At 38.4% G+C, this 268,216-nt stretch overlaps 14 protein-coding genes and 1 non-coding gene across 24 annotated transcripts; 9 read left to right on the forward strand and 6 right to left on the reverse strand.

Moving 5' to 3' along the window:
* The first annotated feature begins 479 nt into the window (after positions 1-479).
* Positions 480-25,311, forward strand: Vps35 (Vacuolar protein sorting 35). Its single transcript, XM_028312560.1, has 19 exons — positions 480-560; positions 638-718; positions 1,126-1,246; positions 2,766-2,959; positions 3,648-3,776; positions 4,243-4,328; positions 6,443-6,635; positions 9,619-9,747; positions 10,944-11,048; positions 11,558-11,706; positions 12,344-12,563; positions 13,976-14,085; positions 14,981-15,149; positions 17,228-17,325; positions 18,079-18,257; positions 21,090-21,223; positions 22,476-22,649; positions 24,354-24,541; positions 24,955-25,311. Exons 1-18 carry the CDS (start codon positions 519-521, stop codon positions 24,510-24,512), a joined length of 2,472 nt encoding a protein of 823 aa, XP_028168361.1. The 5' UTR covers positions 480-518; the 3' UTR covers positions 24,513-24,541; positions 24,955-25,311.
* Positions 17,524-17,596, forward strand: TRNAA-GGC (transfer RNA alanine (anticodon GGC)). The gene has a single exon. It is a non-coding gene; the product is annotated as a tRNA-Ala (tRNA).
* Positions 25,312-26,733: 1,422 nt separating the features above from the next.
* On the reverse strand, positions 26,734-34,022 carry LTV1 (LTV1 ribosome biogenesis factor; the record flags this gene model as incomplete). The annotated part of the gene is made up of 5 exons (XM_028312595.1): positions 26,734-26,917; positions 27,565-27,755; positions 27,973-28,120; positions 28,712-28,869; positions 33,846-34,022. Coding segments are annotated over 5 exons (852 nt in total), but the record flags the coding sequence as incomplete, so codon positions are not given.
* A 5,220-nt stretch (positions 34,023-39,242) lies between these two features.
* LOC114358596 (uncharacterized) lies at positions 39,243-41,511 on the forward strand. 2 transcript variants are annotated; one of them, XM_028312608.1, is made up of 2 exons: positions 39,243-39,323; positions 40,032-41,511. In XM_028312608.1, exons 1-2 carry the CDS (start codon positions 39,306-39,308, stop codon positions 41,412-41,414), a joined length of 1,401 nt encoding a protein of 466 aa, XP_028168409.1. In that variant the 5' UTR covers positions 39,243-39,305; the 3' UTR covers positions 41,415-41,511. The 2 variants fall into 2 exon arrangements, with proteins under 2 accessions (XP_028168409.1, XP_028168420.1); XM_028312619.1 differs by having other exon boundaries at positions 39,249-39,330; positions 40,039-41,511.
* Positions 41,512-42,142: 631 nt separating this feature from the next.
* On the forward strand, positions 42,143-67,892 carry LOC114358488 (uncharacterized). The gene is made up of 5 exons (XM_028312467.1): positions 42,143-44,011; positions 53,705-53,925; positions 63,141-63,293; positions 64,123-64,227; positions 64,759-67,892. Exons 1-5 carry the CDS (start codon positions 42,934-42,936, stop codon positions 64,885-64,887), a joined length of 1,686 nt encoding a protein of 561 aa, XP_028168268.1. The 5' UTR covers positions 42,143-42,933; the 3' UTR covers positions 64,888-67,892.
* Positions 67,893-70,600: 2,708 nt separating this feature from the next.
* LOC114358581 (uncharacterized) lies at positions 70,601-82,947 on the forward strand. The gene is made up of 13 exons (XM_028312583.1): positions 70,601-70,604; positions 70,885-70,962; positions 71,550-71,675; positions 74,073-74,267; positions 75,060-75,199; positions 75,682-75,856; positions 76,471-76,650; positions 77,610-77,760; positions 78,890-79,061; positions 81,142-81,283; positions 81,614-81,747; positions 82,501-82,635; positions 82,898-82,947. Exons 2-13 carry the CDS (start codon positions 70,897-70,899, stop codon positions 82,932-82,934), a joined length of 1,653 nt encoding a protein of 550 aa, XP_028168384.1. The 5' UTR covers positions 70,601-70,604; positions 70,885-70,896; the 3' UTR covers positions 82,935-82,947.
* An 819-nt stretch (positions 82,948-83,766) lies between these two features.
* Positions 83,767-140,431, forward strand: LOC114358639 (serine/threonine-protein phosphatase alpha-2 isoform). Its single transcript, XM_028312658.1, has 8 exons — positions 83,767-84,008; positions 84,165-84,296; positions 88,975-89,191; positions 95,076-95,164; positions 131,910-132,106; positions 134,366-134,513; positions 135,833-135,971; positions 137,596-140,431. Exons 1-8 carry the CDS (start codon positions 83,948-83,950, stop codon positions 137,597-137,599), a joined length of 987 nt encoding a protein of 328 aa, XP_028168459.1. The 5' UTR covers positions 83,767-83,947; the 3' UTR covers positions 137,600-140,431.
* Positions 140,432-140,604: 173 nt separating this feature from the next.
* On the reverse strand, positions 140,605-146,980 carry Or85e (Odorant receptor 85e). Its single transcript, XM_028312648.1, has 8 exons — positions 146,416-146,980; positions 145,960-146,085; positions 143,423-143,640; positions 143,312-143,345; positions 142,812-142,990; positions 142,392-142,481; positions 141,632-141,787; positions 140,605-140,714 (listed from the first exon to the last, which is right to left on the reverse strand). Exons 1-8 carry the CDS (start codon positions 146,927-146,929, stop codon positions 140,658-140,660), a joined length of 1,374 nt encoding a protein of 457 aa, XP_028168449.1. The 5' UTR covers positions 146,930-146,980; the 3' UTR covers positions 140,605-140,657.
* A 664-nt stretch (positions 146,981-147,644) lies between these two features.
* On the reverse strand, positions 147,645-151,646 carry LOC114358605 (coiled-coil domain-containing protein 42 homolog). Of its 3 annotated transcripts, XM_028312633.1 has the most exons (8): positions 151,605-151,646; positions 151,240-151,380; positions 150,332-150,533; positions 149,676-149,849; positions 148,961-149,039; positions 148,745-148,884; positions 148,005-148,267; positions 147,645-147,701 (listed from the first exon to the last, which is right to left on the reverse strand). In XM_028312633.1, exons 2-8 carry the CDS (start codon positions 151,347-151,349, stop codon positions 147,674-147,676), a joined length of 996 nt encoding a protein of 331 aa, XP_028168434.1. In that variant the 5' UTR covers positions 151,350-151,380; positions 151,605-151,646; the 3' UTR covers positions 147,645-147,673. The 3 variants fall into 3 exon arrangements, with proteins under 3 accessions (XP_028168434.1, XP_028168428.1, XP_028168440.1); XM_028312627.1 differs by lacking the exon at positions 151,605-151,646 and having other exon boundaries at positions 151,240-151,505; XM_028312639.1 differs by lacking the exons at positions 149,676-149,849; positions 151,605-151,646 and having other exon boundaries at positions 151,240-151,505.
* Positions 151,647-151,686: 40 nt separating this feature from the next.
* Positions 151,687-152,910, forward strand: LOC114358552 (peptidyl-tRNA hydrolase 2, mitochondrial). Its single transcript, XM_028312548.1, has 2 exons — positions 151,687-151,957; positions 152,155-152,910. Exons 1-2 carry the CDS (start codon positions 151,838-151,840, stop codon positions 152,518-152,520), a joined length of 486 nt encoding a protein of 161 aa, XP_028168349.1. The 5' UTR covers positions 151,687-151,837; the 3' UTR covers positions 152,521-152,910.
* Position 152,911: 1 nt separating this feature from the next.
* Positions 152,912-171,259, reverse strand: p53 (transcription factor p53). The gene is made up of 8 exons (XM_028312536.1): positions 171,035-171,259; positions 168,819-168,907; positions 167,544-167,625; positions 165,649-165,873; positions 161,758-161,932; positions 160,066-160,297; positions 156,779-156,983; positions 152,912-155,595 (listed from the first exon to the last, which is right to left on the reverse strand). The coding sequence occupies exons 2-8, from the start codon at positions 168,890-168,892 to the stop codon at positions 155,428-155,430; spliced, it is 1,161 nt and encodes a 386-aa protein (XP_028168337.1). The 5' UTR covers positions 168,893-168,907; positions 171,035-171,259; the 3' UTR covers positions 152,912-155,427.
* Positions 171,260-172,285: 1,026 nt separating this feature from the next.
* On the forward strand, positions 172,286-190,532 carry LOC114358648 (HIRA-interacting protein 3). The gene is made up of 15 exons (XM_028312669.1): positions 172,286-172,485; positions 172,666-172,779; positions 172,850-173,068; positions 173,562-173,731; positions 174,001-174,094; positions 174,409-174,462; positions 175,151-175,192; positions 175,594-175,678; positions 176,903-176,987; positions 179,778-179,986; positions 180,665-180,881; positions 182,230-182,304; positions 186,814-187,015; positions 187,878-188,057; positions 190,360-190,532. The coding sequence occupies exons 2-15, from the start codon at positions 172,674-172,676 to the stop codon at positions 190,530-190,532; spliced, it is 1,911 nt and encodes a 636-aa protein (XP_028168470.1). The 5' UTR covers positions 172,286-172,485; positions 172,666-172,673.
* Positions 190,533-203,327: 12,795 nt separating this feature from the next.
* Positions 203,328-205,417, reverse strand: LOC114358661 (actin-100). Its single transcript, XM_028312678.1, has 4 exons — positions 205,308-205,417; positions 204,523-204,753; positions 204,151-204,442; positions 203,328-204,023 (listed from the first exon to the last, which is right to left on the reverse strand). Exons 1-4 carry the CDS (start codon positions 205,415-205,417, stop codon positions 203,529-203,531), a joined length of 1,128 nt encoding a protein of 375 aa, XP_028168479.1. The 3' UTR covers positions 203,328-203,528.
* An 18,924-nt stretch (positions 205,418-224,341) lies between these two features.
* On the forward strand, positions 224,342-240,175 carry LOC114358569 (polyubiquitin-C). Its single transcript, XM_028312572.1, has 3 exons — positions 224,342-225,493; positions 234,649-234,822; positions 239,635-240,175. Exons 1-3 carry the CDS (start codon positions 224,480-224,482, stop codon positions 240,046-240,048), a joined length of 1,602 nt encoding a protein of 533 aa, XP_028168373.1. The 5' UTR covers positions 224,342-224,479; the 3' UTR covers positions 240,049-240,175.
* A 3,157-nt stretch (positions 240,176-243,332) lies between these two features.
* On the reverse strand, positions 243,333-260,327 carry EndoA (SH3 domain containing GRB2 like, endophilin-A). Of its 7 annotated transcripts, none has more exons than XM_028312517.1 (12): positions 260,248-260,327; positions 254,723-254,791; positions 254,202-254,418; positions 253,133-253,266; positions 252,962-253,028; positions 252,754-252,810; positions 252,322-252,422; positions 251,820-251,923; positions 251,369-251,460; positions 249,104-249,199; positions 247,516-247,637; positions 243,333-246,995 (listed from the first exon to the last, which is right to left on the reverse strand). In XM_028312517.1, the coding sequence occupies exons 1-12, from the start codon at positions 260,290-260,292 to the stop codon at positions 246,870-246,872; spliced, it is 1,230 nt and encodes a 409-aa protein (XP_028168318.1). In that variant the 5' UTR covers positions 260,293-260,327; the 3' UTR covers positions 243,333-246,869. The 7 variants fall into 7 exon arrangements, with proteins under 7 accessions (XP_028168318.1, XP_028168309.1, XP_028168287.1 ...); XM_028312508.1 differs by having other exon boundaries at positions 249,104-249,202; XM_028312486.1 differs by lacking the exon at positions 249,104-249,199 and having other exon boundaries at positions 251,183-251,460; positions 252,322-252,407.
* Between the last annotated feature and the right edge of the window lie 7,889 nt (positions 260,328-268,216).

Here is a 268,216-nt window from a genome sequence, read left to right on the forward strand (position 1 = left end):
CTATTTTTGTTCCAAGGCTTTTTTATGACCAAGAATTTTTATTTTCAAAAGGCTGAAATTTTAATTTATCATGATAGTTACACTAAGTAAATATAGAAATAAAGGCTTGATGATAAAAAACTTCTTCAATGTAAGCAGTGTGTCTGTGTGTGTTATCAATGATTACTCATATCACCTACACAAGCGTTTAATTATAAAGATATCAACTTTAGCACTCAACACTTAGATAAACTAAGTTTACTAATGACTCAATCACCAACATAGAAAATATTTTTCAATAATATTAATAATTTGTAGAAATCTAGATACTATTTATGGTAACATCGGCTACACCCGTCAAACACCCGTCAAACCATTTCATATGTCAAAAAAATCTGTCAGCGAGGGCGATCAACAACACCTACGATTTCGTAAAATTTTATGAGAATTCGCTTATCAGCAGCTTTCGCTTGCCGCTACTGTACACTCAGGTGCGTTACCGAACTGCACTACTGTTAACCAACACCGTATTAGCTCAAATGGCGCATATGGACCACCCTTTTCTGTATATTTGGTCCACTGTTAGTAGATTACAAAAGTGCTTCTTATCGTGCCCGGAACTGTATTTTATAGTGATCAATTGCTTGTTTATGTGCAGGCACAAATGACGAACCAGGCTTCACCCGTGGAGGAGCAGGAGAAGCTTCTGGAAGAAGCTTTGAATGTTGTCAAAGTTCAGGTAAATACAGTTACTACCTCCTTGATATCCAGTGGTAGAAGTAGGCGTGTAAGTAGGTAAACATTTTATTGATAAAAATGCATAACCTTGTCTGGAAGAATAGCTCTGGTGCAATAAATAACGTTTTACATTTCTTTAGATAAATTAATAGAAGTCTTATAAGACTGTGTGTTTTGCTTATTTATAATAAAACAGGAAATATAATAATAGTTCATTATTATAATAAATAAACCTTTATTGTCACCATAACAAAAAGAAAACTTAACACAGCTTAACTAAAAAAAAAGGCTAAAGGAAGCCTTGCTACTTATCAAGTATACTTAAATTCAATTGCATAATTTCCAATTTAATACTTTTCTAACCAATAATTAGGTAGGTGCATTATTTTTTTATGATATTCTTTACAGGCATTTCAAATGAAGAGATGTCTGGACAAGTCCAAGCTGATGGACGCTCTGAAGCATGCGTCTACGATGCTCGGAGAGCTGAGGACGTCTCTGTTGTCGCCTAAGAGCTACTACGAGCTTTGTATCCTTTTAAAACAATGAAGGACAGCCTCAGTTGCACCACCTTAAATTTAACCCTAACTATAATAACTGGTGTTTTGTATAGAGTTCAACAGACTTGACATTTGTTGTAGTCAAAGTAAGTTGGTGCAACCCAGGCTTAAGTTTAGTTTCATTTAGAGTTTTGTATAATCATAATAGGCTAGTTGCCTAAAAAAATTTTTTTAGTCCGTAATGTTTAATATCAAAAAATATTGGACACATATAATTTTATTTGTCAATCCCAACTAATATTATAAATGCGAAAGTAACTCTGTCTGTCTGTTTGTCTGTCTGTCTGTTACGCTTTCCCGCTTAAACCTCGCAACCGATTTTGATGAAATTTGGCATAGAGATAGTTTGAGTCCTGGGAAAGAACATAGGATAGTTTTTATCCCGGTTTTTGAAACAGGGACGCGCGCGATAAAGTTTTTCTGTGACAGACAAAATTCCACGCGGGCGAAGCCGCGGGCGGAAAGCTAGTCTAAGAAATAATTACATAGTTATGGTGCGTTGAAGTTGCGCACGACGTCACAACGTGCGGCATTTTTAAGCAAGCATTGACGTCACGGGCCTCTTCTTATGAACTTTGGGGCGCTTTATCTCTTTAAATTTTCATTAGTTTGAAAAAGTGAAAAATACGAGTAGAGTATTTTTTGATAAGTTAACTGACGGACTAATTAAAACTCTTGCTTTTTGACCCAGGCAACATCCCCATTCAAAATATTAATTTCATCACAATCATGTCAAACTAGGCAAGAGTATGGAATTACCTACTTGATATTGATACAGGATATAGAGTTACTGTGATCATGCATGATTGATTTATTTCAATGAGTATTAATACTTATTCAACATACAAGTACAGTTTAGTCTATGTTCTAGCATAGATTTTCTACTAAAAATGTATCTGTGAATGATTTTAGCACTTTAGGGCATAGACCTTTGGAAATTTTAATAATATGCTAATTCGTTTTACAAATAATAAAGGGATGGAAATAAAGAAATGGAGATGAAATAGTCACAGTTCACTTTCAAGCATAAAGCTTGATTTTGTTTTGAAAATATTATTTTTCTCTATAAGTGAGTAACCACACTGGCGATTGCAAGCGTTTTCAAAGCCGAGCGGCGATGCAGCGTGTTCGCTGCGTCGCCGCTCCGCTTTGAAAACGCTTGCAATCCGCCAGTGTGGCAAGGCCTTAAAGATTAGCCAGGGCTGGGAGTTTAAATTAAAATGGTTTGTTTGAACAACTAGCTGTGCCCTCAACTTCGTACGCGTGAAAACCCATTTTCACAACATTTTTCATTGTTGCTCTGCTCCTATTATTCGTAGCGTGATGGTATATAGCCTAAAGCCTTCCTCGATAAATGGGCTTTCTAACACTGAAAGAATTTTTCAAATCGGACCAGCAGTTCTTGAGATTAGTGCGTTAAAGTAAACAAACAAACAAACAAACTAGCTTTATAATATTAGTATAGATTTAATCCTTAACAATAAACAGACATGGCAATAACAGACGAGCTCCGTCACCTCGAGCTATACCTCCTCGAAGAGTTCCAGAAGGGACGGAAGGTGGCGGACTTGTACGAGCTTGTCCAATACGCTGGCAACATCGTGCCAAGACTGTATCTGCTCATCACTGTGGGCCTGGTGTATATTAAGACCAATACCAACTTGAGGAGAGATCTGCTGAAGGTAAATTAATAGTTGTGTTGACGAGATCGTCGTACTTTTTAAAACTGACAAAATGAGACTCCCATAGATTTTGTAAGGCAATTTGAAACAAGCAAGTTACGTCACTATTTTGTCAACTTAATTAAACTATTTTTTTCAATTACAATGCAACCAAAAATCTCAATTTACAGGTAATTTAAAATTAATTAAGTTTTTAAGACCAGGATGAAGTGCCTTTTTAAAAAAGTTGTGCTTTAGAATTATTGGGGAGTGGTGGAAAATACCCAATTATTCTACTTTTCTTGGTGGAGCAAAATAAAAAAAATCAGAGATAATTAAAATTGTTCCATCGTACTTGAGTTACAAATGGTGTGACTAAACACTACTTTGTTTTATAGAAATTGATTAAAACTGAGATGGAATTTTTTGCTCGGATTCATAGCGCAGTAGAAATGTTATTGGGCTTTAGAGTAGGCGCACACCGTTGATTTTTCGTCGGCCGATAGTTTAGTCGGGCAGTTGATCAGTATGGATGTATGGGAGTGCGCACACTACGCCGATTCGATTTGGCCGATTTTTCATACAATTTAAAATTGGGCGCAACTATCGGCCAACTAAAAATCAACGGTGTGCGCCTACTCTTATTCTTTAACAAAAATTGCCAGTTTCTTTCTTTCTGGTTCGTTAAATGTCTTATTATGTGTTGTAGGATTTGGTGGAGATGTGTCGCGGAGTGCAACACCCTCTCCGCGGCCTCTTCCTGAGGAACTACTTACTACAGTGCACCAGGAACGTTCTGCCCGACACAGCTGAAGCCCAGAACGAAAATGAGGGGACCGTGAGTTTTCACTGTATAAGTTTACTAAAGTTCATCACCTCTACTGCAGCTACAAAATACCCTCAATTTATGAAAAGCTAATGAAAAATTTTATGGGACCACCTACAAGGTGGACCGACGCCATTTATAATGGTAGCAGGAAGGCCGCTACCAATCGATCAACATGGAGATGATTGGGGGAGGCCTATGTTCAGCAGTGGACGTCCTATGGCTGAAATGATGATGATGAAGAATGAAGAATTTGGACTACACTCCCAACGGGTTAAGGAGACCTGATGTTAGCATATTTCTCTCTTGGTCACCTCATACGACATCCACAGGAAGTTTGGGCTTATACTATTCTGCTGAAACCACATCCATTACTTACTAAAGTTCACCAGCCTTACTGTCTGTCGCTTTCACTTGTGTCGGCATCTCACTATGAGTAAAAGTCACACTTTCCTATAAATAAAGACTTTATTTCTAGGTCAGAGACGCGATTGACTTCGTACTGATGAACTTCGCTGAAATGAACAAACTCTGGGTCAGAATGCAGCACCAAGGTCATTCACGGTAAGAACTTAAACTTTTTTGTATTTATAAAACACTAGCTTTCCGCCCGCGGCTTCGCGCGCGTGGACCCCTGAACCCTATGTTTTTCCAAAATAAAATTTAGCCGAGACGAGTAACATAACTCGTGGATAATGTAGCTTTCGAATGGTGAAAGAATTTTTTAAATCGGCCCAGTACTTTTTGAGAATATTCATTACAAACATACAAAAATAGGTACAAATCTTTCCTCTTTATAATATTAGTGTAGATAAAATCGCTCAGTGATGATATTATAGAGTCTATTTACCGCAAAACAAACGTCTCTGTCTATTCATAGTGTAACTTGATCCTCAATGCCATTATACTGACTGAACATTGGTAGACCACAACGTTACCTTCGACTTGGCATTTAACCAGTCTATAGGTTAGCTTAGTGTCCAGAGAGCGGGCATCTTCCCGCGTATTTTTCGCTAGCATTATTTGTAACGCTTTAAAATTTTTTGTTAATAATATTGAAAACGCTTGTAATGACGAAAATCGAGAGTGGTGATAGCACAAGCTACATTCGAGACGTGTGTAACTTCTCTGAATATTAATAATATCATCATCATCAACCCATTTGGTCTCTACGACAGAAGCACAACGCTCTGTAATTCATTATAGACAAATGGAGGATTTACCTATTCTCTTGCGACGAATTAGGGTGGCCATCGAGCCATATAAATCAGTTCACATTTGTCCATACGACATCCACGGAAGTGTGTGTGGTTCTTTTAGGCATGGCCTCCTATAAACGCCGTAGGCCGAGTATAGCATCATGCCGTAAGCCGCGTCACAATAATGCTTAAATGGTTTTTGTGGTCGCCTTCAGACTTTAACATCAGCGTTCAGACGTCGATAGGATCGTTTGAAGCTGACGTATGCCGCGTATAGCGTTCAATATGAGACCGTGACCAAGGAATAGGCTAGATGACAAATTTGAATTATTTGTCCGTCAGATAGACAATTCGAAAATATTACGGCCGAATACTGAAACACTACTCAAATCTGTCACTCAGCTGACGGGCTCCTAAATTTAAGTATCCTTCAATTTTAAATGGTATTCTCAAACGCTACTCAACGGATTTGAAGCCGTGATCAGCTAAGCAGCTCTCAAATGTTTACATAATGGCAACATTTACCAAAAAAAGTATGTTTTCATTTACACAAATTATAACTTTACGTCTTTTATCCATTACACGCAGCATCGTTTAGTTATGTATTGTCTTTTATGGAAATATAATCAATCAACTTAACATAGAACAGTTTATTTTTAGTTTCTATTATATATAAATCTCGGTATCCTTCCGTTTGGCCAAATTACTTTTCGCCAAATTTCACTTCGCAAACAACTTATCGCCAAAGTTTCATTTCCCAAATGAACTTATAGCAATTGTATTTTTCGCAACTAATTCATTTGGACAAATTATCATTTGGCCAAATTTTACTTGGCAAATGTTTATATAGCAAATGTTTTATTTTGCCAAACATTATATCCCAAATAATTTGTTTGGTCAAATCGACACTTCACATACTTATCCACAAATCAAACCATAAGGCAGAGGCAGATGATCGTGGTTTTCACAAGAATGTGAACTGCTCAGATATTGTTTTGAGTATGCGAAATGTAAGTTTAGGAGCTGCTTAACTATTTGAGAAGCCGTCAAATATTTAAATGGCGTTTCAGTATTCGGCCGTTAATTTGAGAGGTGCTTAAAAATTGAGAACTGCTCAGATATTGTTTTGAGTATGCGAAATGTAAGTTTAGGAGCTGCTTAACTATTTGAGAAGCCGTCAAATATTTAAATGGCGTTTCAGTATTCGGCCGTTAGACTCGTATTTTCTATTTTTTCATAATTAAATAATAACAGTGCTACATCGAGTTAAAATGGCGCATCACGTCGCGCTTATGTAGATTTTTCGCTTACTCAAAAGTGACTTTACGCGAAATTTCAACTCAATATAAAATGTATTCGATTATGAAAAAAAAATTAAAAATACGTGTCCATTATTTATTATTATCTGTCTGATGGACTAAATAGAATTTCGATTTCATTACCGTCATCATCCCAATTTGAATGAACTTTTTCTTACAGTGACAAAGAACGCCGTGAGCGCGAGCGCTCCGAACTGCGCATTCTAGTCGGTACAAACCTGGTCCGTCTATCCCAGCTGGAATCAGTGACAGTGGACGACTACAGACGCCTGGTGCTTCCCGGAATCCTGGAGCAGGTCGTCAGCTGTCGGGACGCCATCGCCCAGGAGTATCTTATGGAGTGCATCATCCAGGTGAGACTCGCGACATGCAGGTCCTTGGAGGCGACTGTGGATGACTACAGGTGACTGTGGACTACAGGCGACTGTGGACTACAGGCGACTGTGGACTACAGGCGACTGTGGACTACAGACGCCTGGTGCTGCCTGGAATCCTGGAGCAGGTCGTCAGCTGTCGGGACGCCATCGCGCAGAAGTATCTTATGGAGTGCATCATCCAGGTGAGACTAGCGACATGCAGGTCACTGGAGGCGACTGTGGACTACAGGCGACTGTGGACTACAGGCGACTGTGGATTACAGGCGACTGTGGACTACAGGCGACTGTAGACTACAGACGCCTGGTGCTGCCTGGAATCCTGGAGCAGGTCGTCAGCTGCCGGGACGCCATCGCGCAAGAGTATCTTATGGAGTGCATCATCCAGGTGAGACTAACGGGACTATTCCCACCTCTCGTTCCCACCGCTGCAACTCCTGTGTAGCCAGGATCTACAGCTTGACCGCCAATAAAAACCAGTGAAGGTCAAGTTTGTCCCGGGGGAAAGTTAAACTGTCATTGCACCCGCAACGAAATTAATCAGAGGAATATAGGAGGAGGATATAAGGTTCGACTTCCCTCCATTGCGAAGCGGATGACAGGGTGACAGGATGACAAAACAAAGGTTAAAAAAAAGTGATGGTATTAACTATTTAACCTCGTAAGTCCCCGCGTACTTGTACAAGTACAAACTAAGCATAGTAGTTCAGACCCGACATTTAAACTACATAGCAAGAGTAACTGCCTAATGTACTTACCCAAGTACAAATTTTTCTTTCCCCATTTACCGGGTAGTTTTTTTACAATGGCAAAAATGATACGACCATACTCATTCAATACTCTATGGTCAATTCCGCCACAGTAGACAGGTAACGTCAACTGTCAGTGTCAGTGTATTTTTTTCTCAAAATGGTCACGCGGTCGGATTGCCGGCGGGCACGAGGATAGTTTATCTGTTTATATCAAAGTAATCTTTTGTTTTTTGTCTTGTTTTTTAAATGTATCAGTAAATATAAACTATAGTTTCTATAAATTAAACAAAATTTAAAAAGAAACTTAGTATTTTAGGAGGTTCATGAACAGTCAAAATAATTTGTACTTGATATAGTACGTTAGGCGTTGGTTAAACAAATAATTGTATGAAAGTTGTATTAGGTATGAAATTAGCGTTTTTTTCTTCAATGTTCATTACTATCTAATTTCTTTCATTGTATAGCTATGTCCATCATTCTTTTTTTATTTGAAATTTGACTTCAAGGGCTTACTTTTGCGTATAAAATGTTAAACTTAATTTTATTTTTTAAATTAGAATTTAATTTTCAAAGACAGCTCGTCCTAATTGTCGTTCGTTTCCATTAAACAAAAATAAATATATTTTTATACAGATACCATTTTTTTTTAAATGTCTTAATTTTTTTATAGCTTAATGTTGTTTCAATCTATCTACAAAATTTCATAAAATTTAAATTTATGCTTTTTTAAAAAATCACAAAAAATTAGTATGGAAAAATTAATTTTGGTGAAATTCTCCATATAAAACGCTAAGGCCAAATAATTTTGTCTTAAAGACTGCATTTTATAATTATTGCTTACTTAAGTGACGTTTAGAAGAAAAATATGATTTATTTTAAATATTTAAATAAAATTTTTATCTTAATTAGATTATTTTTTTACACTGTAAAAAGCCTAACGTACTTACAGGAGTACAAACTATTTTCAATATTTTTCTTTTAAAACAGGTGATAGAGATGCTAAACTTACAGTAAAAAATACAAAACATAAGGTAACACTTAAAAAACTATGTAAAACCGTCAATACTTTATCTCGTTCTGAAGCACATTTCTTAGTTTGTACTTGGTATAGTACATCCGGCAGATATGAATACTGCTGTTGAAAAAACACAGGACTTACGAGGTTAAGAAAAGATACACGCCACGGACAGTAAATATCAATTATGGGGACCTACGAACACTAACAATAATAAAGTTCATTGTCCAACAACGACGCAGAATGAAGTGAAAGAGAAATGCAGGTGACGATAGCTCAATTGTGCCGATTCGAGGTTGGGTAGTGAACCCAGTAGTCGAATCGGTGAATCCATTCGTACAACACAATACAGTTCCCTCAGTTAACATAGCTTTAGCGCTCGGAACTTCTCATCTTAGGGAGCTCACAGATCAGCGACAGTATATTGGCGACTACTTGCGACTTAAGTCGGCGACGTCGTATCATGTCATGATAGCGAAAGGCGCGTGTCGGAGACAGTCGCCGACAGTCGCCTACAATCGCTGACCGTCGCCTACAGTCCTATCAACTTAAGCTGAGAATTGCATTTGTGTGAGTGATCGCCAAAAGTACAGTTAGTAAAACACATACAAATAAAATTAATGTTTTATTAAAAGGAAGTCCATAAAACACAATGTGACCAACTGTACATTTCTCGACCTCATAATGACTGAATCTTATAACTCTTCTACTCCGGCTCATTGCATCTTCATCTTCACTCTCGTCTGATGACTCATCAGAGTCAGAGTCTGTGTTAATAATTATTCAATTTGCATAAAATTTCTTTCACTTGGCTGCTTAATGGTTTTCGTACAGAAAATTCACTTACAATAGGAGCCATTTCACTAATATTTGGAACACAATCACATAAAATTACACGTCTATCTGCTACCAGTACCGGGGGTGAAGTGAAGTATGTGAGCGGCAGGGAAGTGACGCGTGGCGGACGCGCCTTGCTATAAACTAGTATAAACCGGTTTAAACCATGCGCGGGACGCGCCGCGCCTCAAGCCGATTGCCACTCTACACTATCGGTGTGCACTCACACAAATGCAATTCTCAGCTTAAGTTGAGAGGACTGTACCACTATCACAAGCAGTCACCGACATAATTTCGCTTGCCTGTGAGCTTTCATAGTCGACTCAAGTTACCTCAATCGTCTATTCTTTCTATCCAGGTGTTCCCCGACGAGTTTCACCTGGCAAATCTCCAGCCGTTCCTCAAGTCGTGCGCAGAGCTGCAGCCTGGAGTCAACATCAAGAACATCATCATAGCGCTCATCGAGAGACTAGCGACATACAGCCAGGTTAGTTTGTCTTTGTCATCATTATCATCATCATAATCATCATCATCATCATCATCAACTTCTTCATCATGAATATCATCATCGCGCTCATCTAGCGGCTGACTACCTACAGCCAGATAAGTTTATCTATCTTTGTTATCATCTCACCATCATCAACGTCTTCATCATGAATATCATCATCGAGCTCATCTAGCGGCTGACTACCTACAGCCTGGTTAGTTTGTCTGTTTTTTCTCATTATCATCATAATAATCACAAAATTCACCACCATTATCATCATCATGCTCATAAAGTCGCTAGCGAGCCCGGTGACTGACCTCCAATAGAAGTATAGCAGTAGAAACCCCCGGCAGACCGACAAAAGGTCGTGCAAAAGTATCTGGATGCGGGCAGCGCAGGAGCAGTCGTGGAAATCCTTGGAGCAGGTTTTTGTCTAGCAATGGACGTCCTTTGGCTGAAATAACATGTGGAAATCGTATGGGACTAATCCTATCTCCCTATCCCATCACTGATTTTGGTTATACTGTAACTCCTGCAAAGCCAGGATTTACAGTTTGATCACAGAATAATAATAAGTACTATGTACAGAAGGTTTTCTTCGCGAAGTTATTTGAAAAAATGAATGCCCAATATCGTCAACAATATGGTGTAATTTAGCTTGTCTCAAGAGTCAAGCACCGTTTTCTTGACATACGTCAGTGATCGGTACTGCGCGGATTCCAATGGGCGGTAAAATAATGTGTGACGTGAAGTGCCAAACTGCGGAAAATGGCGGAGGAAATACATGACTATGCATGAATAATATTTTGTGTTTGTATCATTATTCAGGCAGTTAAAATACTGCACAGAATTAATTTTATTACACCACCGTTTTTTCTACTTTCCATCATACATAGTTTATAGTCTATACAATGCAAATGGATGAAGAATACACGTGCGTGAGTCAATGCTCGCTCTTGAGTGTCCTGTCGATTAAATATCCCAGTAGGTGCCGTCCCGCGTGTTTTGTTTTCGATGCAAACTCGCGGAGATGAACAGGCCTGGTTTGACCATTAATAAAACCTAACCAGTAAAGGTTGAGTAATCCCGGTTTTTTTCCCGGTAAGAAAGCCAAATTGTTTTTTTTTAAAGCAGTTTTGTGTCTTGAAATTAATGTTATTGATGTTAGCTTCATTATTTTAATATTTTGTTACCAGAGAAACGAGGGCAACATCAACTTAAGTGTGGTGATGGAAGACGGCAAGGAGCAAGAAGTCCAATTGTTTGAAGTGTTTTCAGACCAAGTGGCTGCCATTACTCAGGTAATACAAGATTGATATTCATGAATCTGCCCATTTTCTTGTACTAAGTACAAAAACATGTCATCAAGAAGTCGCAACAAATATTTCTGATACGTAATATTATTGAAATGCTAAACATAGAAGCTTTCGCGCTTTTTCTTAAATCATTTCAGTTTCTTCGTCTTTTCCTTTCGCCAATCAACATAACGCTTATTTTATTGGCTTGAAAAGCCTTTAACCAGAGCCGTAAAACATAGTGTTCGTTTTTTCTTCTGTAACATCAACCTGATACTATGAAAAATAATGAGAATCGAATGAAAGATCCGCTAGATGGCGGGACGTGGATGTGGGGTCTGACTGCTGCGTGATTGGTGGATTTTGACATATCTGTCAATGTCATGTCAAAAATAACCAATCATGCAGCATTTTGACCTCGCGTGTACGTATTGCCATCTGGCGGATTTTTCATTCGCGAAAACCCTCATTGTGTTAAAATAATGTCTTAAAAACAATTGTATTGTTATGTTTAGAGTCGCACCGATATGCCTGCCGAAGACATGCTAAGCTTGCAGTTGGCACTACTGAAGTTAGCCCAGCGCTGCCACCCGGACAAACTCAACTACGTCGACCGCGTGTTAGCACACACGGATAAGATATGCCAGGATATACACCAGAACAGGTGAGGGATAAAAAAAGATAAAAAAGATAAAAGATCATTTATTCACCGAGACAAGGTAATACAACAAGGTAGATGTTACAATAGTTTAGTACAGTTCAGCTTATCTCACCAGCAAGCTAGTGTGTGATTATTACATTTTTTACGGGAAAGAAGATAATTTATATCAGATTGTTTAAATCGAGATAGATCGAGTAAAAAAAGAAACCAAATTGTGTGTAGAATCAGTTGAATGCAGGAAAAATAAAATTACAAATACCTACCAGTCATTTGTGTACCTTAATCATTTACTTAGGTTACTGTATTACTATTGAAAAGTTATGGGCATCAGCTCAGCCCTGTAAGGCTTTGTTCCATATATTGCCACCACAATTTAAACCATATTCACTTAAAAGTCAAACCAATAAAAGTTCAAATGCCAGGATTCATAGCTCTCGTAACGTTGTCAATTCTTACGATCGCATTGTTATGGTTATTAGAAGGGAAAAAACGCGTTAAAGTGAAAAAAATAAAGCTTTGACGCATTGTTTCCCTGCAGTCAATTATTTTTCAGAATAGCTATTTACTAAGAAATGATGTCTTCGAAGGTGTCCTCGTAAAGTCCAAATAACTAAATAATAATAATCTCTCACACCAACAGCGGCAAAACCCACCTAGAACACAACACGCCAGTCTTCAAGGAACTGATGAAGATCCTCAAGCTGCCAGCAGACCATTACAAGAACATTCTGACCCTGGTGCAGCTGTCCACATACTCAGCCCTGATCAGGCATCTGAACCATCCTGGACGGACCATGATAGCACTCCATCTGGCTAATATTGTGCTGGAATCTGACGCTAGCATATCTACTCCTGAAGATGTGAGTATATACGGGACTATTCCCACCTCTCGTTCCCACCACTGCAACTCCTGTGTAGCCAGGATCTACAGCTTGACCGCCATAAAAACCCGACCAATGAAGGTCAAGTCTGTCCCGGGGGAAAGTTAAACAGTCATTGGACCCGCAACGAAATTAATCAGAAGAACATAGGAGGAGTTCGAAATTAAGGTTCGACTTCGATGTGAGTATACATACCTTAGTGTAGATCTCTAGATACTCTGCCCTCATCAGGCAACGGAACCACCCTGGACGGACCATGATAGCACTCCATTTAGCTAATATTGTCCTGAAGATGTAAGTATACAGTGTCTTATACTTTGTCTAACTTTCGAATGTTGCCATCCCTCTCACGCAAAGTGAGATGCCAGCATGAGCGAGCGAGATCAGAAACTAAGTAAGCAGCGTTTCGAAGCAGCTCTGGTTCTCTCTTTTGGCATCTGAATCACCCTGGACGGACCATGATAGCGCTCCACCTGGCTAATATAGTGCTGGAGTCTGACGCTAGCATCTCTACTCCTGAAGATGTAAGTATATCCATACTAATAATACACTAGCCAGTCTTCAAGAAACTGATGAAGAACCTCAAGCTGCCAGCAGACCATTACAAGAACATTCTGACCCTGGTGCAGTTGTCCACATACTCAGCCCTGATCAGACATCTGAACCACCCTGGACGGACCATGATAGCACTCCACCTGGCTAATATTGTACTGGAATCTGACGCTAGCATATCTACTCCTGAAGATGTGAGTATATCCATAACTTGGTGCAGGTATCGTTGAAAAGTGTAAAGTTTTATTTTAACGACAGGAAAGGTCGTCTTTAAATTGCGTCGATCTCGAATCGAAGTCTTTTGTTCTCAAACGACTTGATTGAGACATTGAAAGTCATCTGTTTTCATAAATAATTACTCGACATTTTTACGACTGTCATTTGTTAATTTGTAGTGTCATTTTTTTCTAGTCGTTGTCAAGTCAATGGCGGCAATATAACGTCAATGTATAGATGACCCACGCTGAACTGTCCCGCCAAACTCAATGACAGGGGGGCGCTACCATCGTTCAACTATATGGTTTCCAACATGGCAAAAATCTGAACCAGCGATCCGGTATTGACGGTGGCGCCCCACTGTCAATGTCATCGACAGGACAGTCCAGTATTTTGGAACTATATGTGTAATCGTCAGCGCATAGAATACATTTTTTTTTAAATAGCACCCATCACAAATATCACATCGAGTTCTACATTACCTATCCCTGATGAACGTATTATAGCTATAAGGTTCTATAGAATATGAATGGATAAAGTCATTCTGTGACAGACCAAAATTAAAGCAGGCGTTACCCTAATGTCCTGTTTCCCATACTTAAAATCATTTATGTTTCTATCAGGTGGAGGCGGTATTGTCTATGGTAGACGTGTTGGTCAAAGACCAGCCCGACCAGCCTACTGAGGAACCGGATATGGAAGACTTTATGGAAGAGCAGGGACTGCTAGCAAGGTACGATTTAAATAGCTTTCCTTTATAAAAACATGCATAAAATTTTATCGATTCCAGTGGTCCATATGTGTCAAGAAGGCTCAAGGACACTCAAAGGGTGATAGAGTTTGCTATGCTTAGAGTTTCCTTACCAAAGTACATAATCGTAAATTAAAGTAGCCGACATAGCCTGTAGTTTTGTCAAATTTAAGTGCCAGTGGTCGAGAGACATAGTTCGTCGTAGCCGTTGTGGCAAAGTTATCAAGTGGCGACCGCGGATCAAAAGTAGTGTTGCCTGTACTCCCACCTGAAGAACCGACGACCAGCCGGTTTAGGTTGCGCGCCGTGAAAAAATCTTATCGATGATTTTAGGCCACAAATGTGTAGGCTTATCGCGTAAAATCGTTAAAATCTTCTACTTCTTCTCTTCTATCGCGCTACGATAGAAGCATATCCTAGGCCTACTGGTGAATGTCGCGGGCATTAATAGGCTAGTTTCCTAAAAATTTCTTAGTCCGTCAATTTTAATATAAAAAAATATTGGACACGTGTATTTATAATTGTCAATCAAACAAATAATTACAAAGTTATAGTGCGTTGAAGTTCCGCGCGACGTCACAAAGTGCTGCACTTTTACGAACTCACTGACGTCACGGGCCTTTTCTTTAGAACTTTGGCACGCTTTATCTCTTTACATTTTCATTAGTTTTAAAAAGTGAAAAATAGGTGTCGAGTATTTTTTGATAAGCTAACTGACGGACTAATTAAAATTCTTGCTTTTTACCCAGGAAACATCCCTATTATGTAGGAGTAGAAATTTTGATTTTTTTTAATTAAAAGCAAAGCAAGTAGGTATTTGACATCTTTTGATTGAAAAAAAAAAAGCGCTATTTTTAAAGCACATTGTCCATTCCAGACTCATCCACCACTTCAAGTCGGACTCGGCGGACCAACAGTACTTGATCCTAAGCGCGGCCCGCAAGGCTTTACAAGGGGGCGGGGCTAGGCGCATACAACACACCTTCCCGCCTATCGTGTTTCACGCCTACAGGCTTGCCTTTACCTATAAGGACTTGAAAGACCAGGTAAGGATAGTAAAGACTGGTTAAAAGACATTAACTTAGTTGCTATACTCTTGCAGGATACACACGTGTAAAGTCTGGTCGCCGAGCACGTAGAATTTTGTCCAATGACCCCAAGCTACCTATCCTTATCGCTCGCGCGTAATTATATTGCTGTCGCGACTGTGCGACGGGCGGCTGCAGTGGGTGTGCGAGCGCGACAGCAATATAATTACGCGCGAGCGATAAGGATGGGTAGCTTGGGGTCATTGGACAAAATTCTACGTGCTCGGCGACCAGACTATAGAAAAACGGGACTATTCCCACCTCTCGTTCCCACCGCTGCAACTCCTGTGTAGCCAGGATCTACAGCTTGACCGCCAATAGAAACCCAACCAGTGAAGGTCAAGTTTGTCCCGGGGGAAAGTTAAACTGTCATTGGACCCACGATGAAATACGAGTAGAGAAAAAAAAGCTACTATTCTTTTTAAAGAGAGCTCGGCTATAATCTTCTGTTCACTGACTTTAAAAGGGGGCGGGGCTAGGCGCATACAACATACCTTCCCGCCTATCGTGTTTCACGCCTACAGGCTTGCCTTCACCTATAAGGACTTGAAAGACCAGGTAAGGATCGTAAAGACTGGTTAAAAGACATTAACTTAGTTGCTATACTCTTGCAGGATACACACGTGTAAAATCTGGTCGCCGAGCACGTAGAATTTTGTCCAATGACCCCAAGCTACCCATCCTTATCGCTCGCGCGTAATTATATTGCTGTCGCGCTCGCACACTCACTGCAGCCGCCCGTCGCACAGTCGCGACTATAGAAAAACGGGACTATTCCCACCTCTCGTTCCCACCGCTACAACTCCTGTGTAGCCAGGATCTACAGCTTGACTGCCAATAAAAATCCAACCAGTGAAGGTCAAGTTTGTCCCGGGGGAAAGTTAGACTGTCATTGAACCCGCAACGAAATACATGTAGAGAAAAAAAAGTTACTATTCTTTTTAAAGAGGGCTAGGCTATACAGGGTGGAAACGATAAGTGATCTCACTCGATTATTTCTAAACTATACAAGATACCGAAAAACTGGTTTCTGATCCTGAAAGTGATTCACGAGCTCTATCTAATGGTACCAATAATAAGTAACAAAATAAACTGGATCTATCCAAAAATGCAATGTTTCCAACTTCCATACATTTAGTACTGCCATAGTCATGGCACTCATGTCTTGATAATATTATAGCAAGTAAAGCCTAGAACCAATGTTTTCCATGAATATTTTTAAATAAGAATGCAATTTACGAGTTCATTTTATGTGTTTATTATTTAATTAAAAAAAAATAGCATTTAATATTGTGTGGCTGGCATACATTTAGTATGAAGGCTGAAAACATTGAATTTTCGGATAGATCCAGTTGATTTCGTAACCTATTACTGATACCGTTAGATAGAGCTCGTGAAGCACTTTCAGGATCAGTAACCAGTTTTTCGATATCTTGTGTAGTTTGGAAATAATCGAGTGAGATCACTTATCGTTTCCACCCTGTAGTGTCCTGTTCACTGGCTTTGCAAGGGGGCGGGGCTAGGCGCATACAACACACCTTCCCGCCCATCGTGTTTCACGCCTACAGGCTTGCCTTCACCTATAAGGACTTGAAAGACCAGGTAATTATTGAAAAGACTGGGTAACAGACATTAGCTCATGTTGCTATACTAGATGAGAAAGAAAAAGTAACTATTCTTTTTAAAGAGGGTTCGGTTATAGTCTCCCTGTCAGTCAAATTTTTCGGCTTTATTATATTTTATTGTTACAATAAAAATAATAGAATAAAGCAATAAAGCAGAAAAGTTGACAATACAGCCTTATTCCAATTGTAACAAGACTTATGAACTTTTTGGGTATCACGAACTATTTGACGCTGACTGTACGTTCACAAATTCATTCTTAATTAAATCAATTGTTTTCTTGTAGTGGCTTTTGTTTCTTTTAGTATCAAAATCGCACCAGTTTGAACTAATGTGTCACAGTGTTGACCTTAAGTTCCATACATTATTAAAATTAATTTTTTTTCATTGCTAAATACGTGTTTTATTTTCAGGATGAAATGTGGGAGAAGAAATGCCAAAAGATCTTCCAATTTTGCCACCAGACCATCACAATGCTGGCCAAAGCTGAGCTAGCTGAATTGCCTTTGAGGTACCGTATTTTGTATTTTATATATTTACCATAGGATTCTAATTCACTTGACGCAGTTCCCATTATCTTAACTGACAGTTAAATATTTGCAACAACATTTCTGTTAGATGTTTAAGGGTAGGTATACCCAACATTGATGAAACAAACGCTGGCCGTAACAGCGTATTACAATTGAAAATTTCGACGGGTTCATCCAGTGTCTAAGTAGCTCAGTTGGAAGAGCAGTCGCCCGGCAAGCGGAAGGTCGTGGGTTCAATTCCCGCCTTAGACAGTTCGATTTTTTCAAGTTATTTAAAACTAGCTTTCCGCCCGCGGCTTCGCCCGCTTGGTATTTTGTCAGAAAAACTTTATCGCGCTCGTCCTTGTTTCAAAAACCGGGATAAAAACTATCCTATGTCCTTTCCCGGGACCCAAACTACCTCTATACCAAATTTCATCAAAATCGGTTCAGCGGTTTAGGCGTGAAAGAGAGACAGACAGAGTTACTTTCGCATTTATAATATTACTAGCTGACCCGGCGACTTTGTTCCGCCTTAATGGCAATAAATAAGCAGACTTTTTTTTAATTTCGAACGGGATAAAAAGTATCCTATGTCCTTCTCCTGGCTCTAAACTACCTCCCTGACAATTTTTAGCTAAATCGGTTCAGCCGTTCTTGACTTATAAGTGGAGTAACTAACACGACTTTCTTTTATATATATAGAGTATAGATTTGCAAAGCAGTTCCCATTAACTTAACACACGTTTCCCCAGGCTATATCTTCAAGGAGCGCTAGCGATCAGCGAGATAGGATTCGCGAACCACGAGACGATAGCTTACGAGTACCTATCGCAAGCTTTCTCGCTGTATGAAGACGAGATATCGGACAGCAAGGCGCAGTTGGCTGCTATAACACTTATTATAGCTACGTTTGAGCAGATCAACTGCTTCGGTAAGTCAAAAAACTAATTTTTATTGATGATGTTTCGGTAAGTCAAAAAACTAATATTTATTGATGATGATTTCCAGACTTTGTTCGTTACAGCTAAATGACTTGGTTAGTCTTATGCTACAATGATAACTGAATGCTATTTAACAATTTATTATTACAATAATAGTAGCCGTTCAAGTACATATTATGAAGCCTACCATTTTTTAAACAATAGTTCAACTTGTAGGTTGAAAATGTTTAACAACTTTTAACGGAGTCATGAGTGTGATCATTTTGCGAATGGGACCATTTTTGAATTCGTGACGAAATGCGAATGGGACGGTCTGTGCTAGAGATTACAATCCGGATTATTCGAAATTCGAAAATATCTGAAAAATCCGGATTTTGAGGCTATAAAAAAAATCCGGATTTTGACTTTGAAATCCGGTTTTTTCGAATATTTTTACCCTAAAAATTTTATCATAAAATCATAAACCAAAATATCTATTTGATGCAACATGGATGCAAAACAAGCGAAGTTTTGATTGAACGCACCCGCACTTCGTCGCACAACACTCACACCTGCACTGTGCTTGCACAATGACGCGTCATGCATGCCGCATGCGTAAGTGAATTCGAATTCGCTAGTCGGCCAGTGAGTTTTATACGAGACGCTGATTCTGACACACCATATCGCTGAGTTTTAAAGAGCAGCTAAATCGGCAAATATCCCTTGCAAGTGTAAGTCATCATCATCATCATCATCTCAGCCATAGGACGTCCACTGCTGAACATAGGCCCCCCCAATGCTTTCCATGTTGCCTGGTTGGTAGCGACCTGCGTCCAGCGCCTTCCTGCTACCTTTATGATGTTATCGGTCCACCTTGTGGGTGGACGTCCCATGCTGCGTTTTCCGGTACGCGGCCTCCACTCCAAATTCAAATTATTTATTGCATGTCACTCCAGAACCTTGCTGCCCCATCGGCCGTCAGTTCTGCGTACTATGTGCCCTGCCCATTGCCACTTCAGCTTGTATCCGTCGGGCTAGTATGTCAGCGACTTTAGTTTGTTTACGGATCTCCTCATTTCTGATTCGATCTCGTAAAGAAACACCGAGCATAGCCCTCTCCATAGCACGCTGTGAAATCAAATTTCACAGCTTCTGTTTGAGCTTCTGTATAAGGCCTATAGTGAGTGGCCACGTTTCCGAACCATAAGTCATCACTGGTAACACACATTGGTTGTAGACCTTAATCTTCAGGCATTGAGGTATTTTGGACGAAAAGATGTTGCGTCGTTTCCCAAACGCTGCCCAGCCGAGTTGGATATGACAATTGACCTCTTTCTCGAAATTGGACCTACCCAGCTGAATCGTTTGTCCGAGGTAGACATACTTGTCAACAATCTCGAGAATTGATCTCCCAACCGAAACTGGGTAGGGCGCAACATGGACATTGGACATAAGCTTTGTTTTCTCCATATTCATCCGCAGGCCAAGTGTAAGTAGAGATCTTCAACCTCGCCCATCATTAATCCATCTCGATTTGCTTACATTAATTCATCTCAAAATGTCATTGTATGAGAATGGGGGTGATTGTGGAGAAATCCTTAAAAGAGTTCTAAACAGGTTGTTAGCTATACCGCCGACCATTTAGCTGGGTTGATGATGGAGTCAAGAGGTGACCATAGGAACTCTTAAATGAAACGGCGGAATCGCATCGAACTTGGGTTCGTTGGATTTGTCTTTTCGAGTACTTTAGTGCTAGATGATGCCCAGGGTCCTGATGATGGATTCGGGAGGTGGCCATAGGAACTCCTAAACGAAACGGTGGAAGCTCATCAAATTTGGGTTTGTTGGATTTGTCTTTTCAAGCACATAAGTGCTAGATGATGTTCAGGGTCCTGATGATGAAGTCAAGAGGTGGCCATAGGAACTCCTAACCGAAACGGCAGAAACTTATAGAGTTTGAGTTCGTTGGATTCGTCTTCCCGAGCACTTTGGTCGTAAATAATGACCAGGGCCCTGAGATTGAAATACAACTTAAAAGTGTAAAATAAAATTATAATAAAAAAATGAGCTTCCCTGGCCTACCTGGAAATCTTTATAGACTTCGGACAGGTCTGCCGTAGTCAAGACAATCTGTTCAGGTGTCAGGTGGGGATTCTTGGGTGGATCAAACTTGGAGTGCAAGTGTGGTTTTGTTCCCCAGTCGACGAAGCACATGATGGTCGTGCCCTGCCTGCCCAAACAACTGCAAGCAGGAAGATTTAATGAAGGCTACTGACAACGCCACTCTTGTGGCGGAGTTTTGGGCTGGACGCTGTATAGGTTTTTTGTCGACACAAGAAAAATAATTTAAAAAAATATTTTATAGGTACAAGCAAGTTTTTATTCTGAAATGCAGTTGTACTAAAACGAAAAAAATAATGCAAGGTTCAAATAATTTCGAAATTTGTAGCGCAAACCGAAAAAAAGAGGAATAAATTCCATGCGCGATAATAAAATAAAACGCTTTTCTTCAAATACTTGTTACATCTTTTTGAAAAAAAAAACTACTTTTTATTTAAATTAAATTGATGGTTTAAAAAATTTACCCAATATTCGAAAAATCCGGATAATCCGGATTTGTACGTAACACAAATCCGGAAAACCGGATTTAAGAAAAATCCGGATTTTGCAATCTCTAGCTGTGCAAAACCCAATAGAATCAATTGGTACCGCGGTCTCATGAGACCGCTTAGGGTTCAGTGAGATAAACATACATTATTCGTCAACATCTATAGCAGAGTTGAAATCATAGCAAAATCAAAGCTGGTTTGTATTTACATATTCTCAAATTATATTTCCACCAGGAGCGGAAAACGCGGAGCCAATGCGGACTCAATGCGCTCTCGCGGCCAGCAAGTTGCTCAAGAAACCCGACCAGAGCCGCGCGGTGGCGCTGTGCGCGCATCTCTTCTGGAAGGGGGCTAAGGACGGCACACAGGTAAGCGCAGACCTTTATTATTATATAGGCGTTGCTGAGGCTGAATATTACTGAAAGATAGGGCGCCTTCAAATCTAGGCTAGTTTCCTAAAAAATTTTTTTTAGTCCGTCATGTTTAATATCAAAAAATATTGGACACATATATTTTTATTTGCCAATCTAACAAATAATTACATAGTTATGGTGCGTTGAAGGTCCGCACGACGTCACAACGTGCGGCACTTTTATGCACGCACTGACGTCACGGGCCTCTTCTTATGAACTTTGGCGCGCTTTATCTCTTAAAATTTTCATTAGTTTGAAAAAGTGAAAAATACGTGTAGAGTATTTTTTGATAAGTTAACTGACGGACTAATTAAAACTCTTGCTTTTTGACCCAGGAAACATCCCTAAAGCTACCGTACTCTATTAATAATCATTAATCAAACTATTTTCATTGTCTGCTGTTCCTCATAAACCGAAAATATTAATAAACTTTAACCGCCTCTGTGGTCTAGTGGTAAGACCACCTGCTTCAGACGCAGAGGTCCCGGGTTCGATTCCCAGTGGGGGCAGATTTTTCTGTTCGGTTTGGTTGGTGGTAGGGCTTGTTCTAAGTCCGCCTGGCTAGCTACCACCATCTTACCTAAGTCTGTCGCCATAACAACAATGTTCACAGCATTATTGTGTTCCGGCAGTAAGAGGTAAGATAGCCAGTTCCTCCGTGGTTGAGGATACCGGGTGAAGCTCGCTTCCACCTTCGGCCTGATCGTCACTTACCATCAGGTGAGATACAGGCCAAGAGCTTCCTCGTTGTGGATAAAAAAAAAAAAAAAAATATTCACAGCTGCTGCCGCTATAACAAAAAATATAGGTTTTTTTGCAGTTTTTGTTCGCTTTTACTAATGGCAATAGGTGATAAACAGAGGTTCAATTTTAACTAATCATATGCGGAACCCGACGCCGTTTCGCACTGACTGGCCTTTGACTTATAGTAGGGGGATTGATATAGTAATTAGCCCATACATAGTATTTACTACATTGACTACGTATTGCTCAGAAAAAATATTTGTCTCTTTTCCTCTCTTATTAACTTCCATTAGGCTTGTTTCTCTTCATTTTAGGCAAGTTTGCCAATAACTATGTATTGGCTAATTACTATAGCGATCACTATACCTACTTTGCTCATAGTGATTATACACAAGACAGGAGTTGAAGTGGTCGTCAACCGACTAACGATAAAAATAACTAAAATAATGAATGTTCTTTCCAGTGGCCCCTAAACGACGCATCCCGAGCGCTTGACTGCTTGAAGAAAGCGGCGCGCGTGGCGCAGCAGTGTATGGACGGCGGCGTACAAGCGCAGCTGTTAGCCGAGCTACTGGGCAGATACGCCTTACTACGGGAGAGAGGCAACGCGAGCTTGACCACCAACCTCATTGACGCTGTGAGTTGTGTGTTTAATGTAAGATCTAGCGCTGGACTGCTTGAAGAAAGCGGCTACAAGCGCAGCTGTTAGCTGAGCTACTGGGCAGATACGCCTTACTACGGGAGAGAGGCAACGCGAGCTTGACCACCAACCTTATTGACGCTGTGAGTAATGCGTCCTTAACCAACAGATGGCGCTGACACAGGAGTTACTATGGCAAAGAACACCGCGCCTACAATCCTGAATCGCGGTATCGGAGTTTTTTTTACCCTGCTAAGTATATAGGTCATAGGTGAACCAAGATGACAGCAATTGGACCTAAGATAGCTGAGTTGTGTAGTCAGAGACTTCCACCCGTATTCACAAACATTACTATGAGGTCTCACAGTACACGTAGACGCACAGGGTCACACACGAACAATTTGCTGTTTCACTTGAGCAAGCATCGTTTGTGAATACGGGCATTCGTCTTCAAACTTTAGACTTTAGATATTTAGATGTAAGAGGCGTCTAGCGCTGACTGCTTGAAGAAAGCGGCTACAAGCGCAGCTGTTAGCTGAGCTACTGGGCAGATACGCCTTACTACGGGAGAGAGGCAACGCGAGCTTGACCACCAACCTTATTGACGCTGTGAGTTGTGTGTTTAATGTAAGATCTAGCGCTGGACTGCTTGAAGAAAGCGGCTACAAGCGCAGCTGTTAGCTGAGCTACTGGGCAGATACGCCTTACTACGGGAGAGAGGCAACGGGAGCTTGACCACCAACCTCATTGACGCTGTGAGTAATGCTTCCTTAACCAACAGATGGCGCTGACACAGGAGTTACTATGGTAAAGACCACCGCGCCTACAATCCTGCATCGCGGTGTCGGAGTTTTTTTACCCTGCTAAGTATATAGGTGAACCGAGATGACATCAATTGGACCTAAGATAGCTGAGTTGTGTAGTCAGAGACATCCACCCGTATTCACAAACATTACTATGAGGTCTCATAGTGCGCGTGGACGCACAGGGTCACACACCAACAATTTGCTGTTTCACTTAAGCAAGCATCGTTTGTGAATACGGGCATTCGTCTTCAAACTTTAGACTTTAGATATTTAGATGTCGTAAGAGGCGTCTAGCGCTGACTGCTTGAAGAAAGCGGCTACAAGCGCAGCTGTTAGCTGAGCTACTGGGCAGATACGCCTTACTACGGGAGAGAGGCAACGCGAGCTTGACCACCAACCTTATTGACGCTGTGAGTAATGTTGATGCTATCTTAACTCGTTTAGGATCTTCAACAAAGTTAACCGAAGTTTGAAGCGCATATTTACACACTCGTGCAACCTCGCGAGTGTCGGCGCACTAGGAAACATGGACATTGCAAGGATGATGACGATGCAAACCGAATCTAACTGAGTGGTGGGTGATGTGTGTAGTCTGACACTTCTTCGGAACGCTTCGGGCCCTTTGGGGTTAAATGATTCACTCCTTTTATCGTGTCATCGCCCATATAGCTTGGTAACTCGGTAGGTACTATGTCAGAAACAAAATTTAAAAAAAATATATTTACCGCCTAATTGTACCTTATGTGTTCCTTTTCTTTCTGTTCTTTTTATGTGGTGTGCAATAAAGAGTATTTATTATTATTATTTACAAATTCTGTCAGATGGATTAACTACAAACCTAAAGATGTGTGCCTCTAAATCTGGACGTAAATTAACTGCTCAATTATTTCAACAGGTAATCCAAAAGATCCGCGAAGAGTTAGCCAACTTGGACCAATCAGAAGAAGTGGAGCAGATCACTACTCATTTCCACAACACGCTGCAGCACGTCAAAAGCAGGATGGAGTGTCCTGACCCAGACCAACTGGGATACGACGGTTTAGTTCTATCTTAGGTTTAAAAAATGCTGATATTCATCCATTTTCAACCGACTTTTTCTCAATTCGACCCGTATGTTTTTTTTTCTATGTTTGTTACGCGATAACTCCGCCAATTATGAACCGATTTGAACAAATCTTTTTTCGGCGTATAGGTAATACCTCAAGGGTGGTCCCATTTAAATTTAATAATAGAAAAAACAACCCCCAAGGGTGGAAAATTGGGGATGAACTTTTTTATATGCAATATCTCCGCCGATTATAAATCAATTTGAACGATTATTTTTTTGTTGAATAGGTATTATCAAAAGGGTGGTTTCATGCGAATTTGAAGAAAATATTTCACCCCCAAGGGTGGAAAATTGGGGTTGAACTTTTTTATACGCAATATTTTTAATTTTTAGTTTTTTTTGTGTTCACGTATTTGAAGTCGGTTTTATTTTTTTTAAAAGTTAATTATTATTACTGGCAACTTTTGTTGAAGGTATTTTTGTGACTGGCAAGCATGTGATGTCACTTTTATTTTTAGTGCAGACAACACTGGAAATTGAGCGTTATTTTTGTAGTACGATCATTTTAGGAATTCTCGTGCAATATTATATTTTGTTAACACATTTTTAGCATCAGATTAATTTATACGAATGTTGAAGTAATTTAGTACAAAAAGTTATTATTTCAGTACACCAGTGTAATTTGTACCACATGTATTAATTGCCTCAGGTAAATTAGAGGGTCTTGATACAGCAGTGAACTTTATGCTTTGATGATAAGTTTCATAATCAACGGAATAGTATTTTGGATTAGATTCCAAAATTGTGGAATGTAAATAAAACGCAATTTTGTTATTATGCATTTCTAACTTTAAAATAGAACTTACTAATTAAGATCTGCAATTTGATTCAATGTTATCAATTTAACTGTAGAACAGTTTATTGTTATTATTATATTATTATCAATAAGTTGTAGTTCAAATAATGATATAATTATATTTTATATTTTACAATTAAACTGTATTACTTTTTGTATTTTTGTGATTATCAAAAGTAGCTTTAAGTATGAGAATGTACGTGATCGAATTAAATGGACTATTAGTATAAAGGTAATTTTAAATCAATATAATGTATTATTTGGTGTTAAATAAATTGAAGTTTTATTTCCAACAAGTTTCCCCTTTTTCAGTGAATTTAGTGCCACTTTTTTTGGCCAAATGTGACGTACCAAGCTACCCATCCTTATCGCTCTCGTGTTGTTATATTGCTGTCGCACTCGCACACTCACTGCAGCCGCCCGTCGCAGACATTGGACGAAATTCTATGTGCTCGGCGACCGGACTTTAGGTAACTGTGTGGCAGAGTAGAATAGGACCACGCCCACTCTTCCCGCGGATGTCGTAAGAGGCGACTAAGGGAGAAATGCGAACATCAGGCTCCCCCAACCTGTCTAGCCAAGGCACCTGGTAGGAAATGTACGTTGGATCCTGCATTTGGTCAGGGCCGGTCCGTGAGTTAGGGAGCCCTGGGCTAATACTACTTAGGGGCTCAACTACTCTACTCTTTCGCAGTATCGTCTATTTTCAACCGACTTCAAAAAAGGAGGAGGTTCTCAATTCGAACCGTATGTTTTTTTTTTCTATGTTTGTTACGCGATAACTCCGCCAATTATGAACCGATTTGAACAAATCTTTTTTCGGCGTATAGGTAATACCTCAAGGGTGGTCCCATTTAAATTTAATAATAGAAAAAACAACCCGCAAGGGTGGAAAATTGGGGATGAACTTTTTATACGCAAATGCAATATCTCCGCCGATTATAAATCAATTTGAACGATTATTTTTTTGTTGAATAGGTATTATCAAAAGGGTGGTTTCATGCGAATTTGAAGAAAATATTTCACCCCCAAGGGTGGAAAATTGGGGATGAACTTTTTTATACGCAATATTTTTAATTTTTAGTTTTTTTTGTGTTCACGCATTTGAAGTCGGTTTTATTTTTTTAAAAAGCTAATTATTGACTTTGACTTGACTTAGCTGGGGGCTCCTTGAATCCACGGGGCCCTGGGCTGAAGCCGAAAAAGCCATATGGTAGACCCGGCCCTGTTTTTGCTTCTGGTGAATTGAATAAGGTCGTGTTCCTATAGTGGAGACTAAATGAATGATGATAATGAAAGGCTTCTGATTCTCAAATAAAACATAGAATATCTTAAAAATAAAATATACTATAGACATACAAGATAATTATAACAGTTTTAACATATTTTATTCCCTTGAATGTTATTTCTGTTGTTCATCATAATCTTCTCCTGGCGTTTCTTTTCTTCTTTGAACGCTTCTTTGTTCGCCTTCTTCTCTATCCGTCTTTCCTTTCTGTATTCTTTGAGGAGGCGCTTTCTTTCTTTCTTCTCTTCTGCGCTTTCGTCTTTGGGTCTGGAATAAAAATAGGTTTTATTATGTTACATTTACCTACGCAAAGTAAATAAAAGAATCAGAAAAAATATTATGTACGTTATATTTTAATGAATTACTGAAGTGTAAACGTGCGATAAACATTTTCAAAATAAATTAAACTGCAACTGAAAATTCTTATGTAGCAATGTGCCACTCTCGGGAACTCTTCCAGGAGTGTTCCCATTTAGTTTTGGGGGGGATACCTGGAATATTCCTTTCGTACAGTCACCGTCAAATAGTTCGTGACACCCAAAGTGACCAAGAAGTTGATAACGCAACCTTATTGCAATTGTAACAAAGACGTGTTGCGAATTTTGGCTACCTTGCGTATCACGAATTATTGGACGCTGACTGCACATAAGAGTAGGCGCACACCGTTGATTTTTCGTCGGGCGATAGTTTAGTCGGGCAGTTGATCAGTATGGGCATGTATGGGAGTGCGCACACTACGCCGATTCGATTTGGCCGATTCTTCATACAATTTAAAATCGGGCACAACTATCGGCCAACTAAAATCAACGGTGTGCGCCTACTCTTAGAGTAAAACCCTCAATATTCCATACTAAACTAAATAGCCACAACACAACACATTTACATTAAAAAAATATTTATTTAGATATTCTCACCTTATAGACAGTACGCTCAAAGTGCTAAGCACGGATTCCGCGTGCGTTCTTCCATCGTCATCACTAGCGCTGTCTGTATCTTCGTTCTGTGCGTTGAACTTGGCCAAAGACTTGATTGTGAGTTTGTTGTCGTTGCCAAGTACGTCTTTGGGCATGCCCGTCTTTACGTTGATTCGGATCTTTTTGGGCTTCTGGGAATTAAAAAGATGAGTGTGAATTTGGCTTAATTGGCACACTCACTGCGGGCGCGCGTCGCACAGTCGCGACAGCAATATAATTACGCGCGAGCGATAAGGATGGGTAGCTTTGGGTCATTGGACAAAATTCTACGTGTTCGGCGACCAGACTATAGTAGTATATAAAGTTCAAAATTCATTAGCAAAACTTAATTTTCGAAGGCAATCTCACCTTAGGTTCCTCAATGAGTTTAGGATGGTTGTACAAATTGGAGTAAGTTGATAGAATAGTCTCGCAGTCCCACTTCTCTTTGGGCTCCACTTCCATAGTCACCAGGTCGTCTTCGGACTCCTCTGATATTTCTTGTAGCCTTTGTATCCTGGGAATAAGGAACAAGATTTTTTTTAATTTGCTGCCTATGATATTGCAATCTTGCAAGGATGCTGGATCAAAACAAATTCAGATGGATAACGCAACTTATGAAAGAAATGAATATTTTTTTACCCGACTGTGTCAGGAGGGAATTATCATAGGGTATAAGGGTCATACTAAAAATCTGACCCTTAGCCGATTATCACACTGCACCGCGCTCCGCCGCGGTACGCGGGACGACAGATTTAATAATTATAGGCAAGTACCTCAGTTTGTATAGAAAACAGGCGCGGCATAACACACTGACAACGCGTTTACGCGCGGGATTCGTTATATGTAGCCACGCGGACCGCGGTGCAGTGTGATAATCTAATTAATAATTAATAATAACTAAAGTGGAGCTTTCGGCTTATGGTGATGGTTACGCCCTACTGTAATAATGTATCTTTCTTTCTTTTCGTTCTTTCTACTGGATCCAACATTGGACGATGTATCAAGCAAGTCTAAAATAGAGTTGAACGCAGTCTCTGGATATGGTAGCTTTCTTGGTGGTGAGTCTAGATATGGAAACTGTCTTAGGCGTAAAAAGGGATCTCACCTGGCTATCTCCTTCTCCTTATCGAGCTGGTACCGCTTCCGGGACTGGTCGAAGTCCTCCGCAGCTCGCAGCAGCATATCATGGGTGTCAGGCATAAAGCCTTCGATCTCTTCCAGGTCTAAAGCACCAAGCTCTGTGTCGTCGTATTCCGCGAACATCTGCGAATTAAATTCATCATCATTGTCATCATCAACTCAGCCATAGGACTTCCACTGCTGAACATAGGCCTCCCCCAATGCTTTCCATGTTGCCTGGATGGTAGCGGCCTGCGTCCAGCGCCTTCCTGCTACCTTTATGATGTCGTCGGTCCACCTTGTGACTGGACGTCACACCACAGAATAATAATAAGTACTACGTCACACGCTGCGTTTTCCGGTACGCGACCTCCACTCCAGAACTTTGCTGCCCCATCGGCCGTCAGTTCTGCGTACTATGTGCCCTGCACATTGCCACTTCAGCTTGCTAATCCGTCATCAGGCCGAAAGTGGAAGCGAGCTTCACTCTGATTCAATAACCACAAAACTGGCTGGTAGTACGAGGGCTGCACTAAAAGTATCGGGAATGGAATATTTCCACTGTTCCAGTCATATTAAAATCTATTTAATTGCAAACTCCAGGGTTTTAAAAATCGTATACCATTTATTTATTTAAAAAAAGATTCTCGGTCGTATCACAAGGTCTTGTCAAACTTGTTTAGTCGTTGAGAAAATGGAATTGACTCGAGAAAATTCACGAGCGATGATTTATTATGACTTTTGAAGTGGTTTAACACAAAAACAGTGTGTTGACCGGATGATTTCTGCATTTGGTAATGAAGCCCCATCCAAAACCACAATTTATCGCTGGTTTATTGAATTTCAACGTGGACGTGTCAAGCTCAGTGATGATCCCCGTCAAGGTCGTCCAAAAACTGCAGTCACCTAAGAAAACGTTGATGCTGTGCGTAAGCTGATTGAAGAAGATCGACATGTGATATACCGCGAAATTCAGGCAACTTTAGACATTGGCATGAGTCAAATACAAATAATCTTGCATGAACAATTAGGTGTAAAAAAGTTGTTTTCCCGATGGATACCGCATTCGCTCTGTGAAGAGCAAAAAGCGGCTCGCGTTACTTGGTGCGTCAGAACTCTCGGGAGATTACATGCAGGATCCTCAAATGCTGTATACAACATCGTATCAGGTGACGAATCATGGATATACGCGTACGAACCCGAAAAAAAAAACCAGTTACGAGTTTGGGTGTTCGAAAATGAATTAAAGCCAACAAAAATAGTTCGTTCACGGAGTGTTGCAAAAAAAATGGTGGCTACGTTTGTCTCCAAAACCGGCCATGTTGCGACTATTCCTCTTGGGGGACAAAGAACGGTTAATGCAGATTAGTATGCTAGCATTTGTTTGCCACAGGTCGTTTCTGAACTCCGTAAAGAGAACTGCAACCGCCGCATCATCCTCTATCACGACAATGCGAGTTCTCACACCGCGCACTGAACAAAAGGGTTTTTAGACCAAGAAAACATAGAATTATTAGTCCATCCGCCGTACAGCCCCGACCTAAGCCCTAATGATATCTATACTTTCCCTAAAATCTATACTTATAATAAATCTGTAAAGAGGTCAATACTGTACATGAAATACACACANTACGTACATAGCAAACAGCACCACTACATACGCAGTCAATTATGATACGATGTGATAATTGTATTTTTTTTTTAGTTTGATTGTGCTCATTATCCACTCATTGTGCTCAACGTCAGTACTCAACACAATATCAGTACTCATTGTGCGAATAATATTTTGTACTACGCAAGCAATATAAACTGTTTATTTATACATAAAACCACAGAATACATAATAGTAGCAACAGAAATTGCACTCCTTTGTGTAGGATCAGATGCCGACATTTTAACGGTAATAATAATAATGCAAAATATCCAACGCACATGGTGCATTCGAAATCGCACCTTACTACTACGCTCACAAGAGCGCATTTTTTTTGTGTTTAGAATTGATCTACGTCACCGCTCAAGCGTCAGGGTTGTATGAGCAATGTAAAATAAATAAAAACTTAATTTTAAGAAGCATTTATTGTATTTACGATTAGAAAACTTTAATCTAGTGGAGTTTGTATAATCGTACCATCTCTAAAGTACCTATTAATAAACTTCAGTGTTGCGATAATTCGAAATTAGTATGTGACAAGTGTAGAATCTCCATCCAGGGTTACCTACATGGAATATTGCAGGAGCACATGTAATTCCATACATCATCAGCATGTTTATGAATGAATAGTCCCTTTCGAGTTATGTATGAGCTCCAGGTGACTATTCAATCTCTCCTCTCTAACTTTAAACAGTGTCTGATTTATTTTGAGAAATGTATGATTTTCTCACTTGATAGCTGAACTTTCTCTACTGATATTATATTATAATACATAATATAATATGCTTACATAATTATGTGCCTGGATGCCGGCGGCGCAGGACCGGTCTTTCTGGAAATCCTTGGGGAATGAACGAACGATATACTTATCTGAATATCTCCCATTTCCATATAAATCTAGAGAAATGCCAACCAATGCGCTGATTTCGAAACCCAGTGTCGCGTTAGAAATTCATACACACAAAGTAATCAAAATAAAAACAATACTTCACGAAGAGTGTGTGTCATGCACAGAATGCACACATTGCATTCAGTACGATTATTCGTTGCCACAGTAATGTACGTACATAGCATACAGCACCACTACATACGTAGTCAATTATGATACGATGTGATAATTGTATTATTTTTTTTAGTTTGATTGTGCTCATTATCCACTCATTGTGCTCAACGTCTGTACTCAACACAATATCAGTACTCATTGTGCGAATAATATTTTGTACTACGCAAGCAATATAAACTGTTTATTTATAAATAAAACGTCAACTGCATGGCACATTGCTGTTGCGAGCAATGTGTTCTGTTTGGCATATTGCTGCGACACTGGCCACGCCCCCTTGTCACATCTCTCTTTAGTTTTTTGTGTTCTGTGATAGGGACCATAGGTGAAACCCAATTGGATGGACTTTCAAGGCTTCTGTCACTCGCTAAAGGTCACGCGATAAGTAAATATCTATCGCTAGTCATGTGGTTTATTCGTCCAAGGTTGGAACACACAAGTGACAGAAGAAGAGGACGCCTGAGAAGTCGCGCGGCATGCTCCTTACTACGTATTGTCTCTTTTAAATAGGTATACATAAGCGTTTTAACAATTATGTATTAATATCAATATTATTTGTATCTCAGAAAGTGACACTTACTAATGATCTGCTTTAACCTCCTTTGCCAGATAGACTTATCTCTTTTTTTTTTTTTTTACTAATATTTTGTCTGTTACTTGTTAGGTAAGTTAACTTTACTGAACACACGTCGGGAGTATTTATTTCGTGAGAAACAAATATTACCTCAGACAGGAGCAAACTTGCAATGTTTAAAAGTCGTTATAAGCGCATAGACGCTATTCGAACTTAACATCGTAACACTTGTTCCGCCTGTTTTTTTTTTTTTTCTTTTTACTATCCCACGTTTTTTATTGCCGCAGTAATTCTGCCAATGTCAAGTGCTTAGGGAGACGCATAAATAAATTAGTCTGCTTCAGTACCACCTCTGTTAAAAGTCACAGTTGCGTTGAAAATATAACTGAAACGGAGACTGTCTACCCGTCACAATCGAACTCTTCCAAAGAATAAGATGCGATCACCCGTTTTCTCAAACATTACTATGACGTCCCACAGTGCGCGTGGACGCACAGGGTGACACATGAACGAACCAATTACAGAGCTTTATTAGATTTGCATTTACTTTATTGCATTAGATTTGCTGCTTAACTTAAGCAGCATCGTTTGTGAATACGGGCGTAAGTCTACTTAGCCGTACTTACTCTTGACAAAAATGATTTTTCCATGGTAGGTACACTGATACAACTAAAAATTGCAATCAAGTCCTATCTACCCACTTTATGATGTCTTCGCAATTAAATGCCTCACATCACAATTTAATATGTCATTGCACTGGAATGCTTTATTTTTAATAGTGACTATAGTCACCATACGCCATCGAGCGGAAAAGGTAATTTATTTTATATTAAAATATCACCAACATGTTTATACTAATCTAGATTTGTACAACAATTAGTAATTAAATAATTCATTTCCATGGCATTAACCAATTTTAAGCATAGACAAAATGGGTACTGCTAATTTGGTTTGAGTGTATTGCATCAAACATTTTAATTCAATCAATAATTTAAAAATAAATACCGTTATTGGATAGTGATCGATCCCAGCATTCCTCTAGTTAATTACGTTGCATGTATCTGCTGTATTTTACGTAATTGTATTACTGGATAGGTAATTAAACTTTTGCTGGTAATTTGATTGTTAAAATAGATATTTACCTAGCCCATAACATATTTTATGACTATGTCATAAATTCCTGTCATATTTCTATGCGCAGACCAGATTAACTTTCAGTATAAAATAAATTATTTTAATATTTTATTGATTATTACTTTTCCGCTTATTTTCGTGAGTGTGTTATATGTATAGTCACTTCTTAATGTAGGTACATGTTACTAACGTAAAATATTAAGAATCGTTTTACTGCAAAACACACACACAACAAAAAGTATTTTCGTTATTTCCGATCGATAAAATAATTTTAGAAACACCATCACTTATCTTTATTATTACAACGGGAATATCACTCTTCACACATTTACACTTTAGTGGCTGAGAAAATATAAAGTAAACACTTCATATTTAAGCACAATCTAAATAGATACTTTGTTTGAAATTAATAATGTTCCGTGAGTTAATTTATAACTTTGACTTATACATGTACCTACTCACTTCTTTTTTTTTTTTTTTAATGCACTCCTTTTTAATCCTGTCGCCATTGTATTGTACACCTTTATCTCCGCCATTAGATTATTATTTGGCTCGCCTACGCACACAGCACGACCTGCCCGCACCACGGTCGGACGCCGAATGCCCCCACCGCCGACTAGGCTGTGACGTATGCGCTCGAGACAAATGTCTATACACTACACTTACCACTAGGCTAATAAGCATAAATTCAAAGTACATACCCTTTCAAACCGGTTATCCAGCAGCGACAGGCCCTGGTTGCGGCGGATCACGCTTGACGACATCGAGTATTGTGAGAAGCGAGACTTGGTGTCGTCCTTGTCGTCCCATGACGCCATCTTGCCTCTTTGACGGGGCTGGAATATTATGTGTAATTCATTGCAGCTTATTTTGAAATAAAATCGATGTTCAAAATAAAACCTAAAAGTATTTCAACACTGTACACCAATACTTTTGCTAACATTATCACTTATTTTGTAATTTTACTATACAAGAGAGGAGCTTCCTAATACAAGCAAAACTGGTGGCTTAATAGGAAGCCCCAAATACTTGTAATTAAAAATGTGTAGAAGTTACCGAAATAAACTTTAAATAAATAAATCTTNCAAAGTTTCAATTAAATTGTTTAAATTTTAGAGGTAGAAAATATTGTTCAAGCAAGCGACGGTATGTCTATAGATAATCACAAAAAGTTACGTATTTTTTTCCCGGAGCGACGATCGACCTATCTCACCTCCCCAATGGCCGGAGCGCGACTAACGTTAACCGAATAGAATACTGTGATTGGTTGCTGGTGTTCAGTTTAACGGCAATCTTGTATTATTACTCAAAATTTTAGGTACCTAAAATCGTGTGACCAACGTATTTCGCTTTCTCAATTCAAAATAATTATAAGAAGATATTTTTTGACTACTGTGTGGAAAGTATATTTAATTGCGATAATTTTAGTATATATGCTACACACAAATTGAATGAAAATTGTGAATGCAGTAACCAAATGTTTCATTGCAACCGAAGGTGTGACACGATGAGAACGCGAAAAATCACCCCGTTTTTTATCGTTTCATGTGATTTTTTTCGTATTATTTTTGCTTCTATTACGACAAAATTTATATTGTATGTAGCTAAATAGATATTTTATCATCTGATTTCAAAGTTATAGTTCTAACTTATACCGTTTATGAACTATTATTGTGTGACCATCAAATTTGAGTGTAAATGAGAAGTACCCAGGTACAACACGCGACGCGAACACCAACACACCTCAGGTCCAGCGAGAACCCTCAGTCTATCGTAGACAAACCCGCGAATTTGGTACTCAGACTATCGAATCGTGGACCTTATTCAAATCAAACCAACCTGAGCCTACTAAATCCATGCAAACTCAATTAAATCAATCACTTGCTAAATCTTCACTAACTCCTAACGCTATTTCCACTAATTCGACACAAACTCAATCCGAAATCAACCCTACCAATTCCAAATCAAACCCTAAATCTGCTAAATCTAAATCGAAGCGTAATTCCAAATCAATTCCTAAATCAAAAACTCCGAAATCTGATCAAACTCAACCATATCATATTAAATCACTTAATATTCCTCACGAAAACCTGCTACATTGTAAATTTCACGTCGACGGCCAACCACTTGTATTGTTAATCGACACAGGTGCCGCCATCTCTGTTATTCGCAAAGATAAAATAGGTAGTAATCAAATTAATTCTAGGGATAAAGTCTCTATAATTGGAGTATCAAACACCAATTCGACCATCAGAACGCACGGAACGTCTAACATTTCTCTTGATAGATTCCCTAGTCACAAATTTCACGTTGCCGATATAAATATAGCAGCAGACGGTATCCTAGGCAACGACTTTATGTCCAAATTCAACGTAAACATTTACATCCAATCAAAATCTATGCGCGTCCGCGATACTTCATACAAACTTTTCTTTTTAGGCGAAGAACCTAAAGAAATTACCAATAAACAATTTGTACCTAAACGATCTGAAACTGTTATTACCTGCTTTAGCAAAGAAATCATTGACGGCGCCGCCATCATTGACAAGCAGTCAATAGATGAACATCTTACTATCCCGAACGCTTTGGTTAGTATTCAAAATAACAAATTCCTAATAACTTGTGTTAACTCGAGTAATGAAGATAAATACATCTCTATGCCTACTATTTCTAATCCTAAATCTTACACAGAATCTCAAAGCCACTTTCAAATCAATTACATCAATCAAAATAATCAGAACACCCACGAAAAGGTAGATAAATTAATCCGACGTGAACACCTGAATCGAGAAGAGTGCGAATCCTTAGATAAAATTATATTAAATTACACTGACATATTTTACACCGAAGGTGACAAACTAACATTCACTAACCACACGAAACATACAATCCCTACTACATCAGACACACCAATCTAAATATATAAAAAGAGAAACTGACTGACTGACTGACAGATCAACGCACAGCCTAAACGGCTAAACGTAGGCACTTGAAATTTGGAAGGGACGTAGCTTAGGTACCGTAGAGGTGCACTAAGAAAGGAATTCCCGAAATTCCCACGGGAACGGGAATTAGCGGGAAAAACGGGATTCACGCGTACGAAGTCGCGGGCGGCCGCTAGTTAATACTAAAACTTATAGATTTCCATACGTACATCAACAGGAAGTAAAAACACAGGTAGATAAAATGCTAAACGAAAATATAATACGACCTAGTACATCACCTTGGAGCAGCCCAATCTGGGTAGTCCCTAAGAAAACGGACGCTTCTGGTAAACAGAAATGGAGGGTCGTAATAGATTATCGTAAACTTAACGATATTACAGTCGGCGATAGCTACTCACTTCCAAACATCACAGACATACTAGACAAACTAGGACACTCCATCTACTTTACTACACTAGATCTCGCTTCTGGATTTCACCAGATCGAGCTCGATTCTAAGGACATTCCTAAGACTGCATTTAACACTCCATACGGACACTACGAGTTTTTGCGAATGCCATTCGGACTAAAGAACGCACCCGCTACCTTCCAACGTGCTATGGACAGCGTTTTCTACGGTCTACAAGGCGAGCGATGCTTTGTTTACTTAGATGACATCGTAGTATTCGCTTCCAGCCTCCAAGAACACGAACAGAAACTTACCGAAGTATTCGATAGACTAAGAACATATGGCCTAAAGGTACAGCCAGATAAATGCGAATTCCTTAGGAAAGAAGTAGCATACCTAGGACATATCATATCTAATGAAGGTGTTAAACCTAATCCCGAGAAAGTCCAAGCAGTCAACGATTTCCCAGTCCCTAAATCATGTAAAGATATTAAATCCTTCCTAGGTCTCGCAGGTTATTATCGACGCTTTATAGCAAACTTTAGCAACATCACAAAACCTTTAACAAGCCTTCTAAACTCCTGAGNCTAAAGAAAGACGTCCCTTTCGTTTGGGGTGAATCCCAACAACTTGCTTTTGATAACTGCAAAAAGATCCTCACTACTACTCCTATATTACAATATCCCGATTTTACCAAAGAGTTTGTCCTAACTACAGATGCCTCTATTCACGCCATTGGCGCCATCCTTTCACAAGGTGAAGTTGGTAAAGACTTACCTATCGCGTACGCTTCCCGCACACTAAATAAAGCTGAATCAAACTACTCCACGATAGAACGTGAACTCCTAGCAATCGTTTGGGCCGTAAAACATTTCCGCCCCTATCTATTCGGACGCAAGTCAAGATCGTAACTGATCACAAACCTCTCACCTGGCTATTCTCTATCAAAGACCCAGGTAGTCGACTTGTTCGGTGGAGATTGAAGCTGGAGGAATATGATTACGAGATCATCTACAAAGCCGGGAAGATTAATACAAACGCAGATGCACTATCAAGACCACCGATTATGAACTCTAATATCATTGATTTAACGTTAGACGACTCAATCCAATCCGACTCAATTGATTACCTACAGATGAATTTTGAACACTATAATTCTCAAGATCGATCCATCGATAGCCCAAAATTAAAAACCTCACCTGACAATTTACTAGATCCTCGTCACAAAAATATATACGTCCCCATATCGTGCCAACTCACAGACCAAAACATAATTTTTAATAAAGCTATACGCTCTTGCTCTCAAACGGAACCCTATTTGAATAAAACTAAGTCTCTTTATGATACTGATCTCTTAATTTCTAACGAAAACCAAAACTTATTCTTTTGTCCCACAAGACCCAATCATTTTGATCCTTGGGATTCCGAAAGTTATTTTAAATCCTTATTATCCTGTCTTCAACAAAATAAAATCGAATGCCTTTATGTCCCTGATTTAAAAAAGGATCCCACTTGCAAATTGAATGGTAACGAGCAATTACGTATCACAGCCTACCTGGCCGAGGTATACGACTGTGATATCATAATCTGCCAAGATAACATCAAATACCCCAAGTCCGAAGAAATCCCGAACATCTTAAAAACATATCACGACGAACCCCTCTCTGGCCATCGCGGTATCGTGGAAACCACCAGAAAAATTCGTGATGAATATTTCTGGAAAGGTATGACAAACGATATAAAAAATTACGTAGAATCATGCACCACTTGTCAACGTAATAAAATACAGAGGAGGAATTTCCAAGCCCCTATGGTTATTACGTCTCAATCCACTGAACCATTCGAAAGAATCTCCCTAGACCTTGTCTCATATTCTGACGTCAGCGACAATAACAATAAATACGTTTTAACCCTCCAAGATGATCTAACTCGATTCGTCCAAGCATATCCTATTCCCGACAAAGAAGCCATAACAGTCGCTAAAAAACTACTCCATTTCTGCCAGCATTACGGCATTCCCAGAAGATTCCACTCGGATCAAGGTACGGAATTCACGAACAACGTCCTCAAACAATTAACCAGATTCCTTGGTGCTAACCACACTTTCAACACTGCATACCATCCTCAGACGAACGGTGCTCTTGAACGTTTTCATGCCACCTTACGTGATCATATCAGAATGTATCACAACCGTCGTCTCAAAGACTGGGATAAGATCATCCCTTTCGCTATCATGTGTCATAATACGTCGATTAACAATTCGACCGGTTATACACCGCACGAACTCCTGTTCGGTTACAAGCCACGTCCATTCTATTCAATGAAAATTATACCAGACTATACAGCCTGCGATTATTTAAAGGACTTAAACGAACGACTCAGGGTTTCTAGAGACACCGCTTTGAAAAATATTCAAGCAATGAAAGAGAAAGCTAAAGATCGATACGACAGTCAAATCAAAAACATAGCCTTGTATCAAGTAGGAAACAAAGTCATGTTACGTGTCCCGAACCCTAATAACTTAGACTCCAAATGGGAAGGACCTTACGAGGTCATACGTGTTGGTTTCAATCACAACTATCTCATAAAGAAAGCCAACCGTAATCAACTAGTGCATGCAAACAGACTCCGACCATATCACATGCATGAAACCCTAGTTTAAAAATCATGGTCGAGGCAGATAAGTTAGTTTATTAGAAGTTAAGTTTAGTATGTATTATCAACATTACTTTTACAAACTCAATTCAATTTAAATTCCATTTATAAGTTAAATTTTTAATTATTTCAAATCTTACGCCTTACTATAAAACCAATTTTACCTTATTATAATGTTACAGGGTCAAATCTACGATGGCTCAACCCCTTAATCCCTATAACATACGAAATCTTATGAATAATCCTTATATTAGTTTCGTCATTTGTTCAATTCTAAAAATAATCTTATACATCATTCTCTACAAAACCTATGTCTTTATTAGAAATTATATTAAAAGCAAACGCGTTTCAGACATTAACTCAATCGATATCAATTTGTCTATTTCAGGGCAACCACGGGAATCGTTGCCACAATAACACAACCCCTGCCAACTCATGCCGGATTATTTTATGAAGAGGAAGGAACTTTATCAGTGTCTGATGACACTTGGAAATTGATCATTTATCGCGACCTAAAACCCCTATTCATCGCCCATGAATCCTTAATACGACTATCATCTAAATTTGATCAATTATCTTCAAAACATCCAAACTTCCCCACCGTAATTTCAACTAAGTCATATTTAAAGGTAAACCTAAATAAAATTAACTCTCGTCTATCCGAGCTCAACATGTACCTTGGCAAGAACACGCGTCAAAAGAGAGAACTTCTAGATGGCCTTAGTTCCTTACTCAAATATCTCATAGGTACTCCTGATGCTAAAGATGCGAAGCATTATAACGAATGCATCGATATGCTTGAAAAACGCGAACTCGATTTAACATCTCTAATGCAAAAGCAATTACAAATCACCTCATCAACCTTAAAAAACTTTAATGAAACAATATTTAAAATTTCTTACGATGAACAAATCATAAACGAAAATATCGAAAGGTTAAATGAATACTTAAATGGAACTACAAAAACAATTTTCGACATTAGAGTAAGTGAAGATATTTCTTCAATCTCAATCCAAATATTAGAATCAGTAACTAGCTTAGAAAACGAAATCAACGACTGTCTCACTAGTATTTTATTTGCTAAATCAAATATTATTCATCCCTCTATAATATCACTAGACAGACTTTATCAAGAACTTCTTCTCTCAAACCACGCTAGATCTAACAAACAATTAGTTAGTCCTGTAACGATTAATAATATAAATAATATCCTAGACTCATCTCAACTCTCTGCATATGTCTACTCGAATAGATTAGTATATATTTTAGACTTCCCACTTGTAAAATCAGAAGCCCTAAAATTATACCATATATACTCTATCCCGATCCAACATCCCAATTCCTCACTCCACACAACGATCCTTCCGGAGCACAAGTATTTAGCTACGAACCCCAGCGGCGAACACTACATCTCTACGAGCTCACTGGACAACTGTAAAATCTACGCAGAGAAACGAAGCGTCTGCAGCGACCTCGTCGTTTATGATGCAGATACTCGCCCAATATGTGAACTTCAAGTTTTGTTCAGCGCCTCCAACAAAGTTCCAAGCAGCTGCACCACTTCAACATTCGCGGCAATCATCAACACGTTCCAACCACTAGCCGACAACCGATGGATCTACATACTGACCAACGTGACACAATGTATTCTTCAGTGTGATAGCCAAGTGTCACATCATAATATTCAAGGATCTGGAATCATCACGCTTCAAGAAAATTGCAAACTCCACACTGGGTACAGCACTCTCTCAGCGCATCAAATTAAACAAGAAAATATTACTTACCCTATCATAGTTCCTGACATTCAAACAGATGACTGCTTTGAAGACATTAAAAGTCTTACTACCCCCAATCTTCTTCCTATTTCAATTAACGAGATCCCGTTGGACTCACTCAATACCCTCAAGCATCAGCTTGATAATCACAATAATGAAATACAAAAGATCAAGAACACCCCTTTCATACAAAGAAACCAAAACGGATTCTCATGGTTTTCTTTTATTTCTGGCACCCTAATGCTACTTCTCGTGCTATATGCACTATTCAAGAAATGCCTACGATTCCGAATGAACCGTAGACCCTTCGAGGACAACAACCACTGTGTCCAGATATTTAATAACTGCTTCGGTTCCTCATCATCACGTCGAAGAACAACCCACGTCCAAGCCATCCCGATGACCACAATTGGAGTCCCAACAACTACATCGTGCATCTCAGAAGACGAAGACGACGACCTCAACAATCTCCAAAGATCAGGCACACATGCCCAATCTTTATTTTAAGGGGGGAGGTGTTATATCATACCCAATATACCTATTGTTATATCATACCCAATATACCTATAATTATTATCTTCTATAAACTTGTGTATCATAAATTCCTAATNCACGTGTAATTTTAGTGTCTACAAAAAAACCATGATAAAAATGTTTAGACAGAAAGGTTGCAGGTTATTTTTGATTGGCGTAATCATGAAAAAATCATATTGTACGCGTATAAAAAAAAATTAAATACACCCCCCTTGTAACATTTTTGATTTTTGTCATACCCCCCTTCAAACCCCCCTTAATGGACGGCCCTTAAATACTCTAGTGTATTAGGTATTTGTAATAAGTACTGATTTGCAAATAAAAAACTGATTTGCTGTCGACTGTACCTACTTACCTATGATGTATATTATGTGATGATTAATGAGATCTATTTCTGATAACAAGTTTGGTGTCAGGGGAAAAGCCTTGAAGAATATTATAAATAGGATCGTTGAGAGAAAAGGGCAAAATAGTTTTTTCTTCGACTCGAAATATTGTTTCCATAAGTGCCGTGAACTTAGACTGGTTAAAGTGATAAAGTTACTACATACTGTTATATCATACCCAATATACCTATTGTTATATCATACCCAATATACCTATAATTATTATCTTCTATAAACTTGTGTATCATAAATTCCTAATACATTGTTTGTGTAATTATGTTTAATATTGTTTGTATAACTTACTAATTNAATTATTATCTTCTATAAACTTGTGTATCATAAATTCCTAATACATTGTTTGTGTAATTATGTTTAATATTGTTTGTATAACTTACTAATTATGTTTACTATTCTCAAAACTCTTAATGTGTTGTTTGTTTAAACTTACTAATTATATTTATTAATCTCAACCTTTGTAATCATTAGGATATCTAAATTAATGTTAATTGATGTTCTCACGATTAGTAATATTCTGTACACTCATTTATCAATTACTTTATTGACAAAACTCACAACCTTTGTACGATATTAAGTAATTAGATCATTACCTAATGTTTTGTGTACTCATTAAGCCTAAAGTCTCAGGACATCAGGGTATAAAAACCCCAATCATCCTGTGATGCAGTTAGTTATAATTCTACATCGACACAAGTCACATCATAATTCTGTACTAAATCTAAGTCTAAATCTAAGTCTAAATCCAAACATTTGTAATCAAGTTAATAAGTGTAAAATTCAATAAATCTTTTATTTTTAAAAGTGTTTTCAAACTTACCGTATAACAAATTTGGCGCAGTCGGTAGGATCGCGAGTAAACAAGAAGACAAAGTTAAAACGTGAAGACTTCACCACAAAAGGACAAGAATCGCCGAAGAAGACTCACGGTAGCCGAAGGCTTTCAACACAACTTTGCCGAACCATGCTCAAGATCTGTATGCTGTTATTGTGGTAAGTGGCTAATACTTTGCTCTCTGTTCTAATCAAAATCCCTAACTCTTTTCCAACCTCATAATATTTCACCCGATCAATTAGAAACTATTTCCAATATGTCGACCACAAAACAAGTAGTAGACACTAAAACCGCGGAAACAGTCCCACTCCAAACTCTATTGCAACTAATCCCAGATTTCGATACAAGTCAGGCAAGTCAGGTATATCGATACATTCGTTCCTGCGACTCTGCCTTCAAACTATCTAGCATCCCGCAACAGGAGATACTGTTAATATATGTCTTAAATAAAATAACAGGGCCTTACTCTTCAGACGTCCATTCTAAGCAACATGGAAACTGGTGTGAGTTAAAACAGTTCTTAATTCAAAAGTTCTCACAAACTAAGACCCTCGCACACCTCCATTTAGAATTACAATCGATGTTCCAAAGAAACACCGAAACGGTAACCGAATATTTACATAGGGTCGACCTGTGCCGTAACAAGATCCTAGAAAAACTAACCGCGGAAGTCCTAGACAACTCATTGCCAGACCGTAAAATAACTACGGAGGAAACTGCCTTAAGCGTATTCGTCAATGGGCTTAATTCTGACATAGGGACTATGCTTCGCACAAAAGAATTTTCCAACCTGTCTGATGCTGGCAACTTCGCCATGCAAGAGGACAAAGTTAGAAAAATGAACAGCGCTAGGCAGGCACTTCATTCAGGTTATAAACAACCAACATTTAACAGACCGACAATAAATAAAACTCTTTCAAATCAGCCTCAAAAAACATGCAATTATTGCAAAAAGCCTGGGCATGTCATCTCCGAGTGTCGAAAACGAGCATTTAACAACAGTCTTAGGACACCTCCGAATCACAACATTACACCTCAAATAACACCCTCAAATCATAACACCAGGCCCATCCAACGCAACATTAACCATTTAAACTCGCAAGCGGCCATGGAAACGGGCATCTACATGGAAACCGCTTCAGCCAACTTCNCCCAGAGCCCGCTTCTCAGATGCCCAGACACCGACATCGACCCCGAGTTCTCAAGAATTCTAGTGCACCCTACACCGCCACATTCAACTTCCCAACCTACACCAAAAAGCGTTCCTAGTAACAAGCCGAATCCAGTCCATCGGGGACAGGCGCAAGCTAGGGATACGAATATCACACACGTAGGTGGGTATTTCTCATCGCCACGGTTCTCATCGTCACCTTCGTGGCGAATTTTATTTCTAACTTATTTCAACTTTTTGTAAACAAAAATTGTAGCGCTTGATGTGAAGATTGTATACTCAGTAAATCAGTCAAATAGTGAGTCTCGTTTGGAAGCTTTAACGTTTTGAATTTTTTGATGCCACGAAAGTGATTCTGTACTTCACAGCAATAATTTTTTCAAACTTTATTACTGTAAATGACTCTTAAGTGTTTATAAAACATATATTTTGTCTTATTTTCATAGATAAATAGCAATAACATAACATAAATAGGTACCTACTTAAATACAAGATAAAATTTTACCGATTACGTCACCTATTAAGTTACAAGATTCTACGCAATTGGTTTTAAGGGTGATACTGGTGGCATTCTGAAATGCTAAAGAAGCAAAAAACGGATTATCAATACCTCAATAAAAAGAATTCTAACTGATTATCAGTCCCTCAACAAAAATATTTTTTTTATTTAGGCCAGAGGGCCTCGTATTTTTGTTGTACAACTTTTAACTCAAACTTCAGATTAAATTTATCTAACAAACAGATATACAGACATGCATACAGTCATACAGACAGATAACAAAAATACCCTTATTTATTTATTGATGTACTGATCTCTACTTACCACGTATAATTTATTAGTTATTAAAATATTGTAAAAACATAAACACCAGTCACTATATTTTAAAATAAACCAAAGCAAGAAATCACTTTCGTGGCCTTTTCGTTATTCTACCCAAATGCATTCCTCACTCAACCCAAAGTAAATATACCAAAAACAAGTATGGATAGCAAAACAACGTTTACTATTTGTCCAGAAATTTAATTATGATAAATACATACTAGTACATTTATTTTTATTTAAAAAAAACATCACCTACATGTTTGATAAAATATACAAACATACATATGGGAAAACTTGCACTTTCAACAAACCGTTGTTAAAGGTAAAAGTGTGAGTTATTATCTTTTTAACTGTTATCTATGCAAATGAGTAACCGATACCGCTTGCCAAGCGGCTTGTCCATCCATTGTTCACCCTTAAACCGGTTTTAATTGTTTTGACAATGTTGCGAATCGGCCTATATTTTGTTTTGTTAGAAAATGTTTAAAAATGTTGATTAACTTAAATATATCGTAGATTTTATTCTATTTTAAGGTAATTTAGAAACTTTGGTCAAATCATACCGCTCAAAACTTATACCGCGGGATTAGTTATCCGTCCACATGAATACTTTTATTAAGATTTATAGTGGATTTATAGTAGATTTATATTAGATTCAAATTATGTTAGTTAATGGTTCCTCTTTAATCTGTGATTTTTATTATAAGATTTTAAAAATGTATCTACTTTTTGTTTTGTTATGAAAAGTTATAGTTCTAATTGCATGTAGTCATTATTTTATTTGTGTCCTTTTGTGAAAAACGTTTTTCAAATATATTATTGTATCAGAACTCCTGTAGTTATATTTAATAGCACGATCTTAACACAAAAATTAACTGAGCTTAAATTTCTAAAAAATATATTTTTATTCTGACCGTACATAAAAATCTTATATTTTTTAAGTGGTTTTAAAATGGGTTGAGCTAGGAATGTTTTTGGGGTGAATAAGGAACATAAAATTAAAAATTAGTTGTGGGTAGAGTAAGGAACAAAATTGGGTTGAGTAAGGAAAATAATGAGTGGGTTGAGTTTGTCGTGGGTCGAATACGGAATAACCCGATTTCTACAAAATGGTTTTTCTGAAAAAGTAGTTTTTGTCTGTGCAGAATTAAGGTCTCAAGGTAGTGTTACGTCGGTTAAGCTGTTGTGTAGTGACGATGCAAGAGTGAACTTATAGTGTTACATCTAAGGTTACATTCCATGCGCAAAAACGGGCGGTTACAGCGTGGTTGGTGGTTATGATGTCCGCAAAAAAAAGACCGCACTTGTTTTAAGGTAGGCGTCCACAAACTCGTGGGACGCCGATACCGTAGCTTGGCATGGGCTATGCCAGATATCTCATAATACAACAAGACTGGTTTGCCAGCTTTAGACTAGGCGCAGACCACCGATTTTTAGTTGGCCGAGCCCGATTTTAAATTGTATGAACAATCGGCCAAATCGAATCGGTGTAATGTGCGCACTTCTATACATGCCCACACTGATCAACTGCCCGACTAAACTATCGGCCGACGAAAAATCGATGGTCTGCGCCTAGGCTTAGCATTCGCCCATTGCCCATACTGATCAACTGCCCGACTAAACTATCGGCCGACGAAAAATCGATGGTCTGCGCCTTAGCATTCATGTAATGTATCAGTGGTGCCACTGTCAACGGTCTGACGATTCGAAAGTCGAGGAACCCTATCGATAGCCGATGACCGCTGGGCTATTGTGGTGAGGACTCTCCAAACACAAGCATAAACATAGCGTTCTTAAAGGGGTTAATATTATGAGCATTAAAAAACTTGAAATATCTATCGTTCGTCATTTTTGTTTCAATCAATGTTGCGTAGCTTATAGTGCAGCTACATTACGTTGTAAGCGACAATGTTTACTTTCAGATGCGCCGTGTGCCGAGAGGAAAAGTTTTTGCTCGCTGCATTACAAAATGGTTGCATAATAATATGCTAACATAATCAAATTGGCATTAACATTATTATGTTAAATCCGGAATTTGTTTATTCAATATGCAATCTGCAAACCATGTATTTTAGGTTGATCCTATTGATTCCGCATTGAGATTTTCGATACTTATTGCAATTTCATGACTGGTTCTTTTCAACAACTTATTGGAAAGGGGCCGTCCATAAATTACGTCATCGATTTTTTCAGATTTTAGACCCCCCCCCCTACAATCATCCTATCGTCATTTTTTAATGACCCCCCCCCCTTCTCCCAAAATTGACGTCATTACCAGTTTGACAAAATTAAAACACTTGGTTATAGAATCACCTTATATTTTATTTTTTTAATAGATAGAGTGATTCTTAAGGAAGGTTTATATGTATAATACTGTAAGTACCATGTAATACTAGCGGCCGCCCGCAACTTCGTACGCGTGGATCCCGTTTCATCCCCTTTCATCTATCACGCGGTTTAGATTTTTTCATACAAATGTTTTTTCCCGCTAACTCCCGTTTCCGTGGGAATTTTGCAATATCCTGTTGTAACTAGGCTTTAAGTTTACTAAGATACCTGCATGCCAAATTTCAAGCGTCAAACTTAAGCGGTTTAGTATTTTCATATAAAAGATTTTTCCCGCTAATTCCCGTTCCCGTGGGAATTCCTAAGTATCCTATAACCTGCCCAGGAGTACGAAGAATAATTGTACCAAATTTCGTTAAAATCCGTCGAGTAGTTTTTGTTTCTATAAGGAACATACAGACAGACATACAAAAATTTTACTGATTGCATTTTTGGCATCAGTATCGATCACTAGTCACCCCCTGATAGTTATTTTGAAAATATACAGGGTGTTAGGTAAATGGGTATATGAGCCGACACTAGCCCATGTTAACATGGGCATATAAATGGTATGGTGAAGTCAGAAACTCGATATCATCATTTTAATTTTTTAATTTTCATACAAAATAAATTTTATTAAATCCGATTTGTATGAAAATTAAAATAATTAAAATGAAGATATCAATTTTCTTACTTCACCATACCATTTATATGCCCACGTTAACATGGGCTAGTGTCGGCTCATATACCCATTTACCTAACACCCTGTATTTCATGTACAGAATTGACCTCTCTACAGATTCATTATAAGTATAGATATAGATTATTGTTAGATTATTTTATCTGTAGTTATTACTGTATTTGTGTACATCTATGTTGCATTATGTATGTTTATTATGAGTTATTTTAGTATTGTACGCGCCTTAGAGCTCTTAGAGCTCCCTCTCACATTTGCAGTCTTACTTACTAGGTGTGCTGGAAGAAATTTCTTTTTAGAAATAATCTTTTTGTACGTGAACAATAAACTATAAATAAATAAATAAGAATGACGTCAATTTCGAAACACCCCCCCCCCCCTATCTATCATTTACCGTCATCCGCAGACCAACCCCCCCCCCCCCTAATTTAGAATGACGTAATATATGGACGGCCCCAAATCAAATATTAGACGATACCTAGACGTCCCTCACTAATTAGCCAGAGGAAAATCGAGGATCTTATCTAACTCCACATGCTGTCATCTGCATACCGGTACACCATAACATATAACTTAGATATGGAATAGAGTATTTATTATGAGGGTTTTAAATGTCCCCACGTCGAGGGCGAAATAAGGGTATAAAATAAATGTATACCTACTAGGTCATTGACCGATTTGTCACTAATTTTTTTGTGATTGTAAGACAGTGGTGGCCGAGTTTGGTGCGGCGCTTGCCAAAAAATAATGAGCAAGATAAGGCTTTATAAGGATTTGTTTCAATTAGCTCGAACAAGCTAAAGTTTATCTCTAGAATAGCAACAGCCTGATATTGGTTTCCAACTAAGGCAAACCGAGAACAAAAGCCTGCGGTTTTAAGGTAATGTTACATTGTGGTTAGCACCCAGTTATGTCATAGCAACACAGTTAACTATACTTACTGTACAGTGTACAGCCATAGTGGTCATAGTCATTGAGGGTAATCATGCGAGTCATTGCGTTAGTGTTAACTTGTGAGTATGGTTGGCATATTAAGCTCATTATATGCCAGTTAAAGATCTACAAAAGTTGGTCATTTCAAGCAAAATACTGTCGTGTAATCTCTTGATTTAACCCTTCGTGGTAAGCTAAATAAATATACTTGTGTTACGGGTGGGTTCACCAAAATAGTCGAGCAGTGGCGGGTTTTGACCCGCGTTCCTCGGATCTCGAGAATCATTCTTCGAACTCCACCTTCACCGTTTGGCTATTATCGCTGGTTCTCAGTGTTTTATTAGTTTATTACTATCAACTGGAACACTACCTATTTTTTAAATCCACAACGAGGATTAAGCTCATTATATGCCAGTTAAAGATCTACAAAAGTTGGTCATTTCAAGCAAAATACTGTCGTGTAATCTCTTGATTTAACCCTTCGTGGTAAGCTAAATAAATATACTTGTGTTACGGGTGGGTTCACCAAAATAGTCGAGCAGTGGCGGGTTTTGACCCGCGTTCCTCGGATCTCGAGAATCATTCTTCGAACTCCACCTTCACCGTTTGGCTATTATCGCTGGTTCTCAGTGTTTTATTAGTTTATTACTATCAACTGGAACACTACCTATTTTTTAAATCCACAACGAGGAAGCTCTTGGCCTGTATCTCACCTGATGGTAAGTGACGGATCAGGCCGAAGCTGAAGGTGGAAGCGAGCTTCACCCGGAATCCTCAACCACGGAGGAACTGGCTATCTTACCTCTAACTGTCGGAACACCACAATGTTGTTGTTAACATTGCTGTTATGGTGACAGACTTAGGTAAGATGGTGGTAGCTAGCCAGGCGAACTTAGAACAAGCCCTGCCACCAACCAAACCGAACAGAAAATTCTGCCCCTACTGGGAATCGAACCCGGGACCTCTGCGTCTGAAGCAGGTGGTCTTACCACTAGATCACAGAGGCGGTTAAGTTATTAAAACTAACCCAAAACTTTCAGATTGAACACCTACAGGGGTATTAAAACTAGGGCAGTTCTTTGGTATTTGACTATCTGCAATTGATCAGCCTACTTTCGCTAGCCGCTAGCTATAATGTCGATAATATTGATAAAGTTTATTAGATCTTATCAATAGCATGTATCTGATTAGATTCAATTCAGATTAAAATCTTTATTTTTATATTCAGGCCTGAGTCAGTGCACCTATAGCTACTTTCAAATTTAGCATTCCTTTAGTTAGTTTATTTTTTAGTTTTCATGCCTACTTGAGGCTTCTTCCTATACGTCCCAAATATAACGTGTACCACCACTACTTCAGAACAACATAATCTGCTGTAGTTGAAACAAAACAAGCATCTTTGCGTTTTTTAGATTTACTTACCTTACATTATTTCCATACATTAACACCCGTATTCACAAACGATGCTTGCTTAAGTGAAGCAGAAAATCGAACGCACAACGTTGAATAGTGCTCTGTGATTGATTCATGTGTCACCCTGTGCGCCCACGCGCACTGTGAGACCTCATAGTAATGTTTGTGAATACGCGCCTTAGTGCTGGGTGCCAGGACACAGTAGATCTGTATGGACTAAGTACTAACGCAACTACATAAAATGAGTATGAACTTAACCTAAGTAACTGTTAAAGTCTAAACTGTATTATTAGAACTTCCAGCTTGCACAAGATTACCTACGTCTCGTTTTAACCTCGTAATATTACTGGAAAAGAGCTCGTAACATTTGTATGGTCATACATCAAAGTCATACATTGCACCGTATTGGAAAGCGAAGGAAAATGACAGTGAGTGTAGGCATATTCAAACTAATATTATAAATGCGAAAGTAACTCTGTCTGTTTTATTATTTGTTAGGTTACGCCAAAACCGTAGTACCATTTGGATAGGTAGGCACCTCTACTGGGCAGTAACACAGATTAAGTAATAGTACCAGCAGTAATGTACCATCCTAGACTGCATCTCACTTAACATCAAGTATAATTGCGTTCATATACTTGCCTTGTTCTGCATAAAAAATGAATTTTGTTAAAAAAACAGATTAGAAATACGACATGAGTAGGTAAAGGAATAAAGAAAGAAGGGACCTTGAAGACAAAATTTACCATTAAAAGGGGGTGAAGCAGGAGTTTATGTACAACCTATCAGTTCTCAAATTTGTGATATGAAGATTCATATTATATGGTAAGAAATTAAGTAGTTTTTGGATCGTGCGAACCAAAATCTACTCAAGCAAAGCCTCGGGCAAAAGCCTGTTACTCATAATCTGACTCGTATCAAGATTAGAAAGGGGTCGCGCGGAAAATTATGGATTAAAGTCTATGATTTGCAATAATCTTGAACAATCAAGTCATGTAAGTTTGTAACTTATGCCACTAATCTTTTCGTGATCTCAACTGACCGTGGTAAAATATAACTTATAGAGAAGGGAATAAATCATATAACCCTATACAATTAGGTGGAACAGTTATGATGCAGTAGCTAGCCTTGAGTTAATAGAGCCCTTAATCTGGGGACCTAGAACCACACCTTAGAAATTAGGTTAAAGAAGATACACCCAACAATCACCATGATACTAAATTCAATTTTTCCATTAACTTGGGTGGGTATTTGACACCAATAACCAATAATTTCAAGGCACTACTTGTGAAAGAACATTTCATTTTTGCCCAGAAAACCTAATTGGTTTTCAATTATCTGTAAAATAGATTTAGTCCAGTCATTATAGTAAGTTCACCTCGGAATTGGAGATACCCAGCTGTAAGTCTGTAAATACGTGTATATTGACACCCTAAAAGTTGTCTCAAAACCTACATATGGTAGGGTGTAAGCAACTATTAAATTTCAAGGTCAACGGTCACAAAAATCGGTTTTTTGCGCTTTTTTTTAGAAATATCTCATTTCCTATGGGTTTTTTGCTATTTGTATTTATTATCAATATTGTAGAATACTAAATTCTTTACAAATTTTGTTTAAAAACTTTTTTTATACGGTGAACCGTTTTCGAGATAGAGGGCGGAGAGCGCGCGGTCACTGCATCACTTCAGGTCTACTTAAGCGGTTTAGATTTTTCACACAAAAGGATTTTCCCGCTAATTCCTGTGAGAATTTCGGGAATTCCTTGTTGTAACTAAGCTTTGAGTTTACTAAGGTACCTACATGCCAAATTTCAAGCGTCTAACTTCCGTTAAGCGTTTAGATTTTTCATACAAAAGGATTTTCCCGCTAATTCCTGTTCCCGTGGGAATTCCTAAGTATACTATAACCTGCCCAGGTGTATGAAGAATAATTGTACCAAGTTTCGTTAAAATCCGTCGAGTAGTTTTTGTTTCTATAAGGAACATACAGACGGACAGAATTCTATACATGAAATATATTTTCAAAATAACTATCAGGGGGTGATTAGTGATCGATACTGATGCCAAAAATGCAATCAGTAAAATTTTTGTCTGTCTGTCTGTCCGTCTGTATGTTCCTTATAGAAACAAAAACTACTCGACGGATTTTAACGAAACTTGGTACAATTATTCTTCATACACCTGGGCAGGTTATAGTTTACTTAGGAATTCCCACGGGAACAGGAATTAGCGGGAAAATCCTTTTGTATGAAAAATCTAAACGCTTAACGGAAGTTAGACGCTTGAAATTTGGCATGTAGGTACCTTAGTAAACTTAAAGCTTATTTACAACAAGTAATTACCGAAATTCCCACGGGAATTAGCGGGAAAATCCTTTTGTATGAAAAACCTAAACCACTTAAGTTGACCTGAAGTGATGCAGTGACCGCGCGCTCTCCGCCCTCTATCTCGAAAACGGTTCACCGTATAAAAAAATTTTCAAAACAAAATTTGTAGAGAATTTAGTATTCTACAATATTGATAATAAATACAAATAGCAAAAAACCCATAGGAAATGAGATATTTCCAAAAAAAGCGCAAAAAACCGATTTTTGTGACCTTTGACCTTAAAATTTAATAGTTGCTTACACCCTACCATATGTAGGTTTTGAGACAACTTTTAGGGTGTCAATATACAAGTATTTACAGACTTACAGCTGGGTATCTCGAATTCCGAGATTCTTACCTAATTTAAGCTTAAATGACTGGACTAATTCTAAGATGCCATGAAAGAAAACAATGGCGGTGTACAACCAAATTCGTTTTCCTCAAATAGGCCACGTACCTACCTAGTTTTAATAAAATTTTGTCGTCCTTTTTTTGACGCGGAGGAAATGCTTTGCACGCTGTCACTGCTCCCGGAGAGCAGTGGTGTGTGGGACTCCCGATGACTTAAAAAGCGCTGTTGACGGTATATCCACAAAACCTCCGTATCGTTCCGTCATCGCCCGATTGGCTGGATCCAGTAGTCTTCCATCACATAACCCAAGCAACCCAATACTTCCCATCTCCAAGCCTTCGTAACCGCAACCCGACTACGGGCAAGGGCGCAGTGTGTGCGCGCACGCAACTCTTTTACGTAACTGCGTTATGTTCTGTTATTGTTTGTACCGACTGTTCCAGAGCATTAATAAATATGTAGATAGTTTATTGGTCTTGCATTTTCTTTCTACTCTATAACAAAGATGCATAGGTTTTCACTTTTTCAGTATGATTTGGCAGATTCTAAAATTTGTATAATTATATCCATGTCTCAATAAAGGTCATAGATTCAGGTCCTACTTAAAACAGTCGAGTTTTTCAAGTTTCATATCATGTTCAAGATGTAATATAGCCTCAAATACGAATCCAAACTGGCACTTATGAAAAAGGCTACCAGCATAAACCCGTTTAGTTTATGCTAGTTGCCTTTTTCCTTTCGCTGTGTAAATATTTTCTTTTTCAGGCAGAAAAAGCCGATTGTTCTGTTATCGGTTACCATTTGTAATTCAGATTTTGTTTACTAGAATTAAAAATAAACTCCTCGTACTCCCTTAAAATAGGGCAAATCCGAGAAAACCCGGTCGTATGGCAGCATTGGCAGCCTTGTTCATCGCCACTTCTAATGTCACCTTTTCTTTCCCACAGGGCTACACTCAGACCTTTCCCTCACGTCTTTAGACGGGGAGGAGGGCGAGACCCTCCGACGGGGGGCCCTCGCCGCGGCTTGCGCGGACGCCGTCGCCGCCTACGCCACTCTGGAAGGTTCTAGAGTGAGAGACTCCATCGCGGCGCACGCCAGAAGGGCACTGGAGCGAGAGAGACAGATCGATGAGAAAAACGACATCATCGCGGAACTGTCTTCTAAGGTAAGCTTTTTTAGACAGTTCAGGCAAAGGAATAAAATCATAGAGCCTATCCTACTTCTTGCCGTGAACGTATAGGCTGTCTACGCCACTCTGGAGGGTTCTAGAGTGAGAGACTCCATCGCGGCGCACGCCAGAAGGGCACTGGAGCGAGAGAGACAGATCGATGAGAAGAACGACGTCATCGCGGAACTGTCTTCTAAGGTAAGCTTTTTTAGACAGTTCAGGCAAAGGAATAAAATCATAGAGCCTATCCTACTTCTTGCCGTGAACGTATAGGCTGTCTACGCCACTCTGGAGGGTTCTAGAGTGAGAGACTCCATCGCGGCGCACGCCAGAAGGGCACTGGAGCGAGAGAGACAGATCGATGAGAAGAACGACGTCATCGCGGAACTGTCTTCTAAGGTAAGCTTATTTTAGTTAGTTCAGGCAAAGGAATAAAATCATAGAGCCTATCCCACTTCTCGCCGCCTACGCCACTCTGGAAGGTTCTAGAGTGAGAGACTCCATCGCGGCGCACGCCAGAAGGGCACTGGAGCGAGAGAGACAGATCGATGAGAAGAACGACGTCATCGCGGAACTGTCTTCTAAGGTGAGCTTTTTATTTTCGGTGATTTAGGCAAAGGAATAAAATCATAAAGCTTATCCCATTTCTCGTCGCCATTCCTCAAAACTTGAGAGACTCAGATACAGACGAAAAGTCATTATGGAGCGATTTTTTAGCAGCGTAATTGGGCAAAAGAATGCAATATTATTAACCGTCAGAACTACAGTTAAATAAACTGATAATAATTTCTTTTCAACAAATATAATTACTACTGCAGCATCTCTTCCGACGTTTTTATTATCATAGTTTTTAACACCACTAATAAACTTTTTGTCAAGCAAAAAATTTTTGTAATATTAATAAGCGATTCGAGGCATGTTCGCTCCATTGCAGATCGGATCTGGATTCTTCGGGTGAGATTGTGATCACGAAGCATAATCAATATAGAAATATGTAACATTAATTCTGCAATAAGCAAAATCTTCTGAAAAAATGTTTTTCTTGCTTGTAATAACACCGTTACGCAGTAACTGGTTTGTTTCGTTAGATCTGTATCTCGCGTGATCGCTTTGATGCTAACTGAGAGATAAATATCCATTATGGATACGGAAAACACTGTTAAATTGGCAAAACCTGTTTCAGTAACAAAATATTTTTTTCTTGAAATACAGTTCTGAGCTAGGCCGTTATGCTCTAACTGGCTACGAGATATAACGTCGCTGCTTATAAAAAGTTATCTCTACATTTCGTGATAAAGCGTAAAGGTCTGCGCAGAAAAAAACTTTGAATCGCAAAAAAATATGTCCGCCAAGAAATTACCTACTACCACCTACGGACCACAGATCACAGAAATTAAAGTGAGATGTGACAAGGGGGCGGGACTGGTGTCGCAATATGCCCAAAAACAGCCCCCCTAGACAAAACGCACTTTTTGATCGAATCGAAAATCGAATCCGTCAAAACTCCATACAAAAAAGGGGCTTTTCGACCACTTTTCGACTGGTTTGTGATTATAATTTGCACTTTGTCTAGACCCACAGATCACCTTGCTCGTAACAGTAATGATGACAGCAGCGACGTCAAAATGTAAACAGTTTACGTTGCTTGCGTAGTACTAAAGATTATTCGAACGTTGAGTACTGATACCGCAGTGGATAATGAGCACATATTTTGGTTACTTTGTGTATGTGAATTTCTAATGCGACACTGAGTTTCGAACTGAGCGCATTAGTTGGCATCTCTCTATATCTCTATTTTATTTATTTATTTTATTTTTATTTTACAAGGAAAACAATACAGTGTTGAACTATGCTACCGATTCAACGCATACGGTGTCAATTTTGTTTATTTCTGAGATTACACAGATTCATTTCGCTGTATGCGTTGCTACTCGTCACGTTAGTTCAATTTTTTTCTGAAATTCCTGATCTTTTGTCCAGTCTAGTCCCTCGATGTCCTCGGTTATTCAGGGGACTTTTTGTACGAGATACTTTTACTCCTCCGTGTAAGGGATCTAAAATTGACGACAAAATAGTAGATAAATTGTGCATAGTCTGTGCAGGCCTTTATCCGAAACAAACTATTTAGGTGCTACACCAACGCGTTCGGATTGCAACTGACGGTAGTTCGACACGCGGTAAATTCAATCTGAATACCGTTGTGGAAGGGTTGTCACTTCAAACGTTTAGCAGGCATTACCTATAGTTTCCTGAAAGAGATACGAGAGTTAGAGGCATTAAAGGCAGGCAGTAGGTACTCGTAACAGGACTTTGTTTCAACCTAATGTCATCCACTGCTGGAGAACGCCCTCCCTCATGGATTTCCACAACTTCTTACCGGTTCTGCGCTACCCTCATCCAGGGGCTTCCCATGACCTTCGTCAGATTTTCGGTCCAACGAGTGGGAGGCCCACACTTTGTTTTTCATTCTAAAGTCTTCAAAGATTTTTCGAACTTTTTGACCCAATTTCGTGACCCAAATATTAAAAATTTCATATATATATTGCAATACATCATAGAAGTCTTAGACATAGACGTAAATGCCGCAGCTTGTCTATGCTTATCAATCTAAGATGGCAACCCTATCTCCATCATTACGCCAACTCGATTTATCATCGATAATTCTCCGAGTTGCGGTGTGCGCAAACGCAATGGTATTACGCGGGCTGTTCAGGTTAATATTCACTTAGCGGTGCGCTCGGTTACCGGATTATTCTATTAGTTGAACTGATGGCACATCAAGCTGCACCGTAGAGTCTTGTGTCGATTGTGATAGGTGTGATTTTGCAACGAAAATGTGCTGTCGATTGTACATAGAGTTGTATTAGTAATGGTATTGAGAGATTTTTTTTAAACTTGCAGTTAGAGATGGGCAAACAAAAGGATTTGATTGTAAAAGTGTGAAAAACTGAAGTGAATGTTTTTTTCATTTTCACCCATTTTCTGTACCAAAGTATTACCCTAAAGAAGAACAGTTCTGAACTGGTCTACTGGTCATATTTCAAATACATCTACACTAATATTAAAAAGAGGATTTTTTTTTGTTTATTTATTAATATTAATTTAGATACAGTTACAGTTTAAACTGAATAGGCTCCAAAACTACTGGACCGATTCGAAAAAATCGTTCAACATTATAAACCTACATTATTTCTGATGAATATAGGCGATACGGAGTTCGTCGTGACAGCTAGTTACACTATAATAATTATTATTTGATTATCAGTTCCTTATAGGTTTCTTATTACACCGCCACGAAACCTTAAGATCCGATTTGCTTTCGTCACACCACGGATCCGGATAATCCGTAATCCGAGCCTTCCGGAACACGCGCTAAAAAGATGAGGGTAATAACATAAACTGATTAACACGTAGACACAAGGAAAAGCTACTTATCTTTCTCACGGTTCAATGGCTCAGTTACTCGTTGAAAATCTTTCGTATTTTTGTACCTACCAGAAGTAATAAAAATATATTTAACACTGAGGCTATGAATGAGCTCTTTTAATTTCTCTTTTTCACCCTATTCTTCATTCAGCTCCTTCTATCTTTGTGAGGTCGTCGGTCCACCTTGTGGGTGGCCAACCGCCATCTTACTAGCATACTTTTTCGCCGGCAGTGACCTCATTGGGGACTTAAAATCAGTGTCGTCGCATGCCCACAGCTGCCTCGATTAATTCTGAGCGTCAGCTCTTCTGCGAAGAAGGGGTCACCCTTCTTCGCAGAAGGGCATAAGTCTAACCCAGTTCTCGTTCCCACCGCTGTAACTCCTGTGTAGCCAGTATCTACAGCTTGGCCGCCAATAAACATTCAACCAACGAAGATCTTTGGGTCAGGAAAACCTAAAATAGATATCTAAAACTTTCCTAAATTATAGAATGGTTTAGGCCCCATTGTTCTACTAATCTATTTATCAATGAGTCACCAATCCCACACAGTGCCCACGCTGGTAGCTTTTGTGGTTATCCCCCAGATCTGGTTTAGGCGAATTGACCTCAACCCTTTATGGATGTAAAACAATAAAGCGATATGTTTATGGCCCATAGTCGCATAAGGCAGGATCTGATAATAGTGGTTTGCATGACGTCAGTTTGAATCAGTATTCAAGATTAAATGTGTTTGGACTACATACTAACTATTAAGCACTATTTTGTGCAAAATTCAATAGATTTTTTTTTGTGTATTGTATTTCTTAAACAAAAGACTGGCAAAATTAAATATGTAATTGTTTTCTTACCTCAATTAAACAGCCCATGTGACAAGTGGGTGTAAATAAAAAAATTTAATTAAAATTTTCAATCATTTTAATCCATAAGTCCTCGTCGAATTTTAATTTCACTCGAGCGACGGTAAATCGAGTGTAACGATTTTCGCTGCAAAATAATAAGTCAATATTATGTAACTTGTATGTTTTATGGGTGTACCTACTCAGTCAAAGATCTAATATAGATTCAATTAACTTCAAAACAATATGCTTGTACATCCAATACTCACGTGAAATTAAGCAATGTTAAAAGAACCTAGTTTTTTAACAATTACTATTACAGAAATTCATTTTTAACGAAGGGCCAATGGACTAGAACATAAAAACAATATTGCTCATTGCTAAAGGTCAGGCTAGATTATCAATCAGATATCAAAGAAATAAAATAATAATTAACTGAAAATATAAGTTGAAGGTTGCCTAAAGTCAGGGCCACACTTGTGTCATGCCAAGTGACGCACTAAACGCGCACGAAAGAGTAAGGTGACTATCCTGAGATCTTGGTGTGAGTTTACATCAAACTGTGAATGTGTTAAAGTTTTGCCTTCTGTTCAACCCTTTTTATGCGCACTAAATACCTAAGTACCTCTAAAAAAGAAACCTCACACAAGCCGTGTAAAAAAGCCAAGTAAGAGGAAAAAGTTAACTATCAAAGAGATCGGTTACACGCATCACCTCCTTCTTAATAATGATCTTCAAGCTTTAACCTTTTTTTCATTAATGAGTCATGAGGCTTCAGGTCTCATAATCTTTTAATCTTCTTTTTTTAATCTTTTTAATAAATAGCTGATTTATTATAGGTACCTGAAGTCTGATCCATTAGCTTAGCACTTCACACTAGCAAGTTTTTTTATTGATTATGATGATGATTAATATGATGGTTAATAAGTAACAATAAAAATATTTTACTGACTACTTACACAGCGTTTAAAACCATTCGTCAAATGCAATCGTTTTGAGTTTTGCAGCTACAGCCATTGGCGTATCTAGGGTTCTTTTTCAGGGGGCCTGGGCCCCTGACATACCATGTCATGACATGAGTTACTACCTACTAACAACTATCATCTTCAAATCGGTAGCCCAACATCCTGGGAGGGCACCAGATTATTCTTAGAGGCGTTCGAAACTACATAGGGGACCCCTACGTATTAGTAAACATCCTTGGGACACCAGACCATTCTTGGGCGACCGAAGCTACGTAGGGGACCTCTTCTTATAAGTAAATCAACAATAGTAATTTGTTAAACATAGCTCGTTCGTTTCAGCCAAATGACGTCCACTGCTGTACAAAGGCCTCCCCCAAGGTTTTCCACAATGAACGGTCCTGCGCTGCCTGCATCCAGGCTCTTCCCGCGACCTTTACCAGATCGTCGGTCCACCTAGTAGGAGGCGTGCCCACGTTACGTCTTCCAGCCCGTGGTCGCCACTCGAGAACTTTCCTGCCCCAACGGCCATCGTCTCTACGAGCTATGTGCCCCGCCCACTGCCACTTGATTTTAGCAATTCTGCGAGCTATGTCGGTTACTTTGGTTCTCCTGCGGATCTCCTCATTTCTGATTCTATCACGCAGGGAGACTCCGAGCATAGCCCGCTCCATCGCCCTTTGGGTGACCTTGAGCCTTCTTATGAGGCCCATAGTAAGCGACCACGTCTCAGATCCGTATACCATCACTGGCAACACGCATTGGTCAAATACTTTCGACTTGAGACACTGCGGTATTTCGGACGTGAGTATATGGCGAAGCTTCCCGAACGCTGCCCATCCGAGTTGGATTATGTATACCTACCTGGGACAAACAGTCCAGTTAGGTAGGTCCAACTTCGAGAAAGAGGTCAATCGTCGTTAAACATAGCACGTGTCCATAAATTAACTAGCTACTAATTTGCTAGACGAAAACATAAAAATCACGAAGTATTTGACGTCAGAGTGTAGCAATCCGGGCGTAAGATCTCCGTGACCCCGGCCGAGCGGTCGGCGACCACAGGATCACGTCCTTAGAAAGTGCCTACGTCAGCTAACTGCGGCAATAATTGCTTGTAAAATAATAAATTATGGAGTTTAGTTTAGTGCTCTTTCAGCGATACCTTGTACTAATAGGGTTGTTCAAAAAGTAACGAGAATGGGATATTTCTATCAGCCATTATAAAAATCTGAAAAAAATTGGGCGGTAGCTTAGTTTTTCACTAGCAAAGAAAACAGATTCTAGTGATGAATTAAGCTACTTACACAATTTTTTCCAGATTTTTGTGGTAGACAAGTAGGTACCAGTATTTTTCTGAATTTCAGTCATTGTTGCTTATCCTCCTTTTTTATACATCCATGACAATTTTTACCCTCGTGCACTAGATTTTTTGCCACCGAAGGCTTCGTGCGTGAGTAATTAAAAAATTAGCAATCTCTACCAACCTACATATTTATTTTACATACAAAACTGCTAACAAAAAGTATACATGTACGTAAATAAATCCACAAAAACCCATAGCTTAACTTCTACAATAGCCAATTCTGCTTACTTTTCATTGTCAAATATTGTTATTCATACAAAGGCATTACTCAAACTCATGGCCTTGCCAATCATTAAACCTTGAAGTTTCGTCAAATATAATAGATACCGGAAAACTACATAACCCTATTTTATCTGCATGAAATCGAAACATTTCTTGTCTAATAGGATATCAAATATAGCATCAAACATTGTAAAATGAAGTATAGATTTGTCATTTTGTTACGTTTGATTTGACATCAAAAACTACCTACATAAGATGTTATTTTTCATTCAGTAAAAATATTTTCGCGCCATTTTCAGCTGTCAAAACTCCAACTTTTTCTGACAAAGGAATCACCTTATTCAGCCTTGTTATGCTTGAAAGTGACAACCTTGTGTTTATAGTCTGTGGCCACCATTTCTGCCTCGAAGGCCAAGTTTGTGTATTGTAAGCCTTTTTTAAAGTAAACTAAATGGGAACGCCTGAAATGCTGACGTAAAAAGAGCCCTTGGGCCTACTTTGACTTCATTAATATAAAAAGAGGCCAAGGAAATCAGTTAAGGGCTATTCTTAGTTGTCAGCTAAAAATATGGCAACCTAGATACTTTTATTTATGGTAAAGAATGTAAAATGCTTCCATCCAATGAAAAAGAAGACGCTATAGGTGGCTAGATCGATTTTTAACTGACAATAGTGACTGAGTTTCTTGCGCTGCTTCTTCTCAGCACTGGCCCATTTATTGTCCTGATGCAGTGGTAGGGTTAATACTGGTACATGTTAAAGTGCTTTTTTAAAGCCTAATTGCAGAAATAAATTAGGTTTATGAGTTTTTTTTTCGTTTTTAACTATCACTTTGAAGATTGATAACTCATCATCAACAGCCCTTTCCAGTCCACTACTGGACTATGAGCCTCCTCCACTATAGTGGAGGGTTTTGCCATAATCCCCACGCTTGGCAGGCGGGTTGGAGACCGCAGTTTAAAAGATTGATGTTTTTCAGAGAGCGCTGCTGCCCGTTCTCTGTTTGATGTGTAGTCCCTAAGTCGCCTCTTACGACACCCGCGGGAAGAGTAGGGGTTGGTGATTGATAACTCACTGCAGAAATATTATGTGTCAATTCCATTCATGATATTAGCATTATTGTAATTAAATCCAACTCATCAGACATTAACGAATTATACATATTTTTCTTATGTTTTAGTGCGTTAATTACAGAAATAAATCATCCCTGATAAGTGGATTTATTTATACTTAGCCTGCATGGTTGCGTACACTAATTTGTACTTCGTTAATTATGGAACATGATCAATAATACTTAATTTTACGCTATGGTTTTTTTATTGGTGTATCTATGGTTGATTTCTTCGGCCCTTTTGATGCGAAAAATCGGTCTTAATAAATCAATTACTAATTAACCCTACTAATTGAAACGCTCTTGATCACAATAACACTTTAGAGTAGCTCTTGAGAGCAGATATGATCTATGATGGAAGATTTTTTTCCGTCGGCAAATGCAAGAAGTTGCATACCCATATTACCCATTGCCTAGAAGGGCGGAACCTACTCCCACTAAAACTCGACAGTGTCACGATGTCCTCCGGAGCCCAATCAAACGGAGCCGCGAGTTATTGTTCTAGCCTGGACAATACTGGACATTTGTCCGCGGCTCCGTCTGAAATCTATGTATGATAACCCTAGCTTGCCCTCTAGCCTGGAAGCCCTTTGGGTTGTGTGTATTAGGAACATTAAATATTATGTATTATTATTGTATGTTTTATTGTTATACACGCAGGAAAAGTACCTCTACAAATAAATACAGTTCCTAACTGTTCACCGTGATAATTAGAGACCAATCAAGCCGCTTTAATCAAGCTTAAACGTTTCCAATTAACGAAAGAAACCTCTTCAAGCGCTAATTTTCACAAATCTGATCTTCGCTCGACCTTGTACGAAACAATGGACTGGCAAATGCTAAAAAAGAAAGTGGCACATCGCGTGTCATACGCACATCAGCCGGGTAATGTGGGAATTTGCCTTAATGCATAAATTAATGCGTGGATTAGCCGCGGAAAAATAATGGTATGCACTTATTAATTGTTGGACAATGACTGCGACAGTCTTCGATTTCTGCAGTCATTATCGCTTCAATCGTTATGTAAAATTGTCGTAGTCTTCAAATAAAGGTTTATTTAATCCTCGTCTATATTCACTTTCAGATATTATCTTTAGGTTTCCGCAGACGATGAATTCCTCAATGGATGAGAATTAACAACTTTTGAATGAATTATAGAAGAGTTAACGGCCTAAACTTTCTGTGGCTCCGTCCCAAAGTCATAAGCGGGCATTTTTAGCACTAGTTTTCACCCACAATTCTTACCATCCAGTTGGATTCCAACTCTAACTCTTCCATTTTCTTTTCCAGCTGTCCGTTGCCGAAGTGGAGCTCCGTGCTGCGGCTGAGGAGCGAGACAAGCTCCTCAATGACGCCAACTACAACAGCCTCCAGAACGACGAGGCGGTCACGCGGGCCAGGCAGGAGCGCGACGAGGCCATCGAGAGGAAGAAGGCTGCTGAGGTAAGAACAATCCCTTTCTTCATTTCACCTAAAGACAGCCCGGGAAAAGACTTCAACCTTCCAAGAAACGCCAAACGTGCCTGTGGCGTCTATCCAGTCATTGCAAGCTATAACCAGATCATTGAGAAATGGTCCCCTATCGATTCGGGAAACTCGATAGACTTATGAACAGTCTCCAGAACGACGAGGCGGTCACGCGGGCCAGGCAGGAGCGCGACGAGACCATTGAGAGGAAGAAGGCTGCTGAGGTAAAAGGATAATCCTACCCTACACCACTCATCATCATTTCAGTCATTGGCAGTCCAGCTTCACAGCACGATAATGCACGAAAAAGGAGAGCTTTTTATCCAACCGCTGCCAGCATTCGTCTTGTTGTCAATCTAACGAAACCCATTCTCTCTCCCATTAGAGAACTCGTTTACTCCATCTTTCATAGGTTTTTCCACCGCGAGTCAACCATTGTATGGGTTTGATGAACCAGGACCATTATATGGGTTTGCCTCCTCCTGCTTTTCAAAGGTCAGACGTAGCTCCGTGGTCCTGGGTAAACTTGTTGGCCCCTCATAAAAGGGGGTGTGGTAGATCCTACCAAGAAGTGGAGAGCCGTGGTCTGGGTTTTTTAAGTACCTAAGGCGTCATCCACTAAGTGGCCTCTCCCACTTACTAACGCAAAGTTATTCATAATCTGCTGTCTTACCGAATCCAATGCTGACTTATGAATGTAACACCAAGTGCGTGACCTCATTTGTGACAACGCACGATAAAAAGAATATTTTTAAAGAACAGGGATGTGAGATGGAATATTAACACAAGTGTGCTTGCGTTCCAGGTGGCCCTGGCGAAGACAAGAGTGGAGCTGATGCAGGCCAACAGCCAGCTGTACGAGGCCGTGCGGCAGAAGGTCGACCTCGGCCAACAGTTGGAGCAGTGGCAGGTGTGTAGTCTTAACTTAACCATCACCCGTTTTATGGTTTATGGTTTAAGACATTTATTTCTCTAAAAGAATTACATTCACTTACAAGAGAAATACAAAATTAACCTTAAAACTATAGATTATTTAAAGTTTATACAATTTTCCAATGTTCTACTTAAAATAGCTAAGATCAAGCTTGAATCTACACTTAGGGTTGATTCGACCAAACAAGAGTAAATATAAATCTCAGGATAAATCATCAGTTTTGACAATTTCACATACTTACTGAAACTGTCAATGTTAAGTATACCAGGAGTTATTCTCGGATAAAAGTTTGGTCGAATCGGGCCTAAATCAAGATTTTGGTCTGGGATATCGGCATACATCCAACCAGAGACCTGAATCTATCTTAAGTAACGAATCTAGTTACTTAAATCTATCTGAAGTTTGCTCGCAAATCACCTAGGTACCGATACTTTTATAAATCGAGATTTTATAATACGGCGCTAAAATAAATGCATCCAGGAACTAAATGAGCACTGTGTATTCCAGATGGACATGCAAGAGCTGATCGACGAGCAGATGAAGCACAAGCTGACGTCACAAGAGAAGCGGCGCAAGCTGCCGGAGCCGACGCCGCCGACGCGCACGTCGCGGCTCCTCGGATTTTTTCAGCGGTGATCTGTTGCGTCCCCCTCCTGGCCCGCCCCTCCCCCCACCACGACCCGGCCACTGTCAGCACAGCGATCCTGTTTTTAATTTTGTACAAAAGAGGTTATAACAACGCCGTAGCGCCCGTCACGGCCGCCATCTTGCTCCAGACCGACGCCGTCACCGCCGTAACGAGCGTCGGCCACGTCCTCATTTTACTTTTCAAACCGTGTGATGTGTACACCTTTGCAGTGATAGCTAGTATTTTAATTAGAACGTTTATTGTTAGTGTACGTGTAATTCTTGGATTCTTACTGTACTTATGTAGCGACACTTTCTGATGTTTTATTGGGCATTTTTTTGTGAAATTATACAACTTATTGGTACACGTTCTTGGATCGGTTAGGGCGGATTTGGTACAACAGATGTTATGATGGACTGATACAGCCAAGAGTATCTGAAGGTCCAGTAATTTACAATTTTAAAACGAATTTAAATAGCGATACGAATGAGAAACGAAATAATATAATTCATACTTAGTTCTTTGCAGACACCATAGTGTTAATTACATGGAAAAATCATTAACTTTTTCACTTATCTATAATTGGTTTGAGTAAAATAAAAATCATTAACAATAACAGGAAAGATGTTCAAAATAACGATTCCGCCATTTTTAAAAACTCAGAATGCCAAAATGACAACTGCCTGCTTTTCTTTTTTTAAACAAGGAATCACTAATTAATATCTTTATTAATAACATGCTGTTATAAAATATACCATCTCTGCTTCTAACCAATCCATTGCTTTTTGAAACTACTTTCTGTAAATACACAAGTATAATATAAGTAAATGAGATTATACATTAATGTATAGTTTAACGTCACTCTAAGTGAAATGGTGCACTATAGTTCTAGACTAGATTAAAAATAACAGAAGAAAGTTTTGAATAGCCATATTATTTACCATAAAACGCGAAATGAACATGATCTGCTACAATTTTAGTACCTAATACATAAATAATGTTGTAGTAATTGTATTTTTCAATAGAATAATTCATAATTTAATCAATTTTTTCGCAATATTTAATGTCAAGTTTGTACTGTGCCTTAATAGTACCTGGCCTTAATCGTGCCTTTCGGAGTCAATTGTACTTAATTTTTATTTAACTGAATCAACATTGAAAATTGTTGCATTTTTAAAGTAAAATATAATGTAATTATTAGCTGGTAACATTATTTTTATTATGGAACTTAGTAGCATAATTGGAACCATTATACCTAGAAAAGTGCCTCTTAAACTATTATCTATATATTTAGTAAAGACATTCTTGTGGCAATAACATTTTGGCAAACACTAAAATTTCAAAACTCTGCAAACCAAGACTACCCCCAACATGAACCTTTCTCCAACAGATTTTCAGCTTTAAGCCTTCAGTGCAAGGTTTGAAATCAATTGTCATTTTTGGTAGGGTGGAATGTTGCCACTTGAGAAAAAGAATATCCTTACTAAAACTCAAAGTACAGTTGAAATAAATAAATATAATAATTACTCGCCACAGTGCCTTCTTATGTACTTAATACATTATACATTTGTTTTACTGGGTAATACAATAAATTGTTTTGACAAGCCTTTGCCTTTGAGATTTTTCTCAAAATAGGAAGTAAAAGGCATTCACAATAGACGAATTAAATCGTCGACTGATGAATGTAATAGAACGACTCCCTAAGACAAGATACAATGTATTATCATACAACTATCTACGATCACTTCAATTAAAATAAGGGTAGCTTTATATGACCCGGCGAACTTCGTACCTATGTTCATCAGAAATAATTCAGGATTTGAATGGTGAATTTTTGTTTCATATCGGTCCTGTAATTTCGGAGCCTATTCATTATATAAAACAATCAAATCTTTCCTCTAATATTAGTGTAGACATGTCTGGTCTTAGGGCAGAGGATAGGTGGCGAAATGGCTTGATAAATATTTTTTATTGTAATGCTCATAATATACAAAATGTATTATGATTTCACTTATCTACCAGGGAAATTTTATTACTACTTATTTTACACTTGTGCCTTAATTTCTAACTGTTAAAGCTCAATATTGAATATTTACTAACAATACTTACTAATGTTCATATCTACAATGGCAATACTGCAATATTGTTAGTGTTACTACTTAAATAAATTATACAATTACCATGGGAAATAAATACGGCACAGACAAATTAATTTCATTAATAAAAATGTTTTAATTCATTTAATTTTCCAATATTATATGTATAAATATAAGAGAAAGACATATTTTTTATTAATTTATTGTTAAGACTGAAACTAATTAAATTACTTATTGATTTTTTTAAAGTATTAATTCTACAGATTTCTGCTGAGTTTCTTTCAATTATTGAATTTAACATGTTTGTTAATTTAATCATAATGTTTTAAGACATAAATAATGTTTTAAATACTTTGTCAAAATATATTTTAAACATTAACTATATTATGCCTCATCAATAGAATATTATGAATAATTTAATAAATGACAATAGCAGAATATCATTTTGTACTAAAAAATAATAATTTACTATTCTGTAAGCACAAAAGTGTATGTTCTACGGCGAGTATTCTTCTTAGTCATTCCATGTATTATCTGGGTTCTATTATATTTTAAAATATATTGCATATAAGTTAATGCATGTACCTTTTGTGTGTATATTTGCTATGTACTTACAAAGTATAATATTTGTCCACTCGCTATTGCACTAAATGTTTAAAACAGTCATGGAAATGAAATGAAATCATGCTCAAAACTTAATTAAAACTTGAGCATAAACTCAACCAATCAATTGGTTTAATTCAAATATTTAGAACAACCGCAGGATAAAACAACCCTGAGTTTAGTTTTATAAATAGAGTATCCTTTCATATGGAGCCTCTATCTTAATTTTTCACACTTTTGGTTATTTATTAACGATAATCTAATGATTATAAATTTTATTAGGAAGGTAAGTACATTTAAAACTATGTACCTATTTTAAAAAGATGACACAAGTACCAACATTTTAATGGCACTTAAAACATTTCTAAAGAGTGCCTGTGTCTGTGAAATAAACATTAATTACGTAAGTGGGTCATTCCATAAAAATCTGTATATTTTCGACGTCATTTTGTCCGTAACTTTTTTAAGATGCTTTTGAATACTTTATTAGTGTAAATTATTGTTTATTAATTAATTATGTTATGTCTAAAAGGGCCAGTCACTTTATGCTTTATTTTAGGAGAAATTATAATTTTAAATTTTTTCATACTACATTACTCCTATATGACTTCTAATAAAGTATAAAACTTATAACCTTAACATTTATAGATAAGTTAATACACATAATGTAGTTGTTTTGTTATTATCACTATGTAAAAAACATCATTCCCTAACTAGTAATTTAGTCCCAAGTGCCGTTTAAAGCTAGGGCCTGACGCTCTAGGGACTGACGATTTGGAGTAAAACTTAACACAAATGCAGATTAACTTTATATTATAAGATGCTTAATACGATGTGCCGAAAATAGCCAAAAAACCACACGTAAATACTATTAAATTATATACAATTTCCTATTATAATCAATAAAGCTACTCAACTAGGGACTGACGAAGTGACTGGATTAACACATGTTTCGGTAACAACTGGCACGTTTGCACTAATTCAAAAAACGGCTACCGCAAAGCCAGTATGGTCTGAGGATAACTTCGTATCGTACTTTAAACTCAACTAAATGTCATTCACTCTAAATACATATTAAAGCGCAAAATTATAAAATCAGTGCGTGGCGAGGGAATGACGCTAAAAACTGTAGACTCTTTTTCAACTAAAGAAAATCAAATTATTGTTTATTGAAACCGCAAAATATTAATAGAATTTGGTGTAATATACATTTAAATAGATTATTCGTTAATTAAAACAAAGGATAAAGTTGATGTTTCTATAAATGTGGGTCCCAAAACACAAACTTTTGGAGTACGGACATGCCTAGGGAATGACGTTTTGGGTCATTCAAAAGGAATTTAAGATGTTTTAAAAATAGTTTCAAAAAATATAAATGGGTGATGAATAAAGAACATTGCGAGCTGTTATTTAACAATTTTGGAATAAAATATTAACAAATATTTCATGTGAAATGTGGCGCGGACTAAGAGTTGACATATTTTTGTGGAATGACCCAAGTATATTTCAATATTGTGCAATATAAAACTTTAGTATTTATTTTAAGAAATATGTACTTAATAATAGAGCCCAGAAATATTATCATTTTAATTCCTAACATTGTCTCTGTATTGTTAAGTGCGAGTGTACTTAATAAGCACCCTTTTAAGTACTTAATTATTGTAATTTAAAGTGTAAGATCTATTATGACTAGCTACTTACATTAAAATAATTTGTTTGTGGAAATAATAAATAAAAGATGAATTTTATTGATGCATTTTAATTCATAATTCTAGCCTTAAAAGCTGCGACCTCGAATACCTTTTCCTGAAAATAGCAAGTACCTAGTCTATAATGGACAGTATTAAATTTAAACGAATTTTCCGAATCAATTTAAGACCCATCAATGAGGGTTTTCGCGAATGAAAGATCCGCTAGATGGCGGGACGTGGATGTGGGGTTTGACTGCTGCGTGATTGGTGGATTTTGACATAACTGTCAATGTCATGTCAAAAATAACCAATCATGCAGCATTTGGACCTCGCGTCTACGCATTGCCATCTGGCGGATTTTTCATTCGCAAAAACCCTCATTGCAATAAACTGATTTGATTTGATTTGAAAATCATTAAGAATGTAATAACTTAAGCAAAGGTTATATGAATGTATGAAACTAGATACAACCCGATCGTGCTAACTGCGCATTTCGCTGGATGGAATGCGACTCTCCCTCGCACTCACTCACCCACAAACCAGCCTCCCCGCATTCGCCCCGTATAGTTCCAAAATACTGAACTGTCCTATCCATGACATTGACAGTGGGGCGCCACCGTCAATACCGGATCGCTGGTTCCGATTTTTGCCATGTTGGAAACCATACAGTTGAACGATGGTAGCGCCCCCCTGTCATTGTGTTTGGTGGGACAATTCAGCGTTGGTCATCTATACCAGATGTGACGTCACGGCTGCCAGATGCGCAGCTTACTCGACCGGGTTGTATTTACCTTCCTGTTACTCAAATGTCAAAGATTGGGATAGTTCTTGGACTTCTTAGTCGTCTACCAGAAAACCATGGCAGAAAAATTACCACAGGGCATTCGTTTTAAAATCCCCACTTTAGCATCGTGGTAGAGTCCACGCAGGATGTTGTATATTTGTTACGGTAAATGTGATAAATTGAAAATTATGAATAATCGCCGGTTATTATGAATAATTACCGACAGTCGAGGTAAAAGTGATAAATTATTCACATTTACTTATCAGTGGTTATTTAATAATGTAACCTTAGTACTAACAAATATAATAAAAGAGAACATCGGCTCGTGTCAGCGATCGTGTACAGCCACAAATTTTGAACGTTTTGATATCATAATATATTAATATAATTTGCCATAATCAGTTTGGACTGTTTCTTGCGTAACATTACTTTGCCATAATGCCCATAACATATTGTTTTGATTTAAAGTGAAAAATAGGTTAAGGTGCTGCAGGGGTGGCCCTTGGGCCACATAAATGATCTCATATAAATCACATTTACCAAATCATGAGGTAATTATTCTTAATAACCAGCGATTATTCATAATTTTCACATTTATCACATTTACCGTAACATATTGATAAGAGTTTCATGTTGATTCGCGGCAAACTTAACCATCAACCTCGTCCTCTATCATGTTGAGATCTTTTTAACAAAACCAAAAAGTGTAACTTCTTAAAAACATTGCAAATTCTAAAACCACAAAAAAATCTGTCAGTGTCTATTTGTGAAAGCTGAATCATATTGTGGAATTTGTATTTAATTTATTTTAGTTGATAATAGAATTTGTAGATTTTAGCCAAGATGCCGCAACAGGTGGAACAGAAGACCGTGGACCCTGAAGCAGAGCTCAGCAATGTTCAAAGAACAGTAAGTCAGGAATGTTCAGTTTAATAGGAAATCTATTTTCTAAGCGCTACGCTGCTGATAATACTCTGAAAGCACGATCAAAGGGAGCTGGGAACCAACCGGAGGGTAGTACCTAACACACATAAATTTATCAGTGGGAGCCAGGTTCGATTCCTGATCGAGTTAACTTAGAAATCTACTTTGTTCAAAATGTATTACGTATAATAGTTGTCTGATAGTGAGTGAGCTAGAAGATGCTCACGACAGAAATGTGCTTAGGTATTTTTTACTTGTTAAACTGTCACCCCTCAAGTTTTGTATGAGGAAAAGCTAGCATAATTTATGCAATAGCATCCAAAATTCATTTCCGAATTTCAATTTTTCTTAATCTACAATAAAAATCATGCCATAACCATGAGTATGCCCTGCCATGACGCGTGCGCGCGCGCCGTAACTTTGCTTTGCTCTTTAATATAAGCTAAATACTAATATTAAGCCATAATAATCAACATTCTATAGCTCTTCAATTCGCCGTTCATATTGCGACACTAACTTTTACAAATTAACTACCCTCCTTATTACACTATACCCCACCCTTCTACCCCCAGTTCCAAAAGATGGCGCCGATGTGCAGCGTGGAGAAACGCGCGGGCGGCGTGCCGCAGCTGGCGCCGCAGGAGAAGCAGCTTGGTATACTCGCCAACGAGCTGCGGGAGACCTTGCTGTGCATCAACGTGAGTAGAATAATTAACTTTTTAAAAAAATAAAACCGACTTCAATGCGTGAACACAAAAAAAAACTAAAAATTAAAAATATTGCGTATAAAAAAGTTCATCCCCAATTTTCCGCCCTTGGGGGTGAAATATTTTCTTCAAATTCGCATGAAACCACCCTTTTGATAATACCTTTTCAACAAAAAAATAATCGTTCAAATTGATTTATAATCGGCGGAGATATTGCGTATAAAAAAGTTCATCCCCAATTTTCCACCCTTGGGGGTTGTTTTTTCTATTATTAAATTTAAATGGGACCACCCTTGAGTTATTACCTATACGCCGAAAAAAGATTTGTTCAAATCGGTTCATAATTGGCGGAGTTATCGCGTAACAAACATAGAAAAAAAAACATACGGGTCGAATTGAAAACCTCCTCCTTTTTTGAAGTCGGTTGAAAACAAGTAATTGATTTTGAAAGAGAGAAAGAAAGAAGAAAGAAAAAATGTTTATTCAGTACCTATCATCGACAATACACTTGCAATACTTAACATTATTTAATGAGAAGGTAATTACAATGATACTGAAAAGGTATCCACTCAGCATGGTGTCGTAGCATCTCAGTAGATAATGCCACGACGCTGGTCTTCCGTGGACGCCTAAACAGGGAGAGCACTACTGAGCACAACCATTGCTTATGAGTCATGATACATAATAATATAAATACCTCATAAATGCGTTACATATTGTACACCTTATACACCGTGTTACTTTGCATTCTTGCCATATTCACAGAGATAAAAGTAGGGAACAATACCTATTATTTAAGATAAACAAGAGACTCCCATAAAGAAAGTACACTAAGATTTTAGTAAATTTGGTTTTTCAGTACAAATTGGAATAAACCCATTTTGTCTCGCACGTTCTACAGGTGCAAGTGGAATAAACCTAGTGGGCGTGGCCTAGTTCTTAATTTTATGGCTCTGGGTACCAGCCTTTTTATCCAGTCATAATACTTAATTATTTTAAAATACTCTTCAGTTGATTTCAGATTTTCCTTTCTACTTTACGGGCATAGGACCATCAAAAATACGTAATAATTATTAGGGTTTTAATTAATTTTAACATTGTACCCTATTTTTACAAATTAATAAATTAAGTATGAAATGAAATCACCTTATTCACAATTAATTATTTATTCATAAGTTCCTACTTACAAAGTTTACGTACTGCGAAGCAAGTGTTCAAAGTGTCCTCCTTTCTGATGAAGGCACAGTCTAGCACGGCGAAGCGTAGGTTTTTCGCTTTAGTTTTCGCAACACATAAACGTTTTGTATCACAGTTTCACTAAAACAATCCTTTCATGTAACGCGTTTACACTGTTTATCTCTTCTGCGCATACCAGTCGTTTCAAGTCACTCCAAAAATCCATTGGTGTCAGGTCCGAGGATCGTGGTGGCCAAGCTACTGGACCACTTGTCCAATCAACTGTTCACCAAACGTAATTATTCGCGCACTTGACGTCCTTATTGTGGGGGAGCACCATCTTGCTGGTAGTAGAGCATTTGGTGTAACGCTAAGGGTACGTCATCAAGCATTTCGTCTAAGACGTCTTGCAGACACTCCAAGCACCATTTTGATTAAATTATTCTTTGTTTGAATACACTTCAGACATTTTTGTATTATATAAAACGTGATTTGTGATTGATGAATTTCTCAGTTTTTTACAAGTGTCAAAAAGACATTTTAAAGACAATAGATTGCAATAGATATTTAAAAATACAATAAAAAGTAAAAAAGTCTTCATCGCCATCGCCAACAAGTGATGTGCATGCGTTACGATAATTAGTGATGTGTTTAACAGATTGTCGATAAAATAAAATACTCAAGATTAAAAAAAAAAATTTCGGGCATTATTTTTTTACGGATTTTTGTTCAGTATCAGTAATATAGTAACCTCTGTAAATATGGCAAGAATGCAAAGTAACACCCTGTATAACTCTTTACATAATTATAAGAAAGTTAGCACACAGTTACCATAACAACCATAGCATTTTCCTTCTCTCTTATTTCAAAATCTGCATGGACATGAAACTCGTTAAAAATTTAATGACAGGTCAAAGTCTGAACTTAGAAGGCGGGGTCTGAATGGCCTCGGAAAACGCCCGTCTGTCTGATCTTCTGTCACCAGACTAAAATAACGGTCCAGTCCGGTTTTAAAGGGAATTAAACTAGCTTACGTCACCGTAGGTATATTTTCTTTTTAATAAGTATATTACATGTTCAATGGGTAATTCTAAGAAATATAGATGTAACTAGATCATGCATCAATTGTATAATGCAGATCTTCCTATCGAAAACATTTGCAAACTACTACACTAGCCTCTGATACCGTCAATTAACATTTTCCACCCACAGCTAGCCAAGAAAGGCCAGCACGCTCTCCGAGACAACATGATGAAGAGTGGCACTCGGAAGTCCATCGTGGAGTACGAGCATCTGGAAGGAGAGCTGAGAGATGAGCGAGCACAGCAAGCTGAACTGGACTGCCTGAATTATTTAGCACAGAAGCAACTGGTGGAACTGCTGAAGAAAGTGCCTACCGAAGCTGATGTGAGTTCTTTATTCCCACTAATACAGGTCTTGCTTCACTTCAGTTATGGGCAGACCAGAGCTGGTCTGCCTAAACTACTTAGCACAGAAGCAGCTGGTGGACCTGCTTAAGAAAGTGCCCAAAAAAGCTGATGTGAGCTGTTTTAACTTCTTTAACTGTAAGCCATTGTGGAGTACGAGCATCTAGAAGGAGAGTTGGACTGCCTGAACTATTAAATATAAAAGCAACTGTTGGAACTGCTGAAGAAAGTGCCCACGGAGGCTGACGTGAGTTCTTTATTCCCACCAATACAGGTCTTGCCTCACCTCAACTGAGGGTAGGCAAAGCTAGACTGCCTCAACTATCTGGCACAGAAGCAATTCATGGAACTGCTGAAGAAAGTGCCCAGGGAAGCTGACGTGAGTTCTTTTAATTTCTCTTACTTAAGGCCTTTGTGGATTACGAACATTTAGAAGGAAAACTGGACTGCCTCAACTATCTGGCAAAGAAGCAGCTGGTTGAACTTCTGAAGAAAGTACCTAAGGAAGCTGATGTGAATTTTAACCCTTCCTGCTACAGGGTTTGCCCACCCCGTCTGTGGAGTGACTCATCATGGTCCCCTTCCTTCCAGTGCGAATGGCCACGGTAGGTCTTAATTTGATCGCCACCAAAGTGCTAAAGCCACTAAGCTACAAGCACCGCTAGACGAAATAAAATCAACACCTTCTTAATAAGAAAGTGATGTTCCTCTTTGTCTTCATGAAGTGAAATATTGTATAGTCCAGTACCTAAAAATACGATGATAACCACAGGAGCTGGCCATGATCGAGAACGCCAACAACCGTCTCCGGCGCATGGAGAACCGCCTGGACCTGGCCACCAAGAGGTTCTGCGTCGTCAACTCGGACAACAAACGCGTCAGGGAGGAGATACACAGGCTGCTTGTAGAAAGGTAACATCTAAAAAACATAAGTAGGTATAGATCGTTTCATCCACGAAGACGCGCCCTACCATGTGCGGTACAGGGAGTTTGATCCAAGCAATTCGAGCGTCAGCGTGTAGTGTGCGTGTGCACTCACGGATAATTTAACGTGTACCGATAACACTCAAACATTAGCGGAAGAATGATGGGGTGCGTCTTCTTGGATGAAACGACCTATACGTTGGCTAACACTTGAGTATTCTCCTAGTTTTGAAATGCGCTCAGTTTTACTTTTCCACTATGTAAAGGCATAACTACGAGTATTTAACTACAACCTCACCCTAACTTGAGAATGAATCTAAAAGACTAGGCTTGGTCATTATTTATTTATTTAGGTATTTATTGCGGTATACCAACAACAACATACATTACGTTGGAAGCGGCATACGTGCAGGTGTGTTCAAACCTTTTGAAGATTGCATGGCGTTATAATTATGTACTAACCATTACAGGAATGACTTCAACATACAATGGAACCGCACCATCGGCAAGCTGGTGAAAGGCAAGGAATACCTGATGGACATCTTCGAGATTGCTGCCGTCGCCTTCGGAGACCGCGACGAGTGTTGCAGGATGCTGGAGGCGCTCAAGTGGAAAGGATTGTACCAGCTCAATAGGGATATATCGGTACTATTTTATTGATCGTTGTTATTGTAGTTGAGTCTTGAGTTCTGTCCACTGGTTTGTGAGACATACCCTTGAATATAGGTTTAAAGAATCTTTATTCATAAGAACAGGTACTTCGCTTGCACTTTCATGAGAACCTATAACAATTTACAACAGTTTTTGTCTTGTGACGAAGCATGCGCAAAGCTTACAAATAAAAATATACAATAGATACCTCCTTATCTGGCCAACTACTTCCTAACTCCTGATCCAGTAACTTTCGTGTTTTATTTTATTTATTTATTTTATTTTATTTTGTTTTATTCAGAAAACATATTATATTATTATAAACAGATTAGTTATCTAGGTACATAATATACTTAATCGATGTTAAGGCAGATTCCTTGAACCATTTATCTACTTCCAAATGCCATGTGATCCTGCAGATTAGAATGAGATTACTCCCGCTCTTCCTGTGGAAAAGGTGATGAAGGAACAAATGCGAAAATCGGCCCTTCCAAACCCAACTGGTCATCATAAGGGTGCCAAATGCCAAATCATCCATTTGCCTGTGGTAAATTAGACAGTCGTGCTCCAGCAGTGGAAACTATTACCTAATAACCTTAATATTACAGGAGATGCAATCCTACGAGGGCGAGTTGAACCACCTCGCCAAGTTGGAGGAGTTTCTCCGAGTGAAGGGCTCCCGCAGGATCTGCGAGGCTGATGAGAAGGAGGAGATAAAGCGTCTGGAGGAAATCCAGCGGTGCGAGCAGGAGATCGCCAGGCATGACGCGCTGCTGGAAGAAATATTCGTGAGTATAGATTTTTTATGGCCTTTTTCTTTTTTTTTTTTTTTTTTTATCCACAACGAGGAAGCTCTTAGCCTGAATCTCACCTGATGGTAAGTGATGATCAGGCCGAAGGTCGAAGCGAGCTTCACCCGGAATCCTCAACCACGGAGGAACTGGCTATCTTACCTCTAACTGCCGGAACACAACAATGCTGTTAACTTTGTTGTTATGGCGACAGACTTAGGTAAGATGGTGGTAGCTAGCCAGGCGGACTTAGAACAAGCCCTACCACCAACCAAACCGAACAGAAAAATCTGCCCCCACTGGGAATCGAACCCGGGACCTCTGTGTCTGAAGCAGGTGGTCTTACCACTAGACCACAGAGGCGGTTAATCACACATTTTCAGTTAAACCGACGAGCTAGGGCAATTTGCAATACGAAGTTCTTATTTTTTTTTAGATAAATAAGTAGGTACATCGATGACCTAATAAAAATTGCAAGATGCGCCTGGATGTCTTTCTCTAGAAATCTTTGGGAGAGGTCTTTCTCTTGCAGTAGAACTATTTCGAATGAGAAAGATAGAAATACCCGTTTTTTTTTTTCATACTGAAAAGTGGAAAAATACCAAAACTGTTGTCACATGTAATAAATGTGTCCTTAATGTCTTTGACTTATTTACAACGCGTCATCTCCGGTTCATCATCATTATAATTTCTCCTCCAGGCCTGTTCTAATAACCAAAACCATGAAAACCATCTCTGGATATGAACTGATAGGTATTATTAGATCCTGTTTGTACATAGGTACCACATGAAGCAATAAAGATAAGTATTATGATTATTATGATAAGTTAAAATCATTCTAAAGCTAGACAATGGCGTCTCTCAAGGATTTCCATTACAGCCGATCCTGTACTATGCACATCCAGGTACTCCGATACATTACGTACTTTATTGCAACTGCTTCACACCTATTCCAGGAATACGCCGGCACAGACCGAGTTGCCAGCATCATCAACCGGTTCAAGATCGTGGAGATCGAGAACTTCTCCACCTTCGTGCTGCTGTGCGAGGTGCTTCAGGAGTCCATCATCATGCGCCGCGAGCTGGAGATACTGCGACAGAGGATCAGTTAGTAGACATTGGCTTTTTAGGGTACTCCTTGACCAATAGATTTGTCTTATGTACCAGTTCGATCGTTTCAGCCAAATGACGTCCACTGCTGGACAAAGGCCTCTTCCAAGGTTTTCCAAAATGAACGGTCCTGCGCTGCCCGCATCCAGTCTCTTCCCTTCGACCTTCACCAGATTGTCGGTCCACCTAGTAGCATGCCTGCCTACATCTTCCAGCTCGTGATCGCCTCTCGAGAACTTTTCTGCCCCAACGGACATCGTCTCTACGAGCTATGTGCCCTACCCACTGCCATTTCATTTTAGCAATTCTGCGAGCTATGTCGGTCACTTTGGTACTCCTGCGGATCTCCTCATTTCTCTATTATGATTATGTACCACGTATGTCAAGTATACTCTAGTGGACGTTGACCGACTGTGGCACTCTTTGACGAATAGCGATCCTGGTCTATGTGCCAGTATCTACCCCCCACTACAACCTCAGCGTGCCTTGCTATGCCTCATGCCTTAGTCGCCCTTGCAACTTGCACCAGTCAATTTTGTGATAAACGCTCAGGGTTGACATTAATAGAAAGGCAATATGGCAAGAGCAAAGCTATTATGTGTTACTTTGTCTATAGCAGGGGTGGTCAACTTGATTAGACATAAGATCTACTATTTACTAATGAAACCCTGGGTGATCTACCACTTACTTACATACTTTCTGGAAATCTTAAATGAAACAGCATAGTTTAGTACACAATCATGTAGTATTTTTTGCCTTGCCACGATCGACTGGATTAATAGTCGCGATCGACCAGTCGATTGCGATCGACCGGTTAGCCACCCCTGGTCTATAGGCACAGTTTAACAAATAGACCAGTCTATCCCCGATTCCCAGCACCAGCGGAAGTTGTCCCGAAGTAGTTAGTGGCAGGGCAAGCTATATTTCGGACGTGTAAAACTGCCCTAAAAAGAACCGACATCTAACATTTTCTGTTTTAGTGCAGCGGCGTAGGAGGACCGTGTTTTAGTTACGTCAAATGCGGCGAGACGACATCAGCTGCATCACATATCACCCTTCTCGGATACCTACCTAACTACCTTCTCAGTAATAAAGATTTTTTTAAAAGTTTCTTCTTATCACACAGTGGACCAACGCGACATCAACGAAGCGCGCGAGGAGAAGCAAGACAAGCGCCTGGCCGCGCTCACGTTAGAGCTGGGCGAGCGGCGTGCGCGCACGCAGCACATGCAGGACTTAAACAACCAGGCTGACGCCACTATAGGAAGAGTGCTGAAGGGCATTGACGACCTCGTCAGGTAACCATTAGGGCGTTGACGACCTCGTCAGGTAACTAATAAGGCGTTGGCGACCTCGTCAGGTAACCATTAGGGCGTTGACGACCTCGTCAGGTAACTAATAAGGCGTTGCAACCACGTCATGTAACTATTAGGGCGCTTGACGACCTCGTCAGGTAACTAATAAGGCGTTGACGACCTCGTCAGGTAATTACGAGCATTTTCGACCTCGTCAGGTAACTATACGGGACCACGCTGTCACGTAGCACATGCAGGACTTAAACAACCAGGCTGACGCAACTATAGGAAGAGTGCTCAAGGGCATTGACGACCTCGTCAGGTAACTATTGGGCGTTGATGACCTCGTCAGGTAACTAATAAGGCGTTGACGACTTCGTCAGGTAACTATTAGGGCGATGACGATCTTGTCAGGTAACTAATAAGGCGTTGATGACCTCGTCAGGTGATTAACGGGTATTACTGAACTCGTCAGGTAACCTAAGCACATGCAAGACCTCAACAACCAGGCTGACGCCACCATCGGCAGGGTGCTCAAGGGCATCGACGACCTCGTCAGGTAACTATTGGGCGTTGACGACCTCGTCAGGTAGATAACTATTCGGGCGTTGACGATCTCGTCAGGTAACTATACGGGACCACGCAATCACGCAGCACATGCAGGACCTCAACAACCAGGCCGACGCCACCATAGGCAGGGTGCTCAAGGGCATTGACGACCTCGTCAGGTAACTAATAGGGTGTTGATGACCTCGTCAGGTAACTATTAGGGCGTTGACGACCTCGTCAGGTACCAGTAGGCCAACGCGACATCAACGAGACCCGAGAGAAGAATTAAAAACGGGACTATTCCCACCTCTCGTTCCCACCGCTGCAACTCCTGTGTAGCCAGGATCCATAGCTTGACCGCCAATAAAAACCCAACCAGTGAAGGTCAAGTTAAACTGTCATTGGACTTGCAATGAAGAACTTGCGAAGAGAAGCGAGACAAGCGCCTGGCCGCGCTCACCTTAGAGCTGGGCGAGCGGCGGACGTAGCACATGCAGGACTTAAACAACCAGGCCGACGCCACCATAGGCAGGGTGCTCAAGGGTATTGACGACCTCGTCAGGTAACTATTAGGGCGTTGACGACCTCGACAGGTAATTAGTTGCTAACGTGGACGAAGGGGGACTTCGTCAGGTATACAGGACCATTCGGTTGTCGTGCAGCACATGCAGGACTTAAACAACCAGGCCGACGCCACCATCGGCAGGGTGCTGAAGGGAATTGACGACCTCGTCAGGTAACTATTAGGGCGTTGACGACCTCGTCAGATAATTAGTTGCTAACGTGGATGAAGGGGGACTTTGTCAGGTAACTATACGGGACCATTCAGTTGTCGCGCAGCACATGCAGGACTTAAACAACCAGGCCGACGCCACCATCGGCAGGGTGCTGAAGGGAATTGACGACCTCGTCAGGTAACTATAGGGCGTTGACGACCTCGTCAGCTAACTATACGGGACCACGCATTCACGTAGCGCATGCAGGACCTCAACAACCAGGCCGACGCCACCATAGGCAGGGTGCTCAAGGGCATTGACGACCTCGTCAGGTAACTATAGGGCGTTGACGACCTCGTCAGCTAACTATACGGGACCACGCAGTCACGTAGCACATGCAGGACCTCAACAACCAGGCCGACGCCACCATAGGCAGGGTGCTGAAGGGCATTGACGACCTCGTCAGATACCAAAGCAGTCTTGGATCCAAACTGTCATTTATGATACTTAAGATTCGATTAGATTCGAGATTCGAGCCCGCGAGCACGATGGCGATGGCGATAACGATAGCGATCCTGCTGATTACTAATGATCGCCATCGCCATTGCCATCGCGCACGCGCTTAAATAAAAGCGTCAGTCAGTGGTTACAAACGGTTATGATTTATTGATCGTTATCTAAACAAATATCCGTTATCTTTTTGTCAGAGACGATCATGGTCATGGTATGATGTTACATTCACATTTCTTTTAGGTTTTTATATTCATATTCCTAACATGTCAAAAGTGAAATGGCTATAAATAATTTGCAATTTTCAGACTTGCAAAATGTGACTGCAACCCGCTGCTGTCCCTCCTCGGGAACCACAAGGAGGTCACCAAGTGGAACGTGCCCAAGTTCCTCAGGCTGCTGGAGACAGAGGTCAAGAGCCTGATTGAAGTAGCATACGGAGCTGTCAAGGTAAGCATAATCAATAATATTTTGCAAGAACTTCCCAAAAAAAGCAATATGGATGGACTATGTCCCTAGGCAGTTTGCAGATTTTATAAAGACCTTTTATAAAACACCATTTTAGTTATCACTTAGCGCTTGGTGACCATAGCGAAATCGACAGAATGTATAAGTAATTTTAGGACTGCGTAAGTAAGTATTCAAAGGCTTTTAGACACACCTTAAGCCGGGTCTCCAGCTTGGAATGCCAAGTTATTATAAAAGCCAGACAAAAACTACTTAGCTATATAAAAAAACCTAAAGCACCATCTCTCTGTCATTATCTCCTTCAATATCCAGCCTCCAGCGCCAACGCCCAAGGCCCGCAAAGGACCCGCCGGCCCGGCCCCAACGAAGCTGGTGGCTGATCCGTACGTGGAACCGCTGCGGCCCAACAGGATTGAGAAACTGGTGCCCTACCAGCCTTGCGCTTAGTAAGTCCTGCTTTATTAGTAATAGGCAGATGACAAAATTTCAATTATTTGTTCGTCAGACAGATAATTAGAAAATATTAGACTCATATTTTTTATTTTCTTTCATAATTAAATAATAACAGTGCTACATCGAGTTGAAATGGCGCGTTACGTCACGCTTGAGTAGATTTTTTACTCAAAAGTGAAGTCACGCGAAATTTCAACTCAATACTGTAATTATTCGATTATGAAAAAAAAAAAATATGTGTCCAAAATTTTTTTATTAACAGTCTGAACTAAATAGAATTTCGATTTCATTACCCATTCATCATCCCTATTTAAAAGCCACGATAGCCGAACGACATCGTAAAGGTAGCAGGAAGCTACTAACGGGGCAACAAGGAAAGCATTGGCATCCTATGTTCAGCAGTGGACGTCCTATGGCTGAGATGATGATGATGATGATGATAGCCGACCGGTGAAGGGATCGGGTTGGCCAACTCGTGATCCGAGGAACGCGGGTTCTAACCGCGCTGTCGCTCGACTATTGTGGTGAGCTCACTCGTCGTGATACAAGCATATTTAGCTTAGTACGAGGGGCTAAAGGAAGTATTAGTAATTTGTGCAATAGGATTTAGTAATATTCTTCTTTAGAAGAAAAAAAGTGAATTCATGATCATTAAGATCAATATTATCGATACCATGCTTCTTCTCTATACTATTGCTATGCTATGATATAATTTACTACTAAAAAGTAATATGCCTATTTTCCAGTTGCGTTGAAGACTACATCATGAACCTAGTGTTCGAGACGCCGGCAGTCCCAGCTGACAAGGAGTACGTGGAGGGCATCTTCCGCCTCGAGGACGTCAACACCAAGTTTGGAATATACACGCTGACTATCCCAGCGTAAGTAGCGTTTCAAAAAAACGCCCACGGCTGGACAAAGGCCTTTAGCGCAGGACCGGTCATTGTGGGAATCCATGGTCGACACACATGGTTGATTCCCACAATGAGCGGTCCTGCGCTGCCCGAATCCAGATGCTTCCACGCTACGTCTTCCGAAACTCTGGTCCATGGTCGCCATTTGATGAACTGGCACTCATTATTATACTATGGCATCTTTTTTTAACAAAACAGCTGAATAACACTTACATTGTTATTTTTTCAGTAAACGACACCCATATCGTGGCGGGAAGAAGGACTAACCTGAAGACTGATTATAATGTGAACGGATTATTTAGTAAATTAATTTTTATTATGTACCTACCTACTTACTTGTTTCTTTGTTGTTGTGATAAATAAAAATATTTGAACTTTTATTAAATTTTTGTTCTATTCTTTGTGTAACCCAGAATAAAGATTTCATTGTGTCGTTATATGCTTCGTGCATGAATTTAAAAAATACAGGTAAAACCGCATCAAAACCCTTCATTATTTTGGCATTTAAGTTGAACATTGTTTTTTTTTTCTAACAAACTATTTTTCGGCGGGAAATAGGCCATCTCCATATAAACGACACACATACTCGAAGCCGATCACCATTATCGGATAACAATTTCATAGAAATAACGTTATCGTTATTAGTGCCGGTAATATTAGTAGTTTTTAGGTTTTTTAAATGGCAACATTAATGTCAAACTCAGGGTTGTCACTATCACAATTTACCCTAAAACTCGGGTGAAAATTTATAAAGGTAATCACTTCCATTTCTATTTCATACACATCATAAAATGTTGATTCGAACTTTTAAATATAATATTAAATACTCTGAGTCTCTGACTGAAGTCGTGTAAAATGAAAAAAAAAACTTCTTAAAGATTATTTCAGCTTTACATATTTTTTAGGAAATGCATCATCATAATAATACTTGGTTTAATGCCAAGACAATAATTATAATGATTTTTACATTAAAGATATGATTTAAAATCATAATTTTAATACAGAAATTATTACTTACAGTATGATAAATCTGTTCTGTTGAGTGATAAAAAAACAGGATTATTCACGTCAACTCTGTGGTATTTTTTACTTTAGAGCTGGGCACACTGATGATGTGTTTCCCTTGTTTGTGTGTGTAAGTTATGTCTCCGCCATTGAAATTCATTTTAGCCGAGAATTGAAATAGGTTGTACCTTTCATAAATCGGCAAATATCTTCACAATCTTCCTTCTTTTACTTATTCTATTAAGTCATATTCCGTGCACAAACATTATATCCAATGGCAGACAGAGATACAGATGAGTTGAACATCGATAACGTAATAAAAAAATTACTAAAAGGTAAATGTTGATAAATTCCGATGTAAACTGAAATATTTGTGTTTTTTGTGAAATATAGTGATATGTGTTTATTTGGTGAAAAATAGTGCGAATACTCAGTGAAAACTTGGTGTTTTTGATTGTGTCGGTGTCATGTTTTTATTTGGTTGTTTTCAGTACGGGGCGAGAAGCCTGGTATGAATGTTCAGTTAACAGAAATTGAGATCAAAGGTTTATGCTTAAAATCTCGGGAAATATTCTTGTCGCAACCGATATTACTTGAGTTGGAAGCTCCCCTAAAAATATGCGGTAAGTGAACGAACCAGTATACCTACTTCAAAAGAACGCTGCATTTCCTGTCCACTTTCGAAATATGAAATCGTCATCTTTCCCTTCGCATTGGTGTCGCTCAACGTACGTTACGGTTTTTGAAAATTCAACCTCGAGAAGGAGGGTATCTGAGAACGCATTTTAAAACTGCTAGGCAAGGTTTGTCATGTATTTTTTGTAGACGTATTTTACTACATGTTTCGTTTGTGTATCATTCCATTTTTTAAAACAAAAACTGAATTAATAAGGGCATTTCTCTGTAAGCTCGTACAGGTCCCATACAAATGCTGTCCTGGCAATTATTTTTAACATTTTCCAAAAAACTGTGATCAATTTCAAAGAAAATTGACTATTATTTTAGTTAGATAAGGAGTCCCACTGAAATTATTAATATTTTCCGAGTTATTAGCGATTTTCCAAGAAATCATGACAGGGGACTGTTAATTGAGACAGAGGACTGTTATACTTTAAGAAAAAGTCATTTTAAATTGATCAATTACTTATTATTTTATAGCAAATCAATAGTAAATAAAATGTCTTTATAAAAAATTAACAGAAATAACAACTTTCCTTAATAAACATTCATATCAAAAATTAACCTTAACCTCTGAGGCACTGAATTCCGAGTACCACCCGTTCCTGCTATTTCATCGTCAAATCTTTGAGGGGAATTTGTGGTCAATTCAGGTTCATCAGATTAAAGATTTTCCGTTATTATGCTCACAAGAACCACTGTTGCAAAAGCAGCTGACACTTTTCATTGTTAGTCATCAACATCATTTCAGCACTGGACGTCCACTGCTGAACATAGGCCTCCCGCCCTCCCCCAATGACTTCCACATCGCACTGTTGGTAGAGCGGCCTGCATCCAACGCCTTCCTGCTACCTTTATGAGGTCGTCGGTCCACCCACAAGGTGGCTCGGTGTCGCTTGTCTCTCGCTGCGTTTTCCTGTACATGGCCTCTACTCCAGAACCTTGCTGCCTCATTGTTAGTGTTTTATATTTATTTGGAAAGCCGAGGATGGACCAGGAATAAATACTTGCGACCTGATGCACATATTTGTGCAATTTCAGGCAGAGGACTGTTGCCAGGGGACTGTGTATTTCGGCTAGATTTCACAATATTTACGAAAATGATGTTAAATAGTGTTTTAAGAATCTACCGATCAATTGAGACATAAATATTATATCAATTTATACTTTATTTAGAGATTATTAAGTAATTAACATGCATATTATGACTTACCAGAGGACTGTGTGTGGTGGCGATTCAAGCGCGTGTTCACCTCACAAATGACGCTCTGACACTAAAAAAATAGGCATCTCAACGCCGCATTCGGCAAGGTTGTCTATTTTATAGCAATTGCATTTCATTTCACTCAAAAAAAACATTGTAGCTATTTTAGTTTTTTTATATTATGAATTTAACTTTTTGGCAGGGGACTGTATTTAAATTCTGGGGACAAAGTTTACAGGAGTTTACTAAATAAATAAAATTGGTAATGAGAGCTTGTTTCACGTAAATATCATAATTTCATTATTATTCTTTATGCTATGAGCTGCCAGATGTATGTAGTTTCAATATTTTCTTCGTAAATATCATTTCTAGGCGGAAATGCAGTGATGGGGACAGCCAGGGGACTGTATTTTTCGGGCTTCAATCGAGTCTAGAAAAAAACTAAAAATAGTTATGGTTCTAAAAACAAAGGGCCCGTAAAGTTTTGGGGTTAAAGTTTCATTACGAGTGTGTTTTTTTTAAATATTTTAATTGCTTTTTGAAAAAATCGGCCGGGACAGCCGATTACGAGCTTACAGAGAATCGCCCATAAATAAATAAGCTGTGTGGTCTAGCAGTATTCAGTCAACTGTGTATCTCATGTTGTCATAGCATGAATCAATGTTTTTTACTTTCTTGGCATATCTCGAACCTTATCTTGCATTCATTATCAGCACCTACATATTTAATTAACAACTTTTTATGTAGTAAAAAATATTGTTAAAACTATAATGATAAGTTATTATGTCCGATTTTGTCAAATTGTATCACCAATGAATCATGATTAAGATCAGTGGTTTAATGAGGAAGTTTATTGAACAAGACTTGTTTTATTTCTTTAGCAGATACTTGAATAAATATAAAATTCAAAATTCTTTATTGACAAACAAAACAAGTAAACAACATACAACGTGTCCCAAAATTCAAGGATAAGCCGGCGCCGCAGGATGGACATAGTCATGACTACTTTAGGAAAAATAAGAAAAAAATCTATCTCTAAAATTTTTAAGTTACACAATAAATTATGAAATTCGTCGAAAATTGACACCCCTTATGATATTTTACCTTACCACGACCACAATTTTTCAAATACTTCTGTTTTTTTGTTTGTATCGGCAACTTAAGTAGTGCTGCTGTCCTCTCCAATTCTTAAAACCCTCAGAATCCTTGCAGTTTTTACACAAAAGTTAATCAAAATATGATATTTCCTTAAAATTTTGAACGATTTTTACTTTCACTCCACTTTGACTCGTCGTTTTGTAATAAAACAGTATGAACACTACTGCGGCAAGTTATTTATAAAGTTGCCGCAACTATCCAAGATTCCAAAATGGTATAATACTCTAAGAAAACTAGTCGCAATAAAGATATGCGTACCATTTTTACAAGCACTTCGCTTGTTAGTATGGGATAAATCTTGCAATTAAATTTAAAACCAGTTCTCCTCAACCAATTGAGCTGAAATTTGGTATACTTATGTAAGTACGATGACATTGCAATATTATGGTATCATTGAGCTGGATGGAGTCTGGAGGTGGTCATAGGAACTTCTAAACGAAACTGCGGAATCGCATCTAATTTGGGTTCGTTGGATATCTTTTCGAGCACTTTAGTGCTAGATGATGTCCAGGGTCCTGATGATGAAGTCAAGAGGTGGCCAGGAGCTGGCCAAAGGAACTCCTAATTGAAATGGCGGAAGATTATCGAGTTTGGGTTCGTTGGATTTGACTTCCCGAGCACTTGGACCATAAGATTGAGAAACAACTAAAAAGTGTAAAATAAAGTTATAATAAAAAAAACTTTTTTAAAAACAAGCATTAATGCGAAATTTTACGAAAGAATTTAACGATTAAAATAATTGTATGCAAGGTTCAAATAATTTCAAAAGTTTGTAGCGCAAACAGAAAAAAAGAAGAATAAATTCCATGCGCGATTATAACTTTATTTTAAACTTTTTAGTTGTTTCTCAATCTCATGGCCCAAGTGCCCGAATAGTTGCGTCAACTTTATAATAAACTTGCCGAAGTAGTGTTCATACTGTTTTTTTACAAAACGACGAGTCAAAGTGGAGTGAAAGTAAAAATCGTTTAAAATTTTAAGGAAATATCATATTTTGATTAACTTTTGTGTAAAAACTGCAAGGATTCTGGGGGTTTTAAGAAGTGGAGTGGACAGCAGCACTACTTAAGTTGCCAATACAAACAAAAAAACAGAAGTATTTGAAAAATTGTAGTCGTGGTAATGTAAAATATCATAAGGGGTGTCAATTTTCGACGAATTTCATAATTTATTGTGTAACTTAAAAAATAATTGAGATAGATTTTTTTTCTTATTTTTCCTAAAGTAGTCATGACTATGTCCATCCTGCGGCGCCGGCTTATCCTTGAATTTTGGGACACGTTGTATACATAAGAAACTAATCATTCCTCTCATTTTTTTAATCCATGAAACCTGCTTAACATAGTAGTCAGGAAGTAACTCATTCCTAACTATGAACAAGAAAACTTATAAATCAATGTTACCATAGGCATAGAGAATGTACAAAACAATGCTGTTTTGAAGACTATTGTATTGCAAAGGAAATAAGAAAACTACTTCCCTAATAAACATTTCATTGTCTCAAATGGAGATGGCATAGGCATCGTAAACCTTGAGAGAAATGTAATGCATCAGATGCTTTGTATTTTCTGTACAATTTCATACCTGGGTGCTATTTTTATTACAAGCTTTATATTGACTTCACTTGTTAGTATGTGTGGGACAAATCTTGCAACTGAATTTAAGACCAGTTCTCCTCAACCGATTGAGCTGAAATTTGGTATACTTATGTAAGTACGATGACAATGCAATATTATGGTACCATTGAGCTGGTCTGATGATGGAGTCGGGAGGTGGCCATAGGAACTCCGAAACAAAACGGCGGAAACTCATCGAGTTTGGGTTCGTTGGATTAGTCTTTTCGAGCACTTTAGTGTTAGATAATGTTCAGGGTCTGAGATTAAGATATAACTAAAAAGTGTAAAATAAAATTATAATAAAATAAAATAAAAATAAACTTTTTTAAAAACAAGCTTTTATTCTGAATTTCGAAAGCTTGCAAGTAGCGCAAACAGAGAAAAAGAGGAATTAATTTAATGCGCGATACAAGCTTTCGAAATTCAGAATAAAAGCTTGTTTTTAAAAAAGTTTATTTTTATTATTCTTGTTATTATGTTCGTTGAGCTATTTACCATTTATACTGCAGTAGATCTTAGAAAATCTTAAATGATAATTCATTATTGTCAAGGAATACAAATACATTAATAACTTTAATTCTTTTGTTTATTGAAAATCTTGTTTATTTAAGAAATTGTTTACGTCATAATTTCTTCACTCCGCAGGTGACATCCACGGACAATACTACGACTTACTAAGGCTGTTCGAATATGGAGGCTTCCCTCCGGAATCCAACTACCTCTTCCTCGGAGATTACGTAGACCGTGGCAAACAGTCGTTGGAGACTATATGTCTGCTACTTGCGTACAAGATCAAATACCCAGAGAACTTCTTCTTATTACGGGGCAACCACGAGTGTGCTAGCATTAACAGAATTTATGGGTAAGTCAATCTTATTTTTTTATTATACTTTAGAAGGACAATAATGTTGATATCATAATCTATGTGTATCAAAGTAAAGTAAAGACCTAGACACATTTTGCACTAAAGTCAATTTATGTTTTATTAGATTTACATAATGTAGTTAGGTATCCTGCTTATCAGTAAACTATGATTTGATAAACATATTGATTATAAAGTATAAAAATCTGTATCACCAATAATACCTCTTTTATAGTATTTAAGGCCTATAAAGAAGTACTTTAAATGTCCAAATCTATCTGAGTCAAAAATATGTACAGATGCCAGCACATCAATTTAAACGTTGCACCTAAATGTATTTGATAAAGATGCAATTTTGCAACAAAAATGTAGACTGCTGTACTGTTGACTAGTTTTGCAGAGTAGGGCCCAGTTACAGTTAATAAAAGTGCATTTTTGCAATAATTAAGTTTATTCCAATGTGCTCTCAACTGTAGTTTTGCAGAATAAGCCCCCAGTTTCGAATTTTGCAACAAAAATCTATGGTCCGGTGTACCATCGACTAGTTTTGCAGAGTAGGGCCCCAGTTTCGAATTTCAACAAAAAGCCGTCGCGTCCGTCATGGGAGCTTAACACGCGTCATGCGGTTCACGCAGGCTTGCCTTTGTGGGTTTGTTTTTGTTTACATTCCCTTAGGAAGGCCCTCGAAATATTGAAAGAATAATTATGGTAATTGATGGTTAATATTGACCTAAAGTTAATTCAATACTGAAGGGTTTAATACACGATCTGAGGGTCCGCTCACCACGTTCTGTTTCGACTTTTGCGCCCGTATTCACAAACATTACTATGAGGTCTCACAGTGCGCATGGACGACAAGGTTACACACGAACCAATCACAGAGGTCTATTCAACGCTGTGTGTTCGATTTGCTCCTTCACTTAAGCAAGCATAGTTTGTGAATACGACCGTTGGTGTCGCTCAAAGAGATAGGCCTGCAGCGTTGCCATTTTTTTTTTTCGCCAAGTCGGGACTTTGGTACTTTTTGAGTGAAAATAGCGGGATTCTTCCGTCAGAAGCGGGACATAGTAAAAAAACGTGTATAATCAAAGGTTTTCAAATATTTATCTTTTTATTTGCTTTAAAATTACGTTTACGTGACAATAGATAGCAGAAGTAGCCATAGAAAATGTATTTGAGTAAAAAAATAATATTTTAAATCAGATTTACTCTATCGTTAAATTCGTCTTTAGAATAAAAAAAGAAGAAAAAATAAAAAGTTTTATTCTTTAGATTAATATGACGTTTCAAACAATAGTCTGGTGAAGTGAGTGTCTCTCTCCGAAAAGCGGGACCGAGCCTGTCCCGCGCGGGACAATTAATTTTATTTAAAAATCGGGACGTCCCGCCAAAATCGGGACGTCTGGCAACGCTGTAGGCCTGGTGCTGGTGCCTCTATTCCATACAAATGGTCGCTCTTTCAGCTTTTTCATACATGTTGTGCTCCACATGTCAGAATGATAACTAAGAATCACCTTTATGGGTAAATCCTAGCTTTACTGCTTTCATGTTTTACCATTAGCTCCTTTATTAATCCCTACAGCCAGCTTACTTTTATTTTAAATGGCTCTACAGCAGATTCTGAGTTATTTATAACTTGTCTTTGCTTAGATACGTCTTGCTCTCAGGATCAGGTTGATGATAAGTAGCTTATCTCATATTTGTAAATACTTCATGAAGGCTTATACTGTACAGTCCGCAGCACATAATACATAAATATTTTTGTGACACATAAATCCATTAAGAAGCCAGCGTTTATCTTGATATTTTATGACTCAGTCTTTGGTCTGAGTTTTAGGGCCACAAGGTTAACTCCACGTTGATCGATTGGTAGCGGCCTGCGTCCAGCGCTTCCCTGCTACCTTTACTGCTATTTTTAATTTTTTACTAGCCATTTTTTCTTACCACAAAAATCTAGATAGTAGGTATCTAGTAATTGCGCAACGATTGCCTCTAGACTCGCTAGGGGGGTTAGAATGTGTTAATTTTATGCTTGTGTACTTAGTGCGTATGTGAGTTCACGTAAAATCAATTTTCTAAATCTGTATCGATATCATTCATGGAGTTGTTAATGTGTTAATAATATTTCCTTCGTACGTAGTCACGAATCATACAAACATCACGATTTCAGTCGCTATTTGTCGTAGTATTTTTATCTTTTGTGGGCTTGGTCGATAGCATCGACCTTTTTTATGTAACTGTATCCTGTGATGTCTCAAATACCTTTTATCATGTTTAGTAGAGCCTGTTTTTCATGTACCCTTTCTGTTGGCTTAGTTCAGCGACCTTCTTCATATTATCTTCCATTTCCAGTACTAAAGTCAGAAATAGGTCTAGCCAGATTGATAAGAGACTCTGAAACTCTCAATTTATTTATGACTAGCTTTCCGCCCGCGGCTTCGCCCGCGTGGAATTTTTCGGTTTTTTATATAACTTATGACACTCTGCAATAATGTGACTTTCTATTGGTGAAAGAATTTTCAAAATCGGTTCAGTAGATCCCGAGATTATTGGTCAGCAATACCGTAACTCCGTGGATTTTTTTAAGAAGCGTCTTCTTATCTTGACGTGGTAGTTTTATAAGTCAAATATACTAAACCTAAGCAAAACAATCGCCTCATAATAATAATGAAAGAACGAAGGTCGGTGTTCATGGTTCCGAAAGCCCTAAAAGTGCCGCAAATAGCGATGTTTATTGACCATTACCAAGGCTTTGTGACAAAGACCGGCAGATTACAATGCCTGCCAAACCCAGGAGCCCTTTTTATTACTTAGGTACTATACCATTAAGTATTGTGTAGGTCTAAACTGGTCATGTATTGTGCCTTAGCTAGGGCTAACTGAGTACTTTAGAAGGACATACGGACCTAAATCTCTGCTCGTCATTGTAAGTTTTGGCCGAATGTGATTCAAAATCCGTAGAAGGCAACATCCTTAGACAAACCACAGTTATGTGATCAGCCCTTCTTGGGTGCGTGCATCTGATTACACCGTAAACACATATGACTCACGCCATATGAATCATTTGAGTCCTATATTGATTGCGGTCGACGATACAGTGAAATGCGTTTCAAAAATACCCATATCCATCCATTGGCGTTATTTTAATTTTTGATGCTATATTTATTTTTGTCTTATAAATTACTTGTAATTTTACTTTAAATATCGACAACTCTTTTGGTTGAGGCTTCTGGATGAAGTTCGCTTCTACTTTGCCAGATTATCATTTTCTATCAGATGAGATGCAGGCCAAAAGCTTCCTCATTGTGCATAAAATAAAGGACAATGACCAAAAGTGGTCCAAATGTCCACCACTAATGAGACCTATATTGGCTTATAGTCCATTAAATAGAGATTAACTTTCAGTATGAGATGAAAAAAAAATAAGCTGTCAGTAAAAAGTTATGACTGTTTGAAAAATTGTAGTAGTTTACGCGCTAATCTCAGGAACTGCTGGTCCGATTTGAAAAAATATTTTTTGTTATGGATAGCCCATTCATCAAGGATGGTTTTAGGTTATATAACATCACCCTACAACCAATAGGGGCGGAGCGGTAAAGACAAATGTTTTAAAAATGGGAAATATTATTCAAACTATTTTCACGCGTACAAAGTAGTAGGCACAGCTAGTATTATAATTCATCTATAACCCCGCACCAGTTAGAAAAAATACTATTTTACCCCGTTCGCATTATTCCAAGTATTCCAATATTGTTGTCTTTCTTCTGAGCTTTTTTTTTTTTCTTTTCGCGAAAACCTAACACGGCATGCGAGATGATAAGCGACATGACATAACATGCATAGATTAGTCCAAAATGTGCGATGGATAGAATGATATCAAGAACATTTTTCGGATGAAAAGGTGAAAAACATGACTTTTCATTCAGTCATAACTTTTTACTGACAGCATATTTCTGATTGCTGTTTGGTTATAATGAATCAGTATTTAGTAGACTATTTTACTACATAGGTCTCGTTAGTGGTGGACATTTGGACCACACTCCATACATTTTTGGTCATTGTCCTTTATCTAACTTCAAGTTGATACTTTGTTTGTACCTCTTTTTTGCGAGTGATCTGCTCGAGTCATTAAGGATTATGAAGTTGGTTGGTTAAGCTGTACGTGTGTGTGTGGTGTGGTCAAAGTGCAATGACTTATCAACGAAAGGAGACCTTCTCTTTTGAAGTTTGATACTTTCGGGTAATGCGAATATTTTTTATTTCTTGGCTGAGTTGGGTCATAAAAGTACCAAACTCATGCTAGCTTAGGGTGTTCCTCTATTATGTGGTTTCCGTATTTTTTGGTCTGGTTCGGATCAGGTTTTCGGGTCTTTCACGAGACAGCAGCTCCTTTTCTGGATGTGTAGGATTGCAAGCAAATACAGAGCATGCATTAGGTAGTTTTCTCCTTCCCTGTCGTAGACCCTTATAATCATCATGAAGTGGCAACAGTTGGTCGAGTTCTCTACTAGAATTTTTACAATTCACCACCCCAAAGTGAGATCTTCTATGCCTAAAGAAGGAAAATACCTTTTACCAAGCTTAAGCTCAAGGCAAAATCTGCATAAGCTGTCGCCCAAGATTCGGCAATTCATATAGCAATAACAAATAATCTGTCGCACAGACGTTCGGGGTCAAAGAACTATAATATCGACGCCATATTTTGTCTCTCACTATCATTATAATAATCTCGATGTGATGAGCCAAATTATCTTTTGATATAGTCTGGGTGTTTAAGATTCCACTTTCAAAGTTTGGAATACCAATGAAATGAAAACTAAACATGAGTGCGCCAGTAGAATATGTTTGTAATTCTTCTTAAATTGTTTTTCAAACTATTTCAATTTTGATAAAAGAGACACAGGATTTATTATCATCATCATTATTTCAGCCACAGGACGTCCAGCTGAACATAGGCCTCCCCCAATAATTTCCACATCGCCCGGTTGGTAGCGGCCTGCATCCAGTGCCTTCCTGCCACCTTTATGAGGTCTGAGGACCAGCTGTTAATGAGGACACAGGATTGAAAGTTCACAAAACTTCAGTCTACTTTTTACCTACATATCTCAATATTTCAAACTACTAAATTACCCTCAATATTTCGGAAAACGCGAACAACGAACACTTGTTCATACAATCGTCCGATAAGTTGACACAGTTCATCATAACCTAGCCCATTATATGCAAATATAGTTACATAAACAGACAGTTTGAACCATTTATACATAGCGACGGGTCTTTTACGTTTCCACGTTTTATCGCAAACATTTGTCGTATATCATGAATATTTATGTTCTTATGTAATGTATTGTGCGAGTGTTATGTTGTTTTATAACGCACATGTGACATGACTGGAGTTGTGTAGTTGACACTAATTTGTGGGATAACGTTCACTGACACTTCAATGAGGTTAAAATAAATGTAAACTGCAGTTACCGTTTTCTGGCTGGATGAAGCTGAATACCTAATAAAGTTTTAAAAAAGATACTTTTACAAAATGTTCGTGTTTATGTGATCAATTAGTCTCCATTGCACGAACACTACTCTCTCCAATTCTCCATTTTACCAGAAGTAAATGGAGGATTTGTCATACATTTCCCACGCTGGCCTGACGGCGCATATTTTTCCATTAGTCGCTCCATGACATCCACGGGTGTTTCTGTTCCATCTATCCTTCCTTACTTCATTTTATGATGATGTAGTAACTTCTAAAATGCGAACATCTTTACACTACTCCATTGTCGAAATCTTTCTATCACGGAGACAGCCGACATGAGTACTGGTTTATGTAATGGAATTTATCTTAAGAACTTGTTTTTTCTAAGAGGTACGTTTCTTCCTACAGGTTCTACGACGAGTGCAAACGGAGGTACAACATCAAGTTATGGAAAACGTTCACAGACTGCTTCAACTGCTTACCAGTAGCCGCGATAGGTGAGTCTAGTTTTTAATCCATTATCATAAAGCTCAAAATGTAACTGCAATGATTTTGCTACTGTCTGTTTAAATTTTCATTTAGTAGCAAGACAGCGGATCCAAAAGGCGATGCATTTTAAACTATCTTATCAACATAACAAAGTGTTTTTTAGAGTTATTTAAAGGGATTTGAGCTCAAAATAGCTCTTCTACTCTCACAATAGCTTTATTGGCGGTAATTCCTTGAACGGACATGTTTCATCAACATATCTACATAATATATTTTAATCGTATGGAATTCTGTACGAAAGTGGCATTTGTCTTCTTTTTGGTTCATATCATATCCATAACATGGAACCTATCATTTCCATTGTATTTATGCCCAAAACTGTGTTATAATAGTTGATATCTAAATAATTTAGCAGTCTAGCTGTACTCGTGAGCTTAAACAGGTGCGTTTAGACATTTTTGTAGCATCTGGCCTAGAATTACGACCGTTCCGAACGTTTTGCTTTAAAATAAACATCACAAGAAATCAATCTCAGCCTTAGATTTAATATCAATTAAGTTAATTTATTTGAACGTGTCCAAATATTTTTTCCGGAGAGCGATCGATCAGTATAGTCAATTACGTTTGGAAACCATTTCGCGGTATCGAGTCGTCTATTAAATTGTCTTTCTATTTGATTTTAAACTCATTATGATCATAAATCAATAGACACGCCGAAAAACCAATTAAGAAATACTTAGATACTACGTTTTTTTAATTTGTAATTTTCTCTTGGTTAAGACCATGAGGCTGGTTCCTCCTGGGATATTTAACTGCCAAGTGCGGAGCTACTCTACCGATTGCTTAATGGAGTAGAGTACTATGGAGTGTGGTTTATTTCTAAACCATCCAACCATGCAATATTGTTTAAAAATAGGTTTGGTTTGCAAAAATTTAAGTCCTCTGTTAGACAGAAACCGACGATACGAGATTTTTACAGGAAAATCTAAAGTAAATTGATGACTATGAAGATGACTAAGGATAGAGAGATCCATCCGTAATCGAAATCCAATCTTTTGTTCAAATGTACGATGCCTACAATGCGTGTCGGTAAAAACTCTTTGAAATTGTTAGAAAATGCAATAAATCATGCGGCTTACGAAACCCTCGCATGTTACGATACCCGTGTACTGACGTCGTTCATCAAAAATGCCAATAAATTGCACTTATCGATTTCAGATATGCATTCAGTATCTAATAATCCGGTACTTTTTTCTCTCTGCATGTTCCCTGAAGATTTCTTATTGTAGCCATACTTGTGCAACTACTATACCCTAAAGAGCTCTTATTGTGACCGTACTTGTGAAACAAAACCACAATCATTCGTTTAATTTTCTTTGGTGTCGCCCAAGGATCATTATTTGCTCCTTTAGTATTCCTTATGCTAATGTTATGCTCAGTTATCGCTCCAGTACATGTCATATACACAGATGGGCCTTGTTAAAAATGCTCGCTAATTTTTCATGCCCTTGTTCGGTGTTTAGGTACGATGTTCGATGATTCATTTGTTTAGCCGTCCATCGAAGCGTTAAGTGGGCAAAATTGCCGATGCACTAATACACTACTGAACACGTTAGTTGGACGATTGAAAATATACCGTCCGACTACATATCCAACAGCGTTTACGTCTATTATATTGTGTGAGGTATTTGACCCGAGTTTTATTAATGTTTGCTCTCTGTAGATGAAATTAATGATAAAGATCCCAAGCAAAAACAGACCCTTTGTTAAGCCTTGGGCTTCTATTATTAGGCATAAGCTTAATTTCACAAAACATTTTTGTTATTCTCATTTCGTGGAATCATTAAAGGCATTATCGTTTATTTTTATTAATACACTAGCGGCCGCCCGCGACTTCGTACGCGTGGATCCCGTTTTATCCCCTTCATCTATCTTACGCGGGTTAGATTTTTTTATACAAATGTTTTTTCCCGCTAACTCCCGTTCCCGTTGGAATTTCGCAATATCCTGTTGTAACTAAGCTTTAAGTTTACAAAGGGACCTGCATGCCAAATTTCAAGCGTCTAACTTAAGCAGTTTAGATTTTTCATACAAAAGGATTTTCCCGGTAATTCCTATTCCTGTGGGAATTTCGGGAATTCCTTTCTTAGTGCACCTCTACGGTACCTAAGCTACGTCCCTTATAAATTTCAAGTGCCTACGTTTAGCCGTTTAGGCTGTGCGTGGGTATGTCAGTGAGTCAGTCATACAAAAGGAATTTCCCGCTAATTCCTGTTCCCGTGGGAATTTTGCAATATCCTGTTGTAACTAAGCTTTAAGTTTACTAAGGTACCTGCATGCCAAATTTTAAGCGTCTAACTTACGCGGTTTAAATTTTTTCATACAGATGTTTTTTCCTGCTAACTCCCGTTCCCGTGAGAATTTTGCAATATCCTGTTGTAACTAAGCTTTAAATTTACTAAGGTACCTGCATGCCAAATTTCAAGCGTCTATCTTACGTGGCTTAGATTTTTTCATACAAATGTTTTTTCTCGCTAATTCCCGTTCCCGTGGGAATTCCTAAGTATCCTATAACCTGCCCAGGAGTATGAAGAATAATTGTACCAAGTTTCGTTAAAATCCGTCGAGTAGTTTTTGTTTCTATAAGGAACATACAGACAGACAAAAATTTTACTGATTGCATTTTTGGCATCAGTATCGATCACTAATCACCCCCTGATAGTTATTTTGAAAATATATTTCATGTACAGAATTGACCTCTCTACAGATTTATTATAAGTATAGATATCGTTTGTAATAACTACCATAAAGTTGAACCATATAAATGTATAAAACCTTTTTTCTATAAATATCATTCACATTACTTGCCATTCATATCAGTCACGTTTTCTAACACGATGTATCTTTTGATTGATCGTTCCTCTTTGGTTTGCATTACCTTTGTTTAGCTCAAATTCTTTTCTCTATCTTTTTTTATCTTCTATCGTTTCGTTCTAACACTTTGTATCTCAACATCACGAGATAAATATACTTTATCGTACGTATAAACGATATTCGCCCACCGCAATGCGAAGGTCGTATTGTCGATGCTATATTTGATACCAATATTATTATTAAAGGCTAGGGCTCGTTTGTTTGCCCTCGGACCTCGGCTGTGTCCTTCGGTTTTAATTAATTTTGCGAGGGTATTGATACGATGTCGCGTTGAACCCAAACTTTTTCGGGATTCCCAATTGGATTGCGCATATTCTGTTCAGAAATCAACGCGAACGTATAAAACGTTTGACGTGGTCGTTGTTTAATCAAATTACTTGGGTCCTAAAGTACTCGGGTATTGAATAACGCCCGTATTCACAAACGATGCTTGCTTATGTGAAGCAGCAAATCGAATGCACAGCTTTGAATAGAGCTCGTGTTCTATTGGTTCGTGTATACAGGTGACACGTGTCCACGCGCACTGTGAGACCTCATAGTAATGTTTGTGAATACGGAAGTAAGTCAGTAAGAAATTGAAACCGCCTGATAACAATTTTAACGCAAAACCTTTCTTTCATCACAGCGAAATTCACTGTTTGACAGAAAAAGCATTAATTATTTGAAACAATTCATTATTAGAACTGACGTTGTGTCAACATTCTGTCGTACGATTGACGCTAACGAATTGTGATTTCACATTTTACGCCGCGCAGGACAATGAGTAACGATATCAGCATCTCTTTAATTATAACGAAGCTTCTAATTGGCTCAATCCTGCACATTTTTAACTACATTATTCATGCGAAAGCGAAAGTCGTGAAATGTCGACGACTTCCGAACTCGCTTTGCATATTTATGTCATCTATTTTGATGACAGCGATCGTGATACGGACATACATATTTTTAACCGGAGAAGTATTTGAAAGTAAGTTGCCTGCAGAATCCATAAAAGCTTATTAAATCGGCAACTATACGTATCACAGAAGAGTGAACGTAGATGAATTTGGTTTTACAGACAGAGTGACTGGAACTAGACCCGCCATAGCAAATTCCATTTTTTTAAATGCCGCGTCTAAAAGCTACGAAGTGTATGCGTACGAAAACACGTTCAGCGATAGATAAGCAAAGTACGTACATCGTGGTGTTGTAGGTAGAGCTACACATCAAAGATAGAAATTAAATTATGTTATTCATTTTCGTTACATGTAGAGAAATCCTGATAGAAAGGTTTTAAAGGTGATAATTTTACAAGATCCATCCTCTAACTTCAAAGAGGATTAAATAGAAGTGGTTTAGAAAATTTGACAAGTTCTAAATTGTATAACGAACATTCTAAACTTTATCGTTAATCTTTATCTACATCATAGTGCCCAAACCCGCCTCAAAATTACTCTTGCTCTTCAAATGGTTTTGTCGCAACTACAAAGGCTGTTATGCGTGTGCGCAGGTGTACTAACTGTATTGTTAACGATCTCAAACGATTTGTGTTGGCCAAAAGTTTGGGCCAATCTACGCTGCCTTTTGGCAGGACTTTATACCGATTAAGGGTATGATTTTTGCGGGCACCGCTCTCCCGTGCTTTGTGGAAATCTATTTTCTTATTATTTTCCACCAAACACTGCTGAATCGTTTGTAGGTACTTCTAATTGGTGCGACTTCGCGACAAAAATGTGTATGTGCTATTGCCGGTACATGCTTTCTGCATTGCGATCACCATGGCAACGTGTACGCTAAAACACTGCAGTGAAAACGCGTCTGCCTCGGTCGATGACCTGTTTTGCAATCTGTTGCACCAAATGCTATAACTTACTTCTGGGAGATCGCATGTAGAAAGTAGTTAGAAGAGTAGTAAAAAGTTATATCGCCCACTATAGTAGGGAATTTAGTGCAAGAACCCCTCCACTTTGGTATAGAAAGCTCATTTTTACAACAGTGGTTCTTTGGGTGCTCCTGAGTGGATTTCCGTCGGTAGACATCGGGAGCCCCCCCTGTGGTAGCAGGGGGAGGGGGGGCAAGTTTCCTTCCGCCGCGCTTCACTTTAAGGCCCATATCTTCAAAACTATGGGTATGAGGGCAAGTGTGGTATCATTTTCGGATAATTAAAGGATGGCGAATTCATTTCTAGAACAAACTTTTTGTCTTTTCATACAAAAAACTAGAAATATTGAGTAAAATTCACAAAAACCAAAAAGTATTTTTTTAAATAAACCTCGTTTACTTTTAAACCACTGGAGATAATCTAATAAAAAAAATTTTTTCACCTACTTTTTGCGAAAAAAGTACCATACAATGTTATATTTTTATAATTCTGATAAATGTAGCTTTCAGGTCATATTTTTTTTATTAGATTATCTCCAGTGGTTTAAAAGTAAACGAGGTTTATTTAAAAAAATACTTTTTGGTTTTTGTGAATTTTACTCAATATTTCTAATTTTTTGTATGAAAAGGCAAAAAGTTTGTTCTAGAAATGAATTCGCCATCCTTTAATTATCTGAAAATGATACCACACTTGCCCTCATACCCATAGTTTTGAAGATATGGGCCTTAAAGTGAAGCGCGGCGGAAGGAAACTTGCCCCCCCTCCCCCTGCTACCACAGGGGGGGCTCCCGATGTCTACCGACGGAAATCCACTCAGGAGCACCCAAAGAACCACTGTTGCAAAAATGAGCCTTCTATACCAAAGTGGAGGGGTCTCCATACAAATCATTGCACTAAATTCCCTACTACTAAATTCACCGTTTCCTCGAAAAAAATTACACCTATTTACGTGGTTTACTTTTCGTAATCGTATTTTTAGCATTGTTTTAAATTATAGCAACGGCAAGTGTAACAGTAAGGCCCAGAACACACGGTGAAACGCAATTGCAACGAAACTGCAACTTCTAGTTACTTTTGAGTTGCATCTAAGTTTCTGCCATAGATTCCGTTGAGAGACCACACATGACGCGACCATTTCAAACCGGTTTCAAACTGGTTACTATAGTCGCTTTTATTGCGTTCGAAATAAGAGCGATCACAAAGCTAAATGTTTACTTCTGATGAGCAGTTGTCTGTTTGTTGTTATCAGTAACTGCCACGGAGGAAAATGGCAGCATTAGATTTCAGCTGGTTTTTCCCAGTATCTAAAGTTTGGCCTCGCATTTTAACAAATATTCCGTTTTCAAGAATTTCCTTGTAAACTCACGGAATTCTAGTAAAGGTTCACGTTAAAATAATGTGAAGTTAGATACAGGGAAGTAGTTTATTTAATAACTATCCTATTGAGATTAGAATGTTAAGTATTAAGTGTAAGGCATTAAGTTAACGGTCGTGCAAGGCCGTCTGGGTAATACAGATTCTGCACGATTGCTTGAATTTATCATCATAATATACGCAATAATTTTATTATTAAACATACATGTATGTATGGCCTGTAGGCATCCTCTCCTCCCCAATGCATTCTACACATATCTTTGGGTATTTGTTTCCATCTACTGGTTGCAAAAAAATTAGGACTGAAAAATAGTCTCGATTCAATAGAAACATTAATAAAATTAGGGTCTGAAGAGGTCGGAGGTCCCTTAGCTAGAATGTCTCGCTCCAATTCCCTTGCCGTCTAGTCATTTGACCCATTTTTTCCAATAAAACCTTAATTTATATCTCCACCTGTTTCGTATTTCTCTAAAATTAATTCATGAAGGCTTTCGCATAACCAATTTTACGGCTTCGATCGCATGAAGACTTTGCCCTTTGCCACCGAAAATAATTTAAGCTTACCACGAGGGACCGAATATCAAGTACCTAACCTTGTAACGGAATATACGCTCCAATTGGTTCGGGCGATCCTTTTAATACAAAAAAGAGATGATAGAGTAGGCTCTCGTATTATTATTCTTTGGAAAATGTGACCATCCTGGTATTTATTGTCAGCTGAATAGACGTATCAGTCAGTTTGGACCTGTATCACCGCTTGCTGCGTAAATTCCCTCATTACCGATTAGGAATCTATCTGTCCGCTTAAATCTTATGGTATCACAGGTTTCTGATAAATTGTGGCTCATAAACTTACCAGTAATCTTTATTTGTCGAATAACAATTTCGAACTACTGAAACTAGCCCTAAATCGGCAAAATGTGCTCTTAATGTGATCGTTTGAATCTTTGGAAAATGTGACCATCCTGGTATTTATTTGTGAAATATTTGTCACTGAATAGACGTATCAGTGAGTTTGGACCTGTATCACCGCTTGCTGCGTAAATTCACTCATTACTGATTAGGAATCTATCTGTCCACTTAAATCTTATGGTATTACAGGATTCTGACAGATATGTGCCTCATAAGCTTACCAGTAATCTTTGTTTGGCAGATAACTATTTGCAACTGATGAAACTAGCCCTTAACCGGCAAAATGTGCTCGCAGTGAGATCGTTTGAGCATGACTATAAAGTTATACGGTTGCCAAAAACGGTTGATTTTATAACAGTCAGCCGAACAACGAACACACCGTCACCGTTACGTGAATGAGCTCTACCTCTAGCTTACTAAAAGTCAAAATTGAGGATAATACTTATGAGCCTACTTCTTATACTTGTGTATATCGTCCCAAATGAAACTCCAGGACAATCCGTTTTATTTCGATATTTTCGAAGCTCTCGAGGACGTTAGAAGTGCCTCTATATTGTCGCTGACCTATTTCGTTTGTAATTTAAGTAGAGCTACAGATATCGGGTTTTCTTCGACGAAAATATTTTTGTTCTACTTGACAGCCTGTTATTAAATAGGTTGCCACTTGCTTTGATGATTTGACCAGTCGATATCACAATTTTTTCCTTTAAATTACCAAGATATTTTTAGTATTAAATTGTATTGTGTCCAAAAAGGTTCAAATTCTGAAAGTATCCTTAGTATTTTAAGACTAAAACGTGCCCGAAACATCACGTGGCTTGCAAGGTGAAACCCGAAGGTTTTGTAAGCATGGGTCCAGTGGCGGCCCTTGAGTGATCCACAAGGAAACATAAAATTAGATTAGGTATGTATTATGTGTATTTGGATCCAAGTACTTTTTTTAATTTTTTATCCACAACGAGGAAGCTCTGGATATTCCATTTATGAAGGATTATTGAGATGATTCAGACTGTTTTGAATTTACAAGAATTCATGATGAATTCAGATATTGTGTTTGAACCCGCTTACTGAAAAAAACAAGTTTAAATTACAATTTCTCTAAAACACTGCTGAATATTGTTTTCCTGTTGGAATTCCAAGTTGCTAAGATCGTATTTAAACTATCCATCCCGCATTCCAGGTGCGTTTCACATTGTTGCTCTACTCATGTCGACTCCGAAACTGCAAAAGCCATCTGCCTAACAGCAAACACGTCCCAATTTGAACCTTATCTTCAAGCTCATAAGGTCCTCGATCCTCTTAACACTTTCCCCCAGTCAGACGGCCGGAAGCAATCCACCGCGAATACTAAGGCCGACTGGTTGGACGAGTTCGCGAATATGGAATATTTGGTCCTTACAAAAGACGGGAAACGTCTTTGTTTTATTTTTCTGAATATGGATGACTTTTTGGCTCGCTAGGCGCATTGGTGGCTGTTACTTTGTTTCCTTTGCTTTTGAGTTGTCGTTTATTTCGGTATTCAAAAATGTATGAGTTTCGGTAGCCATTTCTGACCATCCGTCAACAGTTACGAGAAAGATACATGGCTAATCTCACATCTCTTTCCAACCGCTGCAACTCCTGTATAGGCTAATTAGTCGAAAGAAGAAGCAGAAGAGACGGGATTAATCCCAGCGCTGCTACTCCTGTATAAGCAAGATCTACAGCTTGGCCTCTAATGAAACCCAACCAGTGAAGGTTGTCCCGGGGGACAGCTGTCTTAGAAACCACAACGAATAGGAGTACTTCGAAATATTATAATAATAATCTATTTAAAGGATCTACTTTCCGTATGACCGAATAGTTATTTAAACCGTTACGTCGATAAAATAAAAAGCCATAACAAACGTATGTAACGCTTTTGCAAGAATAATCCACAAAGGGAAACTGAAATAGCGATCGCCCACCATTCGCGAAAGGTCATCGACCGGTGCCGTTGCGCAAATGAGAAGTATCAGCTGATTATATCACAGAGGGTCACAGGTCATGGCGTACGCATGTTGATGTGCATTTTGTAGTTGTGGCTACGCCTACTCTTACATACATAGCTTGGTAGAAATTGACAGTTTGCCGGTTAAACCTTTTACAGCTTTGATTTGTATAAAATATACATATTTGTACCTACAATAGTGACGTTATGAAACATTCTAGCGCAGAACTTGCATCGACATAAATACTTTGAAAAAAGCTGACACTAGTGACCGAGTTTCTTTCGGTGCTTCCTCTCTTTAGTTTGGTCTACAATTCGACAGAATGTTAGGGTTAGTATGACTATACTGGAACGTGTAATGGCTTATTAAAAGGCACAATTAAACTGCCATTTACCGTAGAATTTATAGAAAGGAGGTTTTGTACTAAACCAGTTTCGATAGTCTTTGTAGATAAAAATCCATCAAAGGATTAGGATATCAAACAACTGAACACGGAAGTAATGCCGCTGTAAAGCAAGATAAAGAATCCATTTAAGGTCAAAACGTGCTACGTAGATAAGATTGCACTCGAATATTAAAAACTAATTTATTTCATTAGTGCAAAGTTGCAAACTGTTCAATTAAAATAACGGGGCCACGATATCCAAACAAAACAGAAAAATAATAATTAACAGCTGGGTAATCAGTATTGACATAATTTGCAGTCATGAGGTCATACTGTTACACTTACTGGTGGAAGATCATCTTAACCCTTAAGTAACATCCTTATTTTTGGTTACACATTGAACACCCTGGGGTAAAAAAATTACCCCAAACGGAAATTGTTTTTTTTAAAGTAAATATTGAAAATAAATTCAATTTGTAATTTAAAATGTATTAGCGGGTGGACTAAATTATACGATTGCCTTAAAAAATCGTCTGTCTCGCGTAAAAAAACATTTTAAATCAATCATAATAGTCTCTACAATGATCTTCTAGAAAAATCTTGAAAAGTTATTGAGGGGACCAAAAACTTACACTAATCGGACATCGAATAGCTGCTTTATACAATTTTAAACTCAAAGTTAAATAAAACGAAAATTTTTGGACTTTTTATCAAAGCAAAATAAAAAAAATATATTTTTTATAAAATTATGAGAAATTGTTTTTTATTTTATTTTATTCCTAAATATTATTTTCAAAACACATCAAACACACTGAATTATTACGTTATTATCATTTTGGAGTTATATTTCTGTGTCTAATTTATGAACGCTCTGTTCTGAGGGGATGTCTTCGAAGTTCGAAAAGTATCATGTAAATCAAGCTCTATTTATCTCTCTACATTCTCGAGACAACGTGCTACTTGATCGTCATATAAATATTGACTTATTTTGTTTAAATATCATAAAAACCTATTAATTACATGTTAGGTGATGGTAAATTAAAGCATGCGTAACTAACACCCTGGGGTAAATTTCTACCCCACCTACCTGTAAAAGCCAAACGGATGATTTTTGTCACATCCCGCGTCTACGAGCTTAAAGCACACACTCTGCATTGAGAATACACAAAACGACATTGCTCTAGCTTCACTAGAAAAAAAGATATGCCAATTTTTATACGCCTGGGGTAAAAAATTACCCCACGGTGTTACTTAAGGGTTAACTGGTATTATTACAAAATATCGCTAAAAACGCGATTTATGCCCGTTTTCACCATCAATCCCAAATTTTTAAGTGACCCTTAAGGTAACACTTAATATGAATTTTGTTTTCATAGAGGTCACTTAATAATTATGAATTGATGGTGAAAACGTGCATTAGTCTGTGTAATAGATTCTCTCCCGTGATTGGAATTCAACAATCAAAGGGTTTTTTATTGGCGGTCAAGCTGTAGGATCCTGGCTACTCCTGTAGTTGCAGCGGTGGATTCGAGAGGTGGGAATAGTCCCGTGAAAATCAAAACTATCATTCTAAGCAAATAATTCAATCGAGTCTTGAGCTTTATTCAGTAATAGTGACCTTATGCTCGTTTTCACCATTAATATCTAATTTTTAAGTGACCCCCTATGGTAACAAATAAGAATATTGTTTTCAGAGGGGTCACTTAAAAATTTGGGTTTGTTGATGAAAACGGGCATAAATCTCCTAAAATTCTCATCATAGATTTGAGATCTCCAGTTCATAAATCCAGTACGAGCAAAGTAATTAAAACAATACTCACAATAGGAAGGGCAACAATGGAATGTTGATGCTCAGCAATGGATACAGAGACGAGCAATCCGCTTCTAACTGGATTATTTCGCTTGACTCGTTCACGTTGTAACGTTTAATATTCTGAATATTAATGGATTAATAGTTAAAAAAAGAACAGCACAAAAAAGCGATAGTAATTATCACATGCTTCACCATTGTTCTTACACGTGAGAAGCTGACATTATTAAGGCTTGATTTATCATAATATCATCACATTTATAAAATAAAGCTTGTAAGTTAGATTAGAAGACTCAATGACGGGACTATACCCATCTCTCGTTCCCACCTGCAATTCCTGTGTAGCCAAGATCTACAACCTGACTGCCAATAAAAACCTAACCAGTGAAGGCCAAGTTTGTCCCGGGGGAAAGTTAAACTGTCATTGGACCCGCAAAGAAATTAATCAGAAGAAATAAGAGTTCGAAGTTGCAGACGCTAGTGAAATATTAACCTCAAACAACGGATGAAGATAACATAATGTTAAGGCTACATTTGTAAGCAAATATTTACGATGCGATACGGCAGCCATGATGTTATCGCACTAGGAAGTAAATAAGACTTCAATTCAGATGTGCAATGATCCTTCCGACATCTCTGTACTATTTTGTTAGATTTTAACTGCAGCTGTTGTGTTTAACGAGAATTTTCCTTACTTGTTTGAATCTCACAGTAAAATAACCGATAAGTCTGATCACTCGATATAACATAACAGATCTTCTTGTCGGAGGTTAAAAAGATTTACCTAAAGACCTTTTTGTTTTATCGTCTGTCAATACGCCATAACATCTGCACAAAATACTATTAAAGGTAGGTAGTCGCGATAAAGGGTACATGAGAATCGTTTCATTTTATAATAGCTATCATTCCACTTTTACTATTTGGGCCTATCACACCCATAAATGTTTATAACTTTCGAGGTTTGAGCGTATTGGTTTACAGGTCATGAGGCAGATCATTGTGTACACTCAGCGTCAAATAATTCGTGACACCCAGTGACCAAAAAGTTGACAACACCACAACCTTATTCCAATGTAACAAAGACGTGTTGCGAACTTTTTGACTACTTTGGGTTGACGTCTACCTATTTGACGTTGATGATGTGATTGCTATTCTTATCACCATTGCATTCACGTCTTAAATCAAGCTCGCTAAGGTCAACATGAATTCCGTTTCCTGCCGAATCTTCGCAACCTTGCCATCTGATAAATGTATCTTTTTGTAAACTGGCCTGGATCTAACAAATCAGGTCAAGGTGCTTACGCCGTTAGTTTATTTGGTTTGTCTTCAGAACCATTTATAGTTTCAGTCAGAAAATTGTAGATGTAGTGATTTATTGGATTTTGCTTTAAGTTTTGTTAGCACTTGGAAAATTCCTTAAATTTTGTGCCAAAATTCCTTAAGACTTCGATCTGTGCTGAGGCTAAACAAGTTTTTCTCTTATCTTTACTTACACACTTATAAACGGTGAAATTACTCTATAATTGACTTTACTTTTAATACTCTACCACAAACTCTACTAACATAGTCCGCGTGACTTGTTCTACTTAAACTCGGTTAACTCTTTCGGATTAACTATGCTGGTGGCTTTAGGTGGCTTTTCTAACTTCACCTGGCAATAGAGGGCTCTCAATCTTAAATCAACTCAGTTAACTCGTCCTCCGATCCCTTAAATCAAGCCTACAACGAACCTGCCGAAGTTTGCTCCAATATACACGGCGTCAGCAAACTTGACTGGAGATAAAGTGAAGAGTCTTAACAAAATTAACGAGGTACTCCAAGGCCAGAAGGGGTTCGTTTGCACAGGGATGCCTACGTTGATCTTTAACTCACAGATAAATCCTTCAGTTCTGATGTCACTATGATCTCTTAAGTCGAGTGTATAGTGTTAGTGAAGTTCCCACAATATCCTTGACATAAGCTTAGTCTGAAGATAAAGTGAGGAGCCTTGCAATAATTTGAACGGTACGATAAGGCCCTCACAGTTTGCATAGGATAGTCTACTGATCCATGACAAGGCGACATGCCTGAGCCCTAACAGAATTAATGCGTTTACGTCAAGGCCAACGCGGTTCGTTTGCACAGGATTGCGTACGCCCCCTAGACTCTAGTTCAGTAACTTCCAAATAAATCCCTCAGTTGTCTCTAATATTTTAAGCCCTGTGTGTGTATAATGAAGATGCCACAATATCCATGACATAAGCAAATTGTGCAAAGACAAAGTAAAGAGCTCTAACTTAATACGGTTACGTTAAGGCGAGCAGGGTTCATTTGCACAGGGTTGCCTGCCTAATGCGCAATGTCCATGACAGTCAACTAGGCAGACAAAATAAATACGGACGTTAAGGCCATTAGAGTTTGCTTAGGGTAGTCTGTAACGTCCACAAGTTCAGTATGATAACTTCTATATTCCTGTTTCGTTAGTTGCCTGTTAAGCTGTCCATGATGCATTATTTTATTTATTTATTTAAACGTATATGCACATATAACAGTGTACATAAGGCAGACTTAATGCCTTTCGCCATTTTCCATTCCATGCGATATGACAACTTATCTGAAGATCCTAAATTAATGCGGTTACGCCAAGGCCAGCGGGGTTCGTTTGCACAGGGTTGCGTGCCAGTTCATGGCCGAGCAATGCGTACTACTGGCACGACACTATGCGGATTAGTGTATTTATGTCATCTGCTTTCTGTACACATGTCGTGTAGATCTAGAAACCCAATGGTTATTTTTCAATACGGATTGGGGCCATTCCAGTTTTAACATCTGTGTATTCAAGAATACTCACTTTTATTAACGTTGACATTGATGACATTTTTAATCTATTGAACTCGTATGCAGAAATTGCCAGAATTAAACGAAAAAATAAAGTAGGAAACAACGATCAACCAAAAACAAACATAATTAAAATAACTTTCTTGGATTTCATTTTCTGTTGTCAATAAATCAAACAAGTTTCAACACAATCGTAAACAACGAATAAGCAGACAGTTCTCCGACCACGGAATCAAAATTCCAGTGACTTTCAACTGTAGCCGTTAATTTAAAGTTGAGTAAACTTAATTTGTTTGTATTTGGCGATCAACCAAAATTGTTTGTTCGATTAGTAAAGTTAACAAGAATTGTTTTGCTCAGCCCAGCTCTTCAAACGGTTTCAGACTAGGAATTTGGGAACGAGCGGGATAAGTAAACAGATCGATAGCCTAAATTATGACAAGTCAAGTATGAAGTTGGTCTCGTGTAAGAAAGAAGTCTTTATTATGTAGGTACTAGCTCACCCGTGCCCCAACAATTTTATATGACACTCATAAATATTGTGACTTTCTTATTAACTGACTCCCTCATCACGAAATCTCAAGAAACTTCACCTGTGAGCACCTTCGTTCTAAAAAGGAACTCAAAGTTCTGATATGAGTCTCAAATTTTGCATGGGGGTTCTTTATAGAACGTAGGTTCTCACTAAGAACAACTAGGGGGTTAAACGTGATCCACGCGTAGGAAGCCACGGGCGGCCGCTATTCTTAAATATAATTTTGTATTTACTTTAAGCATTTACACCGGCTGTGTGCGAGACGTTTTAGTGCCAAAAATAACAATTTACACCTTTTAGGTATTATGAAAGCACTAAATGTTAATAGATCAGGCGCCAACAGCACCAACATTTTACCAAGAACATTAATTTAGGCAACATTTTTAGAGCTACCAAAATGTTTTGTTTATTACATCGAAATTAGGTGAGGCAAACTCAGTTTGAGTGACGGCAAATTAGTCTGGAGAGTTTTAACGAAGTTAGCCAACCAAATTGTTTTAAATTAAAAGCCTCCAAGGGCTGTTTCTCAAACAACACTGAAAACTTGTAAACTAAACTAGGATATATTTCAATATTGAGGTACAGTATCTGTTCTTGAGTCTTCATAGTTCAGTCCACTGCTGAACGTAGGCCTCCCCCAATCCTTTCCATATTGATCGATTGGTAGCGGCCTGCGTCCAGCGCTTCCCCGCTTTCTTTACGATGTCGTCGGTCCACCTTGTAGGTGGACGTCTCAAGTTGAGTCTTCATATTCAAGCACTATTTCAGATCAGAATACAGACCTTAAGTTTTTCTGAAATTAGCAGTCTTTCACTGATATTGAAGGTCGCCTTATTGACGGGTTCGTCTTACAATTTGGTTTACTAATTATGGAAATTCTCTTCGGCAACTTAGGCACTAAATATTCACAGTCAAATCAATAATTTTATCTGATCTACTTTGGATGTGAATTGAGGCTTTACGTGAGGCAGGTACGTTTTGCACTTATGCGTAAAAAATATTTATTTCGAGCTAAAAGTTACCCGGTAGAAATCATTCTTAGTATAGTAACCATAAGCGATCCATGATGGTTTAAACAAAATGAATCTCAAAATTAAAATACCTACGTATTTGTAAATAAAGCGTAGGCTGATCAAAGCGTATACGTAGCGTATACGACACAAAATGGATCAGAAAATTATATAAATATACCCTGTAAGTAAACCCTAGGCTGATATTAGGCACTATACACAATACATAGGTATCACTACGACAACAAACCCGCAACCACTCAGAAACCTAACACCATTATTATACACCACTTCCACCACAGTTAATTGGGAGCACGTGCCCAAGGCTCCTTGAAGGTTGCCGAGGCCTATTTATAACCTCAGCTCTGGACAGCTGCCTGGAGTGGCCATATGGTAATTGCAGCTTGTATACTACCGTTATAGTTCTAGTTCTTTTGCCTTGCTGATAAACAGTAAACAGCAGGTGTGGTGTAAATGTACCGTAAGATGGAGATGGATGCTTGTGGTGTTATTGGGGTGCCCTATTTGACTTTCGCCTATATCAAGCTTAATTTCAAATGGTTTTAATGGTGACGTTCGTTAAGAGTTAATTTTCGTTACTTGCCACATCATAGAGAATTAGTCATTGGTATAATAACATTTAGACAACCAAAAGCAGTAATTTAAAAATTTTAAACACTGGTGACTCAATTTTCGCGTTTGTTTTCCTTTTACCGACTGATACTGAATTATGCAATAAACGCTTATGACTAAGATTATTTCGGTACGCTATACACATAAATAAACCCGTTTTTTTGTAAGCAACTGCCTAACTATACACAGCACGCCTCTGCTTAAGTTTCAACCTATCTAGGACTGCAAACTCATTGCACGAAGCTTGCATCAAAGTGACCAAGTTTCTAACTGGACCAGCTGGCTATAACGTGTAATGAACTAGAAAACAATGTTAGACTTTTAATAAGAACGAATTTTCTCAGATGTTCTATTCTTAGACGACATTACGCTAGCCCCTCAACGTCTGTCTATCATTAAGAGTTGCTATAAATTCATCAGGCGAGCGTGTCGAAACGTTTTTTCTGGGCTAAATTTAGAAATCAAAAGGTAGATGTTATTTTAAGGATTATTAAATAAAAAAGATGATTTTAATGTAAGGCAAATCGAATCTATTTATATTCCTACCTAATCTACTCAATCATCGAATGTCAAACGTCTTAAAATAAAAACGTTCCATCAGATTATTGTACGTCAGCAACTCTCGCGTAAAGTATTTTTATTTCAACTACAACGCTGACAGTTGCGGATTTCCATTATGCTCGGGACCATGGGCGTACGCTCATCCCACTTAATCATCAATGGAGCAAAAACCCTAATTAATTCATACAATTGGCAGCGCGGTGCGGTTCATGGCCCTCGAAGGTTACAAGCGAGCTATTTTGGGCACGCACGTGCACGGTACCAGGTGCTCATGTAATATGCACCTAGGGCTGCCCAGGGGTTCTACTCTGGAAACGAATTTCGATACCTCGACATCATTTAGGTTGCTTTCACACAAGCAGTTTCCTTATAGGAGTGAGGGAAATGGGTAGAACCAGAATAAATTGGTTTGCAGAGTAGGACCCTTGCTCTGAATAAGTGATCGGAAATCTGAATACATTGAGAAGGTGAAGACAGCCGCTTAGAATTTATGAACTGCTCTTATTTCAAATTATTTATCTAAATTCAAACGTTACGATGAAACGTTATCGTTGTTAGTCAAAGCACTACACGATGTAGAAAACAGTTTTCAAGCAATTTGTGTAACCTGCGGAAAAAAAATATTGTATCGGTCTCCATTGCGTAGACACAATTAAAACTTGTTTAGAAGTCTGGAGAAATGTAATAACCGTTAAAATATAACCAATACACAAAGAAAATGTAGCGAGCAGAAAAGAAAATTATACCTACTAATAAAAAGTTCCGAAAACGCTCCAAAGAAATTGTAACAAGAACGTAATTTTACTGCTAATAAAAGAATTGGTAACTCTTGTTTGCCCTGAAAAATTTAACATTTTGGGCTTAATCAAATCTTGTTCTGAGTTTTAGACTAGTATTTATTCTGCGGTGTAGGTAAAATTCTTATATCATCCACCCAGTAACGAGGATCTTAAATAATTGTCAGATTTTTATAAGCTCGATAATTTTATAAGATCACTCGATCAATCTCAGATGTGCTCTTCAAAACACAATCATAAATCTTTGCAGACAATCAAATTGATTTCAAACTCGCAAATCTTAACCTAAACGAAAAGTATAGAAACATTCAATCTCTTTGAATATCCAAAGAAAGTTATACAATTTCCTCCCTTCAACAACAGCGGTGCCTTAAAGAGATTATTTCCGCTCCTGTAACACCTTTAGCGGTGTGATCATCGTCATCATCGTGAACCTTATCATAGAGATAAACAAACACTCTGAAAAAAATGTTACGATGAAACCAGATTTGGCGGTCGTCCAAGATGTAATTTATAATGAACGTCACAGAATGTTTTTACTATCGCTCAAAAGTAAGGCCGCCGACTCATTTTGTTTTAGATTCCAGGAGAGTGCACTATATTGTGATCAGATTGAGCTCTTCTCCGTGAGTCTATTAGACCAAAAGTGCACACAAGATCTAAGTCGAATGGTCAAGTGGGACTAACTTTCCCCAGATTAATTTGGCCATTGTGAGACGCCTATAAATTTTAAAACTATGGATGTAGCATCAGTCGTATACAATCCACGAGACAAAAGATAATCCTAAGACTACTTAGGATTTCTCAATGATTTGTCTAATTTAAGACATTTTTATTTGGGATCGATCGAGTATCCTTGTCTTGCTCGTCCTAGGTCACCTCGTAGGTTCTCCAGACACATTACTAGAGTGCTGACCTTATCCTCGAACACTTTAAAATGTGAAAGACATTTACAGTGCTATCAAGCACGAAAATTCTAAGTCCGCTGTTACTTGAATAGTTATTTGTTAAAATATAACGGTAGATTTAAGTCAAGAGAGGGGACTGTCTAGTAACTGTATTTTTATGCGAAGAAGAGGATAGCCAAAGAATAATAATACTCTTTACTGGATATAATTGGAATATTTCCACCTCTTGATCCCATTATTGCTGCACCTTTTGGGCAGTCAGAAACGACAGTCACTAAAAGGTTTTCTCACCCAATCGCTCGGCCATTGTGAATATTTGGACAATGACATTTTACAGTCGGACGAGCAAGCATAAATCGCTTACAACTCACTATGTCGAAAATGTTGCGTATACATTTACAAACAAAATTGCCACAATCCGCGGGCTCTTGACCGCCATCAAATGGACATTTGTCTGAACCATTGTTTTGATCGTAATGATTTTATCGTTCTTTGTAAAACATTATGTAGGGTATAAATGCATCTTGTAAACGTATTTGCTCCTCTTTGTGTGGTATGTATTCAAATATAAAAGGTTGAACGTATTTTTGAGCTTTAATAAAATTAAGAGTATTGTAAGTACCCTGTGAAGAGTCTTCGTCGGTTTTAATCTACATAATGAGTTCACTGAAAAACATGTTTTTCTTCATCGTGAATTTCAAAGTCTGTAGACCTAAATCATATTATTTTCAGGGTACCGTAGTTTGGAAATAAACGGTCTCTAGTCATATTGTTTTGTCTTTTTTTTCACAAACTAAATTAGGTTGAAAGAACACGCGAATTACGTCTGTGTTCCAGAAGTGTAATAATAATAAGGTTTCCGTTTTGCCAATGTTAAGGCTACAGCTTAATCTTGATTATGTAAGGATGAGATTAGGATGATGGATTATCTGTATCAGAAGAATAATATTTTGCGCTCTTTGTGTTTTCGTCTCTAGTATTTTCCATTAATAAAGATACAAGATCTGTACGTAATACTAAACTTGATTAATTTGGTACCATTTACTAATAGAATGATAAATTGAAACTGGCATTTAGCAAAATGCAATATTATAGAAAGCGGACAGATAATTATGACTTGTTATTAAGAACTGGCACGATCATAAAGGAATTGAGATTACGATGCCAAAAACTCATGTAATTTTAGAATTCCCTCAAATACCAAATATAATATACCTAATTCTAAATATGCTGGGTTGTTTATTATAAAATAAAAATTAATCTTAAACATTATTGTGATGATGACCTCAATACTCCGAAAGAATAATTTAATTTCAGTAAGCATTTATTGAAGTACCGTAAATTCCAATTACAAAAGAGAAAGCTTTTACAGAATTTGGAATTTCCGACACAAGAAATTATTTCAAAACTTCCTTCGAGTGTCCTATTTTCCCCGTAATTTCATCTAAACAAAATTTTCCTCATTAGCCTCCATTTCAGAGGCAAAGCCTAAAGACTAATAATATTCCAAAAATTACAACTCGTAGGTACTTGCCGCGTTTATTTTTCTCTTTGTGTAACGAAATTTCATAAATGTTGGCTCCCCGAATCTTTTTAGTATGTGCTTTGCTTTTATTATCGCCATTTCCACTCATCCATCCATAGACGTTGGGAACGTTTTCAAGGTTCCCTTTTTAGTGCTAGAAAATAGATGCTCCATCGTGTTTGCTTTCACCGGGACCGGTCGATACGCGACGACCTACAGTGCTTGCGTTATCGCTGCTATCTATTCTATTACGATCCGAATGAGTCGCAAGTACGTTGGGAATAGGGCCATTTACTTGCACAATGATCCGGTCGAGACTATGGGCCTATCGGTCGTGAGCCGTGACCCCGGGTCATGTGAACATTGTAGCTTTGGCAAATTTTGGCGATATTTTACTTTTTAGTAAGACAATTTGCAGGTTTTAACGATCATTATCAAGATCTGATGATTTTGTTGTAGGCAGGCAACTGAATACTAGTTTAATCTTCAAAGATGCGGCTATATTTTTTGTTTGTGAAAATAAACTTCTTAAAAAATACACTCCCTGTTAAAATTTACAAAACTTCAACAACAAGCCTCAAACTTTAATCAACTTAGTCTTTCAATCTAGCACCCTAATTCTAAAAGCTTTCGTTTTGCGTAAAACACGCAAACCTCTGACAATTAAAAATTCAGAGCCTCGAATTTTGCCGGGTACGCGCCACAAACGCCGGGTAGAAGTAGGTCACGTGGTGGACAAAAACGCCGGCGGCGTACAGAAACCGGGAGGGGGCGTCTAAGCCAGATCCAGGGATGGTGACACTGGCACACCCCGGAAACTTCGCCGGGGCTTCTTACAAATGCCTTGATAAATTACTACCTATATAGACACTATCTACATTGATAACGATTATTAAATTCCACGTCGCGTCGTCATTTACAGAAATTCCGTTGTTTTACTTTGGAGAAACAGTAACGTATGTTAATTACTTCTCCAAAAGTTTCTGCTGTGATAAAAGATGAAAGCCAAGTTAAAACTACAACTCCTATTTTCATTTAAAGTGTAAACTTACAGTGGAAAAATATACGAAATCTAAATCAAGACTCATATTGGTAAGTACTCTGAAGATACTCTGCCATAAACTTCAGGATGATGTAAGGTCACGTGCCGATCAAAAATACGTACTAAGCATAGAAAAGGGCGCCCACTCAATTTCTGAAGACTCAGGGTTGGCAATAATTTACAGTAATACGATTTAACTTCAAGTTATTTTTCAATAAAGTCATAAAGTTTCCAACCAGCAAAATATTATTTCTCAAAATATAAATATATACTCATATTTTTATATGGGAGGAACAGACAGCGCTACGCTTTTAAGATGAAAGCAGTTTTGTAAATGTACCTAACAAAACCTAACAACCTCCGTGACCGAAATAATGTAAAACAACAAAGCCTAATGATACCATTAAATCTATGTCACTGTATTAGCTTTCTTCAACCCTGAATGTAGAGCTTTGTAAACAATCGCTGAGGGCCTGCCCGGCTTGACAAAACAGCGCCGTATAACGTAACGACGTGGGTAATTACGCCCTAAGTGCCTAAATAGACCCCACTAAAAACAGAATGTCACCCAAGGTTATTGGGGACTTATCCGACAGTTAATCTGCTTATCGAGGTCGATAAGAGGGTACAACTTTTATTTTGTGTAGAGCTTTGATATTTTTCATGTGATTTTTGATACAAAAACTGGGTTGAAGATTTTCACCACTGAAACCCAAATAATAATATTATTAATTGTTGAAAATTGCAGATTGAAATTTTACATACCTGCAAAAACCGCCAGCCTAATCCAATTATAGTAAAACAAACGCCTCAAAGTCAATTAGCTAAAAGGCGATATAATGAAAGTGCGCTCAAGTACCGTTGACAGAGCTACCCCATAGCCTGCCAAAGCGATGACGTCAACTCGCCTATTTTTAACTTCCTGATTGACTGGAACTTCTGTGGAGTGTGCACGTCATGAAACCTCTTTATTGGCTTCTTCAAATTCAGCTTTTATTGCTTGTGTAATCGTTTCCATATTTGGCTGATGATTACTTCGAACTCCTCCTATGTTCTTCTGATTAATTTCGTTGCGGGTCCAATGACAGTTTAACTTTTCCCCGGGTCAAACTGGACCTTCACTGGTTGGGTTTTTATTGGCGCTCAAGCAGTAGATCCTGGCTACACAGGAGTTGCAGCGGTGGGAACGAGAGATGGGAATAGTCCCGTTATATTTGGCTGATCATCAGGTGTGCTTGGAGTCAAGAATATACTGTTTTTTTTCTTGTATTCATTCATTTAAAACCATAGTTATGTGAGCTAGATTTAAATTCCACTCAATCATATCAGTATTACTTTGTAAAAGCCTTCAGTAAGTTATCACAAAATACACATCGGAGTTGTTTGTTCTTCTTGCTTTGTTTCTCGCTTCTATGTTTCCGAAAGTCAAACAAACTTCAGCGTCTTCGGTTGCTCAGTTCTCTCGTTTCTTGGTTCGACTTTCACATATCTTGATATTGTTATAAATACCTTTATCGAACAAACATCCGACGGATTCGCACGTTTCCTTGTTTGAGCAGGGTTGTATTGTGTACTATAAGTATTTATTATTATAGTATACCCATTAGCGACTCTATTAATTGTCTTTCTGGCTTTTGCGATAAATTGTTAGTTGTTACTTAAGTTTACTACGAATGACAGTTGTGCTGCGTAAATAAATGTTACTGTAGTTAAGTTACTTAATATTCTGTTCGTGTGTTGTTTTTGTCAAAATCTTTATTTAAAAAATATAGATATTTTATATATTTAATCTAAAAGGCTGATATAGCCTTTACTTCTTTTACTAAGTCTTGATCGCAATCGCTGCATGCCGGCTGATCGCGTGTGATCGCGTTGGTTTGGCTGAACCTTTCCAATCTTCAAATGCTCTTAAGAAGCCTTTATATGTCTCATTATTTTATTGAAATAGAAGCTAAAGAATCCTCATCCTTATTATGCTATAATTTTAATAGGATACATAAACATACATCATTATTTTGTTTTATAACCGCCCGAGTTTACGCCCGGGGCTTTGCATGCATTATACATCCGTATATTTGCGCTCCGTCAACATGGCCGTCCTTCGTCCTACTTCCGCTTTCACAAGGCCTGGGAGCTTATTTTGATTTCAACTGCCTGCTTTTTGTCGCTACACTCACCGGGATCTAGGTCTGCTCTCATTTTTTCTAACACGTAGTTGCGTTCCTAAGACTTTAGATTTTCCTGACATTTGACCCAACCTTCATTGGTTAGGTTTCATTTGTGGTTAAGCTGTAAATCTAGACTAACAATAGTGAGAAACGTTCCTGCACATTGGCAATTACATAAATTGTTTCGATTGGTTGAGAACCTAAAAATAGTCTCTACACTAACCCCCTTACTAATAAAAAGTTACACACAGTTGTTGAACACTGTTTTAAAATGACATTTCCATACTAAACGTCACTTTAAAACACTGTTCAACGAGTTTTATTAGTAAGGGGGTTACTATTTTAGGACATGGGATCTGGACCTTGAAATTGAAATCTTGAAATCCTTGATTCATATTTGTAGATTTCTGTTCTGACTCTCCCGTTTCCTACATGTTCTTTGTCACGTCCCCGACAATATTTTATGGGTGGTTTCGTGCACAATATCCGGCGATAACGTGAGGTCAGCTGGCAAACATTATGTAGTATGACCCAAGGCGAATGCCACGGCCAAGCTGTCACCGCGACACGCACTGTTTCATTGTTGGCTAGAACTTTCTTTACTGATACATTTGTAGTAAGGTTTAGAACTTTAAAAGTGAGGGTCAAAGTAACTAACATTAAATCAATATTATATTGTGTGTAAAGAAACTTTCATTATGCGAAGATATGCCAAAGTTACGTCGCAATGCAGTAATTGAACGGATTCGCACGCAATTTTTGTGCCTCACGTGATTGGTATTTCTTATTGAATTTTGCCGATTTCTTCTGCGATGCGGACTTCTTCTGCAAAAACTCATTTTAACACATCAACTGACTTCCTCTCGTATCTTAATCGTACTTAACGAATTCTATTGAATATTTATAACGTCTGAGAAAACTTGTAAAAATATAAGTGTATGAACGATAAAATAAATGTCGCATACAATGCATTGGCACAGTTAAGTTGTTTACTTGTTTGTTAACTTACAAGAGATTGTCAGGTCTAGACTCTAGAGCATACCCACAGTCGGTGTTACAAAACCTTGACCTGCTGATTTGAGTCGCTTAGGCCCAGTTTTTTGATTCATAGTTAAAATAACAAATTGTTAAATTTTGCTACTAATGGTTAAATATTAACAAAATGTTAACTAATAGTTAAAAAATGTATTAAAAGTCGAGCTAACCATTGTTCGAAAAACATTTTTTTCTGATATTTGACCACTTGTCATTTGACATCTGTCAAATTTGACCATTGGTTATTTTAACTACGAATCAAAAAACCGGGCCTTAGCTGGAAACACACGTTTGCCCTCCATTGGGCAACAACACATTTATAATACCGCTTCAGCAAAATGTTTCCATTACCAAGCGTTTCAAATGCCCTCTCGGCACTTACGGCAAAACGCTCTAAATTATTTGTCTGTATGGCGAAATATTATGTACTAGCTTTTGCCCGCGGCTTCACCCGCGTAAAATTTCGTTTGTCACAGATCGTCATAAATTATAGCCTTTATGTTATTCTGGGTTATAAATAATAATACTGTAAAGTTTCATCAAAATCTGTTCAGTAGTTTTGCGTGAAAGAGTAACAAACATCCAGACATCCAAACTTTCGCATTTATAAATATTAGTTTTAGTTATGTATAATAGAAATATCTTACCATAATTTATGACGAATTTTCTCCAAACCATTCCATACACATTCATTCATGTTAATAGCAAGCCGAATAATCGAGAAATTTCATTATAAAAACAATCGAATCAATTCTACTACGTTGCTTACACTTTGCTGCGAGATTCCATTAAACTTTGAGCGTTTGGAGAACTCCGGCAGATTGGATAAGTAATGGTGCCTTATAAAAATAAATAACTCGATCCCAAGGAACCGAAATTGAAGATTTCCTAACAGATTTTTCTGTTAACACTTTTCTTGGAAAAATTTTACTGATTCCATATGCTTAAATTCTTGTTAACGCGATTTTACAGCATTATCTGTCTGTTTATTAATCGTCAACAAACTTATGTGTAGAGAGAAGTTTAACATGTTGACAGTTTTGTATAGAAATTGTACGACCTCAATTTCATTTTTGATTATATTTATTTGGGGCGATTGAAAAATCCTCCCTAAGCGATATAGCTCTTTTACATACAATCTAATAGTTCAAACATATGCGTGGTCAGGGTCCTTAATCAAATATCCATGAGCTCCAAACAAAAAATATATTTCTTCGCACTCCACGCGTAAGAAAATAAAGTTGTTCTACAGCAGTATTCTTGTCCTCATACACTTGTGTGACATATAGGCCGCTCCGCTCGCTTGTTACACGGCCCTCGAGAGTCATCATGCTAAGTGTGGGGAACACTTGCACGGGGACCTCTAGTGCTCACTGGGGAATATACGTCAACGCTACGTTTGGTATTGTTTACTTCGGCAGGTGTCTATAATCTGAGTTCTGGAGACATAACTCTCCCGAACTAAATAAAGCCTTGCTTAACTAATGTCTGAACTTAGTTGATATGCCATTGAGAATAGTTCGATTGCATAAGCTATAAAGAATTATCGGGACTATTCCCACCTCTCGTTCCCATCGCTGCAACTCCTGCGTAGCCAGAATCTACAGCTTGACCGCCAATTAAAACCCAATCAGTGACGGTCAAGTTTGTCCCGGGGGAAAGTTAAACTGTCATTGGACCCGCACCGAAATTAATCAGAAGAACATAGGAGGAGTTGGAAGTTATAAGGAGTTGTAAAGAAATAGTGAATTTTGCAAGCGTATTCGGGCGAGCACCTTCCTCTAGTTAGTTTATATTATGGCGTTATTAAAATAGAATCACGAAGTAAACACGCTTATCTAATATTATCGACCACTAGCGTGTCTCGATGGAAGTAATAAATATAGATTTTTATCGGTTTGTTCACTATTAAAGCACTTATTGAGCCATATTTAAGTTATACCGCATGTTTTTTACTGAACCCTTCATGCTGTTTCACTATATTCATTCTTTCCACATTTAGGCCAGGTTTCCACCAAAAAGTGGAGTGGAGAAATCTTAAATAACCAGTTTTCATTCTGTAAATTTTATTCAATCTGAATTCTGAGTCGGGCTCTTGTTTTTGTTTTCTTGAAGTTCAAAAGACCCAATATCAATAAAAAAATAGATTCTACCTAACGACAAGCAATTTACTGCGTCTGCCAGAGATATTAACTTGGCTATTCATCATACAACATTACCAACTAGATTTATACGCAGTAGTTAATCTCCTTTAAACCCTAGCATTAGCATCACCGTGAAGCCTTGTTTCACACTTGGGTTAGCTCAGCTTATTTACTCGCATCATTATCCTCAAATGATATTGCGCAATAATGATGCCACATCTGCAAGTAATCCCAAAAACATAATCTTATCCAAAGTTCGAATGTTTCCATCCCTCTTACACAAAGAGAGATGTCAGTATGAGCGACAGTGACAGATGTACCTGTAACTATTTAAACAGTTCTGAAGAGCTTGATCGTGAATCATAGACGTATGGATCCTGGCCACCCCAGAAAATCTTAGAATTAGAAAATCTACTAATATCTTGAATTTTAAATTTCAGTGGAAAACCCTCGATGGATAAGTCGTGGTTAGCGAATAGGATTAGCTAGAGCTGAAGCCCTAACTCCTATTAGTAGTAGTTACATAATACAGTCTTAAATCAATCTGTTGAGCCATATCATAGAATGATCATAAGACCATTATCTGGAATCTATGCAGTAATAGCCGCAGGCAGAACCCATTCCCATCTGGTTTTAGAATCTGGATAGTAGACGATGGAACTTCTTTGTAGGTACCAAGTACGAACAATCTCTCAGTTTCAGAGTGCTGACAAACAGTGCCATATCTCTCGCAGAATAATAGGCATCGCAGCCACTGAATACTTTGTTCAGCGTCGCACTTTGTGAGAACAGCCTTAGATAAAGACGTCGTTTCAATTTAACTTTTATTGCTACAGTCTTATGAATAACAATGGATTGCGCAATCTTAACCGTAAAACAATAAGTCTAGTTAATGCAATTAGTTTTTGAAAGTTATTTTATGTAGATAACGCCTCTCATGCGCATAAAGTGCGATTTTGAATTTCATGGCTGTGTTGGTTTAACTAATAAATTATTAATTTATAAGGAAAATATGTACATGCATGATTTATTCATGTATTTCATCCAATATTTGCTCGTTATAATTGCTCGTCTGATCCGAGTTTGCTTTGCATTATGTGCATTATTAATATTGGGATGTGTAGTACATTATTTTGATTTGATTGGGATATTTGCAAATAGATATAGAATAAAATTACTTGATGAATACTGATGTATTCTAAATAGATTATAGTAGATGCGAATATCTAGAACCTTTGTTTGTTACCTGTCTGTCATCCGCTTTGCAATGGAGGGAAGTCGAATCTTAATTTCGAACTCCTCCTTTGTTCTTCTGATTAATTTCGTTGCGGGCCCAATGACAGTTTAACTTTCCCCCGCGACAAATTTGACCTTCATTGGTCGGGTTTTTATGGCGGTCAAGCTGTGTAGATCCTGGCTATACTGGAGTTGCAGTGGTGGGAACGAGAGGTGGAAATAGTCCCGAAGATGCGAATTTCTAATTACATAATTCTGGATTAGACTTATTTGACATTGGTCAGTTCACCCCACGAACTGCGTATCATTTTGTTATGCAATCGTTGACCTTGCCTCGGATTATGCGATAGTAGCTGTGCACTATACGTGCGTGATTGGCAACGTGTAAACAACGCCGTGGACCTACTTAGTTTTACATAATGGGGCACCTGAACTAATGTAGAGCGAATCACATAATTCAAATGACTCCTTGCAAATCACCTTGAGTGTGAGGGCTTCTGTTTGGAAACGTAAGAAGCTATTTAGGTAGCGAATTTGTTGCTTGATGCTTTTAGTTGAGGTTGGGATTTAGTATCAGACTGTATCTCGTTTGTGGACCACGACTAAGTTTAGCTCTCGTCTTTTCCTGTTACTATCAGAAGCTCGAGCAGAATTGCCTCCCAATCTGTTAGAAACAAATGCGTCACTTAATTTGGTACCGAACACAAAAAGGTTTCTTTAATACAAAAAGGTAGGATTTTTCTCTTACGAAACCATATTTTATTCAGCACCAAAATATTACACCAATTGCGTCATCGCAGCCCCACTCGTACATTTCCAGCCATCCTGTGAAGATGACGTCAAGCCAAAGAAAGCCGAATGCACGCCGGATATTAAACGCTCGCGTCACTACGCCATTGTTTATTTGCTCAAAACGAGAAATGGGGACGGGAATATGCCGTGTCAATCCCTCCCTCTGTATCAATATTTTGGATGGAGCTGCCTGATTGATCTTGGTTTTCTCGCAATTTTATACGCTTGAGTGCCAAATTGATTCGCACGTGTCTTTCTCATACTTGTTAAGTTGAATGTCTTTGACATAAAGATCTATCTGGTCACGCACATGGTCAAAGAAATTTCTGCTTTTGTCCATGTCCATGAGCTTTTTCCGCGTGTTTGTTTATATGAATTGTGAAGTAATAAATGGCACTCTTCTTGTGTATGTGCAAAAATATTCGAATAATTTTGATTAGCAGAGCAATTGCATCTTTGCATCCTGTTTCAATATAATTATGTTTTATTAGATTATGACGACGAAGAAGACAAAACAATCTTCCCCTGACAAAACCCAATGATTAAACATGTAACCAATATCCCTTACAAAGTCTTAAATTACATAGTTATCTGTAAATACACATCACCTCTCGACCACAGGACCGATATATTGCGATCACGTTGATCCAAACAATTTATCTCGTAATTACGTAGGATACATCCTATCCACTCAACCAACTCCAGCTGGTTCCCAGTAATTATTCAAACGATTAGCCGACGTTTCTCCATAATTATAGCTCCTAGCCACATAGAAATAAGAAACAATTCACTTGGTACGTTTACGTTCACGTGCGCGTCCGCACGTGGCATCGACGCCGGCGCACGCTCGTTCTCGTACCACTGAACCGTGACGTAGTACAATGATGCTTTGAGTACTGTTATTTACTGTGTAGTTAAAAAAGTTGGAAGCGAAGTTAGATAAAAAATTATAGAGCTCGCACCATATCTCAGAGTTGATTGCAGTGATTTCTTTTCAGAAAATTCAAAAATGTTTTTCTATCTCATTAGTTTTTCGAATTTGGGTTGCTGTTTTCATTTTATCATCTCTTTTTTTTTTTTCAATTTTACTTAATAAAGGATCATATTACTATCTATTTTGCCTGCAATTATTTTGTCGATGGGTATTAACTAGCGCTTCTAGTGCACTTGATTTTTCCAACTGAAAAATTATGTTCCAGTCCAGATGCTTCTACAATTTCACTTTCTACAAATTAACCGTAAATGATTTACGATGTCCCAATCTCCTGCCAAAATGTTACTTTGTAGGAATGCACCATTCCATAAAGCAACGCAATCAGTCGTACAAACATTCAATCCAGTCCCCGTGGAGAAGCGAGGCAAATTGGAGTGCACAAACGTCGGATTCAATTAAGCAGCCTCCAGCTGATTTGTAAACACGGTGCGAAGTAACTCCTGGAGGGTTACTCCGAAAAACGTCCGAAGTTTCGAATGTCGCCATCTCTTTCACGCCAAGTGAAATTCCAACACGAGCAAGGGTGACAGATAACCCCGAAACTACGTAAACAGTTTCAGGGTAGCCCTGCTGGGCAGATGACTCACGCTGGCAAGGTGCCACTGCCGTAACTTGGAAGCTGGCAAAGTGTATGAGAAATTATTGGTTGTTTGGAAAAAGTGCAGTTCAATTTACAGATCCTTGATGGTTGGAGAAGCCTGATCTTCACATATTTCTTAGTCCTCCTCTCTCCCTTATTTATCTCTTGCATTATCCGAAGGAAGAACGGAGGTGGTCCTATCCTACTCTGATCGAACCACACAGATAACGGATGCAATCTAAAGTTTTAAAGTTTTTCGATTCGCTGGTATGAAAAGCCTAACTTTCAAACCCAGTGATTTTATTAAAAAATCTTTTTACCAAACAACCCTTTTCTACGAAATCGGCTTCAACATTACCCATTCTAGTTTGTCTTGCAAGATTGGAAAAGTTTTCTAATTCTGTCAAATGTTTTTTGATATTTAAACTTCGTAAAAGAAGAACTTGAACTCTTTCTATAGTGCTCTTTTTGTTAGAAGCTAGCTCGACGATACTCCTAGAAAAAATTGTGCGAGGCAAGGTTTCTTATTTATTTATCGTTCCCACCTTATTAGCATTAAAATAATTAAATTTTTAGTTTACTTACATTACACTGGTCAACACATGTTTTTTTTCCTTATTTTTTTTTCTGTTATTGGGTATTTCTATGGCCCTGATTATGAAAAAAATACTGGGAGATCGTCAACAGCTTTACTTTTTAAAATATAGAGTTTTATTATTTTGACCAAAAAATACGAAAAATTATACATTGTCTTGATAAAATATCTATTGAACGCTAGCAAATGATCTTTTATATGATTTCTTTGAATAGACAAGTTTGAGTAGATCTTGTTGCAAACTCCAGCAATGGTCTGCCATTCATATATGATCACCACCGCCCCTGATAACCTTCTTCCATTGTCCGAAAATTCTAATGACATCTTTTATCCTGCTCCTCACTAAACTCACCCACATTTTGTGGAAATCGATGTTAATGCGAGTACATGAAGTGTATTTTTATGCCCATGTTGCACCCTAGCTCTTGCAAGTTGGATAGCATGCTCTCAACAATTTCTTTTTGCTTAGGAAATTACTTATAACCAAAAAAATGAATTCTAAGCTGAGGACTGGACTTCAGTCATTGATTTCTTAAAATAACGATCATTTACCAGTTGCCTAATGTGAGTCCCATCAAAAATTACCAACATTCAAGTTTTCTGTGCTTAATCCTGAAAACTTTCATGAAAGAAAATTATAACATTCGTTACTTTTGTCAAGCGCCTTCACACACTGTTTCAAGATGCCGAGGTTAATATAAAGTGGTGGAAGTACGGTGATACGGTCTTGGCTAACTAAAGGCATGTTTATAAAATAGTTTGTATCAACTTTAGCTGAAAAGCAAAAAGTTGTGTGTGCGGGAAACCGCACTGGTCAAATTTTTTGTAACCAATGCTTTTGTTTGTTACGACTGTTCCAGATACACATAAACGGGAATTTTGTGTAGCCCCCTTGTTGGCCTAAAGTAAGTTACCTATTCCCAGAACACAAATAACCCATTTGTGGTCTTGATTAATTAATTTCAAATATTTATTTTAAAGTGTCGATGTTACGCAGTTTTCATGAAATCCGATAGAGGTTTTCGACATTTTTCAAATATTATATTTACCGCAAACATAGCAGAAGCAATCTGGATTAAGCACACAACATCTTCATAACGAAGCAATATCGAAAACACCAACAAAATATATTTTTTTGTCCAATTAAATCAAAAATCCAAGTAAAAATATTAAATGAAGGTAGATAGCTATAACTCAAAAACAAAAGCTGTTAGAGAAAAACTGTTGCCATATTTAAAAAATATGCGTCAATTTGAGATAGAAACAGAAAAAAAATCACAGGAAACAAACAATTTTATTTTTTTTGTTGACCAGTGTTATTATAATATTATGTTCGTATAGAAATACGAACATAATATTAAGTTTGTTATTTAATATTCCTAGTGCTTCTCGCATAATCTGACAATAACTCAGGAGCATTAGGATGAATTATTGCTCGTCGGAGTTGAACGCTCTCGTAGCTCATATTAAACCCTTGGATTATTGCCTTTGTCTTAATATAAAATAAAAAGAAATATAATAACTTAGTCTTAATATAAACCAAACAAGAAATAAAAAATATATAAATCTTTAAAGAAAGAAAAAAGAAACAAAAGTTTTTTACCTGACACGTGTGATGAAAATTGAATAAAGTGTCAACGCTCTGTAAATGAAATAACGAAAGGAGAGTTCTTGAGGCAATGGACGCGATATCGCATTATGTGATGATACGTTTATTCAATTGTGTACTAATGGAATCTCATTACTTGGAATTCGTTCCGAAATATGTTTAACAGAATTTCCTTTCTTTTTTGTTGTCACAGAAGCGTGTAAATGTTCTGAAAAGGTGCTAGAAGATAGGACGAAGCCATTTTAGGTAACAATATTTTCGCTTTTTCATTATTCCAATTTTCATATTTTTTTATCATAAATGATCAAATCTGGTGAGCTGGAAGAGAATGCCACATGGCATTAAGCTCGCCTGTTGTACCACTATTTATTATGTGTGCAAAAAAGCATTAAAATAGAAAATAAAATAAAAATCTAATAAATCGACCAAAACTGAAACTAACTTCAAGGAATATCTGACGAAGAGATCGTCTAAATAAATCCACGAATATTATTAAAACAAGTAAATAGCAACATGCAAAATAAACACGTTGAACCCACGTCATGTACAGTCCCCAAATCTCACCTTCGCAGAACTAGCGCGCTTTAATATTCGCGGTAGGTACACAAAGGGGTCACCGGTACATGCCTAACAAGTAGGGCCACCATGCATCACGTTTGACCTGATTAATGCCCGTTTTCACCACTAATCCCAAGTGTTTAAGTGACCCCTATGAAAACAAAATTTCTGTTGTGTTACCTTCGGGTCACTTAAAAATTAGGGATTGATAGTGAAAACGGGCATAACTGTCGAGATTTTTGAGCTAACATACTCCCCAAGTCCAGAATCAGTTTTCTGTCTAGGACGTCACAAAATACAAAAGTGACGTGTTCATTGAGACGAAGGGAGAAGGCAAAGGGATATTCTTTATCTGAACTCAAATCAAATTGAGGTTCTAATTGTGTAACTCTCAAAACTCTGCTCAAACACAAGTGAACATTTTGTCCTGTGATAGGTTTAAAAATAAAAACTCAACTAATTAAGGGCCTAAACCTGTGCTTGGGATTGAATCCCGTTTTCTCGCATCATGTTGTGATGCAAGCTCTAGTATGAGAGCAACATTCGCTCCTGTGTACCCACATCGGGCACAATTTACTTACCAATCGTTCTTCCTACCGTTACCGTCATCCAGAAAAATATTTTATCAGGCACTTGGCACCTGCGTGGCGACCCTACAGCCTAGGCATTCAGATCAACACCGGTGGGAGTTGGGACGCGTACCGTTCGACGCCGGACGACCGGCCAATTTCCCCTAGACCTGCTGTTAACGTGCCTTGTTAAGAATTCATCGCAGCCCCATCCTTGTCGATGATTGGAGTAATTGTCACCCGTGCCTGTAGATTTCCTATTTCCTGACGGGATTCAACCCTAGCTCATGGATAATGCAGGCGTAGGAAGAGGCCGTAAAGCGTCGGATAGACTTGAGGGCAAAATGTCTATTTGAGCAATCTGACATGATGATAGACGAAAGGCCTCCTCCAAGGATTTCCACAAAGAACGGTCCTGCACCGCTCGCATCCAGGCACCTGCCGCGACCTTCACCAGATCGTCGGTCCTGCAGGATCAGGCCTTCCCACGCTACGTCTTCCGGCTCGTGGTCGCCACTCAAGAACTTTCCTACCCTAGCGGCCTCGCCCACTGCCCACTTGGTTTAGCGATTCTGCGGGCTATGTCAGTCATTCTGGTTCTCCTACTGATCTCCTCATTTCTGATTCGAACACGCAGGGAATGCTATGATCTGTCACATCAATATGTCAATGTCACTCCTCCCGTGCCGGTCCCTTACCTCAGGCACTGAATGCGTTAAGCGCTAGACCTAGTATAGGCTGACAATAGTGGCTTGAGTTTATTGCGCTGCTTCTTCTCAGCACTGGCCCATTTATTGAATAGAATACAGAATAGAACGCAATCCTATAGTATTGTCTTAAACCATTTACTTTAAATCCACACACTTTACACTTTACCGCGCTATTTTTCGACGCAATACCTTTACTTGACTTGAAAGGCACATGTTAGTAGTTCCCGCTCAAAGATAAAGATATTATTTACATAAACAAGTGTGAAAACAAGTCACATACAAAGCAATATGAGTTGGTCTTTCAATTCGAAATGTTTTGCCAAGATTTAGCGTGTAAAATTTAAATCAAGTACTACGTTCACGTGTAACATTGTGCCTCGAAGTTTGAACATTTCAAGTAGGATTGGTTAATACTCATAAAACCCATGTTTTTTTTGCAAGTAGGCTTTTAAACAGCAGTTTTACACGTCTCAGTATTAACCATACCACTGCTTCGGGACAATGAATGGGCCAGTGCTGAGAAGAAGCAGCGCAAGAAACTATTGTCAATTAAGAGACGATTGAAAATTACCAGTCAAATGTTCTATCGTTTATTGTCACCTTGCTAAATCCCCTGGAAGATGCTAATTAATATGTGTTCTCATTTACGTTTTACGGAGGCACAATGGCTTTACAACGGTTCTCTATCCTCTGCTATAAATTTTCATTAGTATCCGGATTAAAGCCATTAGGTCGAATCAGGGTGACGTTAACTTACCAAGATAAATGAACAATACAATTAAGGTTTTAAACAACTTTACGGATCGATCGAATCGCATATTGAATCATTATTATACATTTCTTTCCTGTGTCATTTTCATAGGCATTCAGTCCTGTGACTGCGTCACAAAAGTTGGCTAATCAATTCTTGTGCCAGTGTTGAATTTCCTGAAAAAAAATCTTATTTCTTAGTATGTAGACCCTTTTCAGGTACCTGTAGTGTACACACAGATCTCCAAAGCAGCCATTATCTAGTACATAGGCACATGATTTGTAAAGTGCGCTCTTACGCCCGTATTCACAAACGATGCTTGCTTCAGTGAAGCGGCAAATCGAACGCACAGCGTTGAATAGAGCTCTGTGATTGGTTTGTCACCCTGTGCGTCCACGCGCACTGTGAGACCTCATAGTAATGTTTGTAAATACGGGCGTAAGTCGAGCCAGTTCTCGTGATGGGCAGTTCCTTCTGGAAACGTCTCCATTGTTTATCTCGGCCGTCTGGTAAACACACGTACCTGAGGTTATCGCGGCGCCAACACGAGCGAACGGAACGTCTATGGATAAGCTAATTGTGTTGTTCTTCGTATACGTCACGTGACTATTGTACGATGGACATGTTCGATCTTACACGGATCTAGTGCCGTAACTAAGATTCTTATGCCCGTTTTCACCATCAATCCCTAATTTATAAGTGACCCCTATGGTAACACTTAGCAGAAATTTTGTTTTCACAAGGGGTTACTTATAGGGATACTATTAGGGATTCATGGTGAAAATGAGCATTCTATTCGTATGTTCGTATAACTGCGCCTCTCATATGATTCTGGTAACTGGTCTTTTTGCGTCTTCGTTTTTGGCAATCTCCTTTCAGCTTCTTTCAATTTCTGACGTATCCGTTTCAACCAAATGACGACCACTGCTGGACAAAGGTCTCCCCCAAGGATTTCCATAACAACCGGTCCTGCGCTGCCCGGATCCAGGTTCTTCCCGCAACCTTCACGAGATCGTCGGTCCACCTAATTCCGACGATCGACGATCGTGAAGGTTCTCGATTGGCGACCGCGAGCCTGCCCAAACTACGTCTTCCGGCCCATGGTCGCCACTCAAGAACTTTTCTGCCCCCACGAGAATTTTTCTGATCTATTATCAATTGTAAATATGTTTCAACGTGAATAGAATAGGCCCTTAACTGTATTTAAATTCGCACCCGTAATAAAAATAGCCTCGTAACTATCAATAGAGCCCACAGCTGCTCTGCCTCTTCGCCAGAAAGAATCTGTAATTCTAATGAGAGCATACGAAATCGATTGATGTGCAAAAATCTCTAGAATATCCAATGGCTGCCCGATCCTTCTACAGTGCCACTTGTAAATTTAGATTGGCAGTTTGCAAAATTAGCTTTGAATAAGTTGGTAGGGACTATTGTAAATGCTGGATGTTGTCGTTTAAATTCAAACCTTTATCAGGGCCAAATAATATTTTAATATATTGAAGACACACTGAACTAGTAGAATAATGTTCTCTTACGAGTACGTTTAGCAGAACCACTTACGAATCACTTCATTTAAGATAATCGACAGCAGAGCCACTTCGCAAACCAATAGTAAAATAGGCTAAATGCCAAAAGCAAGGGAGTACGCGGAAGACCAGCTTCTTGACATGTCCTTACGAGCATGTCAAGATAAATGCTGACCGGGAGCCTATTGGCGCAGTGGCTCAGTAACTGTTTTTATTCTTATTGTCTTGTTTTTTACTGTGTCAATAAAGTTTTATTCTATTTTATATTTGACAACAGAGCCACTTTATAAGTCATACTTGAAGATCATTATCATCAAGTCTTTTAGTCTCCACTACAGGAGTACGACCTCTCTATTTTACTACAGTAAATGATGCAAACGTTTATTTATAATCCCCCTCTCTTTGTCCACAGTTGACGAGAAAATCTTCTGCTGCCATGGCGGTCTCTCGCCCGACCTGCAAGCGATGGAGCAGATCCGGCGGATCATGCGGCCGACCGACGTGCCCGACCAGGGCTTGCTGTGCGACCTGCTGTGGTCCGACCCAGATAAGGACACCGCCGGCTGGGGAGAGAACGACCGCGGTGTCAGTTTTACCTTCGGCACTGAGGTTGGTATAACAGGACTATTCTCGTTCCCACCACTGCAACTCATGTGTACCAGGATCTACAGCTTGACTGCCATAAAAACCCAACCAATGAAGGTCAACGTTGTCCCGGGGGAAAGTTAAACTGTCATTGGACCCGCAACGAAATTAATCAGAAGAACATAGGAGTTCGAAATTAAGGTTCGACTTCCCTCTGTTGCAAAGCAGATGGCAGGTGACAAACAAAGGTTTAACCTTTTCAACGCCAATGAAGGATACATGCGTACATCAGGTTGACCGGTTGCTGTGGTCCGACCTAGACAAGGATACCGCCGGCTGGGGAGAGAACGACCGCGGTGTCAGTTTTACCTTCGGCACGGAGGTTGGTACAGTTAAAATCTTCCGTTCAAATCTGTCGTTGGTTCCAGCAACCGGTTACATTTGTATACCTAAGTACCCAAGGAGAGACAGGCAACTTCTCCCCTAGAAAATTCCCTTGCTTATTATTATTGGTAGGTAGTAATAGCGCATAAGATAGGTCCCTTAATTGATGTTTATTGTTCGTGGTGCATATCTTTTCTTAAAGGTTACTAATACTAAACATTTGTTTGTCACCTGTCATCGTGTAGGGAAGTCTCAACGTATCTACGAACTCCTATGTTCTTCTGATTAATTTCGTTGCGGGTACAATGACAGTTTAGCTTTCCCCCAGGACAAACTTTACCTTTACTGGTTGGGTTTTTATTGGCAGGCAAGCTGTAGATCCTGGCCCAGGAGTTGCAGCGGTGGGAACGAGAGGTGGGAATAGGCGAGTTCCCCCTAGAAATTATATGCCTCCTACAACCTACCCTATATTTCGCCTTTAAGTGTCAAGGCGCGAGCAAAACTGCCTAAAAATTGTTTTGCAGCTCACTCTGAGCCAGAGATATTTCAAGACGTTCAAGTGGATTCAATCATTAAATTGTAAATTTAGTTTAAGGTTCGATGGGGCTGTCGTGTCTTAATAGACAAAAGCCTCCAAATAAATAAAGATTAAAAAAAAAAAAAAAGTGGATTCAATCAAGACTACGTTCTGACCAAGGGAACAAGTGCAATAAAGTGATTGTACACTATCTACCTCGAGAGTCGATACAATCTAATTCTCTTAAAACACTAAGCTACGAAAATAACGACTAATGATCGGAGGAACATACTGAAATACGAAGACACATCACGTCTTCATTAAAATAACATTTGTTCCACGCATAACTCAAACAGAGCTAACGATAAGTCATAAATGAATCAAGTTTCTTCTATCAAACGATTGATAAATCTGTCGAAACTCGAGAAAGCCCGTTTTATATTTTCTTTGACTAAGAAAATAATAGTTTGCAAGCGGTGAATGACTTCACTAGGTATTAACAGTCACGTCATATCGTATGACAATCAATAACTGATAACAATGCCCTATCAGTTCACTGATACGTCCAAATTCATATTACTCAACTGTGTACATCCTAGCGCTTTGTTTTATTGGACATTTGTTTGTATTGTCTTTGAACTATAGGGGACAGATTACAGAATGTTTAGTTGCGTCATATTACTTTAGTTCCGTGACTCTTACTCTGCTTTTGGGGCGTTCTCACTGAAAATCATGGCCTTCGTCACCGTGGGTCCCATTTCAATGGCCATCTCATTTGCGGCAATAGACCTGGCCTTCACTGCTTGGGTTTTTATTGGTGACCGCCAATAAAGCTGTAGATCTTGGCTGAAAAAGGAGTTGCAGCTTTGGGAATGAATAGTCATGCATTTGCGACAACCGTGGCACTGCTCAGTCCTCACACACACCATACCGTCTTCTATCTTCGTTTTTTGTTGTGCTAATATTGTCCTATTATATTATTCATGTTTATTATTTCAAATATCCTTTTAACAGGGGAAAAAGCATTGAACTACATACCTACCCTGCGAGGACAGAGTAGGTTACGTGGTGCTCACTAAATCAGAAGGACGTCCAGACAAAACCTCTAGTCTAGCCACAGACAGTCCTTCCCGGCGATGGCCCGATTTCAATACTCAATACTTTTATTGCATAACCACATTAGCATTCACATTTATAGGTCTTACAATTTAGGCAGTTATACAATGTGGACCCAGTTAGGGCACAGCAACTTTAGGAAGGAGAATTTCAATAATAACTAATTCAAGGCCCCAGAAGCTTCAAATCAAATCAAAATAGTTTATTTCAATTGTAGGTGCATATCAAGCTTCACAGATTCAAGCAACATAACTAAACGTTCGCAGGTGGTGGGCAAGTTCCTGTCGAAGCACGAGTTCGACCTGATCTGCCGCGCGCACCAGGTTGTGGAGGACGGTTACGAGTTCTTCGCCAAGCGGCAGCTCGTCACGCTGTTCTCCGCGCCCAACTACTGCGGCGAGTTCGACAACGCCGGTGAGTACCTTGATTAATTTCACCACATCATCATTTCAGCCACAGTCCCCTGCTGAATGTAGACCTCCCCCAATGATTTACTGACTTAGAGGTACAAAAGCGTGCGGCTATGTACTTCGCATCAAGGGAAAATATAACCTCCGATTTCTTAAATAGCCGCGATCGTTCTAAAATAAGTCGATTATTTGATTTCCGAGAAGTCGTCGGAATACGTCAGTCAAAGGACGTCACTTATATAAATTCTTCCCGAATGTACGCGAACGTCTAACTAGGCGATGGTTAGAAATCGACCATTGCTCGTCGCAGTTCCTCACGGGACATGGCAACTTTAAACATAAACTTCACGAATTCAAACTAGTTCCGTCTCCTTTTTGCGAGTGTTCCACTGATGATGTCAGTCATGAGCAGTCTGCCCATCATATCTTGTGGGAGTGTGATCTTTGGAAACATGAACGTGATATAATGCTTAATTCAATACAACATACATCTGTTTCCGCAATTTATTACACCGATCTTGTCGCGACAAGGAAAAATTTATTGGCAGGTAGTTGCTAATTGCTCATAAGATAGGCCCCCTTAATTTAATTTATTGTCCGTGGTGCATAATCTTTTCATAAAGGTTTTAAACTTTTGTTTGTCACCTGTCATCCGCTTTGCAATGGAGGGAAGTCGAACCTTAATTTCGAACTTCTCCTATGTTCTTCTGATTAATTTCGTTGCGGGTCCAATGACAGTTTAACTTTCCCCCGGGACAAACTTGACCTTCATTGGTTGGGTTTTTGTGGCGGTCAAGCTGTAGATCCTGGCTACACAGGAGTTGCAGTGGTGGGAACGAGAGGTGGGAATAGTCCCGTTCTAAAAAGATTGACCGGTTGGTTGTGGTGGCCTGCATCCAGCACCTTCCTTCCTGCTACATTGTGGGTGATGTCCTACGCTGCGCTTGCTACCTTCACCTCACCACCACACATGTCACCTTTTCAGCTACTAGAATAGATTGTTATAGGGACCGTTCCCCTTACTTGTAGGCTTAGGATGCGCGTCGCGATAAGCGGTTGTCACGCCATTTTATCGATTTTGCCCATACATTTTGACGTCGATAAAGCAAATAAATAATTATGACGGTGCGCATCCTAGCCCTGCAGCCGCATTGCTGGACGGAGACTTGACTTCTTCATTTTATCCTCTCATTTACAAGTTTGACAATGTCATTAGGCACCACCATTTGTTCTTCGCCTAATATTTCTTTTCTTTTTGAACAAAATCTTGAGTATCCCATGGTGATTTGAACAATGTAATCAACTGCATAAATATTGTTCCAGGCGCGCTGATGTCGGTGGACGAGACTCTCATGTGCTCGTTCCAGATCCTGAAGCCGGCCGACAAGCGCAAGCTGTACTCCGGCCTCAACATGGGCCGCCCCAACACGCCGCCGCGCGCGCAGCCCAAGAACAAGAAGAAGTGAGTCTTATCTCCACAGCTATAGAGCACACACTCGCACGAACTACCACACGACGATCTGAGTGCCTACGCTAAAACAACTGAATCTTATCCCCACAGCCATAGAGCACACAAACATAAACCATCTCACGACGATCTGAGTGTCTAGGGGCCTATGCCAAAACTTGCACGGAGTCCGGAGTCACGGAGGAGGAAACTTGCGGATGCCCGCGTGAGGACACCCGTGTCACGCGTCCGCGCCACACTGCGCTGCTCATACAATTTTCGGTGACACACTCAGACGCGCGTAGGCCTTAATTTTAAAGCCTTGTTCGAACTAAAGCCTGGTCCGTGAGCACGTAGAATTTTGTCCAATGACCCCAAGCTACCCATCCTTATCGCTCGCGCGTAATTATGTTGTCGCGCTCGCACACTTACTGCGTGCGCCCGTTGCACAGTCGCGACAGCAATATAATTATGCGCGAGCGAAAAAGAAGGGTAGCTTGGGGTCATTGGACAAAATGTTCTACGTGCTCGCAGTTCGGGCTTTAAACGAATCCGTGTCAGGCGGTTTAGTCGAGCTTATAAAAAACTTGGAATACTTTAATAAACTGTATTCGACCAAAGTACGAACTTTTTTTTTTAGTACCGAGTAGATTAGATAGTTACCAAAGGCGAGTTGCTCAACTAAAATACTCGACTAGTGCGAACAAGGCTTATGAGCTCGTTTCCGTTCTTCGCCGCATCGCACACACTATAAATCCCAACTAATCCCATCCCAACTATCCCAACTAATATTATAAATGCGAAAGTAACTCTGTCTGTCTGTCTGTCTGTCTGTTACGCTTTCCCGCTTAAACCTCGCAACCGATTTTGATGAAATTTGGCATAGAGATAGTTTGAGTCCCGGGAAAGAACATAGGATAGTTTTTATCCCGGTTTTTGAAACAGGGACGCGCGCGATAAAGTTTTTCTGTGACAGATTCTGAGATAAAATTCCACGCGGGCGAAGCCGCGGGCGGAAAGCTAGTAAATAAATAAAGTATCAACAAATGAATGCCAGCTAGTAGCTGAATAGTATTACTTTTTATATTATTTTATACACTTGTTAAATTAAGTTTATTTTCTCAACTTCAGAGACATCTGAATCTGAAGCAGTTACAAAACAAGGTAGAGAAAGAGTGATTTGTTATGTCTAAACTTTCACTCATTCATTACGCAAAAATGTCAATACTAATTAATTGTCACTCATTTTAATAAGTGAATGCCGTGCGACATGAATAGTCGATTATACAACGCTTATATTTTTATTCATGCATTTCAAATTTTCGTTTTATTAACCGACACTTTCACGAAAGTTTACATGAACAATTTGAAAGATGTATTCCATAAAATGCCATCTGTTTTCGCCAGCTCTTATTAACCTTCTTAATTTTACATTACTATTGGACCAATATCTAATTGTGGGACAAATTCAGCCGTAACAGTCATAAGATTTAAAAAAGACGTAATTTATAAAGCCGAAACGTCTTACAAATTAATTATCTTGACATGTTTGGAACTTAGATACTGGTCCAACAGAATTGCCCTTATGTTTTATGATTTGAATGACGTCATTAAACCTGTTTGTCTCTCCCTTCCCCAGTTAGTGGTCCGCGCTGATGCAGTGAGAGCGGGCGACTTGCATGGAACCCATACAAACCACCTACGAACCCCTACCGTGCCTGGCTGCTTAACATACGTCACGCCGACTGACAGGCCAGGTTTCAGGCTATGTTTTAGCCTATAGTGAACTGAGCGAACTATCGCGCTTCGATTCGACAATAGATCAGTTTTCAACATCTCTTTGATATGCGTTTATGCATACGCGAAGCTCGGAATGTTCGAGAAAATCTCGAAAATTTACTTTGTGAACTGCGTGTGTGCAAAAACGTACCCTTTTACTTACTCGAATAGTGCAGGAATTGTCATTTAACCAAGAGATAACACTATACGTGTGAGAGAGACAAAAAGAGGTAGAAACAGATCTGTTGCAGAATCGAGAAAAGTTAAGAGCTACAACCGTAAGCATAAAAAGCTTTGGCTTAAAATTAGTAGCTTCCCAAAACCTGGACAGCGTCACATCACTAATGGACAACGACGCCATCTTGTGGTGAACTATTGACTCGGCTTTAGTGACGTGCCGCCGCCCGGTCGCGTATAGTATCGCTCGTGCCCATTTTTTATTATGGACTCGTAATTTTTTTTGTATGATTTTATAAATTATGAAATTTTAGCAATCAAGTATTATTTAAAAGCGTCGTATCGCGCTCTCTGGTTGACTGATCGGTCGCAAGCGTTCAAAAGGCAAGGATTAACAAGCAATGTTATGTTTAATATTATTGTTTGTTATTTCGTGCTTTGTTATAGCCGGGTGTTAGTTGCCAATCGCTCGCAAAGCAATTGCTGGCCAATTTGTTCGGCGCCCCGGGAAGCCCCGGGTTCTCACAAGCGACGTTTTAGTCGCGAGCAACTTCTGTTGCTGACGATGTAACCAGTGAATGTTTAATAAAAACCACATTTTCGTTGCAAAATAGAACTTAATACATCTACTTAAATTATTAATTTCTAATGCGTACGTCGATTACATGTAGATAGTATGGACTGTCATACGTTATTCGTAGCCGTAGTGTAAGAGCTTGATCGCTAATTTAAGAAATATCGTCCTATCAGTAAGAATATTGACTCGCCCGGTATTATCTACGTATTCAGTCTTCATTTTGTCATCGTTGTCGATATTGTCCAAAGTATCGATAAGTCGGAGTCTTACCATCACTATTCAAACTTCACTGGTCACGTGGTCCCTGAAGTCAGCCATTTTATTGTAAGTAAACTGCCAACGTTGCATGGAGTCATCGTTTCTCAACATTTGTAATCGTGGGCATGTCCCACTCAGCCAAGTAATGTAATATTGTATTGTTTTTTATTCTACCGCGATCTCAGTGTATAATTTTATTTGAACTTGTAATATGAAATCATATTCATAAATTGTATTACAGAATATTCTGTTACAATGTAGCTGAGAACGTGATTTAAGGAATGTTTTCGTTTATCCTGCATGTTTGGGAAACGGTGCGATGTAGAAATTATTTTTTAATATTGTTTTTAATAAGGCAGTTAGCTAAGCCCTGGGATGCCCGGTGCGTGAGGCGTATAGCGTTCTATATCCGAGTAATTTAAGCCGCGAACGGTTTTAATACTGGCAGCCATTTTGATACTAATCGATGGTAGGTTTAACTTAAAATTTCGTGGTAAGTAACGTCTTGTGAAATCATTGTAGGTATTAATAATAAATAGATGTTTTCGACGAGAAAACAAAAGTAATGTCGCGTTATTATGACATAACTTCCCGATTATTAAGGGAATATTTTTTATTTAATGGTGATTTATTAAGAACACCAAAGATAATCGAATCCAATATGGACGTAGGCGCATTGCCAAATTTTATATAAATTAGTATTGCTATAAATGTGAGTAAAATAACGCTTTGACCTCAAAACCTGCCAGTGTTAAAACCGACGATCGCAATTTAATATTAATGACCGATGTAATGATAATATTGGAAGTAATTGATAAAACTCCTCTTTAATATAAGTAGTAAGCATAAATATGTAACGAAGCGTAGTGTTGGAGAACAAATATTAATAAACACAGTCCCTCCGGTAGGCAGGACGTTAGTTTTCACGGTAGTTGCTTGCTTGGACGGTTTACACTCTGCGATGTGACGCGAAGGTATCAATATTCTATGATACAAGCACAAAATGTCAAAAGTTACATGTAAAATCGAAATCAAATATTATAGACGTCTCAAGCTGCCGGCAGCTTGCGCTGGCATATGGCTACGGTCTCCTATAAACGCGGCGTCTGACGTCACCGTTGAACGTTGCTATCGACGTCTGAACAATGACGTCAACGTCTGAACGATGACGTCAACGTCTGAAGGAGTCCACAACAGTACATTTATATTGTAAGGATGTAAGCGTCCTACGGCGTTTATATAAGACCACAGCCTATTTTATACACACCCATTTGCAGACGGGGTTTTAAAAAGAAAGTTTGAAAACCAAAGGTGAAATATGCAACAATGGGTGCGTTTGGCGGAATATAGAAATTGTAAGCGCTTATAAGCAAAAAGACGATCGCTACGGCCAGCAATGACACGTTTGCTAACTTCAATAGTGACGTGTTTCATTCATTTTTTTAGCAGTGACAGCACTTACCGCTTAGCGATCGCAATTTTGCTTATAAACGCTTACAATTTCTATTTTCCGTCAAACATAAATGTACGTTTTTGGCAGATTTAATCTGGAATCGCGTCATTAAAATGAAGTTTTCATAAAAAAGATCTTTTAAATCGCAGAGCTGTGAACCTAGCAGGCCGCACTCAAATAGTTTCACTCTGTTGTCGCTGCTGAATTAGACTGACGCTGCGGCCCCGGCCGGTCAATACAAACGATTATTATGTATGAACAAGAGAATTGTATATTAATTTCGTAAATAAAATTCTTTCTGAGATTCATCATGTTTTATTTGTAGACTAATCCTAATCCGTTAAGAAATAAGAACTATATTTTCTACAGCTAAGTAAAAGTGCCTATTGATACAATTTTTTAAACTAAATAAGCGTCTAAATACAAAGCCCTTTTAAAGTAAATGCAATGAGTAATATTATTTTTCATTTACGTTTACTAATAAAGTGTAGTAAGAGAAAGATGTCTTGATTATCTGAAACAAAAGACTAGCTTGATTATATTTAAAATTGCAATGCTTTAATGAGCAATATAGTGTGATAGATTCTTTATTAAAGATCTAGCGCCTAACTCGGGTCAGTGCCTGAGCTATGGGAGCGGTACGGGAGGGATATAATTGAAATTGTTATGACGTGACAAAACAAACAAAAACAAATCTGATGTTTCTCACTGACGTATTGACGTCTCAAAAACAGCCTCCCTTGCCGCTCTACAGGGTGTTAGGTAAATGGGTACATGAGCCGACACTAGCCCATGTTAACATGGGCATATAAATGGTATGGTGAAGTCAGAAAATTGATATCTTCATTTAAAAAAAAAATTCATACAAATCGGATTTTATGACATTTATTTTGTATGAAAATTAAAAAAATTAAAATGATGATATCAAATTTCTGACTTCACCATATCATTTATATGCCCACGTTAACATGGGCTAGTGTCGGCTCATATACCCATTTACCTAACACCCTGTATACCTCAGGCACTGACTCAGTTAAACGCTAGTATATTGTAGCGATTTCAGCCCTTTTCAGTCTTAGGATTTAAGGCCTAGGATGCGCGCCTCTATAAGCTTTTATCGCGCCATTTTATCGATTTTTGTCGTTGTCATTTGTCGTCTAAAATCATCGATACGATTTTATCACGGCGCGCATCCTAGCCCGGCTAGGCAGACAAAGGGCCAAGTTGGTCCCAGGGGAAAGAATTTTAAGTTCTCACCACGACAAGTGTGGAGAACTGGAGATCCAAAAATAACAAATTCCCCGCACGAACAACCACTGGGCGCCTTTTAACTAGCAAGATGTTTGCCCCAGAGGAAAAGTTTCAACTGTCATTGGACCCACAACGAAATTAAACGGAAGAAAATAGGATATGATCGACAAAAGATCTCACCACGACAAAAGTGTGGAGATCCATAGACAAGAAGTTCCCCGCACGAACAACCACTGGGCGTTTGTTAGCGAGGAGAATGTTGAGCAACAGGCGGCGCGGGCGCACGCCCATGGTCGGCCACGCGCTCTGGTACGCTGCGGTGGATACGCGGTCCGCCTGCAATAGTAAAGTGGTTGAAATAATACAAAACCAAGGTTAAAGCCCGGTCTCCGAGAACGTAGAATTTTGTCCAATGACCCCAAGCTACCCATCCTTATCGCTCGCGCGTAATTATATTGCTGTCGCGACTGTGCGACGGGCGGCAGCAGTGAGTGTGCGAGCGCGACAGCAAACATAATTACGCGCGAGCGATAATGATGGGTAGCTTGGGGTCATTGGACAAAATTCTACGTGCTCGCAGACCAGACTGTAGTAATTTTAATGAAAATGCATTATAGACTTCCCCCTGGAGATGTGGCAAAACATGACAGTTGTAATTTTGAAAGGGCTTCTCTCCGGCGTTTTTTGTATGGAGTTACCTATTCACTTCGTGCAGGGATTGTCACATGTCTAGGGGGGGTAATATTTGTCATCAAAAACCTTGTGGTTAATTAAATGAAAATTTTAAACAGAACCGTTGTCTGAAGCATCGTTAGTTCAGTTCATAGTAACAATTTCACTTCTAGATCTGCTGGTGCTCGCTCAGGAGAGAAAGTAAATTTTAAAACAGAATTTTGTAATCAATTAAGTTCCACCCCTTAGTTAGAAGGAGTGTTCCAACCTGTATAATAATTTGGTTGCCATAGAAGCAGTACACGAAGATGTCCAGCGCAACAGCCACCAAATACTCCACCGTCACCATGTCTAATTTCTGAAAATACAAACGTCTTGAGATTTAAGATAAAGATAAGAATAAATTTGTTTGACACAAAAAAATAAATAAAAAAAGAACAAATCCATTCCCAATTTATTCTAAGTTTTCGGGAAAATATTCTTGAAGATCACTGATAAATATCAAGGTAAGTAGGCATACCCACTACCCACTAGGTGGACAGCCGATCTGTGAAGGTCGCGGGAAGAACCTGGATGCGGGCAGCGCAGGACCGGTACTTAGTTGTGGAAATCCTTCATTGGGGGGAGACCTTTCTCCAGCAGTGGACGTCATTTGGCTGAAACGAAGTAGATGCTTGTTTACACTTACCAGGGTCGCAGCATACAGCAGCATGCAGAGGTACATAGTGACCTGCACCACTCTAAGCGCTAGCAGCGGCGACACGAAGCTCTCGAACTTGGCTTTGAACGTGTTAATGACGTCACAGGCGCGTGCGCAATCACGCAACGCCTCGCACGTCGCCGCGTCGAACTCGCTGCTGTAGATGTCTGGTGATATGCAAATCAATATTTGTTGTCATTTCTGCCAGTAGCAGTTCCCTGATGTAAGGACGACCTTTCTGCTTCTTTTTTCATGGAGCCACTGCACCAGCTATTATCCTGACTGAAGCCATTAAGCAGGTGAGCTTTAAAGTACCTACTCCGTTTCCTGAAAGATGGTCTTTATTCAAAAGCCTGAAATAGATAGTACTTCGCCACACACCGGTTCTGCGAAGAAGTTCTTTACATGAAGTCTACTTTGATCAGCGAGCGAAGGTTTAGCAGGTAGATACTTACCTACTTAGGTTCTATTTATGGTTCCCCACTTACCAAAAGATGACCGTTTATTCATTATCTCGTAGCTCTGAAACAATACATTTTGATTAATATTATTTTGCTGTGCTTGTTTTACGTCTTAAACTTGTGCCAGGAATACCTTACCATCCTCTGATCATAATGGTATATCGACTGCCTCATCTCAGCAATATTGTAGATGTAGTTATACAGCTCGTCGCCCTGTATGTCGCTGTGCGCGGCCGCCACGCTGCGGTGCGACACGCCGCATCGCAAGAGTGCGGTGTAGCGCGCGTTGCGTAGGCTACAGCATAACAGGTCCAGCTGACCGCACAGAAGAATCGCGTTGGACGCGAAGAATACTCCTGGAAAGATATGACGGGTATGGGGACTAGTAGGGAATTTAGTGCAATGATTTGTATGGAGACCCCTCCACTTTGGTATAGAAGGCTCATTTTTGCACCAGTTGTTCTTTGGGTGCTCTTGAGTAGATTTCCGTCGGTAGACATCGGGAGCCCCCCCTGTGGTAGCAGGGGGAGGGGGGGCAAGTTTCCTTCTGCCGCGCTTCACTTTAAGGCCCATATCTTCAAAACTATGGGTATAAGGGCAAGTGTGGTGTCATTTTCGGATAATTAAAGAATGGCGAATTCATTTCTAGAACAAGCTTTTTGCCTTTTCATACAAAAAAATAGAAATATGGAGTAAAATTCACAAAAACCAAAAAGTATTTTTTTAAATAAACGTCGTTTACTTTAAAACCACTGGAGATAATCTAATAAAAAAAATATGTCCTGAAAGCTACATTTATCAGGATTATAAATATGTACCATTGTATGGTACTTTTTTTGAAAAAAGTAGGTGAAAAAAAATATTTTCTTCAGGACACAGCGGACGAATTTTAATGCGCGTCGGAAAAAAATATTTCTTTTATCCATGAATTCATACTATTTGGTTCATAAGCAAGTAAAGATTATTATTTTAGAATTTATTTAGAGTTTAATAATAATAATCATTAAACGTTTAGACAAATTCAAGTTCTTTATTTAGTGCTTTCTTCTTATGATATTTTCATTAATACAATGTGATTAAACTATTTTCAACCTTATGTCTTACACATAGAGTTCAAAATTAATTGAAGAAAAAATACAAATCATGGTAGCATGATGTGCCAGGAACTCTAAATAAATTCTAAAATAATAATCTTTACTTGCTTATGAACCAAATAGTATGAATTCATGGATAAAAGAAATATTTTTTTCCGACGCGCATTAAAATTCATCCGCTGTGTCCTGAAGAAAAAAATTTTTTCACCTACTTTTTTCAAAAAAAGTACCATACAATGGTACATATTTATAATCCTGATAAATGTAGCTTTTAGGACATATTTTTTTTTATTAGATTATCTCCAGTGGTTTAAAAGTAAACGACGTTTATTTAAAAAAATACTTTTTGGTTTTTGTGAATTTTACTCCATATTTCTATTTTTTTGTATGAAAAGGCAAAAAGCTTGTTCTAGAAATGAATTCGCCATTCTTTAATTATCCGAAAATGACACCACACTTGCCCTTATACCCATAGTTTTGAAGATATGGGCCTTAAAGTGAAGCGCGGCAGAAGGAAACTTGCCCCCCCTCCCCCTGCTACCACAGGGGGGGCTCCCGATGTCTACCGACGGAAATCTACTCAAGAGCACCCAAAGAACAACTGGTGAAAAAATGAGCCTTCTATACCAAAGTGGAGGGGTTCTTGCACTAAATTCCCTACTAGACTGGATAGGTAAATGACAGACAAGAATGTTGGACAAGCAAGCTGAAAATTAGTGTTCTGGCCATGTTTACTTACTATGAACTTACGGCTTTTTGCATCCCTGCGGAACACTATGCATTTCAAAATATCTAAATTCTTTGAAAAAAGTTATTTTAAATAAGTCATGCTGTTCGTTATAATGGCAACACTTATTTTCATTAGTAATTTTTTACTCTTGTTAACTGGCAACACGACATTTGTTTCTGACATCTACCCGCATTATCGTACCCACCCACAGTACAGAAAACTGTTCAACTGTGATCGTACCGATGTAAAAAATTCTTCGTTTGTGTGTGCTATTTAAAAAGACCCTACAGCAAGTGACCAGTATCTTCAACTCAACCGCAAACTCTAAATTTGGATTACTATGGACGTTACCGCGCCTACATTTGCACCGTGGAGACAGAAGAAGCTGTGAACGAACGCGATGAAGTCAACCGAAAGGTAAGCAAGTAGCTATAATTAAATATTTATCTAGTACTAGCTGACCCGGCGAACTTTGTTCCGCCTTAATGGCAATAAATAACGGGATAAAAAGTATCCTATGTCCTTCTCCTGGCTCTAAACTACCTCCCTGACAATTTTCAGCTAAATCGGTTCAGCCGTTCTTGAGTTATAAGTGGAGTAACTAACACGACTTTCTTTTATATATATAATAGATATAGGTAGGAACTTCTGGACACAAACGTGTTTTACCACTGATACTATCAGTCTGATAGGTTACATTTCCAATTTTCGGCGACTGTTGTTTTTAGGTACATGTTTCACTGATTTTCCATGCAATGCTCTTTAAATTGGTGTAATGCATTCTCTAGATTAGAAAATCTTTAGTCTAAGGTTAAACTAAACTAATGGCATTGCTTGTTCCTCGTCCTCACCAAACTGTCCCATGGCCAGTCCAACGAACGCCTGCGCCACACACTGCCGCAAGAGAGTGAACTCGAAGAACGGAGACCTCGTCACGTCCATGTACATGTAGCTCTGCAGAGGCTGTCTTTTCAACCCTAAAATCAGAAAGGAATGTTTCTGGCAGATTTAGAAAAGTAGTAGCTATATTATACAATCGTATGATCATCAATCATCATTCTTCAGGCTTAGGTGTAATGACATTGACTACTGCTTACTTATAATGTAGGTCCTAGACTTACAAATCCCCCGTCAAGAAGAAAAGTCCTTGTTCTTTTTAAAATTTTACCTTGGGAAACACGGCATCTACTTAATCCTTGGTATTCCATGAGCAGTTTCGTCTTACTTTAGGTTAGGTTATCTATTTTACAAAAGAACGTATAAAGCATCTAAATGTTAGCAATATTTAGAGGTAAGTAGTTACTTACGGTTCACAATCTCCGGTATCATATACATAGACACACTGAACATGGTGCAAGCTGTATAAAAGTACCCAAAATTTCTCGCGGTCTTGTAGCTGTTCAGCATCGTCATGTTCGTCAATCCGTTCGCCGAACGATAGTGGAACTTACGCTGCATAAACTTCGTCAATTCGTACAACTCCTTTCTATACAGCCCGAAGTATACAACAATGATAATCGAGACCACAAAAGGAAGGCAGTCAGCCAGTTTGTCCAGGCTGGTCATGACGTCTAACCACTCTGTATACAAATGAATATACAAAGTTGCCGGGACATTGATAAGAACGAAAAGAACCATGCAGAAATACACGTTGTTGACAATGATTTCTTTTACGGATTTTGGGTGGTCGTACCAGTCCCAGCAGCCTACTATCTTTAAAGGTATTTCTAAGAAATGCGTGTAGTTATTTATTGGCAGTGAGTCCAAGGTGGACAGGGGTTCTTTAGGCCTCATGCCACCTCGATGCCACGGGAACTTCATTTTGATAAAGCAGCCTGTCTCAAAATGACAACGGCGGAGCTTAGTTTCTGGTCTGATTACGAATAATGATTAAAAGCTTGGATTAATTAAAGACTATGTTTAAGGAGCTTACACAATAAACTATTCTGTTGCGGTTTAATTTAAAAATTGTGGCACCGTAAAAATTAGCGAACTACAGCGCATAAAATACTTATTTATCGACAAGAAGCGCAGGCCCATATTTCTAATATTTAAACTTAAGACCCGCAGACGCGATAAAATCTGATGTCTGAAACGACACGGAAAGAAAGTCTAACTTTCCACGCGATATTCGCTTGTAAGAAGCATTTTATACTTCTTCATTAATCTAAACGGTCTTTTATTACATACTAATTGCACTAATTAACCCTCTCTAGTTAGGAAGTTTAAACTGTTGTCAACTCAATTAAGGTGTAATTACAACCAACGTTAAGTTGCCTGCAGTTAAAACTTGACAAAACTTCATTTAAGTTCGAAACGATCGTTATTAAAATTTAAATCACTACTTACTTAGACTAGTTAAAGAGCTAACTTTGCTACCTAACACCTATTTATATTTTAAAAAGCTTGATTAACAACTTTGGCTAATATCTATTTACTTATTTATAAGTAGGTATAATGAAACAAAATAATTTCATTGAAAATGTATTAAAAATCATGAAGTGATTTGTAAATTTAATAAATTATTTCATTAAACACTTACTTTCGTGCAGTTTTGTTACCTTTTCATGCAGTTTGCATTGACTCGGCGTCCCTGAAAAAACATCGATGTCAATCAAAATAATCATCATCAAAGAAATTGTCATGGTCAAGCATGTAATCAGGATCGAATTGTCGAGGGTTGGGGTTGGGTTGTCATGATTTTCAGTTGCCTCGGGATTGAATTGTCGTGATTTCCACTCCCACCACCGCACATCTCGCATTCGCCCCGTTTCGTACCAGAGCGTTGATGTGACGTCACGGCCGCCAGGTAAGCAGTTAACTCCACGCTGTTGTACCTACATTCTTATAAAAAAGAACACGATTTCATTCATAGTTCCAAAAATAGGTTACTAACTTTTCCTTGGACCTCCTCTGCGCGATCCTATAGATCCTCCTCAGTTCTAACAGCGCTCTCATTATAACCACCAGCTGCTGTTCAAAGTCGGACGTCTTGATGTCTATGGCCAGTCCCTTCTGCTTGCAGATTTTGACGTATAGAGCCCAGATGGCTGAACGGACGTGGCAGAGCTCCACGTGACGACGAGCTGCGGTTTCTTTGAGCCGGTTCAGGGCCAACTCCCATTTGATGACCCGGTTGCGGACTTTGTCGTATTGCCACTGGAAGATGCAGTTGAGATATCATTTGGGAAAATATGGAATGTTAAGTTCCTAGCAATACTTGCGTTTTTTTAAGGCATCGACAGTTTTATCAAAATGATGTTAAAGTAAAATCGTCTTTGGCAATCTACCGCCACATAAGAGTCTTGCAGTGCCTGTCAAGGAAGATCGAAAATTGCCTTACGACGCCTTTAGATTATTTTTGGTTGACACTTTCACATCAAATAAATTATGGACTCGATTGATTTTGATAGTGGCATTTCGGCGTCCATTGCGGTCATAGCATAAAGGCGATTGTTCTTCATGCGCTATCCTAGGTCTGATGACGGTACATAAGTAGGTATATGGAGCTAAATAGGCTGTGGCATCTTCAAATGTAACATATCTAATTTTTACCAAAGATACCCATGTTATGAAGAGATAAACTGTAAAAATAAAATATCTTAGATTTATAATAGTGAAAGGAAAAGGACTTACTCTCAAGTTGGCAAGGGTGTTGTTCAAACCCATGATGAACAGTTTCTTCTCTTCAGTGAGGGCGCCAATCTCCTGCCTCGCCTCTTCCAACATCTCTAGGTCTCTCTCTTGACGTTCTGCCAGTGTGCTCTTTGCTGCCGCTGCAATATGAAATCCCAGTTCGTTAGATGCTGTTAATTTCTGTAAGTAAAGTTCAGTTATTGTTTGTGTAAATACCTAAAGCTTCGTAACGGTTCAAGACGTCAAGCGGCTGCTTGAACTCGGGATAGTTGCGTACGACCGCCATAAGATAGTCCTGAAAATTCAAATATTAAGTAAATTAATAAGAACAGTCTACAGTCTGGCAGGAATTAAATGACAATCAAACCTTGCGTAGTTAGTAGCTAAAAGTTCTCCCAACTTTGGTGTCTTCGGGATTCCAATAAGCTAGCATTTACATACGTAGCTTCTGTTTTAATATTTTTAATTGATAAAACCTAAACAAACAGCTATTAGGCAGACGCGGATCCACACTACGCTAAGTGAGGCACGCACGATGGGCTTGCCCACAACTAAGTAGACTTCTAATCTCTAATAATGACGTCATACTGCCACATCCAAGTGTATTTCCGGGGCTGTGATGCACCCAGGGACTTTTTTGAGGACTTGATCCATATTTTGGTCTATAGTCTGGTCCGTGAGCACGTAGAATTTTGACCAATGACCCCAAGCTACCCATCCTTATCGCTCGCGCGTAATTATGTTGCTATCGCGCTCGCACACTCACTGCGGGTGCCAGTCGCACAGTCGCGACAGCAATATACAGCAATACGCGCGAGCGATAAGGATGGGTAGCTAGGGGTCATTGGACAAAATTCTACGTGCTCACGGACCGGGCTTTAGACCCTTTGATTACAGCTTTGTTGAGCCTTTGTCCCTTTTTCCAGCTCACCTCATAGATGGTGTAGTCCTTGACCTGCTTCTCCATGAGCTGCTTGACCTCCTCCATCTCGGCGACACGCTGCCGCATGGCCTCGGTCTCGCGCGTCTTCCGCTCCAGGACTTCACTGTCGGCCTCCATTTTACGCTCGGCGCGGTCGCGTTTCTCTTGGTTTTCTCTAATGAACTGGTAGGTGGATAGATGAAGAAATGTGATTAAAACAAAAGACTTAAAAATTTCGATAGGTTTGCCTTAAGAAGGTTACTGTGACTCAGTGGTTAGGAGATCAGTTCGACGTTACAGCAGGCAGTCAGAAAGAATGTACTTACTTACCTAAAGTAAAGAAAATCGTGGGTTTAAGTTCCCGCACAGAGACAGTTGATAATTTCAAGCTTACTTAAATGCATGTTTATGGTACCAATCCCTCCTACTCTACTATCCTCAGGCAATGTTGCCAAACACAAAACGTGTTACGCATCAGTGCTGCCACGCCAATTTTAAGCTATTTTTCTACTAAATGCGCAATTCTTGAAAAATTACAGGCTTTCGTTTACCTATCATACCTATGTAATGTAGGTAGGTACCTACTAAATCATGACATCCCTCTATGTACCTTGTGATATCCCTAATATCTTACTCCATAATCTTCCATTGTCTACCAAACAAACCTTATTAAAGCTAATGAAAGACTCCTTCAGCAGCATCTCCTTGGTCCTCAAGTCCTCCCACTTGGCGTCCATCACGGCTCTGTTCTTCTTCTCTTCTTCTCTCTTCTCGGCGAGCTTCTCATCTGCCTGCATGAGGTCCCGGCGCGCCTGCTCCATGAGCACCTGCGGAGTCGGCCGCGCCACATCCCAGACTGGGTATTTTCTGCAAAATCAACGCCTATTTTTAACGAAATTACCTACTCTTACTGGCTGGAATATTGAAGATGTAGTGTATGCAGGCCTCCCAGTAGGTGGACCGACGATCTGGTAAAGGTCGCGGGAAGTACTTTGGAGAAGGCATAAGTATGTCCAGCTGTGGACGTCATTTGGCTGAAACGGACGAATCTTACGGACAACGTGGATCTCAGCTGGAATTATGTGGATTATTTAATAAAAATCTAGGTCCTGATGCTATGCTCCATTCCAGTGTGTAAAAAGCGCGCCAAAATTTAACTCTAAGCACACGTAACATCCTGATAGTAATTCCTTGGAATATCTCATTTATTGTAGAGTTCTAGATATTTAGGTTATAGAGGTGTTAAAAGCGGATAGCATAGTACAGAGATGGCGAACCTTTATGTATCAACGTGCCATCATTCTAAATATTTTTTGATGTAGTCATAGACGTGCCTTCAAAACAACACCTGATGTTATCAATGAGGTGTAGTATCGCACAAGTGACTGGACCTTACTCTACAGTGGCACTAATTGATGAGGGCAAATACGATAGCCCAAAATCTAGACACATTATTTACTATTTTATAGTAAATTTTGTGATTGGTGGCGTGCCATCAATATTGTGGCGAGTGCCATCATTGGCACGCGTGCCATTGGTTCGCCATCCCTGGCATTACTATGCTACTGCATACTTGACCATCCTGGCACTCTCCATGAGAGATTTATAATATTCGGCGGTGGATTCCACCGGAGGGCCATGTGGGATGGCGATAGGCGCCAAATCCTTCGACGTTTTCTTCATTTTCGGTGTTCAGTGTTCAATCTAAAATAAACTAAAAATAACGTGTAAACTCGTGATAGCAGTCAATTTGAAAGATAGTAAATAAACAACTTTTGTTGCTTAGTAACGAGAGGTAACGAGTAGAACCTTGAGTAGACTGTAGAGAGAGATGATCTTAAAATGATTTTATTTCAATAATTTCAATTTAGTTAATTTATTAATAAAATACGAGTATTGCTGCCATTTAATAAAACTGTGTGTGTATTAATTTTCTACCTTTTGGTTCGCAATATCATTTCCAATGTCCTCCTAAAAAAACTATTCTTCTGTCAATAACATAATGGCATTGACAGCTGAAGGGAAACGTCAACCAGCTGAATTTGTTTGAGGTTATGACCGTGCATCCTTACTTTTAAAATTGAGTTTTAAATAAATAAAAGTCTTTAAAGTACTTAAACAGTCCTTAGGACTGATATAATAATCCAATAATCATTACTTCCAAAAGAAAGATGGACATTCCTTTTTCTTTTTTGACTGGACTCGGATGTGGTTTATGTATCGGCATTTCTTTATTTGCCCTGAAAAAATACTTCGGTTCGGCCACTGAAACTGCAAAAGCTGTTAAAATGGTAAGTTTTCAATCATCCAATCTGTTTCTTTAAAAGTGCAAAATTAATAAACTAATATTAATTTTGCACTTGGCATTACTAACCTTATCAGTGTATCAACAACATAATTAGTTTTTTTTAACATGAATGTTGTTATAAATTCTATTATGAATGTAATGTTATGACGTGTCTAAAACATATTTTGTATTTCATTTCAGTTTGCATCAAATTCAGAATACAAGGTAGTTTTAGTAGTGAGAACAGATCTTAACATGTCGAAAGGCAAAATAGCAGCTCAATGTGGTCATGCAGCAGTTGGAGTCTTTGAGAAGGCACAGAGGAAGGATCCAGCGGGACTTAGATGTTGGCAGCGCACAGGTCAAGCGAAAATAGCACTAAAAACCGATTCGTTAGATGAAGTTATGCAAATAGCGGAGAACGCAAAGAAAATGGGACTGATTACTTCAATGATTAGAGACGCGGGAAGGACACAAATAGCAGCCAACTCCGTCACTGTGTTGGGAGTGGGGCCAGCACCAAAAGACATTGTTGATAAAGTCACAGGCCATTTGAAATTACTGTAAATAATACAGCTATGGTTACAAAACTTGTTTTTAATTTATTTCAGAACCAACAAGTTCATAAGAACATTACAGGAAATGCATGCAAAACTTGTGCTTTAAAAATAATTACTGACTAAACTTTAATCCATTTTAGAGCACACCATGTACTTTCTGAAGTTCTGCCAATCACCTATCAATGTTGCATCATCCTAATTTCTCCACTATAAGTAAATTGAAAAAATATCAGGGAATAAGGTGGAAATAAAAAATACAAATTTTGAATATGAAAATGTATTTCAAATCTCCATTAAATCTATTAAAGGCGGACAATTTCTTTATAAAGCCAATGTTTGTACAAAATGTGTCACTGAAAAGTTGATTGTTACTTATTCTATGCTTTGGATTGCAGAATATCATAAACAAATCAGCCACAACACTATTGAATACAATGATGGAAGAAACATTTTAATACAAAACATAACCACTTCCTTTTAGAGAAGTCATGACATTCATAATAATAATAACTAAAATTGCTATATTATAATTATATTATTCATAATTCTTATTTCTATCATAATAAAACAAATTATCTATATTCTAACTAAATATAAAATACAATTGTAAAGTCAAATCCAAAATTCAGTAATTATAAGTTTACTTCAAAGGCACTGTCAAATCTAATTAACATGGTCAACAATTTAACATTTCAACATAACTTTGTTAACTGAGAGTCAATTATTCAATAGCGATATGCATCTCCAAAACCATCAGAGCTACATAAATCCATTTACCAAAAAATCTCAAATAAAAGTTATTCATAGAAAATGTTTTTTAAGACAAAGGCTTTAATTTAAAAAAGGTAGGTTATTTAACAGTAACAAATGAGCATTGAAACATTGAAATAACAATTAAAATACTTGTAAAGGCATAGCTTAATGGCTTCATGATCAGAAATAAATGCATTTTAATTTTTTACAAATATCAATACCTACTTCCCATATAACTAGAAATGTGTAGGGCTTTGCCTTCAAGTTTTTCGTCATCTTTACATCAGTGTGGAAGAAGATATTGTTACTTAGAAATCAATGTGCGTGTAGTTTCATAGAAAACACTAGAATTATATTATAAAAGTAACGCCAATGTTTGTGTCTTCAAAAAGGTGATTTTTCAAATTATATCATAATAATAAATCCCGACTTCAGACAGGCAATTTATACAATATTAATTTAATTTTTTTTTAAACTACAATTGACAACAGATTGTGTGTCACGGAAAAACAGTAGATAACTGTAATATTTATGAAAAACATATTTAGACTATGACAATAATCTCTGGCGGTTTAAGATCTAAGAATCTCCGAGTTGTACTTATTGTTAAATTGGTGTTATACTTTGTTTGTAGCCACTTGACTTTATGTACACAATAATTAAATAAACTTAAAAAGTATTGAAATACTTAATGTACTTTAAATATTGTAAAATCTATTCTAAAATAGCGAAACAACTACAATGGAACTTAAGAATAATAGTAAGAAATCCAGCAAGACGTTTACATATGGCACTTTTGAATAATTTCATACAAAAATCCCCTAAAGCAGTGACTATATCCATCTTCGCAAGTTGTTCCTTTCAAACATTTATCTCTTTGAGCAAATATTATAGGCGCAAGCAAATTTATTCTTTAACATATTTCAAATACGTATAAAAATAGTTTGCAATGCGCTAAATACTAATGTATACGTCCAGCTGAAGTGTACAGTTTATGCATTGCAACTATTGCAAGTAATAAATACTTCAAAAATAAAACAAGTCTATGACATGGTAGTATCAAATAATATGGAATAGAGAAATATCAAATTTCTTCCATGATTGTAAGAGGTAAAAAATCAAAAAGTTGATAAAATACACAACACCTGAAAAACTGTTCAACTATTTTCTGCTATTTCAGTCACTTCAATATTGTATACTTTCTCAAAATGCATAAACCTTAATATTTTTACATAAACTATTCATTTAAACTAGTAAGCCTGTTGTCCCATGCCAACATACATTAGCACCCTATAAGTCCTACATTCTAGAAAAACCTTAGTTCATATTAGTCTATTCTTACTAAACAGTGGTTGTGTTATCACACCCTTTTTACCAACAAGTTTGTAAAATGTAGATTCAACCAAGAGTCAGTTTCACTGGTCTATGATTAAGATTTCAATGGCTAACTAGCAATGAGGGTTTTCGCGAATGAAAGATCCGCTAGATGGCGGGACGTGGATGTGGGGTCTGACTGCTGCGTGATTGGTGGATTTTGACATATCTGTCAACGTCATGTTAAAAATAACCAATCATGCAGCATTTGGACCTCGCGTCTACGTATTGCCATCTGGCGGATTTTTCATTCGCGTAAACCCTCTAAAAATAAAGGCTGTTATTTACCGGTGACTTATCTGCCAGATATCCCTTTAAAACCACAAGTTATAAAATATTTGGCAGATTAGTTCGAACAAGTTACTAAGTAGAAAAAAAACCTAAATTGTCTATTCGACCATTATTAAAAAAGTTGAGCGCACTGGTCATTCAAAAAGATGTATAGTGAAATCATCAAAAATCAGACTTGCACATTATTGCAGTAAATAGCACTTGATACAACTAAAAATAAGTCACAATATTTAGTATACATGACAGAATATTTATGTTGTCCATTGTAGCAGTATGAACAATATTCAGGGTATTCATACCCGTTTTCACCATCAATCCTTAATTTTTAAGTGACCCATATGAAAACAAAATTCCTGATAAGTGTTACCATAGAGGTCACTTAAAAATTAGGTATGAAAGCATCAGTCAAACATTGACAGGGACTTCTTTCACCATCCACCGCTGGTGATATTTTGTAAAACATTGGCCATCTACGTCTACGTACTGCTCACTCCGTTTAGTGGTTGCTCGATCTGTATTGCTCCAGCGTTGCTCTAATGTTGTCAATGCAGAAGTCACAGGCTCGTGCGTACTCCGGGTCGTGGTTGACGGTCTTGGCATGCTCCATCATGTTAACCATCACTTCCAGGCCTGTGATCATCACGTTCTTGCCTACTACTTGTACCTGAGAGTAAAAAAGTTTTAATTAACGCTGGCCTGGTCTATTCTATTCACAAATCAAATTCAAATAATTTATTTGTGAAACACAGGTAAGGAGTATGATGTACAAACAAAAGATGTGTTCAAGCCGTGATCAGCCTTGTCGGCATACAAATGTTAAAGCGTGATTTAAGTATAAAGAAAAGTTTTTTTTTATCTGCAATCAGCCCAGCGGCTTTAATCAGATTTGATGTTGATTGTTAATTCGACTTTTGGGGAGTGCACGTCCTGTGATGTGTCATCCCTGCTCTTTTTCTTCCTGAGAAGTTTTATATGGAAAAGAAAAGTAATAATGAGCAAATTAAATGTCAGTTAAATTAATATTGTGTGCATAAACATAATCCTGTTGTATGTAATAATTGAAAAAATAAGATAAGTTGTTCATCCACGAAGACGCGCCCCACTAATTTTTGGTCACGGTCGCGCGGGGTGCGGGGAGTTTGATCTGAGAAATCCGAGCGGCATTTTGTAGTGTGCGTGTGCACTCATGGATAATATAACGTGTACCGATAACACTCAAACATTAGCGGAAGAATGGTGATGAAGCGTGGATGAAACGATCTATAACAAGCTTTGCTTAGTTTGGGACTCCGCTTCGAAGGCATCTCAGTTTAACTTTCGAAATTAATTCTTTACTCCGAAAAACATCCGAAGTTTCAAATGTTGCCATCTCTCTCACGCAAAGCTATATATGCCAGCATAGGGTTGCCAGGTCCAAAAACACAAAAGCCGGACTCGGTGCTTAATTTGGCCGGACATTTTACCCTAAAAGCCGAACACGCCTTTTTTGCCATGTCACGGGGACCCTGCTGACGAAGTAGACTTACCTGTGGAAGAGTGAACAGGCCATCGTCGCTCGGGTCTGAAGGCGCTTCGAGCTTGACCTTTTTAGGCTTCTTGGTGGCGGCGCGTGCGATGCGTTTCTTGGACGCAGCATGCGGTGGGTCCGCCTTCGTCAATCGCATAAATGGTGTCGACTACCAAACTCGAATAGTCCAGCGGTTTTACTCCGAAAAACATCCAAATTCTCAAATGTTGCCATCCCTCTCACGCAAAGCGATATGCCAGCATGTGCGACAGTGACAGATATAATACCTGTATGCTACGTACAGCATTTTGTAGTAACCCTGCTGACGAAGTAGACTTACCTGTGGAAGAGTGAACAGGCCATCGTCGCTCGGGTCTGAAGGCGCTTCGAGCTTGACCTTCTTAGGCTTCTTGGTGGCGGCGCGTGCGATGCGTTTCTTGGACGCGGCATGCGGTGGGTTCGCCTTCTCCTCTGCGGAGCGTAAGTCACGTGTTGGACAGGAGCACGCGCGCGCGCCGATCACTTGCCGACCGTGCACTGTGCCTCTGTGGACAAAAACAATCGGCATTGAGAATTTAATGGGAACAACAATTGTAGAGAATTTAACTGTCACACTTGAGTGGCAGTCTTCGTTAGTCACAATGAGTCCGAGCACTTTGAGTCTTCTGAGTCTTTTGAGTTCTTTAAATTTTTGTATTTATGTACTTCAAACTACAGTCCTCTCAACTTAAGCTGAGAATTGCATTTGTGTGAGTGCACACCGATAGTGTAGAGTGGCAATCGGCTTGAAGCGCGGCGAGTCCCGCGCATGGTTTAAACCGGTTTATATAAAGCAAGCGGCCTAAAGCGCGGCGCACCCGCCGCGCGCCGCTTCCATACTTTACTTCACTCTCGGTACTGGTAGCAGATAGACGTGTAATTTTATGTAATTGTGTTCCAAATATTAGTGAAATGGCTCCTACTGTAAGTGAATTTCCTGTACGAAATCCAGCAGCCAAGTGAAATAAATTTTATGCAAATTGAATACGTATTTTAAAGGTGTGAACGAAAAGTTTTTAGTCTGTTTTTATTTTGTAATTTTATAAATTTGTTTGTCTTTTTGTTGTATTTTGTAAGGCTGGCTGGACGCCCTATAAACGCCTCTATAAACGGTGCTCGCAGAATATCAGCGTCGAGGTACTTCGTGTCATGGCATATGCTGAGCGAGAACCTGTTTTTATTTATTTATATTAAAAGGATGTGTCAAGTGTCGTTACATCGGCCCAATTGGTAGCAAGTGTTTTATAGACTTACTTTTAATAAAACATTAATTTTATATGTATGTGTTTTACTAACGGTACTTTTGGCGATCACTCACACAAATGCAATTCTCAGCTTAAGTTGATAGGACTGTACAGCTATGTATTTAAAGGACTCAGTAATGAGTTATTATAAAAAGGCTCAGTTTTTGGGTTCTTTTTGGCAGGACTCAAGACTTTTTACAAGACTTAAAATTCTAAAGGACTTCGGCTCTTAAGTTTTATTTATTTGACTTGAGTCTTCAATATCTCATTAAACAAACCTCCAAGAATACGGGCAGCATAGGACCGGAATTTCCCGATGTGTGTTGAGCTAATGATAGTCGATAATAATTTAACTTTGTCGCGAAGGTAGTGGACAAGTTACCTTAGGTATTTAAATGTGAGTGAACAGAAGCAGGGTGTCCACTGCAAATGTTCGAAAAAATTCCCTGACTTTTCCCTGACTTTCCCTGACAATTTTTTCAAAATTCCCTGACCAACTATGTATACAACGTGTCTCAAAATTCAAGGATAAGCCGACGCCACAGGATGGACATAGTCATGACTACTTTAGGAAAAATAAGGAAAAAAATCTATCTCAATTATTTTTTAACTTACACAATAAATTATGAAATTCAACGAAAATTGACACCCCTTATGATATTTTACATTACCACGACCACAATTTTTCAATTATTCCTGGTTTTCTGTTTACATCGGCAACTTAAGTAGTGCTGCTGTTCACTCCAACTCTTAAAACCCCCAGAATCCTTGCAGTTTTTACACAAAAGTCAATCAAAATATTTTATTTCCTCAAAATTTTGAACGATTTTTACTTTCACTCCACTTTGACTCATCGTTTTGTAAAAAAAAGTATGAACACTACTGCGGCAAGTTTTTTTAAAGTTGACGCAACTATCCAAGATTCCAAAATGGTACTCTAAGAAACCTAGTCGCAAAAAAGATATGCGTACCATTTTTACAAGCACTTCGCTTGTTAGTTAGTATGGGATAAATCTTACAACTGAATTTAAAACCAGTTCTCCTTAATCAATTGAGCTGAAATTTGGTATACTTGTGTAAGTACGATGACAATGCAATATTATGGTACCATTGAGCTGGATGGAGTCAGAGAGAGACATTGAGATAGGAACTCTTAACGAAACGGCGGAATTGCATCTAGTTTGGGTTCGTTGGACTTGTCTTTTCGAGCACTTTAGTGCTAGATGATGTCCAGGGTCCTGATGATGAAGTCAAGAGGTGGCAGGAGCTGGCCATAGGAAGTCCTAAACGAAACGGCGGAAGCTTATCGAGTTTGGGTTCGTTGGATTTGTCTTCCCGAGCACTTAGGCCATGAGATTGAGAAACAACTAAAAAGTTTAAAATAAAGTTGTAATAAAAAAAAACTTTTTTAAAAACAAGCTTGACTTCGTTTGAAAATTATAATTGACTTCATCATCAGGACCCTGGACATCATCTAGCACTAAAGTCAAGGACCAATTTTGGGTCCTCTCTCTTATCTACTAGTAAACTTACTCTAAATCTTCCAGTGCGAAGACAATAGCAATCTCCAGCCTGTTAATGCCAGTGGAACAGGAGTTCGTCCATATCAACTTATACGCGAAACGTATGAGAATTTCAACGGTGTCGTGCAAGGACCAATTTTGGGTCCTCTCTCTCATCTACTTATAAACAACATTATACTTACTCCAGATCCTCCAATGTGAAGACAATAGCAATCTCCAGCCTGTTAATGCCAGTGGAACAGGAGTTCTTGCAGGCGAACTTGTAGGCGTGCGTGTGAGAAATTTTTGGGGTCGTGCAAGGACCAATTTTGGGTCCTCTCTCTTACCTACTAGTAAACATACTCTAAATCCTCCAGCGTGAAGACAATAGCGATCTCCAGCCTGTTAATGCCAGTGGAATAGGAGTTCTTGCAGGCGAACTTGTAGGCAAGCGTGTGAGAAATTTTTGGGGTCGTACAAGGACCAATTTTGGGTCCTCTCTCTTATCTACTAGTAAACTTACTCTAAATCTTCCAGTGTGAAGACAATAGCGATCTCCAGCCTGTTAATGCCAGTGGAACAGGAGTTCTTGCAGGCAAACTTGTAGGCAAGCGTGTGATAAATTTTTGGGGTCGTGCAAGGACTAATTTTGGGTCCTCCCTCTTATCTACTAGTAAACTTACTCTAAATCCTCCAGTGTGAAGACAATAGCAATCTCCAGCCTGTTATTGCCAGTAGAACAAGAGTTCTTGCAGGCGAACTTGTAGGCAAGCGTATGAGAAATTTTGGGGTCGTGCAAGGACCATTTTTGGGTCCTCTCTCTTATCTACTAGTGAACTTACTCTAAATCTTCCAGTGTAAAGACAATAGCGATCTCCAGCCTGTTAATGCCAGTGGAACAAGAGTTCTTGCAGGCAAACTTGTAGGCGTGCGTGTGAGGGCCCGCAGAGGGCGGGAATTCAACCACTACGGAATACCAGGAGTCTGGGGAGGCCGGGTTGCCCTGGTAATACACTCCCTGGGTGCCGAAGTCCCGCGAAGAGAGCAGGACATTCATGCGGATGTCTTCGGGCACTGCGGTGAGAATTTTAAACATAATTAAAAATTGTAACACATAAACAATAGTAAAAAGTAAAAAAACATATTGGGTTTATTATACGAAAATTAATGGATGGCACACATCGGAATCGGTTCATTTCTTTTCATGTCTAACTTATAGCATCTTTTTTGCGTGGTGATTTAAAAAACACTTAACAAATGGTTAATGATAGCCATTTTGAATACTTTTAATATTTTTTGTTTTCATCTGAGACTTTCATATAAGGTTTTAACCTTTCGCGTTCCAGTTTAACCAAAATAGAAAGACACGGATCTCAACTCGACATTTATGAATGAGTTACATTATGTACTGTCGCCACTCGACCACAGCTGCAGCATAGCACGTCGAAACGTCAAGCCGTGAATGAATAATAATGATTAATTTATTTCTCACGTGAGTACATAATGTAACTCACACAGCATAGTTACTTTGGCGGAAAACATAGTGTAAACCGAAAGCACCTGAGGACTTAGTGTGAGTTTACATCAAAAGTCCTCACTAGAGAGCGCGTTAAAAAAGAAATGAAAATTTTAGATATGGTTTAAGATACCATATTATTATTATATTATTATTCTGTCTGGATGCGGGCAGCGCAGGACCGTTCATTGTGGAAAACCTTGGGGGAGGCCTTTGTCCAGCAGTGGACGTCATTTGGCTGAAACGTTAAGATATTTTATTTTCTCAAAAGATTACAAAAATCACTTACAGAGAAAATACAATTCAACAAAAATATTAATTATGTAAACGCGCGAACACAAAAGTGGGTACATATAAAAACATTCACACGCCGAACATTCAACTGCTGATCGAGTTCAATGCAGGCGCTAAAAGGCCGCGGATACATTAACTCATTTACGCAACAAAATTAATTCAACTTAAAAGTGACTGATCCTTTAAGATGTGGTCTCTAAAGTAACTTTTTAAATGTTAATTGGGTTTTAGCATCTTTTATATTTTTGGGCAATTTTTTCAAAAATTGTGCACATTGAAACAATATTATTTTTTCCATAGTTCGTTCGGGGCTTACTCAAGCAGATATTATTTGATTGGCGAGTTCTAAGTTTATGACATTGTGATTTTTTTATGAAAGTTATGTCAATGTGAATGCTTTTGTCCAAAATTTTTCTAATTAAAAGGCAAGTATTAAATTTAAATATTTGAGCGATATTCATTAACTTTGTTTCCATAAATATTACTTTTGTAGGTGTAAAATAATCATATTGAAAAAGTGTTTTGATAATTCTATTTTGCAGATCTTGAAAGTTTCCGCTAGAGGCGCTGTACAATCTGTCATAAAAATGTATTTTTACGCGCTCACTAATGACGTTTGATGTAAATTCACACTAAGCCTTCTGAATGCGTTGAAAATCTTTGGGTTAAGCCTTTGCCTGAACGAATGTATAATAAATTACTTGAAAAAATTATTTAGACAAACCGTTAGGAGCATGCCGGTGCTGCATGCAGCATTCCACGCGCTTCTCGGCGTGCTCCGTCGCGGAGAACACGACGCACGTTCGCACGAACATTCGCTCGCCGCGGTCGAGCCAGCTGTACTGCGCCGCGAACGCGCAACCCATGTCCACGAATATCATATTCAGGCGTTCGGAATGCTGTGGGTAATAAATAATAAATCATTACATAGTATAAAAATGTCGCTTTCCGCTGTCTGTCCACTACATGTATGCTTATATCTTTTTAAAACTACGCAACGGATTTTGATGCGGTTTTTTTATTAGAGTGATTCAAGAGGAAGGGTTTTAAGTAAGTATGATACACTGTACCTGTGCGAAGCAGGGGCAGGTCGCTAGTATTATCCCAACTAATATTATAAATGCGAAAGTAACTCTGTCTGTCTGTCTGTCTGTCTGTCTGTCTGTCTGTCTGTTACGCTTTCCCGCTTAAACCTCGCAACCGATTTTGATGAAATTTGGCATAGAGATAGTTTGAGTCCCGGGAAAGAACATAGGATAGTTTTTATCCCGGTTTTTGAAACAGGGACGCGCGCGATAAAGTTTTTCTGTGACAGACAAAATTCCACGCGGGCGAAGCCGCGGGCGGAAAGCTAGTAATAAATAAATCCCTGTCGCCGCTCGACTATTGTGGTGAGCACACTCGTAACACAAGCATATTTAGCTCAACGGGTTAACGGGATTATTACTAATTTCTAATTTGTATTTACAAATCTATATAAATAAAAATGAATTGCTGTTCGTTAGTGTGATTAAAATTCGAGAACGGCTGGGCCGATTGAGCTGATTTTGGTTTTAAAATGTTTGTCGTAGTCCAGGATAGGTCTAAACGGTGAGCAAATAAGGAAAAATTGCGATGGCTTATTTATTGCGGAACAGAGTTCGCCGGGTCAGCTAGTTGGTAAAAGATATCCTTATACATTTTTATACTCCGCCATCTAGTCCCAAATTATGCCAAACTTGTACTATGGGTACTACTTATTGCATTTGTTACGGTAGCGACGCTGGAACTGCGCTTCTAGAAATTGTATGAAAACTATTTAGTGCTTAACACAGGGGTGATTTTGACATATTGTGACGTCAAACCCCCCCCCCCCCCCCCCCCCCCAAACAACTAGCTTTCCGCCCGCGGCTTCACCCGCGTGGAATTTTGTCTGTCTCAGAAAAACTATCGCGCGCGTCCGATTGTTGTGCGCGCGAGTTACTTTCGCATTTATAATATTAGTATGGATTAGTTAGTATAGATTTGCTTTTGTGGGCTGGTCAGTGCAAATTATCTAGTTTACCTACATAATGATTGCATTATCACCACAATATAAATACTACAGGGTCTACATAATCTATTATCACGCGATATTGTCTGTGTATTGACCTGCAGACAAGTTAATCTTTAAATATTATTGTCATTGTGGATTTCCTGAGATAGTAATTTAAGTGATAAGATTATTTGACTCACAAGTATCAGTGAAATAATGAATGAAGGTCATAATTTTAATGCCGACTGCATATTTAGATTTATGAGTAAATAAATAAAAGTAAAATTCATTATAATTAATGGGAAATGGACGTTTTTCATTAACGCCTAAATTACTGAACCAATTTTTATGAATTCGATTAGACCTTAATCATCATTTCAGTTTTAAGCAGTACGAGCACAGAATAATCGTACTCCCGTGAGTTTTGAAATAAAAAAGCAATTCCACAACCGCGAAAATCGCGCCGTGAGTTCTTAGCCAGTGAACATCAGGCCTCTCAAATCCAACCCGTCTGGCCAGCATAATTAAAGTGCATTATTTTATAATTAAACTAGCGGCCGCCCGCGACTTCGTACGCGTGGATCCCGTTTTACCCCCTTCATCTATCTTACGCAGTTTAGATTTTTTCATACAAATGTTTTTCCCCGCTAACTCCCGTTCCCGTGGAAATTTTGCAATATCCTGTTGTAACTAAGCTTTAAGTTTACTAAGCGGTTTAGATTTTTCAGAAAAAAGGATTTTCCCGCTAATTCCCGTTCTCGTGGGAATTCCTAAGTATACTATAACCTGCCCAGGAGTATGAAGAATAATTGTACCAAGTTTCGTTAAAATCCGTCGAGTAGTTTTTGTTTCTATAAGGAACATACAGACGGACAGACAGACACAAAAATTTTATTGATTGCACTGATAGTTATTTTGAAAATATATTTCATGTACAGAATTGACCTCTCTACAGATTTATTATACCTAAGTATAGATTTAGCAATCGTCATGAGAGTGAATAGCCCAGAAAAAGAAATTAGTTTTTTGAAATGGTTTTTTTGTAACTTTTTGGACTTTAAATAAAAGCCGTCATTATTATAAGCCATTTTATTGATATTTACCTCAAAGATTAATGTATTTCATTTTATTAATAGGAAATTGTCGTAGTCTTTTAACACTAGAAGGGCCGGGTTTCATGCTATACCTTCAAAGACCTTAGCGGTCAATTTGACGGTACTAGAGATTAAGTGAGAATACTTATGAAATTATTACAGATTTTAAATAAAAAAATTAAATTAAAATAATTCAAATTTATTTATTCGTAGTAGTAAACAATTTAGCATTAAAGTTAGTAACATTTGTAAAAAGTAATAGTTTTTTTAGACTCTTTTGTACATTTTCCACAAACAGCTTTTTTACAGATAGTGCAGTTTTCACATGTTTTTTTTTTACAATTACTATTGATTTGACATTGCCGCCTCTTATTGTTTGTAGAACATGGTTCACTTGTTTCAGAATTAGTTTCTTGTCTCTGAGTCCCAGTTGAAGTGGATTTTTTTCGCACATACCTACTCTTCTCGTAGTTCGCTCACTAGTTGAAGGATAAAATCATGACCAGAAATTTTTATTCCTGTGACTTTTTGATATAGAATCCACGAGTTTAAAGCTGCTAAATCAAGTATATTGTAAAAAACGTGAACAGGCCATCTCCGACTTCCAGCTCTTATGATGTATTTGCGTGCCATTTGATCGATGATGTCTACACCAAATTTTGTTGCATTATAAAATTCAACTGTTTCAGGCAGCTTTTTTTGATCAGTACCTATGCTTACGTTGGGGGTGTAGAGTACTCAAAATAATATCATTTTTCCTGGTTTTCCTTGATAGGTAGTAAGGGTTATATCGGTCTCGGTTTTCATTATGAAAGTTTCATATCTTATAGTACGAATACCTCTACAAATTGGTGGTATTTCTCGTCTTGCACGCCGCATTGTTCCAACAATACTAGTCTTTTCGACCATTAGGTTTTTAGCCAAATTTAGAGACGTGAAAAAGTTGTCAGTGGTTAAGTTTGGGCCCTTAGGGTTGTACTAGTTTCAAAACCACATAACAACGACTTCTCACCGAACGAAACCAATGTCTACTGTAAAATGTAAACAAGCTAGGCAGTAACAACTTACTCAGAATTCAATTCAACATAAATAAAAATAAAAGTACCCACATTAGTTTGAAGAAATCGTTGTTTACTATTCTTATCGCCGCCTTTAATGTATGCGGTCACATTGACGGTGCGCGGTCTTAGTAGGTATTTTTCATCGAAACTCATATACAACATATTGTTATTTTTTTTTTCATACAGATTTAGCTTAACAATAGAAAATTAGGAAAAGTCATAAAATATGAAAAGAAACAAAAACATAGTTTGTGAAATATTTAACAATGAAATTGCTTTGCCGCCAATTTGACTGCCTTGGTCTTTCTAGTGTTAATATCCGGTATCCGGCCGGATAGTGAGTTACTATCCGGTATCCGGCCGGATAGTAAATTTAGGCCAGATATCCGGCCTACCGGATAGTTACCGGATATCCGTTTCATCTCTAATGATGAGTGATGACTTACCAGATACTTCTTATTGGGGGGGCTGGTAACTTTCACGTTGAAATTCAACGGTCCCGGGAACGGAGTTTGCTTCGGCGGGCCGACCGGGACTGGCGGGCAGGCCGGAAGCAGAGAGCAGCCCGGGACTGGCTGCCCGACTGGCACTGGCGGGCCGACCGGCACCGGCGGGCCGACCAGGACTGGCTGACCCAGCCACGATGCATCAGAATACAAATTGGAAGATTCCTGTTGCAACAAAATTGTTTGCATGTCATCAACAGTTTCTATAATGTAAAAATTATTAGGTACACAATAAAATTTAAGCCCTATGTAATTAAATTAAAAAATACAGCAATGCTAAGGCTGGGTTGCACCATCTTACTTTAACTTTGACAAACGTCAAAAATCTGTCAAAATCCATACAAAAAGCACCGGTTATCGTCATAGTTACCGTTAAAGTTAGGTGGTGCAACTCAGCCTAAGAAATTCGAATTAGTCCATTGGTTAACCTATCAAAAAAATACTCAACACCTATTATTCTCTTTTTCAAACTAATGAAATTTGAAAGAGATAAAGCACGCCAAAGTTCAAAAGAAGAGACCCGTGACGTCAAGGCATACTTAAAAGTGTAGCACTTTGTGACGTCACGCGGAACTCCAACGTATCATAATAAAAATACAAGTGTCCAATATTTTTGGATAATGTAGGGTAATTGCGCCGGTTTTCCGTCCAGCTCCTGTTTTCGTCCATTTGACCGACTTGCCACAAACAAATACGGAAAATTAGAATACAAACCTAACTTTCCGTGCAAGTTTGGACTTGTTACAATCTATAATATCTAAGTAACAGTTCTGCCTGCATGAAAATGTAATTTGACAAGTAATAACTCCAAAAAAATCTACGGAAGTTGCTGCTGCATACAGGTGAATGGAAAACGTCGTCTAGTTAGAAAAAAAACGTGCCGGTAGGGAACTTTCATGGTATGTTTAATTACTGTTTTAGCTACTTTACGTAATGTTTTTGGCACGTATGTCTAATTATTAGCATAATAAACACTATTTTAAGGGTTTATTAAAGTTTTTGTATAGAAATCTTAGATAATTAAGTGGACTAATACTAGCATAACAATTTTGCAAGATTTTGGTTTTCTTCCACGTGGACGGAAACCCTGACACCTAGTTAATATTTTTAATAATCATTTTACTTCAATGGACCTACAAAATACAATGTTTTTTCTTCCAATATGATCTTTATTGCTATTACATTAAACATTTTAGTTTACGTCCACTTTTTAACAGTGATAAACCCATAAAAACCGTTAAAACATGTGGACAAAAACAAAAAACAGCTTTAAACGTTGTTGTGTTTTCGTCCATGACGTCATGAGCAAGCACTGGGGTGGACAAAAACCAAAATTAGCTATTCCTGTAGATTAGTTTTCGTCCATTTGTCCTTCGACCTATTGAAATATTTTCCTAAATTTAGGTAAGAAACTTATTTAAATCTTTTTGATATCATTTGAAAGCTAACAAAATTACCTTTCAAATGATATACCAAAATCCATAGTTACTGTATTGTAGAATTGGTTTAAAGTTAATAATTAAACTGCACCCTTTTTTCTACACAGTGGTCGGAAACTAGCGTACACTAGGACGAAAACTAGTGAAATCGCCTCTTTTGCATAAAATATTTTTTATAAAAAAAACCCGTGGTATTTACTTATTGTCATATAATATTAACGTAAAGTAGACTATATAAGGACTAAAATGACATATGATACATATGAGTAAGGGTATTTTAAGATATTCATTTCGCATCACAAAAACAGCAATTGGACGAAAACTAGCGCACTTACCCTAATTGATGGACTAAAGTTTTTTTTTAGGAAACTAGCCTATTAAAAGGGACAAACTTACTTCATTCATGTGGCTGGATAATACTGATGCAGGCATAGTGTCTTCGTTATAGTACTGCTTACAAACATACTCGTCCACGATACTGTAAAAAAAGGATTTACTTTATTCTACTGTAACTGTTTTATTTATCATTATCATTTAATTTTCCGCCACAGAACGTCTACTGCTGAACATACGCCTCCCGCAAGGCCAATTACCTCCACATCGCACGGTTGACAGCGGCCTGCATCCAGCTACCTTTATCAGGTCGTCGGTCCACCTTGTGGGTGTCCACCCACACATCCATGGGACGTCCGTCCCGCACTGTTTTATTTATAGACAAAGTTTAAACTACTATTTGGTCACCAAGATCTACTGCTATCTTATTTTATGGTGATGGCGCAATTACACTGCGAAATAGGGATGTTTCCTGGGTAAAAAAGCATGAGTTTTAATTAGTCCGTCAGTTAGCTTATCAAAAACTACTCGACACGTATTTTTAACTTTTTAAAACTAATGAAAATGTAAAGAGATAAAGCGTGCCAAAGTTCTAAAGAAAAGGCCCGTGACGTCAGTGAGTGCGTAAAAGTGCAGCACTTTGTGACGTCGCGCGGAACTTCAACGCACTATAACTTTGTTATTATTAGTTTGATTGACAATTCAAAATATACGTGTTTAATATTTTTTTATAACAAAATTGACGGACAAAAAAAATTTTTTTAGGAAACTAGCCTATTGATTGAGACGAAGCGCATGCACCGAAGTATGGACGACGCATGGGTGGGGAAGGGGAAAGTAACAGAGATGGTGTTCACACTGTTACGTCTCGGCCGATTTCTTGCATAGTGCACTTGTGCCATAATAAGTGCATAATCGCAAGAAGAATGTATAATCTGAATTGATGTACATAAATTAACGCTTTAATATATCCCAGTATTACTTAATACATTAAATGGGACAGTGCTGAGAAGATGCAGCACAAGAAACTTAGTCAATATAGTCAGAAGAGAGCTTAGGCATAGGCCAGCTGCTCTTTAACATGAAAATCTAATCTGATTAGTCTGGCGACTGATTGCAGGAATCATCAACACAAAAAAAAAATATAGTCAGCCAAATTTAAAGTCTGTGATTATTTTAATAAGTTCCAGGATTACAATATTTTGACTAGGTCTGTAGCATAGCCAGATTGCAGCATTGAATTTCATTACCTGTATAAAAAAACATGCAGTCGAATTGAGAACCTCCTCCTTTTTTTTAAGCCTGTTAAATACATAAAAACATTATTATGTAACTCACTCCAAGTTGTTGAAGTCTGGACTGTCGTCAACCATCACTTGGTGCGGCAGTTCACCGATTTCTTGGTAAGACATGATTTGTGATTGTATCTGAAATAACAAATTGAAATAAAGATTCAGTTACAGTCAAGGACATCTTTACATATTTTCTTGTTTTTTAATTTAATTCATTCATAAATCAATAATATTGCTCACTACTACTAGTTTCTTAGTATATTAAATAAATGAACAAACATAGTATCTTCCTGCACATGTATGTACGATAGGGTATTTCTATAGATTTTGTACTAAATTTTGTGTGGCAATTCAACCCTGTGACGTCACTATTTTGTCAACTCAATTAAACTATACTACCCATTCGCGCTAAGATTGCCGGTCCGTGGAATGCTCGTCCCCTACTCCAACCGCGATTAAACGCAAATTAGTTAGTGAATAAACACAATTAATGTGACTTATTTTAAGCTTATACAAAATTTTTATCAATAATAACAAATAAAAAATATTTTAAACATAGTTTGATAAAGTTATAGACGCTTCCCTTCGAGTGACGTCATATCGCCAGCGGCAAACTTAAAGCGAACGGATAGTACAGTCACGGAATGAAAAGGTTCGTCAGTTTTCAAATTGATTCCTTCAACGAATCGTGAGCACATATTACCTTTGGAAACTATGTTACAGAATAATCTCGAGTTAGAGAAAATAATCTTTAACTGTTCGTCAGTAAAGTTCAAAATTATTCAGATCAAAGTTGTTTGACAATTTAACTTATGAAGATTATTATGATTGATAAACTAAAACCTTCTTGTTGGTTCAACCTGCCATTATCTGTTAAATAAAAAAACTACATTTTGTAACATTGCACTGATGGGATAGAAAAATAAACAAGCAAAACCTTATTCGTTAGCAGACGTCATATTTATTTAAATGTTAGCAGCACTGTTTCTTGCACGGTTATGTTGGCAGGTTTGACTCTTATAGTACCTACTGCAAGCGAAAACCGACACTAAGGTGACGAACCTTTTCATTCCGCGACTGTACTTTTTTCAATTACAATGCAACCAAAAATCTTAATTTACAGGTAATTCAAAATTAATCACATTTTTAAGACCAGAATGAAGTGTCTTTTTAAAAAAGCTGTGCTTTAGAATTATTGGGGAGTGGTGGCAAATACCCAATTAAATGCTGTTGAAACATTGTCAAACAAAAAAAATGGAATAAATAAACATTTGTAAAAACTGTAGTTATTGGAGACTGAACTTTTTATGTACTTGGCTTGCTCTTGACTTGATAAGTCTCACTCATGAGGTGCAAATGACTAAGCATTCTTATCATCAATCCTGAATCTTGTAGTCTACTGTTTCTGTTTCTTTCTACATTTAACATAATAACAGTATTTTGAATGCAAATTAAATGTATCAATCAAAATCATTAAGTAAACTCATATAATCATAAAGACTTCAGGCTATACTAATTTATAAATGAGAAAGTAACTCTGTCTGTCTGTCTTGCTTTCACGCCTAAACCACTGAACCGATTTTGATGAAATTTGGCATAGAGATAGTTTGAGTCCCGGGAAGGGATACAGGATAGTTTTTATCCCGGTTTTTTAAACAGGGACGCGCGCAATAAAATTTTTCTGTGGCAGAGAAAATTCTTTATTTTCTACATTTAAGTTGGACCTCTTTGCCCACCTAAAATGTTTATGAACATACTTAAGAAATTTCAGGTTGCTGTAATGCTACTGTCCAAGCTTAAATGATTAACTAACTCTGCTGTCCTTCAGTAGAGAAGTTCACGAAAATCAGTGATGATTGTCTTGAAATTGACTTGTCCAGTAATCAGTTAGCCCATTGTCTCACACTGCCCTTTCCAGAGCGTAATCTCCATTGAAAAACCTTTATTTTCATCAGTAGTAAGTTCTTCACATTTGAAGCCCAGTCATTCCTCTTCTACTTACAAATCTGCTTACTGTGCTGATGTTTTATGTTACTATTCAATTAAAGATTAAGCATTTCGCGCTTTTCCATCAGTACCAGTGATAGCACACTTGAAAATTGTTAGGTTTCAATTTGGACCCATTTTGACCCTAAATCTTCACCTTAGGATTTAGTTATAATTTTGTTCCATTATATTTTAATCATTTTCCCGTTTATTAAGTATTTCTAGCATATTTAAAGTTAATTAATGAGTAGGAATAAAAATATTGGTCTATCTTACCGTAAATCGACCGGAAAGTAACGTGCAATGAGGATGGTGAAATAGGTATTTTCTTTCAAGAAAATCAAAATAACTAAAGACAAAATAAAATATATAAAATCACGTATTACATAATATATTAATTAGTTAACTTTTAGGCTATGGACGTCTATGAAATAAAGTTTCAATTTTGCGAAAATACAAATTAACACAAAACACAACGACGACGAACAACGAACAAGTTAAAAAAAAAAGTAGCTGTCATTTTTCTAACTTTTTTTAATGTTACCAGTATTAAATTTACACTTTATACTTAATTCTTATGTGATTTGGTGTCTGTGTTTATATTAAAAAAAAATGCATTTTTTAATGTGAAAGTTTATAATTGTTATTGAATTGCTGCAACGCAAATTGCAATACATAATTAAAAAAATAGTTTTATTAATTTTATTTTATTTGTTAATTAAGTTTTTTTTTATGAAAAAGTGATTATAAAATTAAGTATTCGTTAATTAAGATGTATAAATGAAACCCTCGTTCTTACAAGTTAAATAGGTAACGTGATTTTTTGAAAGCTAATATGATTTTATCTTTTCCATTAAAACTTAGAAAACTACTAATTATTAAAATATATCTAAATATGGCAACGCTACAAAATAAGAAAAAAAAAAGTAGTGACGTGAACATTGAAATCAGGAAATTTTAATCGATATTATTTTATTCAGATTGATTCAAGCAGATTCAAACACAGGCATTTATTTATGAAAAATTATAAATTAATTCAATGAAATATCCTTTCGTAACATATGATTATGAATGATATTTTACTTCATTAATACTTAATCATATTAGGTTTAGTATTAAACACTACTTTTTTATAAGAAATGTTTTGTGTGCAATTGTGCGCATATACTATTTAAATATTGTGCTTTCTGATAATAGTTATTCATTAATTAATCAAGAGTAGTCGTATAAAATCAAATTAAGTAGATGGCATCTTGTAATTTATTTACATTTATTTACTAATCAACATAATAATAATAATTATTACTCTTATTCTGTGCATACATATACAAATGTTCTATTATCAGAAGTTTGATTTTAATTTTTAAAAAATATTTTCTTTTCTTTATTTCCTTTATTTTTTCAGTTCAATTTATGTTTGTGATATCAATCGACAACTATTATTTTGCATTTGATAGGAAGATCGATACATCTCACTTACTTTACTAAAACTTACCAACATCACTACATGAAAGAATGAGAAAAAAAATAAATGAATCCCGTCTCAACTTCGCTTCACTTGTGTTTTTTTCTAATTTTACTGTCATTAGACCGATAATTTGATGCATATTTTGTATGCAACAGTTATTTTGACCACATATTGTGCTCTATTATGATTCAAATCATCGCGGGGAGTGCTCTAAGTGCTTCTATAAACTAAAATCAATAACAATCAGTGACCAACAAAGGTACGCTTGTGTTTGCTTTTGCTAAGCGTATAACCTGTGTTTGTGCTGGCGTCCGGTTGGCGTCCGTCATAGTTTGCGATATATTCACAATTGTGTCGTATTTCGTGTCATATTGTAGGCGTAGAAATGTGTTCTAGTGGGTTTGTGAGTCGTGCGTTATTAAGAGACGTTTGTTTTTAGTTACCAAGATGAATTATGAGGCGGAAAGAGCGATGAACCAGAAGCGATTGCGTATGGAGGGCGAGCCGGGCCACGGAGTCGTCCAGGGGAACGGTTTGCCGCTAAATTATATAGGTACGTGTCGTGCGTTGAGTGTGGTTGGGTTTTGGCGGCGGGAAAATACTGAGGTTGTTGTTTGTTGTAGATAATGGGCACCAGATACCGTACCAGCCTTACGCGGGAGCTTACAACACGCATTACCCGCCCCCGGATGCGTTTTCCCCGTACGGGCCGCCGCCCCCGGGGGGCTACGCGCCGCAAAACCTGTCGTATGCCCCCCCCGCGCACCAAAATTACCCTCATCATCAGAGTTTTCCGCCACAACAGCCTCCACAGGCTCAGTTGCATATGCAATCCCATATGGGTGAGTGTTTGTTGTTGTTTATATTATCTGACCAATGAAATGACCTAAACTTTAACTGGCACTGTTCCTCCAGCAGTTGCCTCCAGCTGAATAGTTTAAAGTGCCATTAATCTGTATACTTCTAACATAATAATATTCTTATTATACACAAAATCATAAATATTTTCAACTCATTGCTTTCATTTCTGATCATATTCAGTTTAAGCCATTCATACATGTGTATATCTTTAAAACTGGCCATAAATCTGTAATTTTTTAATTTTAACTCCTGTATTCACAAACAATGCTTAAGTAAAGCAGCAAATCGAACGCACAGTGTTGAATAGAACTTTTTGATTGGTTCGTGTGTCACTCTGTGCGTCCACGCGCACCGTGAGACCTCATAGTAATGTTTGTGAATACGGGTGTGCCCTAAAAATGTATTTTTACCATAACATTTGACGAATATACTTAATGATACAAGTTTTGTTCCATCTGTCAGTTAATCTTTTAGTGCAAGGCTACGGAGACGTGGGGGTGCACAAGCCAGCGTGGCCCCCGCAGCCTCACCTGTTGCCTCCGCTCGATGCTCAGAAGCCGTTGGACGTGAAACAGCTCAAACCGGAGATCAAACTCGAGCCGACCGACGCACAGAAACGACCCCATCCAGAAAATGAGATGATGGTAAATAGAACATTTGTGAGTGACTTTTCTGTATTTTAACATGATTTTGTTGCATGATATTAATTAAAAATAAATTCTATGTCTATTTTTCAATATAATAAATACTTGGAATTTTTTCTGTAAACTAACACAACTAAAATATGTAATCTTAGTATTTTAGTATAGCTGCTGAGTGCAAATAAGTGTTTAAAATTAAATTAGCTCTTTTTTCATATTCTACTATACTGTATTATTGTCTATGTACTAATTCTATAATTAATTTGTTTTAGGGAGGAGATCTGGATCAACCAAAAATAAAGATCAAGACAGACATATTTAAGCCAGATGATCTAGCACACAGACCGCTAATCGATAAACCTCTAGGTAAGCGAACTCCTTTAAATAATTAGCAATAAGTAATGCTAAATTTAAATTTGATCAACGTGGAAAGCATTGGGGGAGGCCTATGTTCAGCAGTGGACGTCCTATGGCTGAGATGATGATGATGAAATTTGAATTTTGACAATATGCCTGGCCTTTTTAATAAGTTCGATTCCTGCACTAAAAGTTAATGTTTATGGACATAATCTGTATTGGTATGAAAATCAAATCAAAATCAATCAAAACCTGTCAAGTTGTTGTTCTTAAATTCTGTTCTTTGTAAGTGAATTTCTAAGGCAATTATTATTGATTTACAGATGTTGCCCACAAGCCAATGGACCCACACAAACCAGCAGATTTACAGAGTAAAGGTAAATTATTATAAAATATACCATCGTTCGTTTCAGCCGAAAGACGTCCACTGCTGGACAAAGGCCTCCCCCAAGGATTTCCACGAAGACCGATTTTGCGCCGCTCGCATCCAGGCACATCCCGCGACCTTCACCAGATCGTCGGTCCACCTAGTGGGAGGCCTGCCCACGCTACGTCTTAAAATATACCATATTTAAAAGTTTTTCATTAGATATTATTATAGATCGCGCCATCCACAAAGACGCGCCCCACCAATATTTGGTCTCGGTCGCGCGGGGTGCGGGGAGTTTGCTCCGAGCAATCCGAGCGGCATTATTGTAGTGTGCGTGTGCACTCATGGATAATTTAGCGTGTACCGATAACACTCAGACATTAGCGGAAGAATGGTGGGGCGCGTCTTCGTAGATGGCGCTATCTATACCAAGTAAAGTTGTGGCCGAAACTAACTATGCAGTGTAAGAGTAGGCGCACACCGTTGATTTTTCGTCGGCCGATAGTTTAGTCGGGCAGTTGATCAGTATGGGCATGTATGGGAGTGCGCACACTACGCCGATTCGATTTGGCCGATTCTTCATACAATTTAAAATCGGGCACAACTATCGGCCAACCTAAAATCAACGGTGTGCGCCTACTCTAAATGTAAAGTATAAGTAAATTAGAAAATCTTAATGCTGGTTTTTGTTCCAGAAGATGGTCTTGCTGTAGGAGACAAACCCACAGATAAAGCAGGTATGCATAAATGTACACTATTATTTAATATTTCATGTCAAATATTATTATTAGCTCAAATGGTTTTAGTAATTTCTATCAAAACAAATGTGAAAATAAGTGCATCTAAAAATTCTGGCTTGTTACAGTCACAATTAAATAGAATCGCATGTTCCTTATGATATTGAAAGACATTCTGCCTCTTTAGTATTACAACAAAAAAAAAGCACAAAACTTTAATAATTTTTGAAATTAAAGCGCCTAAGTAACTGAATAAATAATTTTAATAAAGCATAGATTGAGGCTTTTACAATTTGAAACATTTTCATTACATAAAGTCGAAAACCGATAAATTTGTTCAACATTTGTATCCTATGATATACAGAATAGAGGATTATATTGAATTTTTTGTGCCCCAACAGAGTCGTGTAAGGCGGAAGGAACTAAAGATGGCGGTGGTGACGTCCAACGTCCGTCCGACGCGAGCGCAGCCTCCGCTGACAAGTCGTAAGTTTTCGTTCGTTTCAGCCGAAAGACGTCCACTGCTGGACAAAGGCCTCCCCCAAGGATTTCCACAAGGACCGGTCCTGCGCCGCTCGCATCCAGGCACCTTCACCTTCACCAGATCGTCGGTCCACCTAGTGGGAGGCCTGCCCACGCTACGTCTTCCGGCTCGTGGTCGCCACTCAAGAACTTTCCTGCCCCAGCGGCCATCAGCTCTTCGAGCTATGTGCTCCGCCCACTGCCACTTGATTTTAGCGATTCTGCGGGCTATGTCAGTCACTCTGGTTCTCCTACGGATCTCCTCATTTCTGATTCGATCACGCAGGGAAACTCCGAGCATAGCACGCTCCATCGCTCTTTGGGTGACCTTGAGCCTTCTTATGAGGCCCATAGTAAGTTTTCAATACTTTATTGTTAAGATAGTTTTTTTTTTTCGTTGAGCAGCTTCTATTCTGGTTCTATGAAATCTCGGTATCACTGCGACCGATACCGATCTGTTGTGATCGCCGCTATTTTCCATACAGTTCGCCTCCGAGTCCTGCATCCATTAGGTAGTGCAGTATTTTTTGAGGGGCGTTATGTTTTACATCTTGTGGGCTTAGGATGTGTTTGCTCAGGTGTAAGCTCCACTAAATACATTTTTTTAAGTAAGCTAAGTTGATCTTAATAAATTCTTAAGTTACTGACTTCTGAGAAGTTGCTTCCTCATCAGCCAGATAGTTTTGACGGTTTCCAAAGCCACGACGACCCAAAATTCATGATGCACCAACTTCTTCTTTTTGGTTGATGGCGATGAACTTGCGTTTTTTCGTCTCTGAGGGCACACTGTTCCGCCAATGTCACGTGCACAGCTTTTACACAGTGGTTTTATTCTTACCTATATTGAGAGCATATGCTGACCAACTTTTAGCATTTATAAAGTAACGTAGGTCTGGCGTCCACTAGCTCTTAGAGTGTTAGAATAGAATATACCACCAAAGCTCCCGCTGAAAATCAGTTTCAAGACAAGCCCTGGCGGTCTTGATGTACGCTGAGCGGGTGCCTTTTTGTCAGAGGGGTACAAGCAGTTAATTGTCCACTTGTATATTTCTCTCTGTTTGTATCTATGTCTAGCCTGCTTGTACACCTTTCTTGCAAATAAAAGTTTTCTATTCTATTCCATTCACCGTTCACGATTTTCGACCCTATCTTCAAGCAGTGCTGTTCTAACTTGGTTCTTATGTGCAGGGAGGAAGATCGGAAACCGTTCAGCAGTCCGGAAGGTGCCAAGATGGCGTCTACTCCTGGGAAGACGCCGACGTCGAGTATGGAGGTCAGTTGAATCCAGTAAACCTTTATACGGCGGTAGCGGTGTGGTTGCTAACATATTATGAACCTTAACTCTATTGCTTGAAGTCGAAACTAATAAAAAATCGTTGCTAACTGCTCTTGTGATGAAATATGTCTTGGTTTATAAGATTTTTATTCATCTGTCATCCACTTTACGCTCTAAAGAAGTTGTTGTTACTATGTATACAGGGTGTTAGGTAAATGGGTATATGAGCCAACACTAGCCCATTTTAACATATTATGCATATAAATGGTATGGTGAAGTCAGAAATTTGATATCATAATTTTATTTTTTAAAATTTTCATACAAAATAAAATTTATAAAAATAGAATTTTCTGACTTCACCATAGGGTTTGTGGGTCTCCTGCAATCACTGAGTCATAGACCTTTTTGTCTCTTATGATTTTTTGTATCTGTGAAAAACTGTAAATGAAACCTGTTTTGAGACAAATAAATACTTTCTATTCTATTCTATTCTATACCATTTATATGCACATGTTAACATGGGCACCCTGCAGAAAAAAACTCCTATTTTTTTCATATAGTGATTAATTTTATTAGTCAGTTTAATTTTTCTTCATAACTTGAGACTTAATTATCCACCATAAGTTGCAATGAAGGGTGACAAAAAACTTCACCATCATTGCTTTAAGAACGAATTAAAAATATAGATATTCTTTCAATTTATCATATTGTTATGGTATTAATTTAAGTACGTCAAAAAATGGTTATGGGTACCAGTTGTCTATGCCAATAAAGTAAAATTTAAAATATCACAAAATTTAAGCGTAACAAATCAAGACACCTGACTAAATCATAAAAGTAGACACTAATTGTCATATTTTAAGCTCTATAAAAATTCATATATGGTTTATTTTCCTTTAATAACGGCCACTACGCCGCAGTTGTAATTTTTTACACAGTTTTTATTTTTTTCGGCAGTTTGACACAATGTGTCGATGTTAAATACTTCAATGTCATATTTTACTAATACTTGCTTGCATACTAATTTCATTGATTCATTGGCTTTACAATTTATATCAATCTACATCTAAAAACTCTCAGCAGATAGTCTGCTGAGGGTTGCGCCATCTTACTTAAGCTATAACAAATGAAGGGGAGAGTGGACAAAGGTGTTATCTGACAAAACTGAAGAATCGACTTTTTTGCATGAACATAGGTTTTAAGTGATGATAAAATCGACTAATAAGCTCAAAACACGCAATTTTGTTACGTGTCAAACCTTAACAAAGGTGTTATCTGACAAGCCTTCATACATTTCAGGATTCAAATGTGGTATGAGCAGATTTACATTTTCAAACACTCATAACTCATTTTGTTAGTTAAGACCTTTGTCCACTCACCCCTTCAAATGTCAAAAGTCGGTCAAAAGCACCGGTTATAGTTACGGTTATTAAAGTGGTGCAACTTATCTTTTATGTTGCACCATCTTACTTAAGCTATAACAAACGTCAAAAGTCTGTCAAACTCCATACAAAAGCACCGGTTATAGTTACGGTTAGTCGTGCAATTTAGGCTAAGTCTTATCTTTTACGCATCTCATCATCAACCAGTAACCCGTCACCCGCCCACCATCAACGCTTAGTTAGTAGCGGCTGATATTGTCACGCCCGCAGCCAAAGAAGCGCGGCCGGCCGAAGGGGTCGACCAACAAGCCGAAGCCGGCCGGCGCGCCCAAGCTGTCTCCGTCCGTGCTCGGCGCCGCGGCGCTTAAGGGCTACTCATTTAATAGTTCATTCCATAGTCATTTTAATTTTCTACATAAAAGAAAGTCTCGACAAACTACATTAGGCCTGGGTTGCACTATCTTACTAAAGCCCGGTCCGTGAGCACGTAGAATTTTGTCCAATGACCCCAAGCTACCCATCCTTATCGCTCGCGCGTAATTATTTTGCTATCGCGACTGTGCGACGGGCGCCCGCAGTGAGTGTGCGAGCGCGACAGCAACATAATTATGCGCGAGCGATAAGGATGGGTAGCTTGGGGTCATTGGACAAAATTCTACGTGCTCGCAGATCAGACTATAAAACTACACTACAACAAACGTCAAAAGTCTCTCAAAACTCCATACAAAAGCACAGGTTATAGTTACGGTTAAAGTCTTGCAACTGAGGCTGTCTTATCTGTTATGCATCTCACTCATCAACCAGTAACCCTTCACGCGCCCACCATCAACGCTTAGTTAGTAGCGGCTGATATTTTCACGCCCGCAGCCAAAGAAGCGCGGCCGGCCGAAGGGGTCGACCAACAAGCCGAAGCCGGCCGGCGCCGCGCCCAAGCTGGCTCCGTCCGTGCCCGGCGCCGCGGCGCTTAAGGGCTACTCATTTAATAGTTCATTCCATAGTCATTTTCATTTTCTACATAAAAGAAAGTCTCGACAAACTACATTAGGCCTGGGTTGCACTATCTTACTAAAGCCCGGTCTGTGAGCACGTAGAATATTGTCCAATGACCCCAAGCTATCCTTCGCTCGCGCGTAATTATTTTGCTATCGCGACTGTGCGACGGGCGCCCGCAGTGAGTGTGCGAGCACATTGGACAAAATTCTACGTGCTCGCAGATCAGACTATAAAACTACAACAAACGTCAAAAGTCTCTCAAAACTCCATACAAAAGCACCGGTTATAGTTACAGTTACGATTAAAGTGGTGCAAGGCTAAGTCTTATAAGCATCTCATCATCAACCAGTAACCCGTCACTCGCCCACCATCAACGCTTAGTTAGTAGCGGCTGATATTGTCACGCCCGCAGCCAAAGAAGCGCGGCCGGCCGAAGGGGTCCACCAACAAGCCGAAGCCGGCCGGCGCCGCGCCAAAGCTGGCTCCGTCCGTGCCCGGCGCCGCTTCTCTTCGGGGAGCCGCGCCTCGGCCGGCGCCGCCCGCCGTCCGGCCAAGAGCGACCGGATACCAGTACGCTATCAGGCCGTTCAGGAAAGACTTCTCCGGGATACAGTTTAGAAGGTAACCTCTTTTGTTTTATTGTCTAGGATGTATTGAATAAAGATGTCACGGCGCTTGTCAGATGTATGAGCAGTGAGGCGTCTAAAATGGCTCAATCGGACCGATATAACGTGCTCTCCGAAGCACGCTACCATGATTATTTCGGAAAATATCAGGTTGATTCAAATCTGCAATTATAAGAACAAAGTAAATCACGAATTTTAGTAAATTTTCGAATACCTAAGTTCTCGTAAATAAGAAACCCTGTCTTTGTCAAAGGCTGGGTTTATGTGACCTTTCCTATATCGGATAATATTAATATAATTCTCAGTAATTAATATTAATTCAGACCTATATAGTATTAGACCGATGCCATCGTCCGCAACGTATGCCACGAAATGTATCACACTAAGGCTGAGTAGCTTGCACCATCTTACTTTAACTTTGACAAACGTCATAAATCTGTCAAACTCCATACAAAAAACATTGGTTATCGATAAAGATACGGTCAAAGTTAGGTGGTGCAACACAGCCTTAGGACTGATTTTACCATCGTCGGATAACTTTAAACTGAAGAATAAGTTTGGCACATTGACAGTTTCAGTATGAGAAATATATCAAAATGACAAGTTTATTCTTGAGTTAACCGACGATGGTAAAATCAGCCCTTAGTACACTAACCAACTATTCCTTCCCCAGGCGATGGAGCGACGACTGTCTCGACTCGTCGCACATACCCAACGAGGTGTACTTCGGCGACGTTCCCGTCTCCATGGAGGTGCTGTTCAACTACTACGACGCCAACGCTGAAAGGGAGAAGCTGGCCACCCAAGCGGCTCAGATAGCGGCTCAGAAGGCCGCCGCGGCTAAACTGGCCGCTGCTAAACTACAAGCGAGGGGACTCATATCCAACGAGGTGGGTAATCTTAGAAGGCCAGAGCCTTACCCTAGCACTGATTCCACACTAGCGTTCTTTGATCGGCACCAGGTAGTATCGACTTGAAGCCTTAAGCGGCGCAGAAGACTGCTAGCACCGATCTTACTGCACCCTAGCGTTCTTTAGGAATCAGCAAGTTTTAGGTAGACTCCAAAATAAGTTGCTCAAGTGTGTACAAGGTCGCCGCTGCTTATGCAAGAGCGAAAGAAACTGGCCACCCTGGCCGAGAAGGCCGCCGCGGCTAAACTGGCCGCTGCTAAACTACAAGCCAGGGGACTTATATCCAACGAGGTGGGTAGACTTCTAGCCTCTCCCCAAACTAGCGCTCTTTGAACGACAGCTAGATATCGACTCGAAAACTTAGCGCCGGCTGACATCTAACGAAATGGGTGGGTACACTTATAGCCCCGCCCCCAAACAAGGGATCCCCGCTGCTAAACTGGCCGCTGCTAAACTACAAGCGAGGGGACTCATATCCAACGAGGTGGGTAGTCTTATAGTCTAGCAGTCTTTAAGCATCAGCAAGTTTTAGGTAGACTCGAAAAAAGTAGCAAAACATTAGTGTTCTTAGCGACGCCAACGCCGAGCGGGAGAAACTGGCAACCCAGGCTGTGCAATGTGCATATAGCAGCGCAGAAGGCCGCTGCTAAACTACAAGCAAGGGGGCTTATATCTAACGAGGTAAGTGCACATAATATTACCTGCCCCTTTCCCCTTGACTAGCGTTCTTTGAAGAACAGCAAGATATCGACTCGTAAACTCAAGCGGCACAGCTGCTTTGATGCCGCAGGCGAGAGGTCTGATATTCAACGAAATGGGTGGGTCCACTTATAGCCCCGCCCCTAAACAAGTGTCTTTAAGCGTCAGCAAGTCATAGAGCCGAAAATATAATGTAACATAGGTAGCTGCGTCTAATCTAGTCGCTGCTAAGTTGAAGGCGAGAAGACTCATATTCAACGAGGTTGGTATGTTTCAGCTGCGGGTCTACGACTTTTTCTAACCGGAGCAAACATTTTATTGTTGCGTTCCTTCTCACCGTTTGAGACAAAAAGGTCTACGCGCTAATGACTTTGATGTGTGTGTGTGGTTTCGTAAAATGTGTCTAAAAAACCAACTGGGCGTTTCAAATCTAATTAATCATCATAGAAATAACGTGTGCTTTATGCCAAAGCGCCCCTTTTTTACCATTTGGCGCCCCCCTTAAAAAGTGTAAAGTAAGAGCTATAAGAGTTTATGACTTGTTTTCTTTAAAAAAAAAGGGGGAAGAATCATGCCACAGCTGTTTAAGTATTTAATGTTTGTAGTAACTGATTTCTTTCTCTTGCAGGTCACCACGGTGGACTCATCATCGTCAGACGATACATCAGGATCTTCAGGAAGTGAATCGGAAGACAGTGATGACGTAAGTTTATTTACAGTAAAACCATTGACTTGTTCTTCAAAAATATATTTAGTGGGATTTGAACCAAGTAATTTTCAGGTGTCTGTCTCAATTACTTAAGGCGATTAGAGTCCTCAATGACCTTGGGCGTTTGACCTTCACGCCGCGAGCAACACCCGCGTACCCCGCACCAAAAACTCCGATTTGACACCGATCAAAAATACACGAGCATAGGTAGATACAGAATAGAAGCTCTTTCTTCATACATTACTGCCTATTATTTTAAACTTAAATTGATGAACCTTGATGTCGGTGTCATTTAACTCAGGCGTAGGTAAAGGTATTTAATAAAAATAACAAAATCCATGAACATTTTGTACGGGATAAAATTTTATTTTATTTTTCGTAAATTTTCTAATGCTTTTGTCGGTTCAGTCGTTCTCGAAAATTGAACAAACCCGACTTTATTACAAGCTTTTATTTAGCTTGCAATTTATGATGTATGTAGGTAATTACATAAATGTTTGTTCGGGTGGAATCTTGCAAGCTGAATTAGTTGCAAGCTGAATTAGTTAGACCAACTTCCTGACGACAACTAGGCTAGATGACAAAATTTCAATTATTTGTCCGCCAGACAGATAATTAGAAAATATTAGACTCATATTTTTTATTTTCTTTCATAATTAAATAATAACAGTGCTACATCGAGTTGAAATGGCGCGATACGCCACGCTTGAGTAGAATTTTTACTCAAATGTGACGTCACGCGACATTTCAACTCAATATAATACTGTAATTATTCGATTATGGAAAAAATTAAAAAATATGAGTCTAATATTTTCTAATTATCTGTCTGACGGACTAAATAGAATTTCGATTTCATTACCCAGTCATCATCCCTATTGGAACGCATTAGTACCTACCTAGTATTGTCTATGGCCTAAAAAAGCAAATGTTTCTGCTTTTGTCTATCACTTATGAAGAATAAACTGAAAATGTATTTGTCTTTTTATTAGAAATCCTTCATCAATTGATTGAGTTCAAATTTCGGATATACATGTAATTCGGGTGACAATGCAATATTGTGATGACATGGAGCTGATCTGATGGTAGAGCTGGAATGCCAGTGGCCCCATAGCAACTCCGGGAATAAACGATTCCATCGAGTTTAGGCTCGTTTGATTTGTATTTATTTATTATTATACCTAAATAATTTCATTACAATTTTCTAAAAATGCACAAAAACTTAAAAATCTTGAAAACGGTGATATTTTTACTGGGGTCAAAATTGGACGTTAGGGAGACCATGGCGAGGCCTATCGATGGTTGAAGGGTTATCCATTGTTTTTGGGACACCCTGTATAAGCAAGTACCTAATGTTATGTAAGTAGGTACGCTACTTTGAAAATCATGAGTCTTCAATTCTCTAAGGGAAACTGCAGGGTCTGATGATGGAGCTGGAATGTGGCCATAGGAATAGGCTAGTTTCTTTAAAAAAGACTTTTGGTCCGTCAATTTTACATTATCAAAAAATATTGGACACAGGATATTTTTATTTTTCAATTAAACAAGTAATTACGAAGATAATGATGCGATGAAATTCCGCGTGACGACACAAATCGCCACATTTTTAAGCATGCCTTGACGTCATGTGCCTCATCTTCTGAACTTTGGTGCGCTTCATCTCTTTAAATTTTCATAAGTTTAAAAAAGTGAAAAATACATTTAGAGTTTTTTTTTGGTAAGTTCACCGACGGTCTTATTCAAACTCTTGCTACTTTCTTGCTTTATCCACGAAACATCCCTATTCTTCGAAATTATTACGATCTACAAACGGAAAATCTCTGCTACTACGCCGCAGTAAATTCCCCATCATAAATAAAAAGATTTTTTTTAAAACAAGCTCTTTTATGCTAATAATTTTGGTTTCATGACATGCTCCTAAAATTCATCACCTTATAAGAGGATTTTAGTTTTTATCTGCGAAACTTTTTAATAATATAGGTACGTTTCATGGTTTGGTAATTTAGGGAAGTTTATTTGCACTTAACATGAAAAATATGGTATCAATGTACTGAGTACCTATGCACCTTCAGTGGCAACAACAAGGTCTACTGGGTACCTATAGTCTACTAAAGGCATGAAATAGATTAATTTCACTAAAAATTAAAACCAACTCCAAAACGAATCACCAAAAGGTAGGACACCGACACCGACTCCGAAAATGGCTAATTTTGTAATCAGTATCCAAATTTTTAATAAGCTCTATAGAACAATTCAATACCACTTTATCTTAATTTTTTTTAATGTGACAGGAGGCAAACGAGCAAACGGATCACCTGTTGGTAAATGATTACCGTCACCCATAGACACCCGCAGACCCAGGGGCGTTACAGGTGTTATTTTTAATTGTGGTATTTTCGCGAAGAAACATATTTAAAATCTAATTCTAATAAGTATGAAAAATATAAATTGTTTTCTTCACGTAAATCGATTAAGTTACAGATTCTGACTAGCTCCTAATTTGGATACTGATTGCAAAGGCCTAGTAAATAAATAACGTAATAATTTTTCTACTTGTATTTATCTAGTGCAGTTGTTTTGGAGTCAATTATAGTTTTTTTACACTAATAGATTCTATTCAGGTAGAAAATAGCGTCTGAGCGCGTCATAATTCAATTGTATTGTCTGACTGCACGTACTCTATGAACAATTCTGACATAAAATCTATTGTCGAACAAAAGCTGGGTTGCACCATCTTACTTCAACTTTGACAAGCGTCAAAAGTCTGTCTAACTCCATACAAAAAACACCGGTTATCGCCAAAGCTACGGTCAAAGTTAGGTCACGTCAGGTGGTGCAACTTAGCCAAAGAAAAAATTCATTTTGATCGCTAATGTCAGTTTGTAGCGAGTGACACAACCTCCCCGTCTGAAGGCCAGCGGCCGACTGCCGCCCGCACCCCGCGAAGGCCCCCTCAACAGCAAAACGTTCGGAATTTATCAAAAGTAAAATTTATGAATGAAAGTAATGTTCGATTGAAAAACGCAACGTGTCATTTAAAGATTAAAGAATTCCCAATCTATCCGTGCAAAAATCTTTTAAATTAACATGGCCGTATTGGAGGAGTAGGGAATTTAAGTAAAAAATCGATGTCCCGTATTTATTTTTTTAATCCAAAACAAAGAGACGTAGCGAAAATTCAAACGTCACAAATGTAGTCCTTGAACTGTTGTATAACATATATTTTTTTCAACTATTTCTGTCCAGCAGTAAAAGAGGAGTAGGCTTTACAAAATGCCCATTTAGCGCGGATTGAGGACACTAATCGCCTTAAACTAACAGACACAAGACTTTTCCCATCTCTTGTTCCCACCGGTGCAACACCTATATGTGGTCAGAATCTACAGTTTAACCACTAATAAACCCCACTAATGAATGTCAATTTGCTCCTTGCCAATCAGCCGTTCGTTCGTTCATTCGTTTCAGACAAATGACGTCCACTTCTGGACAAAGGCCTCCCCCAAGGTTTTCCACAAATAACGGTCCTGCGCTGCCCGCATCCAGACTCTTCCCGCGACCTTTACCAGATCGTTGGTCCACCTAGTAGAAGGCCTGCCCACGCTACGTCTTTCAGCCCGTGGTCGCCACTCGAGAACTTTCCTGTCCCAACGGCCATCGTCTCTACGAGCTATAATATGCCCCGCCCACTGCCACTTGATTTTAGCAATTCTGCGAGCTATGTCGGTTACTTTGACTCTCCTGCGGATCTCCTCATTTCTGCCGCCAATAAACCCCACTAGTAAATGTCAAGTTGCCATTTGCCAATCAGTCACTGGCACTTTAAAAAAAAGATTTTTTTTAATAGCTACAATCAGCCCAGCGGCTTTAATCAGATTTGATGTTGATTGATTATTCGACTTTTGGGGAGTGCACGTCCTGTGATGTGTCATCCCTGCTCTTTTTTTCCTGAGATGTTTTATATGGAAGCCAATCGCATATTTTTCAACCGAAACAGGCAGTGGTTGGTATTCAGGAGCTGTGTAGCCAGATGGTTGCTATGTCGTTCAAGGCGTTGCTTTTTAAAAAAAAGAATAGATATTTTTGTGGAATTGATTTCCAAAACTGGTTTTTGTGACACCGTCAATAGTTATCATTAATATTTGGAAATGCTATGTAACTTGTTTTAAATAATAATAAATAAATAATAATAATAAATAAATATCCTTGGACATTTTACACTGCGCTCCTAGTCCCAAACTAAGCAAAGCTTGTACTATGGGTACTAGACAACGGATATAAACATACTTAAATACTTTTTTTTGTAAATACTACTTAGTACTTATACATAGAAAACACCCAGTCCAATACAAACAAATATGTTCATGCACACAAATGTTTGTACTGTGCGGGAATCGAACCCGCTACCTCCGGAATAGTAGTCGATTTCGAACCACTACACCAAACGGCCGACATAAATAAATAAATGATAAAGTTTTAAAGTGACTCATAACACAGGATGGTTCTCAGGAGACGCCTCTAAAACGCGGCCCAGGCCGGCCGAAGGGCTCCAAGAACTCTGGGAGCCCTAAACCGGCGGGCACGCCGGGTTCGGTCGGCCGGCGCGGGCGCCCGCCGGTGCCGCCGGAACTCCGCCAGCCGGGCATCACTGACATGAAGAAGTTCTGCAAGGCCGCCGGAATACGCTTCGATTATAAGAAGCTGGTTGAAGGTAGGTGTCATTTGGAGTCGTATTTGTGTGGTATCATCATTTAAAAATTAAATAGAGTAGTGGATTTATTGAGTGGAGATCACGTTTCTGCAAACATTGAGTAGAACTTCTTTATAATTTATAAATTGAATGTCTTCTTATTTTCAACCTAAAAACTTCCACTGCCAGACAAAAGTCTCGATTTTCACAACGACAGGCCCTGTGCTGTCTGCATCCAGGCCCTTTCCGCTACTTTCACCACGTTATTAGGTAGACCTAATGAAAGGCCTAATTTGAAATTGATGTTTAAAGCACTCACGTTTCCGGTACGCACAGCTCACATTTCCTCTCCTCTCCGATTTGTTTTTAGCACATCTCTCGTCTCGTATCTTTTATCGCTTTGTTAGAAATAACCTGCTAGCTTCGCCAAATATCTATCATCTCCTAAGCTCTTCTCTCCGCTTTGGTACAAACCTGGCCTAACACATAATAGGCTAGTTTCCTAAAAAAATATTTTTAGTCCGTCATGTTTAATATCAAAAAATATTGGACACATATTTTTTTATTTGTCAATCTAACAAATAATTACATAGTTATGGTGCGTTGAAGTTCCGCACGACGTCACAACGTGCGGCACTTTTATGCAAGCATTGACGTCACGGGCCTCTTCTTATGAACTTTGGCGCGCTCTATCTCTTTAAATGTTCATTAGTTTGAAAAAGTGACAAATACGTGTAGAGTATTTTTTGATAAGTTAACTGACGGACTAATTAAAACTCTTGCTTTTTGACCCAGGAAACATCCCTATTAAATTAGCGATACTCCACTGAGTGTTGTAGTAGCTCGCCTAAAGTCTCACCTAACTTTCACTTCTCCCTTCCAGGCTGCACAAAGAACAAGGAACGAGTCCAGAAGATGATGGACCTCCTAACAGCCGCAGGGCTGGAGGGCAAGCCCACCATCGACAAGTGCCGCGCGCTCAAACAGGCCAAGCAGGACAAGAAGGAGCAGGAGAAACAGGCCAAGAAAGACGCCAAGACCACCAAGCACAAAGAGAAGGAAGGTTAGTAGATAGCATATAGATTCGGACGGCTTTTAAAGGCCTTCAATTCAATATAAGCAGGCCAAGGTCGACAGAAAGAGCAGGAGAAACAGGCCAAGCGCGACGCCAAGACCACCAAGCACAAAGAGAAGGAAGGTTAGTACTTGAACGTGGGTACGCAAATAGACATACGTAGGTTTTATGGATCTTCATCTCAGTAATAGCAGGCGAAGAGAGATGCCAAGACCACCAAGCACAAAGAGAAGGAAGGTTAGTGCGGGGAACAGTACTTGAACGCGGGTTTTAGGGGTTAGAACAAGTCCAGAAGATGATAGATACTGCTAAAAGGAGCAGTGACAGGGTTGGAGACAAACAGGTCAAACTAAACGCCAAGACCACCAAGCACAAAGAGAAGGAAGGTTAGTGAGAGAGAGTGCTTAAGCGTGGGTTTTAGGGATCCAAGATCCATCCCGAATGAATTTCATTCGAGAAAAGTAGGCCAAGAGAGATGTCAAGACCACCAAGCTCAAAGATCTTCTCGAGTGTGGTGAGACTTTCTCTGTGGATAAATATGCGTGGGATTTAAGGTTTAAAGCGAGTCCAGAAAATGATGTACCTTCTAACAATCTCAGGGTTGGAGAGAAGTAGGTTAAGTGGACGTCAAAACCACCAACCACAAAGAGAAGGAAGGTTAGTAGATAGCATATCGATTCGGACGGCTTTTAAAGGCCTTCAATTCAATATAAGCAGGCCAAGGTCGACAGAAAGAGCAGGAGAAACAGGCCAAGCGCGACGCCAAGACCACCAAGCACAAAGAGAAGGAAGGTTAGTACTTGAACGTGGGGTTTAGGGCTTAAAACGAACGCAAATAGAAATACGCCCGTATTCACAAACATTACTATGAGGTCTCACAGTGCGTGTGGACGCACAGGGTGACACACGAACTAATCACAGAGCTCTATTCAACGCTGTGCGTTCAATTTTCTGCTTCACTTAAGCAAGCATCGTTTGTGAATATGGGTGATAGAATACGTAGGTTTTATGGATCTTCATCTCAATAATAGCAGGCGAAGAGAGATGCCAAGACCACCAAGTACAAAGAGAAGGAAGGTTAGTACTTGAAAGTGGGTACGCAAATAGACATTACGTAGGTTTTATGGATCTTCATCTCAATAATAGCAGGCGAAGAGAGATGCCAAGACCACCAAGCACAAAGAGAAGGAAGGTTAGTAGATAGCATATCGATTCGGACGGCTTTTAAAGGTCTTCAATTCAATATAAGCAGGGCAAGGTCGACAGAAAGAGCAGGAGAAACTGGCCAAGCTGGATGCCAAGACCACCAAGCACAAAGAGAAGGAAGGTTAGTGGGGGACAATAGATATACGTGGGTTTTTAGGGCTTAGAAACAATCCGGAATATGAATGACCTTCTAGCAGCGACAGGGCTGAGGAAAGAAGAGTGGGGAGCTCATAGGTTTAATTATTTTTTAGGGTTCTTCAATAAAAATAAAATAAGACTATTCATTCATATTACCAATGGGGATGATACCAATGCACAGTCTTTTATTTTGCCTTAGAAGCGGACATCCATGTTTTATTAATTCAATCGTTAGATATTGCTATTATGTATAAAATTGATAAAGGAACTAGAGCCTGGTCCGTGAGCACGTAGAATCCCGTCCAATGACCCCAAGCTACCCATCCTTATCGCTCACGCGTAATTATATTGCTGTCGCGACTGTGCGACGCGCGCCCGCAGTGAGTGTGCGAGCGCGACAGCAACATAATTACGTGCGAGCGACAAGGATGGGCAGCTTGGGGTCATTGGACGGGATTCTACGTGCTCACGGACCAGGCTTTAGTAGTTGTATTTGCTTAGTTTCGAAGAAATATTAGATTTTGTGATTTTATAAAAAAAGCATGAGAAGTCTATGGGATAGGCAAGTAATATTTTAAGGTATTATAGATAATTATATCATGCATCAATATAAAGTACCCACCCCAAGATAGATGATACCCCTTCCCACCATTTGAGTCTCAGTAAAGTTGTGGTGCTTTACTGAGGTCTCTTATGGACAACTTGAGAGAACCAGAAGAATCACGATGCACTGCTCTGAAGTGCTCTGCTTTACTTGCCCACACTCATGCACGTTAACGAACACTTAATGGTTAATAATCCACCATTATTACACATCAATAGTCGCCCAAACCCGAATTTGAGGAAATAAAACAAAACCGCTAACATGACGCTTCAGATTCCCGCCAAGAAGTCCCAGCCCTTACTCGTCGGTCAGCTAACTAACACTGTCTCTTTCGTTCCGCAGCGGCCCTGGAAGGCGGCGAGAGCGCGGCATCGCGTCGCATGACGCGCGGCGCGACGGGCGTGAAGCCGCGCCAGCGCATCGTCATCTCCTCGGACGAGGAGGACGACACGCCCGCCGCGCGCCGCACGCTCTCCAAGCTGCGCTCCAGCGTCAACGACTCCGACTCCGACTAGGTATGTGAGATATAGACTTTAAACTTGCCATAGCATAGCGAGGAACCAAACCAAAGACGGTGGGCGCACAGCAGTTTAGCAGCCGAAACGACTTGCCGTGAGTATATGTAACTCATATAAAAAATGTCGCGTTGGGACCCGTGTTTCTCTATTTTAGATATATCCCACCACCACCCATGGTTCTTCCTGCCTCACGGCGTACGAACCGAATCTCGGGAGAGCGCGCGGGTACTTGCTCTGGGCTCCTTTCCCCGGGCGCTTTGCTTGACTCTCTACAAATTTATCTGATCCATGTCCCTTCTCAGTCATTCTCCCCCTTCTGGGGCTTGCCACCACAGATACGGTACTTCGCGTCGGACTGCTATCGTTGATAAATGTCATCACTTCTTCTCGTAACTTCGCCTGATCGTGTGCCAACTCGCGCAGCGCGGTCCAGTTACTGCGACTACTCGTGAGGTCCTGGTGATAAACAGGTCCTTGCTCGGCTCTCCGTATCGCATCCAGCATCTTCTGTCGAGCTTCGTCATAGAGGTTACATTCCCAAAGTGTGTGATCGCGGCTCTCTTCGACTTCCTCGCCGCATGGGCGTAGTGCAGACTCGCACAGCGTCATCCTGTGTAGGCTCCGAGTAGGTATGTGGGATATAAGACTCTAAACTGCAGGCGACGGGCGTGAAGCCGCGCCAGCGCATCGTCATCTCCTCGGACGAGGAGGACGACACGCCCGCCGCGCGCCGCACGCTCTCCAAGCTGCGCTCCAGCGTCAACGACTCCGACTCCGACTAGGTGTGTGGGATATAAGACTTTAAACTTCCTATTAGTTCCCATAGCATAGCGAGGAACCAAAGCCAAACCAAAGACGGTAGGCGGGAGTTTGCCCGGTAGGCGGGAGTTTGCCGCGCGCCGCACGCTCTCCAAGCTGCGCTCCAGCGTCAACGACTCCGACTCCGACTAGGTGTGTGGGATATAAGAGGGCGTCCATTAATTAAGTGAGACGTTTAGGGGAGGGAGGGGGTCAAGAAAAACCTCACTAAATCTCACGTAGGGGAAAGGGGGGGGTCTCGATAAATATCACGTAATTTTTTTCAGCTAGAAAAAGGGTCAAATTTCGAGAAAATGTCCTCCCATGCCCGGCAGCCATCAAAATTCGTTCGTCAACTTCAGTTCATAGGTTCAATAGCAATCGAAGTTGGAGCTAAACCGTCTAAACAGTAAAGAAATTAGAAGAAACAGTTTTTTTTATATGAAATCCTAATCGAAGCTAACCCTTACATTGGAAATATGTATTTTAAAAAATCTCACGTGAGATTGTGGGGAGGGGGAGGGGGTCTGGTAAAATCTCACCAAGGGGGGCGGGGGGGTTAAAAATTTGCCAAAATTGTCTCACGTAATTAATGGACGCCCCCTAAGACTAAACTTCCCATAGCATAGCGAGGAAGACGGTGGGTGGGAGTTTGCCCGCGCGCCGCACGCTCTCCAAGCTGCGTTCTAGCGTCAACGACTCCGACTCCGACTAGGTATGTGGGATATGAGACTTTAAACTTCAGGCTGGACAAGACAATATTTCTCCGGACAGGCCGGACAAGACAATATTCCTCCGGACAGGCCGGACAAGACAATATTTGGCCGGACAAGCTACTAAAAAGCCAAACATGTCCGGCTAAAGCCGGACGCCTGGCAACCCTAGGTGAGCGGGAGTTTGGTTTAACATGCCGTGAGTACATATGTAACTCATATAAAAAATGTCGCGTTGGGACCCGTGTTTCTCTATTTTAGATATGTACTGGCGGGAGGCAGTGGTTGTAAGGCACCGCTCCCGTGCCCGGGATATGCGGTCAGGAAGGGAACTAACTCCCTAGTGAGCCTAGAGTCCCTATTCCCTAAGACACTAAGTCCCTAGAGTCCTAGCCCTGCCTAACAATAAATACTTAGACATAATAAGGTGTGCTAGGAAGGAAGCTGTGCCCAGGTCGCCCAGGGCAGCAGCGTTAACGGCAGGTAGGCGGCGGGGACCCGCTGCCAGCCCGGCAGACTCACCGGACTGATCATAGCGACGGCTAAGGGTGTCTTGGCCGCAGCGGGGGGAAATGAGACACAACGACGGACGGCTGATATCAACCGTCCGTCGTTGTGTCTCATTTCCCCCCCGCTGCGGCCAAGACACCCTTAGCCGTCGCTATGATCAGTCCGGTGAGTCTGCCGGGCTGGCAGCGGGTCCCCGCCGCCTACCTGCCGTCCTAACGCTGCTGCCCTGGGCGACCTGGGAGCAGCTTCCTTCCTAGCACACCTTATTATGTCTAAGTATTTATTGTTAGGCAGGGCTAGGACTCTAGGGACTTAGTGTCTTAGGGAATAGGGACTCTAGGCTCACTAGGGAGTTAGTTCCCTTCCTGACCGCATATCCCGGGCACGGGAGCGGTGCCTTACAACCACTGCCTCCCGCCAGTACATATCTAAAATAGAGAAACACGGGTCCCAACGCGACATTTTTTATATGAGTTACATATGTACTCACGGCATGTTAAACCAAACTCCCGCTCACCTAGGGTTGCCAGGCGTCCGGCTTTAGCCGGACATGTTTGGCTTTTTAGTAGCTTGTCCGGCCAAATATTGTCTTGTCCGGCCTGTCCGGAGGAATATTGTCTTGTCCGGCCTGTCCGGAGAAATATTGTCTTGTCCAGCCTGAAGTTTAAAGTCTCATATCCCACATACCTAGTCGGAGTCGGAGTCGTTGACGCTAGAACGCAGCTTGGAGAGCGTGCGGCGCGCGGGCAAACTCCCACCCACCGTCTTCCTCGCTATGCTATGGGAAGTTTAGTCTTAGGGGGCGTCCATTAATTACGTGAGACAATTTTGGCAAATTTTTAACCCCCCCGCCCCCCTTGGTGAGATTTTACCAGACCCCCTCCCCCTCCCCACAATCTCACGTGAGATTTTTTAAAATACATATTTCCAATGTAAGGGTTAGCTTCGATTAGGATTTCATATAAAAAAAACTGTTTCTTCTAATTTCTTTACTGTTTAGACGGTTTAGCTCCAACTTCGATTGCTATTGAACCTATGAACTGAAGTTGACGAACGAATTTTGATGGCTGCCGGGCATGGGAGGACATTTTCTCGAAATTTGACCCTTTTTCTAGCTGAAAAAAATTACGTGATATTTATCGAGACCCCCCCCTTTCCCCTACGTGAGATTTAGTGAGGTTTTTCTTGACCCCCTCCCTCCCCTAAACGTCTCACTTAATTAATGGACGCCCTCTTATATCCCACATACCTAGTCGGAGTCGGAGTCGTTGACGCTGGAGCGCAGCTTGGAGAGCGTGCGGCGCGCGGCAAACTCCCGCCTACCGGGCAAACTCCCGCCTACCGTCTTTGGTTTGGCTTTGGTTCCTCGCTATGCTATGGGAACTAATAGGAAGTTTAAAGTCTAACATCTGCCGATCTATGTTTTTCTTAAAATAAATGGGTAAAATGTTTTGGCTAACATGGCATCCCTAAATTCACTCACACAATAGACAAACGCCAAAATTTTGCGTCACAGTTTTGTTGTAGCGCGAGTTCCGTCCGCCTTTTTTTATAGGTCCATGGAGTCCACTTAAAGTTAGTGTCTCTACTCGTAGAAGGTTAAGAAGGCCATGTAAGAATAAAAGGGTGTCGTAATTTTAAGTAACTTAAGTTTGTAGTGTTTATTCGTCTAAAAATAAACTGAAAATTCACACATCTACATTGTCTAGTAAAATTAATTTAAAATGAAAATCTTGACTTTGTATACTATGTTTGTAACTATGCCTATTAAAATAACGCTTCAGTTCACAATTTCTTACTAAAGTTTGTAAAAGTTATCTGCGAACAACGTTTTTAAAATAGCTGTTCCCGCGACTTCGCACGCGTCTGTTTTGACACAATCATGGTGGTCAACAACAATATTGGTGTTATTTAAAAGCCCAATAAATATCCTTATTGGGCTTTTAAATAACACCAATATTGTTGTTGACCACCATGATGTCAGCCATTTGGCTGAAACGAAATATCCTTAAAGAAAAATACATTTAATTTCTAAATAAATGATTAACATATACCAAAAATGTGACTTGAAAATATACCTAACTTTGGGCTCACCTCTGGGATCAATTAGACCAATTTTTATGGTTATAAAACCAAATAAAGATCTCACGTGTCCTCTTTAACAGATGGATAGCGATTAATCCCAACTTAACAGTTTTATAGTCATAAAAAATGGCTATAGCGTAACGACCTATTTTTTGAAGAAGTAACTCTGGATCGTTGTAAAGACACATTTTTGGGGTAAAAACCTTTCCTTTAATGAAATGAAGTTTAGAACTAGGCTTTCAAATGGTACCAATGTTGGTGGGAAGTGGGGATGCATACGTTTCATAAGTGCTTGTCGCGGGAGGTGCGATTTATTTGATGCCGAGTGTAGTTCCGTTTTTGCAACTTTTTTTTTTCACTACTCCGCTCCTATTGACTGTAGGGTGATGTTACTTAGCCTAAAGTCTTCCTCGATAAATGGGCTATCCGACACAGAAATATTCTTTCAAATCGAAGCAGCAGTTCCTGAGATTAGCGCATTCAAACAAACAAACAAAAAAACCTCTTCAGCATTATAATATTAGTATAGATTATAATATTATAGATTATTGGATCATACAAAATATAACGCTCCTTAAACAGAAACAAGAATACAGAATGTCCGCGAATACCTCTGAAGATTAACGAAAAAAATATGCCGACATTGCGCACATCTATCTACCTTGCTCGCCCTTAATCTGAATTGAATCAGAAATTCATAAACGTCACAAACTTTTTGGCCGTCGACAAAATGGAAAAAATATACAGAACAATAATCCCAGAAAGTTTTTACATTAAAATGGTTTTATTCGGAACGGTTTCGGTATTAGAATGCAGATGGCGTGTGCGTTTCAATTAAAAGGTCCGATATTAAAAGTCGCGTGATGAGTCATTCTGGTACCGGCTTATTAAAGTCTGTGGCGGTGAAGTTAGAACGCTATACGATTATAAGTAACTAGCTGTGCCCGCGACTTCGTACGCGTGAAAACCCGTTTTCGCAACATTTTTCATTATTGCTCTGCTCCTATTGATCGTAACGTGATGTTGTATAGCCTATAGCCTTCCTCAATAAATGGGCTATCTAACACTGAAAGAATTTTTCAAATCGGACCAGTAGTTCCGGAGATTAGCGCGCTCAAGTAAACAAACAAACAAACTCTTCAGCTTTATAATATTAGTATAGATATTAAGTAATAGATCTTCAGCTAAGTAATTTTAGAAGTTTTATTGCTTCAAGCGGTTTTCTAAGCTAAATGACTAAGACTTGATTGGGTAATACATTTTTAATTTTTTGAGTCACGATATTTTTTTACGTACCTTTATTATGCGAGTTAATCTGCAGTAGTAGTAATAGTTTCAGCTGAAATATCTACTTACTTGTCAGTACACAGTCGATGAAGCACCTGATGTCGTGCCCTGAGTGCTCGAGCAACTGCATTCAGAAGGATTTGATTAAAGCTGCTGACAACACCACTCTTGTGGCGGAGTTTTGGGCTGACACTGTGTAGGTTTGTTGTCGACACGAAAAGAAGAAAAAGAAGTACACTGAACCTTTAGTATATTATTATAGTTAACATTATTATGATTACTTACCTTTCTATGTTGGCCGCTAGGCACATTCTCTTAAAATATCTGTAAAATACTTAAGCTATAAAGTTTAAAGCTCAAAATTAGCTATTTATTGCGGCTCAGGGTTTGAATGTTTGGATTAAAAGAGTTTGTATGTTAAAAATATTGTTCTATTCACTGTTCCACATTAATGTTAAAAAAGTTAGACTTATGTTAAAATGTTATGTTAAAATGTTAAAATTGTTATGAGCGCACCCGGTCGCGATGGTTCCGTGATTTGCACTAATTTGTTATTTGAGGTAAAATCGATGCATCGCGAACGAGTGCGCTGATTCAGTTTGTTCGGTCATATTACACCGAACAAGATATATCCCACCACCACCCATGGTTCTTCCTGCCTCACGGCGTACGAACCGAATCTCGGGAGAGCACGCGGGGACTTGCTCTGGGCTCTTTTCCCCGGGCGCTTTGCTTGGCTCCCTACAAATTTCTCTGATCCATGTCCCTTCTCATAGTCAATTCTCCCCCTTCTGGGGCTTGACACCACAAATACAGTACTTCGCGTCGCACACAGGTGAATTTGCTCAATTGTTGGCCANGCTCCAAGTGGACCGCTTTGGTCACCATGCAGATGAAGATGGCCACATATCCTTTAGTTGTTCTCGCTGTTCTTCCCTTGTTTATCTTGATATCTACAAATCCCGTGTAGTCCACTCCTGTGTGGTAGAATGGACTGGCAACGTTACTCCGGGCTGCGGGTAAGTCACCCATCAACTGTTCTTGTCTCTTTCCATCTTGTTTTCGACAGGTTACACACTGCCGCAACTGTTTTTTCACTGTGTTATTTCCACCGCTGATCCAGTACTCCTGCCTCAACGTAGCTAAGGTAAGTCTTGGTCCACCGTGGAATGTTAATTTGTGTGCCTGGTCTATCAGTAGATACGCCAGACGAGAGTCACTTGGTATGATTTTCGGATGTTTCATCTCGAAGCCGATAGACGCCTGTGATAGACGACCTCCGACACGTAAAATGTTGTTTTGATCAATGAATGGATTTAATGTTAATAATTTACTTTTTGCTTCAACTTTTCCATGTTTACGCAAGAACTCGATTTCCGCTCCGTACACTGTTTTCTGTGTGTGTTTTATAATTGTTAATTTTGCATTTCGCAGTTCTTGCAATGTGAGATAGTTGGGCTTGTGTTTGTGTTTAGGTGTCAATGCTCTCTGTATCCATGCGAGGATTCGTGTTACTTTATTGAATGAACTATGTTTTGTTAATAAGTCGTTTATTACGTTGTTTTCTCCGTCATTTATTTGTAGAGTGCAAGTATGATGACCTACTTTTTGCTCTTCGTCTGTTTCGAATGTAGGCCGCGAGACTTTTTCAGGTTCGAATGTTGGTAACCATGTAGGTGCTGACCACCACAAGGAATGTTCTTTTAATTGAGTAGGGAATAAGCCTCGACTAGCTGCATCCGCTGGGTTTTCGTCTGTTTTTACATAGTTCCAATTCTGTTCTGGCATTATTTCTGTTATTTGTTGTACTCTGTTAGCCACGAACGGCTTCCAACGCTTTGGTTCTCCTCTCAGCCAACCTAGAACGACTTGGGAGTCAGTCCATCCGTAGGTTTCAATGTTCTGTTGGTTTAATGATGTTTTAATTTTGCTAATTAATTTTGTTAGTAAAGATGCGCCACATAGTTCTAATCTTGGCAATGTTAAAGTCTTTTTAAGTGGCACAACTTTTGATTTAGCTGCGACAAGTGTTACTTTCTGTTGTTTTTTCATATGAGCGTAAACCACACACCCATAGGCTTCTGTTGAAGCGTCACAGAATCCATGCAATTCTATGACGTCATGTTCATTGCTCTCTATCCATCGTTCAATTTTGAAGTTACTAATTGTTTCGTTTATGTCCTCCCGTAATTTTGACCACTCCTTTTGTATATCCTGTGACACCTCTTCATCCCAATGCGAGGTTGTCTTCCAGACTGTTTGAAATAATAATTTCATTTTGGTGGTGATTGGCACTAGCCATCCCAAAGGATCAAAAATTTTTGAAATTTCAGAAAGGAGTGTTCGTTTAGTTAGTTTAGTTGTTATTAGGGGGAGTTCACACTTAAATGTGAATTTGTCCTCCACAGGACTCCAGCAGAGACCTAGAGTCTTTGACGTGTTTTCTGTTTTAAAATTAAACAGGAAGTTATTGTTGTCTTCTCTTGTTTGTTTCTCAGTGATGTTTGTTAATATTTCGGGTTTGTTTGTGGCCCACTTCCTCAAGTTAAAACCTCCTAGTTTAAGAAGTTGGGTCAGATCTGTTACTAACTGTTGACCATGTGTTATTGAGTGAGTCCCGTGAACAAGGTCATCCATGTAAAATGCATCTTCGAGCACCTTGGATGCTTCCGGGAACCTGTCACGTTCATCAGCTGCTAATCTTTTCAAAGTCATCATGGCCAAAAACGGAGCCGATTTTGTACCATAAGTGACTGTAGTCAGCTGAAATGTTTGTATGGGTATGTCTAACGAGTCTCTCCAGACAATTCTCTGTAAATGTTGATCTTTATCGTTAACTAAAATTTGCCGGTACATTTTCTCTATATCTGATGTAAAAACATACTTATATTGTCTCCACTTCAACAATAAAGCTTGCAGGTCTTGTTGCAAGTTGGGTCCCTTGTACATCAGATCGTTGAGTGAACTACCAGAAGTTGTTTTGGATGAGGCGTTAAACACCACCCTATACTTAGTTGTTGTTGAGTCAGCACGTTCTACGCCGTGATGGGGCAAGTAACATTCGACTGACTTATTGTTATTATCCGATTTCATATGTTGTAAATCTTGATACTCTTTCATGAATGTTCTGTATGCAATGGCCAAGTTATGTTGTTTTTTAAATTTGTCTTCCAAATTACGAAATTGTGCTAGAGCTTTTGGTTTTGAGGCTCCTAGCTGTTCTTCATAGTTCGGTTTCATGGGTATGCGCACTACATATTTGCCTTGTTCGTTTCGTGTTGTTGTTTGTTTAAAATAATCAATGCAATGTAGGTCTTCAGAAGACAAATCTCCATCCTCTGTTATCTCCTCCATCTCCCAAAACTGTTGTATGTCTTCTATGTTATTAATTATGACGTTACACTGGACTGTTTGGGTACTTCCGCACAGAAGCCAACCTAGTTGAGTTTGTTGAGCCATTGGTTGTGTTACGTCATTTGTTTTTATAATTCCTCCCAATATTATGTTGGAGTAAACATCAGCGCCTAAAAGTAGGTCAACTGGGCGACTTATATAAAAGTCGGGATCAGCTAAGTTAATGTTCTCAATGTTAGACCACGTTGGTTTTGCGAATGTTTTATTGGGAAGATTTTTAATCAAACTGTTCATGATGATTGTTTCAACGTTAAATGTGTAGTTGTTGTACATTGATGAGCATGTTATATTAATTTTGCCTTTACAGTTGTTCTCACGTTGACCGACGCCAAAGACCACACCCTTACACTTCATTCGTTTCAAGCCTAATATTTGGGCTGCGTTTTCTGTTATGATGGAAATTTGAGATCCTTGGTCTATCAACGCTCTCATGTTATGATATGTTCCGTCTGATTTTAGTACCTTAATTTGTGCTGTAGCCAATAGTACTTCTGAATACTCATCTTGAGAAGGATGAGCATTGGAAGTTGAGTTTTTTGGAAATGTTGTTGTAGATTTTGTTTTAGAATTTTCTAGGGCATCGTGTATCAAAGTGTTGTGTTGACCGGAACATTTGCGGCACGTTTTCGTAGAGTTGCATTTTTTGCCATTATGTGAGAATAGGCAATTTACACAAATACCCAGTCTGTTAATGGTCATCAGTTTTGTTTCGTTCGACATTTTCAAGAATGTTGTGCAATTATAAATGCCGTGTTCATTTTTACACAAAGGACACGTGTAACTCGATACATGAAACGTTTTCGCAATATTACCGCCGTTGTTTGTGCGATTTGCGTTAAAATATGGTTTTTTATAGTTTGATGTTGTAAAATGTTGAGATCCTGATTGATTGTTAGATTTTTGAGAAGGTATTTCTTGTTTACGTCGAGATGATGTTTCTAGCACAGTGAACTTGCTCTCGAGAAAGTCCAGTAGTTCTTGTAAGTTGGGTAAAGCACGTGGATTGTTGACTGATTCTAAGTAGTCAGAGTAGGTTTCAGAATCTAGTTTTTGAGACAAAATATGAACTATAATTGGGTCCCAAGTTTCTGTTTCTACGCCAAGGTTTTTGATGGCATGAAGTGTTTCAATTGTTACGTCATGCATTTTCTTAATGTTTGTTAGTGAAGGTTGCTGCATAGTTGGTAGGTTGAATAGTATGTTGATATGAGACGTAAAAATTAGTCTTTCGTTGTTATATCGATGGTTCAAGATGTTCCAGGATGTTAAGTAATTGTCAGCCAAAAAACTGGCACGCGTCCGTCCTCCGTAAGCGCCACCGCGCGACTGATTGAGATTGTCCAAGCCGTCATGGGCGATTTTTTCCACATTTTTTAACATAGTAACTAAATAAGACGCAATATAAAAATTTCATCCGTTAAAAGCCCTCAAGTTATTTCTGAACTTTAGTTTAGTAAAAGATTCAGAATCTCAAATCGCTTATTTTAAAAATAAAACCATTATTAGAAAACGAATAGAGGTAACTTTGGGAATTTATTCTATCGAGTCAACTTCATCAAATCGTGTTTCCATCCGTTAATAGCCCTAGAAAATATCCTCAACTATGCCCAAAAAAAATCTTAGCCTTTTATTTTACTGTTTAGTACCTCAAAAATGAAAAATGAAAACCTCATTTTCGCCATTTTCTCTGTTACCCGGCCTTAAGCAAGCATCGTTTGTGAATACGGGCGTCCTTATGTTATCTTAATATTAGGTATACGCAAAAAGGATTTTGCATACACTTTTCATAAAGTTAAAATAACAAAAAGAACAGCCTGTTATCCCTTCCTTTCATAGCAAGTAAAATCATTCGATCAATCATCACGACAGTAGCTCACATACTAAGTAAATGAAAATGGTAATCGATCTGTATACCATGTCGTGTTAAAGCCCAAAACATTTCGCGATACCATCTATCAAATCCATAATTAATGTCAATAACTGTACAATTAAATTGCGTTCTTTATTGGAATACTATATTCGCTGTGTTCAGGATTGGGGCTATTAATGATGTTAGTATCATATTATTATAATTACTTATTACTATATTGCAGCAGCAATTTTTTCTGTGCAAAACCATGCTCATGGACTATCGAATGTAGGTAAGCAAGCTTTTCTAAAAACTATTGTAGGTACGCGTTTCTACTCATTCTTGTAGAAATTTTCTATCGGCCGAATACTGAAACGCTACTCAAATCTTTCACTCAGCTGACGGGCTCCTAAATTTAAGTATCCTTCAATTTTAAATGGTATTCTCAAACGCCACTCAACGAATTTGAAGCCGTGATCAGCTAAGCAGCTCTCAAATGTTTACATATTGGCAACATTTGCCAAAAAAAGTATGTTTTCATTTACGCAAATGATAACTTTACGTTTTTTATCCATTACACGCAGCATCGTTTGGTTATGTATTGTCTTTTATGGAAATATACTCAATCAACTTAACATAGAACAGTTTATTTTTAGTTTCTATTATATATAAATCTCGTTTTGTCATATAAAAAAAATAATGCTTGCATTTTTATTAAATTAAAAAAATAATTTTAAAGGTGATACTTTTTATTGTTGAAATATATTAAGTGGCGATCGTGGACCGAAACGTAACCACAATTGACATTATCATTGTTGACAGAGCATCAAATTGACAAATCAACAACTCTTGGAAATGCTGCTATGCGATGTCCCCTTATTCCTCAGAAATAGGCATGTTTATGTATTGCGATTTCATAGCAGCTATTTTGGTTGTTACTTCGTGCACTATACGATGCACAGTTGGCTGTTAGATGTGGAAGATATCACTTAGTACACGTTCATAACTTCCCGTTGCGTAGAACAGTAGGGTTATAATAAGTATTTGGTCCACTGGTTGTATGGCTAGAAAACTGGACCGAAATTGAAAAATTTTACTCGACTTGGCGGTTGCACTACCGTGCCCCCAAATATTTTAGTTTTTCCTTGATTCATACACCAAACACTACTTATATTCCAAATTTGAAGCTTCTAGGTCTGCTAGAAGTGCCTTAGAGTTTTGATGATCGGTGAGTGAGTCAGTCAGTGAGTGACAAAATTAAGTAACTTTGACCCGTTATAATTCTTAAACTACTGGTTCAAATTGAATGAAATTTTAAATATACCGTGTCTTTACAATGCCTGCATAGCTAATGAAAATTCAGCCTTCTAGTTTTATCCACAACGAAGTTACAGGCGGTCGAAAATGGCCTGAATTGCTTCGAGAAAAGGATGGTACGGCCGTGCCGCTTTTTTGCTCGACTTGGTGGGGGCACTGCCGTGCCCCCAGATTGAGTGGCGTTTAAGTGCAACTTAATTTGAGAGGTGCTTAAAAATTGAGAACTGCTCAGATATTGTTTTGAGTATGCGAAATGTAAGTTTAGGAGCTGCTTAACTATTTGAGAAGCCGTCAAATATTTAAATGGCGTTTCAGTATTCGGCCGTATGCCTGTTGTCATTGAATGATGGGTGATACTTGTTTAGATACATAGAATGAATTACTTTACATACCTATGTACACATCGTAGTATTCTCTTCCATAACTCCCTTTAAGATAGTTCGGCCTTCCCACAACAGTTCGAAACATTGAAACAGGGTGATTGTCACATGCGAACCCAGCTTTAAGCATATAGCTTCCATTATCAATAACTACCACCGGCTTTTCGAATGCCATAGTGGTATTTTTTTATAAAATTAACATAAAAAGTAACTTTCGGGGAACAAAAGGTTCTTTGGCATTGACAACATTAATGTCGTTCATGACAAATTAAGTCAAATTATTATTTTTTAATTAAATTGCCACACTTTTTAATAGTAGCAGTCACAAATGAATTAGGTATACCATTTTATTTCAAAAAGTATTTATTATCGTTAAATATTTTAGTTTTAAATCCACTTCTAGACTAACATTTTTATTTTTTTAGATGACAGCGTAATTGTTTAGTGAGGGAAAATAATATACAAACATTAATAAAACTCTGAATGGCGAATTCTCTACTCGATGCGCTGCTAATGTGTCCGATTTAGTAGCGGTAGAGCAAAGCTGACTCGGCGAAAATGAGCAAATCTGGATCTCAGACAAACACACTTGTCTCTGCCGAGAATCGATCGTCTGGCTGCCCGCCAAAGGCGTTTATCTTTAGAAGAATTTGTAATTGACAGATTCCGGCCCAGCGTCCCCATACTCTTCCTTACTCAACCAAAAACCTTTCAAGTTATCCATAGAGGCCATAATAGAGCCTCCGGTCCACACACAGTTCTGCCTCAAAGACATCGCGTCGATAGACGTCTTTACATCTGGCTGTTTCGCAACTCGTTTTCTCATTTCTATGCCCAAGCGTTCTATTAGACCCGAAAACATGCTTGTTCCACCAGAAACAACAATGTTTTCGTAGAACATAGTCCTGTAGTCTATATCACACTTATCGATACTGGAGCATATGATCTCGGGGATGCTAGGGCAGTCTAAGCCTTCGAGAGATGGCTTGAACAGAACTTCGGGGCATTTGAAGCGTTCTTCGCTCAGTAGAACGTGCTGGCCGTCGGGCAAATCAAAACGAGTCTTATTTTCTCCGGTGGACGAAAACTTTTCCAATTCAGCTGCATAGTCTAAAGCGACATAACACATTTCTGCCTGAAAATAAAAATTAAGGGTTCATTATAAACAAACTGTATAACTGTAAATACTTTAAAACCGAAGAGAAAAGTTAATTGAATATTTCACGATTCACGGAATCAAATTGTGAAATGGCAATCCCAACCTTAATGCGATCAAGTAATTTCCTTTCGATTGGAGTGGTGAATGAATACCCGGTTTCAGCCATTAATTTTTGTAAGCGATCGGTCAATTTCTGTCCAGTCAACGGTGACGTGATAGTAGCATGTTTTAATGGGAATCCTTCGAACACCGGTGTTATGTTGGAGCTGGAGTATCCACTCTCCCAAACCACTCCAGAAGTTCTCCCGCTGGCATTGAGGGCCAGGACAGGGGCCTTTGCTAGATACAACCCTTGGATTGCAAAAGCCTCGAACAAAATTTCTGCCATCCGCTCTCTGCGAAACAAAACATTTCATGTTTAATTTTTACTTGAGGATTTTTATCAACAATCAACATAGTTACAGTTAATCATTACTTATCCTTGCGTGGAACCAAGGAATGCACAGAATGCATAATATGAGCCTCTTCGGGAGGGACATGAAGCCCCTTATAAAAAATATAATGCCAGAACTTCTCCATCTCATCCCAATCTGCGATCAGGCCTTCTTTCACCGGAAAGGTTAAATTCGATATACCTTGCATTCTTATAGCTTCATCGCCACAGTAAACCAGAGGAATACCATCAATAAGGCCTGCACGACGAAACCTACAACGGTGATATTCCAATTAAACACTCGTAAAATAGTAGAATATTTAATGGACTACTCTACGAGTACTATATGTATATTTCCATCCGCTTGCATACATACTGCTAAGTCGTGGGAATAAACGCGCTAGAATTATCACAGTCAATACATTCGCGTAGCATAATCGGCGCAAATGGTTGCTTCCCGTGTGGAATTTAATATTACGTCGATTTTTATCGTGTGGGTAAAAAAAAATTCAATAGAAAATGTAATTTCAGAAGTGTATTGCTTATTGATAAGAAGACTGTTACTAAAATTATATTATAGTTTTAAATATAAAACAAGTTTGCCAGTCAAGCCCTAGCTTGTGTGGCTTGGTTGTGTGGGTCGCCCAACCTCTTGGCTGAAGAACCACAATAAAATGGTTCATACTGGAACTATTACAACAATGTAAAGCTAGATCCATTCCATTCTACCTATTTAAGGTACCCTATGTACCGACATGACACATAGAATTTTAATAACCTAAGCATGGATGTCAATTTACACATCAATAGAAAATATGTAACCATACCTTCCTACTGCAGTGGGTATGACACACCTAGGTGATGGTTCACCAGCAAACCCTGCTTTAGTGTACTGGGATCCCGTATCCAAAACTACTCCAATATTTTGGAAGGACATTTTCGTTAGAGCTACAGAAACTAAAACGTGGCCCACTAGAAAGTAATAGATACCAAATTGCTTTGCAAAACAAACTTTATATTGAATGCCAGTTGATAGCTTAATTAAGGTATAGCGTGTCTCCAGCATTATTTGTATCCCTGAATAACAACGAGTGCTTTATTTATGAAGATGAAGAATTATGTCATTATCTTTTGTTGCGAGATTACGTTTTCTTTATGCAGGTTTTTCAGATATGTAACGCTTTTCAAAAGTTGGACATTATTCGAGTAATCACCTTATAAAAGACCTTTTATTTTCCAAGGATTTTCCATTTGTTCATTTTGTATTATACACCCAATCAAATTTTCTCTCGTAATGAATACTGCTTAACGAAATATCCTTTATTCAAGACTAAGAAATAGCAATCTCATCTTAAGTACCACATAAAATCTAAAATGCAAATCTCAAAAGCGATTACACTTTGAATCATCTGGTGTTTTCAATAAACGAAGCAACAAACATTTACTCGGAACTTATTGCAGGATCTTATGAATTTGGGATGAAGTTTGTTTTCAACAATTCTAAAATGGCAGAGCGATATTTTGTATACAAGTTTGTTTTCCGCGTTCACCCCCGGGCAAACTTTCCAATACAGTTGCAGGAACTGATTATTTACGACCTAGGTTACGGAGACAGTTACGGCCGCAAGTATTACACCACTATTTGTTATAGTTTTGTTACGTTACCGTCTTAAGTGATCACTAAACATTTAAGTGCCCATATATTTAAAAAGGTACTGCCCTACTTTACTAAATGTATTTAAGTAAAAAAAATTATCATCGATATACATAATTAAAGGCGCTGTCATAAAAGACTAAGGCTGGGACAACCCAGCTTAAGATGGATGACGTAGACAGTCCAGCAGAATGTTAATTGACTGTAACGATGAAATAATGGAGGTATGTAATAGGCATGGTTCCTTACAAAAAATAATAAGAGTAATATAACTGGACGGCATGTGGCTGAAACAACAATAATAACTACGAAAATTGCGCTATAAGCAACAAGATTTAAGTCAGCGCTACACGCCTTATCTTCTATTATGTGATGTCCAATCTTTAAAAGTAATTCATTGTTTGATGTAGACTTTAAAGTTAGTAATATATAATACCTATATAATATATAAGTAACTATCAAAGCTTGATTAAGTGGCACAAGATATGTAATAACTGAGCAGCACTGAAAAGTTGGGGCAACACTTTATTCTCATAAATATTACTCTAACAAGTAAAGTTAAGCATTTGCTAAAGCAATTAACTATTCAGCTCAAGCGAATCAAGTTCTCGTGTGGAAATTGCGCTTGTCTTTTAATAATAAGTTTACCGAGCCAAAGACTGGTGCGATCCCATACCTAATAGGTACCTACTGCAAACGCGTGCTTGTGTAATGTGGTTACCCGGTGCATCCCAACCGCTCCTCGCGCTTCGCTAATCAAAGCACTGTCTAAGTGATTCTCCCCTACATTCAACTTTACAACGCGACTATAGCGAATTGCTACAATAGAATCAGTTGACTAAATATTTCAGCAATCTATTGTCAAGGAATTTCTAATGTTCCATCATTCGTGAGAGACTGTGCTAAATTGAAATGTCATGTCGGATTTACTATCTTGTGATGTATCTCAAGAGCAGTACGTACAGGGGCCCATATTCACAATATCACTTTTGATTTCATTCGACGCATTTCGATGTTAAGATCTTTTTTGCTTGAGTTAGAATCGAGATATGGCCGTCCTGTAATATTGACTGAGATCGAACTATGAGGTCAGTCTGTAAATGATCCGGTTCTTCAAGTTTTAATATTATGTTGTTTTAAAGTCGATAAGGTCAAAACTAACTAAACTGAAAATCGAAAGTAACCAGATTTTATTTTATGTTTAAAAAGATTGTAAAAAAAGCTCGTCAAAAATGACTTAGGCATATTTTTCGATTTCTCTAGAACGTCCACGCCACGTCCATCAAAGTAACATTTGAATCGTTTGCAAACAGACCGGTTGAAGAGAATTGCAAAATTGAAATCTAAATTCGCCACTCGGCTCGCTTACCGTTCGAGTTGGTGACATTACATATTTGGGGCTACATCTTTATTGAACAATAGAAATATCGCTCAACACTCCTGAACGTTGCTTTTGTTTGTCGGGTTGTTTACACTTTTGGTGTTTGCACCTCGGCCTGATTTACCTTTATACAAGTTGGTTTGAATTAAGACAATTTAATTACACAGAACCTTCCAAAATATTTAATGAGATGGCCAACGAAAACGACCGTTCCATCTATTTTTGTGGCATAATTAAAACATGGTTATGGTAGTGACCGATGTTTATGCTAAAACTAGGATGAAGTGAAAAAAAATGATTGATAACTAGCCCAATTACGCGTGGGTGATAGCTGTTTAAATTGAAGAAAACTTTTGATAGATTATAATAATGATGTTTTTTTTTTTTGGTGTCTGTATCAAAATAGTCAGCTGTCGTGCTTTGTTTATATCCCTTGTCAATTTGGGAAAATTTGCCTGCAAGTTCATAAGTATAATTTTCCGACGAAAAGAAGATTTGCGATATAAAATATTACACTACCGTGCATTCCCGCTTTTCGGAAACTCTTTGCCCTGGGGGCCAAACTGCCTTTTTTTTCGAAGGGAGTAATATAACTTTGAAACTTTATTTTCCAAAATACCGAGTGAATGCCCGCGAGTGCTTGTTGTCTGTATTAAATTAGAGGATTGCCCAAACTTCTTTAAACTCGATAATGTAATTTAACAACTTTGTAACAATGAGGCATTTTGGCCGCATGTTTATGAATTTTAACAGCATCCTAAATTACAAACAGTTGCAAAAACAGTATTAAATGAGTCATGGTAATGCAAAGAGACTTGGCAATTAGCATATTCCACTGAAATAAATGTTTGGTGCTTACTAATTCAGCCTTTAGTTATTGCTTATAGAAAACTGCAAACACTGTTAATTGTTACAAAACCAATAAAATAATTATATAGTTCTGTATTTTGGGCAATAAGACATTAGGTTCTTATTTAACTTGAATGAGAAAGATGTTGTTGGTTGACGCTGTTACGCTTAAAATTTGGAATATAACAATTAATATTACCTTCTCTACTCGTATGTTCAATGTTCATAGTTTAGTAAATAATTATAATGCGTTATCACTTCATAGTTAGGTACTACAATAATTGTTGGTTCCTTACCTGGAACCATGACTATTTATCTCTGCTCTTAAAATAAATATCCTTGGACATTTTACACTATGCCTCCAGTTCCAAACTAAGCAATGCTTGTACTATGAGTACTAGACAACGGATATAACCATAATTAAATAACTTATAGCTCCAGAGCTTTAGCAACATAACTGGAATTTTCTCAAGCCCCAAAATTGTGTCAGATTTAATAGCACCGCAAACATTCTTGAAACTTCAAGACATGTAGCCTGCGCCTGACCCGCTCGACCTTAAACTTGTAACCGTCGAGATTTAGTGTTCGAATCAGGGTATTAAATACAGACTGTGGATTTGGTAAACACTGACGAGACAGAAACTTTGGTTTGGTATTTAACGACATTCCCGGCTAAAGTTCGTCTAACTCCATGTTCGGAGGCTGGGCGAGCGAGATATGAATTGATTTTAAGTTTATTTTGTTACTGTGTCTATATTTATTACATTTCGGGATGCAAAACAAATGTTACTTTGATGAACAAACAGTTGAGAGTTCAGCGGGGTAGAGGGAGTGTTATGATAAAAATTCTATCAACTATTTTATGGTATGATTGAAAGTAATAGACTGGATGTGCTGATAACTGCTCTTGTAGAACCGTGACTTTTTAAGAAAAAAATACTCAGATACCTTAAAATACGTCACAGAAAATAATATTCAAATGATGTCACCAATGTAACCGCTAATATTTTAACGTAATTGAAACGCTCCACAAATCTCTTGTATCCATCGTGTGATAAACATTTTAAATGGTGTAATCCGAAAATCCCTAATTACTCAGTAAATAGTTGATTTAAGCCCGGCTACTGACTAGGTTCATTAATTGTAAAGGTGAGTATAGTTTAGAGCATTTTTAAGTAATGTAACGTTCTAACGAATTTAACAATACGGGTAAAAGTTGTCTAAGCATTTTCCATGTAGGTAATCTAATGTTCCTGCGAATGCTCGGCGCTAACAGCGAGTGTACATTTTGGTACGCGTAACACTTCGTTCTACCATTTATTCATTCTTTGTTGAAGTGTTCATCGCCTGAGCCTGTGCTAAGGTTCGACGAAATGTTACACTAATACGAATACACTCGTTGGTTTATACAATTAGGTTGTAACAAAACGGCGAGGTAGGTTGGTACACTAGAACAAATCATAAAGCGGCTCGTTGTTCTGTTACCAATAAATCTCTCGTAGTAAATGTACTACTAGAACATTTTAAGTAACAAATCAACGATCTGTGTAATATACGTACTCACATTAAAATGTGAAATTCGCGACGAGCGTGTCATATAATGGTAAGCTCTAGTATAGGAGTTAAAAGAGCTACATGAACTGCCGTACACATTGTAAATGTCACATTATGCAGAAGGGAAAAAATATTCCCCACGACACTACTGGTAGTGTGGTTTGGTAGTGCGGTGGGTCAGAAGGGGATAGATCGGTCGCCAGCTTAATGCGGCCGGCTGCATGCACAGTCGGCATTGCCCGACCAATATTGATACTGACAGTCGGATCTGGTTAATACCGCAGATGTGCCAGATTATCCATCAAAGTGACTCGTTTGGTAGGTTTAGTCCGTCTAATAATTCAGAAGCAGACTTGCATTGAAAATTATCTATAACCTAAAAGCTACGTGGGTTGTTTGGCTTAATAACAGAAATAAAACGTTTAATGCTTTTATATGCAAGTAGGTACTTACCGAAAAATCGTAAGTATTAAGAATTTTGTAATTTAGGCGTTACCCAAAACGCTTGTAACAAGGGAAATTTTTCTAACATTTAACTTTTGGTGATTATTTTAAGGTACATTTACAGATTTTGAAAAAAAAAATTGTGAAGACTAGTCGTTCAATTTGTATAGTGCCCATATTATTTGAGACTATAATATTATAATTGTGACTAAGCAAGTAGTGAAGATCCAACCCTTCAACTAGTTGAGTAATAAAATAAGACCTTGTATGTATAGGACGATGACAGCGAGAGAGAGTTATTCCAAACTTCTCAGTAACTAACTTTGCAAACGTTGTCTTGCAACTTCTTCGCTTTGATGTACAATGTACAGTCACGGAATGAAAAGGTTCGTCAGTTTTCAAATTGATTCCTTCAACGAATCACGAGCACATATTACCTTTTGAAACTATGTTACAGAATAATCTCGAGTTAGAGAAAATAATCTTTAACAGTTCGTCAGTAAAGTTCAAAATTATTCAGATCAAAGTTGTTTGACGATTTAACTTGTCAAGAAGATTATTATGATTGATAAACTAAAACCTTCTTGTTGGTTCAACCTGCCATTATCTATTAAATTAAAAAAAACTACATTTTGTAACATTGCACTGATGGGATAGAAAAATAAACAAGCAAAACCTTATTCGTTAGCAAACGTCATATTTATTTAAATGTTAGCAGCACTGTTTCTTGCACGGTTATGTTGGCAGCTTTGACTCTTACAGTACCTAGTGCAAGCGAAAACCGACACTAAGGTGACGAACCTTTTCATTCCGCGACTGTACATACCGCATACCGTACATACCTGAGACCGCCTTTACTCTCTGCTAAGTAAGATAGACTTTAGCAAATTGTGTAATAGGTACATAGAATTGGACGAACTGCAATTCAGTTGAAGTCGCTTGGATACTTTGTTGATTTACGTTTGGTATTTCTCATTTTTAGGGTTCCGTACCTCAAAAGGAAAAAACGGAACCCTTATAGGATCACTTTGTTGTCCGTCCGTCCTTCTGTCAAGACCCTTTATCTCAAGAACGCGTGAACGTATCAAGCTGAAATTCACATGAAATACTCAGGTCTATTGTCCCTTTAAGCTGTGAAAATATCAAACTTCTAAGCCAAGCCAATCAAAAGATACAGCCGATTATGTCGATATTTTCAACAAATTTTCGACACTCGCAAAGGAATCAAAACCTACAGGATACTTCCCGTAAACTCAGAATCTTGAAATTTGGCATAAAGCATTGTCATATAATGCAAATATAGGAAAAATTGCGAAAATTACAAATGATACCGCGAGCTAACTACGAACAGCGCCATCTATTGACAACCGTGCGAACTACGTAGTGTCGTTGCTCGGTGATAGGTGTTGCTGATTGCAGCTCATTGTTACAATACTTTTTATTAAAATCGGATTTTATTCCGGAGGTTTTACAATTTCTTACTACTTTCGCAAATCATTACAAATGAAGAAAGGAATTTACGGTGTGGTACCCTCAATGTACAATTAGATTTTGAGCGATACCACTTTTGGGCATTCTCCTTTTAAGTAGTTACTTTCCCCATTGTAATGTTATGAATTTCATTTTGCAATAAAAATACCATAGTTATGACTCGATTGTCGTAATGAACGAACTTTGTAAACCTTGCAGGTTTGTACGGAACCCTCGGTGCGCGAGTCCGACTCGCACTTTGCCGGTTTTTTCATTACTCAGAAAACAAACTATTACCTACAATATTTTTGTTATGATTTTTTCTAAACTATGCCGTATAAATAAGCTACAGGAACATTTTGCTGTTCACTATCTAAATTATGTATAAGTATAACTCAAAGGTGACTGACTGACTGACATAATGATCTATCAACGCCCAAACCACTGGACGGATCGGCTGAAATTTGGCATGCAGGTAGATGTTATGATAAGGCATCCGCTAAGAAAGGATTTTACCAAACTCCACCCCTAATGGGGTAAAACAGGATCCACGCGTACGAAGTCGCGGGCGGCCGCTAGTTATCTTATATGAACGTAATAATAAACTAAGATTTATAGCAAGCCCTCTGAATGGGGTATAATACCCGATCCGACGGGGAACCAATCTTGCGGAGGTTCTGGTCGACTATTTCAGTGACACAATGTAACGGCACATCAAGTTAAAGACAGTGGCATCTTATGTAATTGTAATAGGGTTTATTTTGCCACAAAAATGTAGTCTGATGTGCTGTACTAGTAATAGGTAATAGCTAGGGATCCGGGATGTTATGTTATTACATAATAACAGTGTTCAGTGTTTGGCTATACATATAATATAACCAGAATATAAGTCAACGTAGTATACAGCGTGTCCCAAAAAGTAGTGTCAAGCCGATGCCCAGTGGTAAAACATTACTAGGGCTACCCGAATCAATGCGACTTTTGAAAGTTTTCGAGTTATGTTTTTTTTACAAATTAACGTTTTTAGTTTACATTCGTGTTATGGATGTAAACACTTCTGAATCAGCTAGGCCTAGTATTCATCTAATAATAATAAAAAAATCAGGCATGTAACTTGACTATTGGCGCCGCAGTGACCAAAAAAGTGCCTAAGCACAGAAATTTAAGACAACCATAACTCGAAAACTATCAAAAATCGCGGAACATACATGGAGGTGATTTGGATAGCCCTAGTGAGTGATGCTCAACCTCTGGGCTTCGGCTTGACACTACTTTTTGGGACAAAATCTAATTTAAGCTTGTAATTAAAACATAACACCAATTACCTAGACAAACTAAGCAGAGCTTGCATTATGGTTAATATTTCATAAACATTCATGAGTATAGTTAATGAGATTGTGTAGGTATAAAATCATAAAATTCAAAGTGGGGTTGAATCTCATCTAATATTGTTTTTAGTTTATAACTTTAAAGGTGATTACTTTTAAAATAGAAATAATGTTAATAAGTATCTACCTAAATGTAAAACTATTTTACCAACATTTTACCAAATACCAATGCAAGTAGGTAGGTACCCAAAAGATACTGAAACATAACTTTGATATACTTTATTAGACTCTCATTTTCTGATAAGGGTTACTCAAGAGGGACTAATGTCTTACGCAAGTACCTTCTACCTAACAGCGTCTCGCCAGAAGAACACATAAAAATGTAATCAAAAACTTATTTAATAAGTAGAGGCCTTACACTTTTTCCCATTTAACTTTCTCCCTTAACTGAATAACGATATGGGTTAATACGAGTATCTGTTTTATTACTGAAACCCTTAAAATTATAAAAAATAATACAATCAAAACCATTTAATAAAAAATAATTTCTATCAGACTTCAAAACAAAACTTGATTTGATCAAAAGTACAGATACAAGTCTTTCATAATTTGAACTTCAATAAATCTATGCTTCAGATTATACGTATTTTGAACGTTGACTTGTAGTAGGTAGGTACACACATTTTTTTTAAATATGTACGAGTGTATTTATGGAAGTGATGCTGAATGCTGAATAATCTCATAATTCATCATCATCATTTCAGTCATAGGACGTCCACTACTGAACATAGACCTCCTCCAATGCTTTCCATGTTGATCGATCGCTTCCCTGCTATCTTTATGATGTCTGAAATTCTCAATTATCAGTCTTTTCTAATGGCATTCTCCAGTCTGTTGTTGTCCACCTATCTATAGTAAATATAACTTGATTTTCATTTAAATCGTTAACGTACAATATTACTGTGAATACGTTAAGTCTAAATATATTTTTTCTGCACTGCATAAATCATGTCCGTGTCATATAAATTCACTCCATGGCATGATATTTCATTTATAACATAGCTCCAATACGAAATTTTGCCACCAGAGCGTTAATTATTTACATGCATCATTATTAACGCCTATAGTAGACTGAAACACACTGACTGAAACGTTGGGAGGGTAAATATCTTATTTACCGTTAAAAAAGATATTGTTGCAATAAATCCCGTGAAGTGATAATTTTATAGTCAAAAATGCAACATAATAGTTTAAAATATTATGAAACATGCTGTTGGATTCTTAATGATGTTGTAGTTATATTATTTATTTTGTATAAATTCAGATGGTGAACTTGTTTGTCGTCCTTTAAAAAAATAAAAATAAAAAAATACGCGTAGATCACTGTTGCGGCTGCACACGACTGTCCTCCTTGGCCGCGACACTGGCCACTAAGAAAACGTCATGCGTTTTTCGACGACTAACTAATATCGATATTCTTTTGTTTTTTCTTTCGCTCTCGACTCTTGAATTTTCACGCACTTTTTTACATGTCGATTTTGATTGTAATTTATTGACATTAAAATTAACCCAGTTCTCATTTTTACCATAAAATATTAGTATTAAGTGGGACTTAGTTTGGGATTAGAAGCGTAGTGTAAAATGTCCAAGGATAAAATATTAATTATTTATTTATTTTATAAAAAAAATATATCTACGAAACCACGGAGGACGCTTACACATAAGATTTAGGTCCATCGAGCATTTATTTTATTTACTTTTGTTCCCAGTTCTGGTCAGCCTTCGTGCCGTGCGCTACCCAGAACAAGGATGCTGTACAGCTGACCCTGGAACAGATTGACGTCATCCGCCGCCTGGTGGACAAGTACCCTCATCATTTGCAGCTCGCGACCTCAGTTACAGGTAACTTTAAGACTTCTATTTGAGTGCTAGAAGTAAGTTAAGAAGGAAATTATTTAACCCTTAATTACGCGCATAAAGAATCTTACATAACTGCTCGCATGGGGTCACAGATGACCCCAAATTGTATGAGTAGTTTTTAATACATACTGAAATTTTATAAGTAAATGAACTATATTATTATAAAAATGCTTTATTTATTATTTAATGTCTATAGGTAATAACATGAATTTCTCACTAATTATACAAAAACAAGCTAAATTAAAATAATTGTCAATAATTAACAATTTGTACTTAGGTATACTGAGATCATAGGTAATATTAGTATTTTTTAGGAACTCTCGGAATCATTCTTGTTACACTGTTGACAGTATATTTCAGAGTGATCATTGCACACAAATCTTGTACATTTCTTGCATTTTCGATTCACTTGATTGTGCGGAGGATTGCTCGATCTCATTAGCGCTATCATGATCACTTTTTGTTATTTCATCTAACTCTGGCTCAGAACTCGACCCTCCAACTTCTTCTTCATCAGAAACATCTTCCAACCATTGCACAATTTGCTATTTTTTCCTATCTCTACTAACTCTGAAAAAAAAAGACAAAGTAGTAGTAAAACTGAATTTATCAATATTTTTATTGTTTAGAGCTGTAAAAACACATTTATAACAAACATTTATTAACTGAATATACAATAACACAAATATTATTCATAATACACAAAATAAATACATAAAACAAAAAACTTACCTCTTCCAAAAAAGTTACGTAATTACTCGCATGGGGTCACCACTCAAGAGCGCAGCGACGCATCCTTCCACTCCCGTGAATTAGTCGCTATCAAAATACAAACTAAGACGTGTTTTATGAAGCTACTGGGGGCGCGGAGAAAATCGGGCCGCGCCAAGTGCTTCATTTTTGAATCCGAAAATGCTTTGACCCCATGCGACTAATTAAGGGTTAACAAACTGGTACTCAAAGGTTTCTGCTGGAGGGGTTGTTTTTTCTAAGTCAAATACAGCGTGACCTGTACGTGTATACCTACCGTAACAGCGATGTTACGTCACATGTCATCCTACCGCAAAAACCAACTTACACCCGGTTCACACATGTCTCCGTCTTACTGTTCCGTTTTATCGTGTACGTTTTTTGTATGTATTACTGTATACAGAATACTGTGTCATGTGTGAAGTCGCACAAGTACATACGCCATCGACGAAAAAAAAAACGTACACGATAAAACGGAACAGTAAAACGGAGACATGTGTGAACCGGGCGTTAGTTAGTTATGCTCTGTCCCATAAATGACCTTAGCACACAATTTCTAACAAAAAAACAAACAAAACACTTTTTATGAACCCAAGTAAATAAAACAAAACACTATAAAACAAAAGAGCCCTCTATTTCTTCCAATCAATCCATTCATGGCAGTTTAATTATGTAAAACTATTTGGTGCTAAGCGATCGGCATTCAGTGCCCGACGCAAAGGACGGTCTATGCCTGAGCTTAGATCGAAGTATCTAATATGCATTTACTGCCAACACAATGAGTCCCGATGGACTGAGGACGTCGTCCTGCATATTTAAATGAATATGTCGGCTAAATTCAGAAACCTATCCTAGTTCGAACCCCAGACATAAAGTGGTAATTCTCATATTCTCTCACTCACTTACTCCAAGCGTTAAGTACTCGTACCTAAATTGGAAGTACAAAATCTGTTTGAATAAATAAATAGCTGACCTATTTTTGTTATTAAAAATTAAATCACTCTGGTTAAGAAAAAACAAACTTGGGATAAAATAGGAAAACTTTTCATAGTTAAACATACTTCATTAATTTCTTCCAGAAAGTTTCATTTTGTTACCGGTTTCGTCCATAAGTCACTTTTTTATGAAAGCTGCGAGTTGATATAATTAAGAAATATTTTAACTAAGTCATATTATTCTATTTAGCGTACCAAAAGTAATAAATCCAACTAGGTAGTAGGTACATGCCACGTATAAAACGTCGTAACAAAATTTTAAGAAAAGCACAAAATGGCGACGGAACAAATCCAGCCGTGTCCAGTTCGATCCAGTTTTAAAGTTACAAATTAGTTTAGCGCGGACGGAGGCGGCATCCTAATATACTGAGATTGCAATTCTTTCGGACCAAGAAAAAACTTGGGTTTCATTCTTTGTTTTCATTGTGAGTTTTGAAAAAGGTATTAACTGAGTTAAGAGAAAGATTTCAACATCTTTACAGCTTCCTTTAGCTCCGTGGCATTTTTTTAAAGTTTGCAAGTATCGCAGCAAAGTTTTGTATCTCAGATGCGACCAACTGAAACAAGTCAATAAACAAACTTATTTCTAAGATATTTTGGAATCCAATTCAGGTTTAATTTTATACTAAACTGCGATCTAAAGACCGCATCGCAAAATAAAACCGAAGATTACACGACCATCACTTCGTCTAACAAACTTATAACTTGCTACCGACTATCGATCTTCAGGAAAGTATTCTAATTCCAACTCATAAAATATTCATATACAATCTTCGAGTTGTGATGCGTCGGCATTAATTCAGTTAGGAGTTCGAACAGCTGAATGTCGATAGAGGGGGGTTATATGGTGCTGATTGCAACCAATTCCGTAGTCACTGATTCTGCGAAACTCCATTATAAGCCTAGCCCTGACTTCGCTGGTTTCCGATAAAATTAAGAAATGAACAGTAATTACTCTGAGAGATTATCAACGATCGCGATCATGTCATTTTGTTTGGTAGTTTTAGAAAAGGTAACTACGAGTACATTACTAATATGATCAACCTCTGAAGCAGAAACGCAAATATCTATATTTTTAGCTCCTTAACATATTTTGTATGTATAAAATATTTTTTTGCGAAAAATTCAATTATTTTACTCCCTTTACAAAACCACGTTTCGTTAGTAAAAACAAACGTGTTTTTCCGAATCGAATTCAGATCTATTCGTTTATCATTTCAAAACTGTACATAGAAACTTCGCCATGGATAAACCTATTGTGAGATGCAAGCTCCCTCGTGCAGGTTCGGTGCAAAAAATATCCGATTTCATGCTTTTCGACCCGATCCGTAGACCGATAAATAAAACGGACAATCTAAGTCCGATCCAATTCGAGTTCAGGAGACAATCTAATCCCATCGTATTGTTTTTGATGGGATCTCATTTCTTTTTGTATTTTGTAGACAGCAGTTATGTATCTAGAAAACTGGACCGAAATTGAAAAATTTTACTCGACTTGGCGGTTGCACTACCGTGCCCCCAAATATTTTAGTTTTTCCTTGATTCATACACCAAACACTACTTATATTCCAAATTTGAAGCTTCTAGGTCTGCTAGAAGTGCCTTAGAGTTTTGATGATCGGTGAGTCAGTGAGTCAGTGAGTCAGTCAGTGAGTGACAAAATTAAGTAACTTTGACCCGTTATAATTCTTAAACTACTGGTTCAAATTGAATGAAATTTTAAATATACCGTGTCTTTACAATGCCTGCATAGCTAATGAAAATTCAGCCTTCTAGTTTTATCCACAACGAAGTTACAGGCAGTCGAAAATGGCCTGAATTGCTTCGAGAAAAGGATGGTACGGCCGTGCCGCTTTTTTGCTCGACTTGGTGACTGCCGTGCCCCCAGACTAGTGGTTCATAATGGACTGACGGAGCGCTCGGTGCATTTGAAGCGAATTGTTGTACACTTGTGTAAAGTATTTTGTAAAATATTTACTACTTTTATCTGGAAACCTACTGAAACCATACTTTATGATATTGGTATTGGTATAATACATTTTCGAAGCTCTCAGCATATTAATTTTTTATAATAATAGATGCCAATGTTAATTAATATCATTGCAATTCCAAAATTGTTACAAAAATATACTATCGAAACGAGTGGAATATTGCAGTTTAATGGTAACTGAAAACTATTTTCGTTCTGAGCGTAGGTACATATTTGATTTACGCAAAAGTAAACATGTACCGCGATAGTAAATTTGAACGAAACGTTCACATAGCTAGAACCTAAATTAAAGTTTGAACTTCCAAGTGGTCATTTTGTAGCATCCTGAAATAAACTTTGGACCTCTCTGGCAAGGGGCAAGGTTTAGCTGCAATGAGATGGTTGTCGAGACCAAAAACTAGTTTGGGGCCTAGAGTTTAATCAAGGAACGTTGTGCCAATAGAAAACTGTTTTGCACTTAAGTGGATTAAAGTGGAGTAGGTTTTTCTTTGTTGTCACCGCTCGCGCTTGTATACCGACAGGCAGCGGAAAAACCTGGTTTTTAAACGCACATCACCAAAATAGTCAATGTTTTGGGTACATATTTTTTTACTTGTTAACATAAACTTTCAGTCGTAAAGGTCATCATTAACATCCCTTTGTTACTATCAGATTATTGCTATAACGAGACAGAATAATGTTAAAGTTGACAAAAACTATCCTCTCCACAGAGCGACCGAAATAATCGGATCTATGATGGCCCTTCCAAACTATGCCAGTAGACCTTGTTAAAAATAATTGAGATGTTTATTTAAAAGTATTATAAAGCTATATATATTTCTTCAAAGCGATCGTGAAAAAGAAAAAGCTCAAGATTTCCCGCAGTAAAAGGCCGCTGTTTGTGCTTTCATGTCTAGAAATGCAAATGTCTTGAATTTAAAACCGGTATAACAGTCTTGTTTCACCGACAATATTTAAATATACATTTCCTGGTATTTGCACATATTCTGTGTGCATGATTTTTATTACTTCTCCGCGACTTTTATGGAACTGTGAATACTGAAAATAAAAAGGAACTTATTTACTGGATGAAATATAAGATGAGAGAACTAGGTATGCTCGGTTGCATTTACAAACAATTTTGTTTCCATCTAGCTGCAATTCCGTCTTAGTCTGGGGTGAAAATATATTTTTGCTAGACTATATCGGCATGTTTGATATTTCAGCAGCCTTGCCCTGATTTGTATTTCTACCAATAGGTCAACGTGACCATGCATATTTGGTAGAGCCAAATGTGAGCCTATGACGAAAATTGTTCACTTTCTAGAGCAGATAGCAGCATTGTATTTGTAGACTAACCGAAGCGGAATTCGTAGAAATTATCTTAATATACTACATTTATTTTACTTTACCTTTCAACAGACATCCTGCAAGCTCACAGCGCTCGTCCGCGTAAGATCGCCTCCCTGATCGGCATCGAAGGTGGCCACTCCATCGCCAACTCCCTTGGAGTCCTCCGCAGCTACTACCAACTCGGAGTGAGGTACATGACCCTCACGCACACCTGCAATACACCATGGTGAGTACTTTCTATTGGCTACGAAATGCGCGTGTGCGAATGCCTCAAGATTGTAGTTCTTCAAGAACTGAAACATGAGTAGCCACTTTACTAGTAGATAAAGTTTTTGACGTAAAAGTTCTAAAGCACGAAGTTAATTTGCTGATAATGTAATTCTGCATAATATGCGGTATTGTTTGAATAATAACAAAAAACATACAAGATCCTGTAACTAACCGTGGTTAGAACATGTCCTATATTACCATGGCTCATTTGGATACAAAATGTTATAAGTGTAAGCAGATTTGGTTTAGACATTTAGTTAAAAAGTTGTTCAGGTTAAAACAACTTCAAACGTTATAACATCTATGTAGCGCAAAAGTGATTTAAAAAAAAACTAACATAGCGCTGAAACCGTGCGCGAAAAGCAAATGTTTACAGTGCCGAAACAAACTCTCGCCAAAGGAAAAGTATCTGCCGATTTTTCCCTACGTAAAAAGGGTTATTTTCGCAACAAGTTTTATCCTGACTGCATATTTCCACGTTCAAAATCAAATGTAATCCGATGATAGGCAAAGACGGCGCCGTGAAAGTTGCCCGGGCATAAATCAGATTGCCGCTTAGCGCGCGTTTATAGAGAAGCGAACCTTGTATCTGGATGTCGATAACAGTATTTGTTATGTGAACAAGATCATGTTTCACACGTAGGAACTTTTTACACCTGTAAATAGTGGAGATATGAAGTTCCATGTACGAGTACCTAAGTAACTTTGTTAAAGAACACGCGTTGAGTGCAGATTTTTATCTTCATTATCTAATTTATTCTTAGTTCCACTTCCACTCACTTGATCATGATATTAACCGAAAATATAGAATAAGCCCAATCCGTAAACATTGTTACTAATGCAAATCAATGAAAAAATACTGACATCATAAAAGGGGAAAGCTAATCCAAACTTTTTGTTGGCCGTATTCCCTTCGCATATTATCAGTAGACTTCTCCTACGGGTCGGGCGCCCCTTCAATTCAAAGGAAGGCTGTCGCACTTCCCTACTGATGTCACTGGTGATAAAAAGTATAACTTTGACTCACTATAGTTTTCTCCAGAAGTCATTTCATTCGGATCAGTATTTAAGAAGTTAATCAGAAACAAGCGTTTAATTCATTATTTATTTATTGTAAGAAAGTGACACGCTGGAATTTAAATAGGATCAGGGTACGAACCGTGATATAATCTTGTTCGCATACTGCGCCGGACAGCGGGATTAAAAGGCGGGTTAATTGCTTCAAATCAGAGCGAAAGGCGCCTGGTGTCAAGAGCAAACGCCTAACAAAGTCCGGCTCGGTTGTGATTAAACGAGCTGATAATCTGAAATAACTGAGTATTAAGGCCCATAGCATTATGGTTGAAGCAGATGCAACTTTTTGAAGTACCCGCAGCGATTGCTACTTAAAGCAACTAAAGGTTAAATTGAAATTTACTCCGATTTTGTACATAATTCTGCGATTACACAACGCCATAATCATGCTTTCAAATTGCCAGAAATTTTGTACTTGGTAACATAAAAGTATATGAGGAGGGTGAATGAATAAAGTGACTACAAATACGACAACTTTTAAAAGAAATCATCAAACATTTTTTTACCAAATTACAACCAAGGGGTTTATTACACCGTAAAACAATTCGATTATCGACACAATCGTGCTTCACACCCATACGAGCATCCCAGGGTGAGTAGAGACGATTATATTGTAATCGATTTGCTGAGTCAGGGGTTACCTGATTAAAATTGAACTGCTTCGGTCAAGCTGATGCCAATTCCAATTATAAACTGCACAAAACTTGCCGCTATTTAGGTACAGATTCAACCCCAATGTTTTAGTTTTAGTTTCCTAAAATACTCGTAGATAATTCACGTAATAATTCAAATTCAAATCCAAAATTATTATTATGGTTTATCAATAGCCAGTGGATTCCAGACCAACATGAAGTTCACTTTAACTTTAGTTAAAATCAATTTATTTTCTAGTCTCCAACTAGCAAAACCAAACGGAAATAAAAATGTCTCAAATTATTTCGTACCAACTAAAAGAAAAAGCCTTAACATAAAAATGTGTGTTATTAAATTTGCTCATAACATTATCGTTTAAAACACATTACATTTGCTTAGTTTTAGTTGTTACAGCAGTGCCTCAAAGACAAAAAAATATCTTATTATTACCCGAGCTAAAACAAAAATCTTATAAGTAATATTCGTGTAAACAGAGGTTCTTTTCAAAAGAAAAAGGTTCCTTTCTTTCATTTGATTAAATTTCAGTAACGATGCTTTAATAGATCCGATTATTGTTGATGCCCCGTCTCAGCTACAACGAAATTGTTTTATTCAATTATGCGGGCTCTGTGACAGTATGGCGGCCTAATGTCTTTGACGTAGTCGCCGTAGTGGACAATTGAAGTGCAAATTGAATTCTCTGTGGTATGGCGAAGTGCCAGGTTATCCAAACCGAATTATTTAAAAACTAGCAGCCGCCCGCGACTTCGTACGCGTGGAACCCGTTTTACCCCCTTCATCTATCTTACGCGGCTTAGATTTTTTCATACTAATGTTTTTTCCCGCTAACTCCCGTTCCCGTTGGAATTTCGCAATATCCTGTTGTAACTAAGCTTTAAGTTTACTAAGGTACCTGCATGCCAAATTTCAAGCGTCTATCTTAAGTGGCTTAGATTTTTTCATACAAATGTTTTTTCCCGCTAACTCCCGTTCCCGTAGGAATTTTGCAATATCCTGTTATAACTAAGCTTTAAGTTTACTAAGGTACCTGCTTGCTAAATTTCAAGCGTCTAACTTAAGCGGTTTAGATTTTTCATACAAAAGGATTTTCCCTCTTGTTCCCGTTTCCGTGAGAATTTCGGGAATTCCTTGTTGTAACTAAGCTCTAAGTTTAATAAGGTACCTATATGCCAAATTTCAAGCGTCTAACTTAAGCGGTTTAGATTTTTCATACAAAAGGATTTTCCCGCTAATGCCCGTTCCCGTGGGAATTCCTTAGTATCCTATAACCTGCCCAGGAGTATGGAGAATAATTGTACCAAGTTTCGTTAAAATCCGTCAAGTAGTTTTTGTTTCTATAAGGAACATACAGACAGACAGACAGACAGACAGACAGACATTGTCGGAAACATTATTCAATGAAAATATTGTCCGAACCCTTAGTATTTCTCTTCGACAAATACATTAACACATTGTGAACCACTTTTCTTTCACGACTATAAAAATATTCTAGCAATTTAATTCACAAAATCAATTGCACACATTTAAAATAAAGTTTGTTTACACTTTGACAACAATACACTGACATGCAAGGTGACATGTCAATGAAGTTTTCAGTTATTGTTGCCATTAAAAGAAATTAGTACCATTAGTTTTCCGCAACATGGCGAGGGTTTTTATGTTCCTGGTCAGGCTATACAACTCAACCCATATCTTTATAGTCACCAAAGTATTTTGTATACCAACTCAAATCTGAAAACACTTTGAGGTCATTTATTTCAGTTCTTTTTCTTAAACTACCTGATAAAGTTATTCATGATCACAATATGAGTAAAATAAATCATTTATAGTTGTATAGGGTGCAGTGTAAGGATCAAGTTGGCAAAACAATGAATGCAGATCATTGGTTGGAACATTGAAATCAGGGTACNTTAGAATGGTGTTATACTCCTCAAACGTCAGCTTCTGTTCTCCTACTACTCTCCTCAAATGATGTTTCAAACTGCGTACAGCACGTTCCCAAAGTCCGCCAGCGCTGGGCCAGGCGGGGGCGTTAAAGTGCCACTCAATTTTCATCTCTGTTACTTCCGCTAGGAAGCTCTCGTTGAAGATTTGTTGCAGTTGTTGCCACTGGTCTTGCAGTGTTCTATTGGCACCAACAAAGTTGGTACCATTGTCGCTGTAGATGTGGCACGGTGATCCTCTGCGNCTAAGATCCAGGACAAGGAGGGAATCCCTCCAGACCAGCAGCGACTTATCTTCGCCGGTAAGCAGTTAGAAGATGGCCGCACCCTTTCTGACTACAACATCCAGAAAGAGTCCACCCTTCATCTGGTGCTCCGTCTGCGCGGTGGTATGCAGATCTTCGTGAAAACCCTCACAGGCAAGACCATCACCCTTGAGGTTGAGCCATCTGACACCATTGAGAATGTGAAGGCCAAGATCCAAGACAAGGAGGGAATCCCCCCAGACCAGCAGCGACTCATCTTCGCCGGCAAGCAGTTGGAAGATGGCCGCACCTTGTCCGACTACAATATCCAGAAAGAGTCCACCCTTCATCTGGTGCTCCGTCTGCGCGGTGGTATGCAGATCTTCGTGAAAACCCTCACTGGCAAAACCATCACCCTCGAGGTTGAGCCATCTGACACCATTGAAAATGTGAAGGCTAAAATTCAAGACAAAGAGGGAATCCCCCCAGACCAGCAGCGTCTGATCTTCGCTGGCAAGCAGTTGGAAGACGGCCGCACCTTGTCCGATTACAACATCCAGAAAGAGTCCACTTTGCATTTAGTACTCCGTCTGCGTGGTGGTATGCAGATCTTCGTGAAAACCCTCACCGGCAAGACCATCACCCTTGAGGTTGAGCCATCTGACACCATTGAAAATGTGAAGGCCAAGATCCAAGACAAAGAGGGAATCCCCCCAGACCAGCAGCGTCTCATCTTCGCTGGCAAGCAGCTCGAGGATGGCCGCACCTTGTCCGACTACAATATCCAGAAAGAGTCCACCCTACATCTGGTATTGCGTCTGCGTGGTGGAATGCAGATCTTCGTGAAAACCCTCACAGGCAAGACCATCACCCTTGAGGTTGAGCCATCTGACACTATCGAAAATGTGAAGGCCAAAATTCAGGACAAGGAGGGTATCCCCCCAGATCAGCAGCGACTTATCTTTGCCGGCAAGCAGCTCGAGGATGGCCGCACCCTTTCTGACTACAACATCCAGAAAGAGTCCACCCTTCACCTTGTACTGCGTCTTCGTGGTGGCATGCAGATTTTCGTAAAGACTCTCACAGGCAAAACCATCACTCTGGAGGTTGAGGCCTCTGACACTATCGAAAATGTGAAGGCCAAGATCCAAGACAAGGAGGGAATCCCTTGTTACGTCATGCATTTTCTTAATGTTTGTTAGTGAAGGTTGCTGCATAGTTGGTAGGTTGAATAGTATGTTGATATGAGACGTAAAAATTAGTCTTTCGTTGTTATATCGATGGTTCAAGATGTTCCAGGATGTTAAGTAATTGTCAGTAGATATTGACAAATGTTGAATCAACCTCTCAGCCTCACCTCTCAGTTTACTTTTCAGAAATTGCATTTTCTGTGCATGTGATAATGTTGGATTGTTATGAATTGCCTCATTGAACAAGTCTTTGAAGGACACCCACTGCGTGTAGTTCCCACCGAACACCGGGATGTCTAATGTTGGAGTTGTTTTNAACCATTTTTAGTAGATTTCTACTTTTTTGGTAAATTTGAGGCAAAGAGAACGATGATTTAGTAGTGCGAAATCGTTTAGTAGATTTTGGTAGAAAATTGGTATTTTTAGAACATTCTTATAAATGGTAGTCCAAAATTAAATAGTAACCGAGCCGAGAATCCAGGCCAAAAAAAAGGCCAGGCCAAATAATCTACCAACTTTTTCATTATATCGACAAAAATAGTTAGCGGGCCGCAATTTATAATGAGTTTAGAACCTCTGATATTTAATTTTTTTTATCAACTCTCGGCGAACAGACTTTAGTGACGATGTTTGACGTAAACTCACACTAAGCCCTCTGGTGACCAAAGAGGAGTTAGTTAATGCAGGCTCTGTTGAAGTTAAGTTATACAGTACGCGGGCCACCTAATGGACAAATAGTTACACATTCCCTAGTCCCAATAAGAACCTCCTGACGATAACAGAGCAGTTACACATTATACGGTTCAGCTGACTACAAAAAAGGAAGTAATACACATTGCAGGCCATATGATCATCAAGGGAGTTACATATTGCCGTATCTACAGTAGCAATTACTCATCTTCACTCCGATCATCACTTTTCTTGCACATCTCTTGAGGAAAAGCAAGCTTATACCCTTTATAATAAATCCCACAGTAGCTGTATAACATACCTTGTTCTGGTGCCTGGCCTGCTGCGGCACGCACAGCGGCCGCAACGCTTCAAGCCACGCACGTTGTTCCCCAGCTGTGTTGGCGGCCAAGAAAGTATGCGTGGACAGGCAAGGCAGCGCCCGCTCTACCAGTTGGAAGCAGAACTCGCGGTCCCAAAGCGATTCGTGCACCTAAACAAAAGGAACAAACAGATGGCTTAGTGTGAGTTTACATTAAACGTCGTCACTAGCGAGCGATTTAAATAATATCAGAAAAAATACAAATGAGTAGGTCATCTTCATAGAAACGCACGGGCGCGGTTTGTATGTGAGCGCGCCAACACGTTTGCGGCGCGCATGCACACACTGACAAAATTTAGCGGGGATTAGCGGGGAGCCAGTCGTGGTTGCGCCGAATTTTGACCTACTCATTTGTATTTACTCTGATAATATAAGATTTTAGTTCTTGAAAGTTTCCGCTAGGGGCTTTTTTACGCAGTCGACATCGAATGCGTTTGACGTACCTAAACTCACACTACCTACGTCCTCATATGACTTATATTTGAAACATGAAATTCTTACGCGAGCACAACTGCGGACAACATTAGTTTATCGAATTTAATATTAACATGAGGAAATGAAAATAAAAAATCATTTATGTACCATAACAACAAACACATACCTGATACAGATAAGCGCACGACAAATCGATCAAGCCCTTAGGCTTGGTTCTCTTAGGGGAGTCGTAGAAGTACAAATGGGTGTCAGTTCCCTCCTGCAGTAAGACAAAGTACAGAGCCTTCCATTTCTTGGCGCCTTTGTCTGATTTCTTGTTCAGGTAGCCCTGGTGCTTGATGCCTTTCATCTTCTTCAAGCCGATCTGGTCTCGGCACTCGCGTAGTGTTGCGTATATTTTCTCGGCTGCGGCACCGGTAGCGTTTTGCTGCGGTTCGATTTGGTGACCTTCCGCGATTAGCTGAGGAAAATAAAGTAATGTATTTGTAATTGCCGATTTGTATGAAACATCTCAGTGTTCTTCATCTCATGTTTATACATACAGTCGTTGACTTCTGTCTGTGAGTAATGTAGTTACGAATATTTAAGCGTGTTTTTAACACTATTTCATTGAATATTATAAAGACTAGCAATAATTTTCGAAATCCGATTACAAACTTATTCGACATAGCTTTCCGGTTTTTAATCTTGTAATACTAACTGGTGTTATAAATACGGAAAGTTTTTTTTTATATCAAAATGTGTTTATATCAGGAAAACTTTAACGTTCAGATTTATTGTTGCTGAATCAAAAAGTAAATAATGTACAGTAAATCATCATTATTCAAAGGAGATAACAGTTGTTTTTACTTTTTCAAAATACCAGATCATTATAATAAAGACTTCAACAGTTCAACATAGGCCGTACTTCTGTCAATCACTTACCGGTTGCCCCAAAGTGTGTCCTTCCACAATTTGCTCCTTCCTGTATCTGTTGATGACCGCATCCAGGCACTCGAACGTTCTACCGCCCATGAGATACCTCACTCCCTTCTTCTCTATCCTGAACCTTTGTATCTGGTTGTTGATGTGGAAGAACAGGGAATAATCCCCTGGAGAATTATCCGAGGGTCTCACAAGGAAGCTTCCAGGCCCGGCTTTCACTAGCATGTCCACTGCTTCGCTCTTGGTGCAGTTGGGATGGAACCAGGAGAAGACGGTGTTAGGGTCTATAGACGGATCCAGATCCTCAACTAACTCCCTGAAGATCATTCCTTGTTCACCGGTTCTGGGTTGGAAAATAATGATTTAAGTCAGTAAACTGATAATACGTAGAAGTTATTATCCAATGTCAATTTGACGTATCTATGCCATAAAATAATAAAGGATTGGCTCAACATTGGGGATCATCAAAATAGCTTTAAACTAATTAATACATGAGACAGGTGATGACTGAAGGATTGAATTCTTCTGGAGGGAAATTTTACTTAGATAATAGCATGATAGAGTCTACCCACATTGAGTATTTATGTTCAGTAGGAGTGTACCAAAATATAATTATAATTAATGTATCCGTAATTATCTATTTACGTCTGATGATTCGTTCTCTAGTCGACGTTTGAGAATATAGATAAAGAGCTAGATCAACAACATTATTACTATTTACAAACATCCTAAGTAATAATCTATGACTCACATATTTCACAATGTTACACTCGTGTTAGTGAGCTGTGAACTAATTGTGATAATAGTAAGGTTAACGCACGATTAACTGCCTTCCTTTATTTATAATATTATCGTTATGAGCAATCGCAACGGAAAATGTAATTAAAATAATAAAACATTTATGTACCTAATTATAAATAGAAAACTAGGTATTAACCAGCGAGGTATAATAGTTCCTTAGCAAAGGTTTCAGTGCCTTTAGAAAATCTGAAATGAAAATAGATTTCGATTCAATAAAGTTATACACATTAAGTTTTGATCATTCGCCTTCGCGATCTCTTATGAAATCACATTTGCGAAACTGACTACTAACCTAGCTAGTAAGTTGGTAGATGAACTGAGGGATCATAACATAAAAGAGCCGGCATAACACAATACCAGGATGTAGTTCATTACTTTTTAGGATCATGGCACTAGTGGGTTTATGGCGTATATTTTACATTTATAAGGCAGAGTTAATGTTGTATTATTTCAGTTACTGTGACAGCCTAATCTAGAAGGGATCAACAGAACTACAATTGAGTTGATTACAAATACATCTTGACTTTTTAGTTCTTTTAAGCGATTATCACACTGCACCGCGCTCCGCCGCGGTACGCGGGACGACAGATTTTTTTTTTTAATTTATTTAGGAAAACAACTGAACAATACATATTTTTTCTTAAGATAGTTCAATAAATATACAGACTAATTGGACAGTCAACGGCGTTATCCTAGTTTAATAAAATTAACATGCAATGTACGTACCCTTCAGATACTTAATAAATTACCACTACTAATAACATAAATGCGAAAGTGTCAACAAAACGCAAAGGCCACATGGAACTTCATGATACCTTACAGAACCAATTTAATCATTATAATTATGCAAGTACCTTAGTTTGTATAGAAAACACGCGCGGCACAACACACTGAAATGCGTTTGCGCGCGGGATTCGTTATATGTCGCCACGCGGACCGCGGCAGAGCGCGGTGCAGTGTGATAATCGCCTTAACAACCATCATTTGACGTCCCTTGCTGTCTGGCCTAAAGGTCATAGCAGACTTATCAACTCGAAAAGGGATCAACACCGTATCGCCTTTTGCGAGCTGTCATCGCCTTTTGCGCGCTGTCAACCGCGAGACAAAGCGTTTACATTACGGTGCGGATAAGTTAGCGATGCAGTATGGAGTTTCATACAAATAATACAGGCTCGAATTGATAAGGGTCACTTCCCTTTCCAGGATAAGTGTGCTACGTCCTTAAAGCGACCACTCCTCTCGCTTCACTTGGCTATAATTTGAAGGTCACAACATCTAAAAACACTTACCGATGTGCGGTGACCCAAAGCCAGCCATCGCCCATGTCGTTATGGACGAAAAAGATGTCGCCTTTCTGGAACGTCAACTCGTCAGTGTCGGGCATCTTGGTGTATGGAAGTATTGCCACCACTCTCTGTGAAGAAATATTCACAAACATTAATATGAGGTCTCACAGTGCGCGTGGACTCACAGAGTGACAGATGAACCAATCACAGAGCTCTATTAAACACTGTGCGTTCGATTTACTGCTGCTTGCTTGCAAGCATTGTTTTTGTGAATACGTGCGATAGTCTGTTTATTACGTCTTCAAGAGACTTTCCAACTTGGATGATATTTGGCACCAATAGGCTTTAGTCATTTGCCATATAATTTTGTCATAAAAAGAAATGGATGTGAGTTAGTTTAGGAAACTCTTCATTTTTCTGATTAGGGGTGTGTACTAGGAAAGAAATTAAGTGTTTTCTCTGACAAATCATGCAGACAAAGCATAGGGGTGTGTACTAGGAAAGAAATAAAGTGTTTTCTCTGACAAATCATGCAGACGAAACTGCAGGCAGAAGTTGTTATTTTCCATAAACTCTTACCTTTTTATCATTAACTGGTTCAGGGGGAGGTACAGGCTCCACTAGTCTCTCTCTCTTCAACAAGTCCGAGCAGTGACTGTAGAACCCCACCAGTTCAGTTAGGGAGTCGAACTGACGACCGCCTATGTAGTAGTCGCCGCAAACTGCTGTTATTCTATACAAATACAAGATTAGTGCCAAAACTAAAAAAAAAAACAAAATTTTCAAGTAAAGTTACTAAACTATTGTAAAAATACCTGAAATGGTTTATTCCAGTTCTTCCCAAGTAGCTCAGAACATATGACCCTGGCTTCCTGTCACTCTCTCGAACTGAAAAGCACAGATGTATTAAAAACCTTGCTATGTTGCATCCAAGATCCAACTTAAGGGTACTTTAAGGAATGTCCAATAAGGAAAATAAATGCTCCCCCAATCTAAGGTAGAGGATAATTTAAAAGCATATCCATGAATAAATAATGATAGCAAATATTCCTCAATGTAAAAATTTAGGAAATTATAAGTGTTTATTTATCATTATAAAGCAAAGAAATCTGTTATACAATACAAGCAAAACACTTGATACTGATTGGCACTTCTGTGTGGGAACTGGGAAACTGTCTGTATTGTAAGTGAAATAATGTGTGAGAAAAAGATATCTCTTAGAGGCATCGTTTGTTTTGCAATACTACTTAATAGCGTAAAAACAAGCATTGTAGTAGTAAAAGTAAATTATTAGACGCTTTCCTTCTCAAATAGGAATGAAAAAGAAAACTTATTGAAACCACCAATAAAGATCCACATACCTACATAACTCTTAGTAGGTTACTCCTAATAAATTGTTTTAATAACACTTGCTCATAAAGTGGCACTTATTGCAGACTCATAAGATTCACAATGCAGCTTAGATATGCATTCATTATTTTTAGCTCACTGGGTTTTAGAAATATGAGCAAAGTTTTTATGATTAACAACAGTAAACACTCACTGAACATTTTTGTGTGGATAGGAATCTTATCATAGTAACTTCCTTAAAATATGACTCATTGTCATATTTATTTCACATTTAAGTAGTTTATTTTTTAGAAGACAATTTCCTGTCTTATCATCAGAAACATTTATATTTAAATAGTCTAATTAAAACACTTAAATTATTCTAGCATAATTAGTGAACTTTGCATTTCAATTACAGAAACAATGTTTACATTAAATAATGAAATAGAAAAAAAGTGTAGCAGAATTCAATGCTTAACAGAAAAATTTTTAGCCTCAAATTGATTTTAAATATACCAAATACTCACCCAGATAACTTCCAAGATTGGCAGCTTTCCACAGCCTCTCTTCAGCCGTGTATCTGTCCAGCCGGCCATGATACCACTCTGTCTCCGGAGGGGCCAGGACAGCTTGTCTCTCTCCTAGTAAAAGAAAGTCCTAATGAAATGACATAAAGTAAAAGAGTACTAATGAAATAACATAATTTACTGTAATCAACTATAACTACCTAATGTCCTATGCGAAAAATTTGCCCCAAGAGTTATTAGAGAATTAAGAATGCTTTGAAAATTCTAGTAAACAATCATCTTATACCAATTTAAATTCAAGTTTTGAAAGGGTCCCAATTAAGTATTGCTAAAAACCGAATTCCATACTATACATACAGTAGTACTGGCAATGCCAGAACAGAAACAATATCATAGATATTGTTTCACATTATATTTATTTTTGAACAATGTGTTGAGAGATCTTACCATTAGTGCTAGGACCATTGGCTTCATATATTTCTAAGTCTCCTGCTAGCTCGGCGATGTCACCTCCGCCGTCTTCAGACTCGGTAGATGGTGAACCTAACTTGTCCTTTACAGGGGGTCCTATGGGAGCCCCCATGGAGCGAATCAAATCAGCCATTTTAAAACTATTTCACACCTCAGGCTACAAGATATCACTTCACTTGTTTAAATACAAAGCACATCTATGAGTCATAGTTCAGAGATAGCTGGGGATGAAAACTGCATCCTAAACTACAAAGAACAAACTAATTCCTCAAGTCCTATACAAAAATGCTCCAATGTCGTATGTTCCGATGTTTACAGTAATCTTTTATTTTGGTGATGTTAACACAGAAATGACTACAAAAACTTATAAACAGAAATAGATGTCCAATCCCTCTACGACATTTCTTTATTAGAGTTTCTTCAAACACAATTTCAGGCAGAAAATCATGAAATTTGTTGATTCACTTCATTCATTCCGATTTTGATACGCCCCCGAAAAAAAGTTTCTGACAGTTTGATACAATGTTGCAAACAAAAATAAATATATTCTATTCTGAATGTTGGTATGAACTTTACTTCATTATTTTTATAACGGTATTGGTACATAACGTTATTCACTTATTCAGATCATTTGATAAAAGGATAATTAATCACTAGCTTTTGTTAGCGCGTTTAATTCAGTTGGTCTCAGATATTTATAATTTATAGTAATAAACTTAAAATTTCTAAACAAACAATAAAACTGTAAAGTTTCATAAGAATCTGTTCAGTATTTTTTGCATGAAAGAGTAACAAAAATGCTCATAAACTTTTTTATTTTAATATTGTAGTAGCGGTATGTTTTAATCCGTACTTTACGTGAAAATAACTTTCATATACACGCGTAAACCACGAAACCGATTGAAATGAAATTTATGACAGCGATAGTTCTTTGTTTGAGAAAATGGAGCCTCAAAAGAAAACTTCTTTTTTTATTTATGCATAGCAAGGCAGGTATTTGACCACAATCTCACCTGATGTTAAGTGGGCATATCTGCCCTGTACTGTAAACTGTAAGTGCCTATTCACTCTCGCCTTGAAGAGGCCTCTACAAATTCAGCAAGAGTTGATGCGATCAACACAAGCAATTATACTTATTCATGCGTTGTCTGATTTGAATGTTCTGTGTTCAAATAACAATTTTGAATAGTGTGAGTTGAGGGGTATTTTCATTAGCCGTTAGCGCCCGCATTAGCCCGCGATAGATTTTTGAAACTCATGCCGTAGGTCCCGCATGGGAGGTACCATTTTCATGCGGGCAGCCCTTGCCTTCGGAATAGTGACCAACATTCCGTTCCGATCTATGAAAATCCACCCGATCAATGAAAACCTACGTGCGTGATCTATCCTTACATTTACTAAGTATCTCCAATAATAGGTACATTTACAATTGTACAAAAATAATTTTCTGTTACTAAAAACTACAAAAGCATAATAAAATTCCTTATTGGAAACTAGGAATATTTTTTATTTCATAATGTAATAACGGTATTTATATTATTAAATCTGGTTTTAGGTTGGCTAAACTGATTTCGTGAGTTACCAGATTAAAAAATAAGGGTATAAATACCATGACGTTTCTCGAAAACTTGTCAAATAAATATTTCGTGTGAATCGCAATTATTGTGTTGTGAATTTGGTCTTGTTTTATTTTTACATTGTAAGCTGTATAATTTCGTTAATTACTACTAAGGACTAAAATAGTAAGTAGATTTTTAATTAATTATTTCAATCTTTCGAATTTACAGTCAAAATCTATAAAATGGGTTGACACAAAATCAGATTGCCCGACGCCATTTTGTGTTCGAGAACTTTCTTTGTTCTTTCTTTGTCTTTCAAATCAATACTTCGTACCTACGCAGAACAACGCATTCCATCAAATTTGCAGTTACCTTTGTCCTAAAAGTTAATTTCATTGTTTCAGATATCAATATGCAGATTTTCGTCAAAACACTGACTGGTAAAACCATAACTTTGGAGGTAGAACCTTCGGACACCATCGAAAATGTAAAAGCTAAGATCCAAGACAAAGAAGGTATTCCCCCAGATCAGCAGCGTCTGATCTTCGCTGGTAAGCAACTTGAGGATGGCCGCACCCTATCCGACTACAATATTCAAAAAGAATCCACCCTGCATCTGGTACTCCGTCTGCGTGGTGGTATGCAGATCTTCGTCAAGACTCTCACAGGCAAAACCATCACCCTCGAGGTTGAGCCATCTGACACCATTGAAAATGTGAAGGCTAAAATTCAAGACAAAGAGGGAATCCCCCCAGACCAGCAGCGACTCATCTTTGCCGGCAAGCAGCTTGAGGATGGCCGCACCTTGTCCGATTACAATATCCAGAAAGAGTCCACCCTACATCTGGTATTGCGTCTACGCGGTGGAATGCAGATCTTCGTCAAAACTCTCACAGGCAAGACCATCACCCTCGAGGTTGAGCCTTCTGACACCATTGAGAATGTGAAGGCCAAGATTCAAGACAAGGAGGGAATCCCCCCAGACCAGCAGCGTCTCATCTTCGCCGGCAAGCAGTTGGAAGATGGCCGCACCTTATCTGACTATAACATCCAGAAAGAGTCCACCCTCCATCTGGTACTCCGTCTGCGCGGTGGTATGCAGATCTTCGTCAAGACTCTCACAGGCAAGACTATCACACTTGAGGTTGAGCCATCTGACACNTCTCTCTACAGGCTGACAGATGGAAAATCTAAATAAATTGTGCTTAGGTACTATCCATTACCAGTTTTAAACAACAAACGCTGCTTTAGAAGGCACGTTGATCCGTCGTCCCTAAAACATTAAGACCCATAGAAAAATATGTTAGATGTATACCTATTTTTTCCGTACACAAGGCGGTTATGAAGAAAATTGATTTTTTATCCTACTAGTAACACAATAACCAGTTTCAAACAACAAACCCTGCTTTAGTCTGCTTTAGAAGGCACGTTGATCCGTCGTCCCTAAAACGTTAAGACTAGGGCATGTAATATCGGAAGGTTTTCAATTCCGATATTGGATTCCGATATTAGATCTTAATATCGGAATTCCGATATTAATATCGGAATTGAGTTCATGCGCTATAAAATTAATATTTGGTTAAATTCGTAAGAATTCTGGATTGTTTACAATAAAATAATGATTTTAATCAAAATCTATAATTTGGTACAAAACAGCACTTCATAAAATTGAAGTATTTCAAAACAATTTTTACGTTATGGGTATCCATTGCATTTGGTTTTTTATGTGACAAGAGGCAAACGAGCAGACGGACCTAGCAAATAATTAAAGTGTTTTTGTAAAATCACAGGTATTAAACAAACTTTTACTCCTTCATTATATTACCCTGTTTTATGTTGGAGGAATGAATTTTAGAGTCATTCAAATCACGTGTTACAAAAATTTTAGAGAGTGGTAAAAAACTTGAATATGCTTGTTATTATTTGTTCCTTTTTCATTATCGATGTACAACTCACAAAACCACGAGCCATCATCATCATCATCATATCAGCCATAGGACGTCCACTGCTGAACACAGGCTCCGATGCTGATTTTCACAATGGCTGGTTGGTGGCGGCCTACATCTAGCGCCTTCCTGCTACCTTTATGAGGTCGTCAGTCCACCTTGTGGTTATGAGTCCTACGCTGCGCTTTCCGGTACGTGGCCTCCACTTCAGAATTTTGCTGCCTCATCGTCCGTCTGTTTGGCGTACTAAGGCAGAACCGTTGGAAGACATTATCACAATGCTCGAAGACCTTAATCGAGTTTCCCAACAGGTAGGCCTTCGGATGAATATGGAAAAAACGAAGCTTATGTCGAATGTCCATGTTGCCCCTTACTCTGTTTCGGTTAGGAGCTCAATTCTCGAGATTGTTGACAAGTAAGTATATCTATCTCGGACAAACGATTAGCTAGGTAGTTAGATGCAATTTCGAAAAAGAGATAAATCGTCGAATACGAAGATGAGAGTCTTCAATTAGTGTGTGTTACCAGTGATGATATACGGCTCGAAAACGTGGCCTTTGAATTTATGACACAGCGTGCTATGGAGAGGGATAAGTTTGGTGTTTCTTTACGAGATCTAATCAGAAATGAGGAGCTCCGTAAACTAACCAAAGTCGCTGATATAGCCCGACGGATTAGCAAGTTGAAGTGGTAGTGGGCAGGGCACATAGTACGCAGAACTGACGGTCCATAGTCCAGTAAAATTAATGTTTGAAAGGGAGTTGAGATGTCTTTCTTTGTTGACCAATAATCACTTACCATCAGGTGATCCGTCTGCTCGTTTGCCTCCTGTCACATAAAAAAAAACCAAGGACCTATGGCAAATGCTAAAATCGATTTAGAACAAGTTCAATTAACCATAAATAGTGATGGTGAGAGACTGGAGAAAATCATTGGTCTTTGCCAATCATGTACTTTGGGCTTTGTGGCACGTTTTGGTGAGTTTAAACGCTTTGTTTAAAATCTGAATTAAAACTTTTATCTGATTCCGATATTACGATATTGGATCGCTCAATATCGGAATTGAAATATCGGATCTCGCAGTCCGAGATTCCGATATTACGAGATTCCGAGATTCCGATATTCATGCCCTAGTTAAGACCCATAGAAGATGATAGATGTATACCTAATTTTTCCGTACACGAGAAGGATATAAAGAAAATTTATTTTTCATCCTATACGAGTAGCAATGGATGATGACGAAGCTTTTCAATTACACTTATCAAATTCAATCTAAAAGTCGTGCTCTAACAACCACCGTTCAACCACCCTCAGATTTGGGGATGGAATCCAAATCGCTGAATATTTATAATGTATTGATCGAATCAGTTATCGTGGAGCCCGCCCGACCTCTATGAGTACGTTTTCGTTGGCTCTAAGGCATTAAATACAGGATGTAAAAAACTGAGTCAAGTGTAAAACACGTTACATATTGTACAACAACCTAATTAATCCTAAAATATTAGACGCACGGCACGAATTCATTTAATAAAAGTAGTAGCCGTTAAAACATAGGTACGTTTTATTACATGTTAAGTATTCATATAGACGATAATTTATTCGTTCTATTTTTTTAACAGAATTGATCACAATCTACCAATACTCAATGAATTATTAACTAAATAGCTAATCACTACTTGGAACTCTTTTTTATTTTTGTCTTAATTACATTCTAAACTCTTATGAGTGAATATCAGCAATTCGTTAGCAAACTTTTTGAAATAAACTTTATTTATTACAAACTTTCGCCTTTATAATATTAGTAGGATGTAACATAGTCAGTGTACCTACCATGAGTTTACGTTAGGTGTGCTCGCTAGCGAAAACGTCAAAAATCTCTATGGAGATTTTGTTTCTTGAAAGTAGCCGCTAGGGGCGCTGCACAATATGTCATACAATTAGGTGTCATTTTTTTACGCAGTCGCTAGCGAGCACACGTAACGTAAACTCATGGTAAGCACACAGATTATTTTTTACTGTACTTTGGTAATTTTCTTAAATTTAATATAATCAAAACTAATACGAGTAATGACTGAACAATACATGTCGGAATTACGTCAAACAAATAATTTTCGGCAAACAATGGTGGTGAACTGGTGAGGTTAAAAAAATTACACAATTTTCATTTGCTGGTCGAATTAAAATATATTAAAAATCCTGTGTCGGAGCGAACACTGCAAAGTTCTGACACAATATAAATGTTATTACCAACTTTTGCACCTACATTTTTACTGTTAAAATATCCAGTTTAAGCCATGGTAATTCAGTAGCAGTAGGGATAAAAAAAATATATGAGTAGCTATTTATAAATGTTTGTGTACGGAACCCCAGGCTACTGGGCGGTCTCCGCGAACGCTCTAGCTGCGAACAAAAGACTGCGAGTGCACATGTTTTGTCTTTCTTCCATTTTCTTTTGTCGCACCATTTATTTGTATTGTTGCGTTTGTTCCTAGGGCTGATTCATCCAACGAACCTCCAGCCGCAAACGGACTCACCGAATTCGGAGAGGTAAGAGCGATTCAAGACCTTATCACAACATAGTAAGAACCCCCTAAAGCCTCGCGAAAAGCTTCAAGCGAATTCGTATAGTACCCAATTAGAAATAAGATTCATTTCTGTTTTGCGCCTGAGATCCATTTAGATTGATGAAAAGGAAACGTCAATGCCATTAATTTAGAACTGTAAGTATGTTTGTTGCTAAAACGGACGATTCCAGAGGTCCGGCGTAATAGGACTCAAGGTTGTTGGAGAGAAACTGGACGTTTTTCCAATATGATTAGCGAGTCGTCTTTACAATCAGCAACTTATCTGGATATTTTCCAAGCCGTTATATGAACATAGTTACATTCAATCTCAATCTTAAAAAACCAAACTCTTGATAGTACAACAGAATAATCACGTTGATAAGAAGTAGATTAAAGAAATGTAAATGTTCTAAGGTCATAAAAGAAAATTGGCAATTGAATGGGTTTGGAAATTTCTCAAATATTTTTCATTTCCGAGACACAAAGGACTATTGAAGTAGAATGCTTGGACAATAACGCTGAATCTCATTATAGCGTGATATTACATCTTCGCTCCACCGTCAAAGTTGAATGAATCGAGGTTTACACCCGACTTAAGGTATGAATTTACGACTAAAATATGGAATTGAAATCAGATGAAAGTATCCTATTTATATTATGTGAATGAAAGTTTGGGTCAATATAAATGTCCGTACCTACCGTGCCTTTTGGTATTCTTATCCAGAAAAATCAAGAGGTCGCAATATAAGGGAGAGTCCGCTAATTTGGACCAGTTTTTTTCAATCCCATTTTACACATAGTATTCTTTTGTTTTTGCTAATGTCCATGGTATATAATAAAAGATACATTATTTAACTTACTATTTCATAAGTATTAATTAACATGATTGTTGTATAATTAGCACAAATCAACAAAGTACGAGTTCAGATCTTCGGTCCAATTTAGCCAACCGGTTGGATAATTTGTACCACAGGGTTTCTAAATTGAATTTCAATAAATTTCAAGCCTATAAAAAAACTATGGCAAAATATTATACGATACATTCTTAACAAATTAGGAAACGAAAAGGAACAGTAGTTAATAACATAGACAATCGATATTAATTCCAATTATCGTAACGCACACTTGTACCTTATCTAATTTGCCAGTCTTTTGCTTTCATTTATTGTTAGTCAAACATAACTACGCTATTATAACTTCAAAATAATCACCCTTGAGGTTGAGCCATCTGACACCATTGAGAATGTGAAGGCCAAGATCCAAGACAAGGAGGGAATCCCCCCAGACCAGCAGCGACTCATCTTCGCCGGCAAGCAGCTTGAGGATGGCCGCACCTTGTCCGATTACAATATCCAGAAAGAGTCCACCCTTCATCTGGTGCTCCGTCTGCGCGGTGGTATGCAGATCTTCGTGAAAACCCTCACAGGCAAGACCATCACCCTTGAGGTTGAGCCATCTGACACCATTGAGAATGTGAAGGCCAAGATCCAAGACAAGGAGGGAATCCCCCCAGACCAGCAGCGACTTATCTTCGCCGGCAAGCAGTTGGAAGATGGCCGCACCCTCTCCGACTATAACATCCAGAAAGAGTCCACCCTTCACCTTGTATTGCGTCTGCGTGGTGGCAATTAAATTACGCCAATAACAATTTCTTCAGTATTACTGTATTTCTGTCTACTTTTCTGTGTTATCTGACTTCTCAATGTAATCATTCCATTTAAATTGCAACCAATAAATGAAACTTGATTAGAAGCTTGAATATGTGTTATTTTTTATCCCTTTCATGTTTGACTCATCCATTGCCCATGGTCCTACTACTGCTTTGGTACACTGGTAGAACGGAAAATTTTAGTTTGGTGGTACAAAATCGTATAAAACCCCATATTTTTTCTATAGAACTTTTGGTAGGACCATGGACAACGCACGGGCCTCTGGGCCTAAGCAAGACGAGAGCTGCCATATAAGGCCCGGCTCCCACACTAGCACGCAGAGAGAGGTGTTTTTGTATAACCTATGATGAATGATGATAACCAAATCAGTACCTATATTTCCTTTTTATCATCTATTCTCCGGCTCGGTCGGAAATCTCTGAGATCAGTTATTCAAAAGCAAAACACATCTCTCGTCTCAGCTTTGGTGGAAAAAGCCGGGCCTAAGACTCACTGCACACAGCAGTGCACAGCTTGGATCATTGGATGCCGTCGCGTCGTTCAGGTGCTTGCGGTGCGGTGCCGCGGTGGGCCGCTGGGCGTTGCAACTCTACGATTGCATAAGTAGTGACGAGATAACTTCGAGGGCCATGAACTTTAAAACTGCGTTGAATCAGAGCATGCCCTTATATTTTCCAAGGTTGCTGATTGAGGATTTTTCGAGCTTGAGCGTGCTTATTTTTTCTCTCGTAAGAAGGACCAAAGTGCCACACATCATTACCAACGTATGTGTTGCAGTGTGGCGTGTCAAAGATATTGATTTACACGACCGAGATTCGTCGTCAGCAAGAGTGGGTCAGGAGTAAGGGGGCGTCCATAAATTACGTGAGACAATTTTGGCTATTTTTCAACCCCCCCGCCCCGCTTGGTGAGATTTGGTGAGATTTTGCCTGACCCCCTCCCCCACCCCCAAATCTCACGTGATATTAAAAAAATCCGAAATTTAATAATTTTGGAGTAATATAACTGAGAAACATTTTTTTTGTGTGCTTTAACGTTGTCGCTAACGAGTGCATCAAAAAGATCTATAAAGTTAAAGATTTTAGTTCTTGAAAGTATTTGCTAGGGACGCTGTAATCATCATACATTTAATGTATGTAATTTTTTACGCAGTCGCTAGCGGATGACGATTGTGTAAAGTCGCACTAAGCCCATTGATTACGAATAGATCCAGAAAAACACGTGTAGTGTTAGTACTAGGGTCACATTGTTTTTTTACAGAAGTACCTAGTCTAATTGTTCCTTTCTACAAAATCACTAATAATGTAGCAAAATAGATTTTGATAAAAAAGAACTTGTTTTATAATTTTCTTAATTTCGTCATTTATTCTGCATTTTAGTATTCACACATGCAGACGGAAGCATTTTTAGTTTTACTAGCGGCCGCCCGCGACTTCGTACGCGTGGATCCCGGTTTACCCCCTTCATCTATCTTACGCGGTTTAGATTTTTACATACAAATGTTTTTTCCCGCCAACTCCCGTTCCCGTGGGAATTTTGCAATATTCTGTTGTAACTTTAAGTTTACTAAGGTACCTGCATGCCAAATTTCAAGCGTCTAACTTAAGCGGTTTAGATTTTTCATACAAAAGGATTTTCCCGCTAATTCCTGTTCCCGTGGGAATTTCGGGAACTCCTTGTTGTAACTAAGCTTTAAGTTTATTAAGGTACCTACATGCCAAATTTCAAGCGTCTAACTTAAGCGGTTTAGATTTTTCATACGAAAGGGTTTTCCCGCTAATTCCCGTTCCCGTGGGAATTCCTAAGTATACTATAACCTGCCCAGGAGTATGAAGAATAATTGTACCAAGTTTCGTTAAAATCCGTCGAGTAGTTTTTGTTTCTATAAGGAACATACAGACAGACAGACAGACAGACAGACAGACAGAAAGACAGACAGANGGGTTTTCTAAGACCATTTTTCGATTTAGGGATCCGTTTGCAAAATATTAAAGTTTAAAGTGCAAATTTTTGTCCGAGTAGGGCGTCCCCCCCGCTAAAAACTAAACTGTTGGCTTGATAAATCTGGAAAAATTCAAGATTATAGTGCTTTTAATGAACTTTCAAGGAAAACTATAGCGGTTAAGATAGATCAGTTAGTTCAAGACTAATAGTCGTTTTACTCATGTATTATAAAATTTCATACCTAATAAAAATTCCTTAGAAGAAAATATTAAAAGTGACTTTAGATGAAGTAATTGCTTACTTCTGAAATATATTGTGATAACGACGGACAACTACGGAAACCTACACTGCGCGTGGCACGACACGCACTTGGCCAATTTTTTTACTTAAGATTTAACCCAGTTTTCTGGCAAACTCTATTTCTCTATTTCTTATGGAAAAAAATACGTGATATTTCCCGAGACCCCCCCTCTCCCCCACGTGAGATTTGGTGAGGTTTTTGTTGACCCCCTCCCCCCCCCTAAAAGCCTCACGTAATTTATGGACGCCCCCTAAAAACTATCAATATGAGTTGTGTAAATTCTTATACGAAGTAATTATCTAGAACTTGCCTAGCTAACTTTGTCTTTTTAAATAGTACCACAGATAATATAATACTAGATAGTACTTAGCCGTGGACTGGACTTCCGCACTTCTTCACGGTCTACTTACCCGGAGTTACGAGAATGTGTCTTAAAAAGTTAAAACACTTTGCTCTAATAAGCCTAACAACCTTATTTTTAACAAAATAAAGAAAAAAGTCATGCCCGTTTTCATCATCAATCCCAAACTTTTAAGTGACCCCTGTGGTAACACATAACAGGAATTTTGTTTTCATAGGGGTCACTTAAAAATTAGGGATTGATGGTGAAAACAGGCATAAGTATGGCTGGTATGGCTCCTAAGTAGGTACTTGGCTACAGTCTGGCTGCATACGCGGGCGCGGCGCTGTGTACTCAACATAAGAAAATCTTATTCGGGTGTCCATAGTGGAATATTAAACGGGGATTAATGAACTTTTTAGTTCATTAATCCCCATTATAAGCTCCAATTAGCGTTTACGGGGAATAGTGAACAAAAATTCACTTATCCCCGTTGACGGGGATTATCAACGGGGAATAGTGGAATAAGCCGACATGCGGGCCGCCATCGCCACTATAGACACTTAAATAAGATGGCCAAGCATTAAAGCAGATGGATATTAACAACGTTTGCACAAGGACGACGTAGTATTAAAAGGAATTTGAAATAAAACAACAACGATAGTGTTAAATTGTTAACATTTTATTAGGAGGCGAAAACGAGCAATAAGTTTCGGGATAAATTTTAATACAAATCAATAATATTTGTATTACATCTCGTAAATCGTCAAGTTTATCTATGAAATTACAGTATTTAAAGATTACAGTAACATGAACAAGAATAATATTACACCATTACACACGTGTTCGCACCAATAGCAATATTATCGGGAGCCGCGGGCATTCGACATGGGACAACGAAGAAGCATGCCCCATTCAGTAAGATAATGCTTGCTGTTTCAAGGATGGTATGCATTAGTAAATATACATACAACTGTTCAACAATTACGCTGTACAGACTAGACTTTTAGAGCAAAACCTCTCAATGCATTGCCAAATTGACTTAATTACCAAACAGCAAACATCACCAACTACCTTCGGCTCTGCATACTATATTACGCACGTTGTAAAGCAACATTGATTCAACACACCAAACGGCGACTATAAAATAGGTCCTCTTCACTTGTCAAAGTTACATCCAACTTTTACCATACGATAGAACATTTTAAATATAACAACAGTCTCTATACCTTCTGCACGTGCAAGACAGGTTGTTCAAGTCCGATTAAATTGTAGGTATTGTTGAGGGAATAGTAGAATGATGCCTCGACACAACACTATGCAAATGTGTCGCAGCATCGCACATCAATACATCGAAACATGTTTTCATTACACTGATGAATGTATTATTTACTCAAAATACTTACATTAAGAGACACTTGAAGATAGAACAATTATTTATGAACTTACATACGACTAACATTAGATCTAGGTATTGTCTTTTGTATGCCAGAAATGTGAATTAATGGGGTCCGATTATTTATACGACAATTATTATAATGAGGCGATGATTATTTTATATTTTACGTTCAATATTACTGCAAGATCCATTTAGGATTATAGTGATTTAAGACGATTTAAGATCTTAGCTCGTAAGTGCATAAAAGACATTTAACAATGCTATTGAATAGAGGCCTTGTAGTAAAATTGCTAATTTATTTTTTGGTATTAATAATTATGCTTTAAATGTATTAAAAGTAGATAGCTGTGAATGATGACTAAAGAAAACAATATTATGCTAAAAATTAAAATATACAAGTTACTGGGTAAAAAAATAAAAGTAAACTTAATTTAAATACATGGTAAGATACTGCAAAAACAGTATGATATTCTAATGTTATCACAATGACATTATAATATGTAATTATTATAGTTTGCCAATAATAATACATCAAACATCGAAACGCCATGAATTTCTGGCAAGATTTAACAACATATTTTTCTTTTCGTCACTTTATTACATGTATATTATACGTTACATTGTATACATTCTCCATTTAGATAAATAAATACCCGCAAAGATATTACTATAAAATCTATTCTCATTTTAATAACTAGTTATACATTAATACATCCTAACATGTCCTGTGCTTTAGGAGTGTGATGGGAAATAACAATAATATGTAAAACTCATATCATTCGGAGGAGGAAAATACTTACAAAGTTGATAGCGCATCTACAAAAATAGATTCACAATAAGTAATATTAATTTAACTAATTTACAAAGTTTTATTTTAAAATATCACTTTTCTGAATTGACGCTGCCTAGTTGAGGCAACGAGCCTCCGACGCTTGTTGTGAGCTAACGAGGCAATCGGGAAAGCTGTGCAGTGGCTCCAACAAACTCAGCGCCGGTTTTGAACCGTCTTGCTGATTGGGAGTCCACGCACTCTGCGGGATTACTCTTTAACGACTACATTTTTGGGTCTATACGTCTTTCTCGCACATCCGAGATAACGTCATGAGCGAAAGAGCCGCAAATATAGAAATCACGTTACGGAGTAATGCCCGTGAACACGGCTGTACGATGGCAGGTACGAGGTTAACTCAATATTACACCTAATTTAGCTTTCTTTGCCGGAATGTCTTAATAATCGCGATATTATGGCTTCATATTCAGAGATAACGATTAACTCATTTGAAAGTTCATTTGTCATAAAATAATTTAATTAATATAAAAATAATACGCTACAATATAACGCTAAAGTCATACTAATATAATTAAATCATTAACTACAGTAAAGGTATTCTTAGTTTGGCCGTAAATGCAACATGAGACAAATTAAACTAATGCATTTATGAATAAAAAATATTCGCAATAACAAACTCACATGTACCCGAACAATCTCCCAATCATTCAAATGATTCATTTATGTAATATTTATCTAACTCAGACAACTAATATTATTTAAACCAGCTATGCACGTTAAAATCTAAGGAATTGATTTGGTACTTACAATTTTAGTCTATTTAAGAAGAAAGTGTATAACATTAGGAGACCTGGGTATCATCGCGTTTGATACAGCAAGGGTATTCTTTGAAAATTAACAGGAAGACGAGAAGAACAGTATAACAGAATCATGAAAAGTTTAACAAATATGAGACCGTTTTTAGAATACCATCACGTATGGACAAGGTTACTCAATAATATTACGCTGTTGAGCTTCTGACGTAGTACTAGATTCAATAAAATAATATGTTCTACTACATAATACTGTGTAACGTGACATAATAACAACTGCGCAACACTCTTTTTAGGAAGTATTCTGAGATGATATTAGGTAAATATTAGTCGGTGACATGACTAGATGGTGTGTGAGCTGCCATTTGTATATTTAAATATGGCCGTTGCTTTAGGTCTTTACTTAACTTAGTACCCATTTCATAAAACTCTATGATAGTTATCTCAATATAACATCAACATTTCCAACCAATATTTTGCAATCATTAACCCCTCGCATACTAGCGGCGTTTCTCCGAAAAAACGTCATCCGAAGTTTCGAATGTTGCCATCCTTCTCACGCAAAGCGAGATACCAGCATGAGCGACAATGACAGTTAGAACCGAAACTACGTAAACAGCGTTTCGGACTAGCCTTGCAGAGGTAACTCTGCGTAAATAAAGGTGTCAATCAAGTATCGTTCGACAGCAAGCTTGCGTAAAAACTTCGGAGTAGTTCGAAGTATACAGGGTGAACATTGTCTGTGATACATTACAAACATCTTTTCTTTCATCATCCAATGCAATTCACCTGTATTGCGTGTGATCACATAATATTACCCAGGATAATCTGTGCGTGAGATATTGGGTGCGTCTGGCGTAAAATGGAAATTATAAGCAAAATGGCGATTATTCGGCTGTTTCTGGCGAGAACACTTGCTAACTTCTTCTTATGGTTGATGGTAATAAAGTTGCGTTTTTTCGCCACTTAGCGATCGCCATTTTGCTTATAAGCGCTTACTGAAAACTTCGAATGAGCTGTCAATAGGGCATTCTAGTTGTCCAACAAAGGGCGCTACTATCAAGAGTATCAAGACTTGGTTATTAGTTCCAATTTGTGCCACTTGAATCAGAATTGTTTGACTATTTGTTATTCCACTCTCAGATACTCCATAACAAGAGTGCTAGCTTACATATGGGGCGACGAGTGAATACGTGCTTACATGTTGGGCAGGGGCACGGTGACCTGCACGTAGCTTATGGGAAAGTATCCCTGCTTGCCGTTGAGGCTGCCTTCGAACCAGTTCTCGTCCACTTTGTTGATCAGCGTGATCACGTCGTTCTCCTGGAAATTAAGAATAGAAACATTAGAAGTTATTACACTAGAGGTGCTATATCATTCAGCCTAAGATCAACTCCAGAAGCTATTTATGTCGTGAACTCATGCTCAAACTAACTAAAATATACTCTATGAAGCTTGCCCGAGCGCCTATATTTCAATGGAGCGTTCCTGATTGAGTCTGTGCCGCGCCAATCAGGAACGCGCCATTGAAATATAAGCTTTCGGTACCGCGTATGCCGATCTCGTGCCGCTGCCGCGCCGAAAAGTCAGAAAGCGGCCTAAGCATACGTCATACTTGCGTATATTTCAAGCTTCCCACTCTTCCTCCTCCTCGAGCCTCCCATTAGGGTTATTCTTTGTTTGAAAACCAACATTGACATTTTCATTCCATTTAAATTTGACTCTGACTGTAGAGAATCACTATAATGTGGTTACGATCCTCATCAATGAGGGACCGAGGAAGAAGAAGCTTGACTCTTAAATCTTCAACATGCTCATGTATTGTAATTTTATACCAACGCACCTTGAATCCCAGCTCGCCCTGGTTCTCCGGGTCGAAGTCGTACAGTGCAGTGCAACACGGGCCCTTGGCGGGCGCGACGGGCGTCCGCGCAGGCGACTTAACCGGCGACGGCAGCGGCGAAGCTGTGGACGCTTACGGGTTAATATTCCGAACTTGTGGCATTGATGTTTAGATAAATGGTTGGGAAATTATAGTTGACATTACGACTTTTTTTATGATATTGATTGAGCAAAGGTGCGCGCTCACTGGTGACTTGTTTTTTAAAGATAAAAAGATAGATATACTGTCACGGTAACAAAAGTCACCAGTGCGCGTGCGCCGTAATAGCGTGCAGCAATAATTAAATATTGTCATTTTAAGAGGTCAAATATTCTAATTGTATTATTTTAACTAGATGGCTAACTGCGATATTGATAAGTCAACTAAAATTTCCGTTTAAGATGGTTACTACAGAATGAATGTTCCTTGGATTATGAAAGCTTTGTTACGAATATGAATAGTTAATATTGAAATTGTTTAATTGAATTTTAGCTAATATATTCCTAGATGAATGATATTTTTAGTTATTTAGATTTATTAGCAAGTCAGGTAGAGAGTAAGAGTTAAAGAACTTTCACAACCCAACTAGTGATATTTAAAACGATACTGATTTACGAATGTCGTGATATTGACCACAAAACTGAGTGTAACTGACGTAAAAGCTGGTAAAATGATACGCCACATGCTAAGCTAGATGAAGACAACATAAACGACACACGGTTTCTTTTACAACATTGACATGCGATATAAGTGACCATTCGACGAATAATATGGTGCGTCTAGTAACCTACTATAACACCATGGATTTAAATCACTGACGAAACGAAATGACAAAACACTACCAAGTCATAAAACTAAACTCAAAAAACACACAAAAACTCAAGGAAAGTCTGGAAACTTCTACAATGTATGTGTAATGAAATGTGTTAATATTATGTAGGTGTTTGTAATGTGACCAGTAAGTACAACAAATATGATATGAATATAAATAAATAAATATATTTATCAAATCATGGTTGTATTGAAAGCTGTTATACGTAGACTTATTTTGTAAGTCTCACTAGAATGCACAGTAATTCAGTGTGTTTACTTGTTAGTACTAAGAAACGACTGAAAGAGACAGAAAATGTGTGTGTGTGTGTTAAACCATTGTTTCATAAATGTTAAATAACAACTGTGCATAAAACAACGTAGACAGATCTTGTGTCCGTAACATATTAAACGAATTTAATTTATCCCAATACATTTGTAACAGCTCTAAGCTGTTTTCACAACACTCAAAACTCAAACTCAAGCTCAGAATCTGTGCTACGATTGGTTGACTCCATATTTGAGCTTAAATTTTAGTTGAGCTTAAATTTTAGTTGAGTTTTGAATATCGTTTCATAACACTGTCTTTGATTTAATCCCCAAGTGAATCTTAAGTTCGTGAGTGAGTCTTTAGGTCAACTAAATAAATTGTGTGTCGGTTCAACTAGGTATAAAAAAAGTGTCGGTTCAATCAGGTATAAATAAATCAACAGTGAGCGCTAGTGTCGTGTGGTGTTACCGTTGTTGGACCGCTGCATGGACCCGGATCCCGAGCCGGGGAACAGCTCGAGGTTCGAAGGCGGCTTGTGCTCCGGCGTGCCGGCGTGCGAGCCCCCTTCTTGGTAAGTAAATAAACACCACAACTGAGTGTACCGTACTTTGTATAGCTACGCAAACTACTACGCGTTTTGATTGTACACTTTCGTTTGTTTTTTCGGGATTATGTCATCAATGAGATTGGTTTTTGTTATCCCCTTTTACAAACATCACTAATGACGTTTCTGAATTTGGTTCAGTCATTTGATAACCAAGACCCCAGCGTGAACGATTAAACAAAATAATTATCTCAACAAGATAATAATCGTGCCGATATTTAATAAAGAACTTTCAAATTCCAATTACATTGTATTGTGCTATTTTGTGAATAAGTGAAATTTTAGCAGTTCTACAGTACTGTATCTTGTTTTTAAGACAGTACTATAATTCATTATTTCAGTTCAGTATAATATTGCCTACATTAAAATCATGTGCCCTATGTAAATCAAGTTTTTCTGTCATGTCATTATTAGAGAGAGATAGGAACATCCAGAAGTGTACTTTCTACTCACTCAAAGATACGAGAAAGTATTAAGAACACCAATTAAACTGTCGTTACAAATTAATTATACAATACACGTATTCGACAGACGATGGTAGACATTGTATGAAATTAGCATTAAATGGGGTATAATTACTATTAACTGCAGACTTCAACCATTAACATTGTTTACCATTTAAATAATCTATGCGAATTTATGATACAATATCTACCATCAATTGTTGATCAACATTTAAGAATTTAACAGGAAGTCAGAATACAAATAAATTAATTCCACAATTGACGAAAATCAAGATAACACATTTATGTAAGCAAAGATAACCTGCCATGACTTCTTTTTTACAAGTTTGAATCTTATCAAGTATTTTATCTGAACTGGACAATATTATAATGAAATTAAGCCTAAGAGAATATAATTTTTGTCACGTCAAGGTATCTTTGCATGTCAGAAAATACACATAGCTATAAATATTGTCATTAAAGAGGATGGGATTGGGAAAGGAAGGGATATCTTGGCAACCTGAAAAAGAATCTGATAATTACTGTACAAAATTGGACCTCGCCTCGTTTTAGTGCACACATTATATCACTATATTAAATACAATTTAAGAAGCTTAAAAATAAAATAAAAATGTATCATGTGTACCGACTTTTTCACCGATATTATGTACCTAAACCCGAGTATATTGTGTATCTATCCATATGTGTTATTTACAGGAAGACATAGAATTCCGTAGTTTAGAAATGTGAATGTAAGATTTAAGAGTAAAATAATGTATTATGAATATATTATAGACAGTATTGATTGAGATTGTAAACAAACACCTGCGGGGGTCTACTTTGTAGCCTCGTTTTCACATTTTCGATCTATCATGCTAGTGTCCTGCTATGAGAGAGAAGGATGGATAGATTCGAAAAGATACGTAAAAAGGGGTGCAAAGTAGCCCCGCTTTACCCAAACTCCACCGCATCCAAACTCCTTGCCCCAAGAGTGTAAAAGCACAGAAAGTGTTGTGACCCCACCACCGCCGTCACCAGTGTGAAGCGTGCCGTGCCCGAATGATGAGTGAGTGATAAACATAAAATAGTTTTGATCACAAATTGCACATTCGGTTATAATTTAAAGTTCGCTATAGTGTCGGAAAGTAACAACATAATGAATTAAACTTTAGTTCCATATTGAATAAAAAAATATAATAATAGATTGTATCATTAATTTTAGATTTAAACGATAAAATTAAAAAAAGGCTAAGAAATCTATATGAACCTTGATGTATAACATCGAGAGTATTTATTGTCCACAGGTTTCCAACTAAAGAATAGCCTGTATTTATAGTAAATATTTTTGCAAAACTGTACCTTATTTTTATTTCCTTATCTTCTCACATAAGAGAATAAAGTTTTATAACCATCTTTATCCACACCCAACCCACTCCCAATTTAGCAGTGCAATTCCCGACCAAAACAACAAAATAAACCAGCAAACAAAACCGAAGTCACCTGTCCACGGGTCGCGTCCGTTCACATTCCTCGGCGCTGGATGCGGCCTGAAGGCCTGCGCTTGTCTCGGCGGCGTCGGCATTTCCCAAGCCCGAAGCGGGTCGCAGCTGAGGTCACCGACGGAGGACGAAGGGGGGAGGTGGTGGCGGGGACGGGACAGACTTTGGGTGGAACCGTACCGCCTACCATTGGTCAGGTCGTGGATGCCCTCGATGTGGAGGTCTGCGAGTGTCTTCGGCACGAATTCCAGCTTGGGACGGTTGACGGCCTCGTCTTTCCTGGAAAAAGGAATTCGGCTTTAGCGTGAAGTGTTAAGATTGATTGTAGTTAGATTGAAAAGACAAAAAGGCTAATTTTTTTATTAAAGGACAAATAAAAAAAAAATTGATTTTCATTAAAGTGTCCCAGATATGACGATATGTCGTGTGCAGGAGCGCGTAGTGTCACACATGACATTCACAGGAGGACGTTACTGTCAATAATGTGTTATTAAATTAGTTCTTATTTTTGCCACTTGACGTTTCAGAAATTGAATATAAATGATCGTTTTATCCCTGAGTTAATTAGTTGTGGCTGCAAACGTTCAGCTAAAGATGCCAAAGTATAAATTAGAATTAAATAAATAATAGTTACTTACTTCTCCATAAGCGTGGACACGAGCCCTTTGAGAATCTCGGTGCACTGTTGATGGTATTCCAATAGGCCCTCGGCGAAGAAACTAAGCTGCGCTACTTGCTCTACCTACAAAATACGTAATTTACAACTTAAGTCATGCTCATACAGTTTACAATCAAGTGTTGTTTCTCTAAAAAACTAGCGTATAATAAATATGTCGTCGGCAAGTTACAAAGAAGTTACAAGAAAGAATCATTCAGAAATTATAAGTCATCTACTAAGTACAATTATTCTCAAATATGACGACACGACTGAAGCATTCACCTTCTCGTAATAGGACTTGCAACTTGTCGATAACACATCTAAGGTAAGTAAGGTACACATTATGAGGGAGCACGCGCATCAGAGTGAATGAGTGAGTTTCATTATAAATATTGCAATATTATGGTAAGCTCCGCCCACAACACGTAATAATGTGCACCTTCAAGCTAAATTGTTTCTACGTGTGTGTGTAGTTAACTCACATCATTGTCCAACAGGTTGAACATCCCGATCTGGGCCAGTTGCAGCGACTCGGCGAACTTGTCCTCGGCCTGTCGGATCTCATCATCTGGAATGTGAGAGCCTGATGTGTGAGTGCGCACCGACGCGTCGTGCACGCGAGGCGGTGGAAAATGACAGGACAAGCCAAACAAAAGAATAAAAATGAAAAACAAAAGAAAACAAAAGTATACAGACCAAACGCAGAAAACAATACTCGGGTGCAAAATGAGATGGAGGTAAGGACGACGCACGCGCAGGGCGGGAACACAAACATGTAAGAAACAAGTTTCTGTTATAGGATTTGTATAATGATGCTTAGTATTAATTACGTGTAGCTGCCTACTATGGTGTATGTATCATGGCTGTCTAGCGTTCAAAAATTAAGATCCATTTATCAAGATATCCCCACGTACCCTGCCTTGGTGTATGACTTGGGCTTGGACTCATATAAGGGCTGACCCTACCGGGGCCTGGTTGATTTGTACCAAAAAAATAAGAAAATCGTCAAATTAGCACACTTAAAAGCGCAACTAAGAAGTATAGAGTAAAATTTTAGATTAAAACTTTTGATTTAGAATAGAATGTTAAATGGAACGGGGGGAGATATAAAACTGTGATTACCTTTTGCTTGTCTACGTCGTTTGCAGTCAAAATCGAGTCTACGGCCTTGTAGTTTCTTTCGGTGATGCTACAAGATAAGGACAATAAAATCAATAATATTTTGAATAATAAAATACTATCCTACTGTAAAAAGAGGAAGATAAGTTTTACATTACCAAACCAACCACTTACCATAACCTCCTTCAAGTCTTTGGTCTGAAGATGGTGCAGCGGCTCCAAAAAGCTTTGTTTAATATTATCATCCAATGAGTATTTGACGTCGGCCATCTGCTTCAGGGCTTCTCCCATTTCGACGAGGCATTGCGCTGTAACAAGAACGAGAAAATAAAATATATCAGCGTAAGCGCACTTTACTTCTAACAACTTAGGTTTATCAGTCGAACGAATCGCGTAGATAGAAGCTTTGGGTCTCAAAAAGGATATCTTCGTGTGACCTTAAGAGACGCGAGAACTTTCCTTGGCTGTAGGTACATATTGCTCTTGGCCTGCCTGCTGAATTTACTGATGTTTATCAGCAGGTTAGCGTCTATGACGCGCGACTAATCTTGAACCCTTTGCGTCATGTCACTTACAGAATATCGAGTTTTCGCAGAGATTCTTTCCATGCAGTCTCCAAGAACGCTTTCTGGCTGTGGATACGTGTTGCTCTTGGCCTGCCCACTGAGCTTGCTAATGTTTATCAGTAAAGCAGCTAATGTACGATCCTGAAAGCTTTTTCGGCATTGTTACTTACAGAATATCGAGTCTTCGCCGAGCTTCTTTCCATACAGCAGCATGCAGTCTCCAAGCACGCCCTCTGGCTGTGGATACGTGTTGCTCTTGGCCTGCCCACTGAGCTTGCTAATGTTTATCAGTAGGGCAGCTACTGTTGGATTCTGAAAACTTTTGCGGCATTGTTACTTACAGAATATCGAGTCTTCGCCAAGCTTCTTTCCATACAGCAGCATGCAGTCTCCAAGCACGCCCTCTGGCTGTGGATACGTGTTGCTCTTGGCCTGCCCGCTGAGCTTGCTAATTTATAGGGAGGCTAGCTTCTATCACGTGTAAACACCTTTTCAGTATTGATACTTACAGAATATCGAGTCTTCGCCGAGCTTCTTTCCATACAGCAGCATGCAGTCTCCAAGCACGCCCTCTGGCTGTGGATACGTGTTGCTCTTGGCTTGCCCGCTGAGCTTGCTAATTTATAGGGAGACTAGCTTCTATCACGTGTAAACACCTTTTCAGCATTGTTACTTACAGAATATCGAGTCCTCGCCGAGTTTCTTTCCATACAGCAGCATGCAGTCTCCAAGCACGCCCTCTGGCTGTGGATACGTGTTGCTCTTGGCTTGCCCGCTGAGCTTGCTAATGCCTTTCACAGCAGACATCTTCGCTCGCGCCGCAGGATTCGGCTGCAGGAACTCTTTTGTCTTCGTTTGTAATTCTTCTACCAGTTCACATGTTACGTCCGTTTTCTGGAAATTATAACCATGAGTCAAATTACTAGCTTCCATTCAGTAACTTCGTGAAAAATATTCAAAGAATAGACGGGTTAAACAAAAATTTTCACAAAAAATAAATACCTTTTACAGTAAACTGAAATCTAAAACCGTTTATACAACAACTTAGGCGGGTGGGTTGACTTATTTAATCAAGTCCATTTATATTCTGATATGACGTAAGAGGCATCATGCAAACGACATTTCGTTGCGGGTTTTATTTTGTTAGAGGTTTATTTGCGTAACATTTTTATGAAATAAAGTTAACATCGTTACTTACTCTTTCCATTTCCACAAAATCCAAATCCAATTTTGTGCCCTCAGCACCGCCCATCTTTTCTGTGACATACTGTAAAAAAACACATAATTAACCTTCATAACATAAGTGCTTCTCTCTTTTAATAGTAATTTATTTGCCGGGAAATATCTAGAACGAACAAATTACCACGTTGAGAGACAGATCGTAAAACATATTTCCCCATTATGCGGCGCGTGTACTCCCATTTTATGGCGAGGATGAAAATTAATAAAAAAAAGTTGAGTCCGCGGTAGCGCTCAAAGGGCTGTGTCGTGCTGAAATGTTACAGCGATGCATTAGAGTGTATTTAAAAAGTTCATACAAAGGACAAGTCGGAAGTATCGGAACGCGCGCCGAACAAAAGCGCGGGCCGTGGCCTAACCTTGGCCGAATTGCTCCCCGCTTCACAGGGGAGGTACCTATCGCAAAATTTAAATCGTAATAATGGGGCAAAGCTTCAGTGGCTGTTAATGAATCGCATCGACTGCGATGCTACGGGGGCGGGACTTGGCTAATTGCTGTCAATTAAATCTTTAACACCGTGTTGTTATGACTGCTAATTATGAAGTGGCTTATAAAGTCATAGAATTTACTCACAGACATTTTCGTTGCCGTGGCATTGACATATTATTTCGTATAAACCGTAATTTAAAGTCAGAGGAAGTGAGAATAATAAAGTTTAGTATTTCATTCGAATACTGATGTAGTACTTGAAAAAACTCTCCGAGTTCTGAAACTCAATTATCTAGTGTAGTGTTCTGGGTGGAACTAGGTCGTCAGTTGACTAGATTTATTCTACTGAAGTTCCTTCGGCGGCACGTAGCTCGGCCAAACTTATCGCTCTACGTGACCTGTACTTAATTTACAATTCTAAGAATAACGTTATTTTCAGTTAATAGTTAGTTCTAACAGTACAGAATTAACATTATTTATAATGATTATAGCCAGAAATAGACAATACATTAACGCTTTATCAAATTAGGTTACTTGTTAACTCACTTTGTTGAAATTCTTTGGAATTTTAACACGCTTTATACAAGCATTTATTTACCTTTTACAATCTACGAGTATTTTTACTTTTTTACCCAACAATGGTTTCAGGGTTAAAAGTCTCACAATATAACGTAATTATGGATGTAATGGCATATACAAAGAATAGAGAAAAACTAGATAAATGATTTCCGTTGCCTGTGATGTTATCTCAGGAGTACAGAACGCAAGCAAGGTTGATAACAACAAGAGCAGGTAAGTCACTTCTAAAAATAGCGAAGGTGACAATATGACGATGAGACACAGGAGCAAGGTTGCTCGGCTTGGAACTGAAGGAAACTAGTGCAGGAGATAATAGAGTGTCAATGTCGAAGGGGTCCTGCAGATGCGAAGGGCACAATAATTGGGGCACATCGATATAGGACGGGGTCACGGCCGCCCGCCCCCGCTCCCCTGGCCATCGGTCGGTGCATCCCGAAGCGCAAGGATGGGAGAATTGTTACGCAACTCCTATTATACGCCAGGATTTATGGGGAATTAAATCGTAAACGTCGTCTCCCTTGTTTGCGTAAGCCTAACAAATGCAAAATAGGGTTGACACCTGTTTTGATGAAGGCTTATAAAGAGCTGTTATTGTGGTTTTCGACCGAGATTGTCTCTCGTAGAATATCAAATTTGATATCAAAACTCATTAATGAACGCTGCCGTTCGTAGCGCGTAATCCCCGTGCTTCGTCTATTAGTCAAGTATTGATCACATCACAATACTTTAGATAGGGCTTGATATAATTAATTAGAGATGTCAGAAGCAGCAAACATAAGAATACTAAAACAAAGTTAATGCAACCAAGGCGTTAAATTGCCCTCAAGATTTACATTACCAGCGGAATTCTCAACAAAGAAAAATAGCAAGCCTCGCTAAGAACTTTCTTCCCCCTCGTTTTTGCCCTAAACAACGATCAGAGATAAACCTTCGACTGAGTATTTTAAGAAGGCCAAAGAATTCCTTCCTTAATGTAATATGCCACGGGCATCCGTGTTATTTCCTTTAAGATTAATATCAATCAAAATTCTTAATATACGAGGCGAGCCAGTATTTAACGGAGAACCTTGGATTTATTATTTGTTTACCTATATGAAAGTTTACCAAGTGTGTATTCACGAAAATATCTTTGCGTAACTCTATCCGCATGATATTTTCCTTTTCCCTGTCCATAAAATAAACATGCCAACAATATTGGGTCAGGCTTAGTCTATTATTCAATGAGGTAAGTCCAGTGGGGGCGGGGGTATCGATATGTGCCATTACTGGCCCATCAATCACGACTCGACCTGCTTCGCCGCCATAAGTCGAAGCTGAGATCGCAGCCGGGATATAAAAACAAGATCAAATGACAAAGGCGGAGGTTGCAGCTAACTAAGATTACTTTTTGCATATCACTAGGTCACTGATGTTATCTTGAGTAATGTTTGTACACGATTAGTGTGAGATAAGATTGGAAACACGCGCGATTTTTATGTAACTATCATGTCTCATACTTGAATGATCAAACGAACTTACCAAGTGAAGTTCGATCTAAATTATCCTGTTTTCGCCGAAGAGATTTATTTTACCATGTAGTACCCCTGTACGACAACCCAATCCGCACACAATATTCAGCGTAGTAGTATTAAAAAACAAAAGAGCGGGCAACCCCACCCCTACCACGCTGTGGGCTCGGTGTCCGAGCGGTCTCATTATATTTAGAGAAGAGATGACATTGACGTTTACCTCCAGGGAAGAAGATATAGAAATCTTCGGGTTGGGAGGGACCTTAAATCTCTTCGGCGAAAACAGGATAATTTAGATCGAACTTCACTTGGTAAGTTCGTTTGATCATACTAGCGGCCGCCCGCGACTTCGTACGCGTGGATCCCGGTTTACCCCCTTCATCTATCTTACGCGGTTTAGATTTTTACATACAAATGTTTTTTCCCGCCAACTCCCGTTCCCGTGGGAATTTTGCAATATTCTGTTGTAACTTTAAGTTTACTAAGGTACCTGCATGCCAAATTTCAAGCGTCTAACTTAAGCGGTTTAGATTTTTCATACAAAAGGATTTTCCCGCTAATTCCTGTTCCCGTGGGAATTTCGGGAACTCCTTGTTGTAACTAAGCTTTAAGTTTATTAAGGTACCTACATGCCAAATTTCAAGCGTCTAACTTAAGCGGTTTAGATTTTTCATACGAAAGGGTTTTCCCGCTAATTCCCGTTCCCGTGGGAATTCCTAAGTATCCTATAACCTGCCCAGGAGTATGAAGAATAATTGTACCAAGTTTCGTTAAAATCCGTCGAGTAGTTTTTGTTTCTATAAGGAACATACAGACAGACAGACAGACAGACAGACAGACAGAAAGACAGACAGACAGACAAAAATTTTACTGATTGCATTTTTGGCATCAGTATCGATCACTAATCACGCCCTGATAGTTATTTTGAAAATATATTTCATGTACAGAATTGACCTCTCTACAGATTTATTATAAGTATAGATTTGTTTAGACTGTATAAAATAAAATGACATTATCATCATACAAATATCATTTTTTACTCCTGACAAGGAACCCTTAATATAGTTTCGATATGTCTGGCTGTCTGTCTGTCCGAGTTTTTGCTTGGAAACTATTGGCACTAGGGAGCTGTAATTTTGTAGAGGTATGTATATTAATCACGCCGACAAAACGGTAGAATAAAATTTTGAAAAAAAAATGGCTACTGGGTAACATCTCGCATTACCTCGGAGCAAAAGAATGGCTACTGGGTAACATCTCGCATTACCTCGGAGCAAAAAAATGGCTACTGGTTAACATCGCGCGTTAACTTGGAGCTAAAAATGGGTCAAAGTTACGCGTCGTGTCACAACGCTTATAATAAAAATGTACGAGCACTTGCACAAAATAGTTGTTACAACCAACCTTTTGTTGGGTCTAATTCTCGTCACTACACTGCACAACTTAAAATAATTACGTTTTTTGTCGGTAAAAACGTCCTGGTGACGTCACTTAAGCATTTTTCTTATACTGCGTGCGGTCGTTGCGCGTGCGCACAAAGGAATGAGACCGCTCGGACACCGAGCCCACAGCGTGGTAGGGGTGGGGTTGCCCGCTCTTTTGTTTTTTAATACTACTACGCTGAATATTGTGTGCGGATTGGGTTGTCGTACAGGGGTACTACATGGTAAAATAAATCTCGGAGGCGAAAGCAGGATAATTTAAAATAAAGTTTATATGCTATAGTCCAGTAAACCATAAACTCATGATAATGTGTTATGTGTAAAGTGTGTAAATGATTATCCTCCTCAAATTAACAAAAGCATCTCTAAGTACATCAAGCAAATTGGAGATAAAATCTGCAAACGATCTTAACAAACGAAATTTCGTGAATTCTATTCATTGAAAGGAAGCGGGGCATTACCAAAGGGAAATAAACCCTACGAAGCAGCGCAAACGGTTATAGCACTCAATAATATTGTTGTAGACCCTGTAAAACGCGGACGTAGCGACTATTAACTTTAATGGAGTTGCGATGTCCATTCGTTTAATTGAAAAATATTTCATGCGAGCGACATCGCATATTGGCTTCCAGCTCGCTGAATCTGCGCGAGCTGATATCCAGTAATTTCCGAAACATGGCGTCTGACCGAACGCAGGTTCGTTGCTTCAGCAATTACTGTCTTCACGAGTTAGAAATGGATAGCTAGCACTACGTTTCAGTGGACAAAAATTCCTCCAACTGAGTGTATGCTCACTTCTTTCAAATGTATCTATTTGCCCAGAGCACAGGGTCGGAAGATTTATGTAAGTATAAATTAAAACTGTAATTTTTTTTTCTTTCAACATTTTACGTTTTTGTTATCCACACATACGGCTTGCTTGCCTACTTTACTTGACTGGCCTATTGCTTCGTTGTTCCATATTTTTAACAGAAAGAAAGAATGAAAGTATAATTCTGACTCTACATAGAAAGAAGTGACAAGCACAAGTTTGTTTTATTATGATGCTCCTTGGCGCTATTTTGAGGTAATTTAGTGACCCGGAGCAGCCCAGAATACTGAGTTGACGCAAGCAATTTTGCTAAGTTAATGTCTATCGCAATTCCCCCGGTAGATTAGACACGTAAACGTTAAGGTAATCACAGACATCAGACTAAATTAAGTTGGATATTACTTATTCAATCTCCAGACATTTGAATAACGGTTTCGTCTAGCAAATTCATCGATTTAGAGTTCAGTATTTGCTTAATTAATACTGATGTGCAGACTCTACTGTCATGAATCTGAAGAGCTTAAATCTTAAATCAAATAACGTCTGACGTCGATAATGGTTTTGTACCTAATCTTGGGAATAAACTTTTCTGATATCCTCCGCCTGAGGGGACGCGGTAATATTCCGGTCCATCTTTTTAATCTCAAGTTGGCCGCCGCTTATAATAGCCAAGTTTCTTTTAAAGAGATATTTTTAATAAGACGCCGTCCTCACCTGATTAGCTTTGTTGATCTGTTTCTTGAGTCCAGCGAACGCCATTATTGAGCGATCTTATTGCTTACGATTCCAACCTGGAAAAAAGAAAGACGCAGTTTTAATTACGAACGAGGATTCAATTTCAAACTAATTAGCATAAGCTTTTTGGTAAAACTGTGTAGATAAGAAAGTCACTCACACACAGTAACTTATGTACTTTAAATTCGCGACCTACGCGTACGAATCATAAATATTGGCGTGTCTACTAAACCAATATCTTAGGAGGCATAAGCAACGGTAAATGTTATTTTAGTATTACTTTTAATAAAAAAGATCTATATGTATACCTACAATAAATCATACTAGGTCCTTCCTTACGTAGCGCCTACGCTTCAATAGCTTACATTATTGCCATGCTTTACGCCAATTACCGTGCAATCTACGTGACACGTGTTTCCAGATGGCTCTATGGATTTTTTGTTAATTTAGGTATTGTGTATAAAATTCTTAATTTTGTCTCCTGAAAATCCTCTAATAACCTTTGAAAGAATCTAGATTTATTTTCTGGAGTTGCCTTCTGAAATTAGCACGTACGTATGTGTATGTGGTAGAGCTACAAGCAAATTAATAAAGACATGTTAGAGACAGGTAATATAGCCACAAACGACTGTCAAATCCCAATAGTTTGACGCCAAGTTAGTAATTCAGAGCCCGATATTAACTTCGCAGAACTCGGGTTAGTCACCCCATGTTTCACCCCAATCGATTGTAAATGCAAATCCGCCGTCTGGAAGTGCCACGTTTGCTCGATAAAAAGTGCCTTACAAGCGTGGGTACGGCTCTTAACATTAATAAATAGTTTTTAATACAAAAGTTTGGAGTAAAACTTCTAGAAGAGCAGAGCGAGCGAGCGAGTTTGTTATTGGCACCGTGCCACGGATCGATAGTATACGCTGCGAGACTCTGTGACTAACGTTATGTAACTCCACATTAACCCCTATCGCACTGGTGCATTGTGGGGAATGACCGTCACCAGTGCGGGTCACTGGAATCCATTAACTACCTTATGAAAACGAAAATTGTTTGCAGATAATCTCACTTGACCAGTTCCTTATAGCGGAAATGTTTACAGAATATTATAAACAACATAAATGTCGTTAGCACGATTACGATAACGGTGCGAGAATGATTAATCGTTACATTGTGAGTAATACACATTTAATAAACAATATCATTCAATGAACTCCCGTCAGCGAAGCACGATATCAATATTTATAAACCGTTTATTAGTATCGCTTATTTATTTAGTTTAATATTAACATTTTAAACTAAATAAATAAGCGATACTAATAAAACAGTGCAATTTCATGTGCAAATAATCTTAGCACTACAAACTACACTCTTTTATGTATTGTGAAGCTAAGTACATAAACCACAAAGTGCAATAAAGCGTGTATTTTATTAGCTTTCATTCTCATCGACGCGGAGGTCAATCCAATAATAAGATCCTAGCTACTGAACATGTCGGCTTTACTTGGGTGCAGTCAATTCAATGTATTATTTACTAGCTGACTCGGCGAACTTCGTACCGCCTTAGCATAGAGATTTTCTTAATATTTTTTTCCGTAAGAACCATCCTTGGACTTCCACAAACAATTAAAAAAAAGAATTATCGAAATCGGTTCAGCCGTTCACACGTGATGCCGTGACAACGCGAAACGGGTTTCATTTTTATATATATAGATTACTTCGAACAAAAACAAGTGAAATTGTTTCAATCCATGAAAACAAATGAATTTTAAAATCCTCCCACACGTTACCGTGCACACGTGATGAAGTAGAATGAAAAACGAAAATAAAATTCTGAACATTTTCTTAAAGGTTTTATAAAAAGATCAGATAAGAATCAATGGCAGATAAAAAAGCCATTTTCGTTCAGCCATAAACAAAAATAATGTATTTATTGATAGAGCCTCTATACGCAAACTCGTAGGTTGTGAAATGCCAACCACCACGTGTGTGGGCGTACATGCTCTTTAAATTGCTTTGCGAGTCTCTCATAAAACGGTACCATTATATTAAGTCCTATTATTGTCCATTAAACTCTATCCACATTATGCTAAAATTAAACATTAATGGACATGCGATCAAAATAACATTCAATTATGATATAACTTTCTATTAGTGATTTTACACGGTAGTAGTACAGTAGTAGTAGTTAGTTACACGGTGATTTTGCTTAATGAGTATCCATTTTTTTTATAAGCTCTATAGAACAATTAAACAATACCTACTACTTAATCTTAATTATTTTTAATCGTAGTATTATATTTAATAAATGATAGTTATTCCTGAAGACGAATATCAATCACAAAAGGAAAATCACTTGCTTGTTTGATAAATATTCTAATAGTGCATGTGGTTCCAGTTACTTTGGGAAATTGCAGACTTGGACTAACTTAAATGTCTGAAAAGTGCTGTACCGTAATTTCGTGAGTTTTACGTGTTGACGCTGGGCCTACGCTCAACATCCATAACTTTTATAGTAACCCTTATAAACGTGAACCAGCGAGTTGATATGATAAAAGCACAATAAAAACAGCCCGAGTGCCTTAACTTGCTCTATTAAAACTGAAATGGGACTTATCGCATTATAAACCCTATCATCTCTCATCAGAGGCGTTTCATTGATTAAATAAATGACATTATAGTACACACATGACGGTAATTAGTAATATTGTGTTAGGTACACGAGGTGCGGTCCCTTTGGAGGCTGTACGTAATTACCGCTGAATTTCAGTCAGTTCCCGGCTAACCTTGTTAATTACTGCATGCCAAGTGTTGGAAAACTATTTTATTAATAAGGCTGTGCTCTTAAGAATCCATACAAACTTAATCAACCATCAAGTTAAGGAATTAAATGAGTTTAACTTCACTGTTACCTACTCTGAAAATAAGGCAATGTGCCTTATAGACAGGAATTCTTCACTGATAATATTATAAGAAGTGGATTAATAAATGTCAGACGTAGGATTCCCCTAACCGAATTTACCGCTCTCTTGGATGTTAAAAGTAAAAATGTTATTACATTTTAGAGTAGAATCTAGAAGTGAAGTTATTGATTGAGCAAGTCAGCAGACAAGTAATTTTAAGACTCAGTTTGCGATTCGCGTAGAATCCGCTCAAATCTTAAACGGATCCATATACGATTGGTGCAGATTCCTGTGAAAATTGGAATTCGAATGCTTCAATAGTGCCTTATCGAATCTTAAATTCTGCCCGAGTGCATCGTTACCACCTGTGGCTGGAGGATATTATCATCGTGAAATACGGTGAGATGATACGGCATGCATCTTCGTTTAAGTCACATGCAAGCGTAAAATTAAGTATTTTTGGGAAGATTTTTAAATAAGCTATACAGGGTGTTAGGTAAATGGGTATATGAGCCGACACTAGGGAATGCAAAACCGGTTAATCGGAAACCGAAAAATCGGAAAAACCGCCCTTTTTCGACGAATTCTAAAACCGGTTTTAAAAATCGAAACCCGGATTTAAATCGGTTATTCTATCTGTATTACACGCAACCAATTCCATAAATAAGCAATATCTTTTTATTATAATAGGCCAGTAGAATTAAACACAAAAATGAATTAAATCGGAAATAATTCCTACTAAAGATTTTAGTGCTTTAATGGCTTCATTAGTAGCCCATAAAGACTCTCCTAGGTTTTCGACTTCGACGGAGTTGTGCTTAAGTGGTGGGGGCCCCCAAAAGGGGCGCTTTTTCGGTTTTCAAGTTATACCGCGTAAAGGACTTCTTACCCTATCGAAAAGTGGTCTTCCTGACGGTTGAAGGGTTAATCCTGTATTAAATAAGACCAAATTCATATGTTTTGAACAAACGGAGGGTACAAGGAAGAGGGGTAGCCACATTAGGTAACACAGAGTCGTTCAGGAGAGTGCCAGGAAGAGGTGCAGCAACCGCAGTTAAGGAACGGCTGGGACGAACAAGGATAAGCGAATCCAACTCGTGAGCCTTGACAGGGATACGCTGGTTAAGGCGACCCTTTACAAGGCTAGGGAGCCTACGGGTGACGAGCTATTTGACGTGGAGAGGGTCATTAATTATACACATATTTTCTACTTTGCCGAACATTTGCACGAGAACGGTTTGTCCAAAACATATGAATTTGGTCTTATTTAAAGCAGGATCAAATGCCCTTCAATCGTCAGGAAGACCACTTTTCGATAGGGTAAGTCCTTTACGCGGTATAACCGGAAAACCAAAAAAGCGCCCCTTTCGGGGGCCCACAGTGTTTTAGAAACCCTCAAAATCGGACATGATTAAGTTAATGCCATGAGTCGATAGCTTCTTATGTTTCAATTACAAGAGTGAAACTCACGTGTGCTCATTTTACTTGGTTTTTGAGAAAAAAATTGTGAAAGTTGGCCGTTTTTAAAATTCCTAAAAATGAAAAAAATTTTTTTTTAATAATTAAGAGGGTTTGTAAACTTGTGATAAAGCTGATTCGATTGATCATTAAAAGACGCATGTATTGTACTTGATTTCATTTCTACAAGTCAAGTAGTTCCAGAGATTTTAATTATTTTTCATTATTTAGACTTTATTTTTTTTCTTCCATCCTAAACGGAATCCGCAATTTTATTTCATACTGAACAATACTTTGGTATAGCCTCTATGTAGAAATATTTTTATCTTCTGTGGATCGTGTCTTGTACCAGAGATGTATGAATTTTTATTATTTTTATTTTCGCCTATACAATTTTTTATAGCAATGTTTCATCTACGCATTGAAATATAATCTGACATTAACTATACTCCGATGAAGGGTTGTGTGTGGCACGGGAAGGGGTCCACACTCGTAGGGCGATTGCTAAAACCCATTTAGCAAATTAAATTGAAAAGAATACCTTTCTCTAAAGCAGTACTTTCATTACTTCAACCTTGCCAACACGAACACCAAGACACCGAAGATACTGGAGATACCGAACACAGTACAGAGGATGAAAAGTCCATAATAATATGAACGACACANGATACAGGCCAAGAGCTTCCTCGTTGTGGATAAAAAAAAAAATATTTGGTTATTTTACAATTTATAACTTGGAAACATTGTCACTTGGTTACTCCGTCGTTTACCTTCGAACGGGGAATCCCCGATAATTATTTAAGACTCGTACCGCCCGCGCCCGCCACCTGACATGACCTAACGTTCACAAATAAAGCTTTTTACATTTTATTATACTTTTTAATTTAAGATATTGCTTATATCAATCGTAATTGTAAACAAATACGTTTTTGATGTACATTACGTACCTACATGGTGGTAATTAACAAAATACTAAAAACCGACAGAGTAATGAATTTTAAAAACGTATTCGTTGACAATTATTACGTACAATGGAGATAAACTACCATCCCTTGAGTTAAATTTAGCTTATTCATTATGCATTATGTGCCTATAATTCCTAATGAATAAGCTAAATTTATCAAAACTGTTATAACCCTCTCTTAAATAATGTAATCTAACATAAAATGGACAGAACGTAACAAATCGCTGTATGTAACTACTAGTTGATTGAAAAAAAAATAGAACGATAATAACCGATTAAAAACCGAAAACCGGTTTTTTTTCTTGGAAACCGAAAAAAAAATCGGTTTTTGATAAACTTTCGGTTTTGCATACCCTAGCCGACACTAGCCCATGTTAACATGGGCATATAAATGGTATGGTGAAGTCAGAAATTCGATAGGTATCAATTTTCTGACTTCACCATACCATTTATAAGCCCATGTTAATATGGGCTAGTGTCGGCTCATAATAATATACCCATTTACCTAACACCCTGTACATTTTTTTTTTGATAACATGAAAATCGAACTACCTACTACAACCGATCACTAAAAAGATGAAAGTATGTTATCTTATTGAGTATTCTTTGTAGTGCTCATACCGATTATAAAAATAACCTTCCTTTGATTGTTCTTTACGTAGGAAATTGTATTACTACAGTTCAAATAATTTGTGAGGAGCCAGTAGAGCTGAATTTGGCAAGAAGGTTAATTCTTTTGTAGACGCCTGAGGTGACAGGTAGGGCCGCTAAGCCGCTGCTGTGGTCGCTGGGTTTCTCAAATGGAATGCCCATTAGGTATTCCGAAATTGTAGCAAGGTAGAGTCCGACTTTGCGAACAATATTAAGGATATTTAATCAATGTAAGTGCCTATTTGGATCTTCAACATGAAAGTTTACCAATAGATAAATAAATACTTAAACAGCTCTTTTTCCAAAAATATTTTACTCATTCTGTTCGTAAGTAGGTTATAAAAAATTGTGTCATATTATGTTGATGCCGTCATAGATGTATAATGGTATGATGAGTGATGAAAGTAATCTATTACTATAACCAACCATAAGCGTGAGTATTTTATTCACCACTAAACAAAAAATGAATGAACTTTGTTAAAGTCAAACCAAAGTTGTCTTGAAACTTTTTTGTAACTCGACAATTAACTGTTCCTTTAAATTTTGAACTACTAACTTATCTTGTTCGTTGATCACTAATTTATCAGCTGCTAATTGGAACACTAATAAAGGTAAGTACAAATTAACGTCTATTATGTAACCAATAAACAAAGTTTCCCCTACACAAGTAAGCTTCGCATCTTAAGCGAAGGAAAAATGTTCTTCTCACGTTAAGGAAACACTTGTTGTTACAGCAATTAGCTAATTAGCTGAGCACCTCACGTAAAGACGCTCGCCTCTACCATAATCCGACTAGTTGATTAACAAATTCTCATAAATAGATTAAGCACTCTTAGAAATATACAGGGTTACTGTCTTGTAGTAACACACCGGTAAACTAGCAGGACTAGATATACATTGTAAATACGTTAGTTTTATTTTTCATACTAATTTAATTTTCCGCATGTTTATAAATCGACGCGCAATATCAAGATCAGATAAGCCAACTAGCGTCACTTGATCACAAATCGTTATTTTACTTATGAATCAGTTATTAGTTCTAGTCCTGCGGACTAGGCTGCTGGTATTTTTCAAATAACCCTGTATAAGATTCTCTTTGCACTGATTTATTTGAGTTTGAAACTTCACAGTAATTAGACCACGTTTATGTAATTCGTTTCTTTTCCACCATTACGTAATGGTATGCCGGTTGTTGGCGACAGACCTCTTTTAGATTTATTTACTTTTTATTATTTTTTACTTTTCTATTTTTGTATTTATGTTTAGAATGTTTGAATTTTCTATTGTTTTTGATTGATATTGTTTCTTGACAATATGGCAGTTTTTCGATTTTACTTAAGGCTTGGTATTTCTGCTAAAGTAGGTATTTCGCTCTGTCAAAATCTGCGCGCGCAATACTTCGCCGAAGACAGCGCGCCAAAGAGCTCTCGAGGCTACACAGTATAGAAATATGCAGTTTGGAAATACGCAGTTGGTTAGGTTAGGTTGACTTCCTTCCGTTCAAGCGTCACACTCACAGCACTTTCTAATACAAATCATATCCAAGTGATACAAATTAAAACAACTTTCAAAATTTTTGGATATATTTTAGAATCGAATAAATATAGAATATAACTGCCAAAGTAAACACAGTTCAAAGAGGCCGTGGCGTCACCCGACTTTCCGGAAGTTCCGCGCCGGCTAAAAGAATTTCAAGATTACGTCACCCGACCTATCGGTAGATCCTCGGGAACTTGAGCGATTGGAAAAACATTTTATGATCAGTTACTCGTAGTAGCGATTATTTAGAGCTTGGATAATAAATTATAGTTGTTGCAATTCACAAAGCTTTGCATGTGGTTAATTACATTAATCAGTACACGCATCAATTTTGTTCAGTCTCTTTCTCTTTTTGTTTATTAATAAATAAAAATATCATACTAAAATTTCATACATATTTGTTTGTATTGGTCTGGGTGTTTTCTTTTCATAATTTATGTAT

The sequence above is a fragment of the Ostrinia furnacalis genome, unplaced genomic scaffold (genome assembly GCF_004193835.3).
Source record: "Ostrinia furnacalis isolate ACB-3 unplaced genomic scaffold, ASM419383v2 OfSCF0292, whole genome shotgun sequence".
Lineage (NCBI taxonomy): Eukaryota > Metazoa > Arthropoda > Insecta > Lepidoptera > Crambidae > Ostrinia > Ostrinia furnacalis.

Excerpts from the sequence above, each read along its gene's own strand:
- Vps35 (XM_028312560.1), top strand. The coding sequence starts at position 519 with ATGGCGCATATGGACCACCCTTTTCTGTATATTTGGTCCACT. Across the intron at positions 6,636-9,618 it reads TTATGGAGTGCATCATCCAG|GTGTTCCCCGACGAGTTTCA; the intron begins GTGAGACTCGCG and ends CTTTCTATCCAG. Across the intron at positions 14,086-14,980 it reads GAGCAGGGACTGCTAGCAAG|ACTCATCCACCACTTCAAGT; the intron begins GTACGATTTAAA and ends TGTCCATTCCAG.
- LOC114358581 (XM_028312583.1), top strand. The coding sequence starts at position 70,897 with ATGCCGCAACAGGTGGAACAGAAGACCGTGGACCCTGAAGCAGAGCTC. Across the intron at positions 75,857-76,470 it reads AGCTCAATAGGGATATATCG|GAGATGCAATCCTACGAGGG; the intron begins GTACTATTTTAT and ends TTAATATTACAG. Across the intron at positions 79,062-81,141 it reads GGCATTGACGACCTCGTCAG|ACTTGCAAAATGTGACTGCA; the intron begins GTAACCATTAGG and ends TGCAATTTTCAG.
- LOC114358639 (XM_028312658.1), top strand. The coding sequence starts at position 83,948 with ATGGCAGACAGAGATACAGATGAGTTGAACATCGATAACGTAATAAAA. Across the intron at positions 84,297-88,974 it reads AGCTCCCCTAAAAATATGCG|GTGACATCCACGGACAATAC; the intron begins GTAAGTGAACGA and ends TTCACTCCGCAG. Across the intron at positions 89,192-95,075 it reads AGCATTAACAGAATTTATGG|GTTCTACGACGAGTGCAAAC; the intron begins GTAAGTCAATCT and ends TTCTTCCTACAG.
- Or85e (XM_028312648.1), bottom strand. The coding sequence starts at position 146,929 with ATGAAGTTCCCGTGGCATCGAGGTGGCATGAGGCCTAAAGAACCCCTG. Across the intron at positions 143,346-143,422 it reads ACCATTATGATCAGAGGATG|AGCTACGAGATAATGAATAA; the intron begins GTAAGGTATTCC and ends GTATTGTTTCAG. Across the intron at positions 141,788-142,391 it reads GCAACCAAATTATTATACAG|GCGGACCGCGTATCCACCGC; the intron begins GTTGGAACACTC and ends TTACTATTGCAG.
- LOC114358605 (XM_028312633.1), bottom strand. The coding sequence starts at position 151,349 with ATGAAGAAAACGTCGAAGGATTTGGCGCCTATCGCCATCCCACATGGC. Across the intron at positions 149,850-150,331 it reads CTTTCATTAGCTTTAATAAG|TTCATTAGAGAAAACCAAGA; the intron begins GTTTGTTTGGTA and ends TCCACCTACCAG. Across the intron at positions 148,268-148,744 it reads ACACCCTTGCCAACTTGAGA|TGGCAATACGACAAAGTCCG; the intron begins GTAAGTCCTTTT and ends TGCATCTTCCAG.
- LOC114358552 (XM_028312548.1), top strand. The coding sequence starts at position 151,838 with ATGGACATTCCTTTTTCTTTTTTGACTGGACTCGGATGTGGTTTATGT. Across the intron at positions 151,958-152,154 it reads CTGCAAAAGCTGTTAAAATG|TTTGCATCAAATTCAGAATA; the intron begins GTAAGTTTTCAA and ends ATTTCATTTCAG.
- p53 (XM_028312536.1), bottom strand. The coding sequence starts at position 168,892 with ATGTCTTACCAAGAAATCGGTGAACTGCCGCACCAAGTGATGGTTGAC. Across the intron at positions 156,984-160,065 it reads TTTACACTGGAAGATTTAGA|AGGCACAGTGCACGGTCGGC; the intron begins GTAAGTTCACTA and ends TTTTGTCCACAG. Across the intron at positions 155,596-156,778 it reads GCCTGTTCACTCTTCCACAG|GTACAAGTAGTAGGCAAGAA; the intron begins GTAAGTCTACTT and ends TTTTACTCTCAG.
- LOC114358648 (XM_028312669.1), top strand. The coding sequence starts at position 172,674 with ATGAATTATGAGGCGGAAAGAGCGATGAACCAGAAGCGATTGCGTATG. Across the intron at positions 179,987-180,664 it reads TCCGGGATACAGTTTAGAAG|GCGATGGAGCGACGACTGTC; the intron begins GTAACCTCTTTT and ends TTCCTTCCCCAG. Across the intron at positions 187,016-187,877 it reads TTATAAGAAGCTGGTTGAAG|GCTGCACAAAGAACAAGGAA; the intron begins GTAGGTGTCATT and ends TCTCCCTTCCAG.
- LOC114358661 (XM_028312678.1), bottom strand. The coding sequence starts at position 205,417 with ATGTCCTTCCAAAATATTGGAGTAGTTTTGGATACGGGATCCCAGTAC. Across the intron at positions 204,443-204,522 it reads TTGGTTCCACGCAAGGATAA|AGAGCGGATGGCAGAAATTT; the intron begins GTAATGATTAAC and ends TTTGTTTCGCAG. Across the intron at positions 204,024-204,150 it reads AATTACTTGATCGCATTAAG|GCAGAAATGTGTTATGTCGC; the intron begins GTTGGGATTGCC and ends TTTTATTTTCAG.
- LOC114358569 (XM_028312572.1), top strand. The coding sequence starts at position 224,480 with ATGCAGATCTTCGTGAAAACCCTCACAGGCAAGACCATCACCCTTGAG. Across the intron at positions 225,494-234,648 it reads CCAAGATCCAAGACAAGGAG|GGAATCCCCCCAGACCAGCA; the intron begins GGAATCCCTTGT and ends CAAGACAAAGAG. Across the intron at positions 234,823-239,634 it reads GCAAGACCATCACCCTCGAG|GTTGAGCCATCTGACACCAT; the intron begins GTTGAGCCTTCT and ends ATCACCCTTGAG.
- EndoA (XM_028312478.1), bottom strand. The coding sequence starts at position 260,292 with ATGGCGTTCGCTGGACTCAAGAAACAGATCAACAAAGCTAATCAG. Across the intron at positions 247,638-251,182 it reads CGGACGCGACCCGTGGACAG|CTTCGCCGCTGCCGTCGCCG; the intron begins GTGACTTCGGTT and ends AAGCGTCCACAG. Across the intron at positions 246,996-247,515 it reads AGGGCGAGCTGGGATTCAAG|GAGAACGACGTGATCACGCT; the intron begins GTGCGTTGGTAT and ends CTTAATTTCCAG.